Raw genomic sequence first — 288,358 nt, forward strand, 5'->3', positions numbered from 1 at the left:
AGCTACTTATCATGAATTGTAAGGAGTTGTGGCTTATACTCAAACTTTAACCAATGAAACATGCAACTTAGAATAATCGACTTATAGCAACAATAGGATTACTCTTTGGGATCTACTTTCTTTGTAAGACAATTGATCTCTCGCTCTTTCTCTCTCTTCCCCTTTCTATTATTATTATTATTATTATTATAGGTTAATCTACCTACAAAAGTTGGTTTTTTAGCATGGAGAGAGAGTGAGTGGGAGAGAGAGAGAGAGGCTCAATGTACAATGGGTAGTTATCATTGGATATGAAGGCATATTTTTTGAAGTGTAAATTGTGATGTACATTGCAAACCAAAGTGCGAAGTACTTGCCAATGTTGGGACAAAAGAGTGGGTGGATGAAGTCCTAAATGACTAGCTATATGATTGAAGTACTAGATGAGTTGGGAAAATAGGTCCATTATGCATGTTGTAGATTTAAGGTTTTAAGACTAGTTAAAAAGTAAAGGATAAGCTATCTTTTTTGTTGTAAGGAGAAATCTATAAATGTTGTTCAGACAAAAGAGATTAATTAAAAAATGAGAGCACAAGCTATTTTAGTATTGTAAGGCGGAAGATCATGGTATTAAGGATTGTCTTAAACTGTTGGAAAAAGAGGCTAAGAAAAAAGAGGCTATGATCGCTGTTGATGCCTCTCCTAGATCAAAATTTGCAATGTTTATAAATTCTTTGTATTATCGAAGACCAAAAGAATTTACCACCAATTTTTGCACTAGTCAGTATTAGCTTGATTATTAAGTTTCTTGATGTTCAATGTAATGCTTATGATTTGTTATGTGGTAATTCAATTATTGCCTCTAGTTCATAATATTATAGGTTTTAAAATCTTAATAATTATGGTAAATTTGTGAGACATGGTATATGCAATTGTAGATTCTTAGGCTGTTTCAGATGTTAAAACTTTGGTATATACATATTGATTATCCAAAATTTGCTAGTTTATTGTGTTTGTATATGATATGATTTTATTGTTTACTCTTGAGGCATCTATAGAATTCATATTTGAGGGTTGAATATTGGGTAAAATTTGATGAGATTCCTTTTTAAAATATGTTTCAATGAGAGGTGATTGTAAATTACACCTTGTACTAAGTGACGTTTGTGAATGATTTCTCTAGATATATATGGGTATCTTTTTAATCATTAAGGGAGATGAGCATTTCTCTTCATTCTAAAGTAAACTTTGATTGAAAGGCATGTAAAGCTTTTTTTTAAAAATTTTGTATTAAATTAAAAAAACAAGACATGGATAAGGACGTCTCTTTTTTTCAATGCAACTTTATGGGATCATTATTGTGAAACAAAGAAACGTCGTCTTCTTTCTCATAAAATTAGATGATCAAATTACTATTTTATTGAAAAAATCCATTTCATTTGTTGTTTTTTTTCATTCTTGTGGAGGTTTATGCATATCATTATTGTGTCTTGCTTTTCCATTCCTTAGGTAAACTAAATCGATAAACTTTTGTATTGTCACACAAATTAGGGATCACGATTATAAATAATATGTTTATAAAAAAGACAAGGTTAGTTAAGAGTTAAGTAGTAAGTTTAATGCATAAATTATATATGATGTTTTTTATTATATAGCATACGTGTGATGTATCTAAGTCGCGACACGTTTTTGTAGTCCTTATCTAAAAGATGCTGCTTGACATTCCTACCGAATGTCACAGGGTGGGTTAGTTAGAGACTTCGGAGTCTACTTCGCAACGAAACTATTGGCCAACCTTGTTAGGATCGACTTGAATCTTCTTAGGTTTCTAATGGTCAAGTCATTCTACAGCCTTATAGCGTCAATTTTCAGACAATCTACTTTGCGCAGAGCATCTAGATCGAGGCAGACTCATATCGCATTTGGTTCAAAGAGAATGGAAAGCGAGAGATGTATTGCTTAACCTCTCTACCCGTATATGTAAAGTTCCATTCCGGTCCTCTAAAACGATATGAGCCAAGGTTCTTTTCTACATTATCTAAGGTCAATACGCCATCACGATTTGAATGTTGAGAAACCTCCCAGTTCTTTGGGGTCACTTTGTCGTAGGATGGACTCGTCTGGGGTTCTGTCCACTTGGTTTCCTTGATAGCTTTAGTTTTCTACTTATATAATACGTCATTGCGATTTGAATGTTGATAAGTCTCCCAGTTCTCTGGGACCACTTTGGCGTAGAACGAACTTGTCAGGGGTTTTGTTTACCCACTTTCCTTGATAGCTTTAGTTTTTTACTTACATAAGAGTACATAAGTGGTAATATATACAAGAATCTTACTTAATTAATCCATTAGTTACATGTTCCTTTACGTAATTTTATGCACTGACACGAAAACAAATCAGACAAATTCCTTCAAAGTAAACTTTATATTAAAATTTCAATTGAGATATAAATCTCGTCCATGGGACGATTCTCGCAATACATAAGGATGTGTTTTATTTTTCTTCAAGTTTTTGTCATTGCACTAGTAACATGGTCTTGAGATTTCTTCCGGAGTCACGTAGACCATCTGAGTATGATTTGGAGGTAGAGGATTTACAGTCAGAGCTTCCTTGGTACCCGAATATATTTCTACGAACAGACGTTTCTATGGAGAGACTTCTCACGACGGGTTTGGTCCACATTCTCGACATGGCTATCAAAAACCCCCTTGGATAGGGTTAGTGGCTAGCTGGGGGTGCTTAATACGCCTTTCCCATGTGTTTCAACTTGAATTCAATTTGAAAGATTTTCTTCTTATCAATTCCTTTGTTAGATGATTCCTTTTTTAAATAGGTGTTTCTAAGTACAAACACAAGCAGAAGTGCACAATATGTACTAGACAATTCTTTGTTTTCTCTGTCGAAGAAAATTTCGATTTGTTGTGATAGCATCTAGTCTCGGCTTTCTCCGTTATCGTCTGATATTTTCTGAGATAATCTAATTTAATTTTCTCATTCTTTTGAATGGAGGAGTATCCTTGCAATATTAATTGCAATTTGGGACATTGGTTTTCCCTACAATGAAACTCTACGTATTCATTTGAACTAGGGTTTGTCGCATAATTCATATAGTTACTTAAGAACTTTAAATTTCTTTCAGCTTCAAGCAAGATGGGCCTTGAGAAGAATAATTTCAACTCTTTAAGGTTTGAAATTATTTCAACTTTCTAAGAACCCTACGTATTCTATCACAAGTTCAATCTATGTTTTGTGAGATGTAATATGATTTTCTATTATTTCAACCAAGCAAATAGATGCGGATGCATAAAATCTATCTAGATTAATTGTAGTTTAATGTGTGTTCTTGAAACTTTTCATATATATATTAGCATGAAATTTTCATACAATTTATGTGCAATTTAACGACTTCTAAGTGTAATTTTAATTGATAACTTAAGATGAATGCGATGAATAAAATTTTCTTAGTACGCTCATCTCGAAACATGCTCAATTAAGTTATGATAATTAATGTAAACGTTATTTTCTCCCAATTTCTTTTCCCTAATATAACAGGGTGCACCTGATTCATAAGAGGTGTTTTTCGTAGTTGCGGTCCCGTTGGTTGTGGTGGAAGTTTCAGTATCTGGAGAGATATATCGCTTGAGGGCCATCGTACGTAAGTGGATCTGAGAGATAAAGGAGGGATGGATTTGAGAGGGGAGAGCGTAAGAGAAGATGGCTTAGTCGAAGACTGAGATAGGGGGGGATTGAGCTAACTCTCTTCCTCGCATCCTCTCGAGGTAACTCCCTCTCTCTCTCTCTCTCTCTCTCTCTCTCTCTCTCTCTCTCTCTCTCTCTCTCTCTCTCTCTCTCTCTCTCTCTCTCTCAAGCTCCTTCTCGTAGGCTCTTGGAGGGGTACCCTTGTACCTCCCTCTCTCCACCACTCTGTTGTTGTCTCTCGGGTCTCCTTGTGCTTCTCTAATTGCTCTCCATGCCTCACATTTATAGCTAAATAAGAGAAGAAGGGTTGTGATTGAGAAGAAGAGGACTTTATGAAGGGGATTTTGAAAAAAGTAGCAATATGATGCTCAAATCACAATTTTGATAGTTCCGTTGGCTCCGAAATGGGGTAAAAGCACAAGAGACATGCTTAGAAATCTTCCAGATCACTCCTCCCTGTTTGAAGTGCTATTTACTGTCTGTAAACTGTGATTGTGATGCGCGATTTCACCAATCCTCCTGTTTTTGTATTAAATCTCCAAAACAAGCTGAAAAAAACCACTTTTTTTATTACATGACATACTGTTTTAGAAATCTCTATAGCTTTTTACGATATTTACAATAAGTAATATCTAAAATATTTAAAATATGCTAGTTTTGCCCAAAAATCTAATATTTTTGGACCATCCATACTATACACATTAACATTAGTGATTAATATGACTTATGACTCTCGTTCACATTGTAACTTTTGTGAAGGGTAGCTACAGTCCTTGTCAATTTGGAAAAAAATGTCGGATTATGACTCGATTTTTTAATATTTTAATTAAATAAAAATGGTTAGTTATTAATATTAATTAATTTTTACTTTAGTTAGTCTTTAGTTAGTAACATTATTAACTTATTAGTTGATTAACTAACTTTTAAACTAACCAAGTAATTTTTAATTGCGTGAAAGTATTATATCCTCCTCCCCTTAGAGAAATCAAGATATCCTCATCTCGAGAGAAATCGTGGGTATTGTTGATGAAGAGCATTCTCATCTATCCATGTAGCATCTTCTTCAGGATAATCCTTTCGTTGGACAATGTATTCTCTATGGGTTTCACTTCTGAATTGTCTCTCCCTAGTATCTGGGATATCATTTGGCTGCAGCTTAAGGACTCCTTGGCTAGGCATTACAATTTGTTGATCACTCAGTATATGGCTATGATTAGGCATATATTTCTTTAGTAGACTTACATGAAATACGTTGTGAACTTTTACATTTTCAGGGAGTTGAAGTTTGTAAGCAATAGGTCCTAGGCTTTTGAGGATCCTGTAAGGCCCGCAATACCTTGGGCTAAACCTTTTAAATTCTCCCAAGGATAAGGAACTCTTCTTGTGTCATACATGAATGAAAATCATATCCCCCTCCTTGAAGAGCTGCTCTTGCCTATTCAAATCTGCATAAGCCTTCTGTCTATCCTTGGCGGCTTTGATGTCTTGCCTAATGGCATTAACCTGTTCATCCATTTCTCCTAGCATCTTCTTGGAAGCCTCTACCCTTAAAGCAGGGTTTGAGAAATTTAATGGAGAACAACAATCATGCCCATACAATGCTTGGAAAGGTGCCATTGGAATGCTTTGCTGGAAGGAAGCATTGTAGGCGAACTCCACCAAGAGTAGATATTGGATCCACTTCTTGGGTTCGTGACAACAATATGCTCTAAGCATATCTTCAATCACTCGATTGACCCTTTCTATTTGGCCATCAGTTTGAGGGTGATAGGCCGTACTAAAACAGATCTGAGTCCCAATAGCTTCAAATATCCCTCTCCAAAAATGAGATGTGAAAAGGGAATCTCGATCATTGATGATCCTTTTGGATAGACCATGGAGTCTGAATATTCTCCTTAATGAGCAGTCTGGCAATATCTGAAGCCTTATAATTTGTCTTTATTGGGATGAGATGTGCAACCTTCGTGAGCATATCTACTACAACCATAATTGAGTTGTACCCACTTGGAACTGGAGGTAACCCAACAACAAAGTCCATGCTGATAAATTTCCACTCCATCTGAGGGATGTTGAGAGGTTGTAGCTTTCCAGGCATCTTGACATGCTGTGACTTGATGCATTGGTAAGATGAACATTCCGTGACATATTTGAGTAGATCTTCCTTAAGTCTTTCCCAATGATAGCTCTTCCTGACCATGTTAAGAGTCTTGGCATATTGTGGATAACCAAAGAAAGGAGAATCATGTGCTTCCCAGAGTATCCGTTGTTTGAGTCTTTGGCTCGAAGGAATATATAGTCTTGTCCTGAAGTAGACTATGCCTTCATAAACAGAGTACTCTTGGTATTAACTTTGAGTTTGAGACTTTGGTCCTTTTCTAAGATCTCCTTTATCATTTTCTGATATTGTGGATCATGTTTAGAGTCCTCCCTAGCCAATTCAAGGATAGGGTTGCATGGCATTGACACCATGGTGGCTAGTGATCCGACCATCGAAGGTTCCTCCATAATGAGAGTTGAGGAACGCTTTACGACTTAAGGCATCATCGACCACATTTTCCTTGCCGGGTCTATATTTGATTTCAAAGTCATACTCTTGTAGCACCTCGATCCAGCGGCGGCGCCTCGGGTTGAGATCAGCTTGGGAGAAGATCCATTTGAGGCTCTTGTGGTCCGTGACCAAGGAGAATTTGTTGCTGAGCAAGTAGTGCCTCCAGAGTTTGAGGGCACGAATGATAGCCAATAGTTCCAAGTCATGGGTAGCATAATTTTTCTCATGGGTTTTTAACTTCCTTGAGGAATATGCCACAGGATGACCTTCTTGCATTAGTACACAGACTAGTGCAAGTGAGTTGGCATCTGTAACAACTTCGAACTCCTTGCTCAAGTCTGGGAGCTTCAGAATTGGCGCTGTCACTAAGCTATGTTTGAGTTGGTCGAAGCTTACTTGTTCAGTGGCTGTCCACACTATGGAAACCTAGGTTAATCCAAAGGATATTATTGTGAAAGTCAAAATGACCATATCTGGTGTTGAAAGCTATCTTTGGAATATCCTCAACCTTGATGGGGATTTGGTAATACCGTGACCTTAAGTCAAAATTTGAGAAGATTTTTGCCTCTTGTAGGTGATCGAATAACTCATCTATCATTGGGATAGGATATTTATTCTTGATGGTTACTTGATTCAGCCCTCTGTAGTCGATGCATAGCCAAAGTGTTCCATCCTTCTTCTGAAACAACACAGGAGCTCCCCATGGTGAACTACTAGGCTGAATGAACCCTTGATCTAAAAATTGTTTGAACTACTCCTTTAATTCGATAGCTTTGGGAATAGAAATTTTGTAAGGTCTTTTTACAAATGGAGCGGCATCTGGTATGAGTTTGATCTCATGATCAATCTCCCTTGGCAGCGGTAGCTCCGTCAAGTCTTCAAGGAACACATCTGCGTACTCCTTCAGCCAAGAAGGTTCTTCTTCAGACTCCTTGCTTTGCTCTAGCTTATTTAGCTTGATCAAGTAGATGGGTAAACCCTTATGCATTCCCTTAACTATTTATGATGTCTTTGCTAATTGGATTTTGGGTTTACCAACCCTCCCTTGAGTTGTGACTAGTTCGCCTTCAGAACTTCGGAAGGAAATTTGGCCCCTTTCACACTGAATGTGGGCATCGTTGGGTATTAATCAATCCATGCCAAGTAAGCATTCATGAGCCTCTAAGTTCATTACTTTGATTTTTACAATTGTTGGCTTTTCACCGAGTAGGAATGTCACTGTGGCAGTTTGTCTAGTACAAGTGATTTCACACCCATTTGCTAATTCCACAAGTAAAGTGGGTGCAACTATTGTGGTTATTCCTAGCTTTCTTGCACAAGCAGGAGAAATAAAACAATGTGTACTTTCACAATCAATCAAGGTTTTGAAATTCTTACCTTGGTAGTGTGAGGGGGTTTGGATAACCGCGAGAATTGGCGATTCGGCCCCTTTTTATGGAGAGTGGCATAGATTGTTGCCTTTTCAATCTCTGCTTCCATAGTTGGTTCTTCCTCTTCATTTACTTCCTTGATGGTGATATTGGAAGTCCTTGCCCTCCCCATTGCTGCTTGACCTTGACCACGCGTAGCTTTGGTTTGCCCACGGAATCGTCCTTAGCGGTGGTTCTCACCAAGTTTGGGACACTCTCTTTTGATGTGTCTAGGTTCCTTGCAGTAGAAGCATCGCAGCTTTTGGTAATTTCTTAGTGTAGGAACAAAGTCACTGACTGCATTCGCCTTTGGTTTTTTCCGTTGTCCTTGACCTTGACCTTGTACTTTTTTAAATTGGGCTTTTGTGGTTCCCTGGTTTTGGTCTTTGTAAGACCAAGATTTATTATTTTTGGATTTGGGCTAAATTTCTTGGGCAATAGACCTACTCTTATCAATGCGTCTTGTTGTTTGTAGGTTTGCTCTGATCCCAACTGTGATGTGCCTAAGTTGCGACAAGTTTTAGTAGTCCATTGGGAGTATGATCTAAAAGATGCCACTTGGCACTCCTAAGGAATGTCATAGGGTTTGTTGGTTAGCAACTCTCAAGTCTACTCCGCAACGAAAAGTATCGGCCAACCCTATTAGGATCAACCTGAATCTTCTTGGGTTTTTAATGGTCAAGTCATTCTGCAGCTGTCTAGCGTCGGTCTTCAGATGATCTACTTTGCGCAGAGCATCTAAATCGAGGTGGACTCATATCACACTTGGTTCAAAGAGAATGGGAAATGAGAGGGATGCATCGCTCAACCTCTCTACTTGTAGGGTAAAGTCCCATTCTGGTCCCCTAAAACGATATGAGCCAGGGTTTTACCCTACATTATCTAGGGTTAATACGTCATTGCGATTTGAATGCTGAGAAGCCTCCCAGTTCTTTGGGACTACCTTACCATAGGATGGACTTGTCAGCGATTCCATCCATCGGCTTCCCTTGATAGCTTTAGTTTCCTACTTACCTAAGGGCACATTAGTGGTAATACATACAAGCAGCTTCTTTAATTAACTTGTTAGTCACATGTTCCTTTACGTAATTTATGCACTGACATGAAAACCAATCAGATTAATTCTTTGAAAGTAAACTTTATATTAAAATTTTAACTAATATACAAATCTCGTCCATGGGATGATTTTCGCAATCCGTAAGGATGCGTCTTATTTTCCTCCAAGTTTCTGCCCTTGCACTAGTAATAGGGCCTTGAGATTCCTTCTCGAGTCACATAGACCATCTGAGTAGGACGATCTGGAGGTAGGGGATTTACAGCCAGAGCCCTCCTGGCACCTGAGCATCCTCCTACGAACAGACGTTTCTACGGAGAGACCTATCACGATGGGTTCGGTTCACATTCTTGACGTGGCTATCAAAAACCCCCTTGGATAGGGTTGACGGCTATTTGGGGATGCTCAATACACCTTTCCCAAGTGTTTCAACCTGGATCCAATTTAAAAGATTTTCTTCTTATCAATTCCTTTGTTAGATGACTCCTTTTTCAAACAAGTGTTCCTAAGTACAAACACAAGCATAAGTGCATAATATGTCCTAGACAATTCTTTGTTCTCTTTGCCGAAGGAAATTTCGATTTGATGTGATAGCATCTAGTCTTGGCTTTATCCTCGTTATCGTCCGAGATTTTCAGAGATAACCTAATTTAATTTTCTCATTCTTTTGAATGAAGGAGTATCCTTGTAATGTTGATTGCAATTTGGGACATTGGCTTCCCTACAACGAAACCCTATGTATTCATTTGAACTAGGATTTGTCATGTAATTCATATAGTTACTTAAGAACTTTGAATTTCTTTCACCTTCAAGCAAGATGGGCCTTGAGAAGAATCCTTTCAACTCTTTAGGGTTTGAAATTATTTCAACTTCCTAGAAACCCTACGTATTCTATCACAAGTTCAATCTATGTTTTGTGAGATGTAATAGGATTTTCTATTATTTCAACTAAGCAAACAAATGCGGATGCATAAAATCTATTTGGCTTAATTGCAGTTTAATGCATATTCTTGAAAATTTTCATCTATATATATTAGCATAAAAATTTCATGCAATTTATGTGCAATTTAACGGCTTCTAAGTGCAATTTTAATTGATCACCTAAGATGAATGCGATGAATAAAATTTTCCTATTACTCTCATTATCTTGAAACATGCTCAATTAAGCTGTGATAATTAATATAAATATTCTTTTCTCCCAATTTCTTTTCCCTAATACAACGGGGTGCACCTGATTCATAAGAGAGATGTTTTTCGTAGTTGTGGTCCCTTGGTTCGCGGTCTCGTTGGTTGTGGTGGGAGTTTTAGCATTTGGAGAGATCTTTCGCTTGGGGGCCATCATCCACAAGTGGATTCAAGAGATCTCCATAGATTTTTAGGATATTTATAATAAGTAATATCTAAAATATGCTAGTTTTGCCCAAAAATTTAATATTTTTGGACCATCCATACTTTATACATTAACACTACTGATTAATATGGCTCATAACTCTTGTTTAGGTTGTAAGTTCCGTGCAGGGTGGCTACAGTAATTGTCAATTCTGAAAAAATATTGGATTATGACTCTCGATTTTTTAAAATATTTTTAATAAAAAAAGTTATTAGTTATTAATGTTAGTTAGTTTTTATTTTAGTTAGTAACCTTACTAACTTATTAATTGACTAACTGACTTTCGAACTAATCAACTAATTTTTAATTGTGTGGAAGTATTACATCATGAGATTATCTACTCCCCATGCATCCTTCATGGAGGCTTTTAATTTGTAGAGGACCTTTTTGAAGCTCGAGAGATCCTCCTTGGACCAAAGTTGGTGCGTAGATTGGATGCTGGACGCATGCGTAGTGAATGCTGGAAGATCTCGAAGAACAAAGAACTCTACAAACCTTCATAATTTCAGGTACAAAGCAAAAGCAAATCTTGTCCATGGGATGATCATCCCATGGACAAGATACAAATCTCGTGAGCACCTAATGCACCAGTGAGCTAAAGTCCTGCCACATCACCAAGGCTAGTTGGTATATTCTCCATATCAGTCACCTAGTGCACTAGTGAGCTAAAGATTTGCCATATCACCAAGGCTAGCTGATGTGGATCTTCAATGTCAACATCTTTCATAATTTTCCTAGTAGAGAGACATTACTTGTATAATTGTAGGTGAATTTGGCTAAGGGAAGTAAATCCATATTATACACTAGAGATATTATTCCAAGACTCGATTTACTCTTTCTATTTGTTAATTACTTTGAGGGTGATTGGTGGAAGAGAGGTTAGTTTGGATGCCTAGGAGCTTGAAGAGACCTCTCTACAAACTTCTTGAGGTCTATAGTTTATGTGAAGTTTGTAGAGAGGTCTCTTCAAGCTCTTAGGCATCCAAACCAACCTAAAATAATGTCACATGATAAACCATGGTCGTAGGTGCACTTTTCCTACATGTTGGATTCGAACAAAAGCACATATATGTGTCATGCACTCTCTCTAGTTAAGATATATTACAGTCGTTCACCCCATAAGATCTCCTACCATCTATTCCTACAATCAAACAAATAGTCAAAGTGAGAGAACTCACCAACTGTTGTAGTCTAGGAGTCCGTTGAAGAGCTCCATATCTTGTTGATTGTGTGTCTGCAAGCTTCACATCTTTTGATCCCATGAACTTTGTGCAAGGTTGTAGCTCCTCGTTTCTCAAATCTAAGCATCACACACACACACACACACACACACACACACACACACACACACACACACACACACACACACACACACACACATGTTGGGGGTAAAGGCACCTTTGCCTAGCCGCCCGTGTATTACTACACTGACAGTCACCGCCACTGCACACTGCAAGTGGTGGGCGCCTGTCACCATCACTTTATTCTTTATTCTTTTAGTGGCAGTCTGAATAAAGGAAGGCCCGGACACACATTGTGACTGTTGGAGTTCCTATTTCTTGTCTTTCTCTTTCTTGCTCTTGCTCTCTCGGCATAGCTGTCGAGTGCAAGCTTTGATCCTTCTCACCTTTCAACTGGTATCAGAGCATGGCTTCCCGACTCTTGAGCTTGGCTCGTGGCATACTCAGATTCCCATTGACTCCCCACTCGCATTGGGTCTCCTTCTCGACAACCATAGCTAATTCTCTTGAGCTCCCATCACTCCCCGGCTTCCCGAGCTTCTTCTCGGCCTATTGAGGCACCATCAGGGCATTGACATTGAGGTATTGCTTCATTATTTCAGAGATTTATCTCGGTCCATAGGTCTAGATAAACAAGGTTTTCACAAGTTGTGGGCAGCCATAGCTCACACCTCTTGGAGCTTCCTTCACATGGATCTTGCTTCCAGCCTATTAAGGCTTGCTAAGGCTTGGTGTAGGTCTTCTTTGGCCCCCATTTTTGCCCCCTTTGGGCACCATTGCTGACACGTGGGATAGCAGACTCCCCCAGCTAGCTCATGTATTTTTTGTGCCTATTTCAAAATCTGGCCCAAAAATCACTCTTTTTGTCAATTCTCGGGCATTCAGAACACGATTCAGGCAAGGTAAGAGTCTAAGTTGGGGTTTTGGCACGCTCCGAACGTGATGGTGATGTTGGATTTGCCAAATTCTGATGATAGAATATTTTGCAATAGATTTCAGGTCTGAAACATCATGTATTTGTATACCTATGGCTTATGTGATGCTTCTATTGATGTCTATTGATACCGGATCACTTGTGGATGTTATGCCTCTTATGTGAGACGCATTTGGAGCTGATTTAGCTCAGCCATTCATTGCTTTGAACAATCCCAGATCTATCCAAAACAGGGCAGCCACCTGTTACTTCAATTTTATGCTTATAGGTCTTGGCATTTGATGCCCGATTTTGCCCGGTTGGTGCTTATACATACGGGAATGTATGCCTATGGCTTACCTATGGATTTGAGCTTGGATTGAGCACTGATTTGCTCAGTTTACAGAGGTTATATGCTGATGGAAACTTCAGGGCTGAAGCTATTTATGCTAGTTGGGTTATGCTTATTGGTCACGTGGTGCTCTCGACTACTCAGTATGATGTCATGATGTATTTGGACTATGCCACATGTCTTGTTTATGCTCCGGAATGGCTTTGAGTTGAGATTAGAGCTCGATTTGGGTTTGACTGTCACTTCTTTGCAGCTAGCATTTGATCTATGACATGGTTTATGCCTAGGCTACCCGGTACGGGTTATGATGTCTTGGTGAATGCTTTATGCTTTGGATGTGGATGGCAATTGTTTGAGCTCATCTTGACATTCATTTGAGTATTCCTTTGAGCAGTTGGACATTGACTTGGATTTTTTCATTACGACTTGGCTTTTTCCATTATGACCTTGGATGCTATTGAGGCATTGTCTTGGTTACCTATCTTTGGTAATTTGACTTGGTTTGCTTGAGCTGTTGAGCTCGTTTATCCGCCTTTTGAGCCAGTGGGAGCATCTTGTATGCTTGACCGACATTGAGCAGGAGGTTTTTGCTATTTGAGCATTTTGTAGATACTTGAGACTTTGTTGCTTTTGACCTGAGCTTGGGCTTTGCTCTCTAGTGAGCATACACATACTGGTGTCAGGTCTTGCCAGTGTTATGTATACTTTGCTCTACTGTCCAGGGGGTATTCACTGATGGATGCTTTGGTGACATGTTTGGGTGTTTGCTCAGGGTCTTGATGACTGTTTGGTGTTGATTTATGCCCGTTTATGGCTGGTCATGTCTTGGCTGTCATTTCTCGACTTGGTGCAGTGATTTGGTCAGCAATTGCCTCTCATAGTACCCTGCTGTCATTTATTACAGCAAGCATATAACTCCAGACTGACATGGATTTTTCATGCTAAAATATTTTGAAATGATGTACTTTCACTAGTACTTGGTGGGCATCAGCTTTGGTTATACTTTTCTCGCCATCTTCTCTCGATTTTGGTGATTTTTTGGTCATTTTCTATAGTAAATAGCAAGCATTTTTGAACTGCCTATAGTCTTCTAGCCTGCATTATGGTGAGTTCGTCCACTGATCATATGCTATTTTCAACATCACTAAGCTTGATGGTACGAATTACTCTTATTGGAAGAGCCAGATTTGACAGGTGTTGGTGCAGAAATCATAGATCAAACCATTGAGGTTGAGCGGGCATCCGCCTGCAACTATGCCAGATGAGGAATGGTTTGAGCTTGATGAGTTATGCAAGTCCACTATTGTATTATCTCTCACAGAACAGGCTCATTACAATGTATTTGAGGAAGAACAGAGTGCATGGCAGTTGTGGGATAAAATCAAGAATCTCTATGATAAGAAAAGTCCAGCGAGTTAGATGTATTGGCTGAAGCAGCTTATGGATCTGCGCATGAAGGAGAATGTGACTACGTTTGCTCACTTGAGACAGTTCCATGCTATACTCAAGAACTTGACTTCGAAGGACATCACTTTTGCAGAGGATGTCACTCCTCTTTTCTTGCTTGGTACTCTTAATGAGTCATGGGATGTATTCCGCACTGCATCATGTGCCTCTACTACTATCTTGAAATTATCTGATGTTGAGAGTGCTCTTCTGTAGGAAGAGGTTAATCGTAAGAATTTGGATGCCTCTCGTGTGTTGCATGCTATGACAGTTAGTCGTAGGAATGATGGGTATGGAAAGCATGGCAGTGGCAGTGGCTGTGGACGGGATTCTCAAAAATCTCGGTGCCGTGGCAAGTCACGTTGCAAATCTCATGGCAGGAATGCAGATGTTACTTATCACCATTGTGGGAAAAAGGGCCATATTAGGCCACAATGCCATGAACTACCCAATGAAAGGCGCAAAGATAAGGGAAAAGACAAAGTGCAGGATAAGTCTTCTGATCACAGCATAGTGCCTGCAAAGTCCAATGTTAAAATTGAAGAGATCAATGTTATCCAACCTAAGGATGTTGATGATGATGATTATATCCTTGCAGCTTCTTCTAGTGCTTCGCAGATGATAGAGATACACTCTATGTATGCATAGTGTTGGCTCTTGGACTTAGGTGTGTCCTTCCATGTGACACCTTGCCGAGAGTGGTTTCATTCATATCGTATTGTTTCGGGTTCTGTGCGCTTGGGTGATGACAGCTCTCTTGATATTATGGGCATTGGTGATGTTAGGCTGCAGTTTCCTTTTGGTAGTAGTTTTGTTGTGCAGGATGTACGTCATGTACCTGCTTTGACACACAGTTTTCTGTCAGCTGGACAGCTTGATGACACAGGTTATCATGTATCTTTTGGAGACTCTACATGGAAGATCATTCGTGGTAGACTTGTGATTGCGAGAGGTGCCAAGGCTGGCAGCCTCTATCCCTTGACTGTATCCGCTTCTTCCCTTGATCATGTTTTGTCTGTGGGTTCTATTCCACATGTATCTCTTTGGCATGCCCATTTGGGCCATATGTCTTTGAAGGGAATGGAAATGATGTCTGGTTTGCAGTACTTACTGCCCCTTGATTATGCATGTTTTGATTCATGTGAGTATTGTCTTTATGGCAGGCAAACTAGGTCTACGCATAAGAAGTCTGGTAGGCCACGCATGAGTGAGCCCTTGGCATTGGTACATTCGGATGTCTGTGGGCCCATGCCTTATCAATCTATGGGTGGTGCAAAGTATTTTGTTACGTTCATAGATGATTTTTCACGAAAAGTTTGGGCTTATCCCATTAAGCTGAAATCCGATGTCTTGGCTGTGTTTCAGAGATGGCTTGCATTGGTTGAGAACCAGTCTGGGTATAGGCTAAAATGCCTAAGAAAAGATAATGGGGGTGAGTATGTCTCACGTGCTTTTGAGCAGTTATATGATGAAAGGGGTATTAAGCGTCAGTTGACCGCCCCCTACATCCCCCCCCCCCTCGAAATGGTTTGGCTGAGCGGATGAATAGAACCATCCAAGAGTGTGTACGCAGTATGCTTAGCAATGCAGGCCTACCATAGAGCTTTTGGGTTGAGGCAGTTAGTACAACTGTGCATGTCATAAACAGATCACCCTCTAGTGGTTTGGATTTCCAGGTTGTAGAGGAGGTATGGACTGGAAAGCCTCCCTATTATACGCATCTCTGTGTCTTTGGATGTGAGGCATTTTTCCATGTGCCTAGGGACAAGAGAAGTAAGCTGGATCCTAAGAGTGCCAAATGCATTTTCCTTGGTTATGGAGATGCAGGCGAGATGGGTTACCATCTCTAAGATCCGTAGGCGTGAAAAGTCATTCGCAGTCATGATGTACTCTTCCATGAAGACAAGATGCATCGACAGCCTGAGAGAGTTGTTGAGATCCACATGGTCATATTTTAGGAGGAGCCGAGAGCTCCCGCACAGCCAGTTGGATAGCCTACAACTGCAGTAGATGCTCATGGTCAGGGTATTGGACAGGCAGCTGGGTAGGTAGCAGAGCCTACTATGAGATGGTCTACTAGAGACAGACATCCACCTGATAGGTTTCAACCCTCGATGCATTATGTCTTGGTTACAGATGCAGGAGAGCCTTTCACTTATGATGAGGCTATATGCAGGGGTGACAGTCACTCTTAGGAGAGGGCTATGCAGTCTGAGATAGACTCCTTGCATAATAATGACACTTGGGATTTGGTTTCCTTGCCTACGGGCAAGAAGGCTTTGCCATGCAAGTGGGTGTACAAGCTGGAAAGTACCCCTGGATACCCCAAGCCAGCATACAAGGCTAGATTGGTAGCAAAGGATTTTAAGCAGGAGCATGGTGTGGACTTTGATGAGATCTTTTCTCCTGTGGTTAAGATGACCACCCTACGCTTAGTCTTGGCTTTGGCTGCTCAACTTGACTTGGATTTATACCAAATGGATGTCAAGATGGCTTTCTTACATGGGAACTTGCATGATGAGATTTATATGGAGCAACCTAAGGGCTTTGCAGAGCCTGGCAGGGAGCACCTAGTGTGCAAATTGAAGAAAAGTCTTTATGGCTTGGAGCAGGCACCTAGGGAGTGGTATCATAAGTTTGATGCCTTTATGCAGCAAGGCTACAACAGGAGTGCTATGGATCCGTGTCTTTACACGAAGAAAGCCCGTGATGGTTCTTTATTGATTTTAGTACTCTATATGGATGATATGCTGATAGCAGGGAAAGCTCATGATGAGCTAGATGCTCTTAAGGCTCACCTCAAGAAGATCTTTGAGATGAAAGATCTGGGACATGCCTCTCACATACTTGGTATGTGCATTAGACGCGACAACCACCATACATTTCCAAGTGATTCATGACATTACCAATGCATGTAGAGGGCTGTAGACTCAAATGATCATGGCTCGGGCTATTCCATCAAATGTACCTGCACCTGCAATAATTCTTTGGGCTCCAGATCACTGGGAGGTGGGCAAAGTTCCCCCCGGGCCGGGTTGTGCACCCCTTCAAGGTCTTTGATGGCAAGGGGGGGTCACTGCTCTTTTGTCTTGCCACTTCGCCTGGCATCGAGCTTTTCCTCACCTGGAACATACATGACATGCATTTATTATTAAGCAACCATCATGATATGCATTTACAATTGAAGATTGGGCTTTTCATGATATGCATGATCAATAAGGAAATGTGATTGGGAATGGGAATTACCTCTACAATTTAGTGACTCACTGATTGCATGACTTACCCTTCTTACAATTTTTTTCTCAATAGGAATCAAACAAGAGCACAGTTAAGGATTAGAGTAAAATCTTGATCAAAGGGAAAGAGATTGAAGATTATCCAGCTATTCATGCATTTCCAGGGTATGGACTGAGGGTGGGAATCCCATTGGTAATCATTGACCCAAGCATTTCTTCCATCTCTCTCATCAAGTGGCTGAGCTCAACAATTGGATATAAAAGAGAGAGGAAGAACTGATTGACATACCTTGTTCAAGCCTGGGGAAGAGTTAATGGCTACCTCCTTCAAGAGCTTTGTGGTTGTCCCTCTTCTTGCTGCCCAAGGTTGTATGGGGGGTCTTCAATGTCGTATATCTTCACTTGTTGAAGCTTGTGGCTGCTCCAAAGGCTCCCGGGAAGAGTAAATTGAAGGGGATTGAGAGTGTTATGAGCTGGGCTAAAGGTTCAATGGCTGCCATGGCTGCTGCCCACAGCAGGGTTTGAGGAGCTGCCAAGAACTAATGGGGGGGGGGGGGGGGGGTCAATACCTGTGTTTAATCTTGTCTAGGGTATGCCAAAACTCAGGAGTGAAGCAAGGGAGGGCTGAGGCTGAGCTGGAGTAGAGGGAGAAGGCCAGGAAGATTAGCGCAAAATGCACTGTGATTTTTAGGCTGCTCCCTGGAGGCTCCAAACAAGGTTAGCCAGGCTTTATGCTGCTCTAGATGTTGCTCAAGCTGAAGGGGAAGCATTGGGACCAACCATTCCTGTTGAGGAAGAGGGGAAAGCAAGATCTATGAGGTTCTTGGGCTGGAGGTTCCATGGCAGCTTGGAGGAAGGAGGAGAGAGAATGTCTTCTTGAAAAGTAACTGAGCTTTTGGTCTTCTCTAACTGTGCTACACTCCTTTTTGCCCAAAACCCTCAAGAAACTTACATGAAAATTAGTGACGGCCTGTCAAATTTGTCTGCTCGCCTCCAGATGTGTCCATGGTTCTTGGGAAAGCTCCAAGAAAGGCTGCCATAGTCTTCAAGAGGGCTGACAGCCTACCTAAGTACTCCTGTGTACCTATGAGAGAGATGTAATTGGAGTTTTCTAACTGTGGGAAAAATAAGAGAGCCCTAAATCTATGGGAAAAGAGAAGGATCAAGGACAAAGCTCTGATACCACTTGTAATGAAAGAGACCTAACTATCCTAACTAAGGGGAAGGAGAGAGAGAAGGACTGCAGGAGAAGAGGGAGAGGAGAGAGAAAGGCAAGAAGAAGAGAGAGAAAGAGGAAAAAATGAAGAAGAAGAAGAAGAAGAGGAAGAAGAAGAATCCATGGAAGCTTGAGAAGGTGAAAAGAGAATTTCTTGATAATTTCTGTCATCACTCAAAATACCCTCTTACACCTTATATACCGTCAGTGTGACTGGTATGTTCCCATGCCATGTTCCCGTGATCCCCGCTCATTACATAAATTGATGGGTTTTGTAAAAGTTTCTTTGGCAAAGTTGAAGCCTGAAGTTCTCTTCTGGCTTGCCTGATGGATCTCTATGTGCCCCTTCTTCAAGCTTGAAGTAGGCGCAACGTTCTCCTATTTAATTTTTTGACAAGGATTCTTCGGATCATAGATACGAGAAGCTTGGATCAAAACCTTGCTTAGTAATATTAATTTCGAGAGTATGAGTATGCCGAGCAGCTTCGAACAAAAACTCTTGAACAACAACTCCTTGAAGTGAAGTTAAAATAGCAAGATGAATTGAATAAGGAGAAGTAGAACTCTAACTCAGATGGTGATGGTTTTGAGGTTGAGTTCATCGGCTCTGAGGGCTCAAATTTTGAATTTGCACCACTAAAAACCTTGGATGAGATTGATGCAATGCATTCATCATTTTAGGAGGTGGGAGGGATCATGAAGTCAGAAAGAGCATCATGCCCAGGAAGATTTTGCAGGATGGATCTATACACTGTGGTTATATCAAGAGATCCAATCTTGGAGAGTCTGTGCCCATTGTATGAACATATTCAATCTTGAAGAATCTATGCATGTAGCAATGTCTTCCTTGGATTCAACAACCTTCCATGAGGAAATGTCAAATTCTGGCCCCCGGCGGCTCAACACCATCAACACAAGCTCCTCGTGTTTTTTTTAAAATGAGAACTTGCAATCAATATCTTCACAATTGAAGTTGAAAAATCAATGACTTGAAGCACATGTGGAAAAGCACCAAGCTATAGATCAGGATCTCAAAGCAAGCATCTGATTTCTAGAGTAGCTCTAGGCTCAAGATAGTTACATCTTTATCTGTGGTGGTGCTCATTTTCAGGCTCCGTCAACATTGACCAGAGCATCGTCTACTAGAAGAACTTTCTTTAGGACTCCAGCTCCAGGGGACTACTTTTCAAGCCTCCCTTTCCCTCTGCCTCAGGACAGCTTCCCCATGTGCCTTATCACCTTCTCTTACACTTTTTGAAGGGCACTTTTTTTAAAAGTGCTATTCGAGTCTAAAGATTACTATCGCCTAGGGATTCCTAAGCCATTTTCTTACTTGCTCCCGAGTCTGCATGCGGCTAACCAGGCTTCCATTTTACCATATGCTTCACAGTTCATGTGTTTGTGGAAGTTCTCTATGTAGTGGAAATTCTGTGTGGTACACATCTGTAGGGTGACTATAGATCTCTACCCAGCAATTTGCTTTTCAGATCATTACAAGCCTTGTGGTAGACCCTCAAGGTCCCTGGGAAGCTCTGGTAGAAGCCATCTGATCAATGGAGGTGGGAGAGAAAAGATGTAGGGTGTTTTTCCTCCATGGAAGCTTGATAGGAGCTTGAGAATGAAGAGAGAGAAGACTCTTCTTGAAAAGTAACCAAGACTATACCCTCTTCTACTCCATTTACCATTGCTTTTAGAAAAATACCTTCAAAATTGGACAAAATTGATCCACAAGCTGCTAAATTTGGTCTTCCAACCTCCAAAATTGGTCCATGACTCCATTAATGCTCCAGACCTACAGTCCTTATGGTCTAGAAATCCTTGATAATTCCACTGTTGCTCTATGTCATTTCTGTACCTGTGTACATGTGGCTCTTAAATCCGAGTGATTGAAAAAGGATAATTGAATGGAATGTTGGCCAACTGGATCAAGAACCTATGGCTCTGATACCAATTTTCAAGGAGAGGACTGGGGAGAGAGAAAGAGGAGAGAGAGGAGAAGAAGAGAGAGAAAGAGAGTGATGAGGAGAGAGAAATACTAGAAGAAGAGAGAGAAAGATAGAAAAGGAAGGATGGAAGCCATGAAAGTTGGAGAGAGGGAGAGAAGAAGGAGACTTGTTATTATATTCTGATAGAAAAAAATATCAAGTCCCTTACATCTTATATACTGCCACTAGTGTAGCAGGTATTTTTCCTCCATTATTTAATTCACGTATTTTTCCATGTATTTCCCATCTCTTACAATGACATTAGCTGGAAAAATTATCTATGTACATCTCAACTAATAGTAATACTATCTAAAGTCTTCTATACTACTTAGTAAATAATAATGCTTAATGAAAGAATCCAAGCACAATCTCTTTGCTTTTTTGAATTTCTTCCTCTCAAGAATGTTCTTTAGGACTATTACAAGCCAATGGTAACAATAAAATTGAGACTTGCATTTGGTTGAAGAAGAGACCTAAATAAGATAAATATCACAAATAGAATTATATTCAATATTTCTCAAGTAGAAAAGTGTAACTTACTTCTTGAATTCTTTTATGCAACCACCACCTCCTCGTTTGAGATCCTCAATGTTCTTCAAAAATCTTTGTCAGTTTTGAATATCTAAAATAGTTTACTTTTGCTTATATGCTTTGATACATTTCTCAAGTGAATGGATCTTTTATTGACAATCCTATGAGTTCTGCAATAACTCATCTCTTTGCTTTGTTAATAAGCAATTCTCCAATCTAAGAACAACTTTTTGCACAACAAGAGCAAGCGTACAACATGAAAATCCATTATAACAATCAATTATTAACCTTCCATCCAACAAAAGATCAAGATTCTTCTTTTCTTTAAACCTGAGTACATGACTCATAGACTTTGAAGTTTTGTCATGATCGTGATTGGTTCAAACTCACTCTTTAGCTCAATATGAAGATGATAAAGAGATCTTATACTAGCACTACAAATATAATTATGTGATTGATTCATAACGAAGGATGTGATCTAAAGTTGGGAAAACTATGTGAATTTAAAAAAGAAGAAGAATGAGGAAGAAACTAGTGAGGAGGAGGAGAAGGAAGGAAGAATGAAAATGCAGAGAGGTAATCAAATGTCAAATTTTTTTCAAATTGAGTATTCACTTTCACTTTTATGAAGAGAAGGTAGGATCTTAAAGGGGGCAATTATTGTTACCTTTATGGATGCTTAGATTTCTAGGTTTGATGCAAGATGTGAGAATGTGATGATAATGACTTTTTAATAATTTTAGATATGTTTACTTATCTAAAAGTACACTTTAGTAAAACTACAAAATAGTTTTTTCTCAAATATTTTCTCTCTCTAAGATCTCTTACATGGCTTTTGCCAGACCTCGACATTTTCCTAATGTAAGTGATTCCAGAATGTTATTAATCTAATATTTATTCAGATTCTACTATTGGTAATACTTCTAGACAAGATGTCTCCCATGAGTCCCATTTGAAATTTTGCTTCTTACTAATGTTTCAAGCTTACTATAAGTGAACATAGTGTGGAATAAGTGGGCCATGACTTTTAATTCCTCATCCTGAATCATACTAAGTAGCACCCAATCTCATTCCATCTAGTTGTTAATCAGTTTACTTTCTTTGCATTAGGGGAGTTTTGATGTCTTAAAAATACCTTTTAGGAGATAGAGAGAGAGTGCTCTAGACCAATAGAAGTAAAGCCTCCATAATGAAACTATCTAAAAAATAAACAACATTATTTTATAAAAGTATATATACATAGTAATATTATGAATTTGTATTATTAATATCTATTTTTAACCTCTTATATTCGTGATTATGACATTATTTGCATTAATGGCATACAGTCTCAACCACTTTTATTTAATGGTATATCTCCATTATTGATCATGATCAATTTAATCTAAATTTAAATTAGTAAAAATCTTAGCACTCATTTTTTTCCCTCCTTCCTTTTATCCCTCGTGTTTTTCCCTCCTTTGTGGTAGCCTAGCTCTCTCTCTCTCTCTCTCTCTCTCTCTCTCTCTCTCTCTCTCTCTCTCTCTCTCTCTCTCTCTCTCTCTCTCTCTCTCTCTCTCTCTCTCTCTCTCTCTCTCTCTCTCTCTCATGGATACAGAAATTCGATCCACAACAAGGCATCCTAGCTCCCAAATCACATCCATATCAATGTTTAACTCATTCCAAATAGATGGAAGATGAATTCCTACTATCATTAGTAAAGGCAGTTGGATCACCATGCATCAGTCAAAATGTGGGAAAAGACAAAGATACAAGAGCTCATTTATCTCTACTTGGAAGGGTAAAATTTGAGATTTCAAGCTTGTAGTAAATAAGAATAGCATAAAAGAGGTATTGGTGCAGCATGTGTTTATGCATAGAGAGCTATATTTGGAACCTGAAACTTCAAATGTTCCAATGCATAGATCAAATTGTAACAATTCGAGTCTTAAAGTCTTTATTTTCTTGAACTTGGTTTAAGGTTTTCCATTATAACATTTGTTTGTCTTGTAGATGTCTACCCTTATAATCTTAAGGAATGATAACTGGTCAAGTCTATTGTTGATTTTATTGATGTTATGCATGGTTTGATTAAAGAATAAATGTACAAAGGTAGAAAGAAAACAAAGCTTGCAAAGAATGGACTATTTTTTTATGACCATTCTTATACTGTCTCCATGTAACATAGCCAATGGGGATTAATATTCCCCCTTCCTTTGCTAGATTTTTCAAGCTTTGAGTAGCCTTTGCCAAGTCCAGCTACTAATGAGGGCTATAGATGTAAAATATTTTTTGAGATATAGAGAGCACTAAAACCTAATATCTCAAGTAGGCTCGTGAGTAAAGTTACTTTGTTTATGCTTATTAATATATTTATTGATTTCTTTTCTAATGCTGAGATAAGAAAATCAAAGGCCATGCTTTTATTGAAGAGACTAACATATGATCATGTCACACAATTTGTTGATGAAGGATGGGACATTAGGACAGAAGGAAAAATTATATATAAGATAGATCAAGACTCTATAGCTTGTAAATTTATGGTTGCTACTCAAAATTTCATACTTAGATTTTTATTATAGTAAATGGCATTATGTTGGCAGTAGTTTGGTTACCTTAGACCAAAATCCGGATAATTTTAGCAAAGATCCTATAGTGGATCTTGACGTTTGGTTCAATGAGAAAATTATTGCAAATCCTAAAGGTTAGATTATCATGTATACTACATCAAGCGAGGATGGATTTACAAAATAAAGATATTTGAACTACCATGCTCATTTGTGTTTCAACTTAATAATAAACGAGTAAGTTTTTATATCATATTATATCCACTTAAACATCTATCTGATTTCACTTTTTAATTAACAAATGTTTGAAAACATATATTTTTTAAATATCAATGAGAAGCAAGAAGGATATGCAATGCAAAGATGTTGAAGAAAATATTTCTTTACTATCAATATAAAGTACATGTACAAATTTTATGGCAAATTTTTGTCAGGCATCTCCATGACTTATACACACAAGGGCTTACAAAATGAGGCAAATCTACTTTTTTTTAGGAAGACATTTATCAGGAGAAGGAACATCCTTTCTAGGAGTTCTTTTGCCTTTCTTTGATGCTTTGGTTGCCTTAGGTGTTAGAGGCCTAGATTCATATGTTGTAGCTACATGCACCTCTCCTGTCCAAGCCCCTACTATTGTCCATTCTTGATTTCACACAATTGACCATTATGTACTTCATGACATTTGCTCTTATATAACAAACATGCTCAATTGTATAGCAATCCCTTAAAAGCTGCCATACATTTGTAAAAAAATATTTTTAGTTCATTGTTATTTTTTACAATGGACTATTTTGCAATGAATGTCTATCTTAAAGTTTAGTATATTTCACATTACCTTTACAAGTTTATCATCATTGAGAGAAATAAACTTAACTAATCTTTTGGCATTTACAATTACTCTCCAACCCAACAAAAGTGACTATCATCCTGATGAGGACACTGTAACCAATAATATAAAGTAAAGCTATGAAACTTGTTTATGGTAGTTTACAGAATAAAATTTCTTATTATATTTTAACTAGATTAATCAAGACCATACCACAACTTGTCTATATTGCATTGTTGCAAGTAAATCAAAAGGCATGGAAATCTTTTTCTCTAACACTTCAATCAATCTTTTTACATCTTTGTACCAAAAAGACAATCAAATTTAGAGTACTTATTGCATTGCAAAAAAATATCAAAATATTTAGAGTACTTGCAAAAAAAAATAAAAAAATATTAAGGAGACTCTAGATTGTATAACTTACAACTTAGCATTTTCATGTCTTCCTTTCAAAGAATTGATGAAGAACAATTGCTTATCCACACAATCTATTCTAATTATGCTCCAATAAGAATTGAAAACTGTTATACTTCAATAATCTAGCAAAAAAAATCTCATAAAATCTAACAAAATATCAAATTACTTACGTTTCATTGTATGGAATTAGAAGGAACTCCAAATTGCCAAAGTAAATTAGATTGAACTAATAATCAAATGCACTTGCATCAAGCTCACTTCTCATGTAGTATAAGATAGATGGATTAAGAATCTCACATTTTTATTGTATATCAAAGGGGAGCTCATGCATTACACACCTAGCAAAGGAATGGAGATAGTGAAGATAAACATGAAAATCCTATTGCTAGAAAAATATAGTAAGTAAAAACAAATTTGGGTATATTATACCTCATCCTAGCAAGAAAAATAGACTCATTTACTTCTTTCATTTTATTCTTAAAGGATTTGAACATAGTTAGAGTGAAAAAATATCATATTAGATTTTATATTAATATCACTAAGTAAAAATTAATAGACATTGAAGCCCTAAGGATTAGCCCTTTCAAGAAGGGTAGATAGCTCTTTTTCAATAGATGATAGCTGCTCTACTTTCTTTTCTTTTGCCTTCTTCTTGCTATACTCTCTCCATTTATTTTCTTACTCTTATGTTGCCTTTTCCTCTTTCTCATGTTGTCTTGTGTCTTTTTCATGGGTGATATCTTGAAGCTTAGGACATGGATCACATTTATTTATTCTATATGGAAGAGCATTTAAAATATTGAAAGTATTCTCATTAATAAGGGAGACTGGCTTAAGAACCTTTGAAAATATGTATCTTGACCTTCGAAAAATTATCATGTCTTTGTCCATAAGTGTAAGCCTATGTACATGTAGCATAGATATAGAAATCTTGAAAAAACTCAATCAAAAAATCTTATGTAGCCTCTTGGATACAATTGAGAGTTCTCCTTGTCCATCTCTAGCATGCTGTTTTGGAATTGCATTATCGAGAGCCTTCATTGCACTTCTAAACTCCTTCAGGCATCTAACATGCAGTGAAGACATTCTCCTTGGCTTTGATTTCCTCGAAAGTTTAGAAGGTTTGGAGGACTAATCGATCTTTGAAGCAAGGTCTCTAGGATCAACTTCCTGCTTTCTTGCAATAGACTTAGTTCTAGCAATTTGAAATCTCCAAAAAAAAACCAAAAAAACTCAAATTTAGGACAACCCCAACAAGAAAAAGGTTGACATAGCCAAGGATCTTATGCATCCACAATTATTAGCTTGATCTATGCCATAGTTGCACGTCTTTACATTGCCTATGCAATGAAAGTGGTTAGCATGTATTTGGAAAACCTAGAAAAAAGCATAAGAAGGCAACATAGAGTATCATAAGATACTTGAATGACACTAGTGCTTTGATTCAAAGTGCATAACAATACACTTGCATCACAACTAACATATGAAACACGAAATGCAGACCTATCCATGAGAGAGAGCCATCATTTTTACATTCCATACATCAAAAATAAATTTTATTTTATTTTGAAGAAAATTTATAAATAAAAAATGATATAGAACTAGCTAGGATCTGTCAAAGAAAATTACATCACTATAGAGAAATAACAACTCGCCAGGATCTGTCAAAGAGAAAATTACATTACTATAGAGAACATGTCTTCTTTTTAGCCCAAGGCTATAGAAAATACTATGCATTAGGAAGTGTGATGAAATCTTACCTTGTGTGCTGGGTATTGGAAATTTTTGAGTTGCCATGAAGCTACCTCACACTGATGAAGTCAAAGCAAGAAAGGAGCTCAGTGGTTTAAAAATTTTCTTTGTGGTTTGAAAATTAATTTTAAAATTACATTTTCTTGAAGCATAATGAGCAATTTACTCCACACATGTGGGCGAGTATATCATTGTCACCTCAAAACTTATACCACATGTCATTGACCTTTTCGAACGTTATGAGACTTTTATGGCATTATTTTTCGAGTAAATTGGAAAAAAAATAGCATTTTTTTTCTAGTTTAAATATAGCCTTTTCAAATTAGTGCATGGTATCTTTTGAGTGAGTTCCAAGGTGAATATTTATAAATAAATACATGTTGTGAAGCCAAGTCGGCTGTTTGCACAAACTTTTCTACTACACATTTTTTAATGTCTCTCCCACAACCATACACCTTACACATCGTAAGCCAAGAATATGCATGCTCTTGACAAAACTAGTTCATGTAGCTCACAAAGCAATACATTTTCAAGCTAACAAACTTCTATTAGTTATTTCTCTTATCCGCACAGGTGTTGTGATTTATTCTTAATTCCACTTAGATCAATAGAAATGATTGAATAATTTATTTTAAAGACATACAAGTAAGGAGTCCGTATTAATTTTTTCCATTACTGAACGATATATTTTGTCGGATGAAATGCGAAAAGACTCTAGAAAGCTCCTCTAACCTCTATAATTGCATTTCATAAGTCATTTGATCATAAATGGAGGATGTTGGATGAAACATTAAAGATGATGCCACAGTTTGTTGCTTGGCTACTAAACTCCTATTTCATAAGTCCTAAACTCATAAATCTCCATATTAAGAGCATATTCCAAGTGATGTAGATTGAAAAACATATTGCCACTTTTTGTTGCATCATTTTAAAGGTAATTAAGACTTATAAAAATCTTAATTGCTTATTTGGATATAAGCAAATGTGGATTGGTTCTTTGTATTCCTAAACTTGTCTTGTTGTTTAAAATTTTAGTTTTGTGAGTAATCAGGATGACTAAAAGAAAGATTTCTTTAGAGTGAATGGAGGAAGAGGATTTGGAGGATACATGTGATGAGAAGCTGTTTGATCTCCTCCACATGCAACTAGAAATTCATCCAGACTCAAGTACATCAGAGATATGCTCAATGTTCCCTCTGATTTACCCATCTCAATGAAAAAAAAATTCACAAGTCCTATCAAAAAGAAATTTTCACTGAATAGGGCCATGTCGGCAAACCCTTTCCACCCCATAAAATTAATAAGTCCCCTCAAAGAGATGAAGCGGGCAACTTGTGAATCGTTTTCACCGAGAAGGATTTGCCAGCAACCCTTGTTGGGCGAAAAAACAATTCACTCCCTTAGAGAGATGATGGAGGGGAGTTGTGTATTTTTTTTTTCAAGAAGGGGTTGTTAGCAACCCCCTTTTTAACGGAAAAAAACTTCAAATCAAGTCACATACTCTCTCTCTCTCTCTCTCTCTCTCTCTCTCTCTCTCTCTCTCTCTCTCTCTCTCTCTCTCTCTCTCTTATGAGGAAACTACTACAATATTCTTCTAGTTCACATAGGAGATAAATATAATTTCAAACTAGATGGTGATATTGAGTCTTAGAAGTCATGTAAGTTAGCAGCATAGAGACCTCTACATGAATATCTTAGTATCCTTCTATAGAAGTATATTTACAATGGTATCTTGTCGACATGTTCTCTATATGTAATAAAACTATGAATGTGAGGTGGACTTTGCAAGGGAAATGTAGGGATTAGGTAGACTTGAAGAAGAAGTAGCTTATGTATAAGAATCACCAAATTGAGTAGTTGTGGAATGAGGAGGTATACCGTAGATGTTCTATCTTCCTTGACTACCTAAAGGTAAAATTTCTCCAATTACAAGGCATTATATAAAAAATAGTCGAAGAAGAAAGGGTGCAAGAACATAAGGATCTAGATTCCTCGTAAGTAATTCCACATGTATTCTTTAGAATATATCACACTTTTATGTCTCATTCTAAAGGGATTATGGATGATCGTAGCAAAGTGGTACCATTGATGCATTTGCTCTCGTAACTCATTCTTTTATAAAAAAAAGTCAGGATGAAGCCACAGCTTCTAAAATATTTTGGTGATATTGATCGGCCACAGTTTAGCCCTACAATTATACTATTTGCATATGATAGCATAAAGAAGATATAAATGTAGCCCACCTAACTCCTTTGTATGTCTATCTACATTTGGAAAAAAATCCAAGGACACCATCCTTTTCAAACACATGCTTCCCTATTTAATTGAGAAAAATCCCATGGATACCATATTGGAATAAATGGTTCACTGTTTGACTAAGTTAGCAAGTTTTCATGGAGGAGTCTAGGAGCTTGTTAGAGAACACCCATTTTACCCTCTAATAATGGAGATGGATTGATATCTAATGTTTATAAAACAAATATATTCATTTACTTTGTGCATAGTAGTTCACTAACTTGCAAATGTGTTTGTAACACCATATTAGAGAATTTGGAAATTTTCCAAGTCCTACTTTCAAATAAGGGCTAAAGATTTGACCATGTGGCTAAATCTTAACCCATGCTTTAAAGTGAGACTTGAAAAGAAAACCTATATAGTAATTATGCTAGACTCCACTTTCAAGTAAGGAGACAATATTTGATAATGTGGCCAAATATTAACTACTACTTTGGGAATTTTCAAACTATATGAGAATTTTTAAATTCCCTAATATTGTATTTTGTGAACTTAGTATATTTTTTGTAGTAAGTTTATGTAGTACAATGTGAACTATATTAGTATATTAAAATATTTGAGTATTAAAGTTTAGAGTGTAAAATAAAGAATTCTTGGAAGAAATAATAGCTACAAGTAATGAAGCAATACATAGCTACATTTTACAAAGGTTGTGAAGAAATTTCTTGCAAGGATCTATTGTAAATGGGTGCATCACTTCAATCCATATGTAAGTCTTGTCAAATGAGAAAGAGAGGGAGCAAGAGAAAGAGAGGAATGTGTAAGTATAAGTGGATGTGTCTGTGGTTTTCTCGTGTGTGCATAATTGAAGTACTAACACATCGGAATATAATTTTAAATACATGCAAAGAAGGGAGAGAGAGGGGGTGTGAATGTATATGTAGTGTGATATCACTTATCTATGTATAATTAAGCCACCAACATTGTGATAATATTATCAAAGATAAGAACATAAGCTTAATCTAGTGATGTTAAAGAGAGATGACTACTAATATTGTTAGAGAGAGAGAGAGAGAGAGAGAGATGTGTGTGTGTGTGTGTGTGTGTGTGTGTGTGTGTGTGTGTGTGTGGTTTTGCTCATGTGTGCACAATTGAAGTACTAATACATCATGATGTAATTGTAACATATATACAAATAATTGAGGGAGAGGGGATGTGAATATATACATAAGTGTGATATGATTTCTTGTGTTTGTGTAATTCAACCACTAACATTGTGATGATATTATAGAAAATAATCACAAGCTTAATGTAGTGGTGTAAAGAAGTTCAGAAGAGAGAACTACTAATGTGTTGTTAGAGAGAGAGAGAGAGAGAGAGAGAGAGAGAGAGAGAGAGAGAGGAGAATTGGTTGTGGTTATGATGAGGAGGGGAGAGTAAGTTGTGGTGATGGTAATGGTAGTGCTAGTGGTGGTAATGTTATTGAGGGGAGTGAGATGTCGGTGATTGGTCCCCAACATATGAGAGAGAGAGAGAGAGAGAGAGAGAGAGAGAGAGAGAGAGAGAGAGAGAGAGAGAGAGAGAGAGAGAGAGAGAGAGAGAGAGAGAGAGAGATAGGACAATTCGTTGTGGTTCTAATGTGCAGGGGGAGATTAAAATGTGGCCGTGGTGGTGGTGGTGGTGGTGGTGGTTTAATGGTGCTTGATATATGCCCAAAAGAAAAACAGGACCAAGTGGACTATGTGGAATAAAACTGGAGGTTGCCAAGAAAAACTCACTTAAAATCTCGTTCCAAAAGCTCGCTTCTCGCACACACTCTATTAGAAGTATGGTTCACAAACTTGCTCAAAATATTAGAAGTGTGTCACAATATCCACGCTCTTTATACACCAACCAAAGAATTGTACAAGGTCATTACTATGCCATTTGTGCTTTGTATCACCTTCACCCTTTTTTGGCATTACTTTTCTCTAGCTTTTTCTTTAGTCGTAATTCCTCTTTCTCCTATAATGATAGTCCTTATTGCCTCAATAGCATAGTTTGCATGTACTTTCATTGCAAGTTGAGAGCAATTGCATACCATAGCTTTCTTGCACCATTATGTTAATATATATAAAGTGAACCACCTCTTTATTGTACTAAAACCATTTATTCTACCTTTAATGAACACCCAAAATGAAGGTACCTAGTAATTAAAAGCTCACAATGTGTTTTAGACTTTTATTTTGTTCTACAACCATTGTTAAGCACAAGGTTCAAGATCCATCTATTAATGTATCCACCCTAGACTCGACTTTGAAAGCCTATCCTTGGGTATTATTTGTTGCTTAAAATGTGAACCAAGATATTTATGTATCACTAAAAATTTTTAATAGTGTTCTAAGAATAGTGTAGATGTGTTGAGTTCTAGTATTATTGCATTATTATTTTTCCAATTCAATGGTTATATGATTCCCTCACCTCGCATTAATATCTCTTTGAACTTACATTATTATTATCTAGCTAGGCCTTATAAGGCCCCAAAATGAGCTCCACATTTTTCTAATGCCAAGCTCATACACTATTGGCTTAACAGATTACCCTTCATACTATTAGCAGTATATTGCTTGTTCACACAACCATACTCTCGCATGTTTTATTAGCATTGCCTATAATGACATGTGATACTAATGCTTAAGAATATGCTTATTCTTGATGAAAATATATATTCCTAGTTAGTTAACACTTTGCAAGGTTTCTCTTTTATTTTATTTTTATAAGACTTGAATTTTTTCCCTTATCCAACCATTTATCGTAATCGAAAAAGAAAAGCCAACACATTGCAATGCTATAGAGCAACAATATGTGCTTGTGTCTACATCTCATGATTCTTTATTTTCAAGGTTGCCAAGTTACACAAGAAATTTGTGGCATTTTTCCTTGTAGGAAAAGTTGCTCTTTTCCCTTGTTTTGAGTTCAACATCATGAGTTTCTACTCATGAGACATTTCATACCCATCAAAGTACCCTTGAGGGTAGGAGCTACCAATCCCCCAAACTAGTTATGTGGTCCCTACCTTCTAGAAGCTCGTGATGTTGTCACACTTCACAATGTGGGAATTATAGTGGGAAATTGGCTAAAACTACTTGTGTTGGTTTTCTTTTCAGTGATTCTGCTTTTGTTGCAAATGTGGTGTAGATGAAAATAAAGAGTGCATTTTCTCCAATGAGGGTGAAACTAGTGTTTTTATGTTTCATAATGGGAGCTATCGATGATATATAAAAGGCAAAACCACCATTTTTATGTTTCATAATGGGAGCTCTTGATGATATATGCAAGGCATGAATTCTTGTATTATGTATTTCTCTCGTTCAATAAAATCAGTTGAGCATGTGTTCTCTTTGATATGTAAGTCAAGGATGTGAGTTGTAAAGTATGATTTAAGATGCAAATTCTGAAATTAACAAGGGAAACATCTCTATTTTCTATATTTGATACAACAGTTGATCATGTGACCTATTAGTTTTGGGTGTGCATCACTCAGTCACAGTGCAAGGATGATCAGGGATAAAATTAAGACCATGTTGATGATCCCCTTTTTAATATTTCCTAGAACAATGCCGTTATACAATTAAGTGCACAAATATTGCCTAATGGTATTCGTTATGTTCCTAAGTTATCAACTTGTTCTTATGGCCCATTCATATTCATATGTGAAGAGCTACATGCTTGCTTTTGATTGCCTTAATACAAATAAGCCACACTCTAGAATTGTTGCATTTGGTAAGTTTCTACTAAGATGAATTCCATCAACATTCGGCATTGAACTTGGTGGCTTGCTATGTTTGAGGATCCATCAAAGTACTTCACGCTCCACCAGCATCCCTCCATCTCGTCCTTTGAGTGATGATAGGATGTTGGATAGCCCTCCACTCCCCCTTGAGCATTCCTTGTGGCACATGCCTAAAAAAAGTACTCGATTTATTCATTGGGTTCAATCCTACATTCATTCATGCATTCTCTCATCCTTCATTTGTGTTTATTGATTTTATTTCTTAGTAGTGTTCTCACACATTATGTTCTTATTACAAACCCTTATCACACATAGCATCACAATTGATGATCTTACAAGAGTTATGCAAAATATCAAGAGCATTGGGTTTTGCAAGAGTGATACAAACTAACTTAGAATGTCTTAGACACCTCCCTCAAAGCTTTAAGTTCCCATCTTACTACTCCCTCTCTTACAACTTTGAGGACGTTTATATAAGGACACTATGATAACATAACAAAGGGGAAACTTTCACATAGCATATTGAGTGCTTTTATTAAGGTTTTTTCTCAAACTGGCTACCCATCACCAAACTCACAAGTTTAGAATAAACACAATATAAGAGGTGCTAATACAAATGGCTAAGGGTGTAAATATCCAAGACCATACAATTCAAGTAGCAAACTATCACTTATGTTTTTCTAAATTTCACTATGTGATCAATTTTCACTTTTTTTTCAACCTCAACCATTGAAGTTTTCATAATAGGACATCCCTATATGAGCAACACACTAACATGTAATGCATATGAGGCTTGAAGCAAGAATCCATCATAGAGCAAAGGACATGGTAAGGGTACTAAGGGACAACTATTAAAGACCTTCGCCATGCAATAACAAATTATTAATTCAATATTCATAAAACGTAAGTTGAATAAGAGAAGAGAAAAGAGAAATCATACAAGACACAAGAAAGGATACAATCTCCCCCCATGCATGGGTGAGCACCTTTCCCTTGCATATATCTATAATATTAGAATAAGCTTCAGTGCCCAAAATACATTGAAAGAATCTTTTTTGTATTTCTTGCTTTTTCTCACTTGACTTTCTTTTGTGTAAATAAATTTAAAAAACTCTATTCCAATAGCTTTAAAAAAATAATATTATATTTTCTCTAATAAACACATAAAAAATCAATATATTGCACATGTGTGCATGCAAAGTCCTTGTGTTAATAGATGCAGACAAAATATAATGCTTCCAATAATATTTTTCCATGTTGTAGAGTACATAAATTCCACACCTCAAGTTACACACTCCAAAAATAATATCTTTTCTTAAGTCCATGTAATTATTTGCTCACCACAACACAACACACATTAGTATCCGTTCATCTATCTGCCAGACATAATGCGACCAATATCACATGGGTGCACTCATATAATAAGTCATGAATCATGGGATAAATAAAAAATATTCACAATAATAAATCACAGTAAAATGATGTGAGAAATATAATTCCATAACAACAACACTTCCTTTCGGGTGAATTTTAGCTTTTTAAACTTACAATAAGGATCCCTAAGAAAAGTTGACTAAAAGTAAGGTCATTTTTAAGCTTCCAATAGAGGTTTTAAGTTTAGGTTAAACTTTTGGATTTTCATTGCCTAAAAATGAATTTATATCAAAAGAAGCATGCATATTTATCAATATTGTAGAAAAATTACCAAAAAATGTGATAAATTGCTTGTTAAGTCAATGAATTTATCACGAAATTATGATTTAAAATTTTTAAAAGGGGGGACTTGAAAAATACAATCATTAGTAAGCAGTTGAAGACTTGTAGGATCTTGTAGTAATTCAATGTTTCTTTGGAACATGCTATTTGCTTTGACAAATATAGAAGGAAATTCTACATCTTCATTTTACCTACCATGTAGCATCAAATACTTTAAATACTTGTTAAGGCTTTCCCAACATTTATTTTTTCCATCTTGGTAACACTGAATAGAACTTATTGTGTTAGAGGTTGGAGAAAGCCTATATTTTCTCATCTTGAGTTTGTCATCTCCACTTTCAATACAAGACAATGGCATCATTAAAATTCTAATGAAAGGCATCTTAATATCCACGAGCATACCCCATTTTGCAAATAGAAAGAGAATGTTAATATCCCTTCCAAATATAAAAGCTTGGACCTAATTAGGAGGCTTAATGTAAAAAAGTACATATGGTATGGCAAATAGACTCTAAGTAAGGAATAGAAAGTACATAGCAAATATGAGAATAATAGAAACTTCTTTAATTCCAAACAAACTGATACAGGAATGGATTTGTCTACCCCTGCACTTTCACTATGAAGCTTAGACAATAATCTAGATAGATATTAGGTAAAGAGCTTAATGCTGATTGGAAGAACTTTGACTAAGTGAAAGATAAATTGATGATGGCTTTAAAGGGGACTTACTTCTATAGCCTAGGTGTAATGAAGGAGACCTAGCTAGCCCAACTAAGGGAGAGAAGAGAGAGAAAGATTGCAAAAGAAGAAGAAGAGGAGAGAGAAAGACATGAAGAAGAGACACAGAGAGAGAGAGAGAGAGAGATAGAAAGAGGGAGGAAGAAGGAGAAGCCATGAGAGCTAAAGAGAGATGGAAGAGAGATTTCTTGATAATTCTGTCATGCCTGAGGAAACCCTCTTGCACCTTTATACCATCAATGTGATTGGTATTTTCCCGTATGCCCGGTTCATTACAAACCATCCCATCTCATGAAGTTTTTGTCCTCAAAAACAAGGGAGGAACAAGAAGGGGAGGCTATAGAGTACTACTCTCCGCGTGATACAAGGGCAATAAGCAAGGGTGTCCATGGCATGAAAACAAGGCCCTAGATGGAGTGGATAATATGCAGTCCAAGATGGGTCTACAATAGGAAGTCAGCCATAACTTTGGGTAGAAGACTCCAAACGGGATGAATGAGGTGTCATTGTGGAGCCCACAAGATATACTTTCAGGTCATGTGGGTAAGGTGGGGCTGAAAATAATTCAGGACCAAAACTGTTGCAAAACAGATGGCTGTCCAAAAGTAGATGGGTATGATGTCCAAGACAAGAATGCTGTAGGAGAACAACCATAACTTCCCATAGGAAACTTCGATCAGGACAAGTGAGATGTCATTGCAGAGCCCTTAAGGTGTACTTTTAGCATGTGTAGGTAAGGTGGGGCTGAGAATAGCTCAAGACCAAAACTGGTGCAAAACAGATGGCTGTCCAGCAGTAGGCTATAGTCCACATGATGTAGTCCAAACAGGGGCCAAGTGTGGTCAAGATCCAGCCAATGCAGCCTCCTTGAGGTGGGGAAACTCATCCAAAATAGAGGCCTGGCACCAAGAAGCTTCCTCTAGAGGTAGGCCTTTCCATTTGATCAAGTACTCATGAATGGACCGAGTACAAAGTTGCTTTTCACGTTGTCCTATTACCGTTTTAGGCACATACTAAATAAGGCCCTCTTCATCCATGGGGGGCAGTTCCTCCACATAATCTTTGGGGGTGCCTATGAATGGCTTCAATTGGCTCACATGGAATACATTATGTATCTTAGTGTTAGGGGGGATTTGGAGGAAGTAGGCCAAGTCTTTGACTTTCTTAAGGATTTTGTAGGGTCCGTAGTAATGATGTGCCAACTTGTTGCAAGAGCCATCTTTAAGTGTAGCATAACGGGACTTGGGGACCTTGAGGAGTACCAATTCATCTTCTTGGAAGTCAAGAGGGCGCCTCTTTGCATCCACATGGAGCTTCATGTGCTCTTGAGCCTTTTTGAGATTGACCTTGCATTGCTAAAGCAAGGTCTTCATGCGGTCCAACTCTTCTGTCCCCAAGGGATTAAGCTTCTCACTGAAGACCACAGTGGGGAGGGGCACCCGATAACCATACAACGCCTCAAAGGGGGATACTCCAATACTCGAATGAGTGGAGTTGTTGTAAGAAAACTAAGCTAAATGCAGCCACATATCCCAAGCATTCTGCACATCATGACAAAAATGTCTCAAGTAGGTCTCAAGATACTTGTTAACCCGCTCAGTCTACCCATCCATTTGGGGATGATATGTTGTAGACGGTCCCCATGGAGCTGAAAACTGTCTGCCAAAATTGACTCATAAATTTGGTATCTTGATCATGTGCTATGACATGTGGCAATCCATGCAACCTAAATACATGCTCCATAAATTGAGTGGCAACTTGAGATGCTGTAAACTGAGATTTTGTAGGGATGAAATGGGGGCTCCTTTAGTGAGGCGATCAACTACCACATAGATGTTCTTCCAGCCCTTCTTGGTTGTAGGCAACCCGGTGATGAAATGCATCGTAATGTGGGTCCATTTGCCCTCGGGTATAGGTAAAGGTTGCAATAATCCACCCAGTTTAAGAGTGACAAGGCATACATCTAAGCACGAAGTCTTTAACATCCCGCCATAGGCCTTTCCAATGGAAGCTTTTTGCAATGCGGTTATACGTCTTAAACACACCTAAGTGACTAGCAATCACAGAAGAATGCATCTCTCCAAGTATTCGTTGAGTAAAAGGGGAGGCATGGGGAATCACAATACATCCATGTGTCCAAATAAGACCATTGTGTAGCCAATATTGGGAGTTGGCATCCATAACACCTTGCTGTAATTTCTGAAAAAGAGGGCTGAATTCAACATCAAGCAAGTAAGCCTCTTGGAGTTCTTCTATCCAATCATGATGGATTTCAGTGATAGATGAGACCTTACATGCCCACATGCGAGAGAGTGCATCAGCCACTACATTATCCTTGCCATGGGTGTGAGTAATCTCAAAGTCATAGTTTTGTAGGGTGGCTACCCATATGCGTTGCTTGGGAGTTTAGTTGGGCTGAGTCAAGAAGTATTTGAGCACACGATGTTCACTTTTCACTTTAAATTTATTGCCATACTAGTAGTGATGCCACTTTTTGATAGCATGAATGACTACCAACATCTCCTGATCATAGACATGCAAGTGTCTCTCTTTATCATCCAATTTGTGGCTCTCAAAGGCTATCACACCATGTTCTTGTAGCAAGACAGCACCAATATCCCGTCTAGTAGCATCACACTAATGGTAAATTCTTTCAAGAAGTCACGCACACAAGAATAGGGGCTACGGTAAGCAATTCCTTCAGCTCTGCTGAAAACTGCAATCTGCCAAGGCATCCCAAAAGAAGGCTTCTTTTTTCAACCTATCTATCAATGGTGCTATAATTGTAGCATAATGGGGGATAAATCTCCGATAAAAGGAGGAGAGACCAAGAAAACCACACAATGAGGTGGTGTTAGTGGGGGTGGGCCAGTCCCGAGCACACTGCACTTTCTTAGGGTCAACTTGGATGCCTTTCCCACTAATGATGTGTTCCAAGCACTCAACCTCAGTTTGCATAAAAACGCACTTGCTTTCCTTGGCAAAAAATTGATGCTCTCTTAGTATATAAAAAACTTGCTTGACATGGTGTAAATGCTCATGTAGTGACTTACTGTAAATGAGTATATCATCAAAGAATACCAACACTAATTGGAAAAGCCATGGCTGCAATATCTTATTCATGGGCTCTGAAATGTGGCAGGGGCATTAGTGAGTCCGAATGGCAAGACAAGGAAGTGGTACAAGCTACGATTAGTCCAGAAAGCTATCTTAACTTCATCACCCTCTCTCATTTACATCTGGTAGTAACCGGATCTCAAATCAATCTTGGTGAAGTAGCGGGCTCCCTTGAGCTCATCAAGAAAGTCATCAATTCTAGGGATAGGATACCAATTTTTGATTGTGATCTTATTGAGATCACGATAGTCAATGCACATTCGAAAGGACCCATCCTTTTTCTTGACCAATGGAACCGAGGAGGGATAAGGGGAAGAGCTAGGCTCAATGCATCCCATCTCAATGAGCTTCCTAACTTGCAAGGCTACTTTCTCTCACTCACATTTAGAGAGTCGATATGGGGTTTTATTGACTGGTTTGGCATGGGGCTCCAAGTCAATCGGGTGGTCCACTTGCCTCTTAGGTGGGAGGGTGGCGAGGGGTTGAAAGAGATCCGAATATTCAGCCAAAGAGTGCCTTTAATTCTTCATCTTTCTTCCAAGAATTGTGTTGGTCATCAACATCCTTATTCAAATGCAGAACAAAGTTTTGTGAGCGCTTCTTAAATTCATTTTTCAGTTGTCTTCCTGTTATAAGTTGAAAATTTGCATTTTCTTTGATGCCTTCCAAATGTACAAGTTGCCCATTCACCTCAAACTCCATGTACAGTTGAGAGAAGTCCATAAAAATCTTCCCCAACTGCTTCAACCAATCATAGACTTAAACAACATCCACAGGGCCCATATCAAGTGTAATTAGGTCCACCACTGCTGCATAATTTCTAGCCAACCTGAGAAGCACTTGTGTGCAGACATGGGTGCTTATCTCTTCACTCCCATTAGCCACTTAGACTTTTAGAGGTTGTCGTAATTCAGTAGGAATACATGTGAGATGGGCAAGGGTGGATTTGTTCACAAAACTATGTGTGCTACCACTATCTATGAGGATATATGCATTCTTGCCATTAATGTTTTCATGTACCCAAAGAGTGCTCGGGCTCCTAGAACCCATCCATGCATCCATGGAGATTGAGAAAACTGATATGGGGGTAAGTTGGGGAGGGAATAAAGTATTAGTTCCAACCAAGCCAAATGTGGGACAGCCGTCGAGGTCAAAAGGAAACCCATCCGGAGAATCATAAAACTAATCGGGGTCAAGATCCTCTTCAAATCCTGCATTTTCAGCATGTGTCATCATTGGTGGTGTGTCATGTGGGCCCTCATCCACTCTATCACAATCTTCCAGCACATACATGCTATTAAACCTAACAATGGCATTCTTAAATGGGCATTGGGTCGCATGATCGGGTGTGTATTTATCCCCACACTTAAAGCATAAACCCTTAGCTTTTCGGTCCTTGACAACATCTGGGGGAATGAATATTTAGCCATTCGAACCTAAGGCATTCTAAGCCTTACTTTCAACATACTTTGTGTCACCTTTGGACGGAGGTGCTACCCCAAAACTGCCATGTTTTCTCTCAGCATTAAAAGTGGGATAAGTCGGTATCTTGGGGCTGCCATTCAATGCATTGTTGCTACTATAATTTCTAGCATATGGGGGTTGCCTAATGGGGTATCTTTGTTGTCCTAAAATGGGCTGCATGCCCTCATTGTGGCGGTATTTCTTGCCATACTGTTCAGCTAACTTGATGGCGTCAAATAAGGTGGTTGGATTTTGAGCCATTACATCAGCTTGAAAGATTTGAATCCAGCCCATAGATGTATTTATGCAATTTGGCCTCATCACTAACAGCTTCCACATACATGGATAGGTTCATAAACTGGTTAGTATACTCCCACATGGTGAGATTATGATGGTCAAAATGATACCATTGCCTTGCCAAACGTTCCTTCTCTACCACTGGGGAGACAAAAACTTGAACCATGTGCATCTTGAAATCTTCCCAATCACCAAACTACTAGTTTTTTCTTTGAATGTACCTCCACCGCGTGTGGGCAAAGCCCTCCAAGTGAAGGGAGGCGAAGACATTTTGGTCTCATCGGTACGGGGGTAAATGAGGAAGTAGGCTTCGAGTTTAGAGGTCCATTCCTCTAACTCAGCCAGGGATGAGGATTGCCCATTAAATTTAGTAAACACAATCTTGTCACGTAATTCATTTGGGTCCTTTTGCCCATGCATGCCATGTGTTGCATGCTGCCCATATATACATTGATGCACATACATGCCTTGCTGACCAAAATATTAGTGGGTTCCATTCTACCCATGCATTACATGTGCACCAAACTGATTATTAGGGCCTTGCTTCCCAAAATTTCCATGATACCCATGTGCACCTGCATTAGGGCCTTGCTGCCCAAAATTTCCATGCTACCCATGCAGTACATTGGGGCCTTGCTGCCCAAAACTGCCATGTGCATATGCTGCCCATGTACACCCTGCATACTATGTTGTGCGAAATTTGCATTTTTCCCTTGCATATAGCTTCCACTACGGGGGAGTTGATGTCCCAAGGATGGGCTGGAAGGGTTTGTCACGGGTGAGGGGAGGATGGGTTCATCATGTCGCATAGAGGGCTTTCCCAGCTCATAGGTGCTATGGGAAAAACCATGGGTGCTACCAAATCCTTATTGACCACGTTCGTCTCCAAGGGGGGAGGGCGGTTGGTCTCACAGGGAGGACCATTCTCCTTGGGCTCTATGAGCCAAGGAGGGTGAGAGGGTGGAGATGAGGTGCCCATGCGCTCTACGAGCAAGTTGATCTTAACCATCATCTCACTATGACGCTGATCTTGGCGGTTTTCCATCTCCCTATGGCAATGTTCTAACTCTTGATGCCACTCAGCACGATGGGTCTCATGTTGGCATAGTGTGTTGTTAAGCATAGCAAAACAGTTCGTCTCGGGGGCACCTTCTTCAAGCATGTCTTCACAATCCTCTTGGATGGAGCTAGGAGCATTCATAGATGCACGGGAATTTCTCTGATCTCGTACTGGAAGTCCTCCTGGGCATTGGCTTTACCCTTATGACTAGGTGCAATCCACCGGACCCCCTATCACAAAACTGCAATATCTCAAGCTAGAAAGCTTCGATCGCTGATCTTCTTGGTTTGAAACAAAGCCTTGATCCCCTCTACAAGGCCATACAAAAATATTTCTCACAGTAAATATGCAAAATTTTCTGTAATTGACTTTTCATAGCTGAGACATGGTACACCTATCTCCCATTGCATACATCCACCATACATCCATCGAGTCATACATGTTCTCTGCCAATACATGTGCATTTAGCCATCATACATCCACCAAGTCATACATTTTCTGTCCATACATGTGCAAGCTTCTTGGATGTCAATGATTGGGGCTCGGGCCACCAATTTAGAGTACCTACACCTGCAAACAAATTTTGGGCTCTGGATCACCGAGCCGGGCTGTGCACCCCTTTAGGGTCTTTGATGGCAAGGGGGGTCACCCCTCTTTTATCTTGCCACCTCGCCTGGCATCGGGCTTTTCCTCACTCGGAATATACATGGCAGACATTTATTATTAAGCAACTAGCATGATATGCATTTACAAATTGAGGATTGGGCCTTTCATGATATGCATGATCAATAAGGAAAATGGGACTGCATCACTTACCCTTTCTTACAATTTTTGGCAAATGATCAAGAATCAAGACCAAGCACGATTATGGGTTAGGAGTTAAATTCTCAGCCAATAGGAAAGTTATTTGAATTGTACTCAATCATGCATGCATTTCAAGAAGTGCATAATGGAAGAAGGTAATCAATTCGTAATCCCTAGCTTTAGTCTAAACAAGAATTCATGTAATTCTTTAATCTCTTCAAGCAAGAGGTCGGGCTCAGCAAGTGGTTGGAGAAGAGAGACCAAGAACCATGAGACATACCTTGCTTAAGCTTGGGGAAGAGGTAATGGCTGCCCACTCCAAGAAATTCATGGTTGTCCTCCTTCTTGCAGCCCGTGGTCATATGGAGCCTTCAATGTCTTGCGGCTCACACTTGTTGAAGCTTGTGGCTACTCCCAAGGTTCCCGAAGCATGAATTTAAAGGGTCTTCCTTCTGGATTCCCTTTTCAAGGACTATGGGAAGCGGTGTGACTTTTTGGATCATAGAAACAATCTAAGGTTTTCACATGGTCAACATGGTCAACATACAGATACTCAACAGCGCAAGTTGTTGTACATGGGACTTTATCTGTTAATTTGGGGTGAAGTTGCCAATATGTATTTCATGTCGAAGTGCTTTGCTACATCCGAATATGGCATTGGAACTCCAGGGAATGCTAGTTGTTACCAGCATTATTACATGACTGAATATCATGCCTTGAAGCACGTCAACGATTTGCATTCTTTGCCAATTCTCTCTTCATGGGCATGCTACGGGCTCCACCAGTTCATGACATGTTGTCCTTCAGTGTACTTACCCCATACTACAGTGAGGACACTATGCATTCCAAAGAGGCACCTCGACTACACTCCTCTTCGAGCTCCTTCTCAGCGGGCATCTATCGCCTGACCACACAACCTGGTTGACACGCACCAAGGAATTTACAATGCAAAGCCGTTTGATCCATGGCACAAGATGTTGCTTGAAATTACGGGGGCAACCCTCGGGGCTTCAGCAGGGTATGGGGTGGCATTCAGATACTCCAGGGTGAGCGTAAGGTCTCAAGAAAGTGGCTAGAGGTGCCATGCAAGCCCTGGAAGAAGGGGGAGAGAGATCTTGCAAGATTTTGGGCTAGAGCTTCCATGGCAGCTTGAGGGTCCTGAGAGAAAGAAGGGGAAAAACTCACTTTTGTAAAAGATAGTCACATTTAGTCTTTTTCCCAAGTCCAGAGGAGTCTTCTTAGAAAAGGCACCCCTAAAATTGCTCTGTGAAGTAAAAACGAGGTGCCATTCTTGCCCTTCTGCCTCCAGATGCGGTCAAACCTCCAATGAGCTCCCCAAAAAGGCTACCATAGTCTTCAAGAAGGCTGACAGCTTGTTTGAGTACTCCTTGTGTACCTATGGGAACTATGTGACTGGGATTTTCTAACTGTGAAGAACTATAAGGAACCTAAATCTAAGGGAAGAAGAATGATCAAGGACAAGGCTCTGATACCAACTGTAATGAAGGAGACCTAGCTACCCTAACTAAGGGAGAGAAGAGAGAGAAAGATTGTAGAGAAGAGGAAGAGGAGAGAGAAAGACAAGAAGAAGAGAGAGAGAGAGAGAAAGAAAGAGGGAGAAGAAGGAGAAGCCATGAGAACTGAAGAGAGATGGAAGAGAGATTTCTTGATAATTCCGTCATGCCCGAAGAAACCCTCTTACACCTTTTATACTGTTAGTGTGACTGGTATTTTCTTGTATGCCCGGTTCATTACACTAGGTAGGTAGTCTGGTCGGCCTATTTGACTACCCCACAGCTTGATGTAGTGTGCCTCAAATTACTACCAACTTGACTACTCTATCCAACCCAAAGGCTAGACCAACAAATGTCATCTTTTTGCCATCCAATCACATAGACCTCATTTGACATACAAGTTAGGACCCAACCAATGTTTGTGGGCTCACACATGGCTTCTCCTCACAATGGGGGCCTTACAACTTTAAGCACCACGGATCATGGGTGGCACCTTATGAGGGTGGGGTATTAATCATGTCTAATACTTAACTGTTTACAGGAGAATTTTTATCATCCAAGATTCCAAAGAAATTTATTTGAAGTGACATATTGATTTCCATAAACCCTCATGAATTGTTTACTTTTCTTTCTAAAACACATAGTAAACACTAATATAACACAACATATTGAGTGTTTTCTTCTTTAAGGACATCTTTTTTCCATATCAATGAGTAGCCCCTTGATTGATGGATCCTTATCTAAGTGTGATACTTATGCACATGTAGAGACTATTTCATGCTAACTTAAAATGTCCAATGCTAACAATGAGAATTCACATCTTCAACAAATCATATCATATTCTAAAGGATAATCTTCCATCAGAGTAATCCATATACTTTCACCCCCCCTTGAAAGCATTGAGATACATAACATCATATGAGATTCATAACGTAAGAGCTTCAAATTTCGCCAATCGCACTTATGTAGCTTTCCTCACCTTCTATGCTACACCTCTCTCTCTCTCTCTCTCTCTCTCTCTCTCTCTCTCTCTCTCTCTCTCTCTCTCTCTCTCTCTCTCTCTCTCTCTCTCTCTCTCTCTCTCTCTCTCTCTCTCTCTCTCTCTCTCTCTCTCTCTCTCTCTCTCTCTCTCTCTCTCTCTCTCTCTCTCTCATTTAACACTAGGGAGGAAAATTTTGGGGGGCTAGTGCACAAGAAGAAAGCCACTACTAGAACAAGCCCATGGAAAGAAGTTTGATCACGCTTGACTCACAATAAGTCATCAACACCACATGCTATCATCTAAGTCAACACCACATGCTATCATCTAAGTAGAGCTAAGGGCTCCACCAATGGTTACAAACCTTTTCCAACCAATGAATTGCCTAGGTTATGGGAGATTTCAGAACATACATGCCTGCACATGGCTTAGCCTACATGGGATGATTAATGCCAAGCTCCCCCACTTTAATGGAAATCTAGATTTTCCAAACCTTCATTCGATAAGCTAGAAGTGAATCCAGTGATCAAAATGGATATTGTGAAGTTGGATGTTGAGATCCCAACACAAGAGTTGAGCTCAAATATTATACAATACTAGATACACTTCTAAACCTCTCCCAAGATGGATCTATTACATACGTAGCATACGTGAGTATACAATTATTGCATGGCCTTAAGTGTGTGTGCCTTCAATTAGATCCACATTTCATCACACTAGCTAAAGACAACGATTGGGAGACATGACAACATTGCAACATGGTCGAGAACCAAGAGCTAGGCATGGAGATAATTGATAGTGGACACACTTCTTAAACCTCTCCCAAGATGGATTTGTCACATGCTTAAATACATGGATGCACACTTATCACATGGCCTCAAACATGCCATTAACCAAATCCACACTTCATTACACCAACTAAAGAGAGATACATCTAGATATGAGGACATTGCAATAGAGGATCACATTCCCTAGCTATGTGGATTGTAGGCTCAAATGAAGGAGCACATCTCTTGTTCTACTCTTGACTGTTCGATCCACTATTCTACATCACATAAGATGCCCATAGTACCCTAGGAGACAAGCCCACTAATTAGATCCATCATCATCCAATATAGGAGATGTCAAGTGCCCACCCAAATACTTTAGAATAGATTAGATAGAGCAATAATGCGACACTGTCAATGGACAAACTCTAGACCAAAGCTGTGGCTTGACACCAAACGCTACAATTGGATGCTTATGAATGACAACCCATAGTTTAGTCTGTATATTTAAGTTCAAATCTAGACTTCTCAGCAAATGCTACAATTGGATGATTATGGATGTCATTCCATATCTAGATTTCTCAATCAAATAAAGTTAGAAACCTAGATCTCGATTAGATTTCATTATTTCTTTTGTTTGTGATTTTTTTTCGACACTTTGTACCTTCATGTCATATGCACCTCATGTTTGAAACACGAGATGAGATGTTTAAATGTACCACAAACTCACCTCTCTCTCTCTCTCTCTCTCTTTATATATATCTATATATATATATATATACATATATATACATATATATACATATATATACATATATATACATATATATATATATATACATATATATACATATATATACATATATATATAGAGAGAGAGAGAGAGTGCAAAGTCACTAAGCAACAAAAGTTCTCGTTATGCATGTGTGGCACATTCAAAATGATGGGAATAGCTAAGGAAATATTCCAATCTTGAAATTTGCATATATAGATAAATAGAAAGCCTTATTGGCACACAAGAAAACACTAAAAGGAGAACAAATATTATTGGATGAGGATCTTATTCCCACGAAAAAGGCACATAGGAGAGAGAACATGTCTTTCATCCATGATGCAACAAAAGAGGGAAAGTATGATGTATATTGTGATGGACAGGTGATCATTGCAAAGAGCCAATCTACACGACTATGTACAAGCTATGAGACCTTACATGATAGTTTGGAATTGTAACGGATCTTTGATGCTTGATGCAAGGTACTTTAAGGGCATGCTCAAGAACTTGGACATTGTTATGTATACAAAGACACACCATTTTGTGGGCAACAACTTACCTAAGGATATCTATATTGCATTGTGTTGCTTCTCCCCACACACTCTAGATTTTCCACCACTAGAGAGAGGTCCTTTATGCGTTACATTATGAGGACATCATGAGATTCACGAGCATTGGGCATATCTTACTAGCGGAATACTTCAATGCCCATATAGGGAATAGTCAATTTTCTTTTTATTAGACAAGTAACGAGATTTTCCAAGAGGTTGTATTAGATGAGGTGCTTTACTCAAATGAGCTCCATGTAGAAAGTTAACAAATGTATATTGTATTTTGTGAATTTGTGTAAGGCATTTGATATAGTGCCACATGTTGATAAGGATGCTACAAAATATTGGTGTGCCTGAGGAGATATAATGGCATATCTATGGTCTTGTAAATGCCCTAAACAAATACTTAGACTTAAATATGACAACTATTTAAAAAATTATAGCCATGGAAACATGAAAGTAATGAAAACAAGATTTAGGGTTGAAAATGGACAAACATTCCCCTGTTCCCCCCTCCCCCCTCTCCCCCCTCAACAAAGAAATTTATTTTTACTCAATCCAAGTCCTTCAAGGAAGATTATGCAATAAAAACAATCAATTTCTTTACAAGATCAAAATAGAAAAAGGAAAAATCAACATTTCTATGTTGATGCACACTAATACATCCATATGGCTTGCTTCTTATTCTTGAAATGGAATAAAAACTCAAGGAGGGGCTATAATGAATTTACAGATTTATTGTTCTGTAAATAGTAAGCTTGTATTCTAGTAGTACTTATACTAAATTTAATAGTTTCTATTCTTGATAGTACTCAACCCAATAAGGGAGGCTATAGAGAAGAGATAAGTGTCAAGACACTTGTCATATAAACTTTCTAGGTGTCTTATCACTCAACTAACTTCATGGCATGTGATAAAAAGGAAAACGTTTTTGCACTAGCTTTCTCCTTTTCTTATAAAACGATCTCCTTTTTTCTCATTCTATATCAATTTTCTTGGCTTTGAACTCTTATACAACAATTGGAAATAGCCTAAAGTTGGCCCCATCCAACTACATCATCATCCTTCACTCCATCAAATAGCTCCATATTTTTTCCTTCTTGTGTTGCCTTGTAAAGATAAAGACCTTAGTGCGTACTTTGTGAAAACCAAGATTATGTTATTCAATACCTTAGCCACTTGGATAAGAAGATCAAAGTATTAGTTTACTTTTATTGGAGAGCTAATGGAATCTGTTAGAAAGTATGTATACTTGAAAGTCACTTTCAAATATGCATTTTTTTCCTGTAGAGAGACATCAAAGCCTCAACTAGCACGAGCATGTGTAGCATTGGAGAGAGTACACACATATAGCACCATAAATCACACATCAAATTGTGGCTCTTTGATAGACTACTTACACCCACACTCCTCTATGGGGTAAGCATTTGTGCCCAAGCCTCTTATCATATAAGGAGACAACCATTGATAGACTATGATAGACTAGGAGGGAGTTCTATGATGGATGGGAGCATATGAAGTGACCATTGTTTATGATGATATCACATAAAATACGAGCAAAAAGCTTAACATTATACAATATCATTAGAGTGGAGATAGAGACAACTATGGTGGTTTGGGCCCTATTCCATACAATGACTTTTATACATATACGATGGAAGTCCCTTAAGATAGATACTCAGTGCCAGCATTGGCTTCATCTACACTAATAGCAACAAAGGGTGATACACATTATTGGTATGATCAAATTGGTACATGGATTTCATGGTTTGCAAATGATAGTTTACTCCCCTATGATTAAAACCTATATTGCCCTATAGTGTACATATCAATGTTGAGCCATGTGATCAAAGCAGATATACTAAGACTAGATACAAAGAGAACTTGGATTAGACCCCTTTCCCTAGATGGTAAAAGGATGACACACTACCAAAGTCATTTTCTTCAACTCTCTGAGGATGATTTCACGTGGGCTACGTATAGCTAACATGTGCTACCTACAACTACTAGGAAGATCCATATTTCAATGTATCATCTCATGATTGAGACAAGAAAATGAAAGGATATAGAGATAGAGACCACACATGCCAAGTTTGTGAGGTGTGTGTGTGTGTGTGTGTGTGTGTGTGTGTGTGTGTGTGTGTGTGGAGAGAGAGAGAGAGAGAGACACACACACACACACACAGCCTAAGGAGTGTTGCATCTATCAATGCGTGCTATATTATGTATGATAAACACTATTTTTTCGAGTGGGTTTTGGCCCTGTACAAGTAATGCCTTTTGAGGATCAAAGTTGTATGAGAATGTTTCCTTTGGAGCTTCAAAGACAGAGCAACTATTACACACGATAGGAGCCCCCACCACCGTGACCACCAAGACAAAGGGTTATTACTCGCTTTTTTACTATTGCACAATTGTGCACAGGATTTGGCCGACAAACAACATGAATATATGGTAGATAAGCTCCATCTTTGGAAGATATCTCATTGGATAGATCAATCTCACTCAGACACTACCTATGTCCACTGGGCTATCATAGACAAATTAGAGCCATCATTAAGAACCATAAGAGATAGATGTCCAAGCACCTCAACCACATTGAGCTACATTCCACCTCAAAGAAGTTGTCATTGAGGAAAAGAATGTCTATTTTTTTCTTCTATGTTTTAGTGGTATCATTTACACTTTTGCCACAAACATATTCTTACATAGAATATTGCATGATATCTAGTTTTGTAGGCACATATTTTACCTTTTTCACAGGAGACACGCTTCATTATATGTATTGGTCTACTCTCATAAACTGCATTGGCCTTTCAAAGACTCTCTCTCTCTCTCTCTCTCTCTCTCTCTCTCTCTCTCTCTCTCTCTCTCTCTCTCTCTCCACACACATATAAGAGAGGGGGGAGCAAGATGAGTGTATTAACATCTCTAAAAGATCAATGTGGTCCATAAGACCAAACCAATACATACAATGATATGCATTTGTGATCTTAAAAGCTAAAAGATGTGTCTATGAGACTAGACATTAGACAATATTTTATGTAAGAATATGCACGTTGTATAAGTGTAAATAATAATACTAAAAAGAAGAAAAAAATGGTAGAAATGCTTTTTCCCTTAATGATCTCTCTCTTAAGTAGAGATGTAGCTCTATATGGTTAAGATGCCTCAGTATATGTCTCATGTGGCGCTCAATGATAGCTCTAATCTATTTGTGATAAGGGTTTCTAAAACTCCTCCCAAGCCGACGTGGGCGGCTTGCTCGACTAAGTGCCACTCCTCTGTCGAGGGAGTTGCCTTCTAAAGATGAAGCTACTTTGCAATGTGTCCCTACTAAGTGCCTATCAACAATGGTGATTGATCTTGTACTAGAGTGCGTGGAAGTAAAAAAGTTAGTAACGACCCTCTATGGGAGGTTTCTCTCTCATAAAATAGTTTCTCTGTCTCTGAAGTTCTAAGAGAAAGAATCCCAAACACCTTTGGTCCTCAATCTGCAACACTTGCCATATAGGGTCAAAACCCTCTCAAAATAGACACTAGCGTTTACCTTGAATGTTATATACCGAACATCGACACACACAATGCTCCTCTATCTCTAGCTCTCTCACAAAGTTAGCAAAGGTGATCTATCTCCATACCTTTCCACTTGCCTATCTCAATCCTTAGATTGTGTGTTGAGATACGGATTTGTGGTAGCTAGTTATCCATATAGCTCAGTTGGACAATGAATCCATCCTAAGAGCTGAAGGAAGTAACTCTGGTAGTGTGCCATCCTCATGCCATATAGAGAAAGGGCTTTAATCCAAGTCCTCTTAGTTTCTAGTCTCAACATGTCTGCTTTGATCACACGGTTTAGCTTTCATCAACTGAGTTCACGTGTAGGACAATCCAAGTTGTAATCATAGGGGGGTAGTCTATCAATCCGCAAACCATGTGTCTAGATGAAGCCAATGCTAACCATGGGTATCTATCTTCAAGAAGGTCACATAATCTATTTATAAAAGTCACTACTTGAAGCATGGCCTCAACCACCATAGGTGATGCCACCATCTCTATTCTGATGATCTCATGTGGGGTTGACCTCTTCGCTCGTATCATATGTGACATCATCATGACCAACAATCACCCCATACGCTTCCATCCATCATAAAACTCCCTCTTCGATTCATCATGATCTACAATGGCCAACTCCTTGGGTGATAGAGGCTTGGGCCCAAAATGGTTGAACCATATAGGAGAGTGGGTGTAAATAGTGTATCAAAGAGCTATAGTTTGGTGTGTGGTTCATGAAACTGTATATGTGCATACTTTGTCTATTGCACCTAATGATGCATATGCTCATGCTAGTCAAGCCAATGATCTCTCTCCAAGAAAATTGTGGCCCTTTGAATAGTATACATACTATCAAATAGTCTCCACTGACTGTCCATCAAATGTAAATCGATGCTCCAATCTCATTACCCAAGCGACTAAGGTTTTAAATATCATAACCTTGGTTTTCTCAAGACTCACCCTAAGTTCTCTCTCTACAGAAAGATGACAAGGCATCCAAGTGTCTATATAGTCCCTCAAGTGAGGCACATATAAGGACAATGTCATCTACATGTAGTATTGGTATCAACACCCCAACTAAGTGGCTCCAACTACTCCCTCTTGATGAATATATTCTGAAACCTCATCTATGTAGAGCCTAAACAAAGTGGGTGAGAGTGGACATCCCTGTTTTACTCCGATCGTGCTACTAATTGAGGTTGAGATATCGCCAAGGATCTGTACTCTACCTGTCAGTGTCTCATATAAAACATAGATACTCCACTGTATCTCCTCAAGGACATCAATATCTTGTAGCCTCCTCACAAATCTAGCACGTGACACCATATCAAATGCCTTAAGAAACAAAACAACAATATATATTTTTCTCGCATGGTCAACCTTCCTCATTAATCACCCTCAATGTGAAAATATGGTCCAATGTGGTATATCCCTATCTAAAACCAGCCTAACCTCTTCACTTTATGCCATGTCTCTCAACCCCATTGCCCACAGCTTGCTCCACAATAGATCCATATATCTTAGCTAGCATGTAGCCAATCATAATGGTCCTGTAATTACTGGATATCATAGGATCTTCCCTCTCAAATGGTGGTATAATTATATGATTTGACTAGCTAGTTGAAAATCCCTCACAAACTACCCTTTCGAAAATATAAGCAACCACTAGTGCTAGAATGCCATAAGCATCTGCAAATGGATCTGCCACTATGCCATGATGTTCATGAGCTGTCCCATTCTTTAACCTCCATATGGCATGTTTCACTCTCCTCTCGGTGAAAAAACTGCATTGTATTGGTCTAGAAACCAAGGGAAGAGCCATAGGGTCCTAATCTGGAACATCATACAGCCTACAAGCATATCCATGCCAGTTAGCAAGTCTAGTAATCTATATCGGCAACTAATTCTCATGAAGTCTTCTCCATGCCCATTTGCTATCTTGTTCCAAGAACATTAAGTACATTTCAGTTTCCAATTCCAAGCTTGTTAGCCCTTGTTTCTTATGCTGCAAGGCATGGAATTCTCATTCTAAAGAGTGTATGTAAAGACAAATGACTTGTTTCACCTAGATTTGTTTCATCTCAAGCCTTAGCATGCTTAGCAAGTGAAGAACTAAAATGCCGAATGGTCTCACTAACAGAGTTGATTCTCTTCCTTAAAACGGTTGACATTATACATGTGCACACATGAGTACAAACACAAACAGAGATTTCCAAACAATTTGGAGGCTAGCCAAATAAAAGAATACACAGTATTATTATTATTTCAATACAAAACGAAGCTCCAAAGAGCAGCTTCGTCAGCAAAAATCATAGTGTTGAACAATGAGAACTGGCAAGCTACAAAATGAAAACCCTGACTTGACTTGCTAGGACACCTTTGAACGGTGTTGAGGTTTGGCACACCATCACCTATCACCCCTCCTCAATCTTAGAACTACACTCATCAAATACATATTATATGTCTTTTGCCGTACTACAAAATTTGAGATGAAAACCTCTTGTGATTAAGTGAGTATCTTTTAAAATCGTGAGCTAGTAGCACCCGGGAATAGCTCTGAAATTTTTGTCAGAGCATCCATGACCTGCAAGCCCACATCATATCCTTTGATTTTAATATCTAAAACAGTTGTTTCAAAAACCTCTTAATAATTTTTACCAGGCAAAAAGCCCAGGACTGTTATACCTCCTTGTCATTTTGGTATTTCGTAATATTGATTGGGTTCTGTGAACACTGCAAATACAAACAATAATGAGAAAGAGAACAAAACAAGCACAAATAGCAATGATTTACAGGCATACATCACGAGCTCCCCAGCTTTGGGCAAAGGTGTCTAAGTCATTACTTACATCCATTATCGCCTCAACAACTCTAGGGTTCTGTAAGGACGCTGCAATATCTGGCCTTGCTAGAATTTTCTGAACCACTTCTTCAGGTGTCATGCCAATTTGGTCTGTATATGGGTACCACGTAAATGTTGGACTCACAATATCACCCTCAACATGTAATGTTGATACAAAGGCTTCTACCAAAGTGCTGCTTCCCTACATTCACTCATGTAAAGTTGGCACAAAGGCTTACCAAACTGTTGCTTGACTGCATCACTGTTCATGTATTTGAGCATATCCATTCCCTCTTCTCCACTCATGTTATTTCTGAGAAGATAAAGATGGAATAAACAACTGACAAATATACAAAACCAAACTCTTCATATCTATAACAAAATATGTGTGTTAATAAGGCTCAACAGAAATTTCCCATTTGAAAATCTTAATGTGCGATATTCTGAACAGCAGCCCAAAAAGGATTTTAGATCACCAAGTAACAGCCTAGCACTTAGTCCAACCCTAAAGTTTGCACACACATGGTGCTAGAACTCATTAGCTTATTGAAATCAGCACAAAGCATGATAAATGAAATAACAGTAAACTGATACAGCTATGCACCTGAGGACTGTAATGAAGAACTACCTTAAACTGCCATAAACATTTCCATGCAATTTCTGGCAAATAGCATAGCCACATGGAACGGGGAACAGGAACAGGGAACACGATTGGAAAAGGAAGGCCCCATTCCAAGAATGGGGGAAATGAGAAATTTAAAAAATAGATAGCATTTAGACTTTTCTAAATAATTCTGCATTACAGAATTTCACAAGTATTCAAACACATTTGAAAAGCACACTTTAAACATCATATTGCATGAATGGTGCAAGATATATTAAGACTAATCGATGCTTCAAATAAGACTTGAGTACATAGTGCACACAACCAAAAAAGTTAAAACTCTAATGATTAAACCTTCAAGACTCAAGAGCCATAATTTATAAATGTTTGAAGCCTGAGTAACATATCAAAGCATCGTGTGAGAGCCAAGGACCAAGTGGCAAGGTCAACGGTACTTTTTTTTTTAAAGTCCAGAGCCAAGATTCCAGACTCATGAGTCGCAACTGAGAACTCAAACTGAATGCAAACTAATGTATTGAGTGAGTACTCAATAAACTATCAAAAAGATACATCATATATCATACTCCAACAACACCAAAGGAACCAAAGAATTCACCCACCAAAAAGAAAAAAAACAACTGTGCTAGAACGGCCATTCCCCACATGGAACGGCCAGCTTGGTACGTTGTGGAATGGGGGGCAGGGAACGGTGGAACGGTCATTCCCCACATGGAACGGCCAGCTTGAACCATTCCAAGCTTGGAATGTTGTGGAAAGGGAGGCAAGGAACATTCCAATCCAGTGGAACACGTTTCACGTTCCTGCCCGTTAGGGAATGGCATTTCCATGTTCCAACGCCCCGTTCCACCCATTCCATGTTGCTATGGCAAATAGCCTTACAAAACACTAAGTTTATGGAATGAACTTACCCCACCTTTTTTGCTTGAAGCAGTCTCACACTTAGTTTAGTGGAAGCAAAGCTATGTCCCTAGATTAGACTCAATTCAGTGGATACAAACATGTAGGTTTCCAGCTGAGATGCATTTGAGAAAAGAACCTGGCAATAGCCACAAGAAGCAACAGAAACACAAGGAACCATACTCTCAGCCAAACAGAACACTAACCACACTCTCCAATCTATAGATCACAGTTGTCTACCTCTTAGTGTCCCAAGGTCACAACTGTTTATCACAAATAAAACGGACTTATTGTGTGGTATCATACCATTACCATGTCCCTGTAGAGCAACCTGCTACCATTTAACTGCTTCTCACTAGACTGCCAGATCTTAGCCAAAACTAAGTGAGATGTAATTGATGGGACTATGGTGGGCTCAAAATAGGTTCTTTCTCAAAAAATCTGTCTGCATGCATGTGTGTAATTCATTTAATGACCCTAAAGTGGCCAATTTGACCTATGACACCCAAGAAAGACAATGTCATGATCATAGTTGCCCAAAACACTGTTTTGGGGATCTGAAACGGGAATGATAGGGGCCAAAATGTTTCAGTTCTGAAACACATTTGGGGACAGCTAGGGTATAGTCCACTTTACGCCACTTTTTCACTTCCCTAGCTGCGTGTGCAGTTTCTGCCTATTCTCCTCAGTTCTTCACCCTCTTTTACCTGCTGTTCACTTCACCTCCTACAGATCTACTGCTGTCTACAGCCCCTAAATTCTAAATCCCTCATCCTCCAGCTCCCTAATATTTTAAAAGCCTTGCCTCTCCACGCTAGTTGCACCTATTTTCCCTCAGATTTGCAGCTTTTTTTCACTATTTCCAACAAGCTACCCCTCTTCTCTCTTCATCCTTCACTGTCCACACTCATTAGAGCTAGTCAACACCCCCCCCCCCCCCCCCCCCTTCTCTCTTTTTGCTGCTGGTTCTCTCTATTTCTAGCAAGCTATAGCCATGGTAAAGGACACTCTTTTTGAGTCTTGTGACAAAATACCAATCTATGACTGTTGACCTCATCGTTCATGGCATATTGCAATTTCTTACATTGAGTTCTGAATTCCTCATCTTGAAAGTTCTTGAAACTCATATATTGTGATTTTACACTCTTTGGTAGCATCACATATGCTCGTCAAATCTTTTCTAATGGTACATGTATACTCTATGTTGTTGAGAAATTTGAAGTGTTTTGGTGCAAAGATTCAAGATAGAGATGGTATCACCCCTTCATACATGTCTAATATGAAAACATTCCTAGAAATCAACATGAAACCTGTTTCGACATTTTGGCCAAAACTCCATTTCGCAACTCCAAAACGTGTTTCCATTTTCCCATTTCCAAAACTCAAGAGAACTATGGTCATATGATTCCAGTACATACACATAACAGGGACCAAAGAAAAGAAAAGTTGCCTAAGCCAAAGCTAAAATACTAAAGCTAATAAAAGTATGCTAGAATATCCTAGATCTACAATCATAATGCTGGGTACTCGATACATGTACAAGTATCTTGTGAGAGAGCATGATGATGCTAGGAGCAACAAAGACTCATCCTTTCATTTCGTGTCCCGTAATTAGAGACACATGCGGACTTATCTTGCATGCATGGAATTCTATGACACATGAAAGGCATAAAAATGCTTTAATATTTTATCCAAAAGTTGGCTTCAAGCATTCATGATATTGTTGCAACAAGTGGGTGGTCCCACTGTATGTTTTATGCTGAATAAACCAAAAGTAATGGCAACAACTGCAATGTCTCAACAATAGTCATTACTATGGGGGTGGAGGTGCAACCTCCCTCTTGAGCATCCACCAATACTTTGGACCTTCTATGCTCTGTTGAGCCTGAAAGAGCCTAATCCAAAATCGACTCTAAATGAAACAAATCAAGGTAAATTGCATCACTAAGGATGATTTGCGAAGTCACCCTCCATCCATTTGCAACCTTCCATAGGTGAAACAATCCTAAATGTTCGCCACGTATCACATGGATACTTTACTTGCCTCGAAACCTCCACTAGGTTCTAGATCTTTGTCTTTCTAGACCATGTAGATCCTTGGAATTTTCACACTGCTGGTAAAAAAGATACATAGGCTGCATTTCCCTCATGACCAACACTACAGGGAGCATTAGCTTGACTAGCATTAACACCATTATTCCCAGACACAATGGGCTGTACGTATGCATTGCCAAACTTGCCCCAGCATCATGCCAACATTGCTATAATTTGGGTTTTTCATTCCAGTTGCCATACCCAAATATATTGGGTCTTGCATACCATGCATAGGTGGCTGCATACCAAATTCGTTTGGTCCTTGCATCCCAATGGCTGAAGCAGTATCAATCATTGCTCAAAGAACTAAATTACCACAATTGTATCCCTGGTAATCCACATTAGCACGCATGCCTTGCTATCCATAACCGAATAGATTGGCACTTCCAAGTTGACCTTGCATATGCATCCATTGCCCCATTGTCATTATTTGCTTATGCCACATTTGAAACATCGTATTGTTGCATTGGCTATTCCTTCGGTGCATCTTGCTTTCTAAAGCTCTAGAAGACAATTTCCTATTTTTGCATTTGTTGCCCTCTTTTAAGGACTTCAAAGTGTATAAATGGAGATCTTTTTGTTAGAATTTACCAATTCTATGGGCAATGCCCAATGTTTTAGTTAGTTGGTTTGTAGTGTGAGCACAACTACATTAATAAGTTGTGTCAACACTTCTACTAGAGTTAGTTCACTAGCACTTGCATCTTTTGAGTCTAGAACTATTGCCCACTCTTGCTCATTGTCTTGTGTTCACACACTCTCTCTCTACCTCCATTTCCAACATTTGGTATCAGAGCTAGGCACGTGGGTTCTATCTCTCCACCCCTCAGCTGGTACAACCTGCGTGAAGTCCAATCAGCCGACAAAGAAAGAGGACCTACTATTTTGGAGGGAGAAGATGGCGTTTTAGAAAAGCAGTTGCTATTTTTGGAGGAGGTGTTACTACAGTTTTCAACCTACACACAATCTTGCATGCAACCATGCACACATAACGTCTCTCAACCTAGCTCATGATATTCTCCATGTTGCCCGCCATTTTCTCAGCCCTACGTGTTGTCATTTTCCACAAATCCGAGAAAAAACACAAAATCCTAATTTCTTAAATTGGTGATTTTCAAAAAAAATTGTAATCTCTCATCCATCTTACTTGTCTCATACCCGATTTTGAAGATATTTTCAATTTCTCACACTCTGTGTCAAGAAATTTAAGGACAATTGACTAACTTTTCCAATTTCTAGAAATTTTTAACATTTCTTCAAAGAAATTTGGGGCTTTTGCCCGATTCGAATTCCCTTGCATGAATCTCCATCGAAATTGTCAAGGTTGCGCAATTTCTTCGACAATGGTACCAAAAACTTGGGGCTTATCAGTTTTTTGGCTCTGATACACATCATGAGGCAAATTCCAGCTACTGGTCACTATTGGCACATGTCCTAAGGCAACATTTCTGCATAAATGCAGACTGTAAGGTACAAATTTCTTTTATCTTTGAAATTTTGCGAAGAAATTTGGGGCTTTTTCCCAACACGCATTCCAAGGTAAAAAACAGGTAGTACAACAGCATTAATTTGCTGTGACAATCAGATTTAGCAGTAAAATTTGAAAATTTTCAGACTAATTTGGTGAGACTCAATACTTGTAAGCTGTTTTCTTTTGGACATGCATTTTGAGGCAAGTGCAAGTACAGCAATGCATTGCTGTAATCTACAATGAGTGTTGATTTGTGCAACATTAGTTTGGCAAGATTTGTGACAATTTGGTACTTGCATTCTAATCTCATGTAGGGATTTTTGATACTCAATAGAGTACATTCTATACTTTAGCATTGAAGTATTTGGCTGATGATCTTTGTGCATCATTGGCCGCATGGCACACCAAGAGCATAATGATCAGAGCAGCATCATTGGTGTCCTCACTCATGAGGACAAGCTTGATGGCACCAACTACCCAATGTGGAGTTTCATGGTGTGCAACCTTCTTGTGGCAAAGGATTTGTGGGATTATGGCACTCATGATCTGCAACAACCATAGATTGTTGCTGCTACTGTCATGAGGACATGTATTTTCGAAACCTCACTTAACATGTGGATTAAATTTTAATCGCATGGTTAAGTAAATGTTGCATATGTGAGATGTCATTGGGATTAGAGTAAATCTACGAGCCCCGGACCCAAGAAAATCACAGGATGTCAAAGGCAAAATTTGCTCTAAGTTATGCCGCACAGGTACTTGGTGGTATCTAGTGACAGTTATTGGCCTAGATCATTCATTTGGCCATAAGTGTCAGATGTCAGTGACACTAGAGAAGTGACATTTAATGGTACCTAACGCCAATTTAATGGTCAAAGATGACGCAAAGACACTCAGGAATAAAAGTTGCCCAGCCAATTTAATTATTGGCCAGCTAGATTATATTTCACAACACCCAAATATTATTAGATTAATTTTCAAGATTTAAAGATTGAAAAGTAATATTTAATTATGAATAATGCTCAAAAAATCATTTGGGAAGGCTACCACTTGTCAAAAATGCCCATGTAAGACTAAAAAACGTCTTTAAAGACTGGAGAGAGGCATTTTAGTATATTCAGCTTGCAAGAGAGAGAGAGAGAGAGAGAGAGAGAGAGAGAGAGGAGATACTATTGGTCTAATTTACAACCATTGGAGAACCGTCTGAGGCAACCAAGGGTAGGAGAAGACTAATCAACAACATATGACAACATCTACAAGCTCTTGAGATAGGGCAACAACAGTAGATGACTAATTTTTTTCAGTTTTTGCATCTACAAGCTGTTGAGTCAAGGCAGCAACAGTAAATGACAGATTTTCTTCAGTTCTTCACAAAGAGAGCCTGAATTTTCTCTCTCCTCAACATTCTCTCTTATCTCTCAACCTTTCTATAATCTTGCTTTGAAGATTACAGCATTGAGATCACCAAAGGCTGAGAATTTTCAAATTTCTCTGCTATAAACCCTAATCTGCAACAGAAATTAGGGTTTACCATCAACCTTGAGAAGCACGCCAGAAATCGGAAGCTCCAAGAATTGGATTCAACTCAGCTAAAGCTGTTTTTAGCCTATTCAAGTGAAGGGACTAGCAAATAATTGAATTTGGGGCATTTTCCATCTCCATCACAGCGGGGTGAAGGCCAATTGTTTGCCTGAATCAAGAGGCAAATCTAATTAAAGACTTGCAGGTCATTTTGAACAAGGGAAGTAGGAATACTAAAACGGATTGGGAGAATCCCATTATACATCAACTTCTTCTTCAATTAAGTTAAATAAATACGGAAAGGAGGGGCCAGTTTTAGGGCCAACAGGGTGTCCAATGTCCAAGATTATATGGTAAAGTGTGCATTTCAATTTTGTGAATTTGTTAATTGCTATAAATAGTGTTTAATCATGTTATTTACCACCCTATCCGAGAAGGAAGGCTAGTTTCAGCTGCTGCCCCTCCTCCTCCTATCGAGGATCAACGAAGGTAGGACTCCAAGGATACACAGGTACTATTTTCAATTGCCTTCTTAATGAAGGCTACTATTCCACACATTTGGATGAGGATGATAGTATGCCTCATCACCTTACACACATTGTCATGCCACTACGCGAACACTGTGTGAAAAACTTTGAAGTGCGTCATCATCCAGCTTTCTTATTAATCTAGAGAGTCAATGCCATATTAGTCATCAGTGTCAGTGTCCATAGTATGGATGGTTCAAAAATACTAGATTTTTGAACAAGTTTAGTCTTTTTTTATATTATTTCTTATAAATATCCTAAAAAGATGTAGAAAACTTCTAAAATAGGGTGTCATGCAACAAAACAAGTTGCTTTTCAACCAGTTTTAGGAGATCTCATGTAGAAAGAAGGGCTGCCGAAATCGTGCACAGCGCGCGACCACAGTTTTTAGGCAGCAAACAACACTTTGAAACAGGGAAGAGTGATTTGGAAGAATTCTAACCAAGCGTTCTAGAGTTTTGTCCCCCTTCCGAAGCCAACGGAACTATCAGATTTGCCGTCTGAGCAGTAGAGAATAAGCTAGTGTTTGGTGTACGTTTTTAATCTACCAAGGAGCTCCAAGAGATCTAATCCTTAGAGATAGCTTCTGAGTAGTCCCAAACAAGGATTTTGTCTATCTTCTCAAGTTCTATCAATGCATAGTGCTTTGATTCATTGAGCTTTATCTTTATCTTGTGTACCTCTTGTCTATTCTTTTTCTTCTCTTTTATCTTCTATTCTCTACTTCCTTCTCTCTCTCATTCCTGGTGGATACGAACTTTCAACTAAAACCCCTCCAACAACGTACAAGATTTGCGTGAGCCGCTACTTAATGTTAATAATCTCATGCAGAAAGAAGGGCTGCCGAAATCGTGCACAGCGCGCGACCACAGTTTTTAGGCAACAAATATATAAAATTCTAACCAAGCGTTCTAGAGTTTTTTCCCCCTTCCGAAACCAACGGAACTATCAAATTTGCCGTCTGAGCAGCAGAGAAGAAGCTAGTTTTTGGTGTATGTTTTTAGTCTACCAAGGAGCACCAAGAGATCTAATCCTTGGAGATTGCTTCTGAGTAGTCCCAGACAAGGATTTTGTCTATCTTCTCAAGTTCTATCGATGCATAGTGCTTTGATTCATTGAGCTTTATCTTTATCTTGTGTACCTCTTGTCTATTTTTTTTCTTATCTTTTATCTTCTATTCTCTACTTGCTTCTCTCTCTCATTCCTGGTGGATACGAACTTTCAACTAAAACCCCTCCAACAACGTACAAGATTTGCGTGAGCCGCTACTTAAGGTCATTCAAGATGTAGAATTAATAAACATCGTACAAGATTTGCGTGAGCCACTACTTAATGTTAATAAGGTCATTCAAGATGTAGAATTAATAAACATCACACTGAACTCTCTTCTTGAGTCGTATCTTGGTTTCCACATCTCTTTGATGATATGTTTGACGTGCGAGCCATGGAAGGGGAGGGGGCAACAGCCCCTTACATTTATGGAGTTGGAAAGCCTCTTGCTACAACAAGAATAGACTCGGAAAACTGTTGCATTGTGTTCAGGTGATGAGGCTTTGCTTTCAAAGTACAATGGCAAAATGTGAAAAATCAGTAAAAGGCTGATGTTAGATAGTCATCAATGTCCCAAGACATAGAAAAGTCCAATGGAAAAATGTGAAAAATCAGCAAAAGGCTGATGTTAGATAGTCATCAATGCCCAAGACATTGAAAAGTCCAAGAAAAATGAAAAAATGTCATTTTTGCAAGTTGCCTAGTCATTATATTGACAAAAGTAGGAAGTGATTGGGCAATGAAAAGAAGAAACTCCGATTTGGTTGTCTAAAAGACATCAACTAGCAAATCTACTGATGGCGATGCCTCAATCGACTTTGTGGACGAGAACTAAGCATTTCTTACATGCAATTTTGATTCTTCGATGGCTAATTCAACGTTTAATGCTATTGAAACATAGCACACATGTATTTTGATAGTGGGGTGTCAAAGCATATCACTTCCAAGAGGTGTCTCTTTACCTCTTTGCATTCAACCCTTGCTGGGAAGTGTGTTACATGTGGGAACAACAAGAGCTATGATGTATATGCCATTGGTTCAGTCGCGATTACTACTGCAAATGGTTCCAATTTCATGCTTCTGGATGTTTTGTTTGTGCCTAGCATTACAAAGAATCTATTGTCTATATTTGCTTTTGGTAAGCATGGCTTTCAAGTCATCTTTGAGAATGACAAATGCATTGTCAAAGACAAAGAGATGGATTATGCACTCAAGGTATCTAGCACCTTATATAAGGGTCTCTTTTTATTGGATACATATGATAGACAGTCTCTTGCTTTTGAGACATTTGCTTAAATAGCATTACGCATCAAGCCATAGTAAGAATGATACCTCAACAAAATGGTATTGCTAAAAGGAAAAATCAGACACTTATGGAGACGACTCGTCGTATGCTGAAAAGCAAGGGGTTGCCACATAAATTTTGGCTAGAAGACCTTCACTGTGCAAATCATGTATTAAATCGTGCACTCACCAAAGCATTGAAGATGATCACACCATTTGAAGTTTGACATGGCAAGAAACCCAAAGTTGACTACTTTCGAGTGTTTGGATGCATAGCCTATGCACATGTCTCGAAAGAACTTCGTGGAAAGTTTGATGACAAGGCTGTAAAATGCATATTTATTATCTAGAATTCAGAGAGCAAGGGATATCATTTATACGATCCACACACAAAGAAAGTATTTGTCAATCGAGATGTTATATTTACTAAAAATGTTGTATTTTGACATGATCAGTTTGAGATGCCAACCACCCATGAGATTGGTGATATCTTTGAGGGTCTTTTGCCACTTTCTTTGGGGTCCATATATGCTATAAATGGTCGGACAGAAATAATACAGCAAGATGTTGCTGCACCACATGCTCTCGAACCGCAAGGTTATGATGATGGCTTGCCTCATGCAATAGAAGATGTAGTATAGCATAAAAAAACCGTTGTAAATGCAACCAAAATAGTCTCTAGATGATTGTTACGCACTCTCCAAGAGAGTAGAATTGATGCTCCCTTACCTCAACGCACTAGAAGATCTGCTAGGCATGCAACACATTGAAGGGGGGGGGGGGGGGGGGAGGGGCCGCTAATTTTATGGAAGTAGATGATTGTGACGAGCATGTGTTTATGAGCTCACTGCTAGATGATGATAAGCCTACTTCCTCGGACGAAGCTTAGCAAGATATACATTGGATATAGGCCATGCAAGAAGAGTTCGACTCTATTTCCACTAACTCTACATGGGATCCTGTGGATTTACCACCTAGTAAGAAGGCCATTGACACAAAACGTATTTTAAAACTCAAACACAAGGTTGATAGCACTATTGATAGGTACAAAGCACGGTTGGTAACAAAAGGCTATGCACAAAAGAAGGGCATAGATTATTAGGGAACCCTTGCTTCTACATACCCTATGAATAGTGAGATCTGTTATTGCTATGGCTGCAAATTGTGGCTGGAAAGTACATCAATTCGACATTAAAACTACACTTTTGAATGGGGATCTACATGAGGATGTTTATGCGTCATAAACTCCAAGGTTTGTGATTAAGGGAAAAGAGCACATGGTTTGCACGTTGCATAAAGCTCTTTATGGTCTCAAATATGCTCATCGTGCATGGTACTCTAAAATTGATGCTTATTTGGCCACAAAGGGTTCAATAATAGTCCAATTGCTCCCACTCTATACATTAAGAATGAAGGGGAGGACTTGTTGATTATTATCCTTTATGTGGATGACCTACTACTCATTGGACCTAAAGAGGATAAAATTGCAGATTTCAAGGCCGAATCGAAAAATGCATTTGCTATGTTAGATATGGGCTGCCTACACTACTATTTGGAGATTCTGTTCACCCAAAATCAACATGGCATCATCAAGTCACAATCACAGTATGTAGATAAGATTTTACATAGGTTTAACATGCAAGATTACAAACCTATGTACACTCCCATGGAGCCAAGCTTAAAGCTATCTATGCATGATGGTGAAGAGATGTTTGATGTTGCAATTTACAGCCAAACTATTGGCTGTCTTATTTATCTTTGCAACACATGCCCTAACATTTAGTATGCAACATCTAGAGAACAAGTATATGCACAACCCATAGACCATACATTGGCAAGCTATTAAGTAGATCTTTAGATATTTGAAAGGTACTGAGTCACATGTATTATCATTTCCCAAGAGGGAGACTTACATCTATAGACTTACAGTATTTCAGATTGGGCTAGTGATGTAGACCCTAGGTCATCTACTAGTGGACACTATTTCTTTTTTAGCCACTCATGCATTTCATGACTAAGTGAAAATCAACCTACACTGGCTACCTCATCTTGTGAGGCTAGGTACAAGGCAACCTTCGCTGCAATAGTGAAATATGTATGGCTACGTAGATTATTGGGTGATCTATGGATTTCTTTGGAGGGTCCTACACCCATTCTTTTTGACAGCCAAAGTACTATTGCAATGATATGAAATCCTATGTTTCATGCTCGCACAAAACACATTGAGGCACATTACCATTATGTCAAAGAGAGATCAATTTGATGTATGTCCCTACACGAGAATGTTGCAAACATTTTTATCGAAGCACTTCCTCGTGAGAAGTTTGAGGCTTTTCAAAAGTCCTTGAACTAGCTACCCTTTGGTGATTGATCTTCCTGTACTTCTACCACATTGGCACTACAGGGGGATGTAAGAATTTACCAATTCAATGGACAATGCCAAATATTCTAGTTAGTTGGTTTGTAGTGTAAACACAACTACATTAATAAGTTGTGTCACCACTTCTAGAGTTAGTTTGAGTTAAATTAACTCTAATTGAGTTAGGGATAGGTCTAACTTACTTAAGACCTATTGTACTTTCATTCTATCCTACTCGCACTTGCATCTTTTGAGTGTGGCATTGCTGCCTACTCTTGCTCATTGTCTTGCATTCACTCACTCTCTCTTTCCTCCATTTTCAACACTGCTGTCAATCGCACAAACATTTCAACTGCTATCCTCAATTGATCTTTGAACTAGTAATCAAATTCCTCTCCCTTTTGTTGTTCGTTAGCTTCAAGAGGCCTAGAAGGGCCCACCTCTTGTTCTATTCCTACATTCTCAACTTATTGCCCATGTTATGTGCCTTGTCCTTGTTCTATTTCTACATTCTCAACTTATTGCCCATGTTGTGTGCCTTGTCCAAGATTAAATGCTCAGCTGATTACAATTTCAATACTTGAGCAATGCTTTCAACTTCCAATAAGGTATCATAGGCCCACCAATTCAAGGGAGTTTATGGTATCTTGACAATGGAACCATGAAACCAACCTTTCTTCTCAGATAGGGTCATGAATGACTTGCTTAAGCGCTAATTACATAAAATCCATATAAACTGAAAAAGCAAATTTTACCACTTAATCTTGGACATTGGACACGGATTGGCTCAAAACTAGCCACCCTTGCAATATTTCTTTGACTTCTATTGCTAAAGGTTGAAGTACACTAAGATCCAACCTGATCTCCTTCAATTTGCAATGCATCTTGCTGTCCATAGCAACCAACAGGCCTTTAAGCCAATTTGCCCCTTGGTTTGCTTGGGGATTGACCTTCAATTTGCTCAATGGATGACAAATTCTACCCCAAACTTCAAGTTGGTTGGCTGGCCTCTTGAAGTACTCTGAAATCCCCAAATTTCAGCTTCTGAATTTAAAGTACTAGGCCCCAATTTTGAGTACTCTTCCCAAGGTGAGTAGTAAACCCTAATTTATGCTACAAATTAGGGTTTAGCAACAAAAATTCTTCAATTCGACCCTCTTGGGATTGAATTTGGCTGATATCTCTTAAGGCAAGCTGTGAATTGGCTAAAAGAATGGAGAGGAAACTAGAGAGAGAGAATTTTAAAGTTTCCTCGCCAAAATTGGCTAACATTTAATGATGCCACCGCAACCCACCATCAACAAGAGCCGCACATGCAGTCACCTACCCTTGTGGGGCCCAAAATTGCTGACACCTACTTGTAGTCAACCTACAGGGGCTGTGACCTGCCTCCAATGGCCTCTTGATCAACTAGACACAACTCTTTGATAGCCCCCAATGGCTAGGCTACCCACCAATGGCTAGAAAATTGCAGCAACAACTCTCACTTCCTCTCCCAAGATCCACCATGCTAGAATGAGGCTTTAACAATCTCTATTAGCCTTTTGCTCACTTGCATGGGCAAGTTTTACCCAATGCAGTTGTCTAATTGCATTTTTCAGCAATTTTTAGTGCATTTAAATTAATACTCAAAATATTAATTCTGAAAAATAATGTAATTATTAATTCTTCCTCAAAAAATATCCATATCAACCATCAATGAAATTGGCTAGGCCAATTTGTCATCCAAGTATTCTTGAGCATTTATTAGCACTTAAACTAGCATTAATTATTTAATTAATGCCTAGTTGCTAATGTCACCACTGACATTACTGACTAATAAAATATTCCAAGCCAAAATCTACCACCAAATACTACCTATTACTTATCTAATATAACTAATTATAACTTGTGCCTTTGACACCCACTGACATCTCAGGTCCTTAGTTCGTCATTGTGATATAACTTGCACATCACATATGCACATTTGATTAATACTTAATCAAATGCTAACCAAAGTATCAAAACTTTACATCCTTCTAATAAATCGCTCCCCCTGTCCCCCTTTTTTGAAATCTTTGCAATTGCTTCCTCAATTGCATTGCAATGTGTCAAAAGCATCTATTTCCACAACAAAAAACACATATTGCCGTAATAATCAAACAACATGTGCACCTATTGCTCAACCATGCTCATGCCCTCTACATGTCTCAAATTCGAACCACTTAAACTAGTTGCAATCCACATGCATGAATCAAAGCATACATCAACTAGAAACCACATGTAACTTACGCAAATGTACTTCTCTTGGATCACTTACAAATGTACATTGCATATCATCCATGTATCCCACATATGCCTTGCAAATATACATCACATCCAAATGTACATTCCATGCATTCCATATATGCTAGCAACCTTGCAAAAGTATAGTTTTAAGAGCCTAGGAACAAACCATACACATTTGCATACCAAGTCACAATGACTAGCATACTAAATAGTAATCCCAATGACAGAAATAATGTATATAACCGAGCTATCTGTCACTAGGGGAGTGAAAGTGCAACCTCCCCCTTAAGCATCACGCAATACTCTTGACCTTCTATGCTTTGCTAAGCCTGAAAAAACCCCATCTAGAATGGACTCTAACTCAAACACGTCAAGGTAAATTGCATCACTAAGGATGATCTGCCAAGTTGTCCTCCTCCATCCATTTGCATCCTTCCATAGCTGAAACAATCCTAAAAGTTCACCAAGTACCAAAAGGATACCTTACTTCTAACTTTACTTGCCTCAAAGCTTTCAATGGGTTCTAGGCCTTTGTCTTTCTAGACCATATTGATCCTTGGAATTTTGAAATTGCAGACAAAAAGGATACATTGGCTGCATTTTCTTCATGACCAATACTATACAAAGCATTTGCTTGACCAACATTAATACCCTGAGTCCCAAACGCACTGGACTGCATATATGCATTGCCAAACTTACCAATTTGTGTCCCAAGATCATGCCAACATTACTATACATTAGGTTTCTCATTGCACTTTCCATACCGAATACATTGGGCCTTGCATACCCTACATAGGTGGTTGCATACCAAATTAATTTGATCCTTGCATGCCTATGGCCGAAGCATTATCAGCCATTCCCTGGAGAACCAAACCACCACCAAAGTATCCCGAGTGATCCATATTAGCATGCACGCCTTGCTATCCATAACTAAATGGATTGACACTTCCAAGTTGGCCTTGCATATGCATCAATTGTCCCATTGGCATCATTTTCTTAAGCTCATTATCCACATATGGAACATCACGTTGTTGCATTGGCTCTTCCTTCAATGCATCATGTTGTTCGGAAGCTCTAGAAGACAATTTTTTGCCTTTACTGCCCTCTTTTAAGGGGTTCAAAAGTGCATCAGCGGAGGATCTTTTGCCCATTGCACAAAACATTTGCACTATTATCCTTCACAAATCTTTAAATTGGTCATTGAATTCCTCTCCCTCTTGCTGGTCATAAGTATTATATTCCCACATTCTCAGCATGTTTCCTGTGACGCATGCCTTGTCCAAGATCAAGCATTGCCTTTCCCCCAACACTTTGTCAATTTTCAGATTGAGAGGTATCATCCAAACCTTATCCCATCTCACTGTATAAAGACATTCTTACTATTATGCTCAATTGATTACAATTTTAGCAATGGAGCAATGCTTCTGACTTCCAATCAGGTGCCATGGGCCCACCAATTCAGCATCTTGGCAATGGTACCACGAAACCAACCTTCCTTCTCAGATAAGGTGAAGGTATCCTAGGAAGCTCAAAGATAAAGTCCATAGCAATACTCTGCCAAGGCCTATTAGAAATAGGCAAGAGTTACAAGAAACGTGGTATTTTTTTCTTATCATGCTTCACTTTCTAACATACAATGTATGTCCTTCCAAACTGCTCTACATCCTATCTCAAAGCAGGTCAATAAAAGAAATGCTCTACTGCCTTAATTGTAGCATCAATATCTCTTTGCCCTGCATAAGGAGGGACATGACTCTCAATCATCACCTTAGGCCACAACTGCTATGCGATACATAGTTGTCCATGCATCACCAGAAAACCATCTCTAAGCACAAAGTAGTCATGCCTCTAAACTTACTTCTTACAACATATAAACAACACATCACATTCTCTCATTATTTTTTCACAACACCATCGTGCAGGTTTGTAAGAGAATAGAAAAAGTATCGAATTTTTTTTTAATTGTTTGCACATAAAGCCAAGGAAGTTCTAATAGCCCCATACCTCCCTAACAAAAAAACAAAAGCCCAAAGTACCATTTAGTCTTCAATTAGCTTTCTTCCGACAATTGCTATCAATTATAGCATGTGTCCTCATTTGCACATGTAGGGGTGATGAAGCTTTAGCTGAAGCATTGAACTTCATATCTTTACAAAATACTACTTGCCACATCTATGCAAGCACGGGTGTCAAGACGTTTTAATAGTCTGGATGTGAACACACCCCTCCCCCTCTCTCCCCCTTCCCTCGAATTGGCATTGGTCCACTATCCCCTTCAACCCCATCGGCATGATAGACAGAGGGGGTTCCTATAGCTTTTTCTTCCACTATCCAATGGTGAGAGGAGGCAACTACTTCTCTTTGTGTTTGCAAGATTTTGATTCCTTTTCATATTGATTCACATGTATTTGCATCATTATCCATATATGCCTTCATAAGGATACTTTGCTCTTTGCATAGCATTCTATTTGAGTATGACAGCTTGTGTTACCCCTTGCATCATCCATGCATTAGCAATGTATTTATGTTAAAAGAGACCTCTTTGCAATAAGGAAAACTTGTGAAATCAAGCAACCGTCCAAAATGAAAGCTCCTTGCATTGTGCAAGCATGTTTCTCTCTTGTCTCCTCAAAGAGCAATCAATGTGGATCCACCACATTCGTAGCACATCATCATTATGACAATCTAATATGGCACACAACAACATACCCTTGTCATTCCCTCACCAATTTCTTTATCTATATTTCTTCCCATCCTTGCATTTCAATTATACATTTTTGGAGAATGTAAAATTCTTAAGTCTTATTGTTCATTTATAGCCATTAATAGAAAAGATACTCATCACCTTAACCATCATACAGATCCTTGAGCAGCCCATCAAGGCACCCTTGATCCGATGCCTTGATTACTTTGGGGTGGGACCTTCCAAATATAAAAGAGGGTATAGGTATAACTTACTCACCATCACCTCAACCATCATGTAGGTCCTTGAGCAACCAATCAAGGCACCCTTGATCCGATGCCTTGGTTACTTTGAGGTGGGACCTTCCAAATATAAAAGAGGGTAGAGATATAACTTACTCACCATCTTGGGCACATCTTTTTGGGCCTAAGATGGGGTGTTGAGCGGCTTAAATTAGGGTTTGCGCTAATCCTAAACTACAGTGCATTAATCCCTATTTCATTCTCCTTAAAAAGAGCCCCAAAAAGCACCAATTGCTTATTGCCAAAAATAACTGGCTCTATTTTTTAGCAATAAGACGAATGCACCAAGACCTTTGTAAATAGAGTCAATTGTGGACATCCCTTCCATCCTTTATTTATTCCACACTCCAGTCTTCAGCCATCAGCTCTTAGCCTGTACAAGGCTGCCCACACCCCATCCGGAGCTGCTACTGGGCATTATCCAGTTGTCGACGTCATCACCGCCTGCTGTCACATGCTTGGAGGACATCCGCATCAGTGGAAAGCTGTGTTTCACGGCTGCTGGTCATCATTCAGCCTGTCCCTATCCAGCCACTTGCATTTTGTATCCAGACAGACTGCCCAGCTGTCTCCATCACCTCTTGCAGGTGTATAGCCTGCTGACATCATCATAGACCTGCAACTAATGCATTTTCAGATGCCTGCCCTGCATTTTACTGCCACCCAGCTTCAAAGCATCCACTTAACTGGAGGACTGTGTACTCTTCCCTTTGCTGCCATCAACATCATTATCCAGCCTGGGGGACTGCTGCTGCTGCATTTCAGGATCCATAAGGTATGGCATACTCTTGGAGCTGTTCCTGCCAGTCTCTAACACCACTCAGCTCACCTAGTCACCGGTCTCCAAGACTCAAAGGTTTGAGGCCTATTGTATCATATTCAGCATATCATCATTCATTCATTCATTTGAGTTCTCTACATCTTTGTGTTTCTATATCTGTGCTCAAGCATTTCTTTACAAGTATCACCCCCCTTTGGTCAGGCTCTCACATTAGAGAGAGGAGAATCCAAAGGGGCCCATGTATATCCAAAATATCTTATCTTTGACATCTTTCCTTGTTTTTCAGCAGATGTTTGCTATTTGTTTGGTTAATTCTCAGCATGCACATGTGGCTAGTTTGACCATCCATGACCTTCAACAAGCAATCAAACATAGTCAAAATCCAAAAAAACAGTTTGAAAGAGTGGCAATTGTGCATCAAGCAACCCAGTTTTGATAATGATAGCAATGGTTTTGCATTCAAGCAGTGGCCATACTGAATTTTCAGCAAATACATCTGTACAAGATCTTTCCCATTACCAAGTCGTATAAGTTCAAATAGTAGCATGTACTCTCTAAGCTATATGGTGTTATACCCTACAAGGATGCATTTAGCGGCCTTGTCTTCTAATTTGTGCGTAACAGGCACAAAAGCATATACCAAGCAACCAAAAATGTGTGTGAGACTCACAACAAGTTTCCTACTGTTCCATGCTTCATAAGGTGTTGGGTTTCCAAGCTTTACCTAGACATCCTATTCAAAATATATGTCGCACATATGATTATAACCAACCAACACTTACATGGTGAGGACCCCCCTTTCACTGTACACCATATCAACCCAATAAGAAACCAACTTTGGCAACCATCATTGCTGCATACAACCCAGCCAGAGCATTGTATCTTCTCATAGGTATTAAGCATAAGCGAATGACCACCTATTTTTGAGATCAAGTTACCTTAAGGTATGGTTTTCCTAAAAGGCCCTCACCTCCACTATTTGTGTTCATGTGGTGCCTGGTCAAGGAAGTAAAGACTAATCCTTCTATTAGCAACCCATTTCTCCAGAAAGCCTTCACCTTCTCAAAGTGCATGTAAACACTAAAAGATCATAACTCTTCTAATAGATCATCCCAGCTCTTACAATTTTTTTGAGAATTGTTACACTACTTGAACATTCTGACCTTTCTGGATTGGACCAGTGGCATTTCTCCTAAAATGAGTTACAAGTCATGCAGTCAAACATCTCTTTACATATTCATTCAACTCAGTATACTTTGTTAAGACACAATAACCACATATTCTCACGTGTCTTATGCCTTACAGTGAACCATGATATCTCTAGACCTCCTTGCTTATTCCAGCTGCGGGAACCCTGCTTGCTAACCATACCACCGTGAAACTTACTGAGTCAGTTGCATGGGAACTGAGGGCCTGCGTAAATGACATTCTTACTGCAGCTGCCTCATGGTTTAGTGACTCAGTTGCATGGGGAGCTGAAAGCCTATCTAAATCCTAGCACATTGCAGCTATCCACATTAGAAATCATCACTACCACCTCAAGATACCACAAACAAAAAGCATGCTTGGCACACAAACAACATACATTTAAGAAAAATCTTACTCAGAAGACTTACAGAACTTCTTGTAGTTGTTGACGGACAATGGGAAGCTGGATCATGCCTGCAACACAAAGTTTCTCAACTCTCCAAAATTTAACAGGTAAATTTTGGGCGTCAATAAAGTACAAGATTGCACCTACGTTTAAATGTGGCAGGATCTCGCATTTCTGCAGGCAAGTATCTGCAAATACGTATTTCAGATTATGAATAAACTCCTGTGCTTATGAAAGTATCAACAGAAACCTAGAAACTGATTGTATCAAGGAGCACACAATGAATTAAACAAGAAATTAACCTCTTCCAACAAAGAACCAGCTTTGTCGAAAGAACATCAAAAACACGAGTTAAACCAACACTTAAACTCTTCCAACAAAGAATGAGCTTTGTTGAAAGAAAAGAAAGAAAGTATTTCCAGCATTATTGGACTACCTTTATGGGGTGCAAGACAGCAAACAAAGTAGAAAATACAAAAGATCAGGACTCCACACAATCACTTCGTAAGTTCATGTGAACTTCTACTAAAGAACCTTGACTAGCCCATCACTAAACCAAAAAGGAAAAGGAAAGGTGCAATACTTACGGTAGAACCATCTTCTGAATGTTTGGGTCATCCAACATTTGCTCCAGCATTTCCATGCTTAAAAATGATTTGTTTTTTCCTGCCATAAGAAGTTTGTTAGTCAACTAATTTACCGATCAGGTTAAGGAAAATCACAATATAAATTGTTGTCATATTTTAGAACTAGTATTGGCTAGAATCGTATCAAAAGTAGACAGAAACAATCATTTTACCTTGCAATTTCAATCCGAACTTGCACCACCAAAAAGTAAAATTTTCGCATGTGAAATTTCCATGGACAAAGTGTCAAAGTACCATCTTCCACGGCCTTTCACAATAGGCAAGTGTCATTTTCTCTTAGGCCGGGAGTTTATACAAACATAATGATTCGTGGTTTTGGGTGCTGAAGAACTAGTAATCCTATGCAGTATAGCTTACAGCAGAAAATAGGAACTGTTGTCTCAAGGATTTTAATTCTAAACAATTATGTCTAATATTGGATTGCCAAGAAAAGTGAAAGCACAAACTTTGTGCAATATCAATGAGAGAAGGAAACCAAGATATAATCTTGTATATTGTGGATGATTGGATGAGGTGGTAATCTTGTGTGATGTGTATTCAGAACTAATTCACAATCTGGTGTATAAGGATTGTTTGGAGATAAAAGCTTGTGCAGTTCAGGCCATTGAGAGATTGTAATAAAATGTAATCAGCATACAAGAGATTGTGTGTGATATGGCTAACAAAGAGATAGCATTATCCTTCATGATATTTAATTTCAAGTGACTCACACAAATAAGCATCCTTGATCATTTTCTTAGTCTGCTTTTTTAAGACGTGGACACAGCTTGAAATTTTTGGTCATTTTCGGTGCCAACGTGATAAATGCCTAAATTAACAATTATGCACAAACCTACATTGCAACTTAAACATGAAATTGTTCAAGTTTTGCAAATATTGAGCATGTGCTGGTGGCATTTACTTTTATTTCTGACATAATTAGATTTTCCAATTCTAAATATCGCAGGTGAAAAAGGGGCTTTCAAAAGTCCAAACCTTTGATGTTTATTGGCTACTCAAGGTTGCCTTCGTCTTAGGATCCCAAAGAAATGTGCTTGCTTTTGAAATCAAAGGACTTTAGCTTCTTGCCTTAGATCATTTGGATCATGCCTTAGCTAAAAGAGTTTAAAAAGACAATCACTCAAAAGCTGAAAAAAAAAACAGGAAAAAAGGGGGCCATATCATTACTAGATGAAAATAGTCTAAGTAATGATGCCAGTCACATTGAGGTAGGACGTAACCTTGCAATCAAATTTGTATGCCACTACTAGACATGAACAAGGGCCCAAACCCAAGTATAGCTCTTGGAATCAACTCAGAGGCCATGGGAACCAGTTAGAAACCTCCTCCTAAAAGATTTGCGTCTTAGTGTACCCCACACAATATGCTATTTTTATTGAGCAACTAAGGGTTAATAACTTTAATCCCCTTTTTCCAGCTGACAAAACATCCCCACAACTCAAATAATAAAATATCCAGAAGTGTCTGAATGCCCACATTTAATGTCCCCAAAGTATCCAAGCGTCACCTGAGAGTGCCTAAGCACCACCCTAGATGGTTGGTTGGCTCAGCTATCTACAAATAGGGATCTGTCCATCCACTTTTGGACTATAATTGCTGCACCCTCACCCCTGTTGTCCACCTACTAGCAGCTGCTCCCCCTCCTGCTGACCAGCTGCTACAACCTGAACAGCTGTGTTTTGCTGAACAGCAGGCTGCCCAGCAGGGTGGACACAACCTGTTCCAGTTGCAACCAACCTGTTTCCAGCTTACCACCTGGCATTTCCAGGATCAAAACAGCTGTGTTTTGCTATTGTGCTTACTGCCCTGGCTGACATCATCTCTCAGATAGCCTGCTACATGTGAAAACTCCCAACATTGGTCATGCTGTTGCCTGCTTCCTGCAGTGTCTAGATGACTGTGTTTTCTCCTCCAAAGGCCGTGTCTCCTGCTGCCCACTTCTCCAGGACTGCTATAGCTGTGTTTTCTTCTTCTTGGGCTGTGGACATCCTTCGACATCTGAGCCTTGGTGGTGTGCTGTTTCCAAATCGTCTAAAGGCTTATCTCAATCGACTCCCCTACTCAGCCCACTCCTGGAGAGATTGGTGAAACTAGCCTTCCTTTTTGTAGAGGTTAGTAATTCCCTTATTAAGCACTTAATTACAGCAATCAGCAAATAAACATAAATTGAAATGCACAATTTACCTTAATAATCTTCGACAATAGACACCCGATTGGCCCCAAAACTGGTGCCCCTTTCAGTATTCCTTTAACTTTAATTGCTAATGGATTGAATACAATTTGAGATTCCACAATCTCCTTTGCTAATCCAAAAGCCCTTGTTGCTATACATACAATCAATAAGCAATTTGGGCCAATTGCCCCTGATTTTCACCTCGGAATTGCACAAATGGAACCGCCACCTAGCATCTGAAATCCCTATCAATTCCACGAATTTCCAAGCTGAGTTTAGTGTATAATGCCTTCTCCTATTGGCGTGGATCCCAAGGTAGCTACTAAGCCCTAATTTCTGCAAAATTTTAGGGTCTTCAATAAAGATCTCTCTGTTGTCCATCAAATTTGGCTGAGATCCGCTCAAAATGGCTGAGAAATGCAAAGATCTCTTGATAATGGGTTGGAAAAGGTGAGAGAAAGCCAAGATGAGAGAAAAATCTGATTTTCTTCACGAGAAAACCCTAAATTTTTCATATTGCATGCTCCAACCTACATTTAATGCAATCACCTACTACCAAGCACCTCCAAAATGTTGTCACCTAATCAACAATGCTGTTGCCAATCCTTAGGAGATGACTCCCTACTATCCCTTGCCTGTTGAGACCCCTAAATGGCTGTCTTCTACAGCAAATTGTTGTTCTCTAATCAAAGCACACTTGATTAATAACTTAATCAAATGTTGTCAACAAGATTAAAGCATCTCAAAATCTCACATCCTCATGACAAACCTTCCCCTTGAAATCCTTGCAACCATCCTCGATTGCATTGCATTGTGCCAAAGAAAAAGTATATTGCACTGACATTTCCAGAAGGCATCACAATCACAACACTGCATACTATTGTCCAACCATGCTACATACCCCAAACCTACAGAAAATTTCCAGCCAGCATATACATAACATAAAACTAAAGCTTCTCCTCATCGTGCGTAGGGCAGCTTTGCCGCCTAGTGCGGAATTTTCTTTGATCTGAGTCTGATGGCTCCAGGGACTCCAGGGCCAAGGTGGCGTGGGCAACCATCATACAACATCAATCAGGGGGAGAGCTTGGGATCATAGACCTAGAATATCAGAGTATGGCCCTCTTGGGCAAGCTAGTTGTCCGCGGTCTCACACCAGGCGGGCAGACCTAGAAGGTCTTACTGCAAGAGAGCCTTCAGGAATGCAAATCAAGGCTTGGCAGTGAGTGGAGGCCATCCCTGAGATGGATCTTCACTTCAGCTCAAATCACCCCTCTCCCCCACCCCCCCCCCCCAGATCACCTTTCCTGCGGAGCCTACTCCGCATGTGGCAGGACCTCTGTAAGGCCCTAATCCAGAGCCCCCCCAGGTTGCTAGGAGGAAATAGACTGTCAGCCGGTGATCTGGAACCTCTAGGTCAAAGATAGGGAAGGGGCACAGATAGGTGAGCGCCCCCACATCCAGTGGGCTGGGTGGGAGGCCGACCCGACTCGTTCCATCAGGACATGGCGGGAGGTGTACACGATGGTGGACAAGGAGGTGTTGCAGCAAGAATCAGGGTGCACGAGAGGAGTGGAGTTGAGGAGAAGAGAGATAAACGCAGCAATACCTCTGGAGTGGCTTGCTCCGCCAATACGAGAGTTGATAGAGGCCGGGGAGGTATGGGCAGCTAGGTTCTCTCCAGCAGGCATCCCTCTTCGAGTGGCAGGTAGAGTGGATGGCGCCCCCCAGGGGACCTTCTTCGCCGTTCAGGAGGGGGGACGTCTGGCCCTTGACAGAGGGCAACAAGATGAGGGGATTGCCACCCTTTCATGGAGGAGGATTCGGGTGGTGGGTCTTCAGGGGAAGACTTGGTGACTGGACCCCTATGTTTTCTGGAAGGAGCTCAAGGAGTGGCACATTTGGATTTGGGAGGATAGACCACTTGATGAGCTGGAGTGGGATCCAAGAGAGTCGCTATGGCCGGCCTCTGCGGTCGCCAAAAAGCCACCTAGGTTCCTAAAGTATACTGCCAGGATTGGCAAACATGTACTGATGTAGGAGGATATGGACTGGGCGCCGTCACACTGCAGGCACTGGGTGGAGCACAGCATCACGGAGCCCTTCTGACGGATCTTCTGGCGCCACCTATGGGATAGCTGGAGGCTGAGAAGGGTGTCGTATTTTTTATGGCTGGTGGCACATGGAGGCTTGGCGGTGGAAAGCTGGCTTGCCCAGATGCAGAAGGAGGGAGGTGGTAAGCGTTGCACACAGCATCCTCTAGAAACCCAAAAGCACTGCCTTTGGTCTTGTGAGGAGGCGTAGCTCGTGTGGAGAAGAGCATGTCGTATCCTTCGACATATAGCGCCTAGCCTTGGGTGTATTTCATGGGGAGCTTTCTGTTGGTACGCAATCAGCCAAGGCCATTACCTTTTGTATGAGACCGAGATATAGGACATGATATTCATGATCGAGGCAGGGTCATACGCAGTGGTCGGTCTGGAGGCTTTACCCATCCGCCAAGTACTAGAGCCCACAACAGATTGCTCGAAGATATGGGAGATCGTAGGGAGTCTTATTGGATGGCATATTTGGAAGACGTGATGCCAGGTGGCTTTCGGCGGAGAGAGACTTTCAGCACTTGCGACCTTAGCAGAGCTATGGACCTCCATCATCCATTCCCTCCGCAGTCGATGGGATCAGGTGTAGGGCGAGTCCAGGGCTCGTCAACTCATTGGATGCATCCATAACTCATGTTTTTCAATTGTTCTCCCTTGAGAACCATAGTAAAGTATATTCTCAGCATAAAAAATGGCTAAAATTGTCAATGGCATTTACTAACATACTATTGTCCATGGAACCAGCTATAAACCATTGAAACTGAGCATAATCTGATCATAAATTGATCACTTGCTAATCTAAGAATTGATCATAAACTACTGCAAATGTGACCCCAAACTAACTGCAAAGACACACCAACAATTGATGCAAAACTGATCCTAAAAACAATCATAAGCAGTTCTCAAACTGATTAAAAATTGAGCTGAAACTTATCAGAATTTTGTCTCAAAATTGAGGCAAAATTCATTCCAAACTAATCATAAACTGATCCAAAAGTATAGTTTCAATAAGTACCCGGGTGTGACCTTAATGTTACATTAAATATCACTTTAATGTCACATTAATGTGTCACACCGGGTAAAACTCATACTCATCTGCATACATCTCACAGTGACTAGCATACTAAATAGTGACCTCATGGCAAACATGCTATCAACATACTACCTTGGATGCATGCTAAATACATTCGAGATCCACTACACATGAGAGTTGTCTACAACTTGTGGAGTGGAACTGCTACCTTTCCTTTGAGCATCAGGCAATACTCCAAACCCCTACTCTGATGAGCCTGACTAAGCCCGAACTAAAGTTAGCTCTAATTGGAAGGCATCTAGGTAAAGTTACAACAACTGAGGATGGATGGTCTATCAAGTCATCCTCTTCCATCCATTTGGTATCCATTGGTAAATAATTTTCAAATTTCACCAAGTATCTCCTTTTCTTTATGGGCCAAGATCTGCTTAGGTATTAAAATCTCATCCAACTCCTCAACCTCAAGCTGAATTTCAACAGACATATCTTCTAGCAGATCACCACGAAAAGCCCTTTAATAAACTGACATGAAAAGCATTGTGTATTTGTCAATGTGGAGGTAATTTCAGCTAATACGCCACATTTCTGATCTTTTCCAATACCTGGAAGGGCCCATAGTATTCATACTCAGCTTCGAATACAATCCTTCTCTTCCTCTCATCTTTTTCAGCCTTGCCTTTTCAAAACGCAGCAATACATTTTTGCCCTTTGCAAACTACAAAGCATGTCTATGATGATCAACTGCTCTTTTTTGCTTTTCTTGTGATCTCTGGGTAGTACCTTCTTATCACCTTCAATGACCTCAAATGAAGCTTTGCCAATGAAACTATGCACAAGGGCTAATGTCACTCCCACTGTGTCTTATGGTCTGAGACATAGCATCTCAACAAATCTAACACTCTGGAATTTTCTTCCTCAAACTAACCATTTATATACGGATGGAAGGATGATGAGAATTTCAACGTGAAACATTTTTTCTCAAATAACTCCTTCCAAAATAAACTAGTCATTCAAGGGTCTCGATCACTAACAATCGACTTTGACATACCATGATACTTAAAGATGTGCTGCAAAAATAAATTATAATCATGCCATATAATCAACATTTATTTTCTTCCTCACGGAAATGAAATGGGCTTGTTTACTAAACCTACAAATGATAGCTTGTATTCCATCATTCCTTATAAGTGTCCTAAAAAGCTCAAAAATAAAGTCCATTGCAATGCTCTATCAAGGCCTATCTGAAATAGGCAACGGTTGCAATAAACCCGGCATCTTTTGCCTATCATGCTTTACCTTCTAACATACAATGCATATCTTGACCCAAACTGTTCTACATCCTATCTCAAAGCTAGCCAAGAAAAAAAATGCTCCACTGCCTTGACCATGGCATAAATACCTTTGTGTCCTGCATATGTAGAAGCATGAATTTCAGTGAAAACTCTACACCTCAACCACTTTGTGACACACAGTCGTCCCTGCATCATCAAAAATCCATCTCTTAGCACAAAGTGCTTATGCCTCTGGCCATTACCAAACTGGTCATAAACATTAGCAAAGTCTGAATCAGCAACATATTGCTCTTTCATGGAATCTAACTCGGCATAATAAACCATGCTAATGGCTGAAATTTATAGCTTATATAATAGAGTATCAACCAGAACATTCTTTTTACCATCAATATGTACAATTTGAAAATGAAACACAGAGAGAAAATTTACCCATCTCATATGCTTCTCTTACAACTTTGTCTATGTCAGAAAGTATCTCAAAGTGTAATGGTCTGTCTACACTAATGGTCTGTCTCCACTGTAAAATCAGTCCCCCAACAAATAATGTTTTCACGTAGGCAATGCATGAATTACAGCAAAGAGCTCTTTCTCATAGACCTGCAAATTCTTTTTTGCACCATGAAAAATTCTGCTCTCATAAGCCACAACTTGGCCATCCTACATAAGAATAACCCCAATGTTGTTACCACATGCATCACACTAAACTAGAATGACTTCCTTAGATCGAGCAACTGTAAAATCAGCCCCCAACAAATAATGTTTTCACGTAGGCAATGCATGAATTACAATAAAGAGCTCTTTCTCATAGACGTGTAAATTCTTTTTTGCACCATGAAAAATTCTGCTCTCATAAGCCACAACTTGGCCATCCTACATAAGAATAACCCCAATGTTGTTACCACATGCATCACACTAAACCAGAATGACTTCCTTAGATCGAGCAACACAAGCACAACATCTAAAGTCATCTTTTCCTTCAACTTTTCAAATGCTGAAATTTCCACTGCTATCCATCTAAATGACACATCCTTCTTTCGCAAAGCATACAATGGAGATGAAAATTCAGCAAATCTGCGTATATACTTCTTGTAGTAAGAACATAAATCCAAGAAGCTACAAATCTCATGCACACTTCTCAAAGGTAGCCATGATAGTATTGCCTTAACCTTTGCAGGGTCCATGCTAATATCATTATGCAATACAATATGTCCCAAAAAGTGGATTTCTTGCAAAAAGAATTCACTTTTCCTATCATTGATAACCAACCTATGCTCATGTAGTTCATTGAACTCAATGTCCAAGTGCCTTTCATGCTCTGCCTCATTCTTTGAATAGACAATCATATCATCAAAGAAAGTGCCCACAAATTCTCTATGTGGCCTGAAAATGCGATCCATCATCCGATTGAAAGTGACAAGAGCATTTATAAGCCCAAAAGACGTGACAAGAAACTCATTCAGTCAAAAAGATATTCTAAAAGCTATCTTAAGCACATCCTCTAGTCTAATGTGTATCTGATGATACCCATTTTTCAAATCTATACGGCTGAATATGGCTGCCCCCTATAATCTATCCATAGCATCATCACTCTGAGAAATCGAAAAGTGATTCTTTGTCGTAACCTTGTTCAAAGCACGATAATCAATGCACATACGCCATGAACCATCTTTTTTCTACACCAAAAGCATTCGAGAACAAAAAGAAGATGAGCAAGGTTGAAACAACCCTTTTCTAACAGCTCATTTACTTGACTCATAATCTCCTCTTGCTGGACTGCACTGACTTTGTAAGGTGGCTCATTAGGTGGGCTACTTTCAAAGATGAGATCTATGCCATGATCTTCCAACCTTTCAGATTGTAGCTTTCCTTGAAGTAACTAAGAGAAGCAATCAGCATACATTTTCAGAAATGATATGCGATTACTTGGACATACTCCAATATTCTCACGATCATCTTTATCCTTAATAAAAACCAAGTATGTTGAAAGATGATTTTTCATTACTTTAGAAATGGCAACTATAGATACAACGAGGATAGATTCACCTTTCAACTTTACATCAAGCGTGAGTATCTTTCCGTTATGCTGAATAGTGATCCTTTTTCTACAAGAATCAATCACTGCATGCATACAATGACACCATGGCATACCAAGCAATACATCACAACCCTTTAGTGGATCCCTATATATGAAACCGAAGCTTTCCAATGAGTGGTATGATAGCTTCTGCATGGCTTTTACATGCCATTCCAACTTTCCCCATGGGTCCCATCTCATTCTCTCTTATGCCTAGACAAGTTGCCACGTCAATAGAAATGCAGTTGGCTCGTGTACCATTATCAAAGAAAATCAATACATGTTGCTCTCTAATTTAGCCCCATGCTCTGCATAACTCAATAGCATCATCATTGGGTTAATCACTAACATCGGGCACCAATCCCACTAATGTTTTGGGCATCTTTCCTTTAGAATCTCCCTAATTTTCTAAGTTTCTAGCTTGCTCCTTATTGAGACAGACCCTCGTTGTCTATTGGGGCTGTCCCTTGCAATGTGATCCTCCTATTCACAAATAAAACATTTATTTGCAACCATCAATTCCCTACGGTGTACCAATGTTTTCCAGCCCTTTCTTTGTTGTTTTGGCCTCTTTACAAGCTGATTTTCAAATCTACCGCTTTTCTCAGCCTTAAACAACTTTTTATTCGGCTTCTCCCCACTCTCTAGGAAGCCCAAATCATTCCCACATAGCAAAGCATTGGCTATAGCAACACTTTCTATGAACTAAGACATGCTAGACACGATGGATTTAATGCAAAAATCCATGATTCCTTTGGGCAGCCCACAAACATGTTGCACTTGAGTGCTGAACAGAATGCGAGCTAGGAGTGAGCAGAGATAGAGCAAAGAGAATTGTGTTAGAGTGTACCAGTGTGTTGCACGGTACACAAAGAATAAAAATGTATTTATATGTTAGGATACAAGGATGTGTTCACACCCGTAAGTTTATACGCACGGGAGTTTGCACCCGAAGGGGCTTTACACCCAACAACCTCCCACTTAAAGGCCCAAAGTAGTGCCTGTAAACTATCCAACTCCCACTAGTCGAATACAATGCTCATACTGAGCCTTTTGTAAGACTTTTAGTGAGAACATCTGCAAGGTTATCTCGGGTTTTGTCATCCTTCTTTTTCTTTTCTTGCTGTTTCTTTCTTTCTTGCTCTTTTTTGTAGTAGCGACAATCAGGCTTTTTACGCCCTTTACATCCACATTGATAGCAAGTGACATCCTGTTATTTGCCCTTGCTTTTACTCCTGCTTTTTCCTTTATTTCTTGCATTATCCCTCTTTTCTGACCTGCCTCACAGATGATAAGCTGAACCACTGCTTTCTCCACTGGACTTTCTTCTAATCTTTTCATTGAGAATAGAGCCCCTACCACCATCAAAGGTTAAAGCAAGATTATTGCTCAATGAAACAACCAAAGAGTCCCAACTATCAGGCAAAGTCATCAACAAGAAAATGGCCTTTAATTTATCATTGAAGGACTGCAAACCAGAGTCCTATAACTAGCTCAAAATCCCTGTGAGAGCACTCAGACGCTCTAATGCAAGCTTAGACTCATCCAACTCTATGTTTACAAGCTTGCGCATAAGGTGAACTTGATTTACTGGAGTTGTATTTTCATAAGTGTCCATCAACTTTTTCCATATTGCATAAGCTGTATCAAGACACTTAATGTCTGTAAGTACATCATCAGATACAGCCATTCTAATGTATGCAATGGCCTTCTTGTTGAGTCTAGCCCAATCCTCATCTATCATAGCTGCAAGCTTGACTTCCAAAAGAGCATCATCACAATCTTTCAAAAACAAAATGCCTTGCATTCTGTCCTTCCACAAGTCAAAACCAGTGCTATCAAATCTCTTGATTTCAAGAAGAGATTTAGTGTCACTACTGCTTGAAGCATTTGCAGCCATTTTTCAGCAATATATCCAAGAAAAATACTGCAATTTATAACAGCAAACAATGAGCTGAATGTTTGGTCAATTTCAGCCCAAATTTTCAGATAATGAGTGCAAGGTTTAGTCCAAGTACATGTACAGCAGTAGGACTCATGACTTTCAGCAATATAACTGAATTTCAGCACATACTCAAAGCATACATCACTACCAAGTGACTCCCACTTCAGCAATATCACCAAAAGTACATCTGCAATAATCCCAGGTCTGCAAATGATCACTAAGACTGCTGCAAAATGACTGTTCAGCAATACATCAACTTAATGGAAGTTGCCCAACATATGTACTGCATACATATGTAACCAAGTACTTCTGATACACAAAAGAAACCAAGATTCTCTGCAATTTCTTCAATATTTCATAAGTGGGAATGAATCTCACTGCTTATAGCACCAAGATTGCATCAGCAATGTTTCCAATGTACATTTCGAACATCATTTTTGCCAAAATTCTAAAATTTCAGCAAAATGCCCAAAATTTTACTAACAAATCTGAACCGATTGCATCAGTACATCTTCCCGAGCATCAAATGCGGTCAAATGTTGCAGAAATTTCACAAATTTTGCAAAAGTCCCAAATTTTTGGGTCCAAGAGTGCACAAATTTTCAACAAATTGGCTAAGTCAAGCAAAAATTTCACTTGCATCTGAAAATTCCCAAAATCTCCAAGACCCGTGCACTCAATGTCTACAATTTGTGGATCAGGAATCACTAAAATATATGTCAGGCACCAAAACTCAGAAAAGCACCAAATTTTATGGAGCAAATTGACACAAATTTGTGCTTTGTGCTTGCTCACAGGAACACCTACATGAGGGAAAATAAATCAGACTGAAAATTTTCTGATTTTAAGAAAAAAGGTATTGGGCCATTGACCTGCCCGTCGTCCTTGCAGCCATGTCGCGTGACGGCCTGTCGACTCATGCAGCACCCTCTCGCATGTCACGCAGCAGTCCCATCGCCTAGCCCGTAACGCCTAGCACCCATCACCTCGGTCCCCGTCGATTGCATGCCTCACATCGCGAGCAGTCCCTGCCACGCACAGCCTCAATCTCCCGTCGCCCCGGACTCCGTCGACTTGCCTACTTCTCGCATGTCTACTCGATTGCTTCTTGCCTATGGCTTGGTCACGCTCCTACGTGTTGATTGTAGGAGCCACGTTAGTCTCCTCTGTCTGCGTATCACCTGGATCTGACAACTATCACTGTCCCGTTGAGCATGCAACTAGCAACTATTGCATGTGGTATGCATGAACCATTCAGCTCTGATACCAGTTTGTTGCACTTGAGTGCTGACCAGAATGAGAGCTAGGAGTGAGCAAAGATAAAGTAGAGAGAATCATGTTAGAGTGTACTAGTGTGTTGCACGGTACACAAAGAATAAAAATATATTTATATATTAGGGTACAAGTAAAGGGTGTGTTCACACCCGTAAGTTTATACACGCAGGAGTTTACACCCGAAGGGGCTTTACACCCAACAAAACATATTTTTCCACTTACTCATGAAGGGATACGTGGGTGATAAGAAGTAATAGGCAGCAATGCATCCCAAAACTTCTTATTATATTGCTCCAAATTCTTACATTTCTTAGCATCTAGTTTATTCCAAGTTGTCATGATGTCCACCTTAAAGGTACATGTCAACCAATTCGATGCAAATATTTGCTTGAGTTATACCCACGTTGACAGTGCTCTGCCTTGCATCAAGTGAGTGGACCACCAATGCAATGCATTCCCTTTCAAGAAAGTGGCTGGCTTTCAAATCTTCAAGGACTTGGTGAAGTCCCCCCCTGGATAGGTTGCATCAAACCATTGAATGAAAGTCAAAGCTTTCAACCTATATTGTGCACCACTGAAGGACTCAAACTTCATTGTTTTTCCACCCTCATCATAGTCTTTTGCTGCCCCTTTGGGTTCCAAGTTGTCATACAGTGGCTGCTGCAAAAAGGACGCATTTGCTGAATTTACATCAAAACCAACACCAAATAGAGCATTTGCACCACCGGTATTCATTCCTTGAGCCCCATAAGCATTCGGGGGTGTAGCTGCATTACCAAACATGCTACTTTGTGCCCCATGCATCAAGCCAATGCTGCCACAAATAGGGTTGTGCATATTTCCAACCATACCCAAACACATTGAACATTGCACACTATGCATTGACTGCCGCATACCATGGGGATTTGTACCATACATTCCCATATGTTGCCCCTTGATTTTCACCCAAGAATCGCACAAAAGGAGCCACCAATTGGCCAAATGTTGCCCCAATTCACAATGGATGGTCTAGCATTTGAAACAAATTTCAAGTACTGATTTCAATGTACGATGCCCATAGTTGTCAGGTATGAAAGGTATGATATGGTATAGTACAATAAAATACAGTACTAAATGGTACCTTACGATTTTACAAGGTACGGTACGATATTAGTACGAAAAAAATAACTTGATTATTTTGAGCTAAAGATAATAGAATAGACATTTAAAGTCTAAATAGCAATGCTATTAGAGTATATAAGATGAGTACTTGAGGGTAACATGCCAAAACCTAATGTTGCATGCGTAACATGCGCTATTGCTACCTACAACTTATAACTACATAGATGGGAGCATAGTTGTTTTCAGATGCGTCTAAAATGAATTTCAGACGTCTGCAAACGTCTGAAAAACAGACGTATGAAAACCCCATATCAGACTTGACGTTTTTTCTTAATTAAAAAATGTTGACGACTTTACACAAAAGCATACAGAATGTGGTCGCCTTTATCCACCGACTCTTTCCATGGATCCAGGCAGCCTAAAACACACACTCCTGAGGAATCGTGACTGAAAACGACTGAACTCAGCCTGAGGAACTCCACAAACTGTGGGAAACACAGCTCTCTACTTGGAAATACTGCTGTCTGACGTACTTAGTTGATGAGTAAATTTAATGAATGATGAAGATGATGAGTAGATTAGTTGATGACAGATGAATCATGAATCATGATATATGATGTGACTCTATTATGCAGTTTTCAGTTTTGCTTTTGGTTGTGTATTTTTCTCATATTTTGTTAAGAATATGTTAAAAAATTAGGGTCACGTATGATTCAGGTCTAGGGTCTGAATCATACTCGTTTCATACTTTCATACGCGTTTGCGTTTGACGTTTGATTCACGTATGGAAAAACTATGGATGGGAGTGGATATATCATACATGCATGATCATACAAATAAGAGAATTGTGGGCTTGAGAGAGAGAAGGTTGAGAGAATTTATTTGAATCTCAAATAACCTAATCTCATGGGAGAATCATATTAATACAAGGAGCATTTAGCTTGTCCCAAAGTGCACTTCGAATGAGAAAGATGTATCCATTAAGTTTGTACCTTATGGTACTAATACCTAAGGTACGGTACCTAAAGTATGGTATAGTATTAAACCTTTCGTACATGGTACTAGTGCAACTATGGTTGAGAGAGAGGAAGAGGCTAAAGAGAGAGAGAGAGAGAGAGAGAGAGAGAGAGAGAGAGAGGCTTGAGAGAAAAAGAGGGTGTGAGAAGCTTGAGAGAGAGAGAGGCTTGGGGGAGAAATAGGAAAAAAAGAAGGATTAAAAAAAAAAAGGAGAAAGAAAAAAAGAAAGTTGTAGACCTGAAGAAGAGTAGCCAAAAAGTGTCTATTTTTTCAAACTAAATCCTACGGATCAATTCGTACTTCGTACGAAGACAACCCTGACAATGCCTTCTCCTATTGGTATGGGTCTCAAGGTAGCTGCTAAACCCTAAATTTATGCATTTAGGGTTTACAGCAGAGATCTCTCTCCTATCCACCAAATTTGGCTAAGAAATGTTGAGATCTCCTAAAAATGGATTGAAGAAGGTAAGAGAAAGCCAAGATGAGAGAAAAATCTGATTTTCTTTGTGACAAAACCTAAATTCTACTTGTTGCGTGCTCTAGTCTACATTTAATGCAATCACCTACTGCCAAGCACCTCCAAAATGCTTTCACCTGATCGGCAATGCTATTGCTAACCCCTAGACAGTGACTCCTTTCTGTCCCCTACTTGTTGAGACCCCCAGATGGCTGTCTTCAGTAGCAAATTATTGTTCTCAGATCACAAAATAGACCAACAGCTCTCTCTCTCTCCCTCTCGCAACCTATAAATTGATTGAATGGCTGAGGCCCAGCCCCCAAAAATATTTTCTCAGTTTGTATGGGCATTTTTGCCGCATGGCAGCCTTCTAAACCCATTTTTTAGCATTATCCATCTATTTAATTAATTTTTAGAATTTAAAAAATCCTGAAATTTAATTTCAACCCTTCTGACCCTACCCAAAATTAAATGTGCCCATCCATAATTAAATTGGCTAGGCCATTTGCGACTTGGAGTGGTCCCCAAACTCTGTTGACCCTTACTAGCAGTCCTTAGTGTCACCATTGACACTTATTAACCAAATATATGTCCTAGGGTCAAAACTGACACCAACTGACCCCGAAAAGCCTTGTTGGCATAACTTATCAAAACTTTTGCATTTGACACCTATTGTATCCGTAAGGTCCTTGGTGTGTTACCATGAAATAACTGCCATGTGCATCCATGTGCTAAATAGCCTTACACATTTGATTAATAACTTAATCAAATGTTGTCGGCAAGATTAAAACATCCCCAAATTTCACGTCCTCGTGACGGACTAGTTTGGGTCTTTTATTCAATTCATTCAACTAGTAGGAGTACAAGTGAGATTTTCTAATCTCCCTTGTTAATCCAACTGTCTCTTACTGTCAAAATTAGCCAACAAGCCTCCAAACCAATTTGCCCCTTGGTTTGCTTGGGGATTGGCCTTCACCCTGCTCCTTGAAAGACAAATTTAGCCCTAAATCTGATATTGGCTGGTTGGCCTCTTGAATCTCCCTAAAATTCCTCAATTTCAATTGCTCAAATTCAAGTCCTAAGGCCTTAGTTCTGAGCACACATCCCGAAGCGACTGTCAGAACCCTAATCTGTGCTATAAATTAGGGTTCACATTAGAGATTGACTAAAATCTAATTCTCTTATGGCTCAAGCTGCTGGAAAATGCTGAAATAACTTGAGAGATGGTTGGGGAATGAAAAAGAATGCTGTAGAGAGAAATTTCAGAGTTTTATCATGAGAAACGCTACAAAGCTACTATTGCCTTGCTCAAACAACCATGAAAGCCATCACCTACAGCTTAGGACCACCAAAAAGACTAGTACCACCTCCTGTACAATGTCATCTATACCAAAAGGACCTTGGACTACTGTCACCTACTCCTGGAAGGCTCCAAACTGTTGTTGCATGCTATAGGACTAATCCCTAGTGCTTGCAAATCACATCAACAGCCTCTCCTTGCTCTCTAACAATCTCCTCCTCTCTCACAGTGGCTAGAATAGACTTTCATCAACCCCTAAAAACGTTTTTTCCACTTGCATTGGCAAGTTTTACCAAGTAGCAGCCTTCTAATCCCATTTTTCAACTTTATCCAGCTTATTAAATTACTTTTCAAAATATTAATTTTAAAAATTAATATAATAATTATTCTAGTGCTCAAAATATCGATTCCATCAACTAATAATTAAATTGGCTAGGCCGATTTGTCTTCCAAGTATCCCTAGGCACTATTTAACCCTTAGGCTAGTATTAATTAATTAATTAATTAATGCATGGTCTCTAATGTCACGACTGACATTAGTAGCCAATAAATTGGTTAGGTCCAAAACTAACATCACGTAGCACCTAGTACTTGTCAAGCATAACTTATTACAATTTTCGCCTTTAATACCCACTACTTCCTCGAGATCCTTGGCCCATTACTATGAAATAACTACCATATGTATCACATGTGCTAAACAACCTTACACATTTTATTAATAATTTAATCAAATGTTATCAAGAATATTAAAGCATCTTAAAATTTCACGTCCCCGTGACACTAGGATCTTCAAATTCTATTTTCCCTAATGGACCTACTTGTGCCAACATCTCTTCTTCTTTGGATTTCCTTGGAGCTTCTAGTTCCATGGTAGTCTTCTTATTCATTGACCACACATACTACTATTACTACTACTAAAAATGCTTTTATTTACAAGACTAGGCTTAATGGATCGAATTACACTACTTGGTTCAACCTCATGCTACATGTGCTTGAGAGTCAAGGCCTTCACAACTTAATTCAAGGATCCAAGCCTTGTGCTCCATTCAATTATATTGGCTTAGTTCAGTTACAAAAATTTTGCAATGCTACCACAATTGTCAAGATTATTAGATGTTGATGCCATAGTTTCACTCATAGCTTCAACACTTACCTTTTGCATCATACCACTAGACTCACCTTATGAACCACTATGCAACTCATGATAGGACACAAAAAATAAATGGCGAGCATGAGTTATAACAGTTTTTCATTTCAAAAGGGAATGACTTAAAGATCAAGTTGGTTGAATATCGGTGGTTACTCGCAAGATTCTCCACCACTAGCACATCAAGGCTAGTAAAGAATCAAGTTACTTAATCTTTAAACAAGCTTTCTCCAAAGTATGTCACTTTACTTCAATAGATAATTTCATTGCTTCATATGCCTTCCTTTTACGACTTTAAATGCCAACTCTTACAATTTGTAAGGTTATGTGATCAAGTCCATAAGAAAAATACACTTTTCTTCAAAAGAAACCCTAGTTTCCACCTCACAAAAGGGAAAATCAAGTAGAGGATCTAAGTCTAACGGGAAAGATGATCCTCCACAAATTAACTCCCCTCAAGCGAACCCCAAGAAGTAGTGGCACAATGTGCCTAAGAAAAGCCATTTCTATATCCATTCCCAAAAGGCAAGCCATGTGAATGAGAGGGATCATGTTAAGCATAGTTGTCAAGTATAAAAGATACGATACTATATAGTATGATAAAATATGGTACTAAATGTTACCTTAGGATTTTATAAGGTACATTACGACATTAGTATTTTTAAATGAATTAACTTTTTTTTAGTATAAATGATAGAACACATATTCAATGATACAAAAAAGAGAGAGACCTATGATGAGGAATCACTACCATCATCATCATCATCATCATCATCAGAACCATCTAAGTCTTATTAAGAGAGTCTGAAGATGACTCCTCAACATGTTGAGACACTCTCAAACTCATCCTCACTAATGAGGTTACCATCATCATCATGAAGGCTCCCTCGGCAATGGCTGTCTAGAGAAGGGGGAGATGTTATCATGAGACACGAGATGAGGGCTACTAGAGCTCCACCTCACATATGTCTGCAAGCCATGCAAACCACCCCTCCTCAATGTCAAAGGGCACAAAATGACCACTCCCCTATCGCCACCTACTCAAACTTCTTGCCCACGAGCACATTGATTGCGAGTGTCACAAGTGTGTACTGCTATAAGCTCTCTATTGAGCTTCACAAAGATCATCTCCTCTCTCTCATCAACCTCTTGATATACACTCTAAAGAGTGTTACATGTCAACTTAAAAGTATCAACATTCACTTACACAATCCACATAAGATTGTAAATACTAAATTGTGAACTATTAAGTTCAAAGCAACAAATTAAAGCTTGGCTTATCATTTTGAACTTATAAATCATAATTTAAATTTTATGGTTAAGTGTTTACTTGCTTTGGACTACCCATGCTCATCATACCCTTCATCAAGCGTAAGTTAGTGAGACAATAAGCTAGCCGCTCTAACTATCATTGCTAAGCCAATTGTGAATCTTTGTGTGAATGAGAATAGGCACTCCGATTTCTCTCACATGCACCTGAAGAGCAATCCTAAGCAAGGACTTTCATGGCCAAAGGCTAAAGAGTCTCTAGCGCATATCTAAAATTTTGCCACCAAAAGAGAGACTTCACAAGTGACTCTATCCTCCAACAAGCAGGAGAAGCAAATGCCACATGCCCTCTCCAATCTATCTATCATCCTAGCTCCTCTAGCACTACATTGTGGTCATATACGGAGACCACACAAGTCAAATATGCAAGCAGCTCTCTATCATCCACGACCGCAAGCAACTTGTAGGCCAAATGTACCAATGCTATAAAACCATAGATGGGCTTATGCATCCATACCCATCTCCTCTTACTACATGTGCAAGTTGTGTCTCTATGATCAACGTACAAGCCCACGCCTCTACCAATGCTGCTCTAAAGAAGTGAACAAGAAGGCCCATGGTGGACCTCTCACAATCACTTATACGCAACACTCTATAAAAGGGAGCCATGACAATAACAATGGCACAAACTTTCTACCAAAACTACTCATTGAGGCACAAGTGTTGCATCGCTTTGGACTCCTCTATCTCGTGCTCATCTTACTCATTTCATAGTGTGAACACCACTCTCTAGCATAGGAGGGCGGACAACACCTCATAAAGATGCTCCAACAAAAACCACATGTAAGCAAACTAAGTTGAGAAAGGCTTCCTCAAATCAAGTGTGCTATGTTCACAATATATCGCAACCACCTTTGCCTTTACCATGAAGAAGGTAGCAACAACTAATGTAGTTTTGTGGATGAAACCAATCTTTCTTGTTGAATAGGGTGGTAATTCCTGATCAAGCACTTAATTACAACAATAAATCAAAGAACATAAACTAAAATGCATACTTTACCTTAATATTCTTAGACAATAGAAGCATGTTGGCCCCAAAACAAGTGTCCCTTTCAAATATTTCTTTAACTTTATTAGCTAATGGATTGACTACAAGCTGAGATTCCACAATCTCCTTTGTTGATCCACAAGACCTTTGCTATACTAATAAACAGCAAACAATTGGGCAAATTGCCCCTTGATTTTCACCCAAGACTTGCACAAATGGAACCCCAACTAGCCGAATGCTGCTCCAAATTCACAATGCATGAGCCGGCATCTAAAATCCCTAACAATTTCTTGACTTTCAAGTGCTGATTTCAATGTGTGATGCCCTTCACTGATGGCACAGGTCCTAAGGTGGCTGCTAGACCCTGATTACTACTCTAAATTACAGCAAAATTTATATTGTTGTCCACCAAATCTGACTGTGATCCTATTCAAATGACTGAGAAATGTTGAGATAACCTAAGAATGGGGTGGAGAAGGTGAGATAATGCAAATGAGAGAGATTCCAAATTTTCCACCTAGGAAACGGCTGAAATTGGCTAGTGTCTGCTCTAATCAGCCCACATTGCTATCACCTCCTACGAGGAAGTGTTCAACTACTACCGTCTGCATTAAATATTGTTGTCTACATTTGTAGACATCATAAATGCTATCGCCTACATCCAAGGTCTCATGCAACAGTTGCCAGCCTCCAAAATGTCTCCTTAGCAACAAATTCTAACCAATAGCCTCTCTTCTCTCCCTCAAGCTAAATGAATAAAAAATAGCCTCCAACAACCCAAAAACGTTTTCTTAGTTGCATGGCTATTTGTGCCAAGTGACAGTCTTCTAAACCCATTTTCAGCATTATCTAGCCATTTAATTGATTTCTAAAATTATTTAATTCTAAAATTTAATTTCAATCCTTCTAACCTAAATTAGCTAGGCCATTTGCAACCCAAAGCGATCCCCAATCCCTGTTGACCCTTAGACTGGTATTAATTAACTAATTAATGCCTAGTCTCTAGTGTCATCATCAACACTTAATGGCCAAACAACTGTCCTAGGGTCAAAACTAATATCAATTGACAACCAAAACCCAACTAGCATAACTTGTCACAACTTTTGTCTTTGTCATCCACTACATCCTTGGGATCCTTGGCCTGTTACCATGAAATAACTACCATTTGCAACATGTGCTTAACAACCTTGCACATTTGATTATTAACTTAATCAAATGTGACTAGCAAAATTAAAGCATCTCAAACATTTCATGTCCCCCTGACAATGGACCACCCTCTTTATCCACTTAAACTTCCAGATGTCCTCATGAGAAAGTTCAAACAATGACTTTCACATGGAGTCCACACAATTGTAGAAAACTCAACATCAAGCAAGCGACCCATGTACTGAGAATTGGACACATTGTCAATAATAGCTTGCACCACATTTGAGGGGCCCACCTAAAGAGAATTAAAGGCTTGGGGGAGATAGATAGAGAGAGAGAGAGAGAATTGAGCCTTCATGAATCATGATCATTAAATTATAATACAAAACTCAAATTTATGAAAGAAACAAATTTAAAAAATAATGAAAAATATATACCTCAATGATACCTTGTTGAAGTTGCGGTAGATGAATGTGTCCCTCATTTTACTCCCCCTCTTGCCAATGTCTCCGGCCCACAAAAAGTAGATGCCAAGTGGACATGACACGAGTATGTTGATGTCAGATGATGGTCCATTTCTTACTAACACTTCATTCATCGGTGAGAATGGAGCTATCATATTTTGTCTATATAGCCCAAATCGGATCAAGGACTCTATCGATCCTCCCCTCTTCATTTGAAACCAACCTTCCTTCTTGGACAGCGTGGTAAATAACCTGATTAGCACTAACTACAACAAGCATAAAATTCACATAAATTGAAAATGCACACTTTACCACTTTAATCTTGGACATTGGATACCCTGTTGGCCCCAAAATTGGCGTCCCTTGTGGTATTTCCTTATCTTACATTGCAAATGAAAAGAGTACAACTCAAATCCTCTACTCTCCTCCGCTATTCCAAGTGCCTCTTGCTGTCAAAACTGCCCAACAAGCCTCCAAACCAATTTGCCCCTTGGTTTGCTTGGGGATTGGCCTCCCCCTTACTTCTTGAAAGACAAATTCAACCCCAAATTTCATATTGGCTAGCTGGCCTCTTAAATCTTCTTGAAATTCCTTCATTTCAAATATTGAAATTTAAAAACTAGGCCCTCAATTTTGAGTAGCATCCCGAGGTGGCTATCAAAACCCGAATTTCTGCTCTAAATTAGGGTCTACAGCAAAGATTGACTGAAATCTCTTCCTCTGATGGCTCAAACTATTGAAAAATATTGAGATAACTTGAGAGATGTTTAGAGGATGAGAGAGAATGCTATAGAGAGAGAAATTTGGGAGTTTTGTCACGAGAAACATTGAAAAATTGGTGCTGCACTGCTCAAACAGTCATGAAAGCTGACACCTACAACTTAGGACAACCAAAAGACTACTACCCCATCCTATATGTTGTGATCTGCACCAGAAGGTGCATTGGGTTGCTGTCACTTGCTCCTAGAGAGCTCCAAACTACTGTCACATGCTATAGAACTAATCCTCGGCAACTGCAAATCATATCAACAACCTTTCCTTGCTCTCTAACAGCCTCCTATTGTCTCACAATGGCTGAAATAGACTTCCACCAATCCCTAAAACGTTTTTTCCACTTGCATGGGCAAGTTTCGCCAAGAGGCAACCTTCTAATCCTATTTTTCAACATTATTCAACTTATTAAATTAATTTTTAAAATGTTAATTCTAAAAATTAATTTAATAATTATTCTAGTGCTCAAAAAATCAATTTTACTAACCAATACTTAAATTAGCTGGGCCAATTTGTCTTCGAAGTATCCCTGGCAATTATTGACCCTTACACCAGCATTAATTAATTAATTAATGCCTAGTCTCTAATGTCACCATTGACATTGATGGCCAATAAATTGGTCTAGGTCCAAATCTAATACCAAATACCACCTAGTACTTGTCAAACATAACTTATTACAACTTTTACCTTTGGTACCCACTACATCCTTAAGGTCCTTGGCATATTACTATAAAATAGCTGTCATGTATATCACATGTGCTAAACAACCTTGCACATTTGATTAATAACTTAATCCAATGTTATCGACAAGATGAAAGTATCTCAAAATTTCGCATCCCCATGACATCATCTATCTTCTTTGTCCTCATGTCATTGTAGGTGGCACCGGTCTATCCTTTATATAGAGAGAAAGAGTGAGAGGCTTGAAAGTTAGAGAGAGCACGGAAGGCTTGATAGATAGATAGCTTGCTTCAAGAGAGAGAGACCTAAGAATGCTTGTTGATTTGGTGTGGAAAGATCAGGGGAAGGAGCAACTTTTATAGGCTAGAAAAGAGTGTAGAAAAAGAGAGGCCCAAGAGTATATTTGAAATCTAAGTGAGCTAGGGTAGAAATGTAGCATCTAAGGCATAAGCACGCCCCAAAATTGCCACATAGGCTTAAATGGGTAGAAAATACGTAGTCGGCACTATTGGATCCATTTTGCAAATGTCTACTAGCTTGCATTTTGCCCTAGCTGCTCTTGTCATGAGAACATGTTTTTTTTAACCTCGCTTAATATCTAGATTAATTTTTAATTACATGGTAAAGTAAATGTTACACATGTGAGGTGTAATTGGGGTCAGAGTAAATTTACGAGCCCAGAATCCAAGGAAATCACAAGATGTCAAAGGCAAAAGTTGTTATAAGTTATGGGGTATTCATTTGGTCATAAGTATTCGTTGGTGATATAGTACCTAATGCCAATCTGATAGTCAAAGATAACGCAAAGACACTCAGGAATGGAGGTTGCCTAGCCAATTTAATTATTGACCTGTCAATATTTTTTTTTGAAAACTGAAATATTATTAGATTAATTTTCAGTATTTAAAGACTGAAAATTAATATTTGGTTATGGATAATGCTAGAAAAACCATTTGGGAAAGCTGCCACTTGTCAAAAATGCCCATTCAAGACTAAAAAACGTATTTAGAGGCTGGAGATAGGCATTTTTACTGCATTCAGTCTACGAGAGAGAGAAAGGAGATACTGCTAGTTTAATCTACAGTCATTGAAGGACCTTCTGAGGCAACCAAGGGCAATAGAAGACCAATCAACAACAGGAGACAGCATCTAGAAGCTATTGAGACACAACAGCAATAGTAAATGACTAACTTTCTTCAATTCTTTACAAAGAAAGTTTAAATTTTCTCTCCTTAACATTCTCTCTCATCTCCCAACCTTTCTATAGTCTTTCTACAGCTCTTTTGAACAGACCCAAAATATGTAATTATTTGAACTTTCATTAAAAATAAAATGCTTTCTTAGCGAGTTTTTATGTCCCATAAGCCAAACTCTAATTTGGGTCAATCGACTCATCTATGAATAGATAGACTGCCCACCATTCAGCCTGTCTCATTCTACAGGCCACATCAATCCACACTCTCTCCACTATTGTTAGTGCCCTATTTTAAGCCTCCAACCCAAATCCATCTATTGTCCAACCTCCATCAACTAACTACAACCCACACCTACGCATGTCCACTATTGCCTAGCGATTATTCCTCCTACTAGCAATTGCTACATCAGGTTCCTCTTTCTTCTTTGGCATCGACATCCATGGTTGAGAGGGGGTTCCTGACCTTTGTTTATATTCTACAAGTTTTGGTATTTGTCTTCGACATTGGCCTCTCTTCCCTGTTGTACCTCCCCTTTGCATTGTATGATCGTCATTATCTTTATTAAAGGGCACTCGAGCAAGTGAATAATTTCTCCTCAAGGAACATTGTCCAAGTGTTGGCAGCTACATGTAGCATTACTCTTTGCTTGTCATTGTGCAAAGCACCCCTAAGCAGATTCTAAGCTATTTCCACTAGTGATCTTTTATCACCTTACCATACTTATTCACCCCTCTACCTCTTCCTTTTTCCTTCATCACCAATACCCATGGGTGGTTGGGATAGCTTGAATGTTTTGTGATGTGATGGATCTAACCATCCCTTTCATTGTCCCCTTGGGCACAGTTAGTTGATATGACAAAAACCTTATTCAAAACAACCAAAAAAAAAAAAGGTTCAATCTCGTGCCATGTAGATCCTAGTACGCCACTGGGCAACCGAGACATACTCTTTGTCCAATGCCTTGACCTCTCTAAGGTGATCACTAGGGCTCCCTTGGTAAGAAAAACATCACCTTTATAGTCTTGGTAGGCCACTGGGCAACAAACATGCACCCTTTGTCCAATGCCATGGCTACTTTAGGATGGGATGCTTTGGGAAAAATATGGGCTCAAGATTTCTTTTAGTCCCATCCTAATACCAATTTTTCGCCGAAGAGGGGGTGTTGAGCAAAAAATGTATTACAAACTGATTAGCTCTTTTAAACAGCACCAAAACGCATAGTTACTAAAACTTTCATTAAAAAAGAAGCGCATTCCTAGAGAGTTTCTATGTCCCATAAGCCAAAACCTAATTTGGGTGGATCCACTCATCTATAAATAGACACATTGCCTAACATTCAACCTATCTTGTTTTACAAGTCACATCAATCCACACTTTCTCCACTGTTGTTGGTGCCCTATTTTCAGCCTGCAGCCTATATTCATATGCTATCCAACCTCCATCAACTACATCCGACACCTAGCACATGTCCACTGCTTCCTGGTAATTGTTCCTACTGCTGACAACTACTCCTACAGCCTCATACAACTGTGTTTTGAGCTCATCCAAGCCGTCCTACTGATCTGCTCCTTCGTCAACATCAGTTTGCTGCCATTTTTGTCAATGCAGGCGCATCAGCATTTGACTCACCCTTCTTAGCTGTCGCCCTGCTGTTTACAGCTTGGTGATCAGTTTTCCAGCCTCCAACAAGTGGTACACTACTATGTTTGCCAGATTTAATCTCCTGACTGCTGGTTTTAGGTTAGCAACCTGCTGCCCTTCCACAATCAGCATTCTTTCAAATCCAACTAGTGGTTGCAGCACTCGGGATCCATCTCTAGTGGACGTAACACTCCAACTAGTCTCATTGCTCTACCTTTAAGCATCTTGTACATTCTTTGCTCCATTTACACCATTGATTCATTCACTTCAGAGTTGTCCTTCTCTGTTTATGTTTACGTTTTTGTGTTTTGTGTTTGTGTTTTGCATTTTTGCATTATTGTTTGAGTTATTGTGTTTTAGTTGCACTCATACATTCTATGTTTTCTCTGTGCAAACCCTACCATATCTTCACAACTGGTGGTTTCTGAACTCCAGATTCGTCTCCAATGAACAACACATTCTCACACCTCTCTCAAATACTCCTAGAAGAGCCATCAAGTATTGGACAACTCTACCCTCGGGCATTACATACATATTCATTCATTTACTCATTGATTATTCAATATTTTTCATTCATTCAATTATCTTCATTCTTGAGTTTTGTATTTTTGCATTATGCTTATCTTTTTGCATTATGCTTGAGTTCACTATGTTTCAATTGTGATTGTACACTTGGTGTTCTTTTTGTCATGAACTCTAGTGTATCTCCGCATGATATCAGAACTAGTGCTCTTCTAAAGAGTATCCAGAGGCTATCGTGGATTGCTTAGTTTACTCTTGACTATACTACTCGTCACATGGTGACTCATGATGGCTCAAACCACTACATCATGGGATCCTCTAATGTTTTCTCAAGTCACTCCTTTAGTAGAGACTTGTTGAGGTATTATGGTCTTGATGTAGAGGACAGTGCTCCATCTTCTTCATCTACTAATCTTTCTTCTAAGGATCATTCACCGAAGCCTAACTCTTCTTTGTCTCACATTCCTTTACAAGGTACTTCTCAATTAGGGTACCCAACTAGCAAGACGATTATTTCTCAGTTAAGGGAAAACTATCCAGGTCCTAAATGCATCTATACTCCTCCTTCCATAATGCACAAATCAATTGTAAATCATCGTAGAGTTCCAAATTGTTCTTAATATGCATTTGAAAAAAACTCTATGATTAGATATGCTCCAAAAGGCAATCCTATATTGTTTGTTTCATTTAAGTATGAGCTTGATGCTTCATTCTCACATTTCCTGACATTTCCTCCCACTTCAAGTCCATATTTAGATTCATCCACATTAACTTTAGGACCGTACGCTAGACAAACTATAGGATATCTAGTCGTAGCACACATTGTCTTTGATCCATATTTAGGCTTTAGGTCATCATTACACACTCAAGTGTATACCCTTGTGCAACATGGTGCTTCGTTGCCGAGAATGCCACCCATGCACTATGCATCTCCCACATCCCTACAAGTGAGTCACACTTTGTCCTTTGGTCCAATCATGTGGAAAATAACCCTCCAGCACACTATGCCACCCTCCCTGGGTTGGTCAAAACCAAGGACTCCTCTTGTGTTAATCAATCACCTTCCCATTCAAGAAAATAGCGAGTGAAAAGGCATCCGCTAAACCCTTAGATAAACTTCAAAATGTGTTTCTAGAACAACCCTTTTTGTAGTGGATTAAAAAAGGTTTTTGTTTAGGGGGGAGAGACCTTGAACTTTACCTACCTATGTTTCCGTTTTTAGCTGATCGGCAATGTGTTTTAGTTCTGAGCTTTCAATTGTATCCTTTTGATTATACAATTACTAAATGTATTTTCATGTGTATCTCTTCAATAAAGCTATCTATAGAGGATGAAAGCAATCACACAAAGCTTCGCATTACTAAGAAGGCCACACATGCAGCAGATCCACAGCCAAAGTCAAAGCATGAGTTAGAGACTCAAGCAAAGATTACTTCATCACAACCTCAGCCAACAAGTCCTTGGATGAGGAGATGGTGCTCGGATTCTCAAATGATGCTTAGATTCTAGCACATGGGATGTGTCATATTGCCATAATCCACCATTGAGATTCCATGCTTCATCATTCTATGATGGCATGCAACACAGATGCACATGTGACATTGCAAACAGGCTATAGCTTTTTGATTACATGATCATTTATGTTGACACTCAATACTATAGTCCCAACAGATATATGTATCTTGATTTTACTTGGTACTATTATGTGTCTTGGTTCTTCATATCAGCCTTCGAATGATTCATGGGTCATGACTCATAATTCAGCTTGTTGTTTTGAAAATTGAGTCTTAAGTTCTAACATTTTGTTATTTTGAGTCTTAACTTTTAAGTCAATAATAACTAATCGTGTAATGATCATGTTTTATATAAGTTGCAACATATTCAACTTCAAACTTCATGAATTCAATCATGTGACATGAAGACTTGAAGTTTTGTGTGAAATTTGGGTAGATATTGATGTAGGCATTCATATATTTAGATACCTATGTATTTACTTTAGGGTAAAATCCAAAACTCCTCCCCTGTTTCCAAAGCTAGCTGAAACTCCAATTTTTGTCATTTCAGTTTCCCATGTTTTCGAAACTCCCCCAATACTATGCATTGAGGGGAAAAAGGCAGTGCAAAGGCATCACCAAGACCCTTAGATCCATCCCACCCTCCTAAACATGGACCACGATCCAATACTTTCAAGTTCAAAGAGGTTAGACATTTAATGTTATTGTAATGAGGGCATGGCCAAAGGGCTATACCACTTGAATTTGAATGTGGAGGCCCTAGTGAAAATGGAAAGATGTCAATTGTGGGACAAATTACAATACACAGCAATTGATGCATATTTTAGAGCCATTGAAAGCTATTGAACCTGATTTCGAAGGATCAAACAATGCAAAATCCTAATTCATAGTAGACAATAGTATTCAATGCATAGGTTGATCCATGCAATTACTGATTGGACACTTTTTGAGTCACAAAATCAGGATTCTCTGTGATCTACTCCCCCCCCTCTCTCCTCGTAAAAGGTAATTGTATTAATTACGAAAAAAATACAAGATTACTTGATTACAAGATACATGATGACACAAAGCCATCATGTGAAGAGGTTCTCTCTCTCTTTCTCTCTCTCTTTTTTCTGATTACAAGAGACACGAGGGCCCTAGGCCAACGTGTGGGGAATCCCCATAGTAATGCACTAAAAAGGTTACACCAATCATGGCAACGACCCAGAGGCAATTGCCATATGCCACGGATGCAAATCCTCCCGAGGGAGCAAGTCGGAGTGTCGGATGAGATCTAGCTGCCAATGCAAGAGCCCTTTAAGCCTGGCAATATGTCGCGGTACATTAGAGGCCGAATCAAAGAGAAAAGCATTGCGCGTGGTCCAAATGTGCCAGCATCCCCAATATCTGAAAAAGTGAAATAAGATCTTCACATGCAACTGTGGCGGTGTGGGGTACTTCGGGCGCACAAAAACCCAGTCGAAAGGAGTTAGCGAGGACCCCACCACCGCGCGCCAAATGTGCGACAAGAGTGACCAGATATTCTTGGCGAGCGGGCAAGAGAGAAAACGATGTCGGGCCGATTCCGCCGGTGTGGTACAGAAGAAACAATTGCCATTCGAGATGCGACGCTTGGCAAGGGCCGAGGCCAGAGGAAGACCATCAATCATCACCCGCCAAAGAAAGACCTTGCATTTGAAAGGTGTCTTATTTAGCCAGCCCTCCATCAGCGTTTTCTGCCACCATGACAGCGATTTCCGCAGTCCCCAAACAGTATTAGCTTTCTCACCCAGCCATTGGTGATCTTGAATGAGAAGATGATACACCTAATTAGTAGAGGCCTTTTCCAGACTCAGCCGGCCTGCAAGGTCCCAGTCCTGCCAAGGGCGATCCACAGCCAGGGTAGGAAAGGGTTGCCTACCCTGAAGCTCCGACGAAAGCTTTTCCCATAAATCACGGTATCCACGTGGGATCTTGAAGAGTCGCCTAGCAGTCCGAAACGATACGAGGACATTGCGAGTGGCAAGGGTAGCATCCGCAACCGACGTCACACCTAAACGGGCCATGCGATTAAATCTTGGTCTGAGCTGATGTTTATCTTCCCATGAAAGGAGTCTCGATACTGCCAACAATTCCAGCTGAAAGGAGTTAGTCTGCAAGCGGTCCCCTACTGGGTGCCAACGGGCCTTTTGGAGCAACACTTTCCAAGAGCCGACCAAGTGCAGTAACAAAGAGGAAGAGGGACTGGAAAAACGAGAGTCAGCATTAAGGACATGCCACCAGGAGGCCCGAAGCCGTGTGTTACCATGGCGGAGCCCGCTGTCCTCAAGAAAATAACGGGCTATGATGGTCCACGGGTGATGATCCACACACATGCAACGAAAAAGGGACCAACGGAGAGCTAACATATGAGTGTGTGCATCCAAAATAGCTCCACCACCCATGCGCTTAGGGGTACATGCATGTGACCATGAAATCCACGAAATGCCTGCCTGCAGTGAATCCTTCTTCCATAGCATGAAACGGATGGGATGAGTGAGAGCCTTCAAAGTAGTAGGCGTCCATGGCAACAAAGGCAAGAAATACGTTAGCATTGGTAGCATGATTGTCTGGGCCACTTTGAGGCGGACATGGAATGGCCACGCTTGCGACTTCCAATACATAAACTTCGCCGCCAGTTTTTGTGAAATCCACTCCAGCAGGTCTTTTGGCCGTACATCCACCCCCAATGGGTATCCAAGATGCCTGACAATGGAGCCACGAGAAACCACCTGGCCTTGCCAGCCTAAGGACTGTAAATCAGGCTCCGTACAACTAAGAATGGCTGACTTAAAGGCATTGATGCGAAGCCCAGAGGCTTGACCAAAGAGTGTCCAAACATCTAATGCCCTTCGAATGTTGTCCCTGTCCGCCTGCAAAATCATAAAGGTGTCATTAGCCAAAGATTGGCTAACGAAGTGCTGACCCAACGGAAGAGACAGCCCGGCCAGCTGAGCAGAGGCTGCCATGGAGGATAACATTGAAAGGACCGGGTGAGTCGCCAGGGCAAAGAAGAGAGGGCTCAAAGGACAACCCCGTCTGACCGAGCGTGCAAGGACAAATGGCTCTGTAACCCCACCATTAAGCATAACTCTGGAGGAAGCCGCAGCACTAATGGTGTAGATCAATCGGGACATCCGGGTACCAAAGCCCATAGCAAACATGAGATCTGCAATGAAAGACCAGTCCACATAATCAAACGCCTTTTCCAAGTCCAATTGAATCAATACCACTTCCTGACCGGAGTGCCGCGCATAGTCAATAGCCATTTGCACATTTAAGATATTATGCAGAATGTTGCGGCCCTTAATGAAACCATATTGGAGAGGATGCACAATAGCTGGAAGGTGCTTGTGAAGCCGATTCGCCAGCACTTTGGAGTAAATTTTATACATGGAGCCCATCAAAGAGATTGGTCGCCAGTGTTGCAGCTTTGACGGCGAAGGGACCTTTGGAATTAGTTTGATAAGGCCTTCTTTCCATGAGGAGGGCATGACCCCTATTTCCCAAACCTGCTGAAACATGACCACCAATGGCTTCACCAACTGCGTGGCCGAGGTCTGAAAGAATTCATTAGTGAGACCATCCCAGCCAGGACTTTTATCCTTCGGTAGGTGCAACAAAACATCCATAACCTCTTCCTCGCAAATATCCGCCTCCAAAGTGGCTTGCATATCAACTGGAACATGCTGGCGGACCAGATGATAGAAGACCGAGCGGGCATGCGTAACCTGGCTAGAAGGCGAGAAAGAAGAACCAAGAAGTTCCATAAAATAGTTTCTGCACATAGTGACAATGGTCTACGGATCAGTGACCATGCAGCCTTCCGAATCCTGGAGTCTGGTCATATTTTCGCGAGCCGGAGACGCATGCAAGGCGCGAAAGAACTTATGAGACTGGCAGGCACTATCTTGCAATGTGTCAGTCAAGTTGTGCAGCTTGGCCTGTTGATACGATTTCAACTGAAACACTTGAATAAGATGGGCCAACCGCCTCTCCAGTGACAGCAAAAAATCATCATCTGGGGAATCGAGAAGCAAGGAACAGACCAAAGCCAGTAAGTCTTCTGCTGCATGTCGACGTCGGCGGCAAAGCGAGGCATGATGGATCCCATACTGTCGAGCAACCCGCTGCACATTAGAGAGCAGCCGTGCAAATGAAGGCAAGCCCTCAGAGGCGAAGTCCAATAAGAACCTCTCAATCGACTGCTGCATATAGCCCTGGAAAATTGAATGCTTCAAATAAGAGGAGTTGAAACGTAAAGGGAGCCTATCCAGCAATTGCACAAAAGGTGCAATAGATTGTGCCCGCATCTCAAGCTGGAGGGGGAAATGGTCCGACAACGCATATTGCTGCAAGACCTTCATTTCCAGCATCTCGGGAAGAAAATCATCCCCCTGCATGATATACATTCTGTTCAGTCGCGACCAGGTAGTTGCATATTGTGCGGAATGAAAAGTAAACCCTGAAAAAGAAGGGTGAAGCCACGACCAAAGATCTTGCTTAAGTACGTGCAAAACAAAGGAACTCCACACCCGGCTTTCCGGCGTATCCATTACCGAATGCGCTGAAGTGGACTGAGAAGAGTCAACACACATATTGAAATCTCCCATCAAAAACCCCCTTCGGCCGAGTGACATGGAGCCCTGCAAAGTGGACCAAAGATCCCGTCGGGATGCGGGATCATTCGGAGCATAGAGGCCCAACAGCCATAAAATCTCTCCTTCAAATAAGACTTCGATCACCAGAAAGCGGCCCTGCACATCATTTTTAACAAGGACAGGCTGATATTTCTCATGGACAATCATCAGCACGCCCGAATAGTGCGTAGCATGGGTCCCTGCATAAAACAGACGGAATCCATGACAATCCATCACTTTTCCTGCTTCACCGTGACTTTTGTGCTCAACTGCACACAATACATCCCACTAGTTCTCATGCAAGATGGTCCACATGGCATGTTACTTATGGCGAGAGCAAATGCCTCGCACATTCCACGTGGCTATCTTCATGTATCCTCAAAGAAGGAAGTCAGGAACGAGGCGCCTGCTGCCTCGATTTCACCTTTTCCGCGAGAGCATCCAGGACACCCTCATCCAGAAAATCAGCCAATACTGCAAAAGAATTCTGGCGACCTGCTTTAGAGGTAGAAGGGAAATCCACTGCCTTGGGAGAGGGGCGGGGATAACGCCGATCCCAGGGTGTAATAACATTACCTTTGGCATCAAACGCCAGCTTGGCAGGTGGGCCTTTGGGTCCGTCGGTATAGACTCTCCTTGGAGACTGATTACGGGGGGCAGACGGGGCCGTAGGACGCGCAGCCTGCTGTGAAGTGGCCATTTCTTTCCGGCACGTATACGTGCGCACGGAATCCTGGGAAGCAGTAGGCCCAGGATCCGCCAGGCCTGCATCCAACTTTTTACCTTTTTGGAAACGTGCCTCAATCCAGTCAGTGCGACGGGAATCCACACTCAGGACCTGTTGTTTGCCTTTATCCATGACATGAGGAGACTGAAGGGCTTCCTGGGGCGTGGCATCAAGCACCATGTCATCCTTGGGCAGCACAACCTGCGCATCCTCCGCAGACGATTGCCTTCCAGGGCATTCGGCCATGAAATGCCCCAATTTACCACATGAAAAGCAGTGTCCCGCAAAGTTGCCCCATTTTAAGCGAAAATACAAAGGATGCATGCCCGAACAATTGAGGCGAAGCCACGCGGGCCTTTTCCTGGCCGTGTCCCATAGCATGCATAAACGGTTGCGGTTCAGCGCCCTGAGGCTTGGGGGAACCAGCACTGTTCCCACAACCGCCATCGCATCCTTCAACATGGGCCAATAGACCGCCGGACAATTTTCCACCTCCACCCACACCGGGCATTCGCGTTGAAGCAGACGCTGGAAGTCGGCCATGGGGCACCATGGCACAACATGGACCAAGCGGCGATCAAAGACTAGTGGCAACTTGGACAGGAGCTCGGCTCGATGCGTTTCCAATTTCAGCAGCACCTCATAAAAGCCGCGAGGTCCAAGGAAGATCTCCTCAACAGACTCCCCTTGCAATAAATGGTGCAACCACTGGCGAATATGCGAAAGCACTGGGATCCTGCCAGTGAAGAAAAGTATAACTGCACGGTCATAAAACACCGAGAAGGATCGCAAGACTGATTTGGGGTCCACCGTGGCTTCCAGCACATCATCCGTTCCCGCAACAGAAAAAGATTCAGTATTATGCTGGACATAATCGCCGAGCAGAGTATTGGCAAAGTCCAGCAAATGCTCCCAGTCAATTTCCTGTGAATCCACAGGATCAGAGGCCACTTGCGCATAGGAGCGTTCCGGAGGACTCATTGGCTCATCAGAAGTATGCTTGGAGCGTTTGCCGGCAGGCGGCAGTTCAGAACTCGGCGGCAACTCCTCCGTGCATGGCACCATATCTTCCGGCTCCTCTGCATCGGAATCAGGGCCAAGGGCTGCCACCGTCCGGTCAAGAAAATCCATATCCAGGCCAGCCATACTGCTGTCTTCGCACTCGTCCTGGCAGAGGGCGAGCTAGGTTAGGCGAGGTCGATCCTGCGCAGGGTCGGATTGCAGGTCCCCAGCTTCACGCAGGGTCCAGTCAGGCCTGCGCTGCCCTGGGGAAAGGGGCCAGGCGGCACGCAGGACAGGATGGCGAAGAAATTACAGGGCAGGGCGGCGCAGCACGCAGGCAGGTCAAAGACGTCACGCAAGGGGCGAGGAAGGGCGACAGGGCAGGGGGCGACGAAGGGCGCGCAGGGGGTAGCGACATGCGACAGGTCAGGGCGGCGCCAAGGGCAACCGACGCAGGAAACGCATCGAGCCGAGCTCTCTCTCTCTCTCTCTCTCTCTCTCTCTCTCTCTCTCTCTCTCTCTCTCTCTCTCTCTCTCTCTCTCTCTCTCTCTCTCTCTCTCGCACCTGCAGGAAACGACGGGCTGCCCTGGCCAACACGGGCGTCGGCGGCGAAACCTGCGCCTCCACAAGGAGGCGCCCGCGCGCAGGCGGATGTTTGCAGGCAGGAAGCAAGGACGACGGGCCAGACGGCGGCTGCAAACGGCTACGAACAGGCGCTGACGACGGCGGGCTTCAGAGGCAGGCGACGGGCCTGCGGGCGACGGCAGCTTCAGAGGCAGGCGACGGGCCTGCGGGCGACGGCCAGACGGCGGCAGATAGCAGCAGCACAGGTACAGGGGCGAGTCAGCGTCAGATCGAGCTCCTCCATAGCCGTCCGCGACCTCGCTTTCTCTCTCCTCTCTCTCTCTCTCCAATTCCAAGCCTCTCTCTCTCTCTCTCTCTCTCTCTCTCTCTCTCTCTCTCTCTCTCTCTCACTCCCCCCCCTCTCTCTCTCTCTCTCTCTCTCTCTCTCTCTCTCTCTCATATTGAAGCCTCGTCAATGAATTAAAAGAATTCCACTAGTGAATTTGCTTGTACAGCTCTAAATTTCTGCAAAATTTGGGCCTTCTCAGTTGTCTCGAGAAGCACAACTTCGAATCTCAACCATGCAACACAAGGATTTGCCGGAAATCTAAGGTGCAAGATCTGTGTTTAATGTAGTGGTTGGTCACGATGGTATTGCTCCTCTTGGTATGCATGGCAAGAATTTATTATGTGGCCAAGAATGCATGGAAGTATGGTCAAATGCATCCTATAATGGCTGGTGGAGCCGTATGCATCCAAAGAATGCATGGAATGCATGGTCAAATGTATCTTGCAATGGTTGGTGGAACGCAAAATCCCATATATATTCACATTGGAATGGTCCCAAGTATGCAAATGGGGATGTTTGGCAACCCATTCGGTGCTCTTAGTACATTTGGTGAATGAGAGATTGAGGCTAGTCAACTAGATGCATTGTTTAACGTTGGCCAAGCTGAAAATGCAGCAAACGTACCATCTTTGCAGCAATCTGAAACATAGTTATGGGAAACAAGGAAACAAAAAAAAAAACTTGCTTCATGCTTCCTCTATGATTTTGAGCTCTTTGTCACAGTGTTTGCCATACATACTGTGTTTCTGCAAACCCTACCCTTTCTCAACATGACCTAATACCTTAAATGTTTGTAAATCTCTCTCTTAAAGAAAGAAAACCTCATAGCTTCTGCTAGAAAAGGGAACAAGATGAGAGGAAGAGAACAACTATGTCTCATTGATCTCTGTGTGCTGGAATGCTCTCCTCTGGTCCCACTGATAAGGGCCTGACCATGACCTGAAAGTAAAGTGCTCTCCTCAGAACCATTGCCCTAGAAACCCCATCCTCAGTATGGTGTTCTCCAAGAACTCCTACTTTGAGTTCACTATATGCTTTCTATAAATCAAGAAGTAATATAGTAAGGTCCTTATTCCCAGAGTGTGATAGTCCAGCATAAAGCAAACACATACAAGCATGGAAGTTGAAATAAGTATGAACCTGTGCCCCCAGCTGAATCACATGGCCATAGAACTTTCACACATCCAAAATATTTCTATATTTTTAAGTTTCAACTATCAACTACTTGAGCACTGCAAAATATATCATTAACCTTTCTTCATATGCGCATAGGCAGCACAAAGTTCACATTCGTGCGACTAACCCTAGAAACAGCACATAGGTGTTTCGCTACAATGACAACATATAAATCATTACCATTTGCACATGTTGGTTCCACAAATCATACAGGTATGGTCCAAATAACTCGAAAAGGAGTTCCCATCCCAGCCATCCTCTCCAAAACACTTGTGCCAAAAGGCAGGGCCACTGGTGACACACTGACAACCCTCTTCATGCTCTGTCAAATTCTCTCCATGTCTTTCTCATAATCTAGGGGTCTGGTCATGGATCCAGCTTCCAAGCAAGGTTGCCTCATAATTTATACCACCTGTCAAACCTCCCAAGGGCCCTGAGCAAAAGAACCATTTGCTCACCCAAGTCCCTATATAGAGTGATTGGGCCACATGGTGCCGAAAATTTATGGTCACCCTGTCTCTTGCATGTGTCCTAAGCAAAGCCCTTACATGGTATCTGTACTCTGATCTAACTTCCTTCATTATGTCATACTCTGCCCTGGCAGAATGCAGCAGCCTCTACCATACGGAAGTATTGTTCCACTATCCAATGGTCAACAAGTGATAAAGACTACCTGATGGTGGAGACTAAAAACATTTCCTTCCAAGCTGACCAACCGGGAGCATAAATAGTCAGCATTCTGACAACTGCATCATCAACTCTCAAGGAAATCCAAAAGGACCTCCTTGGGACAAGAACACCCCAATCCTGCACCATCTGGGTTCACTGCTCTCCTATAAAAATGCAGACTCCTGCATAGATCTCTGACTTACCAATTGCTGCAGCCCAGCAAGTAAAGCTCTGTCATGGAAGAACTTCCTGCCGCAGTTGTATACACTCGCTGCTGAGTGGTGGTGCTGCTGAATCAAGAAGAAATCAACAGATCCTCCTACCAAGGCTCTATGCAAGTCCTGACTTACGAGGTTCCAATGCTGCCAACCACTGAATCCTAGCACATTCCACTAAAGGGTCCCCATGGAAACCATCTGAGTCACTCAGACCAGTGTGGCTTCTCTGCCCATACCTGCTTCAAAACAGACTCTGGCAAATCTCCTCTTTAATAACTCGAGCAACCTCGTGCAAGGGGGGGAACCACTGGAGTCTAGGGGATCTTCTGACTCTGACTCCCGAGTGAATTTCTGCCTATCCTCTCTCTCCTACAAGGGAGGATCTCCTGCTGCATAACCCAGACCATGGAAGCCACTGGCAACTGAGTATAGTCTCTGTAGGCAGGCCTACTCGGACTGCCAATCAATGTCTAACATCCACTAACTGGGATCCATCGAGAGCCTGTAACTCTCCCAAACCTGTAGCTCAGTCTCCTGCTCTGCATGTCACAGCCCATCCTCTCTTCCACAGATGAAGCGAATGAATGTGATGATCTAAACATTATGTTAAATATTGACATCATTAGTAAAGTCACTATCATACAAAAGCTTGCCCTGAAACTTAAGTGAAGAGACTCTAATACAATTTCAGATGCAAGGCAGAAGACTCTTAAAATGTCCAAATAGTTGAGTCATTTGGTCATTCAAAGAAAAGAAAATTAATCTCATTGCCTAGTTCTGCAACCCATAAAGTCGAATTCATAAAAAATGCTCAATGTGTTACAAAAGCAAATATCTCAAGTGCAAGACCAAAAAAAAACCTCACCATTTTCTGTTGTGGCAGTCTCATTTCTAAAGCTGCTGGAGTCTGTAGCACCAGCAGCTTGATCAGCCTGCAGATACATGCATCCAATACCCAATCCGAGTATACTTACTACAAAATATTGATGTTCTACTATCTAGAATACATATTCAACACCCCCTATTGACACATGTTCGTACCTCACTTACTTTCTCGGCCATTGACTGCTGTGGGAATTGTTCCTCCTGCAACCTTGGCTGTTCCTCCAGTGATTTCACATCCACATCAGTAAATGCTGCACATAAAAGAAGACAAATACATCATTATTTTTGCACCTGCAAATTGAAATTTTATCTCTTTTTGATTGTTTAAATGAAAGTTGCAGAGCTACCTGGCTTCCTGGCTTTCTGCTGCTCTTGTATAGTGATATGAGTTTCAGGAACTGGTGATGAGACTGGATTTGGGGTGACGTCCACAGTTGCTGTTGAAGCACCTTGTGGTTCAGTAGCTGGAGGAGGAGGAAAAGGATAGTTGAATGGCTTTGCTCCCTGTCCGGCAAAAGGACTAAAATCTTGTCCAGGAAATAGGTTCCCCCCTGGCCCTGCCATAAAGGGGTTGGCACCTTGTCCTGATTGCTGCATCATAGACTTGAAAGCCTGCTGCATCGCGTAACTCTGTAAATGCCAAACATAAGAATAATCAGTGCAAAAAGAATCTTCTTAAATATATTCCAGTACATCAACGAAAGTATCACAATGAACCACCCTTGCAATATGCGCTATATTTGACATTCAGGTTGGCAGCTCACTATGTTTCAACTTCTGTTAAAATTAAAATCAGGTGTAGCTAAAAGATGCAGCTAGATGTGACTAGAACCAACCATTGCTCAACCTTCCAAAATCATCCAACAACTTAAAGAGAAAACATGAAGCAACCTACAGCCCCTGCCTTGACATGCCCATGAAGCTAACTTTCCAAGCAACATAAGACACCTTATCCCTACTTTCACCACAAGATGTTGCTATGCCAAGGTCCAACATAACCAAGCATTATATGCATATTGTACAACTCTAATGTCTTTACCTTGAGAGCATGACATGTCAGACTTTCCAGCCATTAGACTTCAGAGTATCTTGGAATTCATAACAAGAATCAAAGTGAACATGTTGCAGAGTTCACAACTCTTACCTGAACTTTCCGAGCTGCCTGATGACACACAAATAGACACAATTAGCTAAGAAATTTATAGAAGCATTGGTTGGAACAAACTTACAACTAGCAATAATGACAGGATCCGATTAAAGCACATTCAATCGTTTTGAACCTTACCCATGAAAAGATAATAGAAATACCAACACCCACCCCAATCCAGAGAAGAGGTGAACCACTGCAAGTGAAAGAAAAGTCTTTGTAAAAAAAAATCTAAAAAATACAATGCAAAAAAACCACAAGTTGAAAGGAACCTACACATAGCAATGTAAGAAAAACGAGATTATCAGGCAGCTTGGCAGCACACAAGACCTACATTTGAGGTTGAGGTGGTGGAAAGGGTGAAGATGGCGCCACCGTAGCTGTTTGAGCCCTTCCATCAGCACTTGAATGGTTTGCAATAAACACAACTTTATTTAGATCTTCACCTGTCATACAAAAAGTAGTATGAATCCAGATACACCAAACTACAGATTAAGACTCAGAAAAAAGAAAAGGTCCGAAGAACAAACAGCCAGACAGTTTTCAAGTGTCAAAGCCCCTCTCAACTCTATTCTCCATATTGTTCCCATTCGCTATCAACACTTACAGCCCTTTAAACATCTCCTTTTTCCAGAAGAATTTTTGTTAGACGAGAATATTGAACCTCCTGCATAAAACAGTGTTGTGCTGCAGTAATCATCATGTCTAGAACACTTTTTCTTGATCAGACATCACATTGTAGGCATCTTGCTCGACCAACTTCAGTAAAGTAAGGAAAGATAATGTCTCAGCCCAGAACTTTGGCCCATGCCTAAATTTAATAAAGTAAACAAAACTTTCACATTACCGTTTAGTTAACTCGAATTACTTGAATGTGCACACAAACTTGCCGCATTAATCAATCCATCGTCCACCACAACTCATGCAAAGTCATGGCCCAACCCAAAGAGCCAAAGATAAATTGCATCCCCTTGATAGTAGCATCAATGCCTCTATGCCCTGCATACGGGGGTGCACGCATCGTAAGGAAACCATCCCTAGAAAGTATAGTGCTCATTCCATTGATCATGTAACAATAGATCGTAGGCTCTAGCAAAGTCCTCATCCTCTATATATTGTGTCTTTGTATCATCTAGCTCATGATGATCTGCTATAGACACCTCTACAAGCTGTGGATTCCTTCACTATGCATCAGCCACAACATTCTTTTTACCCTCAACACGCACTACCTAAATATGGGCATGGATAAAAGTTTGGCCCATCGCATATGCTTTTCACACAACTTGTGAAGTGTGTTGGATAGCATATGGCTTGGGCTATCAAAGTCTATTTCTTGTATAATCTCATATTAACTTCCATGAGAAAATCATTTCCACCTTTGGGTGTTCTTGTCTTTTCTTGAGTATGCAATTAAAACCTCACATCTTACATACAAACTAAGTACGCTTAGTCATCTCTTGAGTCTTGACACCTCAAACCCTACTCAAGTAAGCATATGGAACCAACTTATTATCTCTCTTGATCAAAACAAAGAAGACATGCGCGTTGAAAAGGTATGAGATTCCCAGAAATATCTGACATGAATCACATTCATCAAGAAAATTTTCAAATTTCAATGCAATCATTCACCACACTTGATCTCCCTTCAATAGAGTTTTTAAATTGACTTGATCCAAGCCCATATTATTAAGACCCATAACAAACATAGTTGCGTCACTTTTAGTTTCTATGCTCTTCAAGGTCATCCTTCTACAAAGGAGGCAAATTCAACATTAAAGTGGAGAAATTGAAAGATGATCTCATTGGTACACAAACATACAAGTACTATGGTATAATTATTAGGAAAACCTATTAGTTGAGAATTTTCATTATCATAGTGTGAGGATTAGTATTTGAGGGAAATTGATTCAAATTGGACCAAGATATTGATACTAGGAGGGCTCATTGTGGGTTCTACTTCCCTCTTAGTTCTAGCTAGACTTCTTAGTCTAGTGGAAAGCAACATGTGGTTATAGAATCATCTATATAGGTAAAGTATTGAGCATCCCATGATGGAGACTCTATTTGCCATAACTGCAAGATCATTTACGTTATTCATAGCAGCATCCTACTATCCTCTATGTTGACAAGCAAAGCGCCAAACCTAGTCCCCATTGAGGTCTACACATATAAAGATTCATTAGCATTTGGTTCAAAAGTAGATCAAGCAACATGTAACTTCTCTAAAGTATATTGGAGCCAAATAACACTAATCACAACAAGCAACAAATTCATAAAATAAATATTAATTTGACAATTCAGCACTTTAACACTTTGGGCTAGAATGCCTTCAAGAAATTGATATGAGCTCACACTTGATTGGTCTCAAAAACGCAAGTGCCCCTTGCCATATTTCTTTTCACATTATTCCAACATCTTGTTGCACAACCAAGAGAAAGGCAAGATGCCCCAAGAATTTGGTGGGCCTCACCATGAACTCAAGTGATATGTCCAAGAGTTTCCAAATTCCTCTATTGAGCAAGAGCAATCTATTACGAAATTTGGAATCTTTAGCTGTCCCAAATGACCGCAGCAATTGTCGTCCGATTTGCCCCTTGATTTCACAACAAAGGGAGCCCAAATTGAAAATTCTCCTCTTGCATGCAAATCAGCCCTCCTGTAGGCCTCCAAAATCTGACTGATCTGTTGTCTACTAACAAAATTTACATCCACAACATTCCCCAAACACTAGGGCATGCATGCACATATCCCAAAGCAGTCATTCAAACCCTAAACCATGGAATCAGCCGCTCCCAATCAGCAACACTTCAGGTCCAAATTGAGGCTCAATTTTCAACTTCTATCACCACATCCAACATGAATCTAAAATTGATGTCACATGTGAGAGAAGAAGCAGGACACACACAGAGAGAGAGAGAGAGAGAGAGATCATGCATGGCTGAGATTTGCTGGCATGCATTCCAAGACAAGATGCAAACCCTAATTTCTACTAAAGTCAAGTCTGTAATCAGCAAATTTACTGCTGAAATGCTGCAAATTCACTAATAAGGCTTCAATTGGCAAGGAGAGGGGAAGATGGGAAAACACACACACACACACATTTTGAGGCCAAAACCGGCTTATGAGACAAAACCATGTACAATGATAATCACCACTAGACATCAAAATGTGACGTAGTAAAAGATAAAAAGTGATATATTGTAAAAGACAATGCCCATACAAGGATACAACATAAGGATGATAGGACAGATATATGAAGCAATACATGCAAAGAGGGAGAGAGAAGTAGTAGAGGAGAAAGATTCTGATATTTCCATATATTAATATACACACTTATTCATGAAAATAAAGATATTCTGATATTTTCTTGCACAAAAAATGCCCAAACAGTAGCTGAATAGCCTTGAAATTTGTCACCTACAATTGGTGAGGGTTCTTCCGCTGTCAAACTACCCAAAATCAGGTTCCGCAACTGCCATTTGCTCTAGAATTGCATCAGATGCTGTGAATTATGATCCCTCCGCACTGAGATCTGCCGAAAAATGGCCTCACACAGCCTTGCATGGCTCCCAAACATAGTTGAATCCTAAGTGTCAAACCTGCCCATGCAAACTCAACCTCTAGACTTACTTCCAATCAATAATAATTCAATAAATTGAAAAATACATGCCCTTCCCCAAACTTTGACCACACCCACCCCCAATCCAAACCTCAATTAGAGGCATTGAATCATTTCATTCCCTAATCCCCATGACACCAAAAGTCATTTTCGAGGGGCCATTCAACGTCCTTGACCAAGATTTGTCACCAAGCACCCCCACTAGGACTGCAACACCTAACCATAAAACTTGTATCAATGTCCCCCATTGCCCAAGCTAGATCACCTATCATCATGACACACGTTCAACCTAAGCTATCACGTACACCACACATGTACATAACTTATGTGTCTCAACTTTACTATTCAAAGATCATTAAGTCAAAAATTCACAACCCCATGAGATATATCCCTAAGAATTGCAATGTGGTTGACATCTTCACCAATGCTTTTTACCTCAAAAGCAACCTTAGCTACCTGCACGAATTGGGTTTGGAACCCCTAAAACTAGCTTGTAGATCTAATCTATAAGGCTATGAGCGTAAACTCACAGCATACACACTATTCAATTCAGCAAAGAAAATAAAAGACACAAAGAACTTGAGAGCTAGAGCGCTCTCGCACAATAGACAATACCAAATTGGCCCTCAAGGTGAGTGTCCCTAATGGTATTTCTTTTATATTGAAGATGAGCCTTTATACAAAAACCACTTGAAGCCCCATGCCTTCAACACAACTATCACAAACCAACACCCTCTTTGCATGATTCCTCATACGCCTAGCTCTTTAATGAACTAAATCCGCTCCAATTGCTATGTCCTCAATTGCTCTTACTAACCTTGACCAATGAGCTTTGAATCTATCACCCTCAAACCAGCATGTCTGCAAGCATACAAAGTTAAAATCACTACAATGTTGACCAACATGACATTGGAAAGTGTATCCATGGTCTCTCATTGCTACCACACTGCAATCAATCAAGAATTCTCACGAATCTCAATCCCACACCAATCTGATTCAACAAATAAGGCCTCACCCCTAATTGTCCAACAATCTTAGAGCTTTGCCCTAACCAATGCACCTTCAAATTACTATCAAACTAAAGTGATCTAGACCTATAAACTTGCTGTCCAAAAACCCTAATATTTGACATGCATTTTCCCTCAGATTGAATACTGAATTTAATGCTTTCAGTTGCTGGAAATCAGACCTGCGTGTCTGAATACATTTGCCCTAATGTACCCCCAGATCCTCAATCGTTTGGCGACCCCAATTAAGAGGCTTCAACAAGGCATGCTACACCCAAATTCAAATTTTGATTTCCTGTAAAACAAAGCTTGCACAGCCGAGAGAGAGAGAGAGAGAGAGAGGAGAAGAAAGAGACTAATTCCCAATTGTCCAACATCTCAGGATGGCTGAAAAACTCTCTTTCAAAAACAAGAATTGGAGAGAAAGGATCCCGAAGTAGCCAAGATCAAGTTTCTAAATGAATAACCAATTACCCCTAAATCAAATCACATTTTTTATTAAGCACTGGCTAGACCAAACTTAAGCTCACCGTTTGCTCAATAACTTAAGTGCCCTAAGTGAGCTACTTACCAAGCGAAACTTTCAATGTAACTCAATTCTAAGGTCCAAACAATGAAAGTTTCACATTGCACCTTGTGTCCATGGCATGCCTCAATGTCAAATCTTTCATTGCTAGTGCAATGGTTGTTGTGCCAAGAGCTACGGGTACTAGAATTAGATTTTAATTAACTCATTAAGCCCCTTTGTCATTCTCATGACATAACTCCTATTAAAACCCGGCAATTGACCCCAATTGCATGCGTGTATAAACCAAAGGCATATCAAAAAGTACACCAGCAAGTAACATCAAAAAATGAGACGAGCAACATGTACACATGCTGTTGTCATATACATGTCCACAAGTGTCAGAATTAAAGTTGCCCAAAAATTACGATAGTGTCATGGTAAGCATCCATAAAAAACTACATAACAACATACATAGTGTCTAGAACATCAATCATAGTAGGTCCCAGAGCAAATATATTCTGAGCATATAGTACCTTAGGTGAATATAAAGAACACCAAGTGACCCCTAGATATCTAAGTGTATCTAACCAAAAGAAGTGGAAGTGCTACCCCCTCTCAAGTATCAAGCAATACTCTAGACTTGCAGTTAGTTGAGCCTGATGGAGCTACAACCAAGGTTAGCTCCAATTGAAATGCCTCAACCTAAAGTTACAACAATCCACTTTGCACACAAGGGTGCATAGTTTTTAAACTTCAAAAGATAATGATGAGAAACTTTACCTTTAACCTTTCTCTTCTTATGTGCCAAAACATATTCAAGAAATGAAGATCTTATCCAATTCCTCGACTTTCAACTAAACCTCATCAATAGCATCACAGGCACACCCTCACAAAAAGGTCTCAATAAACTCACATAGAGTGCATTGTGAACCTTCCAATGATCAAAAAGCATCAACTATAAGCCACCTCACTAATCTTCTATTGTACCTAAGAAGGACCATAGTAACGCATGCTTAGCTTTAAAAATAAACTTTCCTTGCCTTTTCTTTCTTTTTTCTTAATCTAGCCTTTTCAAAGTGCAAAAGAACCCAATCACCCTCCGCAAACTCTAAGGCCCTACGGTAACAATATGTGGCTCTCTTTTGCTTTTTGTCTGAGTCTTTTGGAGAGCTTTCTTAACAAGCTTCTAGGCATCAATAACACTTTTTCATAGATCTACAAATTCTTTTCTACATCCTATAACACTCTGATTTCATAAGCTATGACACGTCCTCCATGCATGAAGATTGCACCAATGTTGTTCCCACATGCGTCACACTAGAAAATGAAAGCTTTTTGGAGCTCTAGCAAGATCAACACCAAACCACAAGTAAGCTTTTCTTTCAACCTTTCAAAAGCTACAATAATCAATTTCTTTTGGAGCCCATTTAAAAGGCAAACCCACTTTCTACAAAGCCTGAAAAGGTGAAGCAGTAAATAAACCTACAATAGTACAAACACAATTCCAATAAGCTACATACGCCATGCAAATTTTTCAAGTGAGGTCAACTTCATATAATGTATTACTTCCACTTTTGCCAAGTCCATGAAACCGGCCTTCCTCCTCGAAGAAGGTGATAATGACCTAATTAATCAACAATTACAACAAACATAAAATTCACATAAACTAAAAATGCAAATGTTACCACTTTAATATTGGACAATGGACAACCTATTGGCCTCAAAACTAGCGCTCCTTGCGGTATTTCCTTAGCTTTTATTGCAAATGGATAGGGTATAATTAATATTATTTGATCTCCTCCACTAATCCAAGTGCCACTTACTATCAAAACTGACTGACAAGCCTCCAAATCAATTTTCCCCTTGCTTTGCTGGAGGATTCTGCTCCTTAAAAGACAAATTTAGCCCCAAATCTGATATTGCCCCGTTGGCCTCTTCAATCTTCCTAAAACTCTTTGTTATAACTCTTGGAATTCAAATCCTAGGCTCTCAATTCTGAGCACACATCCTGAGGTGGCTATCAAATTCTAATTTTTGTTATAAATTAGGATTTATGGCAAAGATTTTTCAAATCTCCACCTCTAATGACTCAAATGGCTAGATTTTGCTAAGATAACTTGAGAGATGGCCATAGGATAAGAAAATGCTGAAGAAAGAGAGAAAGTAAAGTTTCATCATGGAAAATGTTAAAAAACTGCTACTGCCCTACTCAAACAACCATGGAAGCTATCACTAAAACCAACCTTTGAAAGCCCAAAGGGCAATAAACCAGATTTTAGCAAACACTTAATTCAGCTTAACAATAAATTCAGCAATAAAACTCCACACACAACTGGAGCTAGAGTGTGCTCCTGTACCACACATTAACACTTGTTGGTCCCAAAGCTTGGCGCCCCTTTTGGTATTTCTTTAGATTACTAAAATATGCTCGAAATTAGTTACAAATAGCTGTATTTCATCAATTTCTCACGAGATGACGGAAGATCAAAGATAAAATCCATGGCTATGTTGCTCCACGGTCTATCAGGAATAGGCAAGGGCTGCAAGAAACCCAGTGCACTTTGTCAGTAAAACTTGACCTTTTGATATGTTGAGTATGTTGCAAGTGAAGGGGTGAGCAAGTGAGTGAGAGTGATAGAGAGAGAGTACGATCTGATTTGGATGTATTAACAATGTGTTGATACACAAAGAATAAAATGTATTTTTACTTAGGGCACGTAAAAGTGCATTCACATGTACAACTAAATAATACACGTGTACAATACACGAAGGTAAATAAAGAACCTTTGTCCCAACTCCTCCCACTTAAAGGTCCGAAGTGAATCTCTAGCCAACTCCCACTAGTCGTATACAATGCTCATGTTGAGCCTTGCTTAGACTTTTAGTGAGAACATCTGCAAGGTTATCCTTTGTTTTGATCTTGATCAATGTGATTAGACCATCTTCAAGAATCTGTCTAATAAAGTGATATCACACATCTATACGCTTTGTGCATGAATGATACATAGCATTCTTAGCCAGATACACAGCACTCTGGCTATCACATCCCAACACTAGAGTACTCATAGACATCATGAGATCCTCTACAAGTCTACTCAACCATATAGCTTCCTTAGAAGCTTCAATAGCTGATATGTATTCAGCTTCAGTAGTACTCAGTGCTACGATGTTCTGCAACTTGGAGCACCGAGAAACGGCCCCACCAGCAACTGTAAAGACATACCCGCTAGGGAACCTGCGAGTGTCCCAAGTCACCTGCCATATCTGCATCACAATAACCCTACAAACTAAGTGTACCCTGCCCATAGCAAATATACTTTCTTTATGTACCTTTAGATATCGAAGAATACACTTGGCAACCTCCCAATGTGTTTTGCCAAGATTTAACATAAACCTACTGACAACTCCCACAACATGAGCAATATCTGGAAGAGTAGTAACCATAACATACATAAGAGAGCCACAAGCTAATACATAAGGTACTCCCATCATAGCATTGATTTCCATGTCATCTTTTGGGTTGTTGGCTTTACTAAGCTTAAGATATGGAGATAAGAGCACCCCAAGAGGCTTACCTTCAGCCATGTTAAATCTATCCAATACCTTTTCAATGTACTTCTTTTGAGATAAGAACAGCAATTTCTACATTCTATCCCTACGAATCCTCATGCCCAATATATGCTCTACATTCCCCAAATCTTTCATGGAGAAAGCTGATTTCAGCTGATCTTTAAGAGCATCCAAGCTAGTCTTTCTTTTCCAAGCTAGCAACATATCATCCACATATAAAACAAGTATGATGGGGTTGCTATCTGTATCCTTTTTCATGTACAAACAATCATCTGCATGACTGCATGTAAACTCAGGAGAGAGCATAAAAGTGTCAAACTTTTTCTACCAGTGCCGTGGTGCTTGCTTCAGCCCATACAAGCTGCATTTTAGCTTATACAACAACTGCTCTTTTCCAAGAACTACAAAGTCCTCATGCTGTTTCATGTAGATTTCCTCATCAATGTCACCATGTAGAAAAGTTGTTTTCACATCCATTTGATACAACTCTAAATCCAATACAACTGTGAGAGCAAAAAGCACACGTAAAGTGGTCATCTTCACAACAGATGAGAAGACCTCTTGGAAGTCATTCCCTTCCTTCTGTGCATATCCTTTGGCAACCAGTCTTGCCTTGTACTTGGGTTTCCCATCAACTATCTTTACTTTGTAAACCCATTTGTTTGGAAGAGGCTTTCTTCCTTTGGGCAACGGCACAAGATCCCAAATATCATTAGCATACAAAGATTTAATCTCTTACTGCATAGCTAGCTTCCACTTACTGCTGAATTTGCATAACTTGTCCTCTTTATATGTAAGAGGCTCACCCTCATCTGTAAGCATCCCATAATACAAAGAAGGATCATACCTATGTGGCTGCCTTCTTAAGCATGTAGAACTGCATATCCAATGATCTACATTCTCAGGAATGGAATCTACATCTGGAGGTATGTTATTTTCAGCATTTATTAGCTGCTGTAAGCCATTTTCAGCATGCTGTTCATGCTGTACAGCACCTTCATTTTCATTATCAGCACCTGCATTTTCATAATCAGCAATTCTATCTTGCTGTCCATGGCCACCTCCTTCTATTTGCTGTCCATCATCATTTGGCTCAAAAATAACCAGCTAATCATCAATTTCAGCCTGTGGTACAGCATCATGAGGCTCATCATTTGAAGTAATAGGTGCAAATTCTGAAATTTGACATTTTTCATGTCTTCATCAGAGGCTAAAGTACTCTTCAGCAACTTTGCCTCATTAAACACAACATTACAGCTGCGAACAATTTCTTGGACTATGGTAATAACCACACTCTATAGCCAAATTCACCCTCATCACCATGGCCCATGAAAATGCCTTTGGTGGATTTCAGGTCAAGTTTATTCCTCAACTCATCTCTAACATACACAAAAGCATCACAACCGACGAATATCCGTAAATGGTCATATGAGGTCGATTTGCCAAACCAAACCTCCTCAGGGATGCCATTATTTAAGGACCTGTTTGAAGAGCGGTTGTAAATGTGAACCGCGGTTTTAAGTGCCTCTCCCCAAAATTCATGAGGAAGATTAGCAGTGGACAGCATGCACCGCACTCTTTCACATAAAGTTCTATTGTATCTTTCAGCCACCCCATTTGAAGAAGGGCTGTAAGGAGCTATAACCTCCCTTTTGATTCCATGCAAGTCACAAAAAGACTTAAACTCAGTAGATGTGAAACTCACCGCCATTATCAGTTTGCGTGGTCACAAATGCATGAAAAGTTTTAAAAACAGCAAACACTTCACTTTTCTTTTTCAACAGATAAACCCAAATCCTCCTCGAACAATCATCAATAAAAGAGATAAAATATCCAATATCACCCAACGATTTCATGGACATACTACATACATCAGAATGCACTAAGTCCAAGACATTGGACTTACGAGAGACACCAGAGTAAAAGGAATTTTTCATTTGCTTTCCAAACTGACAGTCATTACAAAAGTCAAGTTTAGAGCCTTTTCCATCAACCCTCTTCAAAGAGGTAAGGACATCAAGTCATTTCTGGCTCATATGGCCTAATCTCTTATGCCACAACTCCAAATGACAGCCAATTTCAGCAATTGCAAGAAACTTGTCATTCAAAGTTGTACAGTGCAAACAATACAAAGTGCCCTTCTTGGTTCCTTTTGCAATCAGCATGGAACCCTTTTTCAATTTCCACAAACCACCACCAAACAATGTAGTGTAACCATGCAAGTCAAGCTACCAACAGATAGTAAACTCTTCTTGATCCCAAGCACATATCTAACATCTTTCAACACAAGCTCTTGCCCATTATCCAAAGACAAGTGTACAGTGTCTATCCCATCAATGCTGCAAGCATGGTTATTTCCAAGATACACTTTTCCATAACTGCCTTCATTAAACAAAGCAAAACACTCCAAGCAAGGAGTTACATGGAAAGAGACACCAGAGTCTACAATCCAAGCCTGAGTGACACCATTATCAACTGACAAAAGTGCATCAATCACATCAGCCTTGGTAATCTGCATATCCTGCATGTGACATACAAGGGCATCATAATCAACTGCACATAATACATCAGCCTCTGCATCTGAGAGCTCCTCTATGACAGAGCTTTTCTATGACTACACTAGAGACCACATTGGCCTTTTCCTTGCCTTTGACTGCCTCAGATACATCTATCGTATTCTCTTTCTTCATTTTGTCTCCTGCATTCTTATTTCTCTCTTGTTCCTTCTTGCAGTACTTGCAATCAGGCTTCTTGTGGCCCTTCCGACCACACTAATAGCAAGTAATATCACTCTTTTCCTTTCCTTTGCTCTTGCTTCTGCTTCTCTGTCCAACATTTGCATTTTTCTTTCCAGCCTTGACTCTAACATTGTAAGCTGAGTTGCTGCCTTTTCCACTAGACTTACCTCTAATTTCTTCATTCAAGATTGAACCCCTCACACCATCATATGAGAGATAGGGGTTATAACTGAGAGAAACTATCAAGGTCTCCCAAGAATCAAGTAGTGTCATGATCAAAAAAATCGCCCTCAACTTATCATCAAAATCCAAATTAGTATCCTTAAGTTGATTTAAAATACCAATAAATACACTCAAGTGCTCAGCTGCAAGCTTGGACTCATCCAATCGCATATTCACCAACTTGCACATTAAATGCACTTGATTAACAAGTGTGGTGATCTCATAGGTAGTTTTCAACTTCTCCCATATTGCATAACCAATATCTAAGCCCTTAATGTATGTTAAAATGTCATCAATGACACCCATCTTTATATAAGCCACAACCTTTTTGTTGACTCTGGCCCAATTTGCATCAGACATTTGTGCGGGTTTATCTTCCTGTGAAGCATCCTCACAATCCTTTAAGAACAATATGCCCTACATACGATCTTTCCAAAGGTCAAAGCCCTGATCATCAAACCATTTGATTTCTATCAAACTCTTAATGTCAAAACTAGAAGAAGTTGCAACCATTTTTATCACAAACACAAGAGTAAATGCATTGAACTGCAAAAGCACAAGCTGAACCAGCAAATACGCTACTGTTCTTGCCCAAACAAAAATAAACCTCTACTTTTTTTTACATAAACCAACCACCACATGGGTAAATACTGCAGAAATTTACCAAATTCTGCACAAAATCCCAAATTTCCAAGTCCAACAATGCATAAATGTCAGCCAATCTGACCTAGATGAGCAAAATTACATCAATACATGAAAAGCCCCAATTTTTCCGGATCCAATGTCAAGAAATTTTGCTCGGATGAGCAAAATTTCGAAAATTTGGCTAAATTCCCAATTTAACTGAGGTCAACACACATAATGTCTGCAATTTCTGACACAAATGTCATTGTCAAGCATAAACAACTTCAAATCTAGGAAAAGCCCCAAATTTCCACGCTCAAATTAGCACAAGTCTGAAAATTGTACTTCCACGTGTGAGCACAAGTCTGAAAATTGTACTTCCACGTGTGAACCCTTGTTAGAGCCAAGAGAATAAGTAAGATTGAAAATTTTCTTGATTTAAAAACAAACCCGCACGCGAGAAGGGGGGGGGAGGTGAGGGAGAGACCCGCATCATGTCGCCACGTACAACGCCCATTGGTCGCTCACTAGACCCCTGCTGGCGCCTACCCATTGGTCGCTCGGCTAGACCCTTGCTCGGTCTTCAGCACGACCTGTGTGCTACACAGGCCTTCTGCAGGACGACCTATTCGTTGCACCTATCGCCTACGCCTATAGTCCTTGTGCTTGCTCGTCACGCCTAACCTCAGCAGCCCGTTTGATCCATCAATATCGATGACGACTGCACTGTGTGCAATGACTGTCGGCTTGTACCCTAAGCTTTGGTACCAATTGTTGAGAGAGTGTTGCAGCTGAAGGAGTGTGCGGTGAGTGAGAGTGACAAAGAGAGAGTACGATCTGATTTGGGTGTACCAACAATGTGTTGGTTTACAAAATAAAATGTATTCATACTTAGGGCACGTAAGAGTGCATTCACATGTACAACTAAATAATACACATGTTGTAACCAACCTTCCTAATCGGATAGGGTGGTAAATCCATGATTACAACTTAATTACAGCAGCAAACAATAAATGCAAATCTGAAAATATAAATTTACCTATTGATCTTGGACAATGCACGCCCGATTAGCCCCAAAATTGGCGCCCCTTTCAGTATTTCTTTAGCTTTATTAAAGAAAAAGTTGACTTACAATGGGATTCTCCCAATCCCTTTCAGTATTTCAACTCCCCTTGCTGTCCAAAGTGACCAGCAAGTCTTCAATCTATTTTGCCCCTTGATTCGGGCACTCAATTGGCCTTCACCCACATCATAGACGATGGAAATGCCCCAAATTCTATGGCTGGCTAGTCCTCCACCTGAATTCAGCTGAAATTCACCTTCAACCTTGTTGAATCCAAGTCTTGGAGCTTCCAATTTCTGGCATGCTTCCCAAGGCTGCTGCTAAACCTAATTTCTGCTGTAAATTAGGGTTTACAGCAAAGAATTTTGCAATTTCTCAGCCTCCAAGGGTCCAAATGCTGAGATCCTTGGAAAGCTGTAGAGAGAGAAAATTCAAAGTTTTGTCGCGAAGAATGACTGAAAATCAGTCAAGTGCAGCTGCTGCCCTACCACAACAACATGTAGATGCAAAGAACTGAAGAAAATCACTCATTTACTGCTACTGCCCTACCTCAACAGTCTGTAGATGCTGTCTCCTGCTGTTGATTGGTCTTCTTTCGCCCCTAACTGCCTCAAAAGGTCCTTCAATGGCTGCAAATCAGACCAGCAGCCTCCCCTCCCTGTCTCTTGCAAGCTGAATTTATAGAAATGCCTCTCTCCAACCTCTAATGACGTTTTTCAGTCTTGCATGGGCATTTTTCACAAGTGGCAACCTTCCCAAATGGTTTTCCCAACATTTTTCATAATTAAATATTAATTTTCAACCTTAAAATACTGAAAATTAATCTAATAATTTTTTCAGTGCCTTGAAAAATAATCTGAGAGCAATAATTAAATTGGCTAGGCAACTTCCATTCCCGAGTGTCTCTACACCATCTTTAACCATCAGATTGGCGTTAGGTACCATTAAACACTACTTCCTTAGTGTCATCCGCGACTGATACTTATGGCCAAATATATGACCTAGGCCAACAACTGGCACCAGATACAGCCAAGTATCTGTGCGGCATAACTTATAGCAACTTTTGCCTTTGACATCCCATGATTTCTTGGAGTCCCGAGCTCATAAATTTAATTTAACCCCAATTGCACCTCACATGTGCATCATTTACTTAATCATGTGATTAAAAATTAATCCACATGTTAAGTGAGATTTCAAAAATACATGTCCTCATGACACGTGTAGAATACATGGAGGTAATAAAGAACCTTTATCCCAACATGATATACAATACATGTACGCACAAAGTCATCTACACCACGTCTCAAAGTTTGCCAATAAAAGAAAGTTTCAACCACTTTCACTGTAGTATCAATGCCACGATGCCCTACATACGGAAGTACATGACTTTCAACCATAACCTTGGCCCTTAACGCATAATCGATCATGCATCATAAGAAAGCCTCTCTAAAAGTATAGTGCTCATGGTGTTGACCATCTAATAACAGATCATAGACTCTAGCAAAATCCTCATCCTCTCGATATTGTATCTTCATCTCATCTAACTCATTGTAATATGCTATAGACACTATTGAAACCTATGGTTTCCTAAACAATGCATTAGCCACACATTCTTTTTACCCTCCACATGCACTATCTGAAAGTGAAACATGGATAAAAAGTTGGTCCATTGCATATGTTTCTCACACAACTTAGTCTGAGTGATACAATATCACAAAGTTGGATGATCTGTTTATACAACAAAACCAACCCCTAGCAAATAGTGTTCCCAAGTGGAAAGAGCATGAATTACAGCAAGCAACTCTTTCTCATACACCTGCAAATTTTTCTCAGTACCCTGTAAAATTCTACTCTCATATGCCACAACATGGCCTTCTTGCATTAGAACTGCACCAATGTTGTTCCCACAAGCATCACACTGAATAACAAAAGCTTTTCAGAGATCTAGCTAGATCAACACTGGATCCAAAGTAAGCTTTTTTTTCCGCTTATTGAATGCTGCAATGCAATTTCCTTATTAGCCTATGTAAATGAAACTCCCTGAATGGGTGAAGCAATTTCAGCAAAGTGGTGTGGACCTTCTATAGTACGAACACAACTTGAAAAAACCGCTTACATCATGCAAGGTTCTCAAATGAGGCCAACTGCGTATTGCTTCCACTTTTGCAAGATCTATTCTAACACCATCTTTTGAGTCCTAAGAAGCGAATCTTTGACATGAAGAATTCACTCTTTTTTGCATTAATAGCCAACTTGTGTTTTCTAAGTTCCTTAAACAAAGTAGTCAAATGCATCCGATGTTCTACCTCATTCTTTAAAAAGACTATGATGTCATCAAAGAATGTGCCAATGAAAGACCTGTAGGGTCGAAAAATTCGATCCATCATGCGGTTAAACATCACAAATGCATTTGTAAGCCCAAATGGCAAGACCAAAAACTTATATAATCCAAAAATGGTCCTAAAAGTTGTCTTGTGCAGATCTTCTACCCTTACACGTATCTAATGATACCCACTTTTAAGGTCTATTCTGCTAAAGATTACATTTCCCTCTAACCGATCACGGATATCATCAATCCTTGGTATTGGAAATCTCTCTTTAATGGTGTTTTTGTTCATGACACGGTAATCAATACACATTCGCCATGAACCATCTTTTTCAGCATTGTTCTTTGAAGCATCTTTGCTGACCTTAAATCCTGTGACATGTCCTTTCATCAATGCATAAGTTGTATTTGCATTTTCAATCAATTGTGCCCTGCTAGCCACTTTTGTCTTGGTGCAATAGTCACAAATTTCTTTGGGTACACCACAATATTAGGTCTCTGTTTGCTTGGCCATCATGACCTCATGAAAAGAGCTAACTACCAACAAAATTGCCTAGAATTTGTTTGTGTACTCTTCCAAATCAGCACAACAAATTGCATCCAAATTGTGCCAAGTTGTTGTCACATCCACTTCAAAAGTCTTTGTGATCCATTGAAAACAGAAAACTTGTTTGAATTGCACCCAAGTTGTCAATGCCTTGCCTTGCATCAAAAGGGTTGTCCATCACTAAAGTGCATTTCCTTTTTAAAAAGTGATTGCATTGCACACTTTCAAAGGCTTCGAAATATCTCCCTCAAGGTAGGCTGCAACAAATTGTTAAATGAAGGTCAAAGCGTTCAGTCTATCCTACATACCATTAGAGGTTTCAAATTTAACTATTGCCCCACCTTCTTTGTAGTCTTTAACTTTACCCAAAAGAGTCGAGTGTCTCTGAAACCGGTCTATGACTCACATAAAGCGGTACTTCCTTCAACTAACACTTGGTCTTTTCACACATACACACAAACAGAGACCTCACTCCCTCACTCAACACCAGATTGGCCCCGAAAACCGTTGCCCCTCTCAGTATTTCTTTATCAATTAAAAGATGGAAAGTTGCAAAAATGAAATGTTCCAAAATACATATTCTATGAACAGTTGGTTTTCATCCTTTTTGAGTAAATTCCAGCTGCATAAGGACAATACAGCATGAACAAAACAACATCCCTTTTAGGAAAGCATTTTCTATGACCATAACTCAATGATTCATGTGCAAAATTGTAGTCTACAGAACTCTGTATTTACTGTTCTTACTGTCCAGCATATCCAAAACAACATCCCTTTTAGGAAAGCATTTTCTATGGCCATACCTCAATGATTCATGTGCAGAATTGCAGTCTGTAGAACTCTATATTTACTGTTTTTACTGTCCAGCATATCCAAAACAACATCCCTTTTAGGAAAGCATTTTCTGTGACCATAACTCAATGATTCATGTGCAGAATTGCAGTCTGCAGAACTCTATATTTACTATTTTTACTGTCCAGCATATCCAAAACAACATCCCTTCTACCCTAGAATCATTCCAATTTCCAGCAAAAAAAAAAACAATCCCATAAACACCACTAAATCAAACCTCAAATACCCTATTCATGTGTGGCATGGTCATCACTTTCTTTAGTTCCTGCATTGAATAAGCCCACCGTTGCTCCTAAACGTCGACAGTGAGGCTCTTGCCTTAGCAGAAGTGCAAAGAAAACACAGAATTGTACCTTTGATAAAATCAGCCCATCGTGCGGAGCATTTCCTCTGAGAATAGAGAGAGAGTTGACCAAAGGGAGCAGGCTCTACCTCCGCACATGAGTCAGAGACGACGAAGTACTCTCCATAGCTGATGAACTTGCAGCAATCTGCCCTCAACTCCTCAAAACTTCATTCTAAGATCTCCCCTTATGCCTATCACATTTGTTCCTCACTGTCCTAACGCATTTTCAGTGTTTGGAGACTCAAAATGATGTGTTGAGCGCCTTTTAAGAGGAGATTCCTATTCCTCACTCCTACTGGCATTGTTATGTGACATCTTTTACCATTTGCCCCTTGTTATACATTGTTTTCAGCGAGTATAAACCTTGCTATAACTAAATTACAGCAAACCAAAATGCATGTGTTTGCTCCTCAGGACAACCACAAGCTCAACTCCTTGAGAAAGTTGGTGATGTCCCGGCAAACCGGCCTTTGGAAGCCCAAATGGGCAGTAAACCAAAGCCCGTGTCTGCCTGCCTGATCACATCTTGCAACCTCTTGCATGTTCGTTACTGTCACCAAATCATCATCTTCAACCTGCATTGAGCTGGCCTGCCCTGTCATCTTGCCAACAGACCTGCCTGGCACCTGCTGATGCACCTTTCCTGCCCCACGACTTATGTTGTCTCCAGCACCACGTTTTAAGGGTCGCCGCTCGACTGTGCACACATCAGATTCACACTCACCTGTCATTTCGGGCTGCATTGACCACTTGTTGCCTGTTGTGTTGATCTTACTTGTCATCTGGCCATTAAATCTGCCGTCATGTCACAACATGTGGCTCATCAGATCTGCCTCAACATGTTTGGCACTATAATAAGGTCTTTTAATTAAACCATCCTCTATTAAAGTTAAGAATTTCTTCCTTTTTAGGGGCAGTTCATATGAAATTGGGGATTTGAAACTAGGGCTTTGCAATTTGCTTGAAATTTCTAAAAACTTCACAATAAAATTTAGGCCTTTTCAAATTTGAGCCCAATTTCTTCAAATTTCTTCATCAAAAGTTGGATCTTTTTCAATCTAAGGCCTCTCCATTGCATCTATTGTCAAGAAAAATTCTCACGCGTCTAGATCTCCGTTTGGAAGACAAAGATTTGGCTTATACTTATGAGAGAAGGCACATGAAGGCTCATCTCCACTAAGAAGCCAGAGCACATTCGGGGCAACCCACAACTTCATCAAGAATAGCTCGAGCAAAATGAGAGAGTGCTCACCATCATCAAGCTCGGCCTCTCTAGCAACCTTCTTCATCACCTTGATCTCACAAAACGGTGAAAGAGGTATGGGACGGCCTTCAAGTCACATTTGGGGGAGATGTTAATAATTCCAGATTATTTTTGAAGATGCAACTGTTTAGTATCTCCTACAATCCTTTGAAGGCTCTTAAGCAATATCTCAATGATTTAAGTCTCTTTTACCAATTGACCACTCTTAATAGTCATCTAGATGACGACGACAAAAAGGTTGTACTTCCTAATAGCTTGATGAAAGAAGCATAATTTCGTGAAACCATGACAGCTCTCAAGTTGGCTTGAGAGATGAAATATGAAGAGGTGGTCACCATTCTTTTGGATGACGAAAGGCACAACAAAGATATTGGCATAGCACTGGAAGTCTTCTACGCCAAGAAACAACCGCCCAAGTGATATTGCAAGTGTATTGGTCACGTTGTTGACCAATGTTACAAGAAAAAACACAAGTAGCAAAACAAGCAACACGCCCAATATGCCATTGCTAATAACTTATTAGATAGTAACCATGATAAGCCACCTATTACATCTGACAAGGCCCTTAATGTATCTATTCAATCATTGTCACTTGGGAATGATGAACCCTACCAACATGCGTTTTGAATTAAATCATAAATTAATTAATTAATAATGTGTTCTGAAATTAGACAATGACCATACCAATACATGTGTTAAGACCTTTCCAAACACATCTATTTACTGTGTGGGATACTCTGCTCGGATTTTCATCCAAAAAGATTTGTGCTTTCCTTTTATGATTCTATTATGAGTTCTATTTCAAGTGGGTTTGAAACCACTTTACACACGACCTTTGAGTTCGATCTTGAAAGCCATACCCATGTATTTGACCTCTAGTCATGTGCCCACTGCCTCTAAGCCACACTGGCTTTTGATCAGCCTCTCTGAGCCATGCATATGCTCATCACTGAACCATGTCTTCCTTCGGGTCCCTCATCTTCTCAATAGACTATCATCCTCATGTTGCACCTCTCTCATTTATGTATCTCCTTTTTCAGAATCATTGGGCGAGATTAGACACTAACTCTTTGAGGTAAGACCTTCCCATAACCTCTTTCATATGTTTCATGTCATAGGTTAAGCCACCCATCACCTAAAGAGAGGTTTGTTAGCTTTATTTCTCCTCGTGTGAACACACATTATTGTGTGTAAAAGTGTATGTTTAGGTGTACCACTTGGCATTCAACAAGGGTCAAAGGGTTAGCTACACAGCTTAGTCTATATATTCAAGCCCTATCACTTGTAGTTTCATCAACAACTATCGCATCAATCTATTCAGCTTGTGTACTTGCAAGAGCTCTCTCTCTCTTTTCGTAAAGGTAATTGAATTAAGTAAATATTTTACATCAGACCATCAGGTCGGCTTAAAACTCTCTCTCCGGAAAATATATACATCAGACCATCTGGTCAAGATTCTCACTAAATCTCTTACATTTTGTTACATCAGACCATCAGGTCCTCCAAGAAAGTGACAAAAGACTATCAGGACTTTAACACAAGAAGAAAATCACACTGCAGGTGTAGAGCAAACAATAGCCAGCCAAGGGGCAACAATGTCAGGAAGAATGAGGTCAGCTGATATCATGGAAGAAATCTGCCATAACACCAAACCTCGAATACGGGCCACATGACGAAGGATGCCCGAGACCGAATCAAAAATAAAGGCATTCCGAGTACGCCAGATATGCCATAGAACAATCCATCTCAGAAACTAGAACAAGCAGGAATAATCAGAATGCAAAGAAGGCATGGAGGGATCCAAGAACGGGCTGTTATGCGTAGCTGAGTAGCCAAGAGCCACACGCGGGAAATAAAACACCAGATCTATTGCGCAACTGGACAAGAGGCAAAAAGATGAAGCAATGTTTCATCACATGTAGTGTAGAATACACACCGTCCAGCAGAAATGTTCCGAGCACGCAACACCTCTCCAGTTGAAAGACCACCAATCAGCAATCTCCACAAGAAGACTTTCCCCTGATAGGGAGCCTTGGACTTCCATAGCTGAAGGAATATTTCCTGCCACTTCTTTTTGCCATCCCTAATATGCCATAATGTATCCACCTTTCTAGTGACCCATCTCTTGGCCTCCACCATCTGATGGTAAATCTGGTTAGTAGACCTCTTCTCAAAGTCATCTGGTATCACAAACTTCCAATCACGCCATGGATACAAAGATTGTAGCACTGGTAACAGAGAGAACCTCTAAAGTTTGGCTTGTATGGATGACCAGATATCACCACATCCTCGGGATACCCAAAAGTGTTGACGAATACGCTGAAAAGAGTAAAGCTGGGACTGCCCAGGAATAACACCGTCCAAAACTGTCTACAACCCCAAACGAGCCATCCAATTAAACTTGAGTCTGTGCAAATCTTTGTCTAGCCAATCTAACAATCTGGAGGAGGCCAAAACTTCTCCTTGCAGCGAATCCGCATCCTTACGAATCTCAGGAGGGCGCCAAACTGAAAAATGTAAGATCTCCTGCCATGATGCAATCAAATGAGAAAGGAGAAAAGATTGGGTGATCTTAAGAGGCCTCGAGGAATTAAGCACATGCCACCAGGAGGCACGAATGACCGTGTTACCATTGGAGATGCCAGTCTTTTCAATGAAAAATTTTGCAATGTCTGACCAAGGATGACTCTATATACATAACGCTTGCAAAAGGGCCAACCTCAAAGCTGTCATATGCAAATTAACATCCAGCAAAGCTGCTCCCACCATTCGTTTACGCGTAGTCACATGCTGCCACAAAATCCAAACCTGTCCCAAACGGTTCCCCTTCTTTTTCCACAATATGAACCTGATAGGCTGAACAAGTTCCAAAAGGGACTTCTTAGTCCAGGGAAGCAGAGGCAAAAAGAATGATATCATACTGATCATAATACTTTGAGCAACTTTCAGTCTGACATGTAAAGGCCAACCTTGAGATTTCCAATACATGAACATGTCATGATTCTAGGAGCCCATCCAATCCAATGAGGCCCAAGGTGCTACCTCCACACCAATAGGGCATCCCAAGTGTCTGGTGATATTTCCCTTTGAGATCACAATTCCATGCTAGCCCAAGGCCTACAGATCAGTCTCCGTACATGATAGAAGTGTAGATGCCAAAGCAAAAAGATTCCACTCCACCATTGCCTAATTAACATTAGTGCGATCAGCCTTAAGGAACATGAAAGAATCGTCTGCCAAAGATTGACCCACAAGTTGAGTGCCACTGGGAAGAGACAAGTCAACTATCTCACCTTGATCAACCAACTTATCCAGCAAGGAGAGCATCGGGTGAGTGACCAAGGCAAACAACAAAGGGCTGAGAGGGCAGCCTTGTCTAAGGGACCGAGATAAGGCAATTTCTTCCGTGGTCCCTCCATTAAGAGCAATACGAACCACAGCTCCCTGACCAATAGTGTCAATAAGAGAAACCATACGAGGGCCAAATCCCATTGTAGACAATAATTGCCACAAAAAAGACCAGCTAACATGATCAAATGCCTTCTCAATATCGAGTTGCAGCATAATTACTTATTGTCCTGAAGCTTTGGCATAGTCAATACACAGTTGAACATTCAAGATGTTATGCATTATATTACGGCCTTTAATGAAACCATATTGGCATGGATGAACCAGGTGCGGAAAAACTTTCTGCAATCTGTTGGCAATGATTTTGGAGAAAATTTTGGATAACGAACCCATAACGGAAATAGGTCTCCGTTATTTCAAAGAGGTTGGGGAGGGAACCTTGGGCAACAACCAAATGATAGCAATCTTCCAATCTAATGGCATAATACCAGAATTCCACACTCGCTGACACAGGCGAGTCAATGGGTCTTTAAGCTGCTGCACATTAGTTGGAAAGAGCTCATTAGGAAGCCCATCCCAGCCAAGGCTTTTCCTTCAGGGTAGGTGAGATAGCACTTCTTCCACTTCATCTTCAAAAATGTCCGCCTCCATTAAGTCCACCCATTCTGGTTTGACCTGGTTGCTTACCAACTCGCAAATATATCGGCGAGCGGCAAGTACAGCATCAGAAAAATTCTCTTGCGGACCCAACGAGGACTTAAAAAAGTCGACACGCATACTAATGATGGAGGCCGTGTCAGTCACCATAACACCATGTTCATCCATTAAGCGCACAATATTCTCCCGAGAATATTTCTGGTGCAGGCGAGCAAAGAATTGATGGGATTGACATTATCATATAAAGCTTCAACTCTGGCCAGCAATTTCTATTTTGCATATTCATGTTCCTGAAGAGAATGAACCCTGCCTTTCAACCATTCAATGCATGTGGGCAAGTCATCATTAGAATTCCCTGATTGACTTAGGGACAAGGAGTGGCCCAATAAAGCTTGGGCATTCTGCAATTCAGCTCGTAAGGAGGAAGCTTGCTGAATACCATATTGACAAGATAACTGGCTGGCATTATCCCTAAAAACGGCCCATGCATCTTGCTTACATCTCTGTCATGCCAAAATAGTTGTCACCTCATGACACGGCGATCGATGCTCTCCAACTCTCTATGAAGGAGTCATATAATATCTGCCTACTCGTCTCTGTCACGCTGCTCCACGTCGTCCTCAGTAGAGGCTGGCACCATCTTCACACGGGTCGGCGGATCAGCCTGTGGAAAAGCAAAATCCGACAAGTCGGAGCCACAAGAAATGACTTAATTATATTGAAATGTGTCAAAAGACGTACGACATCCGACAGTTAAACATACCTACTTGGGTGTCCCCAAAGCATGATAATCTCGCACAAGCTTGATGTTAGCTTGGCAATACACTAATCGCTCTAGCTGAGCAGTACTAAGCCGATTGCAGATCTTCGTGTGAACCATGGAGTAGGCACTCCAATTGCGCTCACAAGCACCAACAGAACAATCCTACAATCACGAATCACAATACGATTTTGAAGTCAAAATCCCTAATGAATTAAACTTTAAAGATGAATGCAATTGTGAAAGAGTCAAGAGTACCTGCAAGAGGATTCGAAGAGCAAGATGAGTCAGCTTTGGGAGACCTTGTCTTCCATAGCTCTGCCACCACGTGAGAGGAAATTTCGTCACCTCCTCTCTCAAAACCACTGCTCTAGCAAAGGATGGTCCTAGATTGTTCATAAAACTCACCATCTCTGCATCAACCTCAAGTTGCTCATCCTCGTCGTACATTATGTTGATGTATTGGTCTTTTTGCGTGAGCAGAGTGCTCTCACTAAACAGCTCTGGCTTCTTGTAGAAGGGATGAAGCAATGCAGCCATCCCATGAATGGGACGGCTCATAAACGTCCATCGCCTCTCTACAATAGCCAAGATGTCACCCCGGCTACAAATTGACAAGCCAACATTCCAACAGCCATTATATAATATAACTTTAAACATATTGTTGCAATGTGCATATTATTTAATATTAATATAATCAGCCAAGAACAATATCCAAGTGTACACTCACCAAGACTCCGTCAATGTCGTACAGGAGGTGGCAATATGGTGCTTCATCTCCATGAAGAGATGATAGACCAGTCCAAGAGTAGAGCTCTCCATATCTGTGACTCGGAGAAGGACATCGATAGGCTGCAATGCCACTATCAAGCTCTGTACCTCTATCCAAAAGGCCTCGTTAAGCTCTTTCCGCTTAATGTATCTAGTGGCCTCTGTCTGCGCATGGTGCATAACCCTCCATTTCAGGTCCACCACAGTCTGTAGTACTGGGTTCCACAATCTAAAAAAGCCTTTGCAAGACCAGGAACATATAAGAAAACCTACTCTTCGAGAGTCGCACCATATCAAGTGCACTATGGCTCCTGAAGATGGCCAAAGCTTGATGTTTTTTTCGGAAAAATGTAGTAATCTTCGTGGCATCTGCAACATGAGGTTGCAACCATGGCAACTTTCCAATATCCTCCATCAGCAAGTCCAAGCAATGTGCAGCACAAGGAGTCCAAGCAATGCGAGGAAACTCTACCTTGACCAATTCACCCATACGCTTGCAATTTGAAGCATTGTCTGTCACCACTTGGACCACATTCTCTGGCCCAACATCCAAAATTGCCTGTCTAATGTGGTGATAAATAAACTCAGCGTCGATGGATTCTCCTGCCTTTCCTGCATCCACAACCCGCAAGAAGTATGTGCCAAGACATGAGGACACCAAAATATTGATAATGTGTCGTCTACGCATATCACTCCAGCCATCAGATATGATGGTGCACCCAAAAGACTGCCATCCTGCCTTGACAGGTACCAATGCCTTGTCTATCAAGGCTTTCTGCTCTTCAAGCATCGTGGTACGCATTTTGTTATACTCCACCCCGGACCACGAGTCTATGTGGCCAACCTCTGCTATGGCCCTCACCATTCTCTTCCATTGATCAGTCCTCAGTACATTGAAGGAGATGTTGCAGTCCACAAGAGTGCAAGCAATCTCCATCTCAGCCACTTTTTGTCTCTCTTTCACCCACGAAAGAGATGACACACATGAAGACAAAGTACTCTGTCTCACCACATGTGCATCATCATCCTCATCAACCTCCTACATGACACAGGCCCTCTTTCTGCCCCCTGTAGGCTGGCTATCCTGTGTGGAAGAATCGCCCATCTCCCCCACAAGTGCATCATGAAGTGCATCTTGAGTGTGCTAGCTGCCCCTTACCTTCTTTGAACCCTTTGCTGTTGATGAATTCTCAGCAATGAGCTTGTCTCTGATATCTTGTGGCACCTACTTGCACCCACCACAATTGCCGGTGGTGCCAATACTTGTCAAGTGTATCACGACACGAGAAATTGTGCTCATGAGCTCGAAGTTGCAATACTTGCACTGCCATCTACGCGTGCCACAACCAACTTGGGCCAGCGTATTAATAACATGGATGACATTGGTGTGCTCCTGCCAATAGGGGTTGCATGGCTTCGGCATATTGGATCCTGGAAGCTGTGTGACACAAAGAAAGAGAGAGACAGGTCTTAGAGCATACTCCAAAGGAAGAGAGAGAGAGAGAGAGAGAGAGAGAGAGAGAGAGGGAGAGGGACTCGGAAGGGAGCGAGAGACGAGATTAATCATGTAGTGCATTGGCCGCTCGCAGTTGAGAGAGAGAGAGAGAGAGAGAGAGAGTACAGTACGAGACAGAGATGTATCATGAGGGACCAAGGCCATGAGCGAGAGAGAGCGTGAGAATTACCTGGTTGCAATGTGCACAGTGTGCAGAGACAGAGCAAAACAAAGCGTTGCATTCCAAAATAAGCCCAAATTTGTACGTTGAAGTTCAAAAAGGGGTTTTCAAAAAAAATAAATGTATGGATCGATCCGTATGCGTACGGATCTGTACAGTATGATCCGTACGTACGTACGGCTGCAACCTTGGTACCTCTTGAACCTTAAAATGTAGATCCTCACCGAAGAGACATCTCCTTTAAAGAAGGAGAATTGGTCTATCTTAAGATGCCTGAACAAACTAAAACCATGAAAACGGAACGATGTCCAAAGCTTTCACCCAGGTATTGTGGTCCTTTCACAATACTTAAAAAGGTGGGAGAACAGGCTTACAAGCTCCAACTACCTGCTGGTAGTAAAATACATACAGTTTTTCATGTAAGTAAGCTAAGGAAGAAGCTGGGTGATTTGGATAATCTAATCTTAAATGATAAACTTGAGGAGCTATTAGATGACCAATCTAATCCACATGAACCAGAAAGAATATTAAATGTTCGTAACAGACGAACAAGGAATACTATTTATCAAGAATGTTTGGTTAAGTGGAAAGATTGTTCAGAAGAAAGCTCAACATGGGAGCGAGTAAGTACCCTAAGGAAAAAGTTTCCCAATTTATAGTTGGACCTTCCAAGTATCGTTTTTGAGGACGAAACCGATTCTTAAGGGAAAGGAAATGTTACATTAATAAGGTAAATTATGGGAAACGGGCGCGAGGGATGACCATTCGGGGGCCTTGGGCACCCGAACGGGGTTTAGGGGAGCCTAGAGAGTTAGAGAGTCCGAGAATAGTAGGACTCACCTGAAGTGGAAAGCTGGCAGAGGAAACGAGAGGGGAGGTGCCAGCAACTATCTAGGCGAGGTTGGGAGGAAAAAATGAGTCTCGTGCCACTATTTTCAGGATCATCAGACGTTTTCTGAGTGATTCGGCTATTCGTCAGTATTGTTTCACGTATCCACGTATCAGCCCTACGCGCTGCGACACCGTGGGGTACATGTACAACAGAAATTGCAGCTAAAATTTGAGATTTCTCATGTAATGTGATGCATATGCCCTTGGAACAGCTGTGATCAGTTGTAGAATGTTGTAGCACATGGTTTGGTGCTTCTGAAATTTTAATTACAGATCTGAAATCTGTACTTCTACGTGGTCATTTATTACTGGTTGGTACTTGTTTGTACCTTGGTCACTTGGGTGACAGTTTGGGCCTACATTTGCTGATTTTTTTGTCACATTTGGGCTGAAAATCATGGCTGGCGGCAGTGACAACAGTAATCTCATGCACATAAAGAAGCTTGGAGGAGCACATAACTTTGCAGTTTGGCAAAAATAGTGCTACAATATCCTGTTGCAAAAGAAACAGCAAAGCCGATCAAAACCAAAGGGGCAAAACCCGCAGACATGGAACAAGAAGATTGGGATGAGTTAAATGAGCTTGCACGCTCAACCATCGAGCTATCGATTTCTGATGCCTTGCTGTTTAACATTGAAGCTTTGGATTCTGCATATGCTATATGGACTAGACTGGAAGAACTGTATGCACAGAAGCGTGTTGCAAGCAAAGTGTATTGGCTGAAAAAGCTTATGGATTTGCGTATGAAAGAGGGTATAGGAATGTCTACTCACTTGAGTGAGATTAACTCTATTTTCAGCCAGCTGGTTACCTTGAAGTTCTTGATTGATGAAGAATTTAAGGCTAAGTTATTTCTTTGCACTCTACCACAGAGTTGGGATACATTCAAAACTGCTATGAGCAACTCTAATGTGATCCTTTTGTACGTTGATGTAGAGAGTGCTCTACTCATGGAAGAAATGAATCGATAGAACAATGCATCCAGTAAGTCTTCCAATGCTTTGCATACTAGGGGCAGATCACAACACAAAGGCAAATATGATAGCAAGGGATGCAGTAAATCACGTGGCAAAGATGGGCTGAAACAAGCACCCAGAGAATGGTATCATAAGTTTGATACATTAATGCAGTCTCAAGGTTTCCATAAAAGCCAAGTGGGTCACTGCTTGTACACTAAGAAGGCAACAGATGGCAGCCTGATTATCTTGGTTCTGTATGTTGATGACATGCTGATTGTTGGCAGGGATACTCATGCCTTGGATTCATTGAAGTAAAGTCTTCATGGCAGCTTTGACATGAAGGATCTATTAGCATTTGAGTCATCCCCTGGACAGGTTGCAAACTGCGCAGGTGCCACGTGGCAGCCTGCAGTGCAATCGGACTGTTTTTAGGCATTATTTTATTGCAATCATGCAGCCGACCTGTTTATTTTATGCCTTTTATTTCTGCTTTATATAGCAGTCCTCCAGCACATTGTTTACACATTATTCAGCGATTTCAGATTCTGATCTTGAGATCAGTTGGCTGAGACAGACTATGCTCGAGCTGACAAAGATCAAGGTCATCAAGTCAGAGACATATGCAGATATTTCCTCTGCCCCCTTGTGTATTTCTGCACTCTTATATAGCATACTACACCGCAGATTTTCTGCGTTTACACTATCTCCTTTTCTCTCTCTCTCTCTCTCCTCTCTGTGTTCACTCTCTCTGAGCCTTTGTCCTATGCTTCCGCATCGCTGCACTCGCTTCCAAATCGAAGGCATTGGTTTATCAAGCCTCTCAGAAGAAGGGGAAGGACCAAAAGAAGAAGAAGGACAACAAATCCAAGAAGGACAAAGAGAAGGAATCGACTTGCCATATTTGTGGAAAGATTGGTCACTGGAAGAAGGATTGCCCCGACAAAGACAAGAAGGATACCAAGAATAAGGACACGAAGGACTCTGGAGCAGTGGTTGCACCCTCATCAACTGCTTTTCTACACTTAGCAGTCATTGAGGACTCTACACCGACAACTTTTGATGCTGCGATGACAGCTCCCAAAGCTCGAGAGTGGATTTGGACAGTGGTGCCTCACCGCACACGACTCCTTCCTTTGGTATTGCCCATTTGCGACCTTCGCGTGGGCAGATTCTCATTGGAGACAGCTCTTCTGTGTCTATTGCTGCGCGAGGTGAGATGCAGCTTATTCCAAATGGACGTGGTGGTACCCACACCTCTGAGGTGTTGCATGTGCCAAGATTGGGATATCATTTACTTTCGGTTCATAAGATTTGTGCTCTTGCCCTCTTGGTGGAGTTTGACAGTGATATTGTTCGAGTCCTTGATCGTGGATCGAGAAAGGTTCTCTTTGCAAGGTATGAGGAGAATGGAGTCTACAAAATGAAGTCTTCTTCAGCTCTTACCTCTCTTCTTCTTACTTCTCAGACACAATCCAAGTTGTGGCATGCTTGGTTTGGCCACCTGAACTACGAGTACCTTTGAAAGGCATCGCAAGGGTCGTTTGTCCAAGGCTTGCCGGACATAATGGTGAGCCATCAGCCAAGTATCTCCTACATTCGTGGGAAACTGCATCGGGATGCGATTCCCAACAAAGCTTCTAGGCGGTCTACTTCACCCATGGAGCTTGTATCTACTGATCTTTGTGGCCCGATGAGGACCGAGTCCCTAAACGAGAGCTTGTACTTCATGTTGATTGTAGATGACTACAGCAGAATGACTTGGGCCTATTTCTTGACTTTGAAGTTGGAGGCTTTCTCTCACTTCAAGGATTGGCTTCTCTTTGAGGAGAACCGTTCTAGCCGGCGACTAAAGACCTTGCGTTCAAACAAGGGAGGTAAATTTATGTCTAATGAGTTTGCTCATTTTTGTGCAGATTAGGGCATTCACCAAGAGTTTGCTAACACCAACACTCCCCAAGAGAATGGCATTTTGGAGCGGAAAAACCGAAGTGTAATCGAGATGGCACGCACCATGATGGAGCACCGACAGACACCTCAGTTTCTATGGGCCGAGGCAATGGCTACCGCAGTTCACATCCTCAATCAATCTCCCTCTTCGACCATTGACAGGATGACACCTTTTGAGGCTTACTTCGAGACTAAGCCTGATGTCTCTTATTTCAGGATATTTGGGTGTGATGCTTATGTGCACATTCCGAAGACACAGCATGATAAGTTCGAGGTGGCTTCCCGACGACAGGTTTTTGTTGGCTATAGCTCCCAGTCCCAAGGTTATCGTTTGTTTGATCCCGTTAAGCGAGATGTCTACACGAGCCGAGATGTGCGGTTCGTGGAAGTACCGGCCACAGAGGGGGGTGAGGAGTACCCCATCCTTGGAGATCCAGGGGAGAGTTGGGCTCCCGAGACAGTTTCTTTGGAGCCAGAGCCTCTTGATGGAGATTCTTCTTCAGATTCAGAGTCTTTTCTTCCACCGGCCACCCCCGAGAAGCTTCCGTCGGTGGATGTTCCTGAGTCTTCAGCAGATAGAGAGCGACTGGGAGAGGTTCGTCTTCCTCTTTGTTGGGCCCGTGACACCCTCTGAGATTCAAGGATCGAGGGGGTTCCTAAGGAGTGGGAATCACAAGATGGACCGCGGAGGTCACGGAGGAACCACGCACATTCTTCGGAGCTTGTATGCTCCAACTATTGTTTACTGACCCGTGTTATGCAAGATCGAGAGCCCACTTCAATGAAGGAGGCTTTACAGTCTGATCATTGGCGGAAGGCCATGGAAGCCGAGTTGAAGGCTATTGAGAGGAATGACACTTGGTCTCTTGTGCCTCGTCCCTCTCACAAGAAGGTGATTGGTGTCAAGTGGGTCTTCAAGACCAAGTACCTTAGCGATGGTTCTTTGGACAAGCACAAGGCTCGCCTTGTTACTAAAGGTTTTGCTAAGCGCCCAGGCATTGATTTTCATGATACTTTTGCCCCCACTGCTCGTATGGCGACTATTCGAGTTGTTCTTGCCTTGGCTGGCCATAGGAGATGGCCTGTTTATCAGTTGGATGTGAAGTCGGCCTTTCTGAATGGTGACTTGAAGGAGGAGATCTATGCTGAGCAGCCTCCTGGCTTTGGATCCTCGGATGGGAAAGTTTACAGGTTGAAGAAGGCCTTGTATGGCCTCAAGCAGATCCGCGTGCATGGTACGAGAAGATTGACTCGTTTCTTCAGTCGAAGTTGGGATATCGGCGCTCCAAGGCCGATTCGCAGCTTTATGTGCACACTTCCGAGGTTGGTCGTGTGTTGTGTGTGTTGTATGTTGATAATTTGATTTTGACAGGGGATCATGCACAGAAGGTCCGAGAGACAAAGACAGCTTTACATCAGGCATTCGAGATGACGGATTTGGGGCTTCTTCGTTTCTTCTTCACGAGATTTATCAGTCTCAGAGGGGGATTTTCATCTCTCAGCAAAGGTACATTTAGGAGCTCTTGGTGACTTTTGAGATGGAGACTTGTCGGCCCATTACACTGTCTACTTTTCTCTCTCTCTCTTCTCCCTGTATTCACTCTCTCTCAGTCTTTGTCCTATGCTTCCGCATCGGTACACTCTGACATGGTATCAAAGCAGTGAAAATGGACTGACTGACGACTGAACCTATCTAAAGAGGAGATTTCAGCGCGACACAAGGCTGCGTTTCCAGGTTTCGAGGGCGAGTGAGAGGGCTGCGCATCGGATCAAGGCTGAAGCGAGCGTGGGCGTGCGGGAAAGGAGTCTAATCGGTGAATTTGTTGTGGGTCTTTTGGCAAGGTTCATGGCGGATCCCAAACAAGTGCATTGGCAGGCTACCCTGAGGATTCTTCGGTACTTGAGGGGGACCTCTAACTTAGGGATTTCTTATCCCGCAAGTACAGATGCTTCAGATCTGGTTCTTGCAGGTTGGAGTGACTCGGATTGGGCTGGTAATGTGGATCACCGACGGTCTACTACAGGCTACTATTTTATCTTGGGTACAAGTGTTATCTCTTGGAGTAGCAAGAAGCAATCCACAATAGCCCTTTCTTCTACTGAGACCGAGTATCGAGCTGCGTCTTCCACCACATGTTAGGTTATGTGGCTTCGGAGATTGTTGAAGGAGCTTGGCTGCCCCCAGACTCGTCCTACTCTTTTGCGGTGCGACAATGAGAGTTGCATTGCCTTGGTATGGAATCCCGTATTCGATGCCCGGACGAAGCACATTGAGATCCAGTATCACTTCATTCGGGAGAAGCTTCTGGATGCGACCATTGATGTGGAGTATTGCAAGACAGAGGATAATCTTGCAAATTTGTTTACGAAGGCACTTTCCCAGGCTCTTCTTCGGCAACATTCCAGATCCCTCAGTCTGATGCCTCATCCAGGATCTGAGAAGGGGTGTTAGCATTTGAGTCATCCCCTAAACTGCAGACTGCGCAGGTGCCACATGGCAGCCTGCAGTGCAATCTGACTGTTTTTAGGCATTATTTTATTGCAGTCAACTGCATTTAATGCAGCCGACCTATTTATTTTATGCCTTTTATTTCTGCTTTATATAGCGGTCCTCCAGCACATTTACACATTATTTAGTGATTTCAGATTCTGATCTTGAGATCTGTTGGCTGAGACAGACTGTGCTCGGGCTGACGGAGATCGAGGTCATCAATATGGAGGGGGGGAAAATAATTGGGGTTCCATTGCCTCCATATGTGAAACTCAATGCAGAGGACAGCCCTACATCTGATGATGAGAAGGCTGAAATGACCAAGATACCATATGCTTCAGCTATTGGCAGTTTGATGTATGCTATGATTGCTACACGTCCTAACATTGCCTTTGCAACGAGAGTGGTTAGCAGATACATAGCAAACCCTGGCAAAAAGCATTGGGATGTAGTGAAAAATATTATGAGATACCTCAAAGGCACAAAGGAGTTGGGCATCTGCTTTGGAAAGTAGAAGGCATTTGTTGTTGGCTTTACGGATGAAGACTATGCAGGTCATGTGGATTGCAGAAAGTCCACTTCTGGATATGTGTTTACTTTCACAAGAGGCGCAGTCTCTTGGATCTCTAGGCTACAAAAGTGTGTTGCATTGTCTACTACAGAGGCAGAGTATGTGGCTGCCACTAAGGCATGCAAGGAGGCTTTATGGCTTTCACGTCTGGTGGGAGAGCTTGGCATCACATATTACATGTTCTCCATTGTGATAGTCAAAGTGCTATCATGCTAGCACGGAATCCCGTCTTTCATACAAAGACGAAACACATACAGGTGAAGTACCACTTCAATAGAGATGTACTTGACAACAAGAGCATTGAGCTTGTCAAAGTGCATACAAGTGATAATCCTGCAGACCTTCTCAAGAAGGATCTTCCAGCAGAGAGGTTTACTCATTGCCGACAAATTATGGGAGTTGGATAGATATATGTATTTCAGCTTTGTATATACCTAGACTTAATTGATTCTTTTCTCCTCTTAAAGCACATTGCCTTTAGGTAGGAGGTTGTTGGGAATAAAGGCCCTCATGCCTTTTAATGTGCTCAAGTGTGAACACACCCTTAGCACTTGTACTTACACACACACACACACACACACACACACATATATATATATATCTAAAAACCTAAAGTGGTACACTCGTCATTGTACCAAAAATCGTGCACTCTGCTCTGCTCTCACTCACTCTCTCTATCTCTCTGTGCCTAAGAAACAAAGATTGTCTCGATCTTCGTGCCTGACCCGTCACTACAAGGGATTGGGAGAATCCCATTGTACATCAACTTCTTCTTCAATTAAGTTAAATAAATACCGAAAGGGGCACCAATTCTAGGGCCAACAAGATGTCCAATGTCCAAGATTATATGTTAAAAGTGTACTTTTCAGTTATGTGAATTTGTTAATTGTTGTAAATAGTGCTTAATTAGGTTATTTACCACCCTATCCGAGGAGGAAGGCTGGTTACAACTACACCCTGCAACTTGATCAGCTCAGCCATAGTTTTCACTCAACTGTTGTTGTTTTCAGTTGTTTTGGCAATTGTTTTCACTTTGTTTTTTTGCAGGTCTCAATATTTGCCTACCTGCATTTTTGCTTTTCTACACTTTTTCAGCCTAATTTACACCTCAAATAGGACATCTCCCAAGTTGTGGGAGAAGCTCCAGCTTATGCACGAGGCTCCGTCAACCATGAGGGCTGTTACCCTCTATGGCCAATTGCAAAATATTCGATTCAAGGCAACCAATATGATTTAGTCACTCATTCTCCCAGTGACACAATTCTTAGATCAGCTTCAAAACATGCAGTCTGCTCTACCTGAAGCTCACTTGGTGGGGACTGTCTACAAATTGTCTTCACAGGGTGTTGCAATCACCTTATGAGCCCAAAAACATTTGATTCTCCCATCAATTTTGAGCACATTACATCGATGCTACATTAGCATGAATCTCCCTTACGATTATAGGGCAGGTTTCCATCTCATTCTGGCAGCCCTCATTTGAGTGGCTAGGGGGCTTCAGAGAGGGGTAACGTGCAAAAGAAGAAGGGTCAATGCTACTCCTATGGCAAGAAAGGGCACAGTGTTAGCAAATTAGTCAATTCATGTGTGAGTTTGTGTTGTGCCGGTGGGTCGGGCATTCTATTATGGTCCTGATTTGTGGGCGCCAATTTATTTCAGCCTAATTGTGGCTGACTATCATTATTTTGACTAACCAACCTGATTTATTGTGTGCTCCAAATCTAGCCAACTTTTTCATGACCTATTTATGGCTACGGCTCCCTCCTCCTCAAATCTATCTTTCAGCATACTCCATTACTTGCATGTCCTATGGGAGAGAGAGAACGGGTGCCAATACTCACATACCAATGACTTGCTATTGAGTTGTACTATCTCATCTTGGTTTATGGATTCCATTCCCAAGCATTCTTCTTTTGAGTTCTTTTGCATTTGTTCATCTTTCTTTGCAATCTCTCTTCCCTCTTGTATTGTATAGTCTATTATAGTAGATTCACATGTGACACACCTCCACAAGGACTACAAGAAGCTAGCAAACTCAAGAGTTGAGGAAACAAAAGAGGAGGAGATAAGCAAGGTTTCTACCGATTCTTTATCATGTTGGAACTGGAGGGCGGGCATAGCAGAGAGTGATGGAGGTCGAGCAGGAGTGAACCAGTGAGAGTGACGGCTTGAGAGAGTTTGAGATGATAAGAGTGTACCAACAATGTGTTGGTACACAAAGAATAAAATGTATTTATACTTAGGGCACGTAAAGGCACCGGTGCGTTCACATATACAATGTGCATGTACTATATACACGGAGGTTACCGGGCCTTTATATCCCAACAACCTCCCACTTAAAGGTCCGATATGAACCTCTAGCTAACCAACTCCCACTAGTCGAATGCAATGCTCGTGTTGAGCTCTGCTTAGACTTTTAGTGAGAACATCTGCAAGGTTATCTTGTGTTTTAATCTTGGTCAATGTGATTTGACCATCTTCCAGAATCTGTCTGATGAAGTGATATCGCACATCTATATGCTTTGTGTATGAATGATACATGGCATTCTTAGCCAGATACACAGCACTTTGGCTATCACATCCCAAAACTGCAGTACCCATAGACATGCCGAGATCATCTGCAAGTCTGCTCAACCATATAGCTTCCTTAGAAGCTTCAGTAGGCTGATATGTATTAGCTTCAGTGGTGCTCAATGCAACAATATTTTGCAACCTGGAACACCAAGAAACAGCCCCATCAGCAACTGTAAAGACATACCTGCTGGTGGACCTACGAGTGTCCAAGTCACCTGCCATGTCTGCATCACAATAACCCTGCAAACTAAGTGCATCCTGCCCATAGCAAATACTTTTTCTTTGTGTACCCTTAAGGTATCGAAGAATACACTTGACAGCCTCCCAATGTGCTTTGCCAGGATTTGACATAAACCTGCTAACAACTCCCACTGCATGAGCAATGTCCGGACAAGTAGCAACCATAGCATACATAAGAGAGCAACAAGCTGATGCATAAGGAACTCCCTTCATAGCATTTGCTTCCACGTCATCTTTCGGGCTGTTGGCTTTGCTAAGCTTGAGATAAGGAGGTAAGGGTACCCCAAAAGGCTTAGCTTTAGCCATGTTAAATCTGTCCAGTACCTTTCCAATGTACTTTTCTTGAGATAAAATAGCAATTTCTGCATTCTATCTCTACGAATCCTCATGCCCAAAATGTGCTCTGCATTTCCCAAATCTTTCATGGAGAAAGCTGATTTCAACTGATTTTTGAGAGCGTCCAAGCTAGTCTTTCTTTTCCCAACTAGTAACATATTATCCACATACAAAACAAGTATTATGGGGCTGTCATCTGTATCCTTTTTCATGTACAAGCAATGATCTGCATGGCTGCATGTAAACTCATGAGATAGCATAAAAGTATCAAACTTTTTCTACCACCGCCGTGGTGCTTGCTTCAGTCCATACAGGTTGTGTTTTAGCTTACACGCCATCTGTTCCTTTCCAAGAACTACAAAGCCCTCAGGCTGTTTCATGCAGATTTCCTCATCAATGTCACCATGCAAGAAAGTTGTTTTTACATCCATTTGATACAACTCTAAATCCAAAACAGCAGTAAGAGCAAAAAGCACACGTAAAGTGGTCATCTTCACAACAGGTGAGAAGACCTCTTGGAAGTCAATCCCTTCCTTTTGTGCATAACCTTTGGCAACTAGCCTTGCCTTGTACTTGGGTTTCCCATCAACTATCTTGACTTTGTACACCCATTTGTTTGGAAGTGGCTTTCTTCCCTTTGGTAATGACACAAGATCCCAAATATCATTTGCATATAGAGATTTAATCCCTTCCTGCATAGCTAGCTCCCACTTACTGCTAAACTCACATGACTTGGCCTCTTTGTATATAAGAGGCTCACCCTCATCTGTAAGCATCACATAATGCAAGGAGGGGTCAAACCTACGTGGTTGCCTTAGAATTGGGTCTACATCAGGAGGTATATTATTTTCAGCATTCATTTGCTGCTGTAAACCATTTTCAGCATGCTGTTCATGCTATACAGCACCTTCAATTTCATTTCCAGCACCTGCATTTTCATAATCAGCAAGCCTATCTTACTGTCCATGACCTCCTTGTGCTTCTATTTTCTGTCCATCATCATCAGGCTCAAAAGTAACCGGCTGATCATCAGTTTCAGCCTATGGTACAGCACCTTGAGGCTCATTTTCTGAAGTAATGGGTGGCTGCAAACTCTGAAATTTTACCTTTTTTAGATCTTCATTAGAGGCTAGAGTGCCTTTCAGCAATTTTGCCTCATTAAACACAACATTATGGCTGCGAATAATTTTCTTGGACTGAGGTAACCACAATCTGTAGCCTCATCACCATAGTCCATGAAGATGCCTTTGGTAGATTTTGGGTCAAGTTTATTCCTCAATTCATTCCTAACATGCACAAAGGCATCACAGCCAAAAATGCATAAATGGTCATATGAGGCCGATTTGCCAAACCAAACCTCCTCAAGGATGCCATTATTTAAGGACCTGTTTGGAGAGAGGTTGCAAATGTGAACCGCGGTTTTGAGTGCCTCTCCCCAAAATGAATGAGGGAGATTAGTAGTGGACAGCATGCACTGCACTCTTTCACATAAAGTTCTGTTATATCTTTCAGCCACCCCATTTGAAGAAGGGCTGTAAGGGGCTGTAAGCTCCCTCTTAATACCATGCAAGTCACAAAAGGACTTGAATTCAGTCGATGTGAACTCACCCCCATTATCAATTCGCAAGCATTTCAGCTTTCTACCTGTCTGAGTGGTCACAAATGCATGAAAAGTTTTAAAAACAGCAAACACGTCACTTTTCTTTTTCAGCAAGTACACCCAAATCTTCTTGGAACAATCATCAATAAAGGAGACAAAATATGCAGCACCACCCAATGATTTCACGGGCATACTACATACATCAGAATGCACTAAGTCCAAGACATTGGACTTACGCGAGACACCAAAGTATAAAGAATTTTCTATTTGCTTTCCAAACTGACACTCCTTACAAAAATCAAGTTTAGAGCCTTTTCCATCAACCCTCTTCACAGAGGTAAGGACATCAAGTCCTTTTTGGTTCATATGGCCTAATCTCTTATGCCATAACTCCAAGTGGCTGCAAATTTCAGCAACTGCAAGAAACTTGCCATTCAAGGCTTTACACTGCAAACAATACAATCTGCCCTTCTTGGTTCCTTTTGCAACCAGCATGGAACCCTTTTTCACTTTCCACAAACCACCACCAAACAGTGTGGTGTAGCCATGCAAGTCAAGCTGACCAACAGACAATAAAGTCTTTTTAATGCCAGGCACATATCTGACATCTTTCAACACAAGCTCTTGACCATTGTCTAAAGACAAGTGTACTGTACCAATCCCATCAATGCTACAAGCATGGTTATTTCCAAGGTACACCTTTCCATAACTGCCTGCATTGAACATAGCAAAACACTCCAAGCAAGGAGTTACATGGAAAGAGGCACCAAAGTCTACAATCCCAGTCTGAGTGACACCATCATCAACAGACAAGAGTGCATCAATCACATCAGCCTTAGTAATCTACATATCTTGCATGTGACATTCAAGGGCATCATAATCAACTGCACATAATACATCAGCCTCTGTATCTGAAAGCTCCTCTATGACCACACTAGAGGCCACATTGGCCTTTTCTTTGCCTTTGGATATCTCCAATGCATCTGTCTTTTCTTCTTTCTTCTTTTTATCTCCTGAATTCTTCTCTCTCTTGTTCCTTCTTGTAGTACTTGTAATCAGGTTTCTTGTGGCCCTTTCAACCACAATGATAGCAAGTAATGTCACTCTTATCCTTTCCTTTGCTCTTGCTCCTGTTTCTCTGCCCTGCATATGCATTTTTCTTTTCAGCCCTGCCTCTTACATTATAAGTTGAGTTGCTGCCTTCTCCACTAGACATACGTCTGATTTCTTCATTCAAGTTAGAACCCCTCACCCCATCATATGAGGGATCGGGGTTATTGCTCTGTGAAACCACCAAGTTTCCCACGAGTCCGGCAGTGTCATGATCAAAAAGTTCGCCCTCAACTTATCATCAAAGTCCAAGTTTGCATCTTTGAGCTAATTTAGAATCCCTGTAAATGCACTCAAGTGCTCAGCTGCAGGCTTTGACTCGTCCAGTTGCATATTCACCAACTTGCGTATTAAATGAACCTGATTAACAGGTGTGGTGATCTCATAAGTAGTCTTCAACTTCTCCCATATTGCATAACATATGTCTAAACCCTTAATGTCTATCAGAATGTCATCAATAACACCCATCTTTATGTAAGCCACAGCCTTTTCATTCACTCTGGCCCAATCTACATCAGACATTAGTGCGGGTTTATCTTCCTGCAAAGCATCCTCACAATCCTTCAAGAACAAAATGCCCTGCATACGGTCTTTCCAAAGGTCAAAGCCATGACCATTAAACCGTTTGATCTCCATCAAACTCTTGATGTCTGAACTGGAAGAAGTTGCAGCCATTTTATCACGAACACAAGTTGAACCAGTAAAATACCTATTGTTTTTCCTCAACCAGAAATAAATCTCTACTGTTTGTACATTAACCAGCCACTACACGGGCAAAAGATGCAGAAATTTACCAAATTCTGCGCAAATCCCCAAAATTTCATGTCCAAAATTGCATGAATGTCATTCAATCTAACCCAACTGAGTAAAGCTTTGCCAATACATGAAAAGCCCCAAATTTTTGGGATCCAATGTCAGGAAATTTTACCCAAAAAGGCAAAATTTCGACAAAATTTGCAAAATCCCCAATTTAATTGAGGTCACCGCTCGCGATGTCTGCAATTTCTGACTCAAAAGTCACTGACAGGCATGAATGATGCCAAATCTAGGAAAAGCCCCAAATTATGTGGCCAGATCCCCCGTCGCATCACATCGCCCACCTGTCCACATTGCCCGCCTGTCTAGTTGCAAACCGTCACACGAGGTCGCCTGCACGTCGCCCCATTCCCAATCGTCGCCTGCACATCTTCACCGCACGCAGTAGCAGGCGCCTAATCCACGCCTACTGGATCCCGTCGACACACAACGGCCTCCACGATGGTCCTGGCATGCCCCTACAGCCCACATCGTCAGTCGCCTGGTCCCCCGTTGACCTGCCACTAGTTGCCAGACTGTCTTGGTCACTGTCCGCCTACTAACATCTAGCTAGAAAAGCGTTGGGAAGCGAGCACGAAATCGTCAACTCTGATACCAGTTATTGGAACTGGAGGGGGGGCACAGCAGAGTGATGAAGGTCGAGCAAGAGTGAACCAGTGAGTGTGACGGCTTGAGAGAGTTTGAGATGATAAGAGTGTACCAACAATGTGTTGGTACACAAAGAATAAAATGTATTTATACTTAGGGCACGTAAAGGGTGCGTTCACATGTACAATGTGCGTGTACTATATACACGGAGGTTACCGGGCCTTTATATCCCAACATATCATCCTCAAATTCGGATACACAGATACCAAAGTCATTGAGTGCATTGTATTTCAATAATTCCTATTTTGGTTTCCACTTACAACCCCAAAAGGGCTTTATTTATATCATTTATTAATGTCAAGATGCCACCCAAGAGAGTCAAGACACCACCCAAGAGAGTTTAATGACTCATGTGCCTATAAATAGGGCATGGGCGTTCATCCATCTTCACTTTACACTCACTTTCTCATTCATTCTTCGTCATTCCCCCATCACACCTTCAGCCTCAGCCCTCTATCACTGCTGTCCACACCCCTACCCTAGCAAATATCTCTCTATCACTGCTGTCCACACCCCTACCCTAGCAAATATCTCAGTTCGTGGTGCTATCCAGTTGATCGTGGCACCACACTAGCAAGTGATATTCTAGAGGTCTTCTTCACATCACCATCAGCTCTAGGCACATCAGATTGCTAGATTTTGAGTCCACACAGCTTGGAAGTCTGTTTTTCATCTCCATTGCTGCATTTACTGTTTCACTCCTTCGTAGATTGGTACAGCAGATCATCTGCATCACTATTGTGTGTTTTCGAGGACTCCTGCCACCCTAGCACACCTAGGTGATAGTTCCCAACCATCAGCCACTTGATGAAGGCTGGCTTTGCAGAAAATTATGGCTGAATACAGCAGGTTACACGCTCTTTATCAGCCCTACTTCAGTTACCTACGTTTTGGTGTTTTCTTCACTCCTCAAGGGCTGTCCAACAGTTGCCTTGATAAGAACCATCATCTCGAAGAGATTTCAACATGTTCTTCATCTTCGACAACTCCCGAGGACTGCATTTCGCTCCTTCTACTGTTGTCCTTCATCTTCCAATGTCTACTCCAACATTCCATTGGTTGAAGGACTGCATTTCGCTCCCTCCATAGAGCAGCCCTTTTCCGTGTCCTCAACACCCCTATCCAAAGGATTGCATTTCACTCCCTTCATGTTGTAGATTCCTTCTAGGTGTTGCCACCTAGTAAGCCAAGACTTTGTACTTATCTCGAAAAGCTTTGCTCCATAGTATCAAAATGATTCAATGTTTATCAACTATGTTTTGAGTTATCTTTGTCTCGATGTTTGCCATACACACTGTGATTCTCCTTGCAAACCCTACCGTCTATCAACATGGTATTAAAGAATATCATCCCATCATTCCGCATGGTATCAAAGCAAAAGTGCTCAGAGAGCTAAAGAACCACTTTGCCCACAAAGGTGAAGAAAAGTTGCAAGATTGGCAACACTTTCAAATTCCAATTTATTTCTACTACATCATCAAGGGATACCATTCTCCCTCCCACCCTCCCTTTACAAGTTTGCCACACCGATGCTATGGCTTCTCCAGAGATGGAAAAATGGACCACCGGATGCTCCTACTACGGCAACAACGATCATTCCACTACATATTATCATCATCGACCTTTTCTCCCTATCCCACCAGAGTATACGTGTCTACCTAGCAACACTCCTACCACCTCACCGTTCTGGGCGACAAAAATCAATTTGCACCAGTTATCAAAGCTTTATGCTCAAGGCACTACGACACATACGACTCACACTAAGCCCTTGCAAGCAAAGGAAGGCTCTAAGACCTCACAAGGCAATAAGCCCTCTTGGAGACCACGACAATGCACTACATAGCTTCCCCGAGCTATTTTTGGGTCTAGTGGCTCCCACAGCTCCCAGCTTTGCAATTCACTCCACCAAGATACAAAGGTTGCTGGATATCGCCTTTTCAACAATCCACTCCAACATGGAGAGACAAAGGCTATTCAACTCATTCACCTCCACACTCTGCTCCATGAGATACAAAGAGTGTTCTCAACCATGGTTCCACAAAGAGCTACACATTTCCCCTCCACCCTCATCTAGCACCACAGACGACTTCAATGAGAACATCAAGGAGACTATCTATGATACCCCTACCTCCAATCCCTCTTCTACTTAGTTTAGGGAGGCCATCTTTGGAAGCTCTCTGCCCTTGTCCCATTGCAACCTCAGATATCTTCTTCGACACCATTAACAATCCTTCCTTTGTTGTCAGATACTCCAAAGACCATGATTCGTGAGCTTTTAGATCCAAAAAGCCTTCAGAGGGGGTTCTTGTCTCTCTATCTTCAAAGCGGGATCTACTTACTTTAGTTTTAGAGGGGGTCCCTACTCATTGTGTAGACCTTTGCATACCTTGGCAAAAAGCCTTTGCATTCTTCATCTTTCCTTGGATGGGGTGGTCAACATCAAGCTACCATCTCACCTATTTATACCCAAGAATACATGTTCTACCTAGGTGAAGGCCTTGGATGTTTAAGCTATGACTCGGTGGCTATGCATTTGCATTTTCATCAACATGGAAACATGAACCTAGTGGCTTCCCTCCTAGGTCAAGTTTTAGGCACTATCAACAAAACTTGTCTACGGTTCTTCCTTACATGTTTCCTTTAAGGTGGAATACATGGCTTACAAGGTGGAGAATGTATCTTTCACTCCTCCTAGGCACATTTTTGGGCCTAAGAGGAGGTGTTGAGATACCAAAGTCATTAAGTGGATTGCATTCCATTAATTCCTATTTTGGTTTCCATTTATAGCCCCAAAAAGGCTTCATTTGTATCATTTATTAGTGTCAAAATGGCACCCAAGAGAATCAAGGCACCACCCAAGAGAGTTCAATGACTCATGATATGTGCTTATAAATAGGGCATGGTCATTTATCCATCTTGACTCTACACTCACTCTCTCAATTATTCATCATCATTCTCCCATCACATCTTCAGCCTCAGCCCTATACCACTGCCATCCACACCCCTACCTAGTAGATATCCCAATTTTGTGGTGTTATCCAATTGATTGTGATGCCATACCAACAAGTAGTTTCATTCTAGAGGTCTTCTTCACATCACCATCAACTCTAAGCACTCCAAATTGCTGCATTTTGAGTCCACACAGCATTGCGGCCTATTCTTCATCATCCCCATTGCTGCATTTGCTGGTTTTACTGCAAATCATCTTCATCATTATTGTGTGTTTCCAGATCCGACTGCCACCCCAGCACCCAAGCATGCACTTTTTGAGGCAACATTTGCAACGAATTCTGGCTATTACAACAAGTTACACCCTCTTTATTAGCCCTACTTCAAATACCTGCATTTTTGTGTTTTCTTCACTCGTGAAGGGCTGCCCAGCAATGCTCAAAGAGGCTTCAGCATGTTCATCATCTCCAAGAGCTCCTAAAGACTGCATTTCGCTCCCTCTATTGCTATCCTTCATTTTCCAATGTCTACTCCAGCATTCCACTGCCCAAAGGACTGTATTTCGCTCCATCCATAGAGCAGCCTTTTCATTGTCATCCACACCTCTACCAGAAGGATTGTGTTTCACTCCCTTCACAATGCAAATTCCTTCTAGGTGTTGTTTAATCAACCAGAACAGTGCGGTTACCTTCAAGCTGTACTTTGTTGTACCCACATGATTCATTCAGCATGATTCAATGTTCATAATTTGTGTTTTGAGTTTTCTTTGTCTCGGTGTTTGTTGTACACACTATGTTTCTCCCCATAAAACCTACCATCTCTCAACATGTTATCAAAGCATTCATTCCATCTTTCGACAAAATCTGGCCATTCATACATATACAGGTGTGGCAGATCCTTAGCATAGCTTTTTACAAGTAGCAATGACATCTAGAAGATTCAAATCCTAAGTTGGTTTGCCCTTCAAATCCATGATGAGCAATGAGACAGAGCACAGCCATTACTCCTAGTTTGTTCCCACACGAGGAGACACTTTGTCAGCTAGCTAAAGGCAAGGAATCCATGGTCATGATATGCTTTGTATGGAGGTAGTTCGTGATAGGCATCAAGATTCAACTATTTCTACTCTTTGTGGTTAGGGATTGGTACGGCCAACATCGAAATCAATGTCTTTCCAAGTCACCCTAGTGATGGCTTGATCGCCCACTCCTTGGGTGCCCGTGGGCCTACCTGATTGTTGTATGTACTATGGTGGGGCTTTTCCTCATTGTATATTTTATTATACTTATCGCCCACAGTCTAAAAAAGGGGGTTAGTGTTGTATATAACCTAGTTGTACGGCCAAATAAAATAGTGCATTGCATTTCTGAGTAGGCAGCATATTTCAGCTGGCCAGCCTATATTTTTGGCATGATTATTATAATGCATTATTTCAGCCTATTTATAGGCCTCAGCCTATTTACAGGCCAGCTCTCCTCCATGTCATCATCATTTGGCACGTGCACATTGCATCCTGCAAGAGAGAGGGAGGGAGATTGGGAGCACTCTGTTGATTGCCCACAACCCATACCTTTGTACACACTCTTGTGCCTTGGAATACAAATCCTGTGCCCCGAATTCACTATTTTTGCTATGTTCTTGTTCTTTTATTCGGTTCTCTATGTTTATGGCAGCTCCACCTTTTTGCTTCTGTTGCTCCAGATTCATCTGACACCCCCTTGTCAAGCAGGGCCAATAGGGAACGACTTCTTTTTTGAAAGTTTTCATCTTTAACGCGTTAGGTACCTTTGCTTCTTGGCTAAATATGCAGCAGTGCAGCAGCAAGTCCTGAAAAGCAGTAGTGCTGACGAAGACCAGCAAGACATCAATTGCCAAGGGCCAAATGCCGTCACTAATGTGTGCAGGTTGGCACTGAGACGGGCTGTAGAGAAAACACAGCTGTGTGAGTGCAATGATGGTGATGAACAGCTGAGGAAGACAATGGTGACTGACGTTTGAAAGTGGCTTCTCTTGCTTCAGTCGCCATTGTCTTGCTCACCACGATCTCCTTCGTGTTCTGCTGCCTATTTCATTGGGGCAATTTCACTTGTATTTCACAATCCAGACTTTACCCCTCGAGAACTACGGAACCTTAAACCCTACATTGCAAGAGGATTAATAAAGCACTAGCAAAGACATGCATTTCAGCCGATCACTGCCAATACATGTATGCTCCCTCTACTCTACCCAAATATTGCGCTGTGAAATGAAGTCTACTTCAGACATAAGCTACCATTAAATTAAAACAATTTATGCCAAATAAGAAAAACGCACCACTACGCGCCATTGCTGAGTCGGTCTGCGCCTGTAGATAGCAGGACTCAGAATCAGAAGCGAACAACTACATGGAGAAAGCCAAAAGGAGAAGAAGACAGACTTGAGTTACCTTGGTGGGAATTGTTGTGGCAGCACAAATGATTTGCCGTGCCGACAGACATTGTAGAGGAGGAGGACACACTTGAGTTGTGAGGGACCATGGGCGGAAGAAGCTCGATAAGGGAGAAATGGAAGTGTGGGACTGCGGTAAGATTGTATGGCAATGAGCAGGATTCATGGCGCCCTAGAGATTCCTGTCGATGACGGGGGGGCGGGGGGAAATATTCTCCTTCTCTTCTCTCTCTCTCTCTCTCTCTGTAAAATAGACAAGGCTCGTCGAAGAGCTAACACTAAAATGCGAGGCTCAAGACCTTTTATTGCAAAGCGCTAGCTGGATATAATCACAGAATTCTATTATGTATGTAAAACCAGCTGGTTTGGTGGGCTACGCCAAACCAGATTACCACTCTGCACAGCACTATACCATTGCGAAGCTTACAAGGCTACAGCTACCTTCTTTTACTCGCAATGGCTGAAGGGACACATGTTTTATACAACATATTAACACACTTCAAACTGCAAACACCCACAAGTCTCAAAAGGTGAGCATTTATTCAAAATAAAGATGTTTTTAAGTTTCATTTACTCGTCGTGTTGTGCTCACCTTCAAATGAGGTGGCAACGTTAGCTTAGGTTTAACCTCACCATCTTGTGCATGACATGAAATCAACATAGTTGAGGAGGGCGATGGCCACATTTGCTACTAGGATAGTTATCTCACAATGTTGTGCACAGAATGGGACACCTTATTCACAAAATAAGTTCATGGCACCTACCATTATGCACATTAGCATGGCGTCTAGGATCGTGTGATATTGTGCAACGTCACATTGAGTCACCCTTAAACCAACCGATGTAGCCACATCACCATCGTCACCATGCTCCACCCTTAAACCAAATGGTATAGCCACATCACCACCGGGTCACCACCATCACCCATGCTCCACCCTTTTACCATCAAGATGAGGTATCAACCACCTCACTGCCATTACTACCATACCTATGCTCAATTGCCCCACCATTGTTTCGTTGAGTTTTTTTTTTGTGAAAATATATATTATTCAATCACATTTCTCCATGACCCTAGAACACATTAGACAGACCCCTAAATGCCATTAACCCTAAAGCACAATGGGCATTATTCAACTATGTTCTTCCATCAACCCAAAATCGAGAAGCTAAAGGAGGAGCACATGGAGAAGCTCATGGGAAAGAAGGATAATTGGTGGGCACACTCAGGCCGCATGCCTTGTAAATGCCATAAAGAGCATTTACTCCCATTATTACCCATTACTCTACTTTTGCTAGAGCCTTATTTTGCCCTTGTGCCGTGTCATTATAGTATAGTCCTGTAGTATCTACTATCACTAAAATTTCTATAACTTCTATTAGAAAACTCTGATTGACCAAATTTTTTATCCAAATCAAAGCTTACTTTGCCTCTTCAAATAGAGCACTTAATCCTACAATTTGGTTCAAGATAGAAAAAGTTCTAGCCCAAAGTTTTATGATAGAATCTATATAGAACCTATCCCTATCTGAATGGACTTGTGGGTGACCTATATATTCAATTCTAGCCCTATCTGAATGGACTTGTGGGTGACATGTATATTCAATTCCAGCCCTATGCTAATCCCATGGGATTAGTGTTTGGATTGAAAGTACACTATGGAGCACCAAGAAACATGTATATGACCTATGGGAGGTTTAAAATAACTTGCAGCATGTGTGTTTTAACTCAAAAAGGCCATGTTTCTCATTGTAAGCCCTATATCAAGCTATATAACTTATAATGGACTAATGGATGCCCTATAAACCACTGCAGGAGCTGAAAATGGGCCTAGTTCTTCAATGATTACACCATCTTCAATTCTCCTTAATGGTGTTTCTATGAGGGCTAAAGTATTATTCTTGGCTACCTATATGGGCTCTGAGACTTAAGGGTTGTGCAATTTTCCTCCTCAAGCTAGGTCACGCACCCCTTTGAGATCCTAGATACAATAGAGGATCACCTCTCTTTTGTCTTGTATCTCACTCAACATCCACATTTTCCTCATGGAAATTTGAACATGGTAAGAGCAACCTAAGCTAATCAAACAATAGGATATGCATGGATTGAATCAAAGCTTTCAACTTTCCATGAAATGCAATGAAGATTGAAATGAAGGGTAAAATGGGATGGAACATAGGGATTTAATGGGGGTAGGAAGTGGCTCACTACTGCCACTTACCCTTTACAATGGATTTTCTTATTTCTCAATGAATAAACACAACCCACTAATCAAGATTAAGAGTTAGAGTGAAGAATTCAACTCTAGTGAATCTCTATGGTCAAATCTCAATCTAATTGTAGAGATTGAAGGCAAATGAGCTTATTGATTTTAAAAGAACATTCAAGTAGTAAATGGCTTCAATTTGATTATAGGAATTAGTTCTTAAGTCTCCCCAACAAATGGATGTAGGCTCAGTGATGGGATTGAAGAAGAGAGACCAAGAATCAAGAGAGTACCTTGTAGTGAGCTTGATGTAGAATGCCTTCAAGAACCAATGCAGATAGAAGCATAAACTAATGTAAATTAACAAGCTCCAATAGCTCTTTCGTGATCGGTGAATGGACATTGCTCCATCAAGCACAAAGCCCCAAATTATCAATCCCATAATGCCTTCCATATCTCAAGAGGATCTAATATTTGTCAATATCAAGCCACAATCACTTGAAGCTTAGAGAAGGTCAACAATAGGATATATTCAACTCCTTTGAGTGTTAAGAAATGGAAGATTGAGCCAATATTGTAAAAATCCCTAGATTCTCCCTCTTGAAAGCTTGGTGAAGTTCAATATGCTCTAATACTTCAAATCTTGCAAGAATCCTAAAGAGGCCTTATTGTAGTGAGTTTCAAGAGTCAAAGAAGACCTCTAAATCTAAGAAAGTTTGACAAAGATTTTATGGCTATCCATGGCTTGCACTTCTAGGGTTTCAAGAGAGTGAGATTCTTGAAGAAGAGAGCTTATGTAGGTCAAATAAGCATTAAAGATTATGGCAATGCTTGAAGCTAAGTAGCAGAAGCTCAACATGGGAGATTGTCATGATTTCCTAGGACAAACTAGCTACCAAAAACAACACAAATTTTGGGCCACACTTCTGTCCACGTGGTTGCCTCAAGCTTGAGCAAGATGGTATGGAACACAAACGATTTGATGCAAGATGGTATGGAACACAAAGGATTTGATGTTTAGCAAGCCATTGTTCAAACCACTGTTGAAGGGAAGAAATGATAAAGGAAGGAAGTGAGGGTTTTTTGTGTAGACTCCATGAAAGCATCAAGAAAAGCTCAAAGGAAGAATAAGGAAAACTCCACTCCAAAAAGTAGCTAAGGTTTAAACCTTCGTTAAGCCATCTTACATCTTTTTTGACAAAGGTACCTTCAAAGTGGCTTGAAATTTGATGATGACTTGCTATTTTGATCGGTTTGCCTCCAAATTTTCCACCATTTCATGCAAGAGTCTTCAATAAGACTTGTGCTCTTCATACAAAGGACCACTAGTCACTACACAACTCCCTAAAAGAATTATACTTGTTGTACCTAAGTAGCCATGGATTATCTGATAAAAAAATATGAAACATTTCATTGAAATGTGAGTAGAATGGGACTAAAGACCTATGCTCTGATGCCAATTATCAAGAAGGGGACTTGAGAAGAGAGAGAAGAGTGTAGAAGAGAGAGACAAAAGGAGAGAGAAAGATTGATGAGGAGAGATAAATACTAGAATGAGAGGAAAAAGGAGAGAGAAGCCATGAAACCTACAAGAAAAGGAGAGACAAATAGACTGTTTGATTGTTAATGAACGATGAAAAAAATACAAGTCTCTTACATCTTATACCTTGTCAATGTGACTTGGTATTTTATTTTTTCTAAATATTAAACCTCCCATTCCTTTACATAATTTGTGATTTAAATACAACATTTTGTGGCTGTATAACACGTGGTTGGGATTATCTATAGTGTTTACATTCTCTTTGCATCTAAGCTCTTAAAGTCATTTGTGATATCATACACACCAGGTAAAGCCATAGCATTAGGATGGACAAATGTGGGTGCAGCAAGCCTAGGTGGTGGGTGTGGTGGGGGAGGTATGTAAATTGGTGGTATTGAAATGTTTCTGTGTGATGCACAATTGATTAGATTCTCCCCCATCTCAACTCTAAACATAAGAAAGCCATTATCTCTATATAAATTTCCAAGTTATCACGGTGCATTAAATCATACAAAGTGAGGTTAAGTATTAAGTCTTTAATTCTTATTCTAAGTCACCTTAAGAAAAATTAAACTTACATTGTTTGTCTGTAACCTAATTAGATGCTCAAAGGGAACATTGGCATTGTGACAAACTCTCAAACTATATATGTGGTTGTCACCTACTTTGGCACTTTGTAGTTGATAACTGTAGCATTGTCTAACATCTCGTGGTCTTGCATGATAGCTTCAAAGTCCTCCATAAGTTTTCCAACATATCTATTTTGGTAAAAAGAAAAACAATGTTTGTCTCTCCCCTTTATCTCTTTCTCTCTCGCTCTCTCCCTCCCTTCTCTTAAGCTTAAGGAACTTACTACTTCACATTGTCATGGTACCCTTTTGTTAAATCAACAAGAAAGCACATCTTCTTATCACAATATCAAACATGATCAAACGTCAATGAGATCTACATGACAATGATATAACAAATTTACACAAAAATAAACTTGAGATAACTTAAAAGAAGCATATCAAAGAGTTCATTACCTTCCATTCTATGTTATCATGAGATATTGCACATGATCTAGATTATAGTCACCTAGGGTACATGTCCAAAAGTGATATTCTCTCATGCAGTAGAAATGCGAACAAGAGAGAATCTATTGTAAATACATTTTCTTGTTAATCAAATGGAAGCTTTACAAGAATTAAGTTGTAAAAGTAAACCAATAATAAGTATCAAACCACCCACTTACAATGAAAAACATGCAAAAATTTTGATGTATTAAGATTTGACCATACCTTAAAACAATGTTAATTACATGATCATTGATCACCTTACAAAGTACTTAAATATCTTCCTTGCTAAAGTGAAAAGCACTCAACTATTGTTGGTGTGGCCTTGTTAAAGGTATAACCTCATGTAGGCTACTATGCCTCTCCTAGAGATTCCCTCTCTATCTCACATATATCTTATTATTCGTTGCTTATGTTTTATTCATTCAACCTTGTATTGCCAAAATAGGATGGTTCCTTTGTCACCTACGTCACTTTAATCTTCCTAGTCCTTTTAAGGGGAGGAACCTCAAAAATCTAATTGATCTTCCTATCAGTTATCCCCATGGGACTTAGTAATTTGTTATATATGAACCTCAAAAGCTTAAGGGATGTGAAGTCCCTTGGCATAACTATCACCATGTGTTCATGCACAACCAAAATATATGCATCCTAGAAAAACTCGACTTGAAGTCTTCTACAACCCCATGTAGATAATGTAAGGTTAAAGAATACTGGTGGAAGTCTAGATTGGTTTCCTCACATATCTCTTTCACCAGTAGTGAACAACAACATCAGAATGACCGCCTCAACATTGTTGATGATTCTTCAAAGCTCCTTTAGGATGGAACTAAGTCATTGGTATAGTTTCCACCAAGCTCTGGCTTACAATTTAGCCATACTCTTGCAAGATACTGATTTCTTTTGCGCAACATGAGGATCTCTTGTTAAGACTAATTTGGCAGCCTACTTTGTTTGAGCCATCTCTACAAGAAAGCAGAAGGCAAAAAATATAAGAACTTCGATAGGAAAAAGAGTGAAAAAAGGAAAAAATGGGAGGCAAGACTTGAACAACGCAAGGAGGGGCTAATGCAAAATCTCAAGACTCTGTCCTTGCATTACATGGGTCTTGGACTGGTGAAGGTGAGGATAGGGCTTTCAGATTTTACAAGACCCACCCCCCCCAGGTGCACCCCTTTGCATTGTGCAAGTCTAGGGCCTGCACAATGTGAGGGTGGGGCCTTGAGATTTAGCACCAGCGCCGCTAGACTAGGTCCCATACAATGCAAAGGCATGGCTTTTAGATTTACAAAACCCCCCTTCATGATGCATTATATCGGTCTAAGACCTACACAATATGAGGGTGGGGCCTTAAGATTTTGTATCATCTCATCCTTGTGTTGTTTTGACCCAAGTCTCACACAATGTGAGGGTGGGGCCTCCAAATTTTGCAAAACCCTCCATCCACCCCTCCTTGTGCCAATCTAGGACCACACAACCCAGGTTACATTTTACATTCTTGAGAATTCACCTTTTATGCGAATAATGGCCAAGTTTCACATTGGGCCTAATAATTCAGTTGTATTATTCGATGACATGTCAACATTTTAGAAAATAGCCAAAACTGCTTACATTTCATACAAAAACCTCTTCGGTTGAGAAGCTTACGAGCGAAGAGCTTTCACTACATAGAAGCAACTTAATTCTCATTTCTTCCAAGTGGTGCAAGCACTTGTGGTCAAGCATCTTGCTTGAATTGGAAAATTGGAAATTTTAAATTGAATATTAGTTGGTTTGGTTTATGTGTTAATTTAAGGTAGCTTTAACTTAATGTTAAATTAGATTAGTTTAGTAAATTTTGTTATATAGTTAATAACATTACTTAATAATTAAATATTATAAATAAATAGAATAAATAATTTAATCACATAATTAAGTTAATTAAATAATAAAATAAGATATAAGAGTAAATATTTTATATTAGAATTTATTATAAACTTTCAAATATTCTTTGTGGTAGAGAGAGAGAGAGAGAGAGAGAGAGAGAGAGAGAGAGAGAGAGAGAGAGAGAGAGAGAGAGAGAGAGAGAGAGAGAGAGAGAGAGAGAGAGAGAGAGAGAGAGAGAGAGAGAGAGAGAGAGAGAGAGATGAGGCACTATGGAATCATGTCTCAAATTGCACATTACTAACATCTGGATTTACACTTTTGCAAAAAAAAATCTACCATGGTTCCATAGTACCTCATCTTGTCCAAGTTTTATATATTTTGTATCCAATAAAATATGATCGATGGGTGTCTATGTATCAATATTCATTATTGGTTCTAGTATTATAATCTATAACATTACGGTCTTATATCAAATTAGGTCTAGACCTCTCTTGTAATTGCTTTATAAGGTTCTAAATGAGGTTTGACTAATGTACTTGAAGTTTCCTTAGAAATGATGTCTCTTTTAATACCCATTTCAAAACTTAAATACGGTTGGGATTCCTCTTTCTTAACTATTCACTTAATCTCATCGTTTTACAATACCTTAGAGGTTACACATTCTTGGCTCCATAATCACTATGGTTCTTCTCTAATCTAGCCTTTGGTCTTTCCATATCCAAATTAGGTATGGATCCTCTCCATTAGACTTGTAGTGAACTTGTACTTTAGCTTATTAGCCTTCTCTTCTCAAAACAATTGCTTGATTAACCCTGTCACCTTTCACTTCAGGCCAAATTGATAGCTTAGAAGTTCAAAATTTAAAGTGGTGACCACTATTTTTCCATTTGTTGGATGGAACTTGAGCCCTTTTATTGTTAATCCTTCCCATTATCCCCTATTTGAGTGCATGTATCAAAGGATTATACACCATAGGGTGATCCGTAATGCTAACTCTTGAACCATCCTTTCTAAAGGGAACATACCCCCTGAGGTTGTGCACAATTTAAACTTGGAGTAAAGAAGTTCTAAAGGCAACATACCCCCTAAGGTTGTGCATAAGTTAAAACTTAGATTAATGAAGTTATAATTACTACACTTTAAAATATAATGTTGAATAGAGTACAATTTGTACACTTGAAACTTAACATTTTGATTTACATCTATTTTCTATCAAAGATAAACACTTATAGTCAAATAGACAAGGCTATAGAAAAATATTAAATATCACTAGATTTTTTTTTCATAAATTCAATTCTAGTGTAGTCCATCATGGAATGCCCACATAGGGCATTATAGACAATAAAGATGCTAGTGCTTTAAGGGATCCATATCTAAGCATTTAATAATGGCTTATTTGAAATTTTTCCAAAACACTTCATGAGCTTCATGGTTAGGAGCCAAATACTCTAACAAAAAAGTAGCTATATAGGCTATATTATACGTCTCCTCGCACTTATTATAAGGTGGAGGATTTGTTAAAATATATTCAGGAGCTAGATTGCGATACTTTGTTCTCCAATCTCTTCTAGTAGATGGATTTAAATCAAGATGCTTTGGAAAAGTATTATTTGTAGGATATATAGGAGAGTGCCCCCAATCTACTATTTCAGCATACACTTTACCATTTGTGTCAAAATGCAACAAAATGTTGCATGCATGAAGATCATTGTGTAATAAATTTTGGGAATGTATAAATCCAATAGTGCATAAGAGGCCATGAATATTGATCCATATGTTAGCTTATATTTGTTGTGGACTTCCTTGGGTCACTTGGATGTATGCATGATTGCATCTCCTTTAAGCACACCTAGCCATTGTTTCAAATGGCTGCCATTCCAGTAGTTGAAGAGGAGACTCATTATTGCTAAACATTGTGAACTAGGTGTAATGTGGCAAAAGTACTTGAGTATTTGAATGGGATGCATGTGGCTTCATGCATTGCTGCAACTTCAATGTTCATTTCATGCTCTTGTATTTTTAAAACATTTTCCCACATAAAATTTGTCATTAAAAGTCTTGTCATTGATATTGACTTACAAATAAATGCAAATATTCCCTCTCTCATGGCGAGGCTCATGGAAAAAAAAAACTAGATGCCTATAGAATATATAAGAAAGGAGCATTGCATGATTATATATGTAGTGGGGGCCCTACAGTGATCTCTTGTATGGGTGCCATAGATGTGTCCTGACTACCTTGTTGCACTTGTACATGTTTGAATGAAGAGCCCTCCAATTGGTGTTTCTCTTTGTGCATTTCTAATAGTTGATGCACCAATTGGATCTTCTCTTCAAATGCCTATTGGTGCAAAAGGTAGTGATGCAATGTCTTTGCTATCACCAAAATTTGGCCAATAATGCATTTAGTTTCTATGTACCAAGTTTTTGACATTTGAAACTCTATATCAGAATGCTAGGATGGAAAAGTCCCTTTTGAAGTAGTCGAATGTATGTGTCAACAAGTGAGAAATGAATTGGTCATTTGTATCCTTGTCATCATTGTTAAGGATTATTTGAAGATAATGATCATTAAAATCGTATAGATATTAACATATAATTTCAGTAATGCACTTTCTTTGGCTCTTTGAGATGGTAACATAGCCACTTGTCATTTTGTAAACATTGTCAACTCAAAATGCATTAAGATACCTGTATTCTTACACAATCACATCACACAAAAATGAAGGTTTTAATGTTCATATGCTAGCAATTCCAAGTTCAAGTAAATCTTTTACTTGTATTGTGAGTGCAAGCTCCAAATACAACACAAATATAAATCCATCCTTTTTCATTTAAAGTCACTTTGATTGTATATGAGACCTATATGAGACTAGGCTCTAAGACATACAAAAATAGATTTTTTCTTTCTCAATTTATTGTTGAAGTGTGAATATGACTTTCAAATACTAGAAATAGCTCATCCAAATAAGTCATTTGCTTCTATTGTGAGTGTAAATATGAAGCTCTAATATGACACAAGTATTTAATCCTATTGTCCATGTTCTAGAGTATGAGGCTAACCTCTAATATAATTAGAACAGGATACCAAATTAGAAAATGCTCTTATCTTGAACTATAGATTTAGAGTGTGAGGCAAGCCTCTAAAACACATAGAATAGGAAATTGTATTGTAGTTTTAGAGTGTGAAGCAAGCCACTAACACACATAAATAAAATGAAACAATTATTTACTAATATTTAAAATCTAGAGTGTGAGGCGAGCCTTTAATACATATCAATCAAGGAAAAAAATAATAAATAAATTTTCCTAGTCCTAGAGTGTGAGGTAAGCCTCAAACACATAAAGGATGGGAGATAAACTTTTAAATAACTTTGTATCTTGATATCTTAAACTTGGAGTGTGAGACAAGTGTGTATCAAGCACAAGTAGAATGATAAATTAAATAAAAAATATATTATAATAAATTTTATAATAATAATAAATTAAATTAAACTAAAAACAAAAAGTATCAGTATTCTAAAAGAAATTTGAGCACTCGAAAGACTTAAGGAGCAAAAAAATTGATCAAATAGGTTGAAAATGACTTGAAATGCTATCGATTTTGCATATATCATCAATTTATTGATTGAAAATTTCCAAATGATTTTCAACCAAAAAATATTATTTTGAAAATATTTTTGATTGAAAGACATGTAATGTGATTGTTTGGCCATTATTTGGTAAGATCCTGAATAAGTGTGCATTGTTCCTATAAAAACTATTATTCAAATCAAATAATGCTACCTATCACACAATGCCAAGGCTTGAGATTTTGTATCCCCCCCCACATGTCAATCCAAGTGTCACACAATGTAAGGACAGAGCCTCAAGATTTTGTATTGACTGCCCCTTGCACTCTATTGGTCTAGGTCCTACACAATGTGAGAGGGTTCCAAAATGTTGAAGCCTTGTCCTCACATTGTACTAGGTTCACAAATCAAAGACTCATCATTTTGATATCTTATTGAGAATATGTGGATTGAGAATGTATGAAGCTCCAAGATACACGCAATGCATAAAATATACATTTTAACTTTTGGATTTGGGATGTATATGACAAGTGCATGTGGATACCTTCTCAGATGAGCTATGGTTGGTGTGGAAATGCCTAATACAAATTGAAGATAAGAGAAGAAAGAAGTGCTAGCAGGGGTTCATGCCTTGATGCTAGCCTTTGATAACTTAAAATTTGACCACAAAAACCTTGCTAGCTACCTTTAAGATATAAAGAAACAAGATAATTGTCACAAAGTATCCAAATACCATCACACCTAGCCACTTAACAAGAATTCAAAATCCTCTACACATAAGGAATCACTTTGTATATATAAAGGAGCAAGAGGCATGGCTTAGTCTTCTCAATATCGCACTGCATTAGGAAAAAGCATGAAAATAATGTCTTCATATGATATGTGGCTAGTTGTTATTTGAAAACTGCTTGAGAACACTAGGACATTCCACACTACATGTGCATTAAACATGGTATCAATTATCAACTCTTAGATGCTCTTCCACATTATTGGCCTATGATTGAGCAAAAAAGGTTTTCCTTGTTATAGGTTAGATTGATTATCTAGGGGACAGTTGTGTGAGGAAATAAATCTATTGCCTGGATTGTACAATATCAAAAGAGTATACTATGTTTCATTGTTCTTTATGTGTTAAGATAGCGCATCTCGGGGCCAATTCCTAAGGTACAGGAGAGCTGCAAGGGCGATAATATTTAGCTGAGGGGTGCCCTTTTGTGTATAAATTGAGGTGAAGTAGTCACCTATGTACGGGAAGCTCCCTATGATTCAAGTCAATATGGGAAAAAATATTGGACTACAATTTGAAATTCATGTTTACAAACACAATATTTAGATAGACCAATTTGTATTATCTAGATAGTCCTACTCAAGAGGCCACGTGGGTTGTTTGGTGTGTGTAGGAGCCTAGCTAGAGCCTTAGAGCCAGTTTCGAGCCCATTTTTTGTCTTGACAAGTGGTGCATTTGCTAGGAGCTGCCTATAAGTGACGATGTTCAAACCTTGTCTTAAAAGGGATCTAAAATTTTATAACCTTGACCATTAGGGTGTGTTGAAATATTCACAAAATGACAACCCATCAAAATAATCCATCTCAAGAGTAGAGTGCAAACCCTTAAATAATATAAACATGAGATATCAAAGATTGCTAACATGGAACTACAATACACCAAAGATCTCTATTGAAACAAAAGGTCTAGAGGATTGTTTGGAACATCGTCTGTCAATAGCTCTGGCTTGTCTCTCTAAAGGGACTGACTCCCAAAAACGAAACACAACTACTAGCTGGGCTTTTGGATACTGACTATCTTAGACTCAAACTTATCTCTCTACGAGGATCAATTTCCAAGACCTCCTTCCAATATAAACACCGATTTGAGCACACAATTATAATTGACTTGGCCAAACTTTTCTCTCTTAAACGTCAACTATCTAGTACGCTTCTACCTTTAAAAGGTCATTGTTTCTCCACTTATGAACTTTTTGTTTGCACCTATTGCTATAGGTGTTGTATAGTATAGACAAAACCAACTACTAGTGTAGTCTCCTTGAACTATTCACATGTGTTATAGGTCCTCACAATATTTCGTCCACATAGAACAAACTACACTGATGACAATAACATCAAAGTCCACATTTAATTTGAAATAAAGCTTCAATAAGTTGGCATTCTTTTTTTTCCATCACTAATAGCAAAAAATAGTGAGAATAGTTGGTTCTTTTACTCATCATAATTACCTCCAAAACCTCTAGTTACATATATTGTCACTTTGAGCACGTTCTAGAAACATCATTACCATAGAGCCATCGCATTGTAGTTATTATCTTACTCATAGCATCACAATAAGATTTGGAGCCTTAATAGTTAGGTGGGGGCTGATATTGACAATTGCTTTGTAGTCAATTGTCTCCATAGCAAGCAAAACAACCACCTTACATTGACATATTGCCACTCTTGTGTTGGCTCCCTTCATCAGCACAAATTAAGTGGTAGGAAAGCTTGTTGTGACCACATCACACTTTCCACTTGAATTATGGACCAGCTTTGCGTGCAACTATCATGCACATGTAGGTGCCTTGCCTTTATTTAGTGAAGAGAAAAGGTAGGAAGATAGCCTCTTTTAGCACCACACTTGTATCTTTACATAGATCCATGCATTATTTTTAGACTGAGTTTTTGTAAGTCCATTCACACAGATTGCCTATCCTTTGACCCTTTGGTCCATATACCCTTGTGCCCTAATGTAGACTATCTTTACCCCTTAACCCCATCAATACCCTAGCATAGCAGTCTATTACATGCTATTAGCACTACGGTTGAGTTATCCTACAGATAGTGTCTGCTCAAGACCCTTGTCTTGACATTACTCCCCCCTTTTGGAAGAGTTTTGGTCCTTTTAAAAAAAGTGAAAAATCTCTTCTCGAGTACAATAATGTTTTTCCAACAAGTAGAACCTTCTTCAGGTCTATCTTTGCACTTAATCACATGATGATATGTACAATGCTCATGGAAATCCAAGATCCATTCTAGTTCATGAGGTTGAACTGATGGTTTAATATTTTTTATTAACGCTTCTTGGTTCACCAAACTATCATCATTACTATGTTACCTTCGCAATTGGTTAACATGAAAGATTGGATGGACTCTACTAGAGTATGAGAGATCTAATTTATACGTAACTTCACTAACATATTTAAGGATTGTAAATGGGCCACAATACCCTAGAGGTAACTTAGAAAATGTTCCAAACTTTAAACTTCTTAAATGTTTTGGAAGGTGTAAGTAGACCTTATCACCTTTTTCAAAAGTGACCATACGTCTATATTCATCTACATATGCCTTATAATGGTCTTGAGCTTGCTTAACATTCAAGTGTGCTACTTTTAGCATATCAAAATGATCTTAAAGAAATTCCTTTACATGTTGGATTTTCTCATTGGCTAATCCCACCATAACTAGTGATTAAGGTTAAAATCCATACATAAGCATAAATGAACTAAACCTTATAGCCACATGCTTAGCACTATTGTAAGCAAACTCTAATATGGGCAAATAATCTTTCCAATTAATTGTTATTTGCTTATATATACTCATAGTATATCTTCTAGAACTTAGTTTACCCTCCCAATTTACCCATTCGTTTGAGGGTGATCTGCAATACTTAGATTAAGCATTGTATCTAACCTTTTAGATATAACTCTCCAAAAATGGCTGTTAAACTTTTGATTGCAATCACTTATGATATTGGATGGCAATCCATAGAGCTGATAAATATTGTCCACAAATAGATAGGCTAATTTAGGAGTTTTAATAGTTGTCTTTGTTGAAATAAGTCCACACATCTTAGTGAGTCTATCTACTACTACCCAAATGGCATCATGACCATGATTGGTAGTAGGAAGTCCAATAATAAATTCCATAGAGAGACATTCCCACTTGCCAGTAGGAATCTCTAAAGGGTGTAAAATACCACCTACCTTCAGGCACTTAGCTTTGTCCACTTGACACTTTTGCCATCAAATAATATATTTCTCTATAACCTCATGCATTCCAAACCAATAAAAGTTTCTACATATGTGTGCATAGGTCTTTCTTATCCTTGGATGACCTACACTAGGACTATCATGACACTTCTAAAGAATTTGGCACTGCATGTCTATGTATAAGGGTACACATATGCAACCTTTGTGAAACAAGTACCAATCATCAATAGTAAAGTTCTTCCATCGATTGAACTCATCACTTGTAAGAGAGAAGCCCCATGTGGAATTCACATCTTGTGCATGAGTTCCTGGGGGATCCCTTCTTTTAACCACATTCCATACCTTTTCAAAAGACTAATCATGCTCACATTTACCTTATAGAGATTGTAATAAATCACTCTTCAATATTATAAATGAAAGACTGTCAATCTTAGGCATTCTATTTAGAGCATCAACTACAACATTATATCGACCCTTGCGATACTATAGTGTATAAACAAACTCTTAAAGAAATTCAGCCCATCAAGCATTTTTGTCATTCAAATCGTATTGGGTAATAAACCATTTGATATTCTCTTGATTAAATACTACCTCAAATGTAGCACCATACATATAATGTTGCCATTTTTTCAAAGCATACACAGTTGCATAGAGCTCATATTCATAAGCATAATAATTCAGTTGAGCCTTACCTAGCTTTTTACTTTCAAAAGTCATAGGTCTACTCTCTTGCATGAGCACAACTCCAATGCTAATTCATTGTCATTAGTTTTCACCCCAAATAGTTTGTGTGGATCCACTATAGCTAGGATTGGATCAATAGCAATAGCTACTTTAAGTTATTTCAAAATTGTGCTGTTGTTCCTCACTCCAAGAGAAAGTGTGACCTTGAGCTTTCAATTGATTTTTCACAGGAACAATGATCTTAGCATAATCTTTGATAAACTCATGATAAAATCCTATAAAACTAATGAATATTTGCAACTCTTCTAGATTTGTAGGATGAGACCATTGTAAGATAGTTTGGACCTTTTCTGGAACCATTCTAATCTATTCTTTAGATATGGATAGCCAAGGTGGTGAACTTTTGTCTTAAAAAATTTACATTTAGTTTCCTTAGCATAAAGTTTGTGTTGCCTAAGCAACTCAAAAACAAACCAAAGATGCTCTCAATGTTCTTTTTCAGAACGACTATAAATAAGAATATCATCAAGGAAAATAACAATAAAAATTTCAAGATATTGACGTAAGAAACTATCCATAAGTGTCATAAATGTGGCAAGAGAATTAGTTAGGACAAAGGGCATAACTAGAAACTCATAATGGCTAAAATACATTCGAAAGGCAATTTTAGATACATCCTCCATGCGTATAAGCACTTGAAAGTATATTGACCTTAAGTCAATCTTGTTAAGTATCGTGCTCCTTTAAGTTGATCAAACAACTCATCCACATGAGAAAGCTGATACTTATTTTTCAGGGTAATCTATGCATACACACATGGACCCATACTTTTTCTTCACCAACAATATTAGAGAAGCCCATGGAGAAGAACTAGGTTGAATAAGTCCTCATTGAAGATAATCAATTAGTTGCTTCTCCACTTACTAGGTTCATTAGCACTAAGTCAATAATGTGGTCGACTAATGGATTTACTTCCTAGTAAAACATCAATATTATGCATTACATAACATTCAAGGGGTAAAGTTGGAGGCAAACTAGGAGGAAATACACTATTGTATCTGTTAAGTAGTTGGTACATCTTATTATATATATGTGGTAGAGAATGAGAATAAGAGTTTGTAATAGAATGCTACAGTGAGGAATTTTCTTTTAGAGAGAGAGAGAGAGAGAGAGAGAGAGAGAGAGAGAGAGAGAGAGAGAGAGCATGTACTTAATTTATCATTGGACTTTAATAAAGAAATATCCACAACATCATTACTAGAACACAAATACTTGTGCGAAGAATAAAGGAAGATAATACATAACAAAAATAGACATATTCTATTTCATTATGTTTAGCCAAATAATGAAGTTCAAATATACATATAAGAGAGGATGGTGCAACATTCTCCTCACCTTGTAAGAAAGCATGCACACCATTGTTCTCAAATGCAATAGTGTTATGCTGATAACTATGTTTTAATGAGATTACCAAATTACACAACCATTCTTGGCCCAACGCCACATCTGCTCATTTTCATAAATTAAAATTTGATTTTCATAGTATGCCCTTGTACTTCGAATGTAACATCATAGACTTTGGTGTCCCAGACATCCTTGTCATCTCCATTCATGAGAGAGACAACATAAGTATGAGTACTAAGTACTTGGGGCAAACATAGCTTCTTAATCAACATATAGCTAATGAAGTTGTGAGTTGACCCATCATCCATGAGAATATGGACTTGTCGTCTATTGATCATACTATACATACAGACCAAGTCATGGGCACCAAACATGGGGTTGCTATGGTGCAGTAGTCAAGCAACACTCATGCTCCATCAGTTTGATGGGTAAATTGTATAGCCAAATATCTAGAACAAGCTTCCAAAGGAAGCACATGCACCATGTGTAGTGCTTTTTCTTTGTCATTGTTCTTATCAGGCTCTTTGCCTTTGAGTTTGGGGCAATCCTTTTTTTCATGTCGCCCTAAGCAATCAAAGCATAACTTATCCATACATACTCTCGCAAGCTCGTTGCTTGAGAGTGGCCCTCTAGTTCCTTCGGGCTTCTTTGTATTCTCCTCTTTGGATGTAGCATTGAACTTTTCATTTCCTACTAATGCCAATGTAGTTTTTGAGAGTGGTCCTCTAGTTCCTTCGGGCTTCTTTGTATTCTCTGCTTTGGATGTAGCATTGAACTTTCCATTTCCTACTAATGCCAATGTAGTTTTTGAACGTGCAAATGCATATGAGGCGTTTTCCTATCTAATATATCATAAACAATATATACACTCTTGATGGCTTCTTCTAATGTTTTAGGATATTCAGCTTTCACCTTGGCCTTATATTCGTTGTCCCTCAATCCTAGGTAGTCCAATTTGGATCCTTTTAATTCTCAAGAATAAATTTCTTTCAAAATATTGCCTCAAACTTGGTCCATGTTGTAGAACGAGTAGTGGCATCAAGTCTCATCCACCACTTGTAGAAAATTTGATGAATGATGTAACCAATGCAAGTCACTATACTTTTGTAAAAAAGTGTTGACTACATTGTTGTTACGATTTGATTTCTCTTTTCAAAACATGGATGGCTTCATGCTCTTTAACATATTATTAATGTCAGATGTACCAAAAGAGCCAAAGGCATTAGCGCCTTGAGATAGCCCTATTAATAGAGTAGCGCCAAGAGTAGCCTCATCTTCAAGAGGCATACTCGAGACACCCGAAGATTTTTGTTGTACCAATTTCTTTAAAAGCTTCAAGATCTATGTGATATTTTCATTAAGAGCAACATATTTTTTCATTGAGAGAAAAATTATTGCCCACCCTTAATGTCTTCATAGTGAAACAATTCACAAAACTATAAGAGCAATATGGTAGAACTCCAGAGGCATTGTATGCCAAGAGGTAGTTGAAAGCTCCTTGAAAAGCTCTTTATCTCCTCCCAAGCATGATTTTAAAAGTTTCTTTGGTATTTGGAGCAACTCCAACCAAGGCTTAACTTGATAGTTAGTTTCCTTGCAATTAAGCGTGCTTGGGTGTAGATAATAGTGGGATGGGTGACCTCCCAATAAGTTTTGGCTTCAAGTGAAAACTTCCACATTTTCAGTGCATCCAATGGCACCAATGAAGCCTTGTTTCCAAGTATGCCAAGGTCTATGCTTTGGTTACTGCCTTGGTCATGAGTTGCAAGAGGATGCCAAATGTAGTTTGTGGTGCAACAATTGTGAGATTTCACGACCAATGCGGCTTGTAGACAAATGGTATCACACAATCCTTGAACCTTTACTACAACCTCACTCTAATACCAATGTCATGTATGCACAGGTGCCTTGTCTTTAGCAAACATAGAAGGTAGGACAAGCATGGTTAACCTCCCTGCCACTCAAGACGATAGCCTCTTTTAGCACCATACTGGTATCTTTAGGCACATCCATACACTATTTTAAGATAGACTTTTAGTAAGTCCATTCACACGGATTGCCTATTCTTTGACCCTTCGGTCCATATGTGTAACATGCCTGTCCAAGCACGTTTTAGCAGTCCATCGAGAAATGAATCTAAGCATTGCTACCTGGCACTCCCATGTAATATTCCGGGGTTTGTCGCCTAGGGTCTCCCGAGTCCGCCTCACAACGGAACGTTCATGGCCAAACCCACTAGGATCGACTTGAGATCTGGGTTCCTAGGGGTCAAGTCTCTTGACAGCATTCTAGTGTCTGGTTTTGGACATCCTACTTTATGCAGAGATGCCCAATCCGAAGCAGACCCATGTCGCACTTGGTTTAAGCAGAATGGGAAACGAGAGGGATGCATTGCTCAACCTCTCTGCCCATAGGGCATAGTCCCATTCCGGTCTCCTAAAACGACATGAATTAGGTCATGACTTAATAATACCTAAAGGTCAATGACGGTAAAACCTTGTGAGAAGCCTCCTAGTTCTCTAGGACCACCCTACCATAGGATAGACCCGTCGGGATTCTGTCCACAGGATTCTGTCCACCCGCTTCCATTGTTAGCTTTAGTTTTCTAATTAGGTCCTATCACATTTATATATGTCATTCAAAATCAGCTTCCTTAATTAGGCCTTTTAGGGAACATGGTTTGTTTGTGTAATTTTCAGCGCCGACATGCAAACAAAACAAGCAGTCCTTTTGACAAACAAGTTCCTTAACTTATTTTCCAGTTAATCTTTGTCTCCTACCCATACGGGAGAAATTATGTATCTCTTCTGTCCAACAGAAGTACCCGGTCCAAATCACATGGCACCATAATTTCTATCCATTATCTAGAATAGGATCTTCCAACGCCATAGACGTTGGGCTCACGGTAGTCTTCAACTCTGTTCCGGGCTCGGCAAGGGGTGTCCAGAGCTCCACTGACCCCAAGCAACCTGGGAGTGAGACACACTTTCCGTGGTGGTTAGCCTTTTCACCACTCGACCTTCGGCCCGTGAATCGAGTAGTGTCCTCTCAGGTTGAAACGCAGTGTGACCTGGAGATGATCCACCCATGCAAAATATCCTTCCTTAATTAATCCAATTAATAACAAAGCACAATCAAGGCAATCAACCTAATATCATCTTCTAAGAAGAACATTCCTTTATTGTCATGGCAACTTGTCATTACTGATCCATGCCATGCTTTTATCATCAAATACAAACAATTGGAATAATCATCCAATTCACATCCCACAATTAGTTTAATGCAAAAGCATTTAGGATGTTATCTAATCAATCCACAAAACAATGGTATCATTTTCCAAACATTGCAAGAATAGTCCCAATAACCTTTCCATCGCGTGTTTGCTCCCCCCCTTGGGATCAAAGAGTGATTCTACATAGGAATTACTTTACACTCCCTTCTTTCAACTAAGGTTTCATTTCCTTAGGCTAAATCACTTATCATGCCTTCCATCAAATGTGCAAGCTATGTCATACCAATGGTGTGGTGAAAGCACACCTAGTATTGTGAGGACGCGAAGATAGCAATGCTTGAAGCCTTACATGTTGTTTATAAGTTGATCGTATGGCATTTGAATACAATTAACTTTTCTTAATATATGCATTTGGGAAATTCAATCCTTCAAATACTTACGATGCAGTTTATCCTTTTCGATGTCCTATTATTGAATGGCATAATACGACCCTAACGTGTCTCATGAGATAATCGAGCAAGCATCCAATAATCTGGGAATGCATTACTTACGACTGGTACTGTATGTTGGTAGTGATGCCCTTGTACGAGGCTTCGTTGCTTGTTGAGGGACTGCCATTTGGGTGCGACAATTTCCGCTTGGGTGCCATCTCCGATCTCTTTTCTTTTAGACGTGCTTCACACAAGACTTCCGCATCTTGTACTCGATTTTAGCAAGGGCTAGTTGGGGAACGAGATGAGCTGGCGATCGAAGGATAATCATGTGGAAACGGGTATGGATCCGTGGCCAATGGGAGAGAAGGAACACCCTCTTTCTCTTTCTCTCTTCCTCCCTCTTTCTCGCCTTCTCTATCCTTCACTTTCTCTCTCTCTCTCTCTCTCTCTCCCTTCTCCTTCTTCTTCCCTTCTTCTTCTCCTCTCTCTCTCTCCCCACTCTTCTTCTTTTTCTCCTCTTCTTCTTCTCCTCTCTCTCTCTCTCTCTCTCTCCCTACTCTTCTCCCTTCTCTTCTACTTCTTCTTCTCCTCTTTTTTCTTCTCTCTCTCTCCCTACTCTTCTTCTTCTCCTTCTTTTCTCCTCTTCTTTTCCTCTCTCTCTCTCTCTCTCTCTCTCTCTCTCTCTCTCTCTCTCTGTCTCTCTCTCTCTCTCTCTCTCTCTCCCCTTATTCTTCTTCTTCTCTCCTCCCTTTCTCCCCCTTCCCTTCTCTCTCCCTCTCTCATGCTACTCAGTGCCTAGGCCCTTCCATTGCAAAAACTTTTTTAAAAAAAACCTCTTACGATGGGGGGTTTATATAAGGGAGGGGATTATAATTAGGGGGGGGGGGGGGGGGGGGGAACACAGGGAGAAGGTGGTGTAGTGGTGGCCTTACCCACCCACCACCTGTCTCTATGGTGGCGTGCTGGCCAAAGGGGGGGGAGGTGGCACACGTGTGCCCCTTTCCCCCATAATTTTCATTGTCATCTCCAGCATCTCGCTCGTCTCCAGCTTCCTCCCTTTCACCGACTCCACTCCCTCTTCCTGTCGACGATGATAAGGGAGGGGTGGTAAAAAAATTTCAAACTTTTTATATAAAAATTAGGGGGGGCGATTCTTATGGCGGTGACGTTGAGCAGGGACGTTACAATATACTTGTGCCATAATGTAGATTATCTCTTAATCCCTTAACCTCATCAACACTGTAGTATAATAGTCCATTACCTACCTTTAGCACTATGGTCAAGCTATCCTGTAGAGACTGTGTCCACTCAGGACCCTTGTCCTAATAGCAAGGATCATGGTGACTCTCCAAACACACTATAATTCACCCGCACACATGCAAACAAGTGTCATGAAAACATGAGCCCTAGCACTTGGCTTTACAATAAGGTTTATTCCCCACACATAGTTGTGCCATCTAAAGAAATGAGAGGGACCAATGGCTATGCCATCTTGATAGGTCTGGCTTATTCATAAATTTTCTTTGTACAACACAAAACATATAAGTTCCCAGCCATCTATCGACTATGCATGCATAGCACAACACTATCATGTGATAAATAGAAAAATAAAAATCCATAAAAGTAAAGAAATTAAGTGAATAATGCGTATCTTGAATTAAAATAACCAAGAAAATTAAGAAAACTCATGTGAAACAACTAGCCATAGCCATGTCATAGCTGAACTTTGAATTACACAACAAGGCAATAATAATTGAATTGAATCAAGGTACAATGAGAATTAAGATGAAAGACTATTGTAAGAAATCCATCTCTTGCAATGGTGGGCATTGAGAATCCACCCTCAATGTTGGTGGGGAGGTATGGAACCCTCAAGCTCCAAGAATGGAGAAGTTTAAAAATGAATGTGCAAAGATGTATCACATTGGCACACTCTTGTCTTTTATACCCCATCCTAAAATAAGTCAATTAACTAAACTAAAGGTATGAAATTAATTTTAGTACAATCCATCCGTATCTAAAAGCTTTGTTCTCAAAACCTTGGAGACTGAAATTGTAAATAGATGGTAAAAATGAAGAAGTGAGAGTCCAATACTGAAGTAACCTTGTAGAAGTATCATTAAAGGTTCAAACAATGGAAATTTGGAATGCTATCTTGAATAGGGTAACTCTAGAAAATGGCCCATAACATTGGATAGGAATTCTAGATTTGTGCATATGAGGTACAAAACGAAGTATACTTCATAAGATATCCATGCATGTCATCAAAAAGTCAATTTTGATGTCTATAGGCCAATTATTTTGAGTACATAAATTAATAATAGTAAGTTGTTCACTGCTAAGTGAACTAAGTCTCTTCTTAGAGAAGCCATGGAAATTGTTCCAAATATGAAGCATGTTGCCAGGAAGACTCTTCCATGGGCAAACCCTTCCACTTAATAAGGTAATTCTTCAAGAATATAAATGTCAAGGTAAATATAAGTGTCTCAAATAGACCTCTAGCCATTTATTGACCCTTTCAACGTGTTTATCTGCTTGTGGATGATAAGTAATGCTTGTTGTCAATTTGGTTCCATGGAAGTAAAGAGGATTTTCTAAAAAATTTCCATGAATTTTATATCCCTATTAGAGACAATCTTCATAGGTAACCCATAAGTTTGAAAATTCATTTCATGAATTGATCTACCACTTGTTTGGCTAAATACTAGACTTTGGTAGGTAAAAAGTCGGTCAATTTGGTAAGACAATCAACCACAAAAAAAAAAAACTAACCCTAATTAGTAGTAAGAAGTCTTGTAGTAAAATCCATGCTTATGTTAGTCCATTAGCATGCGGAATGGGTACTGACTAAAGTAGATCACTAGGCAATAAATTGGAATTTTTATTCTGCTGGCATGGTAAGCACTGCATCATATAATCCTTGACATCTTTTCAAAGTCCTTTCCAATAAAAACATTTATAAATTTTATTAAAGGTCTTAAACAATCCAATATGCCTTGCCAATGAAGAAGAATGCATCTTTGTAATATGTATTGCTTAAATGATGCCCCAAGACAACAAAAGAGTAAAAGGCGCACCATTAAAATGTGGAAGTGCTCCTGAATCCTTGTAAAAGAGTGCCAGGCTCGCTCCTGTGCAAAGTGTACGCATTAGTTGGGAATATGATAAATTAGAATGGTGGGAAATGGAAAAAAGGGCCTAGGCTATGGCCGGCCATGTAAAAAAGGGAAAAGGGGATGACCGCCCAAAAAGGATTTAGGGCTTTGTATATAAAGTTGAAAAGTGAATGAGAAGCTCATTCTTTTTGGTGTGTGGCAAAAAGAGTCTTCTTCTTCCTCTCTTCTTCTCTCCTCCTTGCTTGTGTGTGCTCTTGAGAGAGGGAGTGTGAGAGTGTGAGAGAGTGAGTGTGTGTGGGAGTGAGGGATCAAGAGGGTGAAGCTCTTCACAATCTCCTCTTCTCTTCTCTTCTCTTCTCTTGCACGTGCGGCTATGGAGGATGGAGCTTGGAGATGGAGGAGGCTTGAGGATGCTTGAGCTAGCATCAAGAATCATGGAGCTACTGGAGTGCAAGAGAGAGGAGGGTACTCGATCAAGCATCAAGGTAAGCTCACTATACTCGTAGGATCAATGGCGCGTCGGCTAGGTGAGAGATAGCCATTAGAGCTCACTTGGAATGCTTGAAACAATAAGTGGTCCGTGGGTCTTGGCAGTTGAGTGAAAGCTCCCACATTTTGGTTCCGTTTGCTGGGACCAACGGATTCAAGCTTGAGCACTTGCGCGCCTCATATCGAGCATCGAAGTAGGGGATTCATCCCCGAAACGGAGCTTGAGATAGGTAGGAAGTTTGGGTGTTTTTGATCTTCAAAACAAGTAAGTATTTTGGGATATTTTGGTTGTTTGATGATTGGAAAACATGGAGAAATTAGTTCAGTTTTTTGCTTTCGATTTTTGTTGCATTTAGAGTAGGTTAACATTAGGAAATCGCACCCGAGAGGCATAGGGTTTGCTGTTGTAAAACAGGGAGAAAATCGGGGAAAACAGGTGGAAAATGGAGGAAATGCTCATTTGAATGTGTAGGAATCGCAAGGAGAATGATCGGTAACATCCGGGTAATGTCCAGTAGGGTTATACATTCTTAAAGGGAAAGGGAATCCTCATTTGCAACCAGTTGAGAGAGAGAGAGAGAGAGAGAGAGAGAGAGAGAGAGAGAGAGAGAGAGAGAGAGAGAGAGAGAGAGAGAGAGGGAGAGCTTGGGCAACTCGTTCGATCGATCAGTGCGAGGAGTGACATTGCTATCGGCAATCCCCAGGTATATAGATCTCTCCCCCATCACTCCAGCACCATTCGTGTTGAATCTTGTAGCCTATAATAATCAATATCTTAAGATTTTGAACGATTTTATGCTCGAAAGTGCGTTCGGGTCGGCGGAATCAAACACTTGATTCAGTGTCCGATTTTGAGAATCGGACGTTTAGACAACCATCCAATCGGACCAACCTGTTCGATTTTGGGAATCGGACTCGGACCACTCGGACCACTCGGACACTCGAACCAACCCCATCCGATCGTTCGATCAAGGAAATCAGACTCAGAATTAGACACGTCAGCAATCGGCCCACACGCCTGGTCCGATTGGACCACTTGTCCAATTTTCAAAAATCAGACGCTTAACCACCGTACGATTTTGAGAATCGGACAGCTCAAACTCGGACCCACTTGGTCCGATTCCTAGAATCGGAGCACTGGTAAATCGGACACACCCTTAGGTATAAAATAAAAAAAGAAAACATCCAAAAATTGACCCCCACGACCAACTGGAAGCGCAACCCGCTCCAGGACAACATAGTGAGCTCCTTGTAGGATGTTCCCGACGTAGGAGTCACCACCAAGGGACTGGGGGACGGTGCTGGAGCACTCCCCAGTGACCAGACGTGTTGAGAATGGAAATCCAATCGTAGGACCTGTGATTGACACCCTAGTGAATAGCAAGAAGCAGCGCAGACCCCAGAATCTGCTAGAACGGCCAGGACTTGAGCAACGAAGCTTATTAGGCCCGAGACGAGATAAGAGGGCATGAGCATATAGAGATTGGTTACTGCACTCACATCAAATTCCGCACTTGAAGTACACATAAGAAAGCTGAAAGCCGGATTGACCACAAGTGCACGAGAAATGACACACATTGAGTGATCTTAAATTGAGGACTGTATTCAATAAGTCAAGGAACTCACTCAGATACACCACTCAAGGAACCCGCCAATAGGAGAAGACCCAAGACATAGACAACCCATCGAGTGCAGAATAGGACCAAGCAAGGAGCGCCAACGACGAGGATCTATCAAGTCTATTCAACCTGATCAACAGCGTAGTGGAACGCAAGAACTCGACCATGACAGAAGAGAGCTCAGACCATCGGTCTAATGAGGAGCTCGATTTGAACGTATTCCCAGATGCTATTCAACAGCTGGTGAGAAGTTACGATGCGCGCGCCCGGTACGAGCACCGCGGCAGGACGGCGGACGCAATTATTGCATATCTAGAGGAGGAGAGAAGGCTAGCCCGCAAGGCATTGCAGGGCATAGCCGAGTACAATAGGGATCAACAGGCTAGGAGCCAAAGGCAAAGCATGGAGCTGCATGAGGTGCAGCGAGTGCTGAACTTGGGTGGCCGAAACCGAACGGACCATGAGAGAGCACTAGAGGGAGACTTGATGTTGAGCGAGCTTCTCATGAAACGACTGCTTGTCGATAATACAGCAGTAGAGCAGAGTGCCACCGCACTAGCGACGTTGCTGCTCGCAGGATTAGGGGCAAATCAAGGCTCAAAAGGCCAAGCCAAAATACCAATTGTTACCAAGCAACTCGATAAGTACCAACCTCATGATGATCCATATAGCTTTGTTGAGCAGTTTGAGCAAGTCTAGGAAGCCAATGGCTTGAATGATCAAACTCAACACTCACAAGCATTCGGGCTTTGCCTAGGCGACAAGGGTAGGACGTTGTATACAAACATAGATGCTGCAGAGCGAGCCAACTTCAATAACCTCAAGGATCTCTTCGTCAAGAGATTCACCGAGCCCGGATACTCCGATAACCTGCTAGTACGCTTGATGAACATCAAGCAGAAAGAGAAGGAGGACATCCGCGACTACGTGACCCATGTGAGGAGTCTCTTTAAGAGAATCCCTCTGGGCGAGCGACCGACTGAAAGAGTAGTTTCAATTGTATTCGTCAGCGAAATTCGAGACGAGGAGTTATAGAAGGCCTTGGTAGGCAATTCGAGCTTGCAGCGAGACGCAGTGGCTAGAGTGTTAGAGGAAGCCATCAGAGTCGATGATCAGCTGAAAGAGCGGAGCTCCAGGAGCTCAAGTCTAGAGGAGACCAACTCGCGAAGCTCAGAGAGAACGTCAGCCTCTAGTGAGCGGTCAATCCCATCATCCCAAGATAAGGGGAAGGCCACTGAGACAGTTGGCTAAGGTCAAGATGGAATTAGCCAAGTTGCAAGACATGTTGAGACGACCAACGTGCTCGCACGTCCAATGCATGTACTGTGGCAGAAACCACTTGTCGGCCGAGTGTCAAGACCCTAGGTCAAGACCTTGTGCTAACTCCGGTAGGTTCGGCCATGATGTCGCACATTGTAGATTATCGAGAAGACTTCCATACTCGCAACCCTATGACCAACCTTATCTAGCGAACAGGCCGCAGCCATTCTTCGGAAGGGGAGCCCCATTGGCTCTTCCCGCACCTAACGATATGAAACCAGTCGTCCCTAGAATGGACATAAACCCTACAGGCATTCCTAGACCGCCTGGTCCTTACGTGACCCACCCACCAAGAGCGATGCTCCAGTCCACTACGTGGAGGAGCCGAATGATGAAGAGACCTACATATACCCTTACATCTCGCACGATAACAAGGGCAACGCGGTCCTCATGGATTATCGACCCGTGCCGGTGATGGCGTTAGGACGAGGATGAGGTAGAGGCCTAGGAGGGCAGACGCAGGAACCAGTCACCTGTTGGACTTGTGGTCACCCTAGCCATGTCTCATCACACTGCCCTGAAAGAAAGCAGCAAAACAGAGACAAGGTTGACTAAAGATGCGCAGAGTGCGGGATCACCCATCTTTTCGTAGATTGCCCAAAGCGAAAGCCATCCTCTAGCTCAGCCAACGTGCCATCTGTCCCATTGGGGCTATTTGGTGTTGAAAACCTCGATGGGGAGACCACACGTATTCCATTGCGGGTTATGACCCGAGCCCAAATGAAGCAAGCCGGCATCTCTCTGCCAGGACCTAGCAATCTTGACGCAACCTCGATAGGGAAGAAAAGCCGTAGGCGGAAGAAGAAGAGATCAGAAGCTAAAGTCGCACTAAAAACCGAGAGTGCTACGACTCTGCATGCGGAAAAGAAGGTTTCAGACGTAGAGGCAGAGACTTCAGCCCTAAGACGGCCGAAAAGGGAAGCACTAAGGTAGGGGAATCACCCGCATCCGAAGCGACAATTAGAGGCCATAGAAAATGTAAAGGAATGGGTGAAGGAGGCTCAAGAGCATCTCAAAGACGCTGAGCCCATCATAGAGGACGAGATCGATGATCTCTCCAACGTAAGCACGCCAATATCACCGCCTCAACCTAAGTCGGCAGAAGCAACTGCGCCACCAGTAGTGCCACTAAGACCAAGCCTTGACGCGACAGAGCCGCAGGTCAGTCGCAGCCAGTGGCCTGGACAATCTGGGTTAGGGGAGGAACGAGTATCCAACGATCTCATGACCACGTTGGTAACTACCCCTGTAACACTTAGCCTGGGAGATCTGCTTAAGCAGCATCCTACCTTATGGCAAGACCTTAAGCAGTGGGTCGAAGGGTCACAAGAGCAGGTCACAGCAGGCCCTCAAGACCATGATGCAGAAACGCAATTACCGAGTTTGACACTGCACGCCGTGTCTAAATCCTTGCACGTCAATGCCTTTTGGGAAGGCTTTGAGATGCATGTGGTCTCACCGGTCCTAGCCCTAGGTAACACAACAAAAAAGGGAATCGTAGACATGGGAGCTGGGGTTAGTGTGCTTAGCCACACAGTGCTCCAGACTTGGAGAAACCCACCTGTCGAAACTACTAGGTTTAATGTCACATTAGCAAACGGTATGAGAGTGAAGCCATTCTGGGTAATGAAGAATTGTCCAGTGAAGATCGCAGGTGTCCACTTCTCTGTTGACTTTATAGTCATGAAGGGAGTGGATTATGATATCCTATTAGGCCGATCTTGGATGCGCAACGCTAGAGTCATCGAAGATTGGGGTAACGGCTTGATCTTCCTTGGCAATAGAACAGATGCCGTGAGAATAGAGATGGACACTTGGAAGACCTCTCCAGTCGACCTAGACGCCATCTCTGCTATGCTCAAGGGGAATACTCAGGTCAAGCAACCCTATGGGCCCTTGACCAAGTATATCCCATGCCCAGAGGATGAGTGGGATTGGATGCACGTTCTTGCTACAATCGACCTGCCCTTCTCAGATCATGAGGCGTATGAGCAAGCCATCAAAACGATCGGTAAGTCTAACGAAGCACTCTCTGCACCTGTCTGCATGATGGCAGGAAGCCTTCGGGGAAAGCCTAAGCCAGTCACCTTCCACGTACCGTCCAACAAAAGGGAACTCCAGGGGATGTTGGAATACCTAACGAATCAGCTAGTTGGCAATCCAACTGCAAATTTCAAACCACTCTAGGATCTCTTAGAGGAATCCAAGTGGCAATGGACCAGGGTGCACGATTTAAACCATAGGTACAACTGGGCCCTAGTTCCTGACCGACGACACGAGGCATACCAAACCCTAGGAGATGATGAGCAGTCGGATGACAAAGATTCTAATGACGAATACGAAGACTGCCAATCCTTTAGTGATGAGAGTGAGGGTGAAGTAGATACCATAGAATACGACACTGAAGGACGAGAAATTGAGCAGATACGAGCAGACGCCAAGGCGCAGAAAAGGTAGACCCTTAGAGTAGAGCAAGGAGTCATGCCCATGGACTGTGATTGCGCTTGGTTGGAATGCATAGGAGCCATAGACCTTGAGAAAGCAGGCCTAACCCAGCCAGGAACGACATCAATACTTAGGACCGAATCACCGTTTGAATTGTGGGCACCAGGGGAGACCACCTCTTCTAGCGAAGATGAAGGGTCTGACTCTGAATCGGAAGTTAGTTCAGATAGTGATCCAGAGATCCCTAGGCCGCCCATGACCTGACGTACCAAGGGGGACCTACCCGTCCACCTGAGGTGCAGATGGTTAAGGCAGGAAAAGGCAAAGCAACCCAGGGATACACGAACAGAAAAAAAGTGAAAGCCATAGGACCTCCCTAAACACTTCATGAAATTCAAAAAAGGGGATAGGGTAGTGGTTCTGTTAGGTGCCAAATGTCAAGGGCAGACGAGCAAACCAATCAAGGGACCAGCCAAAGTCAAGGAGGTAGATTTAGCCCAGGAAGGGGAAACACCCCAACCAGTGTTCATTACCAACGGCTTGAATGGTAAAGAAGAAACGAGCCTTGTTGCTCTCTTGCAAGAGTATATAGACCTGTTTGCCTAGTCCTTAAAGGAGCTACAGGGGGTAGATCGGAGTGTTGTGACTCACAACATACCCATGACGTCGGACGCAACGCCGGTCAAGCAGCAACCGTATCCTATGAATCCAAAACAAGCTCATGCTGTCAAAGAGAAAATTGACAAGTTGATGAGAGTTGGATTCATTTATGAAATTGAGCACACAGACTGGGTATCACCCATAGTCATTGTGATGAAGAAGGACGGAAAAATCCGAGTGTGCATCAATTACAAGAAGGTGAACGCTGCTACGAAGAGAGACAACTATCCATTGCCGTACACCGAGCACATGCTCGAGAGGGTGGTAGGCAAGGAAGCCTACAGTTTTCTGGACGGCTTCTCAGGGTACAACCAAGTGCAAGTGCACCCTATGGACAGGCACAAGACTGCCTTTGCCACTGAATGGGGCGTCTTTGCATACATAGTCATGCCCTTCGGGTTGACCAACGCCCCTGCCACTTTCCAACATCTCATGTGCACCATCTTTAAGGACATGCTTCACAAGGAGTTAGAGGCCTTTGTCGACGACCTGTGTGTCCATTCGACCTAGATTGAACACTTAGACAAACTCCGCATAGTCTTTGAATGGTGTCGCTTATATCGTCTCTCCTTGAACCCCTTGAAGTGCAAGTTTTGGGTAAAGCACGGATGCATCTTAGGACACCTGGTATCGAAGAACATCATTGCCACTGACTTCTTGAAGGTCAGGGTTATTGTTGACCTCCCACCTCCAATTAATTACAAGGGAGTTCAATGCTTCTTAGGCCATGCAGGACACTATAGGCGGTTTGTACTGAACTATGCACTGATCACCATACCATTATACAAGCTGCTGATTGTCTTCGAGTGGACCGAGGCATGCCAACGAGCATACGAAGAATTGAAAAAGGCTCTAATAACAACACCAATTCTATGAGCCCCATATTGGACCATTGCCTTCCACGTGCACATCGATGCGTCTAAGTTTGCCGTGGGGGCAGTGTTGTGCCAACCTGGTGAGCACAACTTAGATTATCTATTGGTCACACCCTTCATCTTTTTCATGGACCATTAAGCCCTGCTCTATTTAGTAAACAAACCTTGTGCTACAGGGCGCATAGCTCGATGGCTCCTCCTACTTTTAGAGTTCGATTTCTCTGTGGTAGTACGAAAGGGAAAACAACATTACATGGCTGATCACATATTACACATCCCCACAAGAGAAGCCGCTGGACAAGCCATCGTTGACGAGTTACCCGATGCCCACACCTATTCCACCTGTCCAACGAGAGAGACTTATTTAAGGTTGATCTAACGCCATATTGGGCGTACGACATAGTCCAAGTGCTCGAGCATGGACTACTTGAGCGACCAATAGAAAAAGTCCGACTTAGGTGCTTGATCCTGAAAATCCAGCCCTACCAGCTGATTGCAGGCCAACTCTATAGGCTGGGGCAAGACGGATTGCTGCGCAGATGTGTGTATGAGCATGAGATGCACAATGTGCTCTCAGAGGCGCATAGCGGCATTGCGGGAGGACACTTTAGTGGAGACACAACAGCACGGAAGGTGCTGCAGTCTCAACTATGGTGGCCCACACTTGAGCGACCAATAGAAAAAGTTCGACTTAGGGGCTTGATCCTGAAAATCTAGCCCTACCAGCTGATTGCAGGCCAACTCTATAGGCTGGGGCAAGACGGACTGCTGCGCAGATGTGTGTGTGAGCATGAGATGCACGATGTGCTCTCAAAGGCGCATAGCGGCATTGCGGGAGGACACTTTAGTGGAGATACGACAGCATGGAAGGTGCTGCAATCTCAACTATGGTGGCCCACTTTTCCATGACGCCAAGGCCCACACTTGAGCGACCAATAGAAAAAGTCTGACTTAGGCGCTTGATCCTGAAAATCCAGCCCTACCAGCTAATTGCAGGCCAACTCTATAGGCTAGGGCAAGACGGATTGCTACGCAGATGTGTGTGTGAACATGAGATGCACGATGTGCTCTCAGAGGCGCATAGCGGCATTACCGGAGGACACTTTAGTGGAGACACGACAGCACGGAAGGTGCTGCAGTCTCAACTATGGTGGCCCACACTTTTCCACAACTCCAAGCGATTCGTCAAGCATTGTGACGAGTGCCAACTGACAAAAGTCCCGATTCATAAAGATAAAATGGAGTTGACCCCAATTATTGCTCACCAACCCTTCGAAAAATGGGGAATCGACTTCATAGGGCCCATCAGTCTTGCGGCGTAGTACTCACAAGCCAAGTACATCATTGTGGCCACGGATTACCTCACAAAATGGGCAGAGGCAAGAGCCATACGAAAAAATGACGTTAGGACGACTGCCAAGTTCTTATGGGAGCAAGTGATCTTGCGCTTTGGCTGCCCCATCAAACTGGTTAGCGACCAAGGCACATACTTCATCAACAAAGTGATAACACATCTCCTATCCACCTTTCTCATTATCCATCACAAATCCTCACCATACTACCCTCAGGCGAATGGCCAGGCAGAATCAACTAATAAGATTCTTATCAATGTCCTGACTAAAGTAGTCTCAGCCTCACGAAGCGACTGGGACAACAAGCTGATGGCAGCCTTGTGGGCCTACCACACAGCTTATAAAACGGCTGTGCCAAACCCCTTTAGGCTGACCTATGGAACTGAGGCAATTCTACCATTAGAATTCTTCATTCCTAGCCTGAGAATAGCACTTTAAGAATGATGGGAAGGGAAGGATGTATGGATGCAATGCCTGGTCGAGCTTGAATGCCTATCAGAGACTCGTCTTCTAGCCACCCACGCGCTTATCTATGAGAAAGCCCAACGCAAGAGCTGGTTTGACAAGCATGTCAAGCAGCGCAAGTTTGAACAGGGTGACTTAGTACTCCTTTACTCAGTTAAGGGGCATAAGCAAAAAATGAAATTCAGAGGTGTCGATCCCTTCAAGGTTCGTGCGATCAACCGAATCAGCAATGTCGAGCTTGAGACACTAGACTGTGAGGGAATAGGCTTCTTCAATGGAAATCGTGTCAAAAGTACTACCCTCCCATGCATCCTTGGCATGAGCCATCGTTGTGAGAACCGCCAATCAAAGTACAAGTAGCTACGATCACTGAAATCAGCGAAGAGGAGGAAGAAGCCGTAGAACCCGCTTACCTCCGTATCATGGTCACTGCCAAGCAAACATGCGCTTTCAATGCCTTGATCGACGAGGGAGCAGACTTCAACATCTTAACCCACAGTCATTGGATTCAACTTGGCAAACCACTACTTCAACCCACAACCACCAAATTAAACCCATATGGGGCCCACTCATATGCACTTCTTGGCAAGTGCAAAGTCGTCGTTTCTATCGAGTTTGAGACTGTTCTAATACTTTTTTACGTATTGCCAAGTGCTACAGACGCATGCACGGAGTCACTGCTGGGGCGAACCTTCAAAAAGCAGACTCACTGCAATATTGATTATGAGTCGCAGCACATCCACTTAGCAATAGGCAACGTGCGCATTGTCACAGCTTTCAGCAAGGGTTGCGCGACACCATCACTGTTTGCAAAGCCACCGGTAGAAACATTCGTCGATAAGACTAAGGGGGGGTAGTGCGAGGCCACCACTCCCCGACTTCCATAAACCGCAACCCGCGGCATCCAAAGCTAAGGCCCAACAGCCTTGCTTCCAATGGGTGCCTAAATAGCCGCAACCCAATTATAGGAAGTGCCACATAATCAAGCAAAGATGGGTCCCTAAAGCCCTCTTGCATGCACAAGGCTACTACGAGGGAAATACCTGGCTATGGATCCCTAAGGTCCAGGGCGAAATGCACTATTCATACGCCACCGTCAAGCTTGATCAGCCCACGTCCCATAACACCTCAAAACCATAAGCCGCAGTGCTCTCCAGAGCCCCAGCCATCCGACTCATCTACGCTTCGGCCCAAGAGAGGCGCACAAACCTATCGGCCCAAGCAACAGCCATCGTCACAGGAGGCATCATCCGACCAAGTCAATCTGACTCCCCAAAGCAAAGCTGACTGCAACAGTCCATCTGTTGCGGCTGATCCTAATCCACTCATATTCCCAACAGCCCAAGTGCAGGCTCAAGGAAACTCCCAACTGCAACTATGTATTGTCAAGGCCTCTAGTTCTAGCAAACCTCGGCCACTCGTCGGCCTTACGCCCTCCTATGAACGAAAATCCTTTCTAGCACTAGCCGCCGCTGACCTTGCTGAGGACATCGGGGATGACTTGGTGGAATGCATTAAATGACTTGATGCCACCTTCGTGTCGCTAGCCCTCAGCTATGACCGCTTGGACTTAGGTCTATTAGAAGAACCCTTTGGAATGGAAGTGCGCAATATGCCTTGCTCTTGGGAGACTTTTGATTCTCATTTACAAAAGCTTCTCACTCTGCTGTTGAGTTGCTCAACAGCGAGATCTCCAAAGAGCAAGCCATTAAACAACGTCTCATCACATCTTATGATCATCGAATCACTTCTACTATCACTGATCAGGAAATCATCGAGTTATCCAAGCTCGCTGATACTGACTCCACGTTTTTGAAGCATTGGTACACTCATAGGCTGCAATGGGAAGTTAAGGGGTGCCGCATAATGACCAACGCTGAGCAGCGCCGCGCAATCAAAATAGCAGAGTACGACCCCACCTACATCGTGCCAACCTCGTATCGAGTATTAACCACTCTTCGTGACCGACCCATGGAAGAACACATCAAGGCACATCCCTAAGAGGACTTGAGAAGAAAGGAAGAGAAGGAAATAGCACTGGCCACCCGTCGCTCCATTGAGGAGCAGCACAAAAGAGACGAGGAAGGTGCAAAGAGCCCACACCGAATAGAAGTACCTGGTTCTAGTACTAGTGTGCCGAAAATCACACCCCCGCCCCCAACAGAAGGAAAAGGCAAAGAACCGATGACACCAACTCCCCCCCTCTTCGTACCTTCCACGCCAGCCACTCTCATCATGACAACACTCACTACCACCGCCACCCAATGCTCCACTCCAAAAGTCGATGAGAGAAACATGGTCACTTGGCTGCAATTCTTGGTGGAAAGGGAGTTGGCAAGAGAAGCGGGTGTGGCCACCACAGCATCAGGAGTGAAGAGGGCAGCCACGGCTGATATGGAGCCAAGGCCAGAGCTAATAAGGCAGAAAACAAAAGCTGTTGTCACCACCGCCACCATATCCCATCCCCCACCTCTAGCAGGCCAATATGATGAATATGTTATGGAGCTGGTCTCGCAGCTAGAAACGGCCCAGGAAGAAAAGAGAACATCCATGGAGGAGCTAGCAAACAGAACGAGAATCTTGAGCCGCCCTCTAGCTGGAGAAAACAAAGCAGATAGCGGAATACCAAAGGGAGATTGCTATGCTAAAGGAAGAAGCCAGCAATAAGGATGCATAAGAATCAAAAGCCCTGAAGGAAGGTGACGTTGCTTGGGAAGGAAGAAGAAAAATCTTGATGGATCGCCTCAATGGAGAGAGGGAGACCAATACTCACCTGCGGCGCAAGAATGACAGCTCTATGCAGTCAACCTGGAAGCACAAAACCAGCTTGAGAAGATTAGACAGGAGGCTGCAGAGCCAGATCAACTAAGAGGAGAGCAGGTGCGAAGGATGCAGGTGAAGCTGGACCAGCTCAACGCACAAATCGACAATGAACACCAGGAGTAGTCCCGCCTACACCGCGAGCTCGAGGACAAGCAGCAATAACTCATGGCTATGACCCTTCATCAGGGGGAGAGCTTGGAAGATATGGAAAAGAGAGCGAAAGAATGGGATGACCACAATGAGAGGAGAATACAAGACTTGGCACGCCGGCTGGCCAAACCAGAAGGAGATAGAGTATTGGCTGAGAATCAGGCAGAGGTGGCCCAACTCTCCATGATAGCCCAGCAGCACACCTTCCTCAACACGCTGCTCCACTCCACCAAACCGGAAGAAAACGAAGCCAATGATCAGCTGGTAGAAGAAGCTAGCCATTGCACGCAGAGCCCTAACAGCAGGCCTGCATGTACCACTGCAGCTAGGAAGCTCGCTGCAGAGCCTAGAGGAGCAAAGAAGATATCTTGCATAGGTAGGCCTGACGGTGCAGGAAATTGACGAACTCGGCTTCATAGAGGCGAAGGCGCAAGAAGACGTGCAAGCAGAAGGGGGTGAACCAGAGTTTGATCTGGGACCTCAGGAGGAGGACTACGCCCCACCACCCTCTCCTCCACAATAAGATGAAGTGCAACTCCCTGACACATCTGCTGAGAGGAAAGTAGCCTTGGCTAAGCGCCAGAGAGAAATGGTAGAGAAGGCAAGGAAAAAGCTTAACATTAGACCTATTCCAAGACAACCTGCCCCTCTCCCACTGTGCCCGAGAATCCCCTCGCTGAATTCCATGCAGAGTTGATTATCTGGAAACAGCAGGAATGTGCCCCCGATCCCTTCGACTTGAGCTTTGAGCTTCCCGCTACACTAAACAGAGTAATGCCCATTAAACTTGTAAACTATGTAATCACTATGGGTGCAAGGCTCAAGGATAAGTGGCTAGCGGAGTGAGAGGCCAACCCAACTTCTTGGGGAGTCGAGGACCGTGAATTTTGGCAGGATAAAGTCCTCCAGGTGCCTAGATCGGTGGAAGGGTATAATTGCCAACCCACCTAGAGAAGACACATTTTTGATGTCAACCTTGACGCTTGGATGGCTTTTTGCAACACCCTTCCTTCTGAGAGGAACGACCCCATTTTCATGCCATATCCTCGAAGGGTAGGAGTGGATTTTAATCCATCCATCCACGGCAGGTTTGACTTCCCCATCATCTATAATGCCAATAGCACCTCCTATAAGGATGCCCTTGTATTTACCCTCCCTGATTTGTACAGTTTTGTAGATAGATTCCTTAGCGAGTTCACCTCCTGCCCTGACCCCGCCTTCATAACAACTTGTAATTACCTCAGACTAATTAGGGTCCTAGTCCACCAAGAGCCTGCCCCTCAAGAACGCCACCTCCCACCCCTTTTCTTCGACCCCAATGCCATAGACAATAGCATCGTGACTCGTCTCATGATGCGTGCTACTCTTTTGCCATCCTTCTATGTTTTGCACTGCTTGAGGATATGAGCAATAGCAAATTCACATAGTGCAACCACCCCTTCCTTTCCACCACCACTCTCAAAACCCACCTCAATTTCAAGGGCTACTTGCTGAGTCGTAGATTCCTTAACAAGCCCCCCTGCCCTCCACAATCCCCTACCCACCATTCGGATGACGAGGAGTAAACTCCCGTCATGCCCTTATATCACATGTATCCATGTATAAGCCTCTTTATATTTAAAAAAGAAAGAAAGAAAGAAAGAAAGAAAGAAAAAGAAGAAGCAAGCCACAAGGCAACAAAAGAAAAGGGTGAACTAGAAAGAAGAGACAACAACAAAGCATAGCAAAGCCAAGGGATGCATCTACTATTAAGCCAAGATAAGCGAGAGAGACCTTCGCAAGATCCGCTTGCAACTCCCCTTCGCCTTGTCGTGCACCGCCGTCATTGCACCTAGGGTTCTCCCTAGCCCCTTCTCCACTTTACGCTTAGGGCACATCAAAGGCAAGACTTTCAGACCTGTCACCCTAAGACTTGCACTGCACCTCCAACGACACACGAATTGGGTCCTCAAGTGTGGGACATTACCAAGGGCTTGCCCAAGGTTAAGACCCATCTCCTAGTTCCAGTGCCACGAGCACCACGTACTACACGGAGAGGCAGACACACCCCTTAGGGACTGCATAACTTTTCTTGAAGGTTATGTTCGAGTTTCAACAACTGGCTACTCAACTGAAGCAGATCACCCATGGCATCCTTTAATGACCAAAACTTTTTCCATGTGCCGGTGTCCAGCCATCTGCCTGCTGATGGCTACCATGATTGACCCAAATCAGGATAGATCTGCCATTGGCATAGATCTTGGAACCTCATCTTCCAAAGATGCATGCCCAACGCCTCAAGATCTATGGATCGCTTATTGATTCCACAAGCCTCAAGAATTTCCATGCAAGGTTGAAGATCTTCAACGCAGTACTGAAGACCTTCAACTCAAAGACAAAGATCTTCAAATCAAAGACACAGATTTTCAATGCGAAGAAAAACCATATCTTTGTCCAGATAGAGTTCGGGGGGGGGGGGGGGGGGGGCTTCTCCAGGATAAATCCCTCCAATACCATCCTCCTAAGGGATTGCTTATTACTTCAAGCGTTTCTGATGCTCAAGGGACGACCGGCTATATAATAGATGCCACAACTATGTGAAAGATGCCAAGCATCTCCATGAAGCCTAAAGCACGCCGGAATCTCTCCTCGTCATCGTCATTAAACTCCATCACCTCTCATTCACACAACCACTGAGCAAGCAGTGTCATCCACCTACCAGTTCCGCCTAGTAGCAGACCTAACTAGCCACTACTTCCCACCGCAGTACCATGGGACTGGCACTTGGCTAGGAGGGGGGTAATGTTACCATGTTTCCCACATCACAAGAGGAGCGGAAAATGGAAAAAAGCAAAGTGAAAAATGGAAAGCGAAAAATGGAAAAAAGGAAATAGCAAAAAAGGCGCAGGATAAAAGCAGAAAAAGGCGCCTTGACCGGTAACCAGACCTTGAAAAATTTAAATTTTCAGGCGTGACCCTCAGAAAGTCTCAGTGTCGCCCTGAGACAACGAAAGAGTAAAAGGCGCACCATTAAAATGTGGAAGCACTCTCGAATCATTGTAAAAGAGCGCCAGGCTCGCTCCTATGTAAAGTGTATGCATTAGTTGGGAATAGGATAAATTAGAATGGTGGGAAATGGGAAAAAGGGCCTAGGCTATGACCGGCCATGTAAAAAAGGAAAAAGGGGATGACTGCCCAAAAAGGATTTAGGGCTTTGTATATAAAGTTGAAAAGTGAATGAGAAGCTCATTCTTCTCTCCTCCTTGCTTGTGTGTGCTCTTGAGAGGGGGAGTGTGAGAGTGTGAGGGAGTGAGTGTGTGTGGGAGTGAGGGATCAAGAGGGTGAAGCTCTTCACCATCTCCTCTTCTCTTCTTCTCTTCTCTTCTCTTCTCTTCTCTTCTCTTGCACGTGCGGCTATGGAGGATGGAGCTTGGAGATGGAGGAGGCTTGAGGATGCTTGAGCTAGCATCAAGAATCGTGGAGCTACCGGAGTGTAAGAGAGAGGAGGGTACTCGATCAAGCATCAAGGTAAGCTCACTACACTCGTAGGATCGACGGTGCATTGGCTAGGTGAGAGATAGCCATGCCTCAAAGTTTGATGCAGATTTTGGATGTGAGAAATGCAGTTGTGAGCCTTCTTACTATAGAAGAATTCACAATAACCATCGATATCGACATCTCCCAAAGCATTACTTCAACACGCAAAGACATGGACAAAGACATTCAAATTCAAAGCATAGAAGCAGAAAAGGAAAATCTCATTACATGTTTAACAAAAACAAAGAATATGATAAGACCTCCAAAAAGGAGGACTTAAAATGTTTCATATGTGGAAGTCCCTCACATTTAGCTAACAAATGTCTGAAAAAAGGAAAGGATCAAGCTAATTCTGCAAATGTGAATATGCATCACTATGACTATGATAGTTGCTATTCCTATGACAGTTACTCAGATGACTGTTAGTCTTATGATAGTGATTATGACACTGATAATGTAGAAGAAGGATACATAGAAAATGCAAAAGAAGAACAAATAGATTCAGGTGAAGAATCATCAGAAGGCATAACTTCATGGTATACTGCAAAATTAACTCCCAGTGACTACTCTACCAATGAAGTTGATGAAGCTACACAATCGGGCGTCACTGAAGAATCAGATGATGATACCATCCATCCGACTAGATTCCACCGAGTCAATGCCCATGAAATACATACCCCAAGAAGAAGATATAAGTTTATGAATTCTGCTTCAACTTCTTTCTTCAGCTCCAAAAATGATTTTTCAAGGAAAACAAAAGGTAAACAGGTCAAGGAAAACTCATTAGAACCCTCTGATTTTGATTCATCAACAACTTCTTCATCATAACACAAAAAACAAAAGAACAAAGTCAAACAAGAATTTTTCTCAAATACTCATGACTTGCCAAAACCATGAACACTTGCGATAGCAGGGACTAAAGGACAAGCTAACATGTTTGTACCTCACAAACTAGAAAGTCTTCATCAACCAAGAACAACATCTCAGCTACTACTGGAATCATTTTCTCCTATCACTGCAGGAACTCAACAAGTTGGGAATGACATGGTAAATGCCTTCTTACTTAATATACTCAACATAGCACAAGAACAGCTCTCACCCTATTCCTTGATAAAACTAAGGCATGAAAAATCCTCAAGGGATAGGCCCATCATAATTTGACAAAAATCTAGAGCAAGTCGCTAACCAACTACTCCAACATGAATTGGCTAAAAGAAGTATCAAAGAGGTCATCCTAATGGTGGTCTAAACTACCTACCTAACTTAGGACAAGCGGTCCATAAACTTCTACTAGGCAAGGACTCCTATAGCCCGGTCATCATATGTTTTCTTTAACACATTTTTCATTCAAAATTTCCATACTTGGGCATATAAAAAGGAGGAAGCTAAGCGTAGAGTGACCCAAAGAGAATAAGGTATCGGCCTCAGGTCTTGACTTGGTACCCAAGAACCTACCTAGCTCTCGCGAGGCGGCACTTAATCCTTTTTTGTTCTGTTCACTTTTATTTTTACTCCAACATTTCTTATACTTTATTTTGGCTAGTTGTACCCCAAGGAAGACAAGGCATCAAGTTTGATTTATTCACAGGAACCTACCAAACCTTCATATGGCAATAATCAACTACTTAGAAGATGTTTCCTTTCTTTTCTTTTCTTTGTTAGGTTAAGGGGTTAGAACCCCTTTTTACACACCTCTGTATTACTTTTTTTTCAATCATATTTAGCTTTTCCTTTTCTTTATTCTTTGACAAGCATCTCTAATTGCCTCACACTAGTAGGGACTCCTAGAACAACTACCTAACAGGCTAGGAGGGACAAAATCACGAGAATTGCATTCTAAAACAAGTCTTTAATGCCTAACAATGTCTTGTGACAACTACTCAAATCTCCTCTTGTGGGTGCTTTTAGAATTGGCGCTTTCACAAGTTCTTGCTTTAGATCCTCAAAGGATCGATACGCTTCATTTCACTAAAATAGATAGTTGAAAGATAGGAGGTTTGTCAACGGTAATGCTCTTTCTGCGAATGCATTGATAAATCTTTGATAATATCCCACTGACAGAAAGTTGTGTACCTCTTTTGGAGTACCTGACAGGCTCATGGCGACTGTAACCTTTATCTTTTTTGGGTCAGTAGCAATACCATCCTAACTAACCATATGGCCCAGTAACAACCCATAGGGCACCTCAAAGACGCACTTTCGTGGGTTAAGAGCAATGCAAAACTGTCTACAATGCTCAAAACATTTCCTCAAAATGATCAATTGTCTTTCCCTTGTAGTGGTTTCCCCCAGATCGTCAATGAAAACTTTTAACTCCTCCAGGAAGATATCGCCAAAGGTCTTATTAGCTGTATGTTACCAAGAACCAGGCGCATTGCATAGAACAAAGGCCATCACATGATACACAAAGGTAGTAAAGACAATGATAAACATAGTTTTCAGCTTGTCTTCCTCTGTAGCAATAGCCATTTGATTGTATTCGGCAAAGCAATCCATAAATGAATAGATTTTCCTACCTACTAACGGATAGTAATCCTTAACCATTTGCTTGTTAAGCTCTCTGAAATCTATGCAAAGCCAAATCTGATTGTTTTTTTTAAAAATAACAACTGGTGAACATCATTCTGTGTGTTGAACCGAAAATATCAGGCCAACTTTTCGTAGCTTTGTCAATTCTTTAAGTAGCCCATCCCTTAATTCGAAAGGCATAGGCCTTACTTTCTATCGCCCCATAGGGTGACTATCTTCCTTTAAGGAGATGGTATGAATAGCTAGGTTGGGAGGAATGCCTCTCAACTCATCATAACTCCAAGAAAAGATATTATGGAATTCTTGAATCAAGGACACATAGTCATTTCTTTCTTTCAAAATGAGCATGGACCCTAATTTGATTGGTCGTGAATCATTCAATGTGCCAAGGTCTAACTCAATCACATCTGCATCTCTTATCCTCTCCTGAGCTTCTATTGGGTCATTCAAGGTTACTTGATAGATATCCTCTGTAGTGAACCCCTCATTAGATTTGTCACTTGGCGAAGACTCACTAGGAGATGAGCATATGGCGTATCAAACTTGAATGAAGATAAAGGAACTCTCTCACTTTGAGGAGATTCAAGATAGGCATCTACTACTACACGTATTGCACCTCTACCAAAGATCAATTGAGCAGCGGGTATATCAACCAGATAGTCTGCTTGTAAGATCCATGGTCTGCCTAGCAATACTTGATAGCTAGGTCACCTTGCAAACCTAATGACCCTAAAGTCCAGAATGGATTCCACATTGGCAACGGTCACATGGACTTTAGTAATGCAACCTTCAAGTTGTCTTAAATTATCATAAGCCATTCGAAGAATCGTGGAGGTATCTTTTTTGATTTCTAATCCCAACCTCTCCATCAATTCCGAACTCATAATGTTGATGAAGCATCCCCTATCCATAATAGCATGGTCCACTAATATTCCATCAACATATGCTACTACCCTTGGGCAATGCTTTTCAGCATGTTCAAACCAATCATCGCCTACTCATGCTATTCCCAATGGTTCAACAATATACCCCGTGTGAAGAATGTTTAGGTTGTCTTAAACTGTCGTCATCCATTCGAAGAATAGTCATGCAACCTTCAGGTTGTCTTAAACTATCGTGGAGACATCTTTTTTGATTTCTAATCCCAACCTCTCCATCAATTCCTAACTCATAATGTTGATGGAGGATCCCCTGTCCACAATAGCATGGTCCACTAAGATTCCATCAACATATGCTGTTACCCTTGGGTAATGCTTTTCAGCATGTTCAGACCAATCATCGCCTACTCATGCTATTCCCAATGGTTCAACAATATACCCCGTGCGACGAATCTTCTTAAATTTTTTACACACTCTTGGAGACAACTTAATCAATTGCAGAAGGTTTACATCCGGCTTAACTTCGCAAAGAGAACTCACCAAATTGAATTCATGGTAGCTAGCAAGACCTCATTTTTACTGTTAGAACATTCTCTCCTTTATCTTTGAACAATTTTGGTGTTTCTTTCTTGGCTTTTGCCTTCTTCTTGGGCAACTTCTTATCCTTCTTCGGGTTGGATTTACCATCTATGGATTTTACAGGTTCGCCTTCCATATCGGGAGTAAGGACTTGCGTCCCCTTATTATCTTTCTTAGGGTTTCCCTCGATAGGTTTTACCTTGTCTTTATCAACCTCTTTACCCTTTTGACCTCTCGTAACCTAGGTTAGAAGCTTCAGTACCATTGACACAAACGACTTCTATAAGGCTAACTCCATTGCCACCATGTAGCTCCTCTACCATAGCTTTCCCTCTTTGTAGTGTTTTTTAATGTCCTTCATCTTGTTGGAGATTATTTCCTTGTGCTTGATGATTAACTTGACCTGCCTGTTTACTTCCTTGTTGGAGAGAGCTAATCTTGCTTCAACATGCACTAGCTAGGTGGCCAAACTTCTCACATATGTCACATTTAACATTTGGAAAATTCCTAGGGAAATGTTGGCTGCCACACCACTTACAACCGAATCTTGAGGGGACACCCTCTTCACTGCGTCAACTCCCTATCAAATTCTAGTGTTTCTTAAGAAAATTGATATCAATAGCTATTTGTCTATATTGTTCACTAATCATATATAGTGCTTCATTATAGCCTTAACTTCTCCAAGGACATTCGAGGCACTTGACTCATAGCCGCAATCGTCTACCTATCGCTCCATTGGCCTAACCACTTGATTGGGAATTGACTATTGATTTCCTGGAACAATGGTGGGATTTATCATTTGGCTTCCAACATTTGGTGGAGTCATCTAACTAGCCACAGGCATGGTAACATTGGGAGGAACTGGCGACATGGGCACATTTGGAATTATGCTTTCTCTCCCATTAGGAGGACTCATAGGCATCCCTTGATCTCCATTCGTCAATGCTAATGTGTTTTCAAACCCTAAACTCGGATTCCAGTTTGCCCTAGAGGTATAAGCTGCTTGCAATCGCGATTCTATCTCCTCTACTCTTGTAATAGCCATATCAATGTCAGCAATAGAAACATTGCTCAATTGCACTTGAATGTTAAAGTCTAATCCATTCAAAAAGTATTGCAACTGAGTAGAAATTGGAATAGGAATATAGGTTTGCAACTTACAGAATACTTCCTTCCGTTTCTTGGCATACCCACGAACATTCTTGTGAGGTTCTTGATGTGTGACATTAAGAACACATAGCCAATATTGGCCTCCCCTTTCATGGGCAAACTCTCATCAAAAGGCCGCAAAGAATAAGTCAATCATAGTTATGGTTCTAGCTTTTAGACTGTGATACCATACTGTAGCTCTCATCCTTTCAAAGTCATGTTGAAGAACATCATCAAGTGTCCTTCATCTTGAATTCAACAGTTAAACATTAACTTTTGGAATTCATTTATATGAAGTTTTGCATCTTCCTCTACTAACCCATAAAAAATGGGTAGAGGGAACCCTAAGGCTAGTAAGTCCAGTGTCCCTCTTGGGATTGCAATATGTTGCACCATGCTAACAACCGGATTAAGTAAGGGAGTTTGAACAATAGAAATTATTACTCCTCTCAAAGTGGACATGTTGATTGGAAGAGGGGAGATACTAGAACTACCTCCTCCTAACAGACTATACGTCGAGCTAGGGTTACTAAGACCTCGCCCATGTAAGGATATTGGACCACTCCTTTGCAAAGAATATCTTCTAATTATTTTAGCCTACCGTCTAGCCCATTCAGCTCTTTCTTGCTTTTGAAGTTTGGCTTGATGTTCTTTTGAATCTATCTCATCGCCTTTTGGCATACATTAATGAATTGGTCCCTATTGAGTGAGATTTGGAAACCGTCACTTATTAGCGGCTCTCAACAAATGCACCACCTGTCGGGACCTAAAATGGGCCCTCGACATTGGCTCTAAGGTACTATTTGGGCCTTTACCACTCACCTAAAATCACCAGGAGCATCTAAGAACTTTGCATTTGTAGCCTTTTTTCATAGTCCAATGAATAATCCCACTCCTCAGAGGGAGTCCCTAAACGTACTGGTGTTATACACCAAGTAGCGCACACATAAGGAGCACCTCTCGATTGATCACTCAATGTGGCTCCACTATGGCTCTCTTACATCTCGGGCATTGGCTCTAAGATGCGCTGTGAACATAAAACACTTTCAAAACAAAGTCCACTCTTTTGATAAACGATCCAGAAGATGATAAATAATCCTAACTAAATAAACCCCCAAGGAACCGAATGTCTAGCCCTATGACTTGGGATACCTCACACTCAGTGTTGTCAGGTCATCACTCATACAAATAGGTGCTATGCATCTAGGATTCATTACCATGAGGTGCATTAGTGCAAGTGGATATGACCATCGTGCTCAAACAAATATTCATTGAAAATCAGCAACGTGAAAGTGTGAAGACAATTCTTTTCACATGATTTCCTTTTCTACGTAATAGCTTCATTGCTTAGGACTAGTACTGAGTTTCCTTGTGCTAGTAGTTCCTTTAATTTCAAACAACCGTGAACTCTATATGATATGCAATATCAAACATCATCATTTAATGCACTTTAACTATTCACAAACCCACTACTCCCTACCGTATTCTCTTTTGTAATTTTCTCAAGTCATGTCATGAATGACTTTTACTTGTATTAGCCTTTGCTAAAATAATCTAGGCTAAAACACAAGTCCCCTAAACCATCCAAACCTTTGAGCCATAAGTGATCAAGCAAAGAATACCTATGATCATCTTGGGAGCACAAGTCAATGAGTGTGTGAGACATTGAAGGATGGTCGAGTGGTGACCAAGCTATATAAAAAAAGGTCATGCACAAAGCTATATAAAAAAAATTGGTTATGGACAAAGCTATGAAAAAATTGTCATGCACAAAGCTATGTACAATTCATGAGTTTGAAATGATGGCCATGACAAGCAAAGGTGGACATGTCCTTGGTAAGTCATGTGGTGACCAAGCTATTAACAAGATGATCATGCATAGAGTTGTGTACAATCATGAGGACCGACATTTAACATCAGCCAAACTTGGCATGAATCATGACTCATTTTGTGTCTTCTTGTCTTTAACGTGACATCATCGTGAGAGTCCCTCTCTCTTTTTGTTATGACAACCCTAGCAATGTCTCTATTAGGTGGTGGAACATGGCAGTAGCTTCATCTTCATCTTATCTCTTCCTATTCTCCATTTATTCTCCATGGAGCAAGGTGTCTAGATAGTGAGTTATTTCAAAGAAGAAAAACAAAAGCCTTAACCATTAAGCCTTAGACCTAAAACAAGGAGAAACCTTTTTTAATGCCCATTCTTATTCATCTTCTTTTGTTCCCTTATTTTGCCACGATTACCTTTCTTTGATGCACATGAGTTTTAATAAATTTGGTTTTTGTTAGTTTTTAATTTTTAAAATTTTGTTTGACATGGAACTACCCTACATTACTTTTTTGGAATACATTAATAATGTGAAGAAATTTATTGACCTTTATCTTTTGTGAGGTCTATATGGTGGCTATTGATTTTGTATGCTAATGCAGTGTTTTGTGGAACTGGAATTGGTTTTGTATCACTTCCATAAGGTTTTGGTACCTTCTATTATGACAATGGATGGTATGGCTTTATGAGTTTGAGCTTTGATTGGTGTATGATATGAGTTTATGAGCTTGAGCTTTGATTGGTGTTTATTAGTTTTAATTTATTGATGTGGGTTTTCTATGGAGTTTTTGATTTTGGTGGCTTTTGTCTACTTCTATTTGGTTCTATATATTTATGTGTGCTCATGTAAGTCTCTAATATATGCTTTTATATATGATTCTACACTTCTGTATATGGGATGGGAAGCTCAAGAGTGCCTCTTATCCAATAATAGTGGTGGATTTAGGTTATTTTAAAGCCAGGTAAGTTGAAGAAGAATTTTCTCGAAGACTCAACTAAAGACTCAAGCAATTGTTGTTAGTAGTAGCTATAAAGGGATATTGTCATGGCCTCGATATCCTTCCATACTAGGACATGTTCGTTGGAGGAGACTACATGACTAAAGAAGGATAATTTTGTATCATTTAATTATGCTCATGATAGGGGACAAGTGTGAGAGTGATTGAGATAGAGAAGATGACCAAAATTTTATAAACACATAGTATCATTGTGAGAGAGATTGTGAGACAATGCTAATGAAGGCCTCCATGAAGATAATAAACAAAATGCTATAATAGAAATTTATTAAATTTAGATTTATCATGCTTGATGGTGCATTTAACAACTTTTTATAAAAGAAAATCCCAACCTTAGCCCAATGACCTATTTGATGTAGCTTTGTACAACTAGTCACTGTGAACTAATAGAACCTTGAAATGCATCAAAGATGCCAACAATGCTTTCTATAGGTTGCTAGTCTTTGAGGTTTGATATTTTATATCTACAAATATAGATAAGATTTATTAAATTTTAGAAACATATGACCTAATCTAAATCTTATTGATGTGCCTCAAACTTACAGTTTGGTCTATGGCGTGGCATGTTAATGGGGTAGTTTTGTGAGTGCAATTCTAGGTGCATATATGCATGTTGTATAAGCACCTCCTTGATCTTTTTTCCTTAGTCCTTCAAGCTTAAAATCTTTGACTGGCCACTTATAAGTTTCAATGAATTCATTTCCACATCTTCTCCTCTTCTTTGTTTATAACATAACCCAACACCAATAGAGATGGTGGTTGAAATCCACCTTTGGTTGTCAAGTTCAATATTATTGTATATTGTGATTGCTCTAATAGAAGAGGAAGCTGTTGCGAACATATAGCTTCCATTGTAATAGAAAACGAAACAAAAGAAGATATTGAATGAAAAGAGAGAATAGCAAATCTTCTGCAAAATAAATGGGGAAAATTATACATTATTAGACTTTTAAATTTTCAAGACAAAGATAGGGATCTTTCAATCGGAAGGGAAAGCATGTGGGTGTATTTTTCAAGAATTTCAAGAAAATAACGAAGATACTACAAGGGTATGTGGAAGGACAAGAAATGTCTCTGTCTATGTCTTAAATTGCACCAACATCTCTTATTCTTGCTTTTTTAAAGAGAGTTGATGCTTTAAGTTATATTTTCTTATAGTTCTTTCCCCATATTCTTGCTTTCTTTAAGAGAGCCCATCTCACCCTCTATACATTCTAATATCATGATAGGAATTGGGTGGTAGTTCACATTATGGGAGATTTGGACTCAAGTTTGGATCTTTTAATTTTAGAGAGAGAGACCCTCTCAACCAATAGAAGGAGAGCTATTATTATGGTAAATTTGGGCCATAAGATGAGAAGAAAACATGTTAAATGGATATCTTAAGCTTCTTCCACTCTCAGCTCTAGATAGTATAGAATGGCCAATTCTAGAACTAGAAACAAGTGACTATTTTAGACCGAAGATTCATAAAGATATTCAAATTTATCTATGAATTAATGTAGCAAGTTGATAGGTGAAGATCATAATCTTCATGCCATTACATGTCTTTATGGATTTTATGATGAGGAGGTTTGAAAAAAGTAATTGATGGTCATATGCAAATTAGAGAAATGTTTAGATTTCCTAAGTGAAACCTAGGATATGAAAGTAGTATGTGGAACTAGGTCCAATGTGCAATGGAAATACATTGTATGTAAATAAATGATTTCATCACCACAAATTTTAATTTAACTTTCTATTACATGAGATGGCATCATGTGGATGGAAAGATTGTGGTGATTGATCAAGACTTATAGGACAATACTAATAATCCTATGATAATGTTAGAGGTCTGGCTAGAGGATGAGCTCTTAATGATACTTAGCACAAGGGCAAACATGTCTTTAGATGAAGTGCGAATGGACCTAGCAATTGAGGACCTAAATATCTCTACTACATATCCCTTCAAGTGCAATGTCTGCACAAGGTAAATAAAATATGTAATTCAAAATTGTGTTATACTAATTAAGATACATGTGATTTTCTTAATCAATGTTAATTATGGTGAACCTTATATGCAACTTCCAAAATGAGGGTAACTACTTAAGAAAAAGTAAACTTACGTTTCTTATGTGTAACTCAATTAGATGCTTTAGGAGTAGTTTGGCATTGTAACAAGCTCTCCAATTGTAAATATGGCCATCATCCTGCTCTAGCACTTTGCAATTGATAACTCTAGTGTTGTCTATCTCATGGTCTTGCAGGACAACATCCAAGCGGCCCCTTGATAAGTTTTCCAATATATCTATTTTGGCAAAAAGAAAAAAGATATTAGTTCCCCCCTCTCTCACTCTCTCACATATACTCTCTCTTCCCCCTTCTTATAGGCTTAAGAAACTTACACTTCACATTGTTATGGCATCCTTCTATTGAATTGGCAAGAAAATATATCCTTATTGCAATATCCAATAATATCAAACTTCATTGATATCTACATGGCAAAGAATATAACAAATTTACATGTAAATAAACTTGAGATAACTCAAAAGAAAAATATCAAATAGTTCCTTACCTTTTATTGTATCCCATCATGAGATTTTGCACATGATCTAAATTATACTTGCTGTAACAATGATATACATCCAAAAGTAATATTTTCTTTTGTATTAGGATTGCCATAAAGAGAGAATCTACTATGAATACATTCTCTTGTTAATCAAATGGAAGATTTACAAGAATTAAGTTGCAAAAGAAAATAAACAATAAGTACCAAGTTATCTTCTTATAATGAAAAACATGTAAATAGTTGAGGTATTAAGATATAACTGTACCTTAAAACATTGTTCATTACATGATCAGTGATCTTCATGAAGGTCTACAAGTACTCAAATATCTTTCTCTCGCTAAAGTGAAAAGCACTTAGTTGTTGTTGGTGCAACCTTCTTAGAGGTAAAATCACATCAAAATGTGGGCATAACATTCTAGGGCTTCACAATTCTCCTCTTGCAAGCTAATGTGCCTCTCCTAGAGATTCCTTCTCTTTGTCTCACATATCCCTTATTTTTCTTTGCTTATCTTTTGTGCATTCAACATTGTATTGCAAGAATGGGACGATTCCTTTGTCACCTCTATCAACTTTAGCTTCCTAGTCCTTTTAAGGGAAGGAATATTTGAATCTCCTTCATCTTCCTATCAGTTATCCCCATGGGACTTAGTCATTTGTCATATCTTGGTAACCTGAAAATATGTGCAAATAAAGGCACCAAAATGTGCTCAACATGGAAACATCTTTGCAAAATGACACTTTGCTTTTATACTTCTTGTCAAAAATAAAATACGAAGCAATGTACCTTGTGGATCCAGAGCTCACATTATAAAATATTGTGCTAGGAAAAGGAAAGGTCAAAGACCTTTTATCTCATGCTAAAATGAAAGGGTACTTAGACCTTAGCCAAGATGTATGCCAGTTCAAATTTATAATATCAAGAAAGGAAAAGGAGGAGGCTTGTGAGGTGATTTGGGAAGGTTGAGGTGGTTACAACCTCTCTCTTCCATTATCTTCTCTTTTCATGCTTCATCACTCACGCACGCACGCACGCACGCACGCACGCACGCACGCACGCACGCACACACACACACACACACACACACACACACACACACATTTTGGCACAACTCTTGGTCTTTGTCTCTTGTGATTTCTTGAACTCTCATGGAAGAAGAGAGTGAGAGTGAGCATGGTGATAATGACAAATCTTTTGTGTGCCTTCTTCTTTCTTGTGAGTTTTGAGAGATGGATTCTTGGTGAAGAGTGTTTTCTTGTAGGTTTTTGTGGCTAGCAAGTGTAATTGCAGCCTCTCTTGGATGGTTTGTGGTTTGTTTGGTACCGTGGCAAGGTGCTTTTCATATCTAAATCTCAAAAGCCTAAGGGATGTGAAATTCCTTCACATAATTGCCACCTTGTGTGCATGCACAACCAAAATATATGAATCTTGAAAAAACTAGACCATGCATCAAGTCTTCTACCATGTCATGTAGGCAACCCAAGGCAGAATAATACTAGCAGAAGTCTAGATTGTTCTATTCACATATCTCTTTGAATACATAGTGAACATCAGCTATAGGATGGTTACCTCAACATTATTCATGATTCTTCTTAGCTCCTTTAGGATGGAGCTATGTTGGTGGTACCATTTTCACCGAGCTCTAGCATGCAAAGTAGGCATACTATTGTAAGACATTGATCCCTTTTGCACTATGTGAGGATCTCTTGTGGAGACTAGTTTGGTAGTTTGCTTTGTTTGAGGCATCTCTACAAAATAGTAGAAAGAGTGAAAAATGGAAAACTTAGGAGATAGGATTGAACATGTGAGGTTGAGCCAATGCACAGTCTCAAGGTTCCATCCTTGCAGTGTATGGGTCCTAAATCAACACAAGGGTGAGGCTTTTAAATTTTGCAAACCCCTCCATTTGCATTGTGTTGATTAGGACCTGCAAATGTGAGGGTGGGGCCTTGAGATTTTGCACTAGACTCCCCTCGAATTGTGCCAGTCCATGTCTCGCACATTGTGAAGGTGGGGCCTTACATTCTTTAAAGCATCCCCCCCTACATTGTGTCAGTCTAAGACCTATATAATATGAGAGTGGGGCCTTGAGATTTTGCACTAGACTCCCCTCGAATTGTGCCAGTCCATGTCTCACACATTGTGAAGGTGGGGCCTTACATTCTTTAAAGCATCCCCCCCTACATTGTGTGAGTCTAAGACCTATATAATATGAGAGTGGGGCCTTGAGATTTTCTACTATCTCATCCTTGTGTTGTGCCAATCTAGGTCGCATATAGCATGAGAGTGAGGCCTTCACATTTTGCAATGACCCCCTCGTTTCATTCTACATTATTTGAAATTCGTTTTTTTACATGAACAATAGCCGAATTTCATGTTGGGCCCAATAATTGGGCTGTATTATATGATGACACATTAGCATTTTAGCAAACAGTTGAAAATACTTATATTTCATACGAAAACCTCTTCAAAAAGCAAGTTTTCAAGTGAAGAGCATTCCCCTCACTTTCCATATATAGAATTGGTTGAATTTCCGTTTCTTTCAAGTGGTGCAAACACTCATGTCCAAGCATCCTTCTTGAACTTGTAAGAAGGTTGTAAAGTGAAAAATTTACATAGGATATTAGTTGTTTTTATTTATGTGTCAATTTTAGGTAGCTTTAAGTTAATGTTAAATTATAGATAGTTAAATAAGATTAGTTGAGTAAATTTTATTATATAGTTAATAATATTACTTTGTAATTCAAAATTTGAGTTAAGTAAAATAGATTAGAAAATAATTATTATATAGTTAAATAATTAAAGTATATTAAATACATTAGAAAATAGATAATTTAAATTTAGATAAATAATTAAAATAACTTAATAAATAAATTATATGAATAAATAATTAAGATAACTTAAAAATTATATGAATATCATAATATATAGCAATCATTATATAATACATATTATGTAAATAGTTATTAAAATATAAATCAATTAAGTTTATAGAAATTAAAATATAATAAAAAAAGTATTATAATGGATAAGTAATTTGCTCATTCTATTATGTTAGAGAAATCTCACATGTAATGATTATGAGTTTATTTTGTTTTTTAGAAACTTTCTCACACTCAAAATAATCTCATAAGAAGTTTAAAACTTTAAATTATACTATTGTATTAGAGCATATCTTGCATTTTACATTGATAGGAGAGAGTAGAGAGAGAAATGAGAGGAGAATTAGAGTAGAAAGAGAAAATATATGATACCTAGGATAAAGAGATGAGATACTATGGAACCATGTCTCAAATTACACATTACTAATATTGGAACTTATACTTTCACTACAAAAGGTATCATGGTCTCATAGTCTCTTATCTTGTCCAAGTTTCATATATTCTATATCCAATAGAGTATTACCGATGGAAATTGTGTTTAGGTATCAATATTCATTACTAATTTTAGGATTATAGCATATAACATTATAGCCTCATATCAAATTGGATCTGCACCTCTCTTTGCATTTGGTTTACAAGTTTCCTTGAAGATGGAATAACTTACTTGAAGTTTTTTTTAGGAATGATGTAATACTTGGCTGAGGGTTATTATTTAAGGGTTGAAATGACTGTTTGTCTCTACTCCCTTTATCTGCCATTTGTGCTACTAGAAGCATAAAGATTTGAGTACTAAGTTTTTCCAATGAATCTCTAGTAGAAGAGGCAAAGTTCTCCATGGAATCCTTAGTGGAGTGGGCCATTTGCTTCATGGATTCCTTGGTTTGAATGTTAGATTGAACCATCTGCTCAACCATTTGATCCAATTTAAATACTAACTCCATGTGTTTGATAGAATGCCTAATCTCATGGTTAGAATGAGTGGCATTGAGAGTGCCATATGTGCCATACTCTTGAGATTCTTCCTCATCATGATGCGTCTCATGTATTGTCTTATGTGCTTCCTTGATTTGTTGCTGAACATCATCATTAGCCTTGTTCTTTTCTTTGTTTCTAGCCATTTCTGCTCACTATTATAGTGCATCCCTAGTAGACCTCCTATCATTAGAACGGCTATAACTTTTCGCTTCGATATCAAAATAATTTTTTTTAAAATGGAAAAAAGGTATACAAATAGCTCTTTAGGATGAGCTATCAGTTCACTTCAACATTAAAATAGAATATTTTGAAAGTACTTTTTCTTACTGTATAGAACAATTTTACAACATGTAAAAGCACTGTTTTGGTCTATCCACCTCTTTTAGGTCTCCAAACCCTATGGTACCTTGTATCTAAGCTACAAAGACCACAATATCCTATATAAGTCCTGAATTTTTTTTTGAATTACTTTGTAACACGTGTAACCAAGGCATAAATACCTCAAAATGGATTCCAGTTCATTGTTTGGTTGAAATACCTAGTGCACAATTTGCAATCAACCTAGAATAACTTATAGCACCTACAACTAGTTGAATATTAGTCCTAATCATTGCCCAAGTGTCCTATTACTCCAATGTACACTTGTATCCTACTAATGAAGGGTGAAAAAGATTGAAATACCTTGTAATTAACCTATAACACATCTGCATAATGATTGTAACTAATCAATAAGGCTCTAATCAATGCTCTTCAATTGAAATATTTGGGTCTTCAATGATTCCACTTGCTGTACCTATGGAGAGGGATATAATGGTATGACAAGCTCCCTACATGAGCTGTGAATCACTACCAAAAGGTGGGCAAAGTTCCCCCTAGGTTGGTTGGTGTTGCACCCCTTTGGGATCTTTAATAGTGGGGGAGGGTCATCTCTCTATAGTCCCACTATCTTCCCCATCATCCACCTTTTTCCTTGGTGGGAATATCCACATGGCAAGAGCATTCTATTTAAGAAAACATGGATGAGATGTATACCTAAAAAATTCTTTTTGCCTTCAATGATATGCAAAGATTTGATTGATGAAAATTGAATCAAGAAATGGAGATTGGCCGAGGATCTTATAACTATAATTCAGTGACTCATTGATTGCAAGTACTTACCCTTTATAATATTTCTTTCTTGGGTACAAGAGAATGGCATAATCAAATCACGTTATGCATAAATATATTGTAAATGCTAATCATGATGAAATAGAAGAGAAATGAATACTAAAATTCAATTGATAGGCTCTGATTAATGAAAAGGGTGCACTAATATCTGATCTATTGATCAATTTAAAGGCTTAATTGATAAAAAATCTCCCATCAATAAGTGGAAAAGCTTAGAACAAGTAGATTTAGAGATATTTTTAGAGATTAAGAAAGTGAAATACGTCTCATTGTAAGAATGGGATAATAATATACAAATAATTTTTGATTTTTAATTTTGATTAGTGTGTGTTTTAAGGCTTGCCTCACATGCCAGATTTGAAATATTAGCAAAGAAGTATTTTTAAAATTTTTATTTTGATTTGTGTATGTTAAAGACTTGCCTCACATTTTGAATCTAAAATATTAGTGCTTTTTAATTTAGTTTTCTATTTGCATGTATTAGAGACTCGCTCCATACTCCAAATTTAGGGTTTTAAATTAAGAACATTTTCCAATTTAGTATCTCATTCCGATTGTATTACAATTTTGCCTCATAGTATAGAACTTAGACAATAGGATTAATGATTAATGTTGCTTGTTTTAGAGCTTCATACTTACACTCACACAGAAGCAAAATACTTGTTTATATGAGCTATTTTTAGTATTCGAAGATGGTACTCACGCTTCAATAGTAAACTCAAAAAGAAAAATATCTATTTTTTAATGTCTTAGGGCCTAGTCTCATACACAGTCAAAACAAATTTAAATTAAAAGGACTTGTTTATATTGGTGTTGTATTTGAAATTTGCACTCACAATACAGGTAAAAGATTTACTTTGACTTGGAATTGCTAGCATATGAACATTAAAGCCTTCATTTTTGCATGATATGATTGTGTAAGAATACTTTTATCTTAATGCATTTTGAGTTGACAAAGTTTAGAATATGACTTTGCTTACAATTTACTAAAATCTTATCGAATTTACTAAAAAGCGTATTGTTGCTTTCATTTTTAAGTAAATTTGATATCATGAAAGCAACATAATAAATTTACTAAGTTAAAAAATATTTGATATATCATGTGTCAAGTTTCAAGTGCACAAATTGTATTCTATTCAAGATTATATCTTAAAGTGATACAATTATAACTTTTTTACTCCAAGTTTAACTTGTGCATAACCTCAAGGGATATGTTCCCTTTAGAAAGAAAGGTTCAAGAGTTAGCATTGTGGATGATCCTATGATGTATAATCATTGCACAACCTCAAGGGATATGTTCCCTTTAGAAAGAAAGGTTCAAGAGTTAGCATTGTGGATGATCCTATGATGTATAATCATTGCTCCAAAATAGGGATTAATAGAAAAAGTAAACAATAAAAGGGCTCAAATTCCATCGAATAGATGGAAAAAGAGTGGTCACTACTCTACTAAGCTATCGATTAGGCCTAAAGTGGGAGCTTCCATGGTTTATCAAACATCTAATTTGGAGAAGGGAAGGCTAATAAGCTAAAATGAAGGTTGGGATATAGGTAGATACAAGACTATGAAGAGGGTCCATACCTAAATTGGATATGGAGATTAGAAACCTTGCCTCATCCTATTAAAAGACCAAAGGCTTGATTAGAGAAGAACCATAATGATTATGTAGCTAAGAATGGGTAACCTCTTAGTTAATGTAACAATGAGATTAAGTGAAGAGTTAAGGAAGAGGAATCTCAACCCTATTTAAGTTTTGCAATGGGTGAGACTTCTTTTAGGACCGATGAACCTATTTTGAGCATTCATTGGTCAAATCCTCCTCCTCCAAGAGCTAGAAGCCAGTCACTTATTCCTCTAAACAAGTTTCAACCAACTTTCATAGGAGTGCCACTAATCATTGAAACCTCATTGGCAACTACATGGACATGTAGCCCAAGCAAAAAATGGGTAGTAAGGCCTTGTTGAGAGGGAACTCCATGGTAATATTGTGTTGATCAAATATAGTGGCCATTCATCAACACTAATTGATTTGGAGGAGTGGAATTGAAAGTTAGAATCCTATTTTGACATTTTCCCTAGGTCATATGACCAAAATATTCACTTTTCTATACTTCATTTTTGAGGGCTTTCCTCATACATGGTGGAGGTACATAAAGAGGGGGAAAATCATCAAGTTGATAGTTGGGAGGAATTCAAAGCTAAGATGGCTCAAGTATTCATCTCTCTTATTGAGAAAGAAAAGTGGCCAAAAGATGGGGTATCGGTTGGACCAAGGAGGCCTATCAGTTAGAGAGTATACCAACTAGTTCTTGAATCTTACCATGTATGTATAGAGTGTGAGCGATGATGCAAAGTTGCATTTCACACACACACACACACACACACACACACACACACACACACACACACACACACACACACACACACACACACACACACACACACACACACACACACACACACACACACACACACACACACACACACACACACACACACACACACACACACACACACACACACACACACACACACACATGGTTTGGAGTCTAATTTGTCAGTTGATGGTATGGCCCACAAACCTGCGACACTATTTCTAGCTATTGAGCTAACAGAGAGGTAAAAAGTACTTGGGAACATCAAAATCAAATTCTCAAAGCTTCAACCCTAAAAACATTATATGCATCTTACAATTCACTTTTTCTACGTGCAATCCATTGCAAACATTAACCTTCTATATATCTTTCACATATGGACTCAGTTTTAGTGACCAAGATTGGTAGGCCTATGCCTTAGGTCTACAAACTCATCTTGATGTATGATCCACCATAAAAACCTCTTTGATTATACCAGATTTTGAAACACCAAATTTTCCCAAATTGCTAATTGCAATAACATACTTCCATATCCACGTTCTCTTCTATTCCAAGTTCTTCATCTTCTACAAGCCCCTTCTCCTTTTTCTTTTGCAATATCAACCTATCCTATGTCTTCTTCTTTCTCCTCAAGATCTTCCACTTCATAGTCTTTTGCTTCTCTCTTCTTGAATATGTTGATCCTTTTCCTTGCTATGTTTTGATCATTTTCCTTGCTATGGGTATCCTCAAGGTAGTCCCATCCAACTCTATCAAGGGATATATTGCATTGTCATAGGCATGCTTTACAAGATAAGATCCAAGCTACCTCTTTGCCATTTTCTTAATAGTCCTATGCTAGTTCTCAAGGCTAGTGTCATAGATCAAAACCCAATCCTATTCTTCTATTGCTCTAGCCCTCAACCTTTCTCCACTATCAAATTTAAAATGCCCCCAAATCATGTCCATTATCAAAGTTTCATTAAATTACCAAGATTTTTTGAGAGAGTCTCTATCGCCTAAGCCAAACTCTAAATTGAAAGGATCCACTCATTTATAAATAGGATGCAACTTGTCCAGTCAACTTATGTCATATTTTTAGGTCCTCCATTAGCTAGTGCCAACTTCTTCATTATTGTCTACACCTCTCACTCGCAGTAGATACCTCAATTCATGGTGGTCACCATCCTTTATTAACACCTATCTACTACTCTCTACACCTTGTGTTTGTTGTAGGCATATACTTTTCACCTTGTTTGATCTACCTTCCACTTGATTGGTTAATCTCTTGCCGAGACAAAGTACCTCATTTGCCATAGGCCAACTGGCATAGTTACCAAGTCAAGCACCCACTTGTAATGCATATATTGTGGATAGATAAGATGCAACTCTTCTCTATGCTTGACTAAAGAGTACATTTGAAAATCTTTACATGTCTCAACAAACTAAGAAACTACTCTCAATGATGGTAGCCTACCTCTCTTCTTTATCCTTTCTGTCTAATTCTCATGAACTCTATATTAGTCTAATTAGCCCTTCTTAGTGCACTCTAGTACTATCCAATTTGCAGCCATTCATATGCATATATTGCTTCTTCAAAAGCTTCCACTAATGATACATGACACATATGATTTACAATTGTTGTTGAAATTTCAACCCTATCATCATCTGCAACAGTAAGCTCTCCCCATCCTCATATCTTGCTCTTGATATCATATCTACAATTGGGTTTTCTTTTCTTGCAATATTCTTAAACTCGGGATTCATAAATTTTATGTAGACTACTCATGTAAGCATAGCAATGTTGGTGTAGAACAACTAGCATTCATCCCAAGCAAGTGCAAACAATCTATCTCTACAATAACAAGAGCTCAAAAAAAGTACTCTTTATTACACTTTACAATAGCCACTATACCCCATAGCTCTCTCTTGATCTGCGGATACCATCTTTGTCTACCATTCAAGACTTTGGCTCCAAATCTCACTACATACATGTTCTTGTCTGCATCATCTTGTCCTGTGGCCCATCCAATCCCAATGGGATTGGTATCCATTGTAATTACCATCAATCTACCACATGCATAGTTTTGAGTGTTGGTGTGGCCCGTAATGATTTCTTAAGCTCATTGACTTATTAAATGAGAAGATCAGAATGGGGATCCAGTTGGGCCCCCTAAGACCCCCTAGCTAGGGGCCAATTTTGTGGCCTTTGGACCCCAAAATATGGGATCCTTGATAACTCCCACACCCCACAACTCGATGCATTCTACCTTGACTTACTACCAGCATAACTACTCTATCTAACATGAACGCTAGATCCACAAAGGTCACCTTTTTGCCATCTAGTCATATAAACCTCATCTAGAATACAAGTCAAGGGCTCACAAATGGCTTCTTCTCATTGGGGGCCTTATAACTTAGAGCACCATGGATCATTGGTAGCAACTTAGGAGGGTGGCTCATTTAGCATATCTAACAATGGCATCATCAATTTGGTCCAATTCTCCACCCAAAATGTTAATCATGGGAGAAACCACACAATGTGAGGAGTCCCCCCACTAATTTTGGTGGGGGGACCCCTCATGTTGTGGGTTCCTCTAGGTGCCTTTTCCATTACTTTATATCTTGATCTCCTAGTGTTCATCATCAGTTTTACCAAATTATCCACCCAAAATGTCAATATGGAGGACTAACACAAGGCAACAAAAATTAGTGGGGGGAGCCTTGCATTATGCGAGTCTTCTTGGATGTCTTTTCCATTTCTTCATATTTAGTCTCCTAGTGTCCATTTTGAGCATCTTTTGATCCTAGTGGGGGCTTTGAACCTTTCTAAACGGAATGTCACCATATGTTTGACCTAATTCTCCACCCAAAATGTCAATCCAGAAGGATCGACACAACATGAGGGAAGCCCCCATTGAAAGTGGTGAGGGACCCCCTCATATTATGTCGGTCCTCCCAAGTACCTTTTATATATCCTCATATTTCACTTTCCTAGTGTTCATTTTAATATTTTTCAATCCCAAGTGTGGATTTTGGGCTGTTACAAATGCAATAGCACCATTGTTTTTGCCTTGATTTTGTACCCAACATGTTGATTTTGATACTATTAATTGATTTGTATGCCTTGAATGGTGCAAGAGTTCCATCGGGTGGTAAAAAAAACTCAAAATAAACATTAGGAGATCAAACCATGGAGGAGTTGGGTAGTAATAACTAGCACAATGTGATAAGGTCTTTCCAAATATAATGATAGACTCCCCCTCATGTTGTGCTAGCCCTAGACTTGTATAATGCGAGGAGAGAGACACTCCAAAATCTTGAGGGTCCCTCTGGCATTGTGTCGATCCATGCTATTGGAATATTAGAATGGTAGCATGAAAAAGTCTGCACAAGAGGGAGAAGAGAGCTCAAAGTACAATAACAAGATCTTGCTTAGCGAGTTGCTCACAAGTACACTTGGGGCATTCATACACATTGAGAGTGATCCTTAAGGATATCTAAATAGCCTTTGGATGGCTAGGGTTAGGGTTTTCCCTGCCCTCTAGGCCATTCACACTCATCTACCCTTATCCACCCTTGGATACAATGGGTTCACATGCCTATCTCTCAACACCCCCCTCAATGCTAGAGTGGCATTGGATTACATGATATATTGATGTTCCCCCCCCTCAATCACATGGAAAGAAAATGAAATAAGTAGCAAGCTCAATGTGATGATCTACAAAATGAGATAAGAGATTATGACAATGGTCTATGTGTTTGTAACTAACACGTAGCCTTATAGTGGTCAATTGGATGGTGATACTTAAGCACTTATGGAATCTTATGATTTGAAACTTTTCAAATTTCTAAAAATAATCAGTAGGCAATGATAAATAAATACATTATTAGTGCTAAGAAGCAGTCATTGCCAATCATAGGACTTGACATTAACTCAATTATACCTTGCTTGAGAAGTCACCTTTGGTTGAAGACACTCCGAGTTTAGAGCTTTTATGTGTACAATAAACTTTACAAAATCTTAATGAATGACTAAAATCACTATTAGTGACTTTAGTGAGAAGAAAAATAAAAAAGAACCAAGCTTTGAAGCTTTGGTGGTGGCTATGGCTCCTTACAAACAAATTGTTAGTGTTTTGCTCTCTAATCAATAGAGATGGAATTTCTAGAATCCCTCAAGGTAAGATAGCCCACTTGGAGGGCTACAAATGCCCTATGGTGGTTGCCATGATTATGCCTTCTGCAAGTTGCAGCAACAATCCAAACTCTAGGCTATGAAATTTGCACACTAGATTCACAAATTTTAGTAATGTTGGTCTCTTGTGAGCATAATGCTGAGCTCTGTCATGCCATGCTATTGCATCTTGAGTAGATGAAGGGATATCTAGAAAAATTGAGGCATGATATGCTCTCTTTTGCTCTCCCTAGATCCTCCAATAGAGGTAGGTATAGCATGCAACTAAGGAGGTGAAGAAATATGATAAGACATGACACACTCATGTGAACTTAGTGTGAGATGGAGTTGAAGGAAGCTTGTTGGATCAAAGATGGCTCAGATACCATGTTGTAATATTAGAATGGCAACATGAAAAGGTGTGCACAAGAGGGAGAAGAGAGCTCAAAGTACAATAACAAGATCTTGCTTAGTAAGTTACTCACAAGTACACTTGGGGTACTCTCTCACACAATGAGAGTGACCCTTAGGGATATTTAAATAGCCTTTGGATGGCTAGGGTTAGGGTTCCCCCTACTGTCTAGGCCATTCACACTCATCTACCCTAATCCACGCTTGGGTATAGTGGGTTTAGATGCCTATCTCTCAACACATGCTAGCATTGGGTAGGTTTTGGACCCACACAACATGAGGAGGGATGACTTGAAAATCTCAGGTCCTTCCCCCCTGCCCCCCATGTTCTGTGGTTCTAGGGACATCTCCTCCTCCCTATCTCCCTCCTCCCCCTCCCCCTCCCCCTCCCCCTCCCCCTCCCCCTCCCCCTCCCCCTCCCCCTCCCCCTCCCCCCCCCCACCACCACCACCACCTCCTCCTCCTCCTCCTCCTCCTCCTCCTCCTCCTCTTTTCCCCCTCCCCCTCCCCCTCCCCCTCCCCCTCCCCCTCCCCCTCCCCCTCCCCCTCCCCCTCCCCCTCCCCCTCCCCCCCCACCACCACCTCCTCCTCCTCCTCCTCCTCCTCCTCCTCCTCCTCCTCCTCCTCCTCCTCCTCCTCTTTTCCCCCTCCCTTCCCATTAATGTAGCACAATATGAGGGGGGTTGGGGATAGCATAAATTAGAGGGGCCCTTGATAGCCTCAAGGGCCCCTTTCTACATTGTGCTAGCCCAAGGTCCCCCTCATGTTGTGTTGTTTTCCTTTGGTAACTTCCTTATTTTTTTTGTATCTTTTCCTATTTCATTCTATCATGGATAGCTTTCTTATTTCTTTTATGAGGTGTCAAAAATCATGTAAAATGGACGACCAAATTATATAGGAGTAAGGAAAGTATCCATGGTGATCAACACAACACGATAAAGCCTTGCCAAGCACAATTCTTGATCCCTCTCTTGTATTGTGTTGGCCTTGGGTCAGAGCACAACGCAAGGGTTTCTTGAAACTATTGAGAACCCCCTCCCCCTCATGTTATGTTGTCCCTAGACTAGCATAAATGATCCATTGTAAATCGAGTATTTCTCATATGAGGAGATTACAAGAGCCTTTAAGTCCTCCATCCATGAAGGTTAAGGAATAAAGTATTCCAACATAGACTAATGAATTTATTGTACTACCTAAGAAAAATCAAAATGTTTTAGTATAATGAATTATATTGTGATGTTAGTATCCATGCTATAGTTAATTGTAAATGTTATAGTATGCAATAGTATTGTGATTTTGCAGCTTATGGTATATGACGATACATTTATTGGATATGGAATTTACAAATAGAATGGAGGTTTAGGTATAAATATTGCATTCCCACAATATATTAAGGATGCTTAATTACTACATTAAAATATATCATTATTCATCCATTACTTGTCATTACTTGAAAGAAGGACTATTCTAAACTGAATTAACCTAGCAACTAGTTCTAGAAAACATGGAAATAGAATTAGAAATGTTAAACTTCCATTAATCTATAGCACCATGAAGCCTTGGTTTGCTACAAGGTACAGGAAAGAAACTAATGCTAGAGCTAAATCAATTCTTGGTAATTTGTTGAATGAGCCAAAAAGTTCCTTACAATAGCACCTTGTGCCCTTTTATACTAAACCCTAAAGTCCCAAAACTAATACAACTAATGGTTTCTCCCCCCAAGTTATTACCAAGGTTCATATAACAATTTACATAGGGTAATTTTCCTTTACTATAGATAATTCATGACCCAACAAGCTTTGTACTCAAAGCTTGAGAATTTAAAAAGCACAAGAATGAATCATGTGAAAAAGAACTCCATCATGAAGCATTATTGTTGAATATGCTCCACGAAGTCACAAAGAATCCTTCTTGAGAAATAGGTTACATCATAATCTTGAAACTATGAAAATCCTACATGCTATCCTGAACATGGCTATTGCAATAAATAAACCATAACTTTTGATACAAATGGCCGATTTTGAGATGTATGAGATGTAGAAATGAAGTATACAACCCAAAATATCCCATCATGTCATAAAAATTAGATTGTGGTATGGTTAGAACAATTAATTCCATGATAAATATTTTACACAACAAATTATTTGCTGCGCTAAGTCTGTTAACAATCCCACTATTTTGAAGGATTCTTGATGCCTTGAGTCTTTAACAATCCCACTATTTTGAAGGATTGTTGATGCCTTCGAAGGGATGGTTGAATGCACTTAGGGGTAGGTATGGAATATTTGTTTAAAGTCTACAAAAAATGAACATCACTAAAGCCAAATACACCTAGGATAAAATGGATAGCCATTAGAATAATCATCACATCAAGAGGTATCCATTATAGAAAAATACTTTCCATCATCACCTTCTAGGTCAAATGGAAATAAAGAACTATCCTCATGATCCCCCATATCAAATGGAAATGTAAATACATCAAATAAAAACATATCATATTCTTCCATAGGTTGTTATGTATCTTTGTTGGCTACCCAAACTTCAACATCAATTTTCTCATGATCTACATCATTAAACTCCTCATGATTTACATAAGTCTCTTCCATAGGCTAATGTATATATTCTTTAGTTGTAGTTACTTCGGCTTGAAGTACATTGTCTTCATTGGATCCATCATACTCATCCACATCCTTCTTAATGACCCAAGTTATTCTTGCATTATTAGCCTTGCATGTCTTTATGGTTGAAAGATATTGTTTCAACACATTTATAACATAGACCTTGAGCATTAAACTCTCTTATTGTGTTGCTCATTAAGTACCCCCTTTGACTAACCTTGACTGAATATTCTATCACGTAATCACTCCCTGGTACTATTTCATCCAACTTAGAGATGTCAAATTTAAATGCATATGCAATACATTGACTTACTAGCAACCAACTGTGCTTCGGAATCAACACTAGGAACAGTCCTATTTCTTAACTTTTATTATGCTTGTTAGGAAGAAGCAAAGTAGACATATCCTAAATGATCTATGATATTCTAAGACATCCAACTCTTAAAATAATCAAACTTCGATTCTCCATTACTGAATGTAGTAATTGCATTGTCTAGAATCCTAAAGGATGTTTGTTGCACTATCATCAAACTCTTTATCAAGCTATAATCAATCTACTAGTGAGCAACTAGCCTTTGGTACAAAATGAAATAGTATTTGAATTTATTGGGGAAAACACAATAGTAGCATATATTATAATCTATATATTATGTATGATATCTCAATCAAATCAATACTATCTAAGAGAGTTGTTTGCAACATGGAGTAGTTCCCTGAGAAAACTCATCTTTAATTATTTCAGTGAGACCACTACCTTGAATCTAAACTTGCATTGCACAATGATTAATTGTGAATTTCCACTACAAAACATATTGCTTGCTCTAAGGCATCCAACTCTTGAGATCATCAAACTTCATTTTGCCCCATTATAGAACAAAGCAAACACATTGACTAGAATCCCAAAGGATATTTGATGCACTATCTTGCATCAAGCTCTTAAATCAAGCTATAATGTTAGAAAGAGGGTTGAGGGGTGAAAGAGAGGAGAGTAAAAGAGAGAGAAAAGAGGTGAGAGAATGAGTGATGAGGAGAGCGAAATACTGGAAAGATAGGAAAGATGAGAGAGAAGCCATGAAGGTTATGAACAAGAAGGTGGGATGAGAGACAATAATTGTGCTATTGTAAAAAAATGTCAAAAATTACATGTCTCATACCTTTAATACCTATGTCAATGTGAAAAGATGTTATTAATAATCTCTCACTAAAACGTATGTCTTCCTAGCTTCTTAGGATCCATCCCTTGCCAAAGGTTTTTGCCCACAAAAACAACTTACAATGGCTAAAAAGGATGGAGGAATTAGAGTACTACTTTGATTTCAACTATATAAATGATGGAAAATAAATTTAAAAATTGAGATTTATTGAATTAAATGGAGATATTAAGAAAAGCATTTGCTATATACATAATCTAGATGTCTTCAAAAAGAAATTTGAGCCTTTAGATCTTAAAGAAACAAACTCTATAATGAATAGACAACTTGCTATAAGAATAAGCCTTTCCAAACAAAAACTACCACGACTTCCGATAGAAGCATCCAAATGAAGCATGCCACATGTCAAAACATAGCTATCGAAGAGTGCTTTAAAAATGTATATGTGGTATATTTATAAAATTTAGACATAATAAAAACTATTCCAAAAAAAACTATTGTCTAGGCCTTGTCTACACCATAACTAGCTCCACTACTAATTATACCTTAGCCCCATTAATGCAACATATAGGTAGGGAAAATCATCTAATATAGAATTTGGACTTCAAGAATATTCCTTGAGTGGCAAACCTATCCATTTAATCAAATACTTAATGATAGAATGAGAGAAGAGCTTCTTCTCATGCTAGCCTATGATCTCCTCAGGGATGTATTGAATAATACCTTCTTCATCCATAGCAGGTAGCTTATCGGCTATTTCCACCTAAGTACTATAAAAGAGTTTGAGATGGCTAATATGAAACACATTATGAATCATACTGGAAGAGGATAGTTCTAGTCTATATGCCCAATCTCCAATATGCTTTAAGATCCTGTAGGATTCATAAAACCTATGAGCAAGCTTATTACTGGATCAATCCTTTAAAGTAGAATAATTTGACTTGGGTACTTTTAGCAAAACTAACTCTTCTTCCTAGAGCTCTTAAGGTTGCCTCTTCTCATTAGCATACATCTTCATTTGAGCTTAGGCCTTTCTAAGATTCATATTACACTATTGAAGAAGGGATTGCATTCTTTCTAATTCTTCTTTCCCATGAGGGTTAATCTTCTCATTGAAAACGATTGTGGGTAAGGGCACTTTGTAACTATACATAGCCTCAAAGGGCAAAAATTCAATAGTGTTGAGATGACAAGCTCAACACGTGCGGACATTGATGATGGACCGCCTGGTTAGATGGGTCTGCACGTCTACACTTAGCACGTTGGTGGTCATTATGATACTCACATGGCCACTGACTTATCACTTATTATATTTAGTTTGTTACACCTACCTACAGTTGGCAAAGATATAGTGCCAGTCGATTGGTGTAGTCTGTTATGCATTGTTTGACTTAGTAGGCCACTTTTCTTTATGTTGTATCTTATCTATACTTTGTGTACATTGTATAGTGTGTGGAAGAAGAAGAAGAAATCAACAAGAAAATGTTTTGGCTCCATCTCTCTTCTTGTGTTCTTAAGTGAGCTTCCTCTTGTGTATACAGTGTGCTTGACGTAGCAGCTCAAGCAAGTCTCCCCACCACATGATTCTTGACAAATAGTAGCATTAGCATGTGTGCACACCATGATAAAAATGGCAAATGTAAGTATCCAATAATAGTCCCTTTCTATTTGGCTATTGGTCTATGGATGATAGGCTATAGAAGGAGCATGTGTCTTGGTAATAATAAAATGGGTTTCCTTAATGAGTCTATTCACTACTATATAGATGCTAATTCATCCCTTTTTGGTAGTATCTAAGCCAATAATGAAGTCCATGGTAATATACGTCCATTTGCCTTCATGGATAGGTAATGGCTGTAACAAACCACTTGGCTTATGGGTAATATCCTTATTTTGTTGACAAGACATACACTTCATGACATAATTCTTTATATCTCTCCACAATCCTTTCCAATGAAAGCATTTTTTGATCTGATCATAGGACTTAAACACTCCAAATTATCCATGTATAGGAAAAGAAAGCAACTCCTCTATAAATTTCAACCTGAATGAAGAAGTAGAGGGAATAACAATCTTATTATTAAGCCCAATTGGGCTATTTTTAAGCTGATAATGTGAGTTTTTTCCCATGAAACCTTGATGTAATTTCTAAAATACATAGCTAAGCTAACTTCTCAATCCAAGCACTGTGTAGCTCCATCATAGTTGAAACCTTACATGCCCACATTATTCTAGAAAGAGAATTAGCTACCACATGGTCCTTACCCCTTGTATAAGTGATGTCAAAATTATAATTTTGCAAGGTAGCTATCCATCTACACTACTTAGGAGTAAGATTTGATTGAGTAAGGAAATGCTTTAGAACCTTTTGATCATTTTGAACTCTAAATAGGCTGCCATACAAACAACAATGCCACTTCTTTATCACACGAAGAATGGACAACATCTCTTGGTCATAGAAATTCATAGCCATCTCCTTATTTGTAAGCTTGCAACTCTCAAAGGAAACAACTCCATGCTCCTATAGCAATAAAACCCCTATACCACAACCATTGGTATCACAATGTATGGTAAACTCTTTAGAGAAATATGAGCACACCAAAATAAGAGAAAAAGTAAGAAGTTCCTTTAATTAGTTGAAGCTGCAATCTGTAAGTATATTCCAAATGAAGGATTCCTTCTTCTATCTATCACACAAAGGAGCTACTACAACCACATAATGCTTAATGAACCTGTGATAGAATGACGATAGACAAAAAAATCCTCTAAGTGAAGTAATGGTGGTAGGTGCTGGCCAATCTTTGACATGATGCACCTTCTTAAGTTTTTCCTATATCCCTTTCTAACTAGCAATACGGCCTAAGTACTCCACCTCCTCTACCTACATAAAAGAATACTTCTACTCCTTAGCAAAGAGTCTATGGTGCCTCAATACATCAAGACCCTTCCTCATATATAACAAATGATCTCATAGTGTCTTGCTATAAAACAATAGTCATAAAAGAAAACAAGGAAAAACTGAATGAGAAAAGGCTATAAAATCTTATTCATTAAACTTTGGAAGGTAGCTAGAGCATTAATGAACCCAATTGGCATAACTAAGAAATGGTATAACCCACAATCCATCCTAAAGGCTATTTTAGCTTGTGACCCTCTCACATATGGATCTAATGATATGTTGATCTCATACCAATTTTGGTAAAGAACCTAGCCCCCTTAAGCTCATTAAGCAAATCATCTACTCTAAGAATTAGATACATGTTCTTCACTATGATCTTGTTTAGATCCTTATAATCAATACACATCCTAAAAGATCCATCTTTCTTCTTCACTAGCAAGACCAAAGAAGCATATAGTAGGCTCAATTAACCCCATGTCTAGAAGCTCTTGATTTTCTTGGCCACTTCTCCATGTTCACATTCAGATAATCCATAGGGTGGCTTATTGAATGAATGGCTTTGAATATGGCTCCAAATCTATACGAGGTTGATGCTTTCAAAGTTGGATGCTCAATTGAATTCTTAAACTAATCCTCAATCTCTTTATTTAGGTGTAAAAAAAAAAACCTTGGTGTGCTTCTTATGTTCCTTCTTGAGTTGCTTTATGGTAATAAGCTGAAAATTATATTTACTAGCGATTTGCTGTAGATGGATAAGCTACCCATAAATGACAAAATCCATGTATAACTATAAGAAATCCATAGGAATCTCCCCTAAGTTAATAAGTTAATCACACCCAAGTATAATATCTATGGGTCCCATTTTCAAAGTAACTAGGTTCACCTTTGCTTCATAATTTTCAGCCAACTATATGGAAACATGTTGTAACATGCCTGCCTGAGCCGCTTCCTCTATGGTAGTGCAAGGCTGCGATGGATCAAGAATTGTCAGTTATGTAGTGGCTATACGTTTACATATTGATGAATGAAATTTTTTCCTTTTGAGAAGAGTTCTCGGCTTACCAAGTCCACCCAACTGTAGGTTTGGACCCATCGCAGATCCATCCTCTTGCTTCCCTCAATGGAGTATTTTTAATTATTGAATTACTTACCACTTTAGGTTCGACGTATAAAAACAACTTCTTTGATTATCTCATGGCACAAATTTGTTACATGCCTTTATTTCATGACACAAAAATAATGTAAAACAATTTCTTCTCAATAGTTCCTTTAAGAAAAATATATTTTTACAATGTTTTCTATCATGGCTGGATGTGATGTCAACCCAAAGGTATTATTCACAACAAGTTCAGTTCCTAGACTAGTATTAGAACTTCCAGAATACTATTTGGATTCGAAGGGTAATTGATACTTCATAAGAGCCCAATCAAACACAAGTTTACAAAATAAAAAATACATGCTATAGTTTAGCTATTGTTTGCATGTTAAACACCCCATCAATCAAGGCCTGCAATATATTTATTCAAACGTCAAATATCGTTGAGTGAAAACATAGTGTACATGTTTAACCAATTAGTAGAAATTACATCTAAAACAAATTTTATTATGTGATAGTATCTTCAAGAGAGGAACCATTGACAACTTTATTAATAGTTGTAAAAATATCAGTGTTAATAGAGATGACAAATTGGGGTTTTCTCTACACAAACCTACAACAAATCCTTGCAAATCATGGTGCCATACACATTTGTAGATATAATAAAGGAAAATTTTGACAACAAAAAATAAAGAGTTTACCTTATAAGCTCAAATCAAGGAAGCATCTTTCCTCTTCACTACAATTCCTCCTCTTCAAAGATCTATATGTGTATGTGTGTGCATGTAGGTTCATGAAGGATGCATGGGGAGAAAGAAAATTTCACACACTATATGGTAAGGAAATTCCTTAGACTTTAAAAAAACTTTTGGAAGAAAGGGAAAGAAATTATGAGGATTCAATGATGCCTGCAAAAGGGGTCACTACCAAGTGATATAGGGCCTTTCCTCTTTGAGGGTGGTGCTTTTTTCACTTGGTAATGACCCTCCCTAGAACTTACTACTTAGCACTTAACCAATTCCATCTATTTTCTAATGCGCAACATATTATTTATAGCCAAAGCCCATGGTTTGTGAGGCAATATGGGAGTTTGTCGATTTGGTTTGCTGAAGGCATTACCCAACAACAAGTGGATACTTTAGGATATAAAGACATGATGGTGGTGCACAAAAGGCAAGCAACCTATTGGAAGTTGAAGAGTAGTAGTAAGATAGAAAAAATGAGGTCCCATTGACATAATCTCTTCTACCACCATAGCAATGCATGTATAGCACCTGCAAGTTCTAGTAAATCTATATCCTTTTCCATTAAGCCTTGGCCATTGCAATCCACCAATCTTGGCTAGCATAATCCATAGTTGACCCCATCAAAAAGGAATATAAAAGAGGAGAAAGAGGAAGATTTGGCTATGTCTGATTCAGTATAAGTAATTGTTAATAACAACAAAAGAGTCATAATTAGGATTCAGTAGAAGGAGCAAAGCAATAGGAAGGCAGTAGTAAGCTCAAATCATAAGAGTGGTAGGTGCCATCTAGGTGTGGACAAGGTGAAGGAGAAGATGACTTTGAAGGATTAGATTACAGTGTTGCACTACCAACATGCGTATTGCTCCTACTATTCAAGGTTGAATGTGGATGAAGTGCTACATGGCCAATACATACTACTACTGCTATTCACCATCCCTATCTCTATCATGATGTTGTCAGTGATGTATGCATCTTGGTTGGTTATGTATTGAGTCTCTATTACATTGCTCAATTCGTTGTTGTGGCTCTAGTGGTCTCTTTTGTTACTTGTGAGATCCACTCTATGCATGATGGTTATGCCTATGGGATGTATCTCAGTCACATATACCGATTCTTTGATAGTTCTTGGTACCAATTGCATATTCACTCACTGCTAGTTGGAGATATTCCCTAGCAATTGTAGTTTGTCTTATATTAGTGATTGCCCCTCTTTAGCATTGATTTCTTATTGATGTACTTCATTTTCAACATGCTATAATGGCAGTTTACTACACTGTTTATGTCTCCAGTCACCTTCATTTGATAGTTCTTTGCATTGAACTTGTGGATAGTTCATTACTTGGTTAGTACCCCCTTTTTTTTAGCTTGATCTAGTAGTGGATTTAGGGCTATTTGCAGTAATTATAGCAGCCTGTTTTGACCATTTGTGCACTTGTTTGCCTTCATCATGGCTGGCGACTCAATTGATAGTGCTATCATTAATATTGACAAGTTGGATGGTACCAACTACAGCTATTGAAAGGCCCAAATTTGGCAAGTTTTAGTGGAAAAAATGCAAGATAGACCCTTGAAACATAAGGGTGTCAAGCTCAAGCTTATTGATGTAGATGATTAGGCTGAATTACATGAGACGTGCAAGTCCACCATCATATTATCCCTCTGTAAGAAGGTATTCTATAGTGTTGTCTTTGATGGGCAGTTTTCATGGGAATTATGGGAAAATATTCGTAATGTCTACGACAAGCAAAGGCATGATTCTTAGATTTATTAGCCAAAGCAACTCATGGATCTTCACATGAAGGGGGGAACTTCTACGTCAACCCACTTAAATGAGTTTTATTCAATTATGTATCAGTCATTTTTCTTCGTAGGGGATTGAATTCAAGGAGATTCTTTTTCCCTTATTCCTCTTAGTTACAACGCATGAATCATGGGATACATTTTGTACTACCATGTATACCAACATACCTATTGATGGGCTACATTTCAAGATGTAGAGGGTGCACTCTTGACTGAAGAGGTTAACAAGAAGAATATTGATGCTTCTCGCACCTCTCATGCTTTGACAATTAGAGGAAATAATGGTAGGGGGCGGTAATGACCACCGTGGTAGAGACTCTCAGTAGTCTTGCTCTTAGTCATGTGGATAGTCTCATAGTAAGTCCCATGGATGTAAGTCCTCATTGACTTGTCATTGCTATGGGAAAGTAGGGCATATTCGGCCGCAATGCCATAAAATGTGCAAGGACAAGTGCAAAGAAAAGGGAAAGGGTAAAGTACATGACAAAAAATGATGATCACAGCATTGTCCCTAGCAAGTCTAGTGTTAAGATTGAAGAGATTAATGTTGTGCAAACTAATTCTGATGATGATTTCATACTTGTAGCTTCTTCTCTTAATAATTCAAAAGTGAATGATGCATTGTTAGGGTATATTTAATGTTGATCGATAGATTTAGGGGCTACTTTTCATGTGACCCCTCGTAGAGAGTGGTTTCACTCCTATCATAGTTTGACTGGATCTGCCCGTTTGGGTAATAATGTGGCATTGGAGATAGTTGGTATTGGTGATGTTGGTGATGTCCAGCTATTGTTTGGTTCAGGTTGTATGTTTACTCTTCATGATGTACGTCATGTACCAGCTCTCACGAAGAGCCTTATCTCTTTTGGCACTTTGGATGATGTAGGTTATCTAGTTTCTTTTGGTGATTCTATTAAGAAACACGAATCTAGAGCTAGATTGGCTATGGTGGTGGACGCAAGTCATAAACACAATATACGATTGGAATAGAGATCTTAATTCAAGTGAATTAGGTTCCAAGATTGATTACCTTGGACTCATAAACACAGTCTTGAGTTGACATAAAAGAGAAGTACTATATATTGCATCAAAATGAGAGTCAAGTACATGTTTTTATAGCCTTTGGGTAGTTCCACTTTCCTCATTGTGCTTATGGGATTTTGATCCTTTCTCCTAGAGCATACATAATTTGTTCTATCTCTCAACACCCACCCCTCAAATGATGAGTTTCTACACTTGCTTGCTTTTGCCCCCTACATGAATACATGGCCTGGAGACTAGCTCATAGGTAGCCTAGTCGAGCTAAAGCTTGAAAATTTACATATTTGGCAAGGGATTTTACAAAGCAACATCCACTATGGGAGATACAATGGAAAATTCTTTAGAACGATTTGTCTGAGTTGTTGTCAGTGCAAAAGCATCTTCTTTGTCTTCTTCATTCATAATGGATTTTGATGGGGGTTGCCATTTTGCACATGTTCTGCTCTTTTATGGTGGAAACATTCACTGGTTGTGTGGCCAGTCACAATAATGACATGTCATCTCATCTTTGTTTTCAGTGTTAAATCCTTGGCCTTTACCTTTTTCTCCATAAGCTCCTTTCTCTAGGTGTTGAGACAACTCCCTTTGCATCCTTGTTTTTATATTTGTTTTCTTTGTCTAGTAGAGAGTGCTCAATGTTCCTTAAGTAGGAGATTTGGAACATTACTTAAGGTAGATACAATGTTCTCATAATATGGCTCTTGCTTTACACTTGCTACTAATATTGCTATGGCTTCATGTTCGTCAATGTTCTTCTTTAGAGTGGCAAGTTGAGTTTTTAGGCTCTTAAATTTATTAATGTGCATGGCCATAGAAGAACTATCTTTTACATCTAGTTTGTAGAATTTCATGAGTAGTTTTACCTTGGAGTTTTTAGCATGTGTCCCAAAGATTTTATCAAGTTTATCCCATGTAGCTTGATGTCCATGTTACAACTAGCTAGGCAACATCTCTAGGTGCTAAAGACCTTGTGTTTACTATTCTACAGTGTAAGGCAACCTATTTCCACCACCTTCCCTGCTGCATTTTTAGCTAGACTGCAATACACACCTATGTTTGATCCAATGGACCCTTCATACTCATTGGACAGTGCCTACGTTGTCAAAGGGATTTATGTCTATGGTGTGAAAGCTTATTGGCTGTTGTGTTTTGAGCATGTCAATGGTTTGCATATGGGATTGTGAAAGACAAGTTCTACAAGACACTGTAGTAGATTTCCCGTACTAGAACTGTCAAATGTTGATCATGCTATATTGGGGAAGGACTCAAGTAAGTCAAGAAGTGGAGTTTTTATGCATGAGATTGGAATTAGGTGGAAAAGGGAGACTTAACTAAGTCTCAATAGCCTAACTTTAGAGAATAAAACAAGGAGTTTTATTTGAACCGCAGTAGTGTATTCAAAAGAAAAAAAAAGGATAGTGCCATTGTGGGAGGAGCATGCAGTCCTAGATGTCGTGGGGAGAACCCTTTCGTGAATTGAACCTGCTATGATCAATCTTCTCCATTTCTATCATCTCATGCACATGCTGAAGACATGTTTTGCTCACCCATATGCTGAACATACGTATATACTTCATGATTAAGCAAATAAAACAAAAAGAAAGCTAGAATCTTTGAGCTGGGATAGCTCATCTTTCTTGCAAAGGGCAGACATAGACATTACCTACAGATCATAGATACTCCCAAAGATTGCATAGAGGCTTCAAAGTGAGAGCTTGTGATAGTCAAATGTTGTCTAAACTGGGTGTATAACAGAGTATATCTATTGTCCATAGGGTTTTCTAGATTGATTTATGGTCTTCAAAGACTCATTGAATGCTACTAATGCTCTATGGTTGATAGATGATTGCAGAACCAAAGTACATGCTTTGGAGTGATTTTTGGGAAGAATATGTATGTTTTAATGATGCTGTAATGAATCTGTCTAAAAAGGTTGAAATGGATTTTGAAGGCCCATAATGGGTTGACAGAGATATTGATGTTTTTTAATGGATGATAGCACTTCCTGGTAATGATACCCATCATTTACTACAAGGATTTTGTTATATGCATGGTAGTACTCTCGGAGATCTCATAGAGCTTCAAAGTGAGAGATTATGACAGTTTATTGCTGTCTAAACTGTGTATATAGCGCAGTATCCACTATCCACAAGGTTTTCCTAAATGATTTATGGTGTTCAAAGACTCCCATTGAATGCTATTGATGCTCTATGGTTGATAGATGATTGCCAGAACCAAAGTACATGCTTTGGAGTGATTTTTGGGCAGCATATGTATGTTTTAATGCTGCTGTAATAAATTTGTTTGAAAGGGCTGAAATGGATTTTGAAGGCCCATAATGGGTCACTAAAGGTATTGATGTTTTCTCATGGATGATAGCACTTCCGAGTGATGATACCCAACATTTACTACAGGGATTTTGTTATATGCATGGATATATGAGGCATATGTCATTGCTTTTGGAGTAGAGATATTGATGTATGTCAGAGTATATTTGAGTCATAGTCTCAGAGTGTGTTATGGGCTAGCATCCCAAGTGTCTTCATGCCTAGGATCTGGGCATATTATATGGATGTACTGAGATTGCTTTGCTGAGCTACATGTGATACAAGATCTTTGGATTGCACCTTGATTATTGTCTTTGGATTCATCTAATATTTATATTCTCTTTCTTTCATCTTGTTCTAGGACTCAAAACTCTATACCCTCTATATTTTAGACCTACGATAGACCTTTAACCTTACACACTCCGACAATGCTATTTAAAGCAACCTCACACAAAGCTGGACACTTGAGTTTGTGTAAGATAGCCATCTTCTTATGCCATGTTTTCAGACCAAGGGTCTCCTCTTGCAGCCTAGTAATACAACAACCTTCCAGGCAATAGGTTTAGCACTCCAGCCAATACGTTTCATGTTGTGTTTTTGCACATGGCTAGTAGGCTTCTCACTGGGCGGCACCTTAGAAGTTTGGGTAGCACACTTTGTGGGCGGCTTGGTTTTTTAGGTAGATTGATTATCTTTATTTCTACATTTCACATTGGGTTGGTCTTTCCAGACCTGGGTAGCACCTCAATAGTTTGGGTGGCCTCTCTATCATGCCATAGGATAAATCTGCATTATTTGTAGGGACTCCATTTCCAAGCACTCCTAGTTCTTGACCAACCCTTGGATTGGCTACATTTATAGGTTGAAGGCTCCTTTCCCTCTACATTTATTGCTCCATCTTTCTGCTCGGCATTGCATGCTTCTTTTGGCATGGGATACTCCCCATCTATCTTGCCTAAGTCAGCCTTCTTTTGTGTCATGGCCTAAAAGACTTAGATGACTCCAAGGATGCCTCTTATTGGTTGCTTTCACTCTATTGGCAACATCTTCTTTGCTTTCTTGCAAGTACTTAATTAAAGGACATCAAAGGCCAATGTGTATGCTTTGAGGGATTGTGTGGTTCGAGATGATTTAGATCGACCACCATCCTATCACTTTTTCCCGCCATATTGTTCAAGGGCTTCCAATCCCCGATTGGCATTGATGGCATCTCCTGAGCAAGTGCCAATCCTACCCTCTCTACCCACATTCGACAAGCTGGATGGTATGAACTTGTGAGAGTGTGCAACACAAAAAGGAAAGTGATCATGGAGAGGAGGAGACAAAGAGAGAATGCAAAAGAGAGAAGGAACAATGTGACTACAATGGCTAAAGGTACAAGGCTACAATGATCAACCGCAACACGTAGCAAGACGAGCTTCTCTCAAATGGGACTCTTCAAGCTACGAGAAGTGAGAAGACTAGTGTAGGACACATCATATGTCGATGATGGAAGATATGAGAGAAGTGTCACAGCTAGGTCCTTTGAAGAAATATTCGTACTAAGGGATGCAGGCTCATCCCAAATCTTCTCTATCTTGTGGATGTGATCTTGCATCGTAGGGGAATTTGCGATAGAAAGTTGTCGTAGCTTCAAATCGAGAGATAATTGATGCCCAAATGTCTAGATCCAAAAGAGAGATGCCAATATCTTCCAAACCTCTATGGTGGTGCGGATACATCTAACATGCATGAGCACAGAACTGGCATAACTCAAAAAGAGAAAAGAGCAAGCTTTGGCATTCAACCGATCCCATACAGCTGTTGAATCTGTGGCCACACCATCATGGGGATTTACACTAGGTTGGGATACTGAGAAAGAAAATGCGGATAATGTCAAGGGTAAATAGATCATAGAAGATACAAGAGAGACATTGATACAAGTTAAAGAGGATATCGCCATTCTGGATGCAAATAAATACGGCCTAAGAAAATTAAGTGGATTAATGATGTGGATCTTTGATATTGACATATTCCATGTGATACAAAAGTTATTTAAAGTCAAAGGGAATGTCTTTCATGTATGTATACCTTATTGGTCGACTATCCAGTGGATGTTTAATTCAGGAAGGCGATATCGCTATAGGAGACTGCAATGGACAGGCAGGGCTGAATTGAAGACGTTTAAAAGTATTTTAATTGGGAGAGAATTATTGGTGATCGATGCATCCAGAATGGCCTTTTATACCTTGAGAAGGGTCCTACAGAGTTTGGTTGACATTTGAGTTCATATGTAGGAGATACAGAGTTGCGAAGGTCGATGTTGGCTAGGACTGCCTGCTGTAATGAACAGTTGTAGGTTGCGCAGAAAATTTTAGGGGATGAAATATTAACAATTTGGTCTAGGTGTCTCTAGAAAAGTTGTAGATTGCCAATGGGGCTACATTTTTTCTTTTTAAAGCTTGGTAATTCGAGTTATGGTTCAAGAGATACGAGCAGTTTTCGACAGGGTGGTCTTATAGGATAGTTTTTTGGACATGATAAGATTGAATCTGATGGATGTAAAGTATTGCATGTGACATATGCTTTGACATAGATGTTTGAGACTGAGATGAGGGTGCCAAGGATAGGAAAGAGGATCAGGATATGCAGGCATTCAACCGATCCCATACAGCTATTGAATCTGCGGCCACACCATCATGGGGATTTACAGTAGGTTGGGATACTGAGAAAGACAATGTAGATAATGTCAAGGGTAAATAGATCATAGAAGATGCAAGAGAGACATTCATACAGGTTATAGAGGATATCGCCATTCGGGATGCAAAGAGATACGGCCTAAGCAAATTAAGTGGATTAATGACATGGATCTTTGATATTGACATATTTTATGTGATATACAAGTTATTTAAAGTCAAAGGGGATGTCTTGCATGTATGTATATCTTAACAGTCGACTATCCAATGGATGTTTAATCTAGGAGGGCGATCTCACTATAGGAAACTACAATGGACAAGTAGGAATGTATTGAAGATGTTTAAAACTGTTTTAATTGCGAGAGGATTATTGGTGAGACCGATGCATCCAGAATGGCCTTTTATACCTTGGGAAGGGTCCTACAAAGTTTGTTTACATCTGAGTTCACATGTAGGAGATATAGAGTCGGGAAGGTCGATGTCTGGCTGGGACTGCATGCTGCAATGAACAGTTGCAGATTGCGCGGAAAATTTTAGGGGCTGAAATATTCACAATTTGGTCTAGGTATCTTCAGAAAAGTTGTAGATTGCCAGTGGGGCTACATTTTTTCTTTTTAAAGCTTGGTAATCTGAGTTATGGTTCAAGAGATATGAGCAGTTTTCGGTAGGGTGGTCCTATAGGACAGTTTTCTGGACAGGATAAGATTGAATATGATGGATGTAAAGTATTGCATGTGACATATGCTTTGATAGAGATGTTTGGGATTGAGATGAGGGTGCCAAGGATAGGAAAGAGGATTAGGATATGCAGGCATTCAATCGATACCATACAGTTGTTGAATTTGCGGCCACACCATCATGGGGATTTACAATAGGTTGGGATACTGAGAAAGACAATGCAGATAATGTCAAGGGTAAATAGATCATAGAAGATACAATTGATACATTCATACAGGTTATAGAGGATATCGCCATTCGGGATGCAAAGAAATACGACCTAAGCAAATTAAGTGGATTAATGGCGTGGATCTTTGATATTGACATATTCCATGTGATATACAAGTTATTTAAAGTCAAAGGGGATGTCTTGCATGTATGGATACCTTATTGGTCGACTATCCAGTGGATGTTTAATTCAGGAGGGCGATATCGCTATAGGAGACTGCAATGGACAAGCAGGGATGAACTGAAGATGTTTAAAACTATTTTAATTGGGAGAGGATTATTGGTGATCGATGCATTCAGAATGGCCTTTTATACCTTGAGAAGGGTCCTACAAAGTTTGGTTGACATCTGAGTTCATATATAGGAGATACAGAGTCGGGAATGTCGATGTTGGCTGGGACTGCATGCTGTAATGGACATTTGTAGGTTGTGCAGAAATTTTAGAGGCTGAAATATTCACAATTTGGTCTAGGTGTCTCCAGAAAAGTTGTAGATTGCTAGTGGGGCTACATTTTTTCTTTTTAAAGCTTGGTAATTTGAGTTATGGTTCAAGAGATACGAGCAGTTTTGGGCAGGGTGGTCCTATAGGACAATTTTTTGGACAAGATAAGATTGAATTTGATGGATGTAAAGTATTGCATGTGACATATGATTTGATAGAGATGTTTGAGAATGAGATGAGGGTGCCAAGGATAGGAAAGAGGATCAGAAAATGCAAGAGAAGAGATGCAGAAGACACCTATGCAGTGGAGAACCTAGTGGAAGATGAGCACATTGACACAGATGAAGAAGAGGAAGGAGTACAAGTCGACATATGAGTTTGTGATGCCACATGATCCATGAGGATTTATAGGGATTGGGATGCTATAGAGGATTGATGAGCTATCATTGCCAAGGTTGGATACAAAGGGATACATGTTAGTTGGGATCTCCTTCAATAACTACCCCCCAGCCTACCTTTTTCTGTCTACTACTATTCGGGCGACTTGTCCCTAACCAAAATCGGCCTGTCTCCAACCATTTGTTGCCTACATTGTCTACAACAATCTACAATTTCAATTTCTGCATTAGATTATTCATGTATTGCTTATTAAGTATCCTTGTACACACTCACTAAGAGCAATCTGCATAAAGTCCGCATCTCGCTCAGCTTCCTCCATCTCTGCACATAGGCTTTCATCATTCTCTAAATCATCCTCCCTCTCCATAAAGTTACCATTGTCATCGTTAACCTGGACATTTGATGATAAGCATAAGCATTAAGCATTAGATGAGGAGGTTGGAAAAATCAGCCTTGAGCCGCTACGATGAAATGACTAGCACAGAAACTAGGCTATCTCATGTTTGCAGATATCATTTTACTCTAGTAACATAATGGCAAACAAGAGCCAATAGTTTGCCCACATTAGAGCCTCATAGCCAAAGAAATCTTGCATAATATAGCCACTAGGCAATTAGCACAAAATAAGTTTATGAAGCACATAGCCAACTTATCAAAGTGTGAAGGCAACTCATCCTAGTTTACAAATATTCCTTACCTATTCATAAGATGTTTTTCGTGACTGAAATTGTAAATGATGAGATCTCCTATTTCCTTGAGTAAAATATGTTCTAGGGGGCTACCCACCAGCCTTGATGGGTTGTGGAGATGGAGAATATCTGTCCCATGGAGACGGTGATGGTATAAACCCAAAGTTACCAAAGTAAACAAAATTATTCCAATGGACACTAAAAACCAATCAAATGCTGCATAGGGAAAATAAAAACTAAAATACCTCTACTATACGGGGGGTCTCCTCCTTCCTAAGGAGAGACCATGCGAGACTCAGCTGGCGATGGTGGGATGTAAACTTGAGATGGTAACCTAAGTCTATCAAATTTGTCATCAGACTTGAGGGTTCCTAAGGCATCTTCATTGAACAATGTATCAAGGAGAGACCATGCGAGACTCAGCTACGATGGTGGGATGTAAACTTGAGATGGTAACCTAAGTCTATCAAATCTGTCATCAGACTTGAGGGTTCTTAAGGCATCTTCATTGAAAAATGTATCAAGTAGTCTACACAAATACCTAAGTGTCCTAGTCTTTTTGTTGGACTACAGGCAACCTTCTCACTTCAATTCAAGTTTGCATGCTGTTCATTTTGTTTCCTTTTGCAAGTAGTGTATAGTAGGGGGCATCTATTCCATTCTCGCATCAATACCTCACCCAGTCCTTCCAAAGTTTCAATGTGTGTGGTAGAAATATTCTCTCCAACGAGTGGCCAATCTATCAACGGTAGACAATTTCATTAAATTTCCACAGAAAGGGGCCCAAAACCCTCCCATGGGTGGTTTATTTGCACCTCCAGGTAGGAGCCAGTCCCTAGTTGTTAACTTGCCACATGTGAGGCAATTTCTATGCATATTAATTTAGACACCATAGTTGTGAAAGATGCGGGATCTAGAGCATGGCAGTGAGTTATGGTGGATGGAAGGAGAAGTGTGGACTCATGATGGAGAAGACAAAGACACTGTTTGTTACACAAGTGAATTAGGTTCCAAGATTGAGACTTGGACTCATAAACACAATCTTGTGTATGTGGACAATGACATTGACACTTCATTGAAAAGAAAAGAGTACTATCATTGCATTAAGAAAAGGAAGCAAGTACAATGCTTTATAGGAAAGTAGGAAACTGCAGTAGGAACCACTGTGCATATGGGATAGGTTAGCCTGCATGTCCTTGGCCCTGAAGCTCCATACAAAGAAGCTGTTTAGTGAGTGTGATTGCTGATTCTCAACACCCCTCCTCAATCACAACTAGAAAGGCACAAAGTGTGTAGAGGCTGTAATGAGAACCACCTGCAAAGTGTGGGCACACCACAAACATGGTAGACACCAGAGGCTGTCGCAGAAAAGGCTAAGTGTGGGCACCAAAACATGATGGACATCCAGAGGCTGTAACAGGGGCCTCACAAAGTGTACAGGGACTGTAATGCCAAGTTACATGAGGAGTTTACAAAGCTTATGGCTAGAAGCATTAGGGCAAGGAAATACAAAACTAAAAAAGTCTATCTGAATAGAAGGATTGATGAGGTTTGTCCTTCTCTTGGTGGTCTTCTTCTTCTTCTTCTTCTTCCTTTGCTCCATTTTCTTCTTCTTCTTTGACTGCGACTAGATAGGCCTTTTGGGATCTCTTTCTTGCGTGGCAAAACTTCTCGGTGTGTCCGGTCCTTTTGTAGAAGTCACAGAAGAGCTGATCCTTCTTGCCTTTGTACCTGTTGCCAACATATAATGCATGCTCATCTCTAGAGGTACTTGGTTCTTCCTTAGTTTTTAGCTTCTTTTCCTCTTCTAACAGTGATGCCTGGATATCAGCAAGTTCAGGATTTGGCATGTTGATTAAAGTTGTTGATACATTATTATATTCAGGAGGCAAACTCTTAAGTAGAACACCGATGCAAACATCTTCGTCCATTTTAATGTTGATTCCTGCAAGTTGGGTTAGGAGTCCTTCCATGTAATTTAGATGTGTGGCAAGTGATGTGCTGGAGTTCATTTCAAGCCTGAAGAACTCAATCAGGAGACCATACTTTGATGATTTAGATTGTGCACCGAACAAGGTGTCAAGTCTCTTCCATGTATCCTGTGAGGTCTCACAGTTATCCACATGGTGGATATAACTGTCATCTAGCTCCAGTTTGATAATGGCCTGGGCTTTGTCATCATTCTTTTGCCAAGTAGTTGCAAGGTTCGCATCCCGAGGTTTCTTCTCTTTGCCATTTGTGATGGCCCAAAGACCCTTTTTCATCAAGATGAGCTTGATGCGGGTTTGCCAGGTGTGAAACCCGACTCCTTTGAATCGAGCATTTGGAGAGTCTTTTCCCATGTTGAGGTTGCAAGATTAGCAGCAAATCAACACCAGAATTCTGAGATTTTATCAATAGAAGAGCAGATTGCAATGTGTCAAGAGACACAGTTAATGACAATGTGAAAACACACTATGTCAGTGTTGATGTTGAGCTTGATTCTTCTTGTTCGGGATCGGTCGGTCGTTCTTCAATCTTCTCAGGCCCTTCCCCTCCTTGATTTGATGCTGGGTCAATGGATTAGAGTGGGCTTTAGCTTGGTTTAGTGTCAGGAGTGAGAAAAAATGAGGAAAAAAGAAGCTTGAGAGATTTTGGCTATGGCTGACAGTTTAGGGTTTCATAGAGAGGCCTTGTTTTTTGCAGATTGCAGGAGCTATGGTTGATCATTTCTAAATTTTTTTTAATGGAAATGTAGCTCTTTCCAAGGCCTATCAAAGCCCTATGATGTTCGTCAGCATCGCAACATGTGCAGGCGGAATATGACGTACGAATCAACAGCAGCACAGTCTGGACAACGATGACGAATTTTCGCAATGCTGGAGTTACAGGTCACCAATGTTATGGATTGAGGTGCTGGGATGAAGCGCCTTGAAGTGAGGAAAAATTTCTTAGAAGGAAGCAAGTGAAGATATGCCCTATAAGTGGAGATCCAGCTCCTCCAACAGAGGTAGGTTGCAGGTTGGCTATGGTTGCCAAGGGGTAGAGAGTGAAAATGGAGTTGGAGATGAAGTCAAACACTTGAGCTGAGCTGGATAGAGATTATGAGAGACTGAGAGAGTAGAGAGAGGACCTGAAACATGCTAAGCCATGCTCAGCTGCGCTCTGATACCATGTGAAAGATGCAGGATCTAGAGCATGGCAGTGAGTTATGGTGGATGGAAGGAGAAGTGTGGACTCATGATGGAGAAGACAAAGACACTATTTGTTACACGAGTGAATTAGGTTCCAAGATTGAGACTTGGACTCATAAACACAATCTTGTGTATGTGGACAATGACATTGACACTTCACTGAAAAGAAAAGAGTACTATCATTGCATTAAGAAAAGGAAGCAAGTACAATGCTTTATAGGAAAGTAGGAAACTGCAGTAGGCACCACTGTGCATATGGGATAGGTTAGCCTGCATGTCCTTGGCCCTGAAGCTCCATACAAAGAAGCTGTTTAGTGAGTGTGATTGCTGATTCTCAACAATAGTTAGGACCCACGCAGCTATGGAGCAGCAACCCTACCTACTCCATAGAAACAATGGTTTCACACGATGTAACTCAAACACCCCATGGCATTTAAACTACTATCTTGACACAAAAAGACAAGCATTATAACCTCTGAGAGACTCAATTTTGGGCAAACCAATTTTCCTTTCAATTACTGCTTGCGCAGCTAGCTCTCATCTCTAAATTTTGACACCACTAAATCTTGGATTCATTTGGCTATAAAGTAGAGGTATTGAAAGCCTTCAAGGGGGCAGCAACAACAACACATCAATTGATGATGGCAACAGGTCATTAGAAGCAGTACTCAACAACCTTCAACAACAATGTCATGACCAAAAATAGCTTAAACAACAACAGGTTCTCATGGCAATGAATAGGGTGACAATAACCAAACATCTTAACTTGTTTTTAAACAGAATTTAAACTTAAATGGAAAGGAAAACAGAAAGGTACAATGAAACAATATCCCACCATGGCTCTAACTTTGGCCTCGTATAGTACCTCTCCCACCTTGCGCAAGACTATTCCCACCTCATGCAACATCATAGCAAAGGCCATTTATAGATCGCAAACGATGGATAGCAAAGCTCCTTGGTGGAAAGAGATGTGCGCATGCACGCACGTGCACGCGTGCGCGTGCGCGTGCACACACACACACACACACACACACACACACACACACACACACACACACACACACACACACACACACACACACACACACACACACACACACACACACACACACACACACACACACACACACACACACACACACACACACACACACACACACACACACACACACACACACACACACACACACACACACACACACACACACACACACACACACACACACACACACACACACACACACACACACACACACACACACACACACACACACACACACACACACACACAGAGAACCGCTTCAACTTCTACAACCTACTTCAACCTAGTTTGAGAAAATGCCAACATGAAGAGGATGGATTGGCAAGAAATGGAGGCACAATAACTAAAGTTTGAGAAGCATCTCATATCAACCTTGTGGGAGGGGAATGGGATATCAAACACACCACTATAGTGTGTACATATCCCAACCATGGCACAAAAAATGGAGAGGAGGTTGATGCCCCATTTCCAATCACCTATTTTGTAGCAATGATTTGATACAATGATCAAACCTCCTCCCCTTCCCCCCTTTTTGTAGTCTACAATGATTTATGTAGGGATTAAACCTCATGTCCTCCCCCACCTCCCTTTTTTTAGTCTATTACAATTCCTTGATCCACATCCAATGTTCTACCTTCCTCTTCTTATGTATTTAGCTTTACTTACAGATCTAGGTACATATCAAATTAAGCAATGTTTCTCTACAGTTCAAGAAGCTATCCAAATAAACAATTTTTCTACCATACTAAGGAATGTCTCTAGCAACCAATTTGTGTTTTGTTTTAAGAACACAATGAGAATAGACAAAAAGTAATGGGAAACACAAAGTAGCATACTTCTAAGTGAGCATTTAGCTCACCTTAGTAATTTGATTATGCTAGTTTGGCTTTGTTCTTCCTCTCTCCCCGATTTCCCAAAATATTACAAGAGGTGTAGTCATTATACATATCCCTATTCTTGTATAGTTGCAATAGGAAAAGAATAGGGATGGAAAGGAACACCCTATGTGGTCACATTAGGAGGCAAAAGATTCGATAAACATTTCATTATCTCTAACCTCATGCAATCTAGTACCTTACTTTCAAAGAGGTAGTTGTGGAGCTTGAGGATGAGGAAGTAGAGAGAGCTATTGTTGGTATTATCATGTGTCAACAGGAAGCACTAAGGAGGTGGTTTGGGCCAAAGAGTAAATTTAAATATACCATGGCTTCCCTTTGTATACCACAGAGACTATCATAAGCTGTGGGTCCATCTATGCTAGTGCATTACCCTCCTACTATTTAGGATAATCTATAATAAATTTTCCTCAAAATCAATCAGTAGAGGGAAAATTTAAAACTGCCTAACCAAAAAATTTCAAGCTCAAGAGAGATCACCTCTCTTATAAACATGCTATCAATGTCGAATTCCAGCCTTGGACCTGTAGCAAGCTTCATAGGCAGAAACTACACAATTCATGAAAAGTTCAAGACAGCCAAGAGTTTCCAAGTAAAGAAATAGATGTTTGCTGAATTTCTTTCTTATATTTCTTATTCTCACAAAGTTGTGCATCGCCTCTACTTGTCTTTATGCCTTTACATAAACTGAACACAATTGACAATCTCATCTATCATGATAGATTTTCTAGTTACTTGTCCATTTTCCTAGCATGATCTCGCATTGATATAGCCCAGTCCTACAAATATTTCATTCTTTCATTTATGTTCTTTTTCTAAATCTGCATACATGTTTGAAACACGAGAAGATGGATCCATGAGACAGTCATAACACATAATCATTGATATATTGTTTTGAACTCACTGTGTAGCAGGACCATAAAACATTGATAAGAAAAGCTACAGGTATTATGCTTACCTCTCAGCTATGCAATGATTGTTTGTTGCTTGATCTTTCTTTCTCTATGATGGATATAAATAGGCTTTGGTTGTCCAGGAAGCCTTGAGCACTCTGTCTCACCGACTTAGGCATACACTGACCAAAGAACTATTGCTTTGCTTTGCATTTGGCTTGGATTCATCCTTTGGAACCATACCCTTGCATAACCTTGTCTCTCGGCTAATCCCTCAGTCCTTGCACCATTTGCACACAATAAAGAGAAAAAATTGCTCTTGAGTAACAAGCACCAGGCAACCTTATTTCCTTTGTAATGGATTGTGCTACACTTGTGGAGAATGTGATTACCTTCAAGTGATTACATGTTTCCATGAGTTCGATTACCAAGCACAGAGAGAGGCGCATCATATCTACATGATTGTTTGATCCATCCCGCCCCCTTCCTTCTTCCCTGGTATGCAATACACTCGATTTGAAAGAATGAATATCTCAAGGAATGGTGTCGAGATCATAAAATATAAGTGTATCGAATGTCATTTAGTGGTTCCGCCCAAACAATTTTGTCCTTATTTCGAAAAGGTTTTCCTTTTTTAGAAGAGAAATTCAATCCCCTCTGGGCAAGAGAAATTCAATCCCCTCTGGGCAAGAGAATGATCACAATGGCCTTTGCCTATGGAAAGTGAAAACAAAAGCCTAAAAAAGGAAGGAAGGAAGGGCAAATGAGAGAAAGGGAATGGGGAGGAGGAGGAGTAAGAAGAAGAAGCAGAAAAGATCAAGAAGATGCATGCACACTTACATCCATGGCACATGCATATATTGCCAAAACTACCATAACTCAGATTATTGATGTACAGGGCATCACTATACTAGTCATAGTATATGCTTTTGCTACAAAAATCTACTAGTCTATTACACTCGCTAAGTTGATACTTCTAAGTAACCATGATATCAAAGCACCAAGATACCATAATAGATTAGCAAGGTAAGGAGCTATGTCCTCATGTTGAATTTCATAGTTAGTATGTAGGCAATACTATCTCACATTTATTGCCATATGAGACGTATCAATTAGGGGGCATGGTCTTTCTGCCATACTTAGCAACCTTGATAAAATATGCATTCATGCCAAACAATAATACATCAAACTCATACATCCAAACTAGTTAGTATAGTCAAAACTAGGTATTCCTATTCAGTGCCATATCTAATGTGCCCCTAGCTCTAAGGTGAAAATATGCTCATTTGGATTGGTGTATTAACGAGAGATATTCTAGCCTATATTTCAAGCTCGAGGATCTCCATATAAATCATCCTCATGTGTTATCTCTTTGAAATAGTAGAAGTAAAGTAGTAAAGCATAGCAAGGCTCTCAAATCACTTACCTACCCACTCAAGTGTATGCCGATTGATGCCTAAAAGAGGTCAATACTTTTCATGGAAATGTGATATAAGTCACAAAGGTAGAAGAATTCCATGTCAAGCCTTTGCTGATTAACACCTAAAAGAGGTCAATGCTTTTCATGCAACTAACTATACATAGACTTTCTAATGGTATGGAATCAAATAGATAATAGATGTGAGAATGATAAAGGTGTGTACTTAGAGGTGGGAAGGTTTCTACACCTTTGTTTAGTATTTCCATTGACTTGGAAATTGAGTTCTTCTAATCCGAGTGTGATCCAAGTGTGATGTAACATATATGCATGTATAGAAAGTTTAAAATCAAATGTTAATACCTGTGTGTAAGATTGAACATGTGAAGGTATAGCAACTATAGCATAGGGACATGTGTGTGTGTGTGTGTGTGTGTGTGCGCGTGCGCGTGTGCGTGTGCGTGCACGTGTGTGCGTGTGCATGCATGCATGTGTGCATGAACGCACGTAAATATGTGTGTGTCCATGAGCTAAGGTTGGAAAATCAAGAGGTATATATAGAAGAATAGTAGAATACCTAATATATGGGTACACTCAAGGGGAGATCTCATCCCTAAATATGTATAATTACATAGAATTTCTAATCATCAAAAAATCAATCGTTAACATACTTGATTATATATATTAAGCAATAGTGATTGTCTCAAGACTAGGGATAAAATGTAGAAGACATATATTACTTCAATATGGTCTTGCTTTCTTCACAATATTACTAGAAGCACATTCAAGCAATATGCACCTATCCACTTTATCTTTCAATTTGATTGCCACCATTATTGTGCATGTAATCACTTTGAGTTATGCCATTAATCAACTCTCTATATACATATTTGTATGTGTGTCCCCCCCCGCTCGAGCTTATACCCCACCCCTCCCTTGTTTGTATACACTCTTCCTAATTACACACTCTTTTCTTTTTACAATATAGGGGAAAGGTTTGGGATTATCATTAACTAGTGTACATCTTATCCTTGAAGTATAACTACTTTTAATGAAAGGTCTTGCTCTTCTCAATGTACCATCGAACCATCCTTGATGGACTTGAATTTGGTGCAATGATGTTCATATATATTTGAAAGGATTGTGAATATCACAAGAGCAAAGGGCTAAATGACTATGGAGGAAACACAGTTCCTCCACCATTGATGAAAAGATGGAAAATACATCCAATTCAAGCAAATCATCATGTTTATACTATAGACAAAGTGTGTTTATGTTCGTTAACTCATAGACCTAGACACGTGTAAGTGTGTAAACCTACACAAGAGCATTTAGAGAGAGACCTTCATCTTGGATGTGCTCAGAGCATTTCAAAGCTTTATCATGATGTCCATGTCCTGATATTGAGCAGTTAGGACAATCCAAGGGACTACATGTGGTGCTATAAGCTTTTTTTGAACACTTCTTGCACTTTTACAAGCGTAGCACACTTAGCATACATGCTCTCTGATGCAGTGCCTAGCACAAAATCACCATTTTTCTATTAGCCCCAACCTATGAGCCTTAGCTTGTATCACACTTATCTCATATCCACATCAAACCTTATCAACTCACACTTAGATAAAAGTACGATTGCAACACTACATGGGAATATTCATTATCTCAAGAGAAATGCATCAAAAATTGTGCTGGCATAATCCAAAAATAGCAATCTAGCTCATAAAATGCTTACTTTGTCTCTTGTGAAGCTTTGAACTCACCCACATTCTCTTGCCTATCATCGTTTCCATTTGTATAGTCAAAATCTACATAAACATTCTCTCGCCTATCATCATTTCCATTTGAATAATCAAAATCTACATAAACATTACTCTTTGGAAAATAAGGTGCAATGTTTCTTTGGAGTAACTACATAACATTTCAAATGCCTTTTTTGCTATTGTTGTCATTCCTTATATCCAACAAGGGGCACTTGAGAGAGTACACCACGTTTCAAGATGATCAGCAAATGGCATCAACATGATCATTTCTTTTGCCATGTATAAGTATTACTCACTTGGAATGAGCTCCTACACTCCAAGGCCAATAGGAAGCATATGTAGAAGATATTTCTGCCTTTGATCACAAAGAAGCTATGGAGTTACTATCATTAGGAGAACATTATGGGTTCATACACCTATGAATCAATAGTCATGCAAGGTTTTTTCACATAAAGATTAGACTTGTAAATGCTTTTACTCAGCTCTATGCACCCAAGTCGGTGCTTCACACCTAAAGTACAACTTCTAGCCCTCGGCCCGCATTGCTAGCTCTAAAAGTCTTCAACATCTCTTGCTAGACTTATCACCTACAAGAATTTTTTCTTTTGCGTCAAATTTCTCCTTCCCTCATCCACAAGTGACTTATAATCAAAAAGTAATACCACCACATATACAAATGTCATTGAAAAATGTAATACCGGAGTACCTCTATCTTCTTGAGCTACTTGGAAAACTAGCTACATCTATTTTGGTCTTTAGACAATGTAGTGATTCGTGAGTTTCACTTGCACCATGTACTACAAATGCTTGTGTTTACACAACTATCACCCTATCATAGAGCATGAATCTCGATCCTACTAAGGTGTTACTCAACTTAGCTTGAAATATGTGCATAAGAAGGCTGTTCCCTTTGTCTCAATCCAAATGGCTAATGTGGAAAAAATGATGGACATCCTTCCTAAAAATCAAGTCCTCATGCGCTTGCTTGTGAACCACATGCCTATACATATTGAAGGATGCCCCATGAAACTGCTAGTCATGATGAGTCGTACTAAAGATGTTGCCTAAGAAGAATGCTAGAGCACTTAGGCTTATCCCTAGTTGTATACTTGCCACAGAAATTCAGGATCAATCCCAAGTCAACGAAATCAAATAAAAATGCAACTCTCAATGCATGTTTTAGAAGAAATTGTATATGCATTGAGTTGACAGTGCCTGTAGGGATTGTCAAATCATGAGTAATGTAGAGTAGCAATGTACCACCAAAACAATTCAATCGAATCCAAATCACTGCAACAACATCTCTATTCTCTCCATCATTCTCTAATGTAACCTGGTCTACATCCAAAATTAGAGCATCACCCCCTCTTGTATAAAACCCTACTCAAGAAGGAGTTTCACATAGCTAACCACTTGAGGGTCCCAACTTCTTGATTGACATTGTTACTTATCATTGTGTGTTAGTAGCTCAAACATTCGATTTGAATTTTGGATCCTCTTGTTAAATTAGGTGGGACCTCCTGAGAGATGCTCCATATCATATGACTACTGACTAGGATATGCTACTGTTTTCCACAAGAATCTCTCAATGCTAGCCAAAGTTGAGCCAGCCCAAGAGTGTTGTTGATTGGTCCTAGTGTGTTGCTGAAATCTTGGATGTGGAAATGGAGAGAGTCCTAGGCACCTTGCTAAAATTAGCTTACTCTTGGATAAATCATTCATTGAAGGGGAGGCATTATTTTTTCTCAAGTCTATGAAGAGGAGAAGTCCCTTAGCATTTATGGGATTTAAGTAGAGCTCTCTCTTGCTTTGCAACTTTCAAGATGCATGCTTCAAAGATCTGACTAGCTCAAGTTATTGAACCATGAGTATCTCAAACCTTTTGGTTCTAAGAATTGTGTATATGTATGTATGAATACAAGAGTAGATGTAATGCTAAGTAATGTGTGTGTGTGGAGTCTGGAGGGGTGTGTGTGAGTCATGTGTATGAGTATGTAAAGAAGGAGCAAGGATAAGTAGTATGTAACATGTGTCTATGTATGTACTATGTGTATGAGTACATATGTACATACATAGGTACATGTGGCGAATGTTTCTATATATATCCTATAACTTATAAATACTATGGCAAATTTAATATATTTCTTTTAATATTTGTTTCACATGAATGGCAAAAGAGCCTTCAAAATCTAAATATACCTTAGAAATGTTGGCGAATAAAATTTTTTGGAGTTATAACTCAACCTACTCGAGTTTCAGAAAAAAAAAACCGAAAAAATAAAAGTATAGCCATTTTGCGACATATAGCCACTAAAATCATCTATGATTCCACCCACAATAGCTTTCCACAAGAATGTGAATCACTTTTGGGATCAAGACTAGTTACATCCAATTTGCAAGGAGGAAGAGAATTTAACAGGCAATAACACCATATTAGAGAATTTTGGAATCTCCCAAGTCCCACTTTCAAATAAGGGGTGAAGATTTGGCCATGTGGCTAAATCTTAACCCACGCTTCAAAGTGGGACTTGGAAAGATAACCTATATAGTAATTAGGGTAGACTCTACTTTCAAGTAAGGGAACAAGATTTGATCATGTGGCCAAATATTAACTATATTGAGAATTCCCAAATTCCCTAATATAGTGTTCAAGGCAAACAAGGTTTTGAGTGTGAGAAAGAGGGTGTGAATGAGGTTTAAGTTGTTGAATTGGATTGAGAAGTAAGTGTGAAAGAGGCTTGAATGAAATGATAAAATAGATAAGGCTTTACCTTAGATTAGGTAAAGAAAATATTTTAAATCTTTTCGTGAGCTGAAAGGCATGAACCCGGTGGTGCAAATTTTTGCATCTCGGTATGAGCTCGATGTAATCAATTTGTGCAGGGACATCCTCCTAGTAGCACTCAGGTGATGGATTTGTAGAGGCTACACAAGCTGCTCAAACTCTCTTTCTTTCTCTCTATTTCTATGTGAAAGAAACAGATCACACCCCTTGCTTAGCACTTCGAATATGAGTTTCGAACCAAGTGTCTTGATTGAACTAGAAATAACCACATGTAGCTTGGGAGATTGAGATGGGGAGTAGATGGTTTAGTGAGTTGAGTAGAGAAGAGGATAAGAGAGGGAATGGTTGAGAGAGTATGCCCACTAGCTACCTAGCTCAACTGGCTCTGATACCATATTAAGAAACATGAATTTAGAGATAGATTAGCTATAGTGGACGCAAGTCATAAACACAATACATGATTGGAATGAAAGATTGTAACTCAAGTGAATTAGATTCCAAGACTGATTAGCTTAGACCCATAAACACGATCTTGAGTGGACAGAAAAGGGAAGCATGTTAAGAAACATGAATTTAGAGATAGATTGGCTAGAGTGGATGCAAGTCATAAACACAATACATGATTGGAATGAAAGATTGTAACTCAAGTGAATTAGATTCCAAGACTGATTAGCTCAACTGGCTCTGATACCATGTTAAGAAACATGAATTTAGAGATAGATTGGCTATAGTGGACGCAAGTCATAAACACAATACATGATTGGAATGAAAGATTGTAACTCAAGTGAATTAGATTCCAAGACTGATTAGCTTAGACCCATAAACACGATCTTGAGTTGACACAAAAGAGAAGCACTATATGTTGCATTGAAATGAGAGCCAAGTACATGTGTTTATAGCCTTTGGGTAGTTATACTTTGTCTCAACCACCTTTTGTTGTGCATCCCCATCGAATCTCTCATCTACTTGCAGTTGGTATCAGAGCATTCAAGAGGTAGAGCTTCCCATTGGAAACCATCCCGATAATAAGTTGATGCTTGCCTCCTTCATTGCCATCAGCAATTCTAATTTTACAGGGTCATGTAATACATGAAAAGATATGGCAACTACAAACACTGGTGATGCATACATATATTATCAGTGTGGCAAGAGTTTCAGGGACATTTGCCAATTTTCTTGGAGTTCTTGAGCTTGGCGTAGCAGGGGGCACTCCTCTTGGTTTCTAGTAGTTCTAGAGGGCACACAGTTGCATGACTTGCAACACACATTACAATTAGAGATTATATTTATTTGCACAAGAGATTGTGTTGGATTGCTATCACATGCATATTTCGTGAGAACAGATTGTTTGTGGCAAGGGCTGATGTAAATACTAAAGAAAACAAGGCAGTCAATACGTTCTATGTGACTGCTGCATCAAGTGGTCCTATGGATCACAAAATCATAATCCTCAATAGCATAAAGAAAGATATTCTTAATTGCATCATCTCGTGATGTAGTTGGAGTTAGGACCAAGATAATGAGATAAGCCATTAGATCCTATAGGTTGATTGAGTTGGGAAAAATTTTTGCGGATCCCATCAAGTTGTATAGAAGATGAAACCGGACTGATCAACCACCCCCAAATTTGATAAACAACATTCCCATTGTGACTTCAAAAGGCTTCCAAAAGGAAAAAAAAACTAGCTTTGCTCAGGTTGTCTGATACTAGAAATGAACGTTTGGGTCAAAGTATCATGTACCTTGATTCTTTCCAATTGAAGAAATTGGAAAATTGGTAGTTCTTGGGAATGACAAGGCAAATCAAGTCTCCCATTAGAAATGATCCTCTTGAGCTTTCAAGCTTGTAAGCTATTGCAATTCATTAAACAACACGGGCTCTAGCTATGTATGCAAGCATCAAAGTTGCCCAAATTACACTTGAAACTGTCAATATAGTTCCTTCTTTAAAAGGCAGATTGTTATGAGAGAGAAACTGACGAAGGTGGTAAGATGATTATGGGCTTGTGCACTTTTTGGAGTGGGGTGGCTTAGTTATGAGCGGAATTTGTATACAATTATTTGAGATGCAAGGTCTATAGCAACTAGCGTGTATAGCCTGCCAAAGCGAGTATGAGCAGCAGCACCTCCAGGACAGAGCTGAGCGCTTGCAAAGAAGCAGCAGTAATGCATGGTTGATACATAAGAAGATGAGTGCCTGATTGTCATGTTTACAGCAAGGAGTTGACCTAGCTATTTTGGAGGCCTAGAAGGTCGATTTTATGTCATTTTCAGGTGCCATTTTTGTAACTTGCCTGCCTTTCGGTGTAACGTGTCCACTAGTATAATCCAGGACACGTCTTAGCAGTCCATCGAAAAGGATGTCTAGAAAGCTCCGCACAGCACTCCCATGGAATGTTACGGGTTTTGCGATCTAGGGCTTTCCGCGTCTACCCCGTAGCGGAAGTATTCCGGCCGTTCCCACTTAGGATCGACCTGAATTAGGGTTTTCTTGATTGGTCATTTCCTAATAGCAACTAGCGTTAGACCCAAGCGAACTACTTTACGCAAAAATGCCAGGTCCAAAGCTGATTCATGCTGCACTTGGTTCAAGGAGAATGGGAAACGAGAGGGATGCAAAGCTCAACCTCTCTGCCATAAGGCATAGTCCCATTTCGTTCCCCTAAAACAGCGTAAATCGGGTTTAATCATAACTCTAGGTCAACGCTTTTGTTGTTCGTGTCCTTTGACAATCATCCCAATGTTCCTCGTGATTTGAGAAAAGTTCCCGGCCAACCGGGGCCACCCATCCGAAGGACGGACCTATGGCCCATCCTCTGCACTTTCCTTAGGTTGTTTTAGTTATTTAATTACCTAACACATTAGTTGGACATGTAACAACCAGCTTCTGTAATTAACCCGTTAGGCACTGGTTCCTTCACGTAATTTTATCACTTGATATAGAAAAACAATATCAGACAAGTTCCTTATTAACAGGTTATCATATTTATCTTCGAAATACAAAGAGTCCAGGCCGTAGGCTTATCCACAATCCGCCCGAAGGCTATCCAGCGAACCACAGGGATCATTAATCCAAGTTTCCACCCGTAGACCAGTATGCGAGCCTCGAGATCCAATCCCGAGTCATGTTAGCCTCTTGTGCAGGAATCGAAAGGCGAGGGATTTACGGCCAGAGCCCCCCTAGCACCCAAGCATCCTCCTGCTCCAAGTAGCACTCAAAGAAGAGACCTCTCGCGGTGGGTTCGGTCCACTTTCCCGGCGCGGTCAACAACCCCCTTGGTTAGGGTCAGGCGGGCAGTCGGGGGTGACTGAAGCTACCTCTCCCTTCAAGCCTTCAACCTGAAGTATAGATATCCATTTATCTTTTAATTTATTGGTCAAACAAAGCCAATCAGTGCTCTAAAATCCGTAGCAAGCACAAACATTTCCATTGATTATTTTTGTTGGCAAACTGCTAAGGAATGAATCCTTCCTTTCGAATGCATCCAGCACTCGATCTGGGATAACTTGCAACTTGGCAAAATCCCCTATATCCTGGGTTAGGGCGTACCCTATTAACCCGACTTGGTCAAACCCTAAGCTTATCAGCTGGTCTTTAGTTTCCAAACAATCTTCCTTACTCAAGAAGGATACTAAATTAGGATGATTATTCATCCTCTTGCAAGATAACTTGCGTAAGGACATGCCAACTTCATTGCGAGAACTTGGCCATTCCCTTGTGATCCAATCACAATATCATATGACTCCGCACTTGTTGCGCAAGTGCTGCATCGAACTATGAGACTATGGAGTCACGAAACAATCTGTTTCAGGTTCTTTAAGTTGACGTCATTAGACCTAGGGTTTCCAAGATTCATCTTTGTAAGATTCTCAGGGACAAACCCTAGTTCCTTTTACAATTACAATTCACTGTCCCTAGATTCAGTGAATGTGGGCAAGTATTTAAGGTATAGGCATTTCTTGGAATTTAACTCATTCCCAATGAGTATTTCGTAGCTTAGGTGTTTTAAGTTTATGCCAATTTGGTTAACTCTAGAAGATAATTTCGAGATTACTTCCACATGATTCGTTGTCTATGCGTAAATTGATTTTTCAATCCTAAACTTTATCGATTTGAGGTTAGGTTAATTCCAAATAATCTTCCTATACTTTGCGAACAAAATTCATGCTAAATAAGCAACCTTTTTCTTGCTAATTTATGTAGTTGACAACGATAATTTCATAAAGTTATGCAACGTAAGAGTCGTTTCATGCTTTGCACTTTCCATGATGATTCATTGCGATATGGATTAATAGTGCGAGATGTAGTTTATACTTCTAGGCTTAATCAAAGTACACTATTTTAATGGATAATAATCTAGTCTTATAATTCATTTCAATGCATAAGCTATTTGCTAGAAATGCGTTTATACTTTCTAGTTTGCATGTTTCATTTAAAAGTATTGATGACTGAGTTCCTTCGTCATGAACAACTAGGACGAAAATATATCCTATTTTTAACAATTAACCTTGCAAGATTGAATTACAACAATATCAAATAATAATTCAGGAAGGAAAACCTGGGTTTGGGGTGAGATATCCATGTGGATGCCAGGAGACGACCCTCCCGCGGTTGCGCTTTGGAATTTCTTAGGAGGCATTACCGCCGTGGAAGCAGCTTTACAACTCCTTCTTGGAATTCTACCGTCGCTCCCTTGCATCGTTCGTCGAAAGTAGTTTTTGGAAGGCTCCCTCCTTGAAGTCGGGAATTCGAAAGGGTGTTTCACAATCCTTTACGACTAAGACCCATTGAAGCCATGGAGAAGGCTTAATGGCCTTTGTACTCACACGAATGGGAATAGAAAGGTGTGGAAAAAACACAAGGTGCAGGAGAGGTCCAAGAAAAATAATAACCGTAAAGGTTATAAGTAAGGGTCTAAGGACCCTTAGGCAATTTAGGAGAAAAGGGGCTTATGAGGGTTTACCTACAAAGGGGGAAAATGATTCCGAGGCCAATGAGGAAGGGGCTAAAGAAAAATTAAAAACACGGGGGTTGGGTTCCAGCTATGGGAAGGGCATATAGGGGGGGTGATAAGACCTTTAAAGCCTAAAGGTTTAAGGGATAAACACGGGGGTGTTTAGGCTTAAGGGATAGGAGGGGTGATAAGACACGGGGGATGAAAAGGTTTTTGAAGCCCATAAGAAAGGGCTTAAAGGTTAAATCACGGGGGGGTATGGAAGGGTTTTGAAAAGGCACGAGAAGGGGGGTGAAAGGGCCTTAGAGGATTAAAACTGAAGGGGGGGGGAGGGGTAATAAGACCTTTGAAGGCCTTAGATCTTTTGGAGGGGGAAATAGGGGCTTAAAAAGTGTAAAACATTCGGGGGGGGGGGGGGGTGTGGGGGTAATAAAGCCAGGGGGAAAGGGGTTTAAGAAGCTCCTTTTTAGAAGCTTCTAGGAACTTCCACATGGGGGGCGGCGATTGACAGATGGGTGCGGCAGCTCTACGTATGTGACAGGCGGTAGCCTCCCTTCGTCCTCCTTCTTCACTCTCTCCTTGACTACACCGGCGATCCTCACTTCCACCTTCATCCTCACGGCAGCAGCGCAGCATATTTTGGGAGCCCTCACTCCTCTCTACCTCCCGTCGACTGCATCAGCATGGGGGCAACGCTACCTTTCACCTCCTCCAAGTGTCACCGCTACCCTATGGCAATGGCCTCCTCCTGTTTAAATAGTGGAGGGGAGGGGGATCCTCTCTCTCCTATGTGTCGCATCGCATGGCCTCCCACACCTGTGAGCTCCCACCGAGGAGCTTCCGCTTTGTTGCTATTCCCCTCCCCTTCCAGCACATCAGTCGACTAGGGAGGGGAATATAAAAAAAATTTTGTATTATCCTTAAGAAAAATGTTTACGCGAATGTTACATTCGGCTATCCAAACACATTTTAGCGGTCCATTGAGAAACAAATCTAAGTGTCGCCGCCCAACACTCCCAAGGAGTGTTTTGGGGTTTGTTGCCTAGGGTTTCCCGAGTCCACCTCGCAACGGAACATTCATGGCCAATCCCACTACGATTGACCTGAAATTTGGGTTCCTAGGGCCAAGGTCTCCTAACAGCATTCTAGTGTCGGGTTTTGGACATCCTACTATAAACAAGGATACCCAATCTGAAGAAAATCCATACTGCACTTGGTTCAAAGAGAATGGGAAACGAGAGGGATGCACTGCTCAACCTCTCTGCCCGTAGGGCATAGTCCCATTCCGGTCCCCTAAAACGGCATGAATCGGGTTCCAACTTAACAATACCTAAGTCAATCGGTGATAAATCCTTGTAAGAAGCCTCCAAGTTCTCTGGGACCACCCTGTCGTAGGACGAACCCGTCGAGGATTCCATCCACCATCTTCCTTGATAGCTTTAGTTTTCTAATTAGGTCCTACCATATTTATGTGTGGCATTTAAAATCAGCTTCATTAATTAAGGTAATTTATAGCACAAACACGAAAAAAAAAAAAACAGTTCTTTTGACAAACAAGTTTCTTAACTTATCTTTAAGTTAATCTTTGTCTCCTGCCCATACAGGAGAATTATGTATCCCTCCTGTCCAACAGAAGTACTCGGTCCAAATAACATGGCACCAAAATTTCCATCCTTTATCTAGAATAGGATCTTCCAACACCCTAGACGTTGGGTTCATGGCAGTTACAGCTCCGTTCCGGACTCGACAAGGGGTGTCCAAAGCTCCACTGACCCCGAGCGACCTAGGAGTGAGACACAACTTTCGTGGTTGGCCTTTTCACCACTCGATCTTTGACCTGTGAATCAAGTAGTGCCCTCTCGGGGTAATCGCAGTGCGATCTTGGAGATGATCCACCCACACAAAATATCCTTCCTTAATTAATCCCTCGGGGAAGTTACTATATGTATATTCTCTAGATCACGTGCGTTCAAGGCCTACTTATAAATATCCTTATTTATGAATTTTTCTTGAATAAAAGATAACCCTTTTCTATTCAGTCTGCAAATAACCCCTTTATATTACACCCTTCTATATGTAAAAAATGTATAAAAATTGTATTTTAAAAATACCTTATTTTGAACCCATGTGATGCACACATATATTCATGAGTAATTTATCCGAGATTAATCCATTTAGGAATCAAGCATAATCAAGGCAATCAACCTAATATCATCTTCTAGTGAAACAAGCACTTGGAATATTTATCCAAATCATTATGCAACAATCAGTTGATTGTAAAAAGCATTTAGGGTGTTGTTCAATGAATCCAACAAAACTAATTGTATTTTTCCCAAACAATACAAGAATAGACGCAATAATAATTCCATCGCATATTTGCTCTCCCCCTGGGATCAAAGAGCAATTCTATGCAAAATTTACTTAATACTTGTATGCACAATTTCTAATGTTATTCTTTTTATGATTATGCTATTCATAACCCCTGACCAATTGCTTTATCAACAAGGAATAAACCATATGCAGCTAAGTGCAAATTAACATCCCTTGATACATGCACTTTGCAAACTCCATCTTTCAAATATGTGAGAAGAGGCCTATTCCTTCCCATGATCTATTCTCATCCATCATAGTGTGGAGCCTAATGTGTCTCATGCGAGAATCAAAACAAGCGTCTATCAATTTGGAAATACCTTACTTATGACCCGTACCGAAATTGGATTGACGATGATGCCTTCGCCCAAAGCTTCATTGTTGGTTGTAGGATTGTCATTCGCACGTGACATTCTTCGGTTGGAGGCCATCATCCGCAAGTAGACTCAAGAGATTAAGAAGGTGGAATAGATTCAAGATGAGAGAGCATAAGAGAAGATGCCTAAGTCGAGGATCAAGATAGAGGGAATTGTGCAGCCTCTCGGAGTAACTCTTCTCTCTCTCTTTCTCTCTCTCTCTCTCAAGCTCTCTCTCACAATCTCTTGGAGGGGTATCCTTCTCCCTACCCCTCTCTCGCAACCTGTTGGGGTCTCCTTATGCTCCCTTGTGCCTCCCCATGCAAAAAAAATTATTAGCTATAAATGTTAGTTAGTTTTTACCTTAGTTAGTCTTTAGTTAGTAATCTTACTAACTTATTAACTGACTAACTAACTTTCAAACTAACCAACTAACTTTTATTGCGTGGAAATATTACAATTTTGGAGGCAAAAAAAAAGGAGAAAAATTTGTTAGCTTCAACTTGACTGGGACTTCATTCTTGGCACAAAAAACTGCAAAAAAACAGCAAGGAAATTGGTTGCTCATATTTTGATACTTTTTGGGTCATATGATCACCGTTTGAGCTCCGTTTTGAATGTTTCTTGTTGGACAACCAATGTATGATGTATGGGCATCGTGTATGGATGCATGTGATAGCATTTGAGCTTATGTATTGCAACCATCCTCTTGTAAGGGAATTCACATGATTTTTTGGGCTATTTTTGGTGCATTATTGGTCTCTGGTTGACCATTTGAGGTAGTGGATTGGTTCATGTTACTGAATGCTTGATTGGGACAACATATATTGCTGGTCTTTCTGAAATTGCAGCCATCAAAATGTTAGACATAGCTCAAATTATGCAGATTGTTGGAGATAAATTGACTAAGGACAACTATAGTGTTTGGTCATACAGGATGGGGGAGAGGTCTTTGGGACCTCATTACAGGTGATGATGCATATCCAGAGCTTTTTGAGGAGCCCATAGAAGAGCAAAAGAAGGCATACAAGGATTGGACTGGAAAGAACATGAAGGTTTTGCATTGGATCTCTATATGCATATTTGAGACTTTGATTCCTCATATCAAGAAGGCATTTATACTTGTAAAGAGGCACAGGAGATCATTGAGAAAATGTATGGGACATGTATAAAGGCAAGGAAGATACAACTTAAGAAAATATTGCATGGAGCATCAGTGACTATGTTGCAGAAATCAAACAGCTTGCAGAAGATCTTTCATCTATAAATGCACTAGTGGATGATGATGACTTGGTTTCAGTCACACTTAATTGACTTGGCCCAGCATATAAATCTTTGGATACCTCTATTTCACTTAGAGGAGGCTCTATGCTAGACTTTGAAGAATTGATTGTTTTGCTACTTTACAGAAGAAGTAAAGTTGGGTTTAAATGCATCTAGTAGTAGCAAGAATGCAAGTGGAGATAATATCTTTTATCATCAGAGAGGGCGTTGCAACCCATCTAGAACTAGAGGCTCATCTTATGGCCATGTTGGTGGTGATAGCTTTGCACATGGTCGATGTCATTTTGGTTTCATGCCTAGAGGCAAGGGGAGAGCTTACTCTAGAGGTAGAGGATAGTCTACCCCTCCACATAGAGATGGTGCATGTAATTATTGTGGGAAGTATGGACATTTTGAAAGGGAATGTTATAACAAGCAAAATGCTATGCCTAGGGGTCAAGGAAGGACTCAATATAACCATTATGCAGGTGGTTATGGAGGTTCAGGTTATGGATCTAGAGGTGGCTTTGCTAGAGGCCATTCATTTGCCATAGAACATGTATTGGAGCATGACACACCCTGCTAGTGAGGATGATTCGTTTTTGGACTCCAAATCACATGACTCATCATGTTGAGTGGTTTGACACAAAATAGCAAATGCAAAATGAAGAATATCTAACTATTGGGGATGAAACTTTGCATAAAAATACTCATATTGGTAGTGTGCCACTTGTCACTAGAGATGGAGTTGAAAATAGCTTGGGGATGTACTTTATGTACCTACAATCACTAAGAACTTAGCATCAGTTTGGGACCAAGGAATGCAAGTGAGATTCAATAGATATGGATGTTTCATTGAGGAATTTTGGAAATGGAAGGCTTGACATATTGATTGCAAAAGGGAAGAAGAAAGGTAGTTTATTTGCCTCGGATGTAAGTACTCCCGTCATTCAAAACTATATGTATGTTGAAAGTGGGCATGGTCAAGATAAGGATGTTGAATCATGGCATAGGAGAATTGGACATGTAAACTTGCAAAGACTGAAACAATTGCAAACTAAATAGGTGGTTTGTGTTTTTTTCCCATTTTGGTTATGTTAATTATGATCATGTATGTGAGGCTTGCTAGTTTGGCACAAGCAAGCTAGATTACCATTTCCAAAGAGGGTTATGTTAATTATGATCATGTATGTGAGGCTTGTCAGTTTGGCTTAAGCAAGCTAGATTACCATTTCCAAAGAGGGGCAGAATCAGCAGTTATCCTTTGGAAATTGTGGATTCTGATATTTGGGGTCCATGTTAGAATGTCTCATTGAGTGGGAGATGTAGGTATTATATCAATGACTTGGGTGTATTTCATGCAGCATAAAAGTGAAGCCTTTAAAAGATTTTTGGAGTTTAAAGCTATGGTTCAATTGCTCTTGCGTGTGGTGGCACATATTTTCCTGCACTTCTAGTACTCTAAGTTTTTACATTAGGAATACCATACTCATCATCGATAGATTCATCCTCTGAACTTTCAACCATAGGCCTCTTGCCTTTTGCAATTTTCACACTCTTTTGTGAACTCCTCAGCCTATTGCTCCATGGACTATAGTTGTCACTCCTTTTTGCATTCTCCTAAGGTCCAAACATATCTACTAAGTGCTGATTTCCAAGCTTACCATTTGCTAAATTTTTCTTCCCATGAGCATCATCATCATTACTCTCATAAGAATCCAAGTCCACTGCAATCTTGGGCTTGTACCATGATTCATACTCACTGAATCTGATATCCCTGCAAATGTAAACTTCCTTAGTCACTGGATCACAGCATTTGTAACCCTTTTCTCATCAGGATATCCAAGAAAGATGCATTTTATAGCCTTTGGCTCCATCTTCTTCCTCAAATCACCAGGAACATGAACATAACAAACATGTCCAAAAACCCTGAAGTAAGCAACATTGGCTGTCCTGCCATACATCTTTTCATAGGGTGATACATGATGAGTCAATGTTGTAGGTGTCCTATTCATGATATGTACTATATTATGCACTGCCTCTACCCAATATGTCAATGGCATACTCATTTGGTTCATCATTTCCCTAGCAATCTCTGCAATGATACGATTCTTCCTTTTTGCCACACCATTATGTTGAGGTATGTACCTGCATGTCACCTGTCTTTTGATTCCATGATCTCCAACTCAGTTTTAGGAGATAAAAAAGGGTTAGATATCTTGTTGATAGATTTACATATAATGTGTTCATGAAGATGCATTATGCTTATATGGTTTCTTATGTATAGCATGTGGAACCTACTTGCTTTGAGGAAGCACTGGAAAGCAAAGAATGGAGACAAGATATGGATGAGGAGATGGAGACATTGAAGAAAAACAAGACTTGGGATTTAATGCAGTTACCTCATGGAAATAAATCAATTGGTTGCAAATGGGTGTACAAAGTCAAGTGCAAATCAGATGGTTCTCTAGAAAGGTATAAAGCAAGGCTGGTTGCAAAGGATTATGCAAAAACATATGCATTGGATTATGAGGAGACATTCAGTCCAGTGGCAAAGATGACTATAGTGAGATCAATGATTGCTTTAGCTTCTATATACAAGTGGAAATTGTATCAAATGGGTGTGAAAAATGCATTCTTGAATGGAAATTTAGAAGAAGAAGTGTACATGGATAAGCCTGAAGGGTATGTGAGTCCTAAATACCCACATTATGTATGCAAGTTGAATAAGGCATTGTATGGACCGAAGCAAGCACCAAGAGCTTGGTGTGAGAGGATTAATAGATTCTTGTGCAGCATGGGATTTCAACAGAGTACGGCTGATTACTCACTCTATGTGAGACATACAGAGGATGACATGGTTGTGGTTGTCATCTATATTGATGACCTCATTATTACAGGTACACTTGAGAGGGAGATTACTAAAGTTAAGCATGGTCTTCATAAGGAATTTGACATAAAGGAACTTGATCTGTTGAGATATTTTTTAGGCATTGAGGTCATTGATACACCTCATGGTATTTGGTTGGTACACTGATAGCATTCTTTTGAGATGTTGGAGAAGTATGGCATGATAGGATGTAAGCTAGTGGATACTTTCTTGGATCAGAATATCAAAATGATTGATGATGGGAAATATGTGGAAGATCACTATGTTTAGAAAGATTGGTAGTCTTATGTATTTAACTATTACAAGGCCAGATTTGAGTTATGCTATTGGATTGATTAGCCAATTTATGCAAAGACCATGTAAATCACATTTGGCTGTAGTGAGGAGAGTTGTAAGGTATGTGAAGAAGATAGCTGGATTTGGTTTATTCTATGAGAAGGGAATAAAGCCTACCTTGTTTGGGTATATTGATGCAGACTGGGTAGGCAATTTTATGGATAGGAGATCCATAAGTGGTGGTTATGTATTTTCATTTGGATCAGCCATGGTAAGTTGGAGCAGAGAAAAGCAACCTACAATTTCTTTATCAAGTACAGAAGTTGAGTATCGAAGTATTGCATTGGTAGCATGTGAGTAGACATGGCTGAGATTGGTTTTATATGACACGGGGATTGAAATTGATGATGGAGTCATCATATATTGTGACAACATTAGTAGCATTATGTTGAGAAAGAATCCAATCTACTATGCTAGGACAAAACACATAGAAGTGCACTATCACTTCATTAGAGAGAAGGTCATTGATGGAGAGGTTGACTTGGTCCATGTCAAAACAAATGAACAACTTGCTGATATCTTTACCAAAGCATTAGGTACAGATAAGTTTGAGTATTTTAGGAGTGTTCTTGGAGTATTACCTTTTCAAGCTCATTCTGAGCTTGAGGGGGAGTGTTGAGAAATAAGGCATAGCCTAAGCCCTTACCCTATGCTTGTATTAAGTAAGTGTGTGAGAGGCTGTGTAAAGTGCCCTAAAGGTCAAAGGGTCTATCTCTTTGGTGAGAGACTTGGAAAAATAGATTAAAAGAGAAGATATAATGAGAAGAATGAAGAAGGAAAGAATGAAAAAATATTGAGCTTCCATATCCATGTCTCAACCACCTTCTGTTGTGCATCCCCATCGAATCTCTCATCTACTTGCATCTCTTAGAGCATACATCATTTGTTCTATTTTCCAATAGATTCCTCAAGGAAGATTACCCATGGGAATCTTGTCATTGGCACATGGTGCTAAGTCTAATAATCTCTATCCCTTACTTGTGTCTAGATCAATTGACCATGTTTCGGTAGTGAATGCAGTTCCACATGTATCTTTGTGGCATCATCGCCTTAGGCACATTTCCTTGAAAGGAATGAAAATGCTTACTGATTTGCGATTTCTTCTACCCCTTGAATATAAGTGCTTTGAATCTTGTGATAATTATTTATATGGCAGGTAGATATGTAACACACACAAAAAGTTTGGTATGACATGCATGGGTGAGCCATTGATTCTTATTCATTCAGATGTATGTGGTCCCATGTCGTTAGGTGGCGCAAAGTATTTGTTACTTTCATTGATGACTATATGCATAAGGTCTATGTATATCCTATTAAGAAAAAATCAAAATTCTTGCCTACATTTCAATGCTGGCTTGCTTTGATTGGGGTATAGGTTGAAATGCCTAAGGTCAAATAATGGGCGTGAATATGTCTCTAAATCCTTTGAGCACTTTTGTTTTGATGAGTGGGGTATTAAGAGTCAGTTGATCACCTTGTACACCCCACCCTAGAATGGTATGACTAAGCACATGAATAGGAAAATTCAGGAGTGAGTTTGTAGTATGCTTAGCCAGATAGACTTACCACAAAATTTTTGGGTTGAGGTAGTTACTACTACTATACACTTGATAAATTGATCCCCATCTATTGCTCTTGAATATCACATTGCAAAGGAGGCATGGTCTAGAAAACCTCCCTCATATGCTCATTTGTGTATCTTTAGTTGCGAGGCTTTCTGCAATGTACCCAAGGATAAGGGCAATAAGCTCGATCCTAAGTCTAGGAAATATATATTTCTTGGTTATGGGGATGCGTGTGAGATGCGCTATCGCATATGGGATCCACAAGCTTAGAATGTTATCATAGCCATGATATTGTTTTCCATGAGGAGAAAATGCATAAGCAGCTTAAGCATGTCATTGAGGTATGCATCAAGGTGATCGTTCAAAAGGAACCTCCTGTCATAGTACAGTTTGCTAGATAGCCTATAGTAGCATCTAGATAGTCCCTAATGCTCCCGAGAGTGTATATGCCCCACAACCAGCTTTGATGTGGTCTACTAGAGATAGATGACACCCTACACAATTTGAGCCCTTTATGGATTATGTTATAGTGATCGATGCTGGTGAGCCTCTTACTTATGATGAGGCCATGTGTAGAGGTGATAGTCACTCTTGGGAGAGTGCCATGTAGTCAGAGTATGACTCACTAAAAAAAAATCATACATGGACTTTGGTTCCTTTGCCTAGTGGCAACCGTGCTTTTCCATGCAAGTGGGTGTACAAGTTGAAAAATATCCTTGGATACCCTAAGGAGGGATACAAGGCTAGATTGGTTGCTAAGGGCTTCAAGTAGGAACATGATGTGGACTTTAATGACATCTTTTCTCCTGTTGTGAAGATGACTACCCTACGCTTGGTAATTGCTTTAAATGCTCAGCTTGACTTGGATCCTTATTAGATGGATGGCAAGATGGTTTTTCTTCATGGGGACTTACATGATGAGATTTACATGGAGTACTCTAAGGGCTTTGCAGAACATGGTAGGGAACACCTAGTGTGTAGATTGAGGAAGAGTCTTTATGGCCTTAAGCAAGCATCTAGTAATGAAACCACAAGTTTGATGCTTTTATACATTCATAGAGATATTCTCGTAGTGATATGGATCCATGTTCATACACAAAGAAGGCTCGTGATGGCAACCTTATGATTTTAGTCCTCTATATGGATGATATATTGATTGCTAGGAGTACTCATAATGAGCTGGATGCCTTAAAAGGTCAGCTCAATACGATCTTTGAGATGAAGGACATAGGATATGCCTCACATATTCTTGGGATGCACATTACATGTGATCAATCCAAGGGAATCCTCTACTTATCATAGGAGTACATTCAAAAGATCCTTGAGTGGTTTTATCTATAGGATGTTAAGCCTATTGGATGTCCTATACCTTCTCGTGTGAAGGTTAGTCAAGCCAATTGTTTGCAGTTTGATGAGAAGAAAGCTGAGATGGCCAAGATCCCTTATGCATATGTAGTGGAAAATTTGATGTATGCTATGATAGCGACTCGTCCTAACATAGCATTTGTAGTGGGAGTTGTGGTACTCTATATGGCTACACTTGGAAGATGGCATTGGGATGCTATCAAGGCTATCATGAGGTACCTGAAGGGCACGTTAGCTATGTGAATTTCTTATGGTGACTAGGATATAGGAGTCATGGGATACATTGACCCTGATTATAAAGGACATGTAGACAATAGGAAGTCCACCTCTAGCTATGTCTTCATCTTTTTGCTAGAGGTGCTATTTCTTGGATGTCCAGGGTGCAGAAGTTCACAACCCTATCTAGTACAGAGGTAGAGTATATTGCAACCATTGAGTCTTGCAAGGAGGCTCTTTGGTTAGGTTATTTGGTAGGAGGCCTAGGTATATTTGATGTGGTCCCTACACTCCATTTGGATTCTATGAGTGCCATTCAGTTGGCCAAGAATCTGATCTTCCATGCAAAGATGAAGCACATTGAGGTGCATTACTACTTTATTCGAGAGGTCATTGAGGATAAGTCCCTTGAGCTTGTCAAGATCTCAACAACTGGCAAAAATCTTGCAGATTTACTTAGCAAAAGTCTCTACAATGGAGGGTTTTGCCTTCCTTAGGAAGTTGATGGGCATTAGATGAGATGACAGATTTCCTCATCCTATTTACTTATGTACATTTGTACTTTCAACTTTTTCTTGCTCTCTCCTCACTAGGGGCACATTCAATCGGAGGTTGTTGAGGGTAAAGGCACCTATGCTTGGCCACCCATACATTAGTTGCACTGACAATATTATAATACCTCCACACTTGTACATTGCAGGCCCATCACTATCACTTCATTCTTTATTCTTTTAGTGACATTTGAATAAAGGGAATGTTGAGATTGAGAGAGGCAGAGACAGAGTGAGGAGCAAGCATGCTCTCTTCTTCTTTCATGCATTCATTCATCTCTCTCACATTTCCACACACATAGAATAAGTGTATACAATAGTACTAAGGTCCATAGGACCATTCACACTGGGTCTAAGACCATCGACTTATTTAATATCCCACACTTGCTGATACAGGTGGACAAGACTAATGTCGGTCATACATACTAACAGGAGAATAGTATGAGCTTGATATTCTAACACTCCCCCTCAAGCTCAAATCATCTGATGAACTCCAAGTAGCTGTCTAAAACTACTAAACTTATCTTTACCCAAAGACTTGGTAAAGATATCTGCAACCTGTTCATCAGTCTTCACATGCATAAGATCTACTCTCCCTGCAAGAACCATCTCTTTGATAAAATGGTAGTGTACCTCTATGTGTTTTGTCCTGGCATGGTATACTGGATTCGTTGCCAGGAGTACACTACTGAGATTGTCACATAATAAGGTCACTGGAGCATTCATCTGAATATCCAAATCAACCATAAGCTTGAGCAGCCATGAAATCTCACATGCTGCCAATGCAGCACCCCTGTACTCTGCCTCAGTACTAGACAATGCAACCGTTGGTTGCTTCTTGCTGCTCCAGCTAATCATGCCACTTCCAAGGCCAAAAGCATAACCACTTGTAGATCTGCGATCATATGAGCATCCTACCCAATCCGCATCTGTGTATCCAACTAGTTTCAAGGGCTTATCTCTCATATAGAACAACCCATAATCTACAGTGGACTTAACATATCTCATAATGTGCCTAACAACATCCAAATGTGGCTTCTTGGGCTTCTACATAAACTGACTTATGAGCCCAACTGCATAATTCAAATCTGGCCTAGAGATAGTCAATAGACCAGACTTCGAACTATCTACATGTACATAGTCATATCCTGAATTTCAGCTCTAGTGCTAATGTCCAACTTGACATTCTGATCAAGGGGTGTATCCAATGGTTTGCATTCAGCCATGCCATACTTCTTCAGCATTTCCATGGCATAATGTTTCTACATCAGCCATAAATCATTTTCAGCCTTGATTACCTCAATACCCAAAAAGTACTTCAACTCACCGAGATCTTTCATGTCAAATTCAGATTTCAACATCTTCATTACATGCTGTATGCCAAAGTCATCTTTACTAGTGATTATCAAATCATCAACATATATGACCAACACTACCAAGCCACTGTCAGTCTTCTTTGTAAATAGGCTGTGATCAGCCCTACCAACAGTAAATCCCAACCTCTGCAAGTAGTTACTGATCCTAGCATGCCAAGCTCTCGGAGCCTGCTTTAGCCCATACAATGCCTTTTTCAGCTTGCATACATAATGCTGAAAATAAGGGTGAACATACCCTTCTGGCTGAACCATAGAGACATCCTCTGCTAAGTCACCATTAAGAAAGGCATTCTTCACATCCATCTGCTGTAATTTCTAGCCTTTAGCAATAGCCAAAGCAATCACAGTGCATATGGTTGCCATCTTGGCAACATGGCAGAATGTTTCCTCATAATCAAGTCCATATTGTTGGGCATACCCCTTAGCAACCAGTCTGGCTTTGTACCTTTCCACACTGCCATTCAACTTGCATTTGATTTTTTAGACCCATTTGCAGCCAATGGTCTTTTTTCCTTTAGGCAGTGGCACAAGATCCCATGTCTTATTTTCAGCCAAGGCATTCATTTCTTCATCCATGGCTGCACACCAGTTCTCATTTTCCACTGCTTCAGCATATGTACCTGGTTCTTTGATCTCCATCACTTTTGTCATGTAAGCATAATGCTTTGCAGTGTAGCCACTATATGTCAACCTGTCAATAGGGTTTCTGACCCTCTGTGAGCGTCTAAGCTGTGGTGCACTACTCAATTCCCCTCTCTCATGAGGCGGAATGTACCTGCTCTGCCTTGCGGCGGGTAATGACAATCCTTATCCTTGTTCGGATTGTCAGATGGACACTGCTGTTGCCAGGAGCCTCTACCTCTAGGGCTAGATCTCCCCCTGCCTCTAAAGTTTCCACCACCTCTTGCATTCGATACTTGCTGGTTGTTATTGCCATATGATGCATTTTGCTGGCCTCCTCTGCTAGATCCATAGCCTCTACCACGGTTTCCACGACCGCGTTGATTGGAATAGAAAACTGCATCCTTGTTTTTAGAACTGCTAGATCCTGTAGCCAAGCCAAGATTAACCTCTTCATGGATAAGCAATGCAACTAGCTCATTGAAATTAGGCATTTTAGCCTGCACAGACACAAAAGTGTCAAAAGACTTATACTCAGGCCCCAAGCCATTCAAAAACACAACAACCATGTCTTCATCTTCAACCTGTGAACCAACAGATGCCAACTGATTTGCAATGGTCTTAACCTCCGTGACATAATCCTGTATAGATCTGCTCTTCCTCTCCATGTTGTTGAACTTCTGCGTCAACTGTATCTTCCTGGCACTTGTGGTTGTGCCATAATACTTGACCAAAATGTCCCATGCATCCTTAGGAGAGCTGCAGTTCATTATTTGCATTACCATGGCATCTGAGATACATAAAGAGAGCAAGTGCAAGACTCTACGATCTCTTTCTGTCCAAGCTCGGTGTAATCGTCTCTGATCAGTCGTAGGTCAATCTGGGAGCTCAGGTTCAGCTTCTGCTCCAGTCACCAACTCCCAATAGCCTTTCTCTATTAAGAAGTTCTCCATGCGGAACTTCCATATGGCATAATTGTTACTGTCAAGATTTTCCCCCACTATCTGGGTTATGTTGTCAGTCCTCTTTGCATTAGCCATGTTGTACCATACACTATTTAGTCACTGCCGACTTCTTGCAAGCCAACAAGTATGACTGACCAAGTTCAATCCTCAACTGTTTATGACAATTTTCTGCAATTAATTGCAATAAAAACCAGAGTATTTCAGTCCAATGACAGGTCAAAATAGTTTCTAACCAATGGTCTAACTCATAAGTATAATAGTCAATACATATGCTTTGGAGTTGTTTTAGCTTAAACTCCTACAACCTCACTGCCAGGGTAAATACATATAGTCTGAAAACTGTAAACTGTCAGATAACTAGTAGCTTATTCAAAGCCAAAACTGAGTCATATACATGTCATATATGTCCCAAACCTTCATAGACAACTGCTAGTATATGTAGCAGTCCAAACATAACCATATGGGCACAAAATAATGCATAGACAGCAAATATAGGTGTCAAACTTCCTGCTCATAGATTGCAGTCAGCAAATGCTCAATAAAATCTTGTCTATCCAGCTCCAAAATAGCCTCAAATCATGTCATACATTCACTTTGAAGTGTTAGGTTCAATACATGAGCATTTGGGTAACCATAGACATCCTGTCTTCACAAATCCAAGTCTTAGATTGCATTTACAGTTTGTACCCAGCCAAGACAGTGTAACTACATTAATTTCCAACTCTACACTTCAGTTTTCAGTAGTAGTTAATGCTTGTCTTAGTCCTCCAGACATTCAGTAGGCATATCCCAAGTCATACATTTGACATGAACCAAGCAATGTCATGTAATGCTTCAAGTAGGCCAATGCTTGCTGCCCACACTTTTTGACAGTTTTTCAGCCCGCTTTAGACTTCCAGATCTGTGTATTTTCAGTAAGAAATTTCTGCTTCAATGCATAACATCTAGTTTATATGTCTTCTTTACATGTACCCATGCTCAAGTGGTTGTTTTGGACATGTTTGAGAGCTATAGACTCATGTTAACCATGCATTCATGCTGTATGTACCCTGTATACAGCAAACAATAAAAAATCCCAGACCTGCAATCAGTGATTTCAGCTCCCAGATGAGCTCACAGCAACCAAGAATGGTTCCAAGCCTTCAATCACCCTTCAAAGGGTTTAGACAAGTTCTTTACCAATCAGTGGCTGATCATAATCATCATTTGCAAGCATCTGAGTCCACATTCTGGACAGGCGTAGTTCACGCAGATCTGCTGATGTGTTCAACAGCTTATACTGGTGACAATGATGATAATGAGCACTTTATTTATGCTCAATAGAGCTCCCCATAGGCTCGATACAGGCCTCAAGTACATATATCAACCATAGACCTCACAATGAGTAGATGCATACCTCTACAGGAGTAGGAGCAGTTAGCCCTTCTTCTCAAGAACCTTAAAGCTTCAATTTTCTAGCCTTCTTTACAAATGCTTTCCACAGAGCCCAGTCATGGGTGCTCTGATACCATGTTGAGATTGAGAGAAGCAGAGACAGAGTGAGGAGCAAGCATGCTCTCTCCATTCATTCATTCATCTCTCTCACATTTCCACACACATAGAATAAGTGTATACAATAGTACTAAGGTCCATAGGACCATTCACATTGGGTCTAAGGCCACCGACTTATTTAATGTCCCACACTTGCTGATACAGCTGGAAAAGACTAATGTCGGTCATACATACTAACAGGAGAATAGTATGAGCTTGATATTCATTGAGGACAAGTCCCTTGAGCTTGTCAAGATCTCAACAACTGGCCCAAATCCTGCAGATTTACTCACCAAAAGTCTCTACAACGGAGGGCTTTGCCTTCCTTAGGAAGTTGATGGGCATTGGATGAGATGACAGATTTCCTCATCCTATTTACTTATGTACATTTGTACTTTCACTTTTTTCTTGCTCTCTCCTCACTAGGGGCACATTCAATGGGAGGTTGTTGAGGGTAAAGGCACCTATGCTTGGCCACCCATACATTAGTTGCACTGACAATACCATAATACCTGCACACTTGTACATTGCAGGCCCATCACTATCACTTCATTCTTTATTCTTTTAGTGACATTTGAATAAAGGGAAGGCCAATCATACATTATGATGGTTGGAGTTCCCACATCTTGTTTGTCTCTCTCTCTTTCTCTCTCTCTCTCTCTCTCTCTCTCTCTCTCTCTCTCTCTCTCTCTCTCTCTCTCTCTCTCTCTCTCTCTCTCTCTCTCTCTCTCTCTCATGTTCTTTCTCCTTCCACCATAGCTCTTACTTTCACTTCGTGCTTCCACTTTAGGGCTCAATCCCTTCAATTTCATTACTATTTGAGCTTGATTTTTGGTTCTACTATGTAGTAATTTTCATGTCACTATCCAATTATAGACAATAAGATAGGGAACTACAATTAGAAATTTGCTGATATGGTTTGGTTACACCATAACTATGACAAGATAGGCTCTCTACAATAAACCATGGTTAGTTCTAAAGGAATTGGTCAAGATTTGGAGAAAATTGTTGGAGTTCATCCTATTTTAGTAGGTTGTGACTATTTTTGAAAGGTATTTTGAAGAAAGGTGGACAAATAAGGGTCAATAAGACCTAGTTGGGACTATCTTGTTTACTAGTTTCTTGAGGCAGGGTTTTTCTTTTACTCTTTCAAGCTCATTTGCAAACTTTCATAGTGGATTTGTCCAATGTATCTCTTCTTGGAGAATACCATCTTCAAGGGGATCCTTGGCACGTTGAGCTAAGCAACTATTATGATAGATACCCTATTATGACAGATTTCAGTAAGCTTCTTACTACAAGTCTTCTTTATGGAGCTTACACTTGCCTATAATCACTAGCTTGATCTTATTCAAAGCTATTTGGTGGCTCCATTTCATCTCTTGAGCTCTATGCTTTACCTCTTCAACTAGCTCAAATAAGGTAGTAGCATAAAGACTTCATATCCTTCAATATTTGAGCTCTAAAATGGTTCTATCCATTGCCATTTAGCATAAGGAAGTTTCTACTATGATCCATGAAGGCATTCTTCCACTCATGCTTCCATTTTCTCTCTTCTACCAAACCCAAACTGTGGCAAATTTGGGATAGTTGTGAATCTTGGCTCAAATCACAATCTTTGAAGGGGATTCGTCATTTTTAAGGTCCCAAAAGTGATGTACTCTCAAGTGGCAACCATTGATGGCAAGATTGATTCTTCAACCATTTTGAGCTCTTTCTTCTCTTCAAGAAATAGTGGAGATCAAGCATTTCAAAATTTACTTACAATCTTGATAAATTCTAAAGAAAATCTTTAAAATTTTATCAAGGGAGTATCCTACAATAAGCATATATGAGCATCAAGCAAGGATCACAAGCAAGGATCAAGCTTGGGAGCATAATTGGAAGATTTCAAATTGTACCCTAATTTGAGGAATTTACTTTGAGTGGTAAATTTTCTTGCTTTTAAGCATTAAGGAGTCTTGAGTACCATTCGAGAAGGTAGCTTCATCAGTTATAAATCATCCATTGTGCGGGATTCAAGTAAAATTGAGCAATCAAGTCATTAACAAATCATTGAAGAGATAAATAATCAATTCTTGATCCCTCCATCTTAGCCAATTGTTGGGTCTTATTCCACTTGTTGGGATTCAAGAATTTAATTCCCTAATGTATGTGAACCATTTTTTAAATATAATGCTTGATGCATCTAAATTAGTAGATAAATTTCTTTTCCAAGGCTCATTTAAGTGCTTTCTTGTTTAAAAAAAAAACTATAATTGAGCAATTTGTTTTACCCCTAATCTTTGTTAGTTAGCTTGAATATTGAAGAGATTTTAATCCAATTGTAAAAGAGGTAAGTGGCATATAAGTGAGTCACCAATTGCCATGGTAAATACCTCTTATTGCCAAGCTTTTAATCTCTTCAAAATTTCCTTATTGAATCTCATGGAAGAGTGAAAGGCTATTTTTAGTCCTCCATGCATTTCATAACTATTTGATTAGTCTAGCATTGGATCTAAAATGTTCAATATCCATGAGGAAAAGTGGATGCTAGAGGTGAGACATAAAGATAATAGAGAGGTGACCATCCCTTACTATTTAGAATCTTGAGGGGTGCACAACCTTATCTTGGGAAGTACTTTGCCCAATCCTAGTGATTTAGATCCCAAGAAAATATTGCACATGAAGCTACCCTCAGTAAACATCTATCTGAAAGAGGATTGTAAAGTGGTATAAAGGATTCAACTAGGCTACTCATAGGTTCTAATAGGTGTTTACAAGAGTTATAGGTACTCAAAGGTGCTTACATGTTTTTACAAGATTTATAGGTACTCATAGGTGCTTGCATGTGTTTATAAGAGTTGCAAAGATTATTGTAGAGTATTTTCACCCTTATTTTGATCACTCTACAAATTCCTTGTAGTTTCTATAGGTGCCTTGATAGACCACTCTATAGGTTTCAACATCGTTATCCAAGTGTTTATCAAAGTTACATAGGGGTTATAGATTGTTACAGGTGTGAAAGTGGGTTAAAACAGTGTCTTATGAGCTATGAGGCTCATGATCATCATGAGAGTCAATGTGACAGACTGCTCTTGTGCATGCATCTCATGTGATACAAGTGGTAAAACATGATTGTTATTAATCTTATCCACCACTGTAAGCTCCTTGATCTTTACCTGTTCATTGATGTCATGCAATACATCATTGATATTAGACTTGACAACGTCAACATCCGGAAATAGATTTTCAACATGATCAATCTGCTTAACATTGTGCAAAGTAGTAATAATTTCCAAAAGTCTATGATACTCAACTTGCATCCCATCAATTTTCTCCTTAAGATCATTCTTTTCATGAATAAATGCTTCCATATTTTCAGACACAAAGGACTATTGGAACACTGAATAAGGCTGAGCACTGATCATGAATCACACGAATCAAACTAGCCCTTATAGTAGCCAAATCCTATTGTATGAACACAAAACCATCCAAATCCACTTTCATATCACACAAAAGTTGCTTCTCAACCTTAAGAAAAGGTATCAACCAAACATCTAAAAGAATCCTGTCATTCTCTTGAGATACTAAACAAGCTCATTTTGAAAAAATTCTTACATATTTGCTATCCATTCCTTAAAAGTAGCAAAATATATCTTAATTTAGACAACATATCACCATATTCATCAATTTTCCTCCACAAAGCATCCACTTCACTAGCATGCAACTCTTTCATTTTTTCCATCTCAATGAGCATAAAATCCCTCTTAGATTTTATACATGTCAGTTGTTCCTGAACCACATCCAATTTAACAGCACCACTTGCATGCATATCAACCATAAACCTATGTAATCCCAACAAAGCAAACAAGCCTCCTCAAGATTTTAAGGCACATAACCTGTTGTAATAACTTTCCTATCATAAGGCATACCATCTCTGTGATGTATAGAATCATATTGCTTAGACATATTCTCCATTTTCCCCTTAAAGAATCTGACTTTCTTTTGCATACATGTAATGACCACATCCTCATGAATCAGATCATGCTTACCATCCTCATTCAGCCATTCATAAAAATGCAAAGACATAGCACTACCCATAACCTCAAAATTTGATACATCTTGTGAAGAAAAACCCATAGACAATGGAGCAACTAGGTGTTGTCCTTGATCATTTTCAGTATCCAATGAAGCATGAGAGTTTCATGATTAAACTTATGTTTTTTGCATACATAAAACTTATCCCCCTTTTGTGATTCCCAAAGAGATGCATGCAAAGTTGGACATATCACTTGTTGCAAATGAGCATATAAACTTGCCAGCATTGGTCCAATTTGACACTTTTGGTGCTTCTTTCTAACAGTTGGTACATGCACCTCTTACATGAGTTTATCATGTAAAGTACCAAGCCAATTAGGGATTGCTACATTTTTAGCATACTTAGGTCCATTAGTAAGCTCAAGAGAGAAAACTTGAGATAGAAGAGAAGGTGTAATTTTCAATTTACCCCCAACTTTTCCACTTTCCCTAAGCATAGCAAGCTACTATTGTGCATGCACATTATTATTCTAAGATTCTCACAGTGATTCAGTAGAAGACAACAAAACAATCTACTTGTGCCACCCTCTAGTGTTGGGCTCAGATGTATCCATGAAAATATTACGATCCATGATTGGTGTTGGCAAATCACCATCTTCAACACTTGAAATAGTTGGTGATGCTTTTGGTATAGATTGCTTTGACTTAGAAGGAATGAACTCAAAAGGGCTATCATTGCACTCATCTTCCTGCTCATGGACCCCTCTTAACTCATGTTGCCTCCTCTTAACAGGTAATTTGATGCCTTCTTTTGCCTCGTTTTCACCATATTAGCTCCAACAGTAACCTGTGAAGAGTTGAATAGCAAGAAAGATGGAGAACAAACAGGAGGATGAAGGCGTGGACTCGAGTGACAGCACTACGTAGCAAGCACTTCAAAAACCTGCACCAAACATTGTGGTTTCCTTGCCCATGTCTCTCCCTTTCCCCCTTTTTTCCAACTTGACACTGAGTGAATCTCTTAGAAAAGAGGAAGTGTGCTAAACACTGATTACACCATGTACTCTGAAATGAGTTTGACACTTATCCTACGTCCCCTTAGTTGGACCTCATGCAATTGAAATTCTATGAATTCATAAAATTTTAGTGTGAAAATAATTGCAGTTGAGTCCAATCGCCCTTTTACCCCATCATTTGCCAATTTCTAGTCACAGGTTAAAAATCCTTTCAAAGCATACTCTACCAATGCCATAATGATACTTTCCCAAATCATAACGTGTTGCAAAAAAAATTCAATTATATATCCAACATCAGCCAAGTTCCCATGGCCAAGGTCTAATATTAGATAATACTACCACTCCATGAGATTCCATAATACTTGCAACAAGACGATTAATAATTCCAAAATACCTGACACCTCATAGAGCATGAAAGTTTTAGCTTCCTTATGAGGACCAAAAACAATTTGAAAGATAATAACATCAAAAAACATTTGACAATGAAATGATGGTACTCCCCATTTAAGAAATCAATCCATGCAAACTTATAGACAACCATAAGAGTGAGGGAATTGTAAACTACCTTATAAGGCAAAACCCCACTGCATGTGCACTGTATGAAGCAACACTATAGAAAGTTGAACCAAATTAACTGCAACTATGGGCTTCCTATGAGCTTATTGACTTGAATCATCATAATCTAGTTGTACCAACCTCTTTAATGTGAACCCATTTATTGTTGGCTTAATTATCTCACCTTGCAATGCAGCCAACACAAAAGTTCCTTGATCCACATCTTTGAAAACCTCATACGGACTAGTATACTGCAACTCCAACTTTCCCGAATGCTTTCCAAGCTTTAAATGATAAACTATGACAATATCTCCCTCCTTAAATATCTTCTTCTTAGTGTGTCAGTTTATCCATGCCTATCTTCTTGACTACACCACTGCTAAAAGGTAACGAGCTATAATTTGATCCTCTTCAAGTTACATTAAGTATTGCAACCTATCATGCACTAAATCTTCACGAGATAATCTAAGGGTCACTGGAACTCTTAGGCTAAGAACTAAAACTCCATTGAGACCACTACTTGAAGTCCATAAACTAATTTAAATGGAATCAAACCTGTTGAAACCTTATATGATGTATGAAAAGACCACAATTTTGAATCTAATTTAGTGTCCCAATCCTTATGATTATTAGTGACTACCTTCTTAAGAATCCGTAGCAAGTTCTTATTAGAATTCTCGCCATCCCCATTTTCTTGAGGGTGATAAGGTGTGGATTTCTTATGCAAAATCATATGTTTAGAAGTCAACTCCTTAATCACTTCATTCAGAAAATGCTTACCATGGTCACTTACCAACTCTATAGGGCAGCCGAATTGAGTCATTATATTAGAATAAAGAAACGGTGACACACTTGCTGCCTTATTGTCTTGCAAGGATTTAGCTTCAACCCACTTAGTGCAATAATCTATATAGACCAAAATATATTGGTTTTTACTCTGACAGTGGGTAGCTAGCTTAATAAGAACCACAAAATCAATATCCCACTTTTAAAAAGGCTCTAGAGACAAAATCAAATGATCCTGCACCCTGTCTCTAGGCTAAGGTTGACCTTCCTGCATACAGATACTGCAATACTTTGCATATTAATGAGTATCTTTAAGCAGTGTTGGCCACCACAAACTAGCTTGAAGAATCTTCTTGCCTATAATCTCATTAGAGAAATGTCCTCCTATCAATTTTGCATGTTCCTCATGTAGTATAGAGGGCTATTCTTCAATTGTTACACATCTTCTCAAGACATTGTCAATGGGCCTCCTATAGAGCACTCCCATAATAACTTGAAAGTGTCAGCTCTACAATGCCAACCTTCTATAGTGATTTCTTGACAATTCTGTAGGCATCACTCCATCAAGCAAAAAAATTAGCATTTGATCATATAAAAAATTGAATTGACTCACGTGAACACTAAGTAGCTCTCCATCAGCAGAGGTAACTAATCATTTACCCCCCTAATACAGGGTTTGCTGACTCTAGTCTACTCAAAAAATCAACTACCACATGATCTTTCATAGGTATATGCACTATTTTATAATCACACTATTGTAAAAGAAGCATCCACCTTGCCAATCTTCCTATAAGCTATAGTTTATTGATGAGATACAATAAATCTTGATGATCCACATGAAAAATTATTTGATTCCCCAACAAGTAATGTATAAACTTCTGTAAGCAAATATCATTCTAAGAGCTTCCCTTTGAGTCACTGTATGATTCTTCTCAACTAATGTAAGCCTTCTACTTGCATAGTAGATAGTTGAAAGGAAAAGATTTGTCTTGGAAATAATTTTGTATTGAGAATATCACTGACTGAGGCAGTATTCCGATGAGCATAGAACGCTAACTGAGGTAGTGTTCTTCGATGGTGCTAGACCTCCCCAAGGCCAGTGTGGATAAAACCTACTCCAAGGGGTTTTCTTTTCTTGTTTTCTCATTATTGAGTATAGACCAATCATGATGCAAAAGATCTTATAATAGGGAACTCTAGTTGGTAGGAGGAGGTGAGGATACCAGGGGGCTTTGGTCATAAACTCCTTAGACTCTTACAAACTGCCAACTACCCTTCGAATTCCAGATAGTATCCTGGAAGTTCCGATAATAGTTTAGGAATTGAACTTGGAGAGAATAATACATTTGGGTTGACATAATTTCTAGTTAGAGTAGAAAACATTGTAAAAAGTTATTTTTCTTAAAGGAACTATTGAGAAGGGATTGCTTCACTCTGTCTTTGTATCATGAAATAAAGGCATATAACGAATTTGTATCAGGAGATAATCAAAGAAGCTATTTTTATATGTTGAATCTAAGATGGTAGGTAATTAAAAACACTCTCTCGAGGGAAGCGGGAGAATGGACCCTTGATGGTGGACCCTGACGATCTAGATCTATGCTTGGGTGGTCTCGGTGAGCTAAGAGCTTTCCTAAGAAGGAATAAAAATTACATTTTTGATAGACCATTAGAGATAAGAAAGCCGGACTTGCATCGCTTTAGGACCATGGGTAGAAGGGATTGAAGTGCCACACTTCCCTTCGTCTCCCATTCTCTTTGAACCTAGCGCAATGCAAGTGCATTGCAGTCATGAAATTATACAAGGAGTGGAAACTCAAACCGTTGACACTAATGAATTGTTAGTAATTGATTTGACCAAAAACTCATCTCAATCTTGGTGGGAACGGCAGGAAATTTCACTGCGAGGTAGATTCAAGCGAGCCTAGTTAGTAAACTTTGAGGGTTTTCATAAAATCCCAGATGGTGTTTCTAGGACATCTCTTGATGGGATACTAAGAACGTATCGATGAGGAAGCAGCTCGGGCGGGCACGTTATGATTGGTATCAGAGCACACATTGATATAGGATACGACACAAGTAAATAAAACTAGTTATAATTACAACATAAAATATCTTTCCCTTAAGTTGTGAAAATCTTCTCTTGTTAATATATGTTCTTGATTTTTGGAAGAAAGACAAACCTTGGGAACGATTCTTGATTTTCCAAGTTGTGTTATGTCATCAATGCACTCCTCTAGTTTTAGTTGGAGAAACTAGATGTTGCAAATATTAGATTAGATATACAATCCTGCACCCTTGTCGTATTACAAAATATGATGGATGTTAAGCATAGGGTATTGTTACATTGACGCATGCAATAACCTTTCCCTTTGCTGGCCAATCCACTAGCTCCCAAGTTTCATTCTTCATTATGTTGTCATACTCGGCTTGCATAGCTGACTTCCATGCTGGATCTGCAAGTGCTTCTTCTAAGTCAGTTGGATCCTTTACTTCTCTCATAATCTCAACCATCAATGCCATATTGACTATGTGAGCAAAAGCCCTCCTTTGCTCCTCTATTCTCTGAGACCTCCTTGGTCCATCTGCCTTCTCCTCAATAGATGTGGGCATAGGATTATTGTGGTCATAGAGCTCCTTCACCCAATGCGGCAATGGCTTTTCCGATGGGGTGATATCAGGTTGGTGAACTTTTTCCTCATCATTTGAAGATGATGCTTCCTCCTCCTTAAGGATAGGTACAACTCTCGGGATAGGTTCATAGTGGACTACTTCTTCGCTTAATGATAAAGTGGAAAAACTTGCCTTCTCCTCCTCCACTGTATGTAGCTGCTCCTTGAACACCACATCACGGCTCACGATGATCTTCTTTGCCTCTTGGTCATATAATTTGTAAGCCTTCTGCTCATCACTATAACCCAAGAAGATACATTTTCTATTTTTTGGTTGTAACTTATTTCTCTTCTCATCTGAAATATGTGCATAACATTCACATCAAAAAATTTTGAAGTGTGAGATAGATAGTTTCTTACTAGTGTAAGCCTCATGAGGTGTTTTTCCCTTGAGAACCTTTGTGTAGCTCCGATTTAAAATGTAGGCTGCAATATTAACAGCTTTAGCCCAAAAATGGTTAGGCAATCCCTTGCCCTTTAGCATGCATCTTGCCATCTCCACAATGGTGCAATTCTTGCGTTCCACAACACCATTCTAGTGAGGTGTGTGAGATGTCATCAATTGAGGCTTGATCCCTTTGCTCTTGCAAAAGTATTCAAACTCCTTTGAGTTGAACTCACACCACTATCTGTTCTAAATTTCTTCACACTTTTCCTTGTTTCATTCTCAACAAGTTTTATCCATTCTTTAAACTTACCAAAAGCTTGAGCCTTATCACGAAGGAAGTACACCCACATCTTCCTACTGTAGTTGTCGACAATCAACATAAAATAAGAAGATCCCCCCAAGGCCCGTGTAGGCATCTTTCCACACAAGTCAGCATGCACCCACTCTAGAGAAGCTTATGCTCTATTCTTGCTTTCTTGTGGAAATGCCTTTCTCTGTTGCTTGCCCATCATACAAGCTTCACAATGTTCCTTCAATTCAATCATTACAGGTAGGTGAGCAACCATACCTTGCTTGTGCATCTCCTTCAACACTACAAATCTGATGTGTCCAAACCTTTCATGCCAAAGCTTACTTGTGCCCACTCCAATGGTGGCTGTAAGAGCACTTAGCCCATATAGGTTGTTCATTCTTTCTCCTTTGCCAACAACTTTGCCATCACTGTCAAGAATTTCTACACATGTCTTCTTGAACCTCACTTCATGACCAAGATCAGTTATGGCAGCAACTAATAACAAGTTTTCTCCTAATTTTGGGAGCATACAACACATTTGAAAGCTTTTTGACATCACCATTTGCAGCAACAAATGAAATAGTATCTTGCTTGCAGCAGGGCATTTTGCATCATTTCCAATCGTCATAGTGATGGATTCTTGTAGAGGTTGCATAGAACTTTATAGACCTTTCTTGTTGAGGGAGGCTCCACTATCCAACACCCATGAGTTAGTGGTACATTCTTCTTGCGTCGAGGAGCACACCTCCTCAATGGTCGCCATGAATAACTCCAACTCTGCTTTGGCCGTATTGGCTGTCTCTTTCCCTTTACTTTTAAGGGTACCATTCTTTTCATATGCCTTCTTGACATGACAATCTGCAATGCATGTCCTTTCTTCTTGCAATAGAAGCACTCTCCTTAGAACTTCTTCTTACCATCCTTCTTCTTTTTGTCACCATCATTTTTGGTGGAGGAACCACCTTTGCCTTTTGCATTCATAGAGAATGTAGCATCTCCATTGTTGCTTCCTTCTCGGGCTTTCAGTCTCAACTCCTCCTCCAATAATAATGCACAAAACTCCTCAAACATCAAAGCTTGAGGTCTCACTTGAGTATTAAGGGTAGTTACTAGTCCATCAAACTTTTGTGGATAAAATCCGAAGATACCTCCAAGCTAGCTCCTCGCTAATCTTTTGTATCCTAGCACCAGCCATCTGGTCGTGCAGATTCTTAATCCGAGTGATGAATGCTTCAGCTATCTCTCCTTTAGCAAACTTCTTCGCTGCTAGTTGATTCTCCAAGTTTTGAATCCTTGTTTGGTTTCGCGTTTCATACTGACTCCTCAGTACATTTCAAGCCTCTGATGCTTTGGTTGTATGTTGAATCAAAGTCAAAATGTTGTCAGAACATCTTGTAACTAAGGCACACAATGCATCTGCATTCCTTTGTTTCCAAGCTCGTAGAAGATCTACATTCGAAGGAATCATCACACTAGGATTTGATGGGTCGGAGGTAGGCTGTGGTTCTACGTCAGTCCCCAGCACAGTCTCCAAAAGCTCATAAGAATCAAGGATAGTTTTAATTTTGAACTTCCACAAGGTATAGTTTGTACCATCTAACTTGCCATCGCTGAAGGTTGGTGGACGAATCCTCAGTGTTTGAATAGCTGGTACAGTAGCACCACCTCCTGCACTGCTTCCTGATGCGCTCGAACCGCTTTCGAAAGACGACATTGTTCCTCTTGCTGTTGAAGCCTTTGCCTCTTGTGCACTCTTCAATCCCTAGAGCCCCTTGGGCTCTGATACCATGTAAAAATTACACGGCGCAACGAACAGAATCTGAGAAAGAGATAGAGATAGAGAGTACACAACAACAGATAAGAGGAGAATTAGAAATTTTCTTTAGCTCCAAACAACTAAAACCTAGATGGCTCTGTCCACTTGTACACTTTCATTGTGAAGCTTAGATGGCGATCTAGATAGAAGATAGGTAAAGAGCTTAAGGCTAGCTAGAACAACTCTAACTAGGTGAAAGATAGATAATCGATGGTTATGAAGGGGTTTAACTTTTATAGCCTGCGAAAGCAGCTAGGTCGGCGTGACCGACCTACCATATGAGCCTCCACTAGTTGGCTAGGGAATATTCCCTTTACCATTGGACCGGGGGTGTTGCTCTCGGACCCCCCAATTAGGGGCCACTTCCACGGCCCGTGGACCCCAAAATAGGGGCCCCTTTTAACTCCCTTACCCTGCAGCTCGATGCAATGTGCCTCGAGTTGCTACCAGCTTAACTACTCAGTCCAACCCAAAGATTAGACCCACAATGGTCACCTTTTTGCCATCCGGTCACATAGACCTCATCTGATATACAAGTCAGGACTCAACTAATATCTGGGCTCACATTTGGCTTCTCCTTATAATGGGGGCCTTACAACTTTGAGCACCATGGATCATTGGTCACACCTTATGAGGGTGGGGCATTGAGCATATCTAACATTGAAATTTCATGGTTCCTTGTAATAGAAGCACCTTGGAGCCTCATTGCTCTTTCTTGTGGGTATAAGTTTTTCCACTGCATTTGATTTGGCTATCTTTATCCTGTTTGGTTGGTACTACCCTTGGGCTCTTTTTGCATATCCTTGGAAGTTGCCCTTATTCTGACTGTTTTTCTTCCAAATTTTTGCATTTCTTGACCTTTTTTGATCTCCTGAAGAACTATTGGAGCTATTCAAATCAATGCATCTTGTAAATCTAATGGTCTCATTGATTCAAGGCATGTATTCATGGGCAGATTTAGACCATTGCAAAATTTGGATCCTTGTTGTGAAACAACCATGGTAGGTGCATATTTTAGAAGTGTTACAAATTTGGAGTAGTAAGCTTCTAGGCTTAGGCTTAACTGCTTTAGGTTGAAGAACTCATTCATCTTCTAGGATTGATATGTGGGTTGAAGGTATCTCCCACGCACAATGTCTTTAATCTTGTCCCAAGTGATAGCGCTTTTGGACGTTCTTTGGTCCTTGCACCACTGTTTCCACCAAAGATGGGGGCATCTCTGTGAGTTTCACTTTAGCAATCATTGCTTAATTTGATTGTGCAACCCGTGCAATAGTAAAATAGTCTTCCATAGATTTTACCCATGTTTCTGCTTCAATTGGAATGTCCCTCCCCTTACCATCAAACTCTGATGGCTTCTGTATTGCTTGAGAAGAAATTTCTTCTATTGAGCTTTTGTAATATTGAGATTCAGGGTGATATTCTAGAAAATTATTCAATTTTTATGATCAATTTTCTCTCCAACCATATTTAAAAAAGATGTTTACTTGCTTAATCTACCTCATTAATTTAGGAAGGGAATTATATACTACTTGGCCTTCTAATAATGATCAGGGTTTACACTTCAAAAGAGAGTTTTAATTTTAAACAAAAAAAAAGACTTACATGTGAATCTCTGATAACTTAGCATACCTCACCTAGCTAGAGTTATAGCGTGTATATCCATAACTTAGTATTTTTGTGGGAAGGCCTAGATATCTTTATGATAATGGTTACTCCCTAAAACAACAATTCCATCGATCAAGACGAACTTAGTTGGTTTTCTACTTATGTGCTGATATTGTAATCTAGTTAGCCCTTAGTATGAAGAATGGGGTCCTATTAATGAAGGATAGTTTAACAAGCCTTTGAGTCCTCCATCCACTGGATTCACCTAAGGTTGGACCTATGATATAGTTAGCTTCAATGAATCCATCTGTCCCATATTGCCTTCCTTGATAGGAGAGGTGAGAACCGTATACCCATTATGAATTAGTCAAAACTTATTTCATTTTTTGAATGCTTGGTGATATATACATGGCTTGAAATGCATGGAATTTCTTCTGACTTTGTCACCTCTATTAGTTAACTCTATTTTCTACTAGGGTCGAAAAAAATTCATCAAACGGATAATATCTTCCTACCATTCCTGATTATCAAGGAGACAAACGGGTGTACAAAAATAATTATTTACATCAATAGGAAGGGAATACATCGTTCGAGTAGTTCGGGAGCTCATATTAATCTTGCAAAAGGTTTTTCTAACACAATTTAGGCATGGCATTGCGATACATCCATTACACAGTAATTAGGATTCTCGGAATAGATATTTGAAAATCTATATTTTAGCGAAAGATTAGGTAATCCATCTTTTTTGTAGTTGCGGCAACTGGAGCATCCTACAACCATGACTTGATTTGTTGATATAACCTTTGTAACCTCCTCAGAGATATACTGGTTCAATTTGACTTGTCGTCCTCCAATGAACATGTTTGAGTTTACTCTAGCCTCATAAAAGAGATAAATCTTGGCGACCTTAAGGGTTTCCATCCACCTTAGCCTCTTTAAATTATTCTTGAGGTAATCTGGAAGGTAACGTACAAGGCTGGTGGTACTTTAGAAAAGTACAAAGCTAGACTGGTTGCACAGGGTTTTTCATAGGTTGAAGGGTTTGATTTTCAAGAGTCATTTTTTCCAATTGCTAGAATGACCACTATTCGCACAGTACTTGCAGTGGCCGTCCACAAGCAGTGGCTAGTTTACCAAGTGGATGTTAAGTCAGCGTTCTTAAATGGTGACCTCAAGGAGGAGGTGTATGTGGCTCAGGCACCAGGGTTTGAGGCCCCCATTTTGAGAACAAAGTGTATAAGCTGAAGAAGGCATTGTATGTGCTGAAACAAGCCCCCAGAGCATGGTACAAGTGGATAGATTGTAATGAAAGAAGCTGAGGGGAGAGAGAAAGGGAACAAGAAGAAGAAGGAAGAAGACTAGAAGAGGAGAGAGAAAGAGAGAAAAGAGGAGAGAAAGGAGAAGGAAGCCATGGAAGTTGGAGACGAAGGTGAAGAGTGTGATCTTGATAATAACTGGTTGCCCTAATCTGGGCTCTTACACCTTAAATACCCAGGTCAGTGTGATGGGGTGTCTAAACCCTAGTCGGTGTGTATCCCGCTTATTACAATCCATCCCCACTCGAAAGGTTTTTACCCTAAAAAACAAGGAGAAACATAGGGGAGTGATGGGTGGGGTAAGGGAGGGTTGTAGAGTACTACTCAGAGTCCTATGACAATGAAGAATGGGTTCCTGAACCGGCCGGCTAAAGTAATCTGGTCATAAATTTTGATAGGTGGCTCCAAATGGGGCGTACTATATGTCAAAATGGAGCTTATGATGAGCACTTTCAGCCTATGTAGAATGCACATGCATGTGATTTGAGTAAGTACAAAACTGTTCTAAAGCAGTGTGCAGTCTATGTCAAGATTGTGGGAGAGAAGGAAGGAGTCTCACTTGTAGCTTTCTTGCTTGCACAATGGGGGAATACACACAAGGGTGGAGGCTGAAAACAGTTTTCCTCTTCTTAGTTGTGTAAGCCAAAAGAACTCTCATACATAGAAATAGAAGAACCCTATATATGGGTCTCAAACCAAACTCAACTAACTAAGGTGGCATACTAATTGAGCCACGAACTAGAGTAGATAAGGATAGCTATCATCTAGCTATTATTCATGGGCGGTGTACCAGCCGCATCTGCACTAACAAGTTGGTGACATAAATGCACAACGGTCACCCTGGCATATCACGAGTGGAGCTCGATATCTCAACACTCCCCTTCGAGCTCAATCCCAATTCCTGCACACCAAGCAGGTCTCTGAACCTGCGCAGCTTCTCTGCACCCAATGCCTTCGTAAATTTGTTAGCTACCTGATCCTCTGTGCTGACATAAACTAGATCAATAAGACCTAGTAAAACTCTCTCTCGCACATAGTGATAATGCACCTCAATGTGCTTTGTTCTAGCATGATAGACTGGGTTATTTTCCAAGTGTATACTACTCATGTTGTCACAATAAATGACAACTGGCCCATCTGTAGAGACTGATGCATATCATAAAGTAGCTTATGCAACCAAGCTACCTCACATGCAGCCATTGCTGCACCCCTATACTCAGCCTCTGTGCTCGACAAGGCAACTGTAGGTTGTTTCTTACTGCTCCAAGTGACTGCAGCACTCCCAAAAGAGAACACATATCCACTGCTAGATCCTCTATCAGAAATACTACCAGCCCAATCAGCATCAGTGTATCCATGCAATTGTATCTGAACCCCAATCTCATAAAATAGTCCATACTGCAATGTGGACTTCATATACTTGAGTATGCGTCTAGCCGCATCTAAATGCGGTTTCCTTGGAGCCTGCATAAACTGACTTACCAATCCAACAGCATAGCTCAAATCTAGCCTGGTAATAGTCATATAAATCAAACTTCCTACTATGCGTCTGTACATAGTAGGGTCTTCCAGAAGCTCACCTGCATATGTACTCAACTTCACATTCTGCTCCAAAGGAACTGAAATAGGCTTACAGCCTGTCATCCCATATTTGGACAGCATGTCCAATCCATACTGCCTCTGCAAGAGCCATATCCCACTTGGTGATCTAATCATCTCAATGCCCAAGAAATAACGCAGCTCTCCCAAATCCTTTATCTCAAACTTCTGCTTCAATAGCATTTTCACATGAAGGATATCTTCATCACTGTCACCTGTCATAATCAACATAAATGACAAGTAGCATAATACCTTTCTCTGTTTTTCTCACATAAAGTGAGAAATCTGCCTTGAAAATCTGAAAGCCAATAGTGACAAGATACTGTCCTATCTTGTCAGACCATGCTCTAGGTGCTTGCTTCAAGCCATACAAGGCTTTCTTCAACCTGCAAACAAACTCAGGATGAACAGCATGCACATAACTTGGTGGCTGCTCCATATATACCTCTTCTTGCAAATCACCATGCAAGAAGGCATTCTTTACATCCATCTGATGTAAAGACCATCCCTTTGTGCAGCCATAGCAATGATAGCTCTTACAGTTGCCATCCTTGCAACCATACTGAATGTTTCTTCATAATTCGAATAGAAGGGTTATAGCATCTGTACCCTTTCTGCTGCAGAGAGTAACCAATAAAGATGCACTTCTCAGCTTTTGGATCCAACTTGGATCTCAACTCATCTGGCACATGAACATAGGCAATGCAACCAAAAATCTTCAAATGAGAAATATCTGGTTTCCTACCAGTATACCTCTCCTCTGGAGTCATCCCATGTATTACTGGAGTAGGAGTCCTGTTCGTTATGTAGACTGCTGTAGTAACTGCTTCAGCCGAGTAAAAATCTGGCAAGTTTTTTTCGTTGAGCATGGCACGAGATACCTTTCCAATATGCTTGTTTTTTCTTTCTGCAATTTCATTTTGTTGTGGGGTATGACTGCATGAATATTGCTGCTTTATGCCATGCTCCTGCAGGAACCTTGCAAACTCATTTGAGAGGTACTCTCCCCCTCCATCTGACCTTAGGCATTTTATTTGTAGGCCTGTTTCTTTTTCAACCATAGCTTTAAGAGTTTTGAAATGCCCAAAAACTTCACTTTTTTTTTCATAAAATACACCCAAACTTTTCTACTATAGTCATCAATAAAAGTGACAAAATAATGACAGCTTCCAAGAGATGCCGCTTTAGTAGTCCACACATCAGAGTGGATTAATTCCAATGGCTTCTTACTCTCTTGAACATGTCTAGGAAATGGTTTCCTTGCCTGTTTTCTAAATTGACAGGCTTCACATACCTTTTGCATTTCTGCAACCTTGAATTTAGGCAATCTTGCAATAATATTTTGGGCCTGCATTGATTTAAGTCGTTGTACATTAACATAACCAATGCGTTTATGCCAGATATCAATATCTGCAACTACACTGGTCCCATGTGCAAACATTGCTGCACTCAATTCAGGCATGTCTGCATCCAACATAAACATTCTGCCCTTCTTCTTTCCTTTTGCTATCAAGCGACCTTTATTTTTCATATCCTCAACAAAGCATCCATGAGGATTAAATCTGACCTGCAAGCCCTGCTCAACAATTTGACCAATAGAAACCAGATTCTTGGTGATATTCGGGACATGAAATATATCCGACAGGTATTTCTTTTTCCCATCCTGCATAGACAAAGGAATTTTTTTCAATCTGCACAATAGGATGTGCAGTATCATCACCAGTCTCCACAAATCCTGGTTTTTCCATTTTCCTTGCATCCTCCATCCATTCTGCATGACCTGTCATGTGGTTTGATGAACCTGAGTCAACATACCATACATCGTTACTTTCTTCTGCACTTGTCACAGAATTGTTCATGTGCTGCACCATAAGCAAATGTTCATTTCTGTCATCACCCTGTCTACTAGAAGATGCATAATTCTCTTGTTGCAATTTTCCATTCATGATGCCATTCTGCTTTTTATAGCAGTCTTTAGCCATATGACCCATTTTACCACAGTAGTAGCATTCAACATTACTGTTTGCATTTTGGCGTCTTTGCCATCCACCACGACCTCTTTGGCTCCCCCTGCCTCTAGAGTTACCACGTCCTCCTCCATAGGACTGGTTTTCTTGAGTTTGTTGCATATTCTGATTTCTACCACGGCCTCCAGATCGGCCTCCTCTACCTCTACCTCTACCTCTTCCAGCATTTGAGTAGAAGACAGCTTCTTTTGAAGTTCCTCCTGAAGAAGATGCACCACCATTTCTCTGCTCCTCAGAAATTAGAAGAGCAATCAACTCCTCAAAATCAGGAAATCTTTCACGGACGGAAATGGATGTTCGGAACTGTGCATAATCCTTACCTAGACCATTCAATGTCACAGAAACTAAATCATCATCTTCCACTGGTGACCCAATGGAAGCAAGTGCATCTGCAATCTTCTTCACCTTCATTGCTTGAGTTGCATTTTCCTCGCTTGCGTATTTGTGCTATACATTTTTGACAAAGTATCCCATGCCTGCTTTGGCATACTTGCATCTTGAATATGCACAATCATAGAGTCTGAAATACTGATAGACAGCCAGTACATAACTTTTCTGGCTCTCTCATGCCATGCTTTAAATGCTTGCATTTGCTGTTGATTGGGAACATCAGGAAGAACTGGTTCTTCTTCATTTCCTACAACAAATTCCCAATATCCTTTTCCCATAAGGAAATTCGTCATTCTAAACTTCCATGCTTGGAAGTTGTTCTTGTCAAGCTTTTCAGTGATAATCTGTGAAAGAGAATCAGACGCCATTACAGAACACTGCAAAAAATTCTATCACTGCAAAAAACACAGCTTCAGCCTCACAAGGGCAAATCTGCAAAACTGACGAAAGTGGCACTTGACCACACAGTCACTTCCTAGTGACGATTTTGCATCAAGAGGCAACAAGGATGATTCTGTAACTCCTAATGTTTCTGCGCACAGGCATACGATGCAATTTCTGCAGTAACTTTCCACCGACCT

The 288,358-nt window shown here is 40.1% G+C and overlaps 1 protein-coding gene and 1 pseudogene across 2 annotated transcripts; both read right to left on the reverse strand.

Moving 5' to 3' along the window:
• Positions 1–52,090: 52,090 nt before the first annotated feature.
• TIC40 (hydroxyproline-rich glycoprotein family protein) lies at positions 52,091–157,137 on the reverse strand. Of its 2 annotated transcripts, none has more exons than XM_087692773.1 (15): positions 156,847–157,137; positions 156,735–156,765; positions 111,725–111,836; positions 111,529–111,586; positions 111,388–111,405; positions 110,591–110,873; positions 110,409–110,494; positions 110,224–110,290; positions 72,767–72,845; positions 72,327–72,367; positions 72,202–72,247; positions 52,963–53,036; positions 52,731–52,834; positions 52,567–52,614; positions 52,091–52,465 (listed from the first exon to the last, which is right to left on the reverse strand). In XM_087692773.1, exons 1-15 carry the CDS (start codon positions 157,012–157,014, stop codon positions 52,403–52,405), a joined length of 1,278 nt encoding a protein of 425 aa, XP_087548899.1. In that variant the 5' UTR covers positions 157,015–157,137; the 3' UTR covers positions 52,091–52,402. The 2 variants fall into 2 exon arrangements, with proteins under 2 accessions (XP_087548899.1, XP_087548897.1); XM_087692771.1 differs by having other exon boundaries at positions 110,400–110,494; positions 156,847–157,129.
• Positions 134,653–137,035, reverse strand: LOC148025548 (uncharacterized; annotated as a pseudogene).
• Positions 157,138–288,358: the final 131,221 nt, after the last annotated feature.

Source organism: Lygodium microphyllum, chromosome 14 (genome assembly GCF_053477565.2).
Source record: "Lygodium microphyllum isolate KBCC chromosome 14, Lygodium_microphyllum_v1.1.10, whole genome shotgun sequence".
In the NCBI taxonomy this organism is placed as follows: Eukaryota; Viridiplantae; Streptophyta; class Polypodiopsida; order Schizaeales; family Lygodiaceae; genus Lygodium; species Lygodium microphyllum.

Bases quoted from the DNA above. Each gene is read 5' to 3' on its own strand.
- TIC40 (XM_087692771.1), bottom strand. From the start codon at position 157,014: ATGAATCCTGCTCATTGCCATACAATCTTACCGCAGTCCCACACTTCC. The intron at 156,766-156,846 runs GTAACTCAAGTC...TGCTATCTACAG, and splicing joins CCACAACAATTCCCACCAAG to GCGCAGACCGACTCAGCAAT. The intron at 72,368-72,766 runs GTAAGTATTGCA...ACGTATTTGCAG, and splicing joins ATTCAGAAGATGGTTCTACC to ATACTTGCCTGCAGAAATGC.